This window comes from Rhamphochromis sp. 'chilingali', assembly GCF_963969265.1.
Source record: "Rhamphochromis sp. 'chilingali' genome assembly, chromosome: 22".
NCBI classification, from domain to species: domain Eukaryota; kingdom Metazoa; phylum Chordata; class Actinopteri; order Cichliformes; family Cichlidae; genus Rhamphochromis; species Rhamphochromis sp. 'chilingali'.
This window is the reverse complement of record NC_137950.1, coordinates 16,585,389-16,873,746: the sequence shown is the minus strand read 5'-3', so window position 1 is coordinate 16,873,746 and position 288,358 is coordinate 16,585,389. Positions and strand designations below refer to the sequence as shown.

Genomic DNA, 288,358 nt, shown 5'->3' with positions numbered 1-288,358 from the left:
GCTAACAGACAGTGGTGCTGCTTGTCAGCTGCATGCATCCCCAAAATGCTACATATTTTACCTTCAGTTATGTAATCTGAATGCTCTGGAAATTACAGACTGGATATATCATGAGATATTTAGATTAAAGTTGCAAACAAACTTTATTTCTAGGTTTTATCGGTCTTGTAGCCAGAAGACGAAGTTGGGTTCCCTGCTAACTGGAGCACTGCTAGAGGCCACACTCGTGCTTGGTGCTCGCACGGCACTCCTTTACCCATTACCCCAGTGCCCCAACAGCCACGCTGTCTTGAAAGGTAGGCTTCATGCTGTTGTTTGCATGCACGTAATCTTGGGAAAATAACATAATGTGATATAGAGTATGTGTATCTTAAATACACAGACAGATGACACATTATAAGGAAAAAAAAAAAATTATGCTGTGGAGGACATTTTTGCTGGCATGGTTTGATCCCACTTATTCTACTTGTTCTGAGTGAAACATGCTCTCTGCTATAATGCCCGCATCACGGAACATGAGACGACATAGAAAGGTTTGAGAAGTATGAAGTGACCTAAATGCTATCCTATTTGCAATCATCATCTCGATGCGAACAAAGAACTGTGGAATATTTTGGACTGACAGCGCTGTCCACCATCATCAAAACACAGAATGAGGCAGCATCCTTTGGAAGAGACTCCTGAGACTTGGAGGATCTATTCCAGTGCACACTGAAGCTGTTCTGGCAGAATGTGGTGGTCTAACACCTTACTAAGACACTTTCTGTTAAGATTTCCATTAATTTGACACCTGTCTCAACATTATAGGATAATTGGCTCTTATTTCTGCTCATAAGATAATAAACAGAGGTGCACAAATTGGATCCCAAGTGAAGCGGGAACTTCTGGGATTCTCATTATTCCCCTGCGGTCTATTGCTCCCCTCGTTTTCCTCCTCTCTGCACTTTTCCCACATGATTCCTTATCCACAGCGTGATCTGGGTATGTTGGGGTCTGTAGCTGATCCCAGTGGTTGGCCTTTCCCTCTTTCCATTCTCTTTTATTTGCCTTGCTGTGTTCTCTCCATTCACATAGCCCTCACCGTCTCCCCCTTTCCCTTCTATTCTCTAATTTAGATACACTCATGCTCAAGTGGTTTAAGAAGGAAGGAAAAACTTCCAGACATCACAGAGTCTACACAACACTCATTACACACACATCAGGTTATCTGAAAAGAGGCGATATGCACTTCAAACATGCTTGCGCCGCTCCCCAGAAAAGCTTCGGAATCACAGCATGATAGACTTACATTCCAGCTTTTTATGCAGCAGAGGATCATCAAGCTCTGCCACTTAAATGCTTTGAGGAGTAAATTAAAATGTCAGTTGTGAGAAGATAAGACAATTAGCTAAATTCTATCATGCATATTGCGTTTCACCTCTTTTTCTCACTCTCACTGCCCTTTTTCCTCAGTCTCCACATGACTTCATTGTCCAACCAGTCAGGTTGTCGGTCCGTTGTTCAGCTGTCTGTCTACCTTCTCTGTAGAGATGTTACGTATGACTTAAATGTAAGCCAATACTGTCATTAATTTCCACTGGCAGTGAGACAGCGGACAGGCTGTCTCTGACAGGATCAAGGAGACACACACACTCAGATGCACACACAAGTATGCAAACACATTTTTCTGTTTCTTTCTTTTTGATTTGCTCTCGGTCGTGTTAATAATTATAAAGCATTTGTTTTTGTCAGGCCAGCTTTTTTGAGGCAACACACAATCGCACACAGACGCACGCTTACACAGTGCATATCTTTAACGTGACACACTGTTCTGTTCTAATGGGTGTTACAGGAAACAGAATTGAGCCAGACACGCGCGCACACATAGCAGCTTAGAAGTCTTGCTCATGCATAGCATGAACCCCGCCCGTCAAAACTTGTAGAATTTGTTATCAAGCAACAAAGTTAGTTACCCATAGCCATGTTATTGTGCTTTTAAATAGGCATGTGTTGCTATTGTGATGTAATATATTTATTGAATCTAATTTGAATGATTTTATATTTAGTTTATTTTTAGTTCAGAGACTATGATATCCCTGTAACAAACACATGCTGTAGTTTTCCTCTTTTAAAAGCTCTGAAGCACTTACGAGCCTAGAAGTAAGGAGTGCTGAATTGAAAAGTCAGAAGTGGTCTTTATTACTGTAAATTTGGCCTTGGGTAAGGCATTGACTCCCCCAGCTGACATTTTGTCAGGGCACAGGTTTAAAGACGTGAAGGCTAAAGTGATTATCTGATGTCATAAAAGACATTTTATTATCCCGAGTTTGGGCAAGCTCTGCATTAAGTTTCAAACTTGGATAGTGTTGGTGTTGTTATTGCTTTCTTACCATTTTTGGTAATGTTCCTCTCTTCAGTGCTCTAACCTGATTCTGGTCTTTATGTTTTTTCAAAGCTTTACAATCAAAGTTATGTAGCTGTTAAAGTAACTAGTAAAGTAAATAGTACATATGCAGACATATTTACAGATTTATTACCAGATTATTTCCTTAATTCATTTCTTGTGCACATTGTGTGTCCACTGTATATATTTATATTTAGAGTATGGCTCTCATACTTGATGATATAAAGACAGAGATTATGAGAAGTTTGCTGTTCCTAGTGTATTCAGACTATATGCACATGACAATTTTAGGATTGGATAGGATCAATACAGATTATTTATTTTGAAACTTGTTCTGCGTCTCTGCTACAAACGCTCTAAATGGCCTGCATTTGTTTTACTCAGTCCCTAAGGACCCCAAAGCGCTTTACACTACATTCAGTCATTCACCCATTCGTGATGGTAAGCTACATTGTAGCCACAGCTGCCCTGGGGCAGCTGACAGAGGCGAAGCTGCCGGACACTGGCGCCACCGGGCCCTCTGACCACCACCTTGATATTTGGCATGCAGCCAGGAGGCAGCCTGGGATCGAACCACCGACCTTCTGATTAGTGGCTGACCTGCTCTGCCACCTGAGCTACAGCCACCCCAAAGATTATTGCTGGACTGGCCTTGGTCTATTCTTAGTTTTCCTATGAGTTCTGAAAGGTGGTGTGTTTGTGGAAGGCTTCTTTACTGCCCTGTCGCTCTAAAGAAATGAAAGGGTTTTTCTCGTTCCTCATACATATATTTGTATAAATGCGTTATATTTTTCTGTTGCATCAACATTTGGTTCTAGAGGCAGAGTGGGAGAACCATTTTGAAAATGATAAATGCAACTCATGTTGGCATGTGTTTGAGCCAGCGTGACAGTCATGTTGTGGTGAGGGGAAACATGTGACACCTATGAACACAAATACTGGCATTTGGAAGCAAAAGGGTAAGGACAGGGTGGTTTATGCTGCTAACATGCAGGTAAAGAGGAATGCAGACCAATGGAGAGCGCGCACCGCACTGTGGAGAATGCTGGTAGTTAGGGTTGCAGTTATCTTTCATGGCGCTCGTCTTTATGAAACATGTGAAGCTTGACGCCGGATCAGCTGATGCCAAGCGTTGTTCATGTTTGATATATGAAAATGCACATATGTGATTATGTGCTTCTGTATACATTGTGTTTGTTTGTTTGTTTATTTGCATACAGAACATGCAAAGATATTTTAAATCTTTGCGTGTTCTGCAAAGGATCTCACAACATTCTGGAGCTAACCTGCACTACGAGCTAAAATGTTACTTTATTTGTGTACCATTTTAGGTCTGCTTCAGATTACAACAAATGTAGGATGTGCAACTCTGGAGTCTATGGAGAGATTTAAGTGAGGTAGAAAGGCAGAAATTTAATGAGAATTTCTCATTCCGCTTCAAAAGCAGGTGTAAAATGCTAATAATTGAACAAGAGCTTTGACTTTGATTAGGCATTCATGCATAGATTGCATGTTGCGAGTGCAATTGCTTTAAAAAATGACAAAATAAAACAACAATTGACAAGAGTATTTGAAAACCACTGAGCTACCAATTGCAAGGTGCTTTTCTTCACCAAACCCGCGCTCGCAGATGAGTCAGTTTCATTCTCACATCCTGATTCAGCAGATAACTCGCTTACACAACTCCAGCCTCACTTTAGCCCCGTTTTCTTTTTTTCCTGCATTGTTTAAGAATGCTTCTCCACGGGCTCGACTGAAGTGTTGCCTTAGCGAGTCAGCCGGCTAACACAAGATTTGTAATTCCAGAAAACAGGCTTGTGCCAAATTATCTTATTATTTAACGCTCGATTGATGCACACAGCTTGGGTTTGCAGCGATAAAAGTTCTGTCATTAACCTTTATTATTATGTGTTGCTTTATTAGTGGGCTTCAAGTATATACTTGTCTTTTGCAGCTTCTAGATTTAGATATAATATTTGAATACGTTTACACATTAGCATGGCTGTGTTAAATCAGTAGTCTGGTGAAGACTGATGTATTTATTCCTCCTCTTAATGCTAGCAGGTTGTGTAAGTAGAGTCAAAACAAAATATATTCCTTACATATACACACTCTCTGCTTAAATAATAATAATAATAATGATGGATTGCATTTATATAGCGCTTTTCGGGGCCCTCAAATGTGCGATCCTTCAGGACTGTGAAGGAGGTGTAACTCTTCAAATAGTGTATGTGTAATCCTGGCACTAAATGTTTACGTCTGCGGGCCTTTTTCCTCTTAAAGCATCCAGACTAAAAAAAAACCCCTCAACTGAAGACCAGTGGGATTTAGCCATATTTATGTCAACTCTAAGTGGGGGTTGTTTAAAGTGATTTTCTTGAGATCATTTCCTGCATTGTACTGCTCAGAAGGAAGTAAGTGGCTTTAGTTTACAGGCTGCCATCCTTCTAGCTCAATGTTGGTGTTTCTTTCTCCTTATTTCTTTCATTTTCTTTCTTCCACTCTGTTGTCATTGTACATTGTGTTGCTTTTAAGACCCATTGACAGCAGATGTGGTGGCGAATCAAAAGGAAACTCTCAGGGATTACAAAAACACGTATTGTTCGTATGCCCATTTCAACTAAATATACATTGACATTCCTATTGTGACATGATACACGCACAGTCATTACGTTTTTTCACTAGTAAAGCTTAAAAATACTGCTTCGTTTTTGGGACTGGGGGTAAATTGGCTATTTATTTCTTTTATACCTGATGATTAATGCAACAAAAGTGAAGTAATTTCACGTAATAAAGTTGTAAAGGACATAAAAGGGAGCACAGCTGTGTAGATTTCCAAAGTTTTTAATGATCTATATATGTGTGTGATTTATGACAGAGTAGTGGGATAGTATGCTGGGTCTGACTGTAGCGCATGGCTGAGAACTATGTATAGTGTCGTTGAAGAGGGGGTGGGAGACACAGAGAAACAGAGATTGTGTGTAATAAGAGAGAGCGCAAGCGAGAGAGTGAGAGGAAAAGAGAAGTGCATGTAGTCAGGAGACATCGAAGAAAGACCGCTTTGGTGATGAGGACACGCAGTGAAGCTGAGTGACTGAAAGAAAGTTGAGAGGAAGAGAAAGATAAAGCGTTAGTTAGAGAGAGGTCAAGTTAGAAATGGAGTAGGTGAGAGAGAAAGTGAGAGAGAGAGTGAGAGAGAGAGAGAGAGAGAGAGAGAGAGAGAGAGAGAGCACACAGGCAGCTGCAGGAGAGACGGGACTGGCGGCTCAAATGTGGACGAGTGTACCTCGGTCAGCCCGGCACTGAGCTGTCAGTGTGGGAGGCAGCGTGGCCAGCTGTAGCTAGCAACCGTGAAGCACTCTCACAGAATGGACTTCAAGATGATCAGTGAGTAGTGGAAATGTGAGTTTCAGTGCAGAGCAGTGTCTTCACACAGTTAAGAAATGAAATTGTGGCTTTCTGCTGGTTTCAGTGACTCAGTGGAGCACAGTGAAAATGCAGTTTTGCATGTGCTTTGTGTCCTCCGTCTTCTTTCAGTTGTTGACAGAGAGAACGTGGTGATTTACCGCTGACTTTTCATGCTTCATTGTATTATATCGTGGCTGACAACATGTCACCAACGGACGTGTTTCTTTATTACGTTACTTAGTTATTTAAGTTTCATTATTAGTCATTTTAAAACCTGGAGAGTCTCATAGACTCTGTGGCTGGTATTACTACTTCTGTTCTTGCTTTCTAATTGGTGCAGAATGCAGACATACACTTTCAGCAATGCAACGGTCTTGTGGTTTTATTGTGTGAGGTTCAAAGCTGTTCAAAGAGATGTCTTCATTTATATATGTCATTTTAAGTTCTTTACTGATAAAGTGAATGTGTATGTCACTAAACACAAATCTTGTATAAGAAGACTTAAAACTTAAATTTAAAGTGTGATGATGATCAACTGTTGTTGCTTATTGTAACAAAATTGAGGCAGGGGGCAGTAGAAAACGCTGATTTCAAATTTTTAAAAAGTCATTTTGTTATTTAAACATTTGACGATGTTTGAAGACTGTCTTTGAGAAAGTATTTTGCGTTTTGACGTATGAGAAGCTGCAGAAATCTGGGTTACTTCACATTGAATTGATCCTTAAAGTAAACACTTCTTATATCTTTATAACTTAGTCAGAGGTTTGTTTTTCTCAGTTGTGATGCTTCTCAGTGTTTAAAAAAATGGACCGTATTCACATGACAATGTAACTCAATTACCTCCTATATGGATGACAGTTTTAATAAGCAGCAACAGTTAAGACAGTGTAACTTTATGGAACTGTTTGCTTGATTAGCTTGAACTTTACCTTTGTTTTTGTTTTTTTCCTAGTCCTCACTGAATGTTACACTTACATCTGCAGCTCGTTCTTTGTGTGTAAGCGAGTTAATATCTGAACCCAGTGGTATACTCCCTGATAAGCCAGCAGTCAGACAGATCAGTGTTCGCTGCTGCTGCTGCTGCTGCTGCGTGTCTGTGAATGTTACTGCAGTTGTGAATTCCAAGTACGTGCACTGTTTATTCTTGAGTGTTTATGTTTGCTGCTGTGCAAGTGTTAGTTTGTGCTCTACTGGTGTGTACTACTGCTTGTTGATTTTCTAGTGTGAATGTGTATATGCAAACGCAGGGGAATATCTCGGGTCATACAATGGACTGAAGGTCTGGTAAGCCATTAATTGAGCCAAAGACCATGAGTTTAAAATTTCTCGCAGATAGAGCACTGTGCAAAAAGTGAAAAGAGCTACTCTGCATTTCTTTATGTTTTGCCAAGAGATGGGCAATTGGACCAACGGTTTATTTAAACTTGTGCAAACAAACATGGTAATACAGTTGTACAGTTCTAACGAGCTTGAACGTCAATATTTGGCACGAGCACCTTTATTCTTCAACACAGCCTGAACTCTCTGAGGCAAAGTTCGTTTAATTTCTATAAGTAGTCTTCGGGAATAATTCTCCAGGATTCTTGAAGGACATTCAAAGCTCTTCTTTGGATGTTGGCTGCCTTTTGATCCGTTCTCTGCCAAGATGATCCCACAATGCTTCGATAATGTTGAGGTATGAACTCTGGGGAGGCCAATCCATGACTAATAATGTTCCACTGTGTTTGTGTTTTTGTTTTTACTGAATCCGTATATGCTTTCATTGCATTGCCATTTTGTTTGGGATTATAGTCAATTCAGATGCTTTCTACATAGTATTGAATGGTGGATCGAAATCGGACTGTTTTTCTTTTTCCTTTCTAATTTGATATTTCAATTTTCAAAATTGAACCAGTAGCTGTTCCTCCATGTTTTACAGATGGTTGTAGACACTCACTGACAATTACTGTTTGGCTATTTGAACAAACATTTCATATTTGAATTCATTACACCATCAGGACTGTTGGAAGTGATTTTTAGTCCAGTTCTTGTATAATATGGCATACTTTGACCTTTTCTCCCAGGTTCTCTTCCTTAAGAATGGCTTCTCGACAGCCACTCTTTCATTCTGATGTGGCTTTGGACATGACTTTCAGATACTGTTCAGCTGCTGTTGATGCTGTTTTTGTATGTTTTTTCTCATGCCTGCTGCTTCTTTTGTCCTCTGCTTTCCCAGTTTCCGCAAATATTTTTAAGGACACACTGCAGACCTTGCTAAGCTATGACACGTTTTAACCTCATGGTGCAAATGCTTAAGGAAACTACTTAAAGTTGGTTCTTTAAGTACTTTGGCTTAACAAACAATAAGAAATAAACAAAAAAAAATTCTATAAAAATGATCAGGGGCAAGTGCTGTACTGTAGTAAAAATCGCAAAAACTTTAAAAGACCTTCAGACAGTCAGGAGAATTATTAATCAAGACCATTAAAAACAAACAAACAAAGTCTGGATCTTGAGAAGCAAGATATTTATTTATTTATTTTTAAAAGAGGGGCAACTCAAGACTTTAACACAGTACTTAAAAAATAGCATGTTTCACAAGATATTGGTGATATATTTATAGGACACGTTTGTGCAACACAAACCGCCTTAGACCTTAGACCGAAGCTGTTTGTGCTGCACCTGCTTGCTCAAGTATGTAGGGCACACGGAGACGTTGTCATCAGCTCTAAACGTACTTCTGAGAACAGTACATGCAGTGTGTGTGCATGCACATGGCTGGCAAGTCAACAATCATGTTCAAGGTTCATCTTGTTTGGTTAGTATAAATAAATGTGATTCACTCAAGAAATGCTTCTCCCGTTTCGTTTCATGTTGATTGATCATTTGGACAAAAGTTTCCTCGCGTTGCTTCAGTTTGCATTAGGGTGAAGCTCTCAAAGCATATGCTCACTGCATGTAATCAATCAGTGCTGGTTGATAAGACTGCTGAAGTGATGATCACAACTGAAATAATTCAATAATGTGGCAAAAGTAACTAAAGTTTAAAGTGTTCATTTTAAATTTAAAAGTGTAATAAAACTGACTTATTGATCTATCTAAAACAAACTCAAGTCCAATATTTATAGAGCATGTTTTAAAAGGGCCACAGCTGATTGAGGTGCTGTTCACGTTATGGGACAGACAAGAACAAAATTATTTCACAGTACGGAAATGTGAATCAAAATCAAAATGTAAATAAAACAAGTCAGATAAACCTGATACCTTAAAACAGAAGACAAATCTAGAATGAATATATCGAGAAAATAAACACAAGAAGGAAAATCTGCACTTTAAACATTGTCATTTCCCAGCTCTCAGTGGCATGCTGTTTGTTAAAACAGAGGTTTAACCATAAAAAGGATGTTCAGACCATGCACTTGATCCACAGCTTTATTTAGAATGCAAACACACACACTCACACATATTTATATTCCGCATGCATTATAGATGAGGAAGCTCATGCATAAAATGCACAGGGACATCATGGTCATTTAGTCCGTGTTCGTGCTCTTTCGATCTCTTGATGCATGTTCAGTTTTACCCGTCAGTGTTGCTCAAACGAACGATTACGATGTGTAATTTGTAAGCGCCCTATTTTCCTCAGTCCAATCTAATCCACAGCCTTCTTCCATTGAGTAAGTGCTCCGTGCGGTTGTTTATTTTTTTGTCACTGTTGACATAGTACAGTATGTGTGCAGCTTGGCCTGAAGAATTCAAAGATAGCGTGTCCGAAGCAAGCTAATTAAATGTTACCATTTACTTTGACAGAAAACATAGATTGTCACCTCTTTACGGTTTGGATGTTTCTTTTTATTTTAATGCACATTTGCATTTCATTATTTCTGCAGAATCTCTTAAGACCTTTTTTGTTTTCCCTTCACTCCCTTGGCTGACAGCTTCGTCCATCTGTGTGTTGTCTTGTTTAAAGGGATGAATAAATGAATGATTGAGAACACTGCATGGTCATGAAATTCATATAGCTAATTTGAGGAGGTGTCTCAATTTCCACTTCACAAGGCTTGCTTGCAATAACACTTCTGGGGTAGAATTGTGGAGATTGATCATCTATATGAGAAAAACTATCACTGTCATTTTAATTATTTAACACAAATTAACTGTTTTAAAGTCACCTAATGGAACTGATGTTTACAGTTAGTTCATTCTGATGGAGCTTATACAAGTATCTGTATTTTAGCGCATCTGTACAAGGCAACAAGAAGAGCATCGACTTTATGTTATTCGATTCAGCCTTTTCAGTTTCTGATCTTTTTATGCAAGTTAAAATGGTTTTGTTTCACAGCATTTGTGTGAAATGGCATGTTAAAAATGGGATAATATTTATTCTACGTAATCTATCTATGTAAGCAGACTCTTCAAGCCACATTTCTCTTTTTCACCTGTCAAATTATTTCTATTGTGATTCATTAAATGCACAAGTGTCGTTGAAAAATGTGCTCAGACCTGTAACTTGCAGTTCTGTCTCTCCGTAGGACATTTAAAGGATTTAGTGGTTTCTGCTGTCTCTCTAACTGTGATAAATGGCTACAACTTGCTCTACAATGTAAACTATAGAATTTCCAGCTATTTTTACTGATTCCTTCCTTCCTATCTGTCTTCTTTCATTTGCTTTGTTAATTTTTCCCTCTGTTTCCTCTATCGTACTGTTTTATTTCTTATGCAAAGTATTTTTTTTCCTCCTCAGCTGATATTTTCCTGCTTCCCTACTTTTTATTTTATCGGTTAAATTATTTATCCTTTCTTCCTGCTTCCCTTCCTTCCTCCTTGTCTCCTATGCTTAGTGTGTCCGTCTTCTTATCCTACAAATACACACACACACACACACACACACACACACACACACACACACACACACACACACACACACACACACACACACACACACACACCGTGAGTTCATTACACAAGCTGTGAGACCGGATCCACAAATCAAACTGTGTAAATAAGCAAGTTTTGTTCCTGTGGAGCAGCCGCTGCTGTTGCCATGCCTACCTGTTGCACATCTCAAGGGTTACCAAGGACGACCTTTAAGTGTGCGTCTGCTTCTGTATGCATCCGCGGTGTTGTATCAGTGTGACTGTGGGAGGGGGTTGGAAGGTTTCTGTGTATGACAGTTGACAATGACCAGAGAGTCTGTCTAACTCCTGCTGTTCATTTTATTTCAAGTACGTCTCCTTGGATTTCACGAGGTTTTACTGTCGGCAATCTAATTCCCATTAATTCAACACATGAAGCTGATTCTGTGGCAGACATTTCACTCCAACATCTTCCTCCCAACATCCTTAACCATAGAGATATTGGTGACATCTCCTTGCTTTTGTCTGAATGTTATAGATATTTGTCTCCACTTGTAGGAGTATGGAGGCTTGGGAAGGTTAGGTTTTCCCAATGACTAAAATAACTGTTTTATAGCTGAACACAGGTGAAACTTCTCAAAGAGTGTTTCCTGACTGAGCTCTTGCAGTGAGAAAGTTCTGTTTATGTGGCATCCATCCCAACAATGTACAGAATGTCTACCTGGTAGCTCCTGCGCCATTGTAGGAACTGTCCATTAGTCCTTTGTTAGCAGAGATGAGGACAGGTTTTGTGTGTGTGTGTGCGTATATGTGTAAACAGACAGACTAATGGGCCTAACTGAAATCCAAACATAGGATCTGGCAGGTGATCAGTGGTGTTTACTTCCCGTGGGTGAAGTGGAGCTTCTCTCAGTGGATGGAGGAATAGAGAGTGTATAGTTTACTGGCAGTGATGGATCATAAGACTTGGGGCATGCACAAGAAAGCCATAAAAACAAGGCTTTTAAACTTTTATAGTGAAAGTTAAGTATCTGTTAAGATAATGTTTCACTGTTAATCCCTCCTCTCTCCCTCATTCCTGTGATACCTGCTTTTAACTGGTGCGTGCATGCATGGTCTCTGCTTTGCTCTCATTTCTGACGGCTTCCTTTTACTTAGAATTGTTGAGCATAGATGCTGATGTATAACCTGACTAAATCTTTTCTTGTCTTTATCTGTGCACGCAGAGCGTCAGCTGGCCAGCAGCATGACCAGCAGCAGCACTCTTCCTCCCAGTGTAAGCGGGATCAGTAAGGAGCTGGCAGAGCTGCGCCACCTTGTTCAGTTCCCCGAGGAGATCGCCTGCATCCTCACAGAGCAAGAGCAGCAGCTTTACCAGCAGGTATAAGAGAATTTATATAAAATATACATGAGGGGGAAAGCAGAGGCAGGAACGTGCAATTACAGCTGTCAATATGATCCTTACACTTTATTTGAAATTGTACAGCTGTGTTTTATTGTGGGGAGGTTTAGCAAAGAAGTTGGATGAGGAGAATAGTAGGTGGTGGTAAGTAGTGTCTGTAATGACACAACAATCCCAGCCATTGATTGAGAGCGTGCTGTCTGTCTGCAGGTCTTCCCTTTGGACTACCTCTATTTCCTCACCCGAGACCTGGGCAGTCCAGAGTGTCAAACTAAACGCCACCCAAACCTCAAGGCTTCACTGTCAGCGCCCGCCACGCCCACTCAGCGAAGTAACGCCGTGGAGGAACTGGTGGCGCGATTCAACGAGGTGGGTGGGGCTTTCTGTCTACTTTGTCTGCACTCCACGAATCTTTTAGCACACATGTGAATGTAGTTACACAAGGATGTTACACAGCCTGTCTAGTTCTCCGCAGCTCAGGGTTTACAGCAGGATTTCAGACTGGGTAGAAGCACTGACACTGCACAAATGTAGCTTAACAATTAAAAGCCTTGAGCGACTTTTTATATACACAGACATGTGTAGTGCATTCAGGAGACTCTCACATCTTACGCAGATACATTTAATGAAGTTGTGCCAAAGGAACCATATGGAGATAGTTTTCATCTTAAGAGAGCACTTTTCAGTTAATAAGTTAGTTGTCCTTTGATGATTAAGTGGCATTGAAATGCAGTTCTTGCAGTAACATAAAAATTTAAATGGCAATTTTTCTCTTATTTGCTGTGCGAGTTATACGGACCTATCATGAGCGCAACTCACTCACGACCATGTTCACCGGCTTAAGTTACACCCCCCGAGCCTCGCCTCGTTCACAGCGAATGACTTTGAAAATGCACAAATCCACTGCTGCGAAAGAGAAAGTGCTAGAGGGATTGATTGGAGATGATTATGTCATGTTTAGGTCGCATGCCTCTTCGCATCAGCTGGTTTTCATTTAAGTCAGCCAGAGGAGAAGCACGAAAGACAGTTTTCCAAATGTGCAGTGTTGCCATATATGGTCACAGTGGAACGAGAGTCATATTGACAGCACTGAATCTCTCCTTCAGCTGCCTTTAATTGTGTCAGGTTGGGTTTTACCTTTCATTTTTGAACTGTGGAATATATTTCAAGGTTAAATTATTACTAGTTAATTCACCTGACTATTATTTTTATTTTCCCTGATAAATAGTTCACAAACGTTTCATGTCACTGACTGGATCCACTGTTTTTGAGATGGTAACTAATTAAGAAGTTTATTTCCCCACTTGTAAGACAAGACTTTTTTGATAGAGTTCATTTTTAAGGCATGTGTGGGAGTGAAACATTAATCAGTTAAACAGGATTGAGAAAAACATTGGGAAGCAGGGAGTTGTGAGCAGTTTGGGCCTCCAAAGTGTTTAGCTTTGACGGGACCAGTGTGTGCTCGAGTTTGTAATGGTTCTCTGTTATTTTCCATTATGTAATTCGTGTATCAAGGAGAAACTGACCCTCACAGATGAACTAATACCACAAGCACAAATGGCGACAGACAGACAACAGGACAGACAGGTGGACACACAGACAAAGATCAAAGAGGGGGGGATCATATAGCCACATCCAAATTTGGATGTGAGTGTGTGTCTGCAATTCTATCAGAATGCTCTTCAAAACTGCCTTTTCATGCTTCTATGGGAAGTTGCTGTATTCTTGTATCATCTCATATTTACCCTTTGCTGCTTTCCTGTTCCATTATATGCTCTGTGTACATTTGTACATATATATCCTCACATCCTGTCCTGCTTGTCGTCATGCACAACACTGCATACGCACTTTTGCTATCTGGAATACCTGAAAAGATGCCAACTCAGTGCGATCCCTTGATGTGTGGAAGTGCAAAAAACCACTTTGCAGATGGACAGAATGATTTAGATGGTGAGTGTAACTAAAACCCCGATGCTGACATGGCTTCGCATTATGTCATAATGCTGAAAGTGCATGATACAAGATTTTCATGCGTGGCACGCAAAGAGCAGGGGAGTAGCAGATAAGAGACTGGAGGGCTGCAGTGTTGTTTTTCGGTAACCAAATACAGTAGATTGCAGAACGAGCTTCTGCTCCACTGAAAAGTTAACATGTAAACCTCGAAAGCCCCAGGAGGGAATTTCTGTAACTGATTCCCTGTATCTGATCAGGCTGACAGTGATTACAAATGTCAGAGGAATTTCTGACTCTCTAATAAAATCAGCCTATTAAAAGCGCTGTTTATTTAATTGCAGTAAGTCTTCCGAAGATGAACCTTGATAGGCTCGTTCAGTTTGGTTTGGGGAACATAAAGTGTCCAATGGGCCAATGACCTTATGGCTGGGGGCTTTAATTTTAGTGTCAAAGACAAGAAAATCTAATAATGCATGTGTCTGATTTCTGCGCTTGTTTGTGCTATAGTTCATGGACAGGTATGGGGAGTGTATGAGAAACATTTTTGGAACATTTTAACAGTTTTTCATCAGGCAGTATGGAAATGGAAACAATAGGAAGAATAGTTCCTGTGTGTGTGTGTGTGTGTGTGTGTGACTTTATTTAGTCCCTGTCAGGTCAGATGTTGGTGGGCTTTACTGATCCTTACGTAACCCAGTAATAGATCTCTGGGTCAGGGGGATGTTTTTACCACCTCCAAGTGGATTAAAGAGTTTCAGTGTGAGTGCGTTTTTGTTTTTATTGTGTGCCAATGCATTCACGGGGCGCTAATACAAAGAGAAAAAGACACCAGTTAAAACAGGCCAGATTGAAATCTGATCTTTTCCTGTGTTGTGTACCTGTGCTCATACAGAGAGGTCGAGCCTGATGCATATCTGCTGTTGCCGTCATGTCTTTTGCTTGTGCTTGAGGTCAGTCAGTGTAGAGACGCAGCGCAGCTGATAGATATTCGATCTCATTCTTTTTTATGTGTGTGCATGTGTGGAGAGGTGTCGGGGTGAAAGTGTGAGGCTAGCTGGTGCAGTCCTGTGCATACATTGCCACATTAGGCACAAGTTTCCAGAGCAGAATTCATTTTTTTTTTTTTTTTTTTTAAATGACATCAGAAACAGCAGTATGCGACATTACGTGATGGCAGAGCTTCAGTTCATCCTTTGTCATTTTTTTTTTTTTTTTTTTTTTTTAATAAATAGGACAGGGGGAATGAATGAGAGAGAGAGGGGGAGAGAAAGAAAGAAAACCAAAGGGGAGAAGAGACGGTGAGAAGGGGGGGGAAGAGAGAGGAAAAAAAAACAAACTCCTGGGTCACCTGTATGGAGAAAAAAAAACAAACAAACAAACAAACAAAAACAAACAGAGGAGACAGCAAACAACAAAGAGCAACATAATAATAGAGAAAACAAAGCACCATCACAATAAACTAGCTAGTCATAGATATCAGTATTTACTAAGTAATAAACGATATTGTGCAGCACGCAAGATAGACAGCGCACAGTGTGCTTTGAGGCAGCAGCCAAGAAAGCTTTAGTCCGCGTCTGTGAATACCCATGTGTGCATACCTGTGTGGATCAGCATGCTTGCATTCCAAAGGTTTCTCCATGTAATGATCTGCTAGAGCAGAATTCATGAGCGCAGACATGACCGTACACTTTCAAGAATTTTAGGTGCCTTTGGATGTCGTCCCGTGTCCCCCATGTTTTATCATACCTAATACCAGCCTTGTAACAGCACACCAGCACACTTAAAAAGTTATCCAGGGATTTAGTATGATGTCACCTGTTATATGGATATTCCACTAAGAAATATTGTGCTAGTACAGTAACAGCATTTCTAATATATACTTCCGGCCGCTCCCCTGCTACAAGGGGTCACCAAAACAGGTCCTTTAATATATTTGAATTGGTGGAGTTTTATGCCACATGCCCTCCTTTACCCAACGCCAGTGGGAATATGTGTCTCCAGCTGTAATCACACCAACTATGGAGGCATTACAAGCCTTTCCAATAATAATTCCAAAACATTAGGGGCGTATAAGTTACAGACAAATTGTATATAGTAGAAAATAGAGTAGAAAATAACCTGTTTATTTTCCACTTCCTATGAGGTTTATACATATTTTTAAAAATGCAAATGTTTCAAACTCTTTCTGCTTGTAATGCATTCAAAAGGCAATAAAGTGCAAGTTAAACCTACTGGTGGTGGTCAGAGGGCCCGGTGGCGCCAGTGTCCGGCAGCCTCGCCTCTGTCAGTGCGCCCCAGGGTGGCTGTGGCTACAATGTAGCTGCCATCACCAGTGTGTGAATGTGTGTGTGAATGGGTGGATGACTGGATATGTAAAGCGCTTTGGGGTCCTTAGGGACTAGTAAAGCGCTATATAAATACAGGCCATTTACCATTTACCATTTACCATTTAAACCAATAATAATAATAATAAAAAAACAGCCCCATATTGGGTATTTTCAATGTTGGAACTTAATGTTTCTTTAAAGCCAAAATGTTATTCACTCCAAGGGAAAAGGTGATGAATAACCAGACAAAGATGGTGCTGTGAGTTACTAGGGAGGTTTTCTGCAGTTTATGTGTCAGCTTACTTTGTAAGTAAGATAAGAGCGCAATAAAGTGCAGCTGTTGTTGGTGCTTGATTACGATTGTAACAGTTGGCAATACTGAAATGCGAAATTCTGAACACGCAGGTGAGTTCGTGGGTGACGTGGCTGGTCCTGACTGCAGGGTCCATGGAGGAGAAAAGAGAAGTTTTCTCATATCTGGTCCATGTCGCTAAATGCTGTTGGAACATGGGAAACTACAATGGTGTCATGGAGTTCCTGGCTGGACTCAGGTTTTAAGAAACACAATGACGCAACTCAAATACACCCACCTACTGAATATACAGGCAATTTATTATCTGCACTGTTCTCACACAAAAATATCAATGTGTTCTGTTCTGTTTCATTTTTTTCGCCCTTCAGATCTCGTAAGGTGCTGAAGATGTGGCAGTTTATGGACCAGTCAGACATCGAGACCATGAGAGGTTTAAAGGATGCCATGGCTCAGCATGAGTCCTCCTCTGAGTACAAGAAGGTTGTGACCAGAGCTCTTAATATCCCAGGATGCAAGGTGGGCCTATGTTTACCCCAATGACATTTGATCCTCTAACTCACTGACCTTGGCTGCACTGTAATTTTTATTTTTGGGTTTTTTTTTCTCTTACACATATACACTGTAGGTTGTGCCATTCTGTGGGGTTTTTCTAAAGGAGCTAAGTGAAGCGTTGGATGGCACAGCAAGCATCATCAGCCTCAAACCGTCTCCTGATAACACGGAATACTCGATAGAGGTGCAGAAAACACCCGCAATCATTCGCAAAAATACACAGATCTGATAAAACTGACACTACATTACATATTTGATATCCTGTTAGTATAATCCATCTTGCACTGCTGTTTCTGCCTCCAGTTTGTGTCCGATTACAGCGGCCAGCGCAATTACTTGTCTCGATCTGGCCCAGATGGGCTCCATGTGCCAGAGAAGGAAGCTACTGTGAGCAACATCCTTCAGATTATCAGGTATGTGCATGCTTAATGACTAAAGCGATGGTGTTTGACACAGTCGTCTCTCCTGTTCTTTACTTTATCCGTCTGTTTGACTCGACTGTTCCTGCTCCTTAGATCTTGCAACCGGAGTTTAGAGGCAGAAGATCCTGATGACGCGTCCACCAGTCCGTCTTCTACTGGCCCGTCCCCCGCATCCAGAAACAACTCCTTCAAAGACCGCAGCCACAATCAGTTAGTTCAGTTTCTTCTCTCTCTCTCCCCCCCCCCCCCCCCCTTTTTTTTTTAGTGTGCCATCCAAGCTTTTGTTGTGAGATATTTCAGCATGCAGTGTCAGGTATGAGACCCTAGAAAAATGAGGTGTCTTGTTAAAGAATATCCCAGAATAGCATCTGTTTACCGTGACCGGGTCTTGATTCTTTCCAGTTGACGGATAGTGTGTATTTTAACGCAGTGTAAGGGATGTTCATGTAAGTAGTTTAAGGCATACAGGAGAAAGTATTAAATGGTACATAGCATGCGATCAAATTCACCAAGACCCAAGGACGTCATGAATCACTTGACTGGCTTTTATTTTTACTATTTGTCAACTGCCGATGAACTCTGCTTCATCATGCTGATGTGTTGATTTAATACAAAAAAAGCAACATTTTGCTGTTCTTTCTTTTTCTTTTTGACTTTTATTTTGACTTCCTGCTCTCACGTTGCACAAAAGTTAGTAATACTCATGCTCTCACTTTACCATTGTGTTATTTTACATTTTTGGTTACGTTTTTGTCCCTCTATTATGGCAGCCTGAAGATTGTATTGTTTAGCACTGTGACCCTTTCTATCAAAGGTCTGTTTCCAAAATTGGATTCTTTATTTTGCTGGTCATTCACAGACAATGACTCATGGACACAGCAGAAGAATGTTATATACAGATTTATATCAGAACTGCGAATACTGCCATGCTGTGAGGGCTTGGCTTTGCTGGTAGCGCAGTTCTGAGCAAAATCACAATAGATGCAGTGCATTCATTAGCTTGCTTACAAATGTGCAGCTACAACAGCCTCTGTTGAAGCAAACAAGGCACTGCAATGTAGCGATAGACAAAAGTTTAACATTTAACAAAGCCACTAAGCTTTAATGATTAATGCACAGCTATTTTAAATGTAGGGGATATCCTCAAGTGCCAAGTAGGCTGGATGTTCACCAAAGTCTTATTTTGTATTAGTGCGCAGTTTTCTTTCATAAACACCAGCGCGAGATAACGGGTTTGTGAAGGAACACATTTGCAGATTGTTACTGAGATGAAGTGATGTTGACATGAAATCTGTGTGGGGCAGAGTTTAAAAAAAATAGATAACAGGTTAGTTTCCTGTCAGGACAGGAAGGAACAGAGTTCTGGTTGTTGTCAGCATTCTGGTGGCAGGTAGCTAATAACAAAGGCTGGAATTTAGAGGACGTAGAAAGTCATTTAATTCCAGCTGTGATCTGTTATGTTTGCAGTCAGGAAACCTGGACCATTTTATGTGTTTGTAAACTGTTTTCTCAGATTCAGACAAATTATTCGATGTTAGCACAGAATTTGGAGTTCATAGCTTCATAGTGTGTATCTTTCTTAAACATAGACTACAGTTTCAAAAAAATCACCTTTCTTCTGTGTTCTGGATCTTTTTCCCACCAGCACCCACTTAAAAAAAAGACCTCAAAAAACTATTGAAAACTCTTTATGCGTTCTTTTTTTCGTCTCACATCCTCTCTTCGTTCTTTGTTTCCTGCTCCCCTTCTAGTTCCCTTTCATTTAAGACGACTCCAGAAAAAAAACATGTTTTGTAAGTTGTTTCACAGTATAAGTTACTGGAATTTGAACAATGCTTGCTATCATCAGTATGTTTCAGATTACGGTTTAATTAGAAGCATGAGCAGTGACTAATGCATGGTACTTTTTTCTTCTTTTTTTTTTTGCTTGATCAAGCCAATGCTTGCAGGATAGGTTCAGTTTCTGTTTGGTTCTTCTTAGTTGAGATGCAGGTCATTTCTTATGTCTGATTGAATTGCTTTTTAAAAATAAAATGAGTCCTATGAATACTGAGATGTGCATTTGGAAAATCGCCTCGGAAATCAGCATGCAAAAACTTTAAAAGACGCAAAAATCTTTGGCTCTTAAACTTTCTTTCCAAACCCATCTAACCCCTGTCTGTCTTCAGATTCTCGGTCGGAGACTTGTCGGATTCAGATGGTGACTTGTCTACCGAGCCGGTGGTGAAAGAAGTGGAGTTTCAGGGGACCGAGGAGACGCACAGAGCTTTTAGCCATGGCACGGAGCTCATTCCCTGGTAAGAGGCTCAAGCACACATGCAAACACATCCAGCTGTTGGTGCCTCAGCAGACGTGCGACAAACTCTTGTTTTTTTTCCAGGTATGTGCTGTCACTACAACCAGAAATTTACCAGTTTCTGCTGCAGGGCGCTACGGTCATTCATTACGACCAGGACGGCCATGGCAGTGCTCGCTGTCTGCTACGTCTACAGCCTGATAATACAACACTCACTTGGGGTAAATTGCAAGAGTTTAGTATTAAGAAATTTGACCTTATCTTCTACTGAGTTATTCAGCAACCTCGTTCTTCATGAGTCATATAGGATTCCAGTTTACCAGTGTAAGGGGGTGTGGGAGGCTTGATACGCTGAAATCACTGCATCAAACCTTCCTTTTCTCAGAACTTTTTTAGCATGTTTATACCTCAAACAGACGAGACCAATTTCCTCTCTCGTTGTTTCTCTTTAAACAGATTTAAAGGGCATTATAAAAAAAAGTATATTTTTTTATTTTAAATGTGCTTTACGTGTTTATCTACAGAATAAAAGCCTCAGTTTAAACTGCTTGTAAATTTGTGCATTCATGCAAGGGCTCTTCAATTTCCGTTTGCCGTTACAGCAGCTCAAACAGTCATAAATATGTTGATTTACGGCAGGTAAACCTCAAAGCGGAGGCCCTTCCCCTGCAGAGCAACCACTGGGATTGGGGCAGCCTGTAGTGGCTGGGCTAGCAGAAGGCCTGCTGGACCTGGGAATAGTGAAGGTTTGTCATAAAAAGAAATATTTTTTTGGTTTTGTAGATTTTAAAAACCCAGATTAGCTTTCAAGTTCATAACTTTGTGTTTATTTGAATGTGCAGGCAGTGTTTCTGGGCCATCAGGGTGTCGATGTTCATGCTGTATGTTTGCAAAACAAGCTGAGTCAGATGACAGTGGAGGAGAATGGCCTCAGCCTTCTGTATGGTCTGAGTACCACAGACAATAGGTTGGTGCCTTTTTATAATCTATTAGGATTCAAATGCACTTTTATATAGAGTTACTGTTACACTGCTAAAACATTTTCATTTTACTTAAAACTAACTAATCTCCTGACTGATGCCATTAGACTTCTGCACTTTGTGGCCCCCAATCACACGGCACAAATGCTCTACAAGGGCCTGTCGGAGTTGGTGAATGCAACCAGGAAATTAAAGAAGTTTCCTGACCAAAGGTTGCAGTGGCTGAGGAAGCAGTATGTCAGTTTGTATCAGGTAAAACTCTAAAAGTACATGTCTCTCTCCCATCAATTTTTTAATGATTATTATTGACACTGACTGTATTTTATAAGCCTGTAAAAATGTTCAGCACACAAAGAAGGATGGAGGAGTTGGATGGATGAAAAGAAGTGGTGTGTGTTTAATTAACAGTAACATTTGTATTCATCTATTCTAGGAGGACGGCAGGTATGAAGGCCCTACACTAGCCCACGCCATTGAGCTTTTTGGGGGTCGGAGGTGGAATATGGGTACGGGTGGTGGAGACAAGGTTGGAGCCCAGAAGAACAACCCCCTGTCGAATGAGAAAGCCAAGAAGAAGAAGAAGGTTCTTGTCAGGGTCAGTAATTTGACCTTTTGCTGTAGTCATGGATGCTAACTTTAGGTTTTAGGTTTTTCACAGACTCATTTTTGACATCGGTCTTTTTTTCCTCACACCTTTAACAGGGAGACAGTGGGGATGCAACCGATGACGAGATGGTTTCCAGGAAAACACGGAGCTGTAAAGAAGGACTGTATCGAAACGGTCCAGAGTCTGACAGCATCGACCAAGAAGATCCAGGTGATGTTACCTCACTCATGGTAACATGTAGAAGTTACAAGGCCAGATCAGTTTAATTGGTGTTTTCTAGAAACCCGACCAAATGCTTCAGATCTTATAATTTTCTGTCTGTGTGACCGATCTTTATTCACACTCAACACTCTTTGGCTCCACAGAAGACAGCATCCCCGGATCACTCTCCCTCACATCCAGTAAAAGCCCCGGATTGCTATCCTCTTCCTCTTCCTCCTCCTCTTCCTCCAGCATGGCAGGGTCCAACCCGACCCGTCCGCAGTCTTCTCCAATCCTTTCGGGAAATGCTAAATCCCAGCCAGGGTATGTGAAAAATGACTGTAGCGGGGCACGTTTGACCCCACTGACGTCTAACACTTTATTTTTTCCATCCCAGCGAATATATGTTTCCTTTTCTTTGGGGCCTGCAGGGCATGGAGCAGCAGATCGTGGCACGGCCGGGGTAAAGGCTGTTTCAAAGGCTTTCAGAATCTCATGATTTCTGACAGCACAATGAGCTTCATCGAGTTTGTCGAGCTTTTCAAATCATTCAGGTAAATGATCTGATCTTGTGTTTCTTACATTTCTTACATGTTTCCAAAGCAGAGGAAGAGATGTCGGCCGTGCTGGCTTCATTCAGTTCAAGTTCTGACTATTTAAATATAACTTCTGTTTTATTTAAAAATGCATTTTTCCAGCTAAGTGTAATGACTCATTGTTCACATATGCTGTATGTCATATCACATACTGCACATGCCCTGTGCAGTGCTTTTGGAGCTCAGGCCCTCTTGTTATATAACTACTGTTCTTATCAATAGTAGCTAAAGACAGTGATAAAACATATGCAATAAAAAATACCTCTCAAGGTTATCGTGCCAAGGGCATTTTCCAAGCATTCTTCATAATATTTAGCTTGCATGAATTCTTCCCCAGTCAAATGGATGGACATACATCTTTCGCCCAGACAAGCAAAGGATTGTTTTAATTTTAGCCCCTCTGCATTTCTTAGATTGCAGAGTGTCCTCTCATCTGCTGCCCTCTTGGGCAACTCTTCAAACTCTCTCTTGTAAAAGAAATTTAGAGGCAAATAAATGTATTTCTGATTGGGTGGCCGCCTCCTCCCCAGTTCAAGTGGCATGGCTGCAAAGCTGAAAATTAAAGAAGAGCTATTGTTCTGATTTACATATTTTTTCCCCTAGACTCTAGAGTAGCTTTGCATGATTCACAATTTGAATTAATCCTTATATCTTACTCTTGGAGCAACTCCCAAGTTCATCTTCTGTCTGACACAAGCTTCTCTCCCCTGACCATATTAGGGATATCCACACTTATTGACATTATACAGATAAGCCAGAGCTTTTGGCTCACAGGGATTGCTTGCGTCTACACTTACTATTTGAAACTCATGATTTGAGAATCTTCCATTGTGACGGTATATTTATAAAAAACCCTTTATATAATAATTTAATTTAATATACTAGGGGCATGGGGACATGATGTGCTGCTAAAACTGGACTCCACTCTGTAATTTGTTTTTCAACAGTATCCGAAGCAGGAAGGACCTGAAGGAGCTGTTTGACACCTTTGCTGTCCCCTGCAGTCGCTCAAGCCCAGAATCATGTCCTGTTTACACCAACCTCAGGATAGATGACAAAGACACAGGACTGCAGCCAGACCTTGGTAAAAGATCAAAGAGAAGTTACAGAAGTCAAAAACATACACACCTCTTTCTCTTTTACTCTAAATCTCTCCCTCTCCTCTGTAGATTTGCTAACTCGTAACGGGTCGGATCTCGGCCTGTTTATCCGGACCAGGCAGCAGATGTCCGACAACCAGAAGCAGATTTCAGATGCCATCGCAGCAGCCAGCATTGTGACCAACGGGACGGGGGTGGAGAACGCGTCATTAGGCGTCTTGGGACTGGCTATCCCTCAGCTCAATGACTTTTTAGTCAACTGTCAGAGAGAGAACCTGAGCTACGATGAGATTCTCAGTATTATACAAGTAAAGTCTGGATTCTTAAATTCACATTCTCAAATCATCTTTATGGTTAGGGGGAAAGATGAAGGAAGAAAAAGAAGGGAAAAGGAACTCACCAATTTTTTCTCTTGCAGAAATTTGAGCCTTCATCAAGCATGAGACAAATGGGGTGGATGTCATTTGAAGGTTTTGCAAGGTATAGAAAAATAGGAGTTATCATAGATCATTATACTTCAAAGTGCATGAAAATGTAAATGTATAGAGCACAACATAAAAGTTGTCACTGTTGTAGGAAGCCTGAGGGGGTAGCTCTTGATAAGTGCTAAACTTCTACCGACTCCCTTTTGGACTTTAAACATTTATTTACACCATAATGAGTTTGTGTATCGCTGATACAGCCTCAGTGATGCATTTTGCTTTTATATTTTATTTTTATTTTCTTTCTTTAACATGCTTCATTGCATGTTGTTGGCATCTTTCTCTTTATATCAGGTTCCTGATGGACAAGGACAACTTTGCTTCACGTAATGAGGAATCTCAGATGAATCCAGAGGAGCTGCAATACCCTCTGTCTTACTACTACATCGAGTCTTCTCATAACACCTATCTGACTGGGCACCAGCTCAAAGGAGAGTCCTCTGTTGAGCTCTACAGCCACGTAAGCCGGATCGTTTTTTAACCAAGCCCGCTGAGATTGTGCGGTTTGTTGAAAACTGCCGCTTACTTGTGAACGTCTCGTTTGCTTAGGTGCTCCTGCAAGGCTGTAGGAGCGTCGAGTTGGACTGCTGGGACGGAGACGATGGCATGCCTGTTATTTACCACGGCCACACACTCACCACTAAGATACCCTTTAAGGTTTGAAATGCACATGAATAATTTAATTCATAAAGGGGAAATAGATTGTTGGGGCATCAGTCGCTGGCTCTCTGCTTCCATACCTCATCCCATTGACTCGGTGGAAGCCTCTAGAACAAAATCTGTATCTTTAAACACAAGTGCTCTCTTATGATAGACTCAGGGGTGACGGATCCAGAGAGGAATCCCAGAAAGTCAAACGAATTGTGTCAGCGTTATTTATTTTATGTAATCTGATTTGGGGCCTACAGCTGCATCTAATTTGAAGCTGTTACCCAAAGCTGTTTGAGTTTTATTGTTACATATTTGACTTGCAGTGCTTTTATCGACAATTTCTTCCTTTTCATCTTCTCTCCCGTGGTCCTTCAGGATGTGGTGGAAGCAATTAACCGGTCTGCGTTTGTCAATTCTGATATGCCCGTCATCCTGTCCATAGAGAACCACTGCTCCCTTCCTCAGCAACGAAAGATGGCTGAAATCTTCAAGGTATGAAGGCAGCCTAGTCCTGTCTCTGTCCTTAGAGTTACTGTGTTTCTTGTGTGTCTTTAATTTAATTTTGCAGTTACTGATTAGTAAGCGAGACAGATGAGAATGCCACTGAGCAGTAAAAAACAAAAACTTCTTTTCAATTGGATTGGACATCTCATAGCGTGACTGTGAGGTAACTTATAAATTCACCCAATTAGAAGCTTCGTCTGTCTTTGTTTAAATCTCAGAGCGACACTAATTTGTGGCAGAGGGAAAAATAAACAATAATAAAATAAAAGGAACTAAAATCCTTAGTTTGGCAGCCATGCTCCTTGTTCAGCTATTCTATCCTTTATATTTAGGGAATAACGTTCCCTTTCAAGTAGGCTTGTTTGTTGTGCGACTCCACTCATTTGATTTCCTTGACCCTTGTTTTTTTTTCCAGCTGTTCTGGGCATTCAAACTGGCCAACGTCCAGACGCTTGCTTTTATGAACTTCAGGGCGCAAATGACCCTTTCATCTTCTTCTTCTTCGTCTTTTTTTTTCTAAATTATGAAGCCCACAGATATCTTGGCACGACAGCTATATCGTGGAATATCATTGTGCTTTCATCTCGCAAAACTTCCGAGCGTTTCATCCTCCTTGGAGACTGACTTCTGAGTAGCTTGATAAAGGAAATTCTTTTATCTGCAGACAGCTCTGTGCCTCAGGCCAGCTAACATCACCATGGTTTTGTTTACTTGTAATGTTGTTTTGGATGGATAAAATTACTTTATTTGTATTTGGAAGATTCTTCCGCAGCCTCTGAATTCCATCCTTTCACTTGATACTTTTCTTAGCACTCGACTTGACTTTCCTGATGGTGTGGTTTTTGTTAATTTTTTCTGTTTTTAAACTAGACTGTGTTCGGCGAACGCCTTGTGACGCGCTTCCTTTTCGAAAGCGACTTCAACGATGACCCTCATTTACCATCGCCGCTGCAGCTTCGAGGGAGGATACTGCTCAAGAACAAGAAACTCAAAGCCCATCAGGCACCGGTGGACATACTCAAGCAGAAGGTGAAGAAGAAACGCATCTTCCTCACACATTTGTGTCAGCAAAACTTGTTCAAATTTCATAAATAATATAAGAACCTTCCAGGTAGCTCCAGAGCCTTAAACATCTATCATTGTTTGTCATTAGAGTGCAGTCAAACATCAATAATGGATGGAGCTGTGCTAAAAGGTTCACCCCATCATAACTTTCAAGCAAGAAAAATGCTTATATCTACAGTATAGATGCTGTGTGCATAGGCACTTATATATATGCTTTCAAAGTAGAATTTTCTATTTTTTTTATTAGTATTTTTATTTTAACCCCTTTCCCAGGCTCACCAGCTCGCCCACATGCAAGCCCAAGCAAGCAATGGGTCTCCAGGAGTGACTTCACCCAACAATCATGCCAATGAGGAAGAGGAAGAAGAAGAAGACGACTATGATTATGATTATGAGTCTCTATCAGATGGTAATGAAACCCGCATTGTGGTGTGTGATCAGAAACGTCTAGAATTCAATTGAAGTGTGCGACTTATCAGATTTCTACATCCTTTCAGACTTAACTAGTGCACGACTTACTCATAGATTCTTGTGTTGTAAGCTTTAAATCGGTTTCTGTTCACTAGGTTTTTCTGTTTCTCTTCTTTTTAACACTTAATTCTCGTTTTATTTTGACACCCTGTTCTTACTCCCTCACCCTTCCTATTTTATCTTGCTTGTTTTCCACTTAGCTGATGGCCTCGCTGCCTCTACTGCCTCGTATGGTCTTGAAGGTAAATGCGCACCTATGATGTGCCTTTCTAAGTATTTCCTTCTGCTTTTTTTCCTTTTCTTTTACAGATTCATGCTGTTCTTCAAAAATTAACCACTGAAATTTCCCTTATTACTGTTTACCAATTGCTACATAACATACTATATTCAGTTGGGTTTTAAGACAATGTTATGATTGTTGGTGCAAATTTACAGCACTGTGCAAAAGTCTTCAGCGACCCCTCTTTTTAAAAAATATTTTGCTTCTTTTAATTTGTTAAAGTAATCTTGAGCAATAGTTCTCAGGATCTTCCAAAACTGGATGAAATTATGAACACAGAAAAATATTGTCAGATTCTGATCCACCATGTAATTTCATCTTGAGTGTCTGATCGGCAGCGACTTCATTTTTTAGCATGATAATGATCCCAAACACACTGCCTGTGCAGTAAAAGCAGGCCTAGATAGAAAAACACACCGTGGAACACCAACAGTCATGGATTGGTCTCCCCAGAGTTTACACCTCAACATGTGTGGGAGCAGTGTGGTATCATTTTGACAAAGAACATAACAAAAGGCAGAAACACCAAAGAAAAGCTTTGAATGTCCTTCAAGAAGCCTGGAGAACTATTCCTGAAAAGTACTTAGTATTTGGTATGACTACCTCTAACTTTCAAGTTTATTAGAACTGTACAAACTACATTTGTGTCTTATATAAATGGTAAATGGCCTGTATTTATATAGCGCTTTACTAGTCCCTAAGGACTCCAAAGCACTTTACACATCCAGTCATCCACCCATTCACGCACACATTCACACACTGGTGATGGCAAGCTACATTGTAGCCACAGCCACCCTGGGGCGCATTGACAGAGGCGAGGCTGCAGGACACTGGCACCACTGGGCCCTCCGACCAATATAGCGTATTTCTATTTCTATTTGCATGTTTAAAAAAATCACCCTTTTTCCCCCTGGCAAAATATAAAGAAATGATGGGTGGCTCGACACTTTTGCACTGCACTTTAGCTGCTGATCTCGTCTATTGCGGCCGAATAACTAGACACAAGGGTTGGAAAGCATTGGTATGAAACATGCGCTGCTGTGCTGCATCGCTGCTTTGGACGTACTCCTATATTTTCCTGCATTCCTGTTGTAGCTGCTAGCTTTCTTCAGATAGTGCTGTAGTGTAACCATCTTCCATGGTAACAAGCATTTCAAAATTTCACTGTTACATAATATCTGGAACCCAGGAAAAGAAATACTCCATCCAGTCCATTTGATATCAAAGAATTGTTTGACAGAAACGAGGAAGAATAATGTGGTAGTAGTGTCAGCCTGAGCGATCAGGCAAAACATTCTGCCTCAGGCACCACTGACAAATAAGGGCAGCCATCTGTAGCGCAGATATTCACTGTTCACTCGGGTACTATTCAGGTCCTGCTTTATAGTTATTTTAATTCATAGTTTTGTGAGGGATTACCTGATTATTTGAATCGGCTGTAGATTGCTAACGAAGGATGATTAGTGAGTGATCAGGAGTGTTTGTTATGATGTAGACTTGTTTTTATTGCTCTTATGTAATTTCGATAGCATCCCAACCTCCCAGCTTGCCTCCATACTTACGCCATGTTTCCCTGGAAGCAATATCAATATGTAGCCTGTGACTAGATACTGTTTACTGCAGTACACAGAATTTTTTTCCTCAGTTGTATAGATGCAGTGCTTGGACGGGACAGCATGTTAAAAAGAGAAAAACATATTTTTTATATGTGATCAAACAATATACGGTCAGCATTATGTCTCTTTCTCCCACAAACGCATCACCTCCCTTCCTCCATCCCTCCGTACTGTATTTGTCCATGACCTCGCCAGTGGCTGGGCAGGCTCATCAGGGAAACAAAACAAAGCCATCTGGTTTCTCAGGCCCTGCGCTGCCCCTGCACTAAACAACAGACCAGGGGAAACTACCCTGTCCCAGTCCCAACACTGCTCGCTCCTAATTCCTCCACTATGCTCGTCTCAGTCACAGGAACTTACTGGTCATGGACCAATTTAAAAATCAAAAACAAACCCATCTCTCTCATCTGAACTCTTTAGATTGATTAAACCTTGCTTCTTAATACCTAGTGCCGCTGTTATGTAATTTCAGACGCTGGATGTTAAAATTGGCAAGCGAACAATTCCCGCCCCAGCCTGACGTCTTCATTTCACCATACACATTTGGCACATGCACAGGCCCCGCTAATACAAACACTTTTGAACTAAGCTGCCAACTTGCCACCCTCTCCCGATAAGTAGTGGCTCCCCTCCAGTCACCGTCTGGTCCAGCTCACTTCTCTGGCTGCTGTCTATAGCTTAAATATTCAGTGTCAGCTCCTTCTGATAAACAGTTGTTTCTTTTTGTTCTTTTTCTAAAGAAGAAGATGTCAAGAATTGAACACGTTGTCTGTGATAAAAAGCGTCTGCATTTTCAAGTTTGTTGTGGTTTTGGCTGCGATTAATGAGTAGGAGGAATGGGAAGAACTCCCCTGCTGTTGCTCCTGTTTACAGTTGAGAGACATCGCTTTAAATATTAGTAGGAAGGGGCCTTTGTGCGCTTTAGCTTCGGTGCTCCTGAACCGTGCGAGTAGTCAGCAGAGATTTACGAGGTGACGAGTTTCAGCTAAAACTAAAAATTCTTCTTTTAATTGTTCCCAGCTGTGAAGCGGGTCAGCGTGGACAGTCAGTCATCAGTATGATATAAATGCTTTTATTAAGTTTTTAATGAGTGGCCAGAATGACTTGAAACAGGTAAATCTAACGGCCACTCTGTTCTCTGAGAAAACAAGAAAAATCCTCATTTAAGTTGCTTTTGTTTTTTCAAGCAGTAGATTCCCAGATGATAAATATTCTTCTTCCCTTCTTCCCTTGCATGCTATGTCTTATTGGTGATTTAATGTACACTATATCAGGAGCAGCTCCAGTGCACAAATGTTATTTATGGATCTTTGACAGGCCAGTTTCTGCCTTAAATATACTTGCCTGCTTTGACCGATGAAAAATACGAATCTGGGATGGTGCATTTAGTATACTTTCATTATCAGAGTCCATATTGCAAGCATTAGCACAGATTTTGCTTTCTTGATTGACAGGCATAAGGCTCGCTAATTTTGGTGGCTGCTTGTTGCCGTACAGTCAGCTCGGTGTAAAGCTCAGGTGTCACTAAAACCCGTTTTTTTTGCCTGTCCTCTTCTGTATAGATAATATACTTGATGACAAGCCAGAAGGCAAGAGTTCGGCCGAGAAAGAAGAGCAACCTGCTGATGAAATACCCAAAAGGATGAAGAAAGCTGATAGCACTACACAGAGCAAAGGAAAGGTAGAGATATAAATGTACCTAATCTCAAGGAAAGTTGCCCTTCGTGCTGCTTCCTTTAAAAGAAATTCCTATAAGATTGATTATGTCAGATTACTGAAAAAGAAAGGTTCAGTTAGGTTAGGTTCAGAGTGTGGTTCAGCCTCTGATTCAGCACTACATTTACACTTATATAGTGAAATGTTAGCAGTGCTCTCCATGTCCCGTGTGTGTCTGCACCTGTAGGTGTTCGACATGGAGCTCGGCGAGGAGTTCTACCTTCCCCAGAATAAGAAGGAGAGTCGACAGATCGCCCAGGAGCTGTCCGACCTCGTCATCTACTGCCAGGCTGTGAAATTCCCTGGTAGGGATCGTTCCGTCTCTTTGCCAAACAGATCTCCCTGTTCCCTTGAATTTCATTAGAACAGACTTTTCTTTATCTTTACTATACATGCCGTCTCCTTTTATCCACCGATATTCTGCTTTCACCTCTCTCCTTTTAATTTCTAAATGCTGTGTATTTCATTTCTCTTTTTTTCTGGATCTTGTCCCACCCTAATCCACTCCCATGTTATATTTAAGAGGTCAAACCTTTCCCCGTGTTTTCAGACATCCAATATCCCTGTGTTACACTCCATTCCTATCCCACACAGGACACCCACTAAGATGATGAATCATCTTCCTCCCATGGAAAAGATACAGTTACTTAGTTTTGCTGTTATTCCCCGGACGGCACAACAACACAAGTTATTTTACGCCGGACAGTAAGAAATTGTTTTGCGGATGTCCTGATGGATGAGTACAGTTCAAATTCAAACCCAGGGTCTTCGTCGTGTCATGTCATGTCGCCCTTGTAGCTCTCATGCACTTTCATTGCCTTGCAATAAGTAGAAAGTGAGAAATGCTTGAGTTGGCTTCAAATTTCTTTTTCTTTCCTTTTAAAAAAAAATGTGCTTATAAAACATCTTATCTCGCCCGTTTACGGGAATCTGCCCTGATTGCATGCTTGCATTTATCTCGAAAAGATTTCTCTTTGTCCCTTAAACATCAACCTCTTATCGCCTCTTCCCTCGAGCGTCCTCTTCTGTTTGTCTCCTCTTTTCTTTAACTGACATCTGCCCTTATAAACTTGCCTGTGTTTCCACTGGTATTCTGTTTGTTTACCGTTTCCAGGGACCCGAGATATGAGAAAGAGGCAGTAGGGCAAGTGGTCCAATTCGGACAGGCAGCAGACTGGTTGCAGCTTTGTGTAGTCGGGAGTGATTTTTAGCTGAACGGGCCACTTATGTACAAGTGTCTGAATCAATTTAAAAACACTCACCATTCATAAAATGAAAAGGGCATTTCTCATCTGAAGTATTTTCAGAAGGGAGACTAGAGTACTGTTGCTAAATAAGAAGTAGGACAACATCATTTGCATGCTATTCCTCTCCACTGATAGATGATTAATTTCATGGCCTTAATGGCAAACAACTTTTGAGTTGCTTTACAGAACATGAAGCCCAAAATATAGATTATAAAACACCTTTTTATGGCAGATGTAAGTTTTCAAATTAAATTCCCTTCAAGTGAATACTGAAAGAAAATGGCTCTGATATGTTTTGGTTTTTTCAAGCAAATTACGATTAAGAAGAGACTCTTGGGATACTTGTGGTGTCTCTAGTCTGTCTGCCTTTCATTAATGACTCGTCTCTTCTGTCTGCTTCCTCTGTGTGGGAACCCAGGCCTTTCTACTTTGTCTCCGGCTGGCTCTAGCAGGGGGAAGGACCGAGGAAAGAGCAGGAAGTCCATATTTGGCACGGCTCCTTCTCGCAGCAGTGCAACAGGGGAGGTCACGACCCAGAGCCGCACCCCTGGGAAAGGTGAGCCTGGCCCGAGGAACTCGGCGTTAGCAGAGGTTTATGTGTGCGGGTGCATATGGGAAACATGAAACACGATGTAAAACTGCCAAAGTTTTTAGTTAATGCTGTTTTATCCTAACTTAAATCATGTAGGACCCACATCACTTAATGGAGAAGTTTTCATGGCCTTTAAAAGTGTCTCTGTCCCTCAGGTGGTTCGGAGCGACTCAGCTGGGAGGAGCAGCAAACGTCTCCTGTCCTCAACCCCTCCACCTCACTCAGCGCCATCATCCGCACACCAAAGTGTTACCACATCTCCTCCGTCAACGAGAACGCCGCCAAGCGCCTGTGCCGCCGTTACTCTCAAAAGCTCATCCAGCACACGGAGTGCCAGCTGCTCAGAACCTACCCGGCGGCCACCAGGATCGACTCAACCAACCCCAACCCTCTGCTTTTCTGGCAGCATGGCATCCAGTTGGTGGCACTCAATTATCAGACTGATGGTGAGCGTATGTCTGTATGAAGGGCCGTTCACTTCTGACAAACAGCACTTCAGAATTTAATATAACACTGTAATAGCCAGAGGATGATAAAGAAGAAATGACAGTTTTATCATTTTATTGCAGCCCTTTTCTTTTTTTCTTTTTTTTTTTTACAGCGGTGAAAAAAAAAAATTCATATTAGGTTTGGTGAGACTTTTCGTGCATGCTCTCACTTAAACGTGGATGTTTTGTTTAAAGGAAAATCTCTTGTCTTCTACAACAGCAAATAGACAAGAACGATTTCAAATTGTCAAACAACTGACAGTATCCAAACGACGTAGCGCTCTTTATGACCTGTTTTAGAAAAACGTACTCTCTGTATCCTCCCCAGACCTGCCCATGCAGTTGAACACGGCGCTATTTGAGGCCAACGGTGGATGTGGCTACGTACTGAAGCCGGCAGTGTTATGGGACCGTAGCTGTCCACTTTATCAGCAGTTCTGTCCGATGGAGCGGGATGTGGAGAAAATGAGCCCTGCTGTCTACTCCCTCACAGTGAGTTAGGAAGAATGTCCTCTTCACCCTTCAGCCCTGAACTTTGCTCGACATTACATGCCACAGCTACGTGTTAGAGCTCAAACACCTGACATAGTCATATCCAACATTAAACAGTCTTGTCAGCTGCCTAGTACAAATGCAGACAGGTCTCGGTAGCAGGTAGTCGTCAGGTGAGCACACAGCAAGCGAGTGAGTGTCATGCCCACTCAGGTGGACCCACATCTGAAGCTACTGAAGCCTAAAGCCTACATGTGAGTTCAACTGAGGACCTGATAATGGCTGAATTTCCAGTTTGCATTTTAAGTATTCATAAATATTCCATAAATAAATCCATATGAATTTGTTACATCCTTTTCAATCTTCATCTACTGTATATGGTGCAGTTTTTGAACTCTCTAGGCCTTTAAAACTTAAAACTCACCGACATACCTGCATATTTGCAGTGCATTAAGGTGCTCAATATATTAATAATATAATGAGTATAAATATGCTAAGATGCTTAAGGGTTTGCCACTGAAGTTACATTTTTACAAAACTGTTAAATGAAGTAAAATTAATATCAGTGCACATTTTGATGGTATATCTTTACTTACTGTTTGTGGGTCTCATACAGGTTTGTTATAACTCAAAAAAGGCTTAATCTTAATAATTGGTAGATTTTTATTTTACTGCTTTTAATTACAATAAAGTCAAAGTAATTTGTATATATATTTGTTATCTTAAATGATATCATACACATTGAAATGTTTAGTTTGTGTGTGTGTATATTGGAGAATTAGGTAACTTTAAGAAATGGTAAAAGAACGTTAAATACATTTTTATATTCTTGGGTCGTCTAATAGTCTTTAACGATATGACACCTCCGCTGCTCTTTTCTGCTCAGATTGTGTCCGGGCAGAACGTTTGTCCCAGTAACAGTGCCGGCAGCCCCTGCATCGAGCTGGATGTTCTGGGCATGCCCATCGACAGCTGCCACTTCCGTACCAAACCGATCCACCGCAACACCCTCAACCCCATGTGGAACGAACACTTTCAGTTCACTGTGCATTTTGAAGAGATGTGTTTCCTGCGATTTGCCGTGGTGGAGAACAACAGTTCCCAGACCACAGCTCAGAGGACTCTCCCACTTAAAGCCCTCAAACCAGGTACAAATACCAGATAATGTACATCTGATAAAACTTTGTCTCCAGGCTGTAGATGGGACTTTTATACACCAATAAAAATATGATGTAATCAGTCTATTTCAAACCACTAAAAGGTTTTCAAGACCGTTTAATTTTTTGTTTTTATGTGTTTGTGTTGTAGGTTACAGACATGTACAGTTGAGAACACAGCACAACGAGTCTCTTGAAGTCTCCAGCTTATTTATCTACAGCCACAGAACAGAGGAAGGTCCAGCAGGGGGCGCTACTGCCTCATCTTTGGTAAGATTTATTCAGGTTTGCTGCTTTTAAGAAAAACTGTAGATCAGATTCGACTTCTTCGTGTTACTGTAATTTTAAGAAACTTCTTTAAGGCGCACTAAATAATGCTTTGCAATCCAAATAAATTCAGAGAAAGTGGAGAAAGTAAGAGGGAGCATCTGGCATTCAGTGTGTTTTTATAATGACCTGCTGCCTTACATCTCTCTGACTCTCAAAACAGCTGTTCAGTTCTGAGGAGAAGCATGCGTCCCAGCAGCACAGGGTGACGGTGCACTGCGCTCCCGGTCCTGAACCCTTCACTGTTTTCTGTGTTACTGAGCAGACCACCGCCAAACAGCTGCTGGACGTGGTCAGTGCTGTAGAATCTGTAGAGCATTTATAAAGGCTGCAGTCACGGGAGTCACACACTTTTAAGCTTTATCTCTCTTCTCTACAGGTTGTGGGGTCAGCGGGAAACCCATCCGAATACTTTTTGTGTGAGGAGAAGGTTCCCCTGTTGAAGGAACGCAGCGAGGTGAAGCGCTGCCCGCAGCACCGAGCTCTAGCACCTGAGGAGGAGGTGGTCAGGGTGGTGTCCAGCTGGAACACTGAGGAGGGATATGTGAGGAGACTGTGCCTCAAAACTAGAGAGGAGGTACACATGTTTAGTATATGCAGTTAGAGTAATAAGCGGTTTCTCAAAAGCTTTTGTGAAGGCTATTTTGCAGACTCTGGCTCCCCCTTGTGGTTGTGTCATGCACTGTTTGACTGTTACTGTTGCTTTTAATTGCTGCAGAACTTGAATGAGAAGAACACGGTGGTGGAGGGAGAGGAGGAGGTGACTGTGGCAGGCAGAGAAGGAGGTGGAGGAGGAGGAGGAGGGGAGGATGATATGTTCTTTGTCCAGGTCCATGAAGTTTCACCCGAACAGCCTCACACTGTCATCAAAGCTCCACGCTACAGCACGGCTCAGGATATCATACAGCAGGTGAGTCCAGGAAAAACAAACACATTATATAAACAAGCATGAGTCACAGCAGAAAGCACATCCTAATATTTTCAATTTTCTTTGTTTTTTGGCCAGACTCTGTCAAAGGCTAAGTATTCCTACAGTATCCTCGCTAACCCCAATCCATGCGACTACGTGTTGATGGAGGAAGTGACCAAGGACGTCGGCTCTAAGAAGTCCTCGTCCACCAAGCCTCTTCAGCGAGTGCTGCTGGATCACGAGTGTGTCTACCAAGCTCAGAGCCGCTGGCGGGGCGCGGGAAAGTTTATTCTTAAACTCAAAGAGCAGGTAGCTCTGAGCACGACGACCAATTTCTAGTCCTAGAGACTCTTTAGGTTTTTTTCTTAGTTTTATTTAATATTTATGTTTATTGTAGCAATACTTTTAAAGAACATTTTTGTTTTTTTGCTTTCCTTGTGCACATCCACAAAGGAGACCGTTTTATATGTGCAACTTTGCTCTCAGCCACCATCTTTCTAACATGCTGTTCTTTCTGGGGATGCAGCGATACATCGGGCGAACATCTATATTGGTGATAACAGCCTTGTTGTATCAGCCAATAGGATGACCAATATAACTCAACTGATATTTATCTGCTGAGTTGCATCCTTTTTAATAGTGATGAAGAGCCAGAAGGCCAAATGGGTGTTAAAAACATCAGTATGAGTGTTGGCCCAGAGTTTGATAATCGCTGCATGCCTAGTTCCTGCTCAGTACGCTGTTGCTTGCTCACCAATGTGTTTTAGCATGCTTAATTGCCTACATGAAATAACCCGTTCCTGTGACCTTTATTTCCCAAATCTTTCATCTGTTTTGTGCTTTTGTGATTTCCTTTGTAGTGTTTTCCATCTGCTTTGTTACTAATATGCTTATGTAACTCTATGCTCTGTACATTTTAATGCTTTTAGCGTTTTATCTATTTGTCATCGTTTTGCGCTCGATTTTTGTTTGTTTTGTTTTTTTCTCGCTCTGACAGCCTGGAAATAATGTGTTTAAATGTCCTGCCTTGCTAAATAAAGGTCTAATGCCTCTGTAAGCTCTATTTGTTTAAGTTTTTTCGTCTGTCTTGAGACAAAATGTGATCTGAAGAAATAGAAAAAAGTAAAGGGGATCATGTACATTGGTGTTTTCTCAGCTCTTATGAGTCTGCTCAGGCTTTATTGGCACATTTCTTATGCTGTAAATGCATCTCTTTTACACGGATTCACTTCTGTTTCCAGGTGGTGAGGGAGGACAAAAAGAAAGTCATTTCCTTTGCCAGTGAGCTCAAGAAGCTGACTAGTCGCAGCCGCAGCATGACAACTGGCAGCGGAGTGGATGGCCCTGCCCAGAGTAAGGATGATAGAGCTGCATGCTGTGTGGCTCTGACAGAGCTCCAGGAGTGAGGCTCACACTCTGCCTGCCGTGTTTGCATGGAAAAGCAACAGAGGTACCGTATGTCATCTCTAACCTCTAACATTCGAGAAGTAGAACTCAGTGTGAGTGGGAAAAATTGCCACTATTTTTGAAAAGTACAAGCAGAGTTTGGATGGGATAGATTTAAAATTGTTGATGGATTATAGGTGTCATGTAAGTACAATGCAAAAACCAAACAAAAATATGGTAGCTCTCAGGGTGATCGACCTTTCTTTTAAAGTGCCTTACACTCTTCTTATTATTATAGTTTTTTTAAAGTCTCCCAATTGAGATTTTGGATGATACTTATTTTTTTTTAATGTTTTAATCTTTCAAAAGTTTTATGGAAAATTAAAGTCATGATAATAATAATGATAATGATAATAATAAAAAAACAGGCTATTTATTAACTCCAAATCTGCTCCAGGCTGCAGGATCTTCTGACTCACGTCTCCAAAGTGATCTGCAGAGTTTTTGTTCAAAAAAAGAAATAAAGTGAAAATGAATGGAAGCATATTCATTTTTAATCTAACTCCACCATTAAAACTCTAAGTGTAAGTGGTGTTTTTATCCTGTGTCGAGCTTCTTCTTGTACCTGAACCTGAACAAATTTAACGTGAAATTGAGGCTAATAAATGAATAAAAAATAAATAAAATCCCTGCAATAAATAGAAACATTACAGTGTATACACTCACTGGATGTACTTCGTCTGCTGCACCAGACACTAGACTGGCTATTGTGTTATCATTATGAGGAAGATGAATGCTGTGGTAGCCTGTACCTGTCAGGTTTAGTCTCACAGAGGCATCATCAAAATGCAAACGCCGCTCATAACTGTGGCAGTCTGCATTGCAGTGATAGGTAATTACATTTCTGATAGGTTGATCACCTGTCATCGTGTGATGACGTCACTGTTTCTGACAATGACGCCCAGTGTGTATTCTTGACATTTAACAAATGTCTGGAACTTTTTTTCCCCCCTTCATAAAACAATTGCAGTGCCCTTTTGAAATTTTTTGTCATTCAGATCCTGTCTTCTTCTTCTTCTTACCTACTTTTGCAGGCTTATTGCTGGATTCATTAGCAGTTTATCATCACAGCTAGGTTAGCAGATGTGTGTTAAAACAGCAGAAATGTGTATTTCATGACCCAAATGAGAGGCTATGCATGAGAGAACTACAGAAACGTGATCAAATATTGCTCAACAGGGCAACACAGTCATTCTCCTTCATTTAGGATTGCGTTTTTAACGTCATTGCTGTTTTCTCATTGGGACTGAACCCTCTCATACTTCATTCTAAAAGTAGTAACAATACTCCCCTTGTAAGGACTTTGAAGTAAATTAATCCTAATTACAGACTATGCTACAAAGAAGGGTCATACAGTACAAGGCTAAGTGGCAATTGTCACCATCGGTCAGCTGTAGAAGACGTGTTTAATCAGCACCCTCAATTGCGACTTTCAATTTAAAACAGATTTAAAAAAGTAGCCCTGAAGAAGCAAAACCATGTGACAAATGTGCAGGTGATGCACAATAATATGCTAACTGGAACGCAGAAAAAGATTTGTATTTGTGCTTGTGGTCATTTTTGCAGTTTACTTCAAAGTCTGTTGTTTTAAAACCCCTTACAGTCTAATATTGAAACGGCAGCCATTTTTCACATTTTTAACAGAAGATCACTTTGCGGTGTAGCAACAATTCATTGTGGTTGTGTTATTAACAAGTGTTGTGTTGTGTCTTTCTTTAAACTCTTTTTTTTTTTTTTTAACTAAATATTGAAAAACAGAAACATGAAAATAGATCCTATTTCCTCTTCAGGGTACCTGTCTGCAGCTGCAGGTCTGAGGGCATGGGTGACAGAGGGCAGGGTGGGGGCTGGAAGGTTCCTACAGGCCTCCTCCAACTCTTTCAGAGAGGAGCTCCTATCTGTCCACCTTCCCACCTCTTCTCTGACCCCTTCAGCCTGGAAGCTTTACCTCCTCAGGAACTGGAAGACCCACAAATGAGTTCTAGACACAGAGAGACTTGCATTGACTACTTCTTAACTTGGAGAATTTCTCTTTTCACAAGGTGTTTTCAGTGATGGTCTCGTGCATTGTCGGGTTCTGAGATTCCCTCCTGTCAAAGTCTTGAAGGAATCCAATCCTACCCTGTGTTAAATGAGCAAGTGAAGGACAGGATTCAGTCCAGGCTCTGTTACTGGGTTAGGTGACAGGTAATGAGCCCCTTTTGCTTGGGAGGAGATTGGCGAGCCCACCCGCTGTCATCCAAGTCATCCACGAGGACTGTGATGGTCGTGGGCTGGTAGCTCAGCTCCTCTTGGGGCAGCTGTTTTTATTGAAGTCCGCTGGGACATGAAATGGCAAACTGTCCCTCATATTTCAAATAAATAAGAGAGGATAAAAAAGATTCCTGTGTCACATACAGAGAATAATTCTGGCTTTGATGGTTGCTAAATTGCCATTGGATTTATTGAAATAGTAAAACACAAAGTATTTGGAGTATTTATTTTCCCTTTTCAAGGACTATTAAATCTCCACAAGTGACTACACGCCTTGTGCACTAGCATAATTGTTTGAATAAATCTTTTGTACAGTATGTTTAAAACAAAGAAGTAAAATCCACACTTGCTAGTAAATGTTAAAATGGACGAAGAGATGTAGGAGATTGTTGCTTCCTCAGGTATGGGCTCATTTGGTTGAGGGCATTGTGAAGGAGGCTGACAAGCTGGCTTGTTTGGTTCTTTCCCTACTGTTCCAGTTTCACAGTACTGTAAGAGCACATTTTGGGGCAGTGCAGATGAGCAAAGCTCACAGAAAGACGCAGCAAATGTGAGGATAAAGAATCGGAGGCTTCTATTCTATTTAAATGTCGTAAAAATGGAAGCAGTTTATCGGACACTACCGTATTTGCCCTAAATAGTCGATATATGAGGAGCGTTTTAAGGCAGTGTAGGCACACACTATTATATTCTGCAAATGCAAATGTGGAGCAACTTCTCACTGTTTTGGTAAAGTTGTCTTGTGTCGGTTTAAAATGTTGCAACACTGCCTCCAACATTTGATGATTTTGTGGCTGTATCTCTGAGGATGATCTGCTTTGTTTTACAGAGTATCTTATTGCTCACATCATTGTGCACGAATATCAACCATATCTCACCTTGTCAGCCAAACTGAGCAGCTTAAAAAGTTAAAAATGTTTATATATGAATATATATACATTACTATATATATATTTAAAATGTAATTTAAACATGGGGTATTGCTTTTTAATAGTGTGAATACAATGCGATCACCAGAACTGTTTGTTAACCTTTTTTGTGCAACAGTAAGCTTTCTGAATATTTACATTGTTAAATGCAAAACTGGTGGAGCCCAAAACATAGTTACAAATTTAGTCAGACAGTCATTACTTCAGAGATTGTTCAAATATGGACATTTCCTCTGTTGGACCTAATTGAGTATTTCCTGCAAATTCCTACATTATTTTATTGGTGCAATGATGGTTGTAGTGCTAAGATCCTTTGGAGAGCATCCCGGTCTTCTTCAAACAATGTTTTGCACTTTTCGTTTTCCTTTTGGTGTCGTCATCAATGTTTTTGTGTTACTGTCTAATTAGTGACAGCGACTTGATTGTTATGGTTAGAACTGCTTCTGTCTTGTTATGTCGTTGTATTTATTACTTTCAATTTCAGCCCAGTCACAAATTTAGTTTTAAAGAAAGCACAAGTACATTTTGGGGGAGTTTTTTGTCAGACTTATAGGTATGTATTCCGTGTTCCCCAACAGAATTGAATGTTCGTAATGCAATTGATTGGTTTTTCTTTATTTATTGGTCTGGACTTACTGTCCTTGATTTTAAGAGCAGCATCTTTATAGATATTTAATGTAAGTAATGACTAGATTTTTTTTTCTTTCTTCTGCACATCTAAATCTACATTCAAAATTCATTTGGTGCCACTTTTCTCTTTTAATTAGCGACATTTCAATATTTTAGGACTAATAGTAACTTTTTATTTTACTTCCTCCCATTTGGTTAATGACGTTACCAAATATACATTAAAAAATAATAACATTAAGATGTAAAACGACATGATACATCTTGATTATTACCCAAAAAGGAGCCGTGACACAAAATCAAGTCCATCATCAAGACTCAAGAACACAGACCTGCTGTATTAGGGTTATTTTATTTCTCCATTTAAAATTTTCACTCAGAAAAATCACTTTTGAGTCTCTTTATTGAAAGCTGTTTCAATTCATTCCTGCTTACTCAGCTTTAGGCTTATTATAAATCCTGCTTTTATAAAAATGGAATCATTTTTTTTTACCAATATTCCAGAATACTAAAAATTTAACAAACTAGAATTATTTGTTTAAAGAAGCTTAAAAACCTTTCAAAAAACGCTTAATGCCAAGTAATGAGTTATAGTTTTAGTGCAATAGTGAAGATCTGTTATTCTTCATCTTTTTAATACCTACAAACGACTGACATGTTCCACTTTAACTCATACTTTCAACTTGTGACCATCAATTAATGGGTTAAATTTGACCTGATTAATATTAATCACATGCATGGATTATGTTTTGTTGGGAGTAAGGGAGTAGGGTGGGACCTAAGGCTTATGATATTTAAGGTAGATGAGACTGTGATCCCAGAAACCACAACTCTATATCGGTGATAATTAAGCTGCAATCCTTTAATCCAGTCAGGCTTTTGTTACTCTAACTGTTTCTAATTTAAACTTTGGATAAAAAAAAAAGCCATTACGCGAAGCAAAACCTAATCTTTCACGAAATGGTCATTACAACTACATGCCTGGATGAAAGCGATATCAGCTCTAATAAGCGTGTGAAATCCACAGTGATTCCACACAGGAAGGGACATTTTCAGTTTTAAATCTGAGTTATAACACCACCACATCTTGTTTCCTTTTTTTCTCTAACCTCTAGACCTCGTTTCTGAATGTAACTGTTCTTAACCTGAGACAAATGTGTGTTTGAAGTTATTTATTTGAATGTGAAGCCCTGGTTGGCATTTGTGTTGTTTATGCGTAAGTTCCTGTAAGTAGTTATTAGTGTTTGTTTATTTATTTCAGTATGTGAGAGGGTGAACTCTACTGCCCTGACTTTACTCAAACGTATTTAGATATGTAAAGAAATATTTTACTGTAAAATATTTAGTGTATTATTCATACTTATGGCATGTTATTCTGCAGTATGCAGCAGCATTTTATTTTCCATAACTGTGGACTAAATCTGACAATTTGAGACTTTATTTTACATTTTGGTGTATTCATTATATCCACGTGTATGCTGTCAAGCTATGTTTTGATTGTTAGCACTTTCCATAAGTGGTCCACTATACACTTTAACATCCGCTCTCTGTGTTATGCCATGACTGTCAAGTGAACATTTGTCTATTTACTTGAATTTACTTTAAATGGATGGTAATCGGTGGATTTTATTTTTTGTCATATGAATCACAATAAAAATGGGAAATACTTTGATCTCTTTCTTATGTCCAGAGGAGGGCGTATCCAGGATTTCTAGAAACTGTTATGCATTTTGAGATTGATAAGACCACGTGGCAATTTTCCACTTGATTGTAGTCCATCTTCAATGACCATGGATGGACACATGTCCGGATCTTATTTATCTTATTTATTTTCTAATTTTCTCGTTGAATGGTAGAGATTTAGAGTTTCTAATCTGAGTTTGCAGAGGATGGTCCAAAAAACGGAAAATATCCAATGAGCAGCAGTTCTTTGAGCAAAAATGTGTTTTTGATGCCAAAGGTTAGAAAAAACGTGGCCGGACTGCTTGGAGTACCACTTGTAACTCTATGCAGAAGAGCATCTCTGAATGTTAGGGCAGCAGAAGACCACACTGGGTACTAGCTAACAACAGGAAACGGAGTACAGTTCACATAGGCTCAGTGAAAGTGAACAATAGAAGATTGAGAAAATGTTACCTGATGTACTAAGTCTTAATTTCTGCTGTGACATTCAGTTTAGAATTTGGAATAAACAACATGAAAGCATGGATCCATCCAATCTTGTATCAGTGCTTCAGCCTGCTGGTGGTGATGTGAGTAATATTTCCTAATATTCCCTTAGTAGGAATAACCTACCTGAGCATTGTTGCTGACCACATCCATCTTTTTATGACCCCAGTGTGCCCATCTGTCCGACTGTGTGATGCTATCGTGTCAATATGGACTAAGGATTCCAGCACCTTGTTTAATCCATACCATGAAGAATTAAAGCAGATTTGATAGAAAACAGGGTCCAACCCAATAATGGCAAAGTGTACAAAATAAAATGGCCTGTGAGAGTTTAAAGCCAGCTTCTTTGTAACCTGTCAGAGATGTTTTGAGCATTTTATAATTAAGCAAACATGATGACTCACTTTGTTTTGGGGATGAAATGTTCTGTCTCACAATGTTCCAGCTACTAATCAAATCTCTGGTTGCTCTGTCAGAGCTTAATAAGCCACGTTCAGCCTGTCTTCTCCAGTAAAACAGTGGCCTCCGGAATCGGTGAAAATTTTAACAATCAATTTTGTTGAATCAGTGTTAGCTGCTCAGATGTGCCCTTCCTTCCAGAAACTGTTTAAAATATGACTCTGGTACACTCCACTAATTCCAGGTAATAAGGAGCACACAGTTTCAAATATCACCACCCGTACTGCACCCTCTGTTGATTTCCTTAATGCAAAATTATGTGGTCATCCAATTAGAGGTGAAAGTTTTAAACCCCGGTAATTCTGGAGCTTAATGATCCCAGTCTTTCAAGACTTCAAATAAAACTGTATGCAGTTCACAATTAAAAAGTTTCCTCCAGCCTTATTGTGAGCAACTTTGATAAAGGAGAGGGCTTCATGTGCAAAGTTAAGCAGATTTCCTATGGTAGTGTGGAATTATAATTAAAAGGAATCTCTTCTTTCAGTATCTTCTGATCAATATCGGTTTAAATGAAATTTAATTAACTATTAATGGCGCAGAAGAAGTTTTTTTTTTTTGTTCATGAAATTAAAGCTTTGGTTTTACACTTTTGGCAATATATGCCTTCTTGCAAGAGAAGATCAATAAGAGAAAGGCATGAAGACTGGAAACTGCATCCATGAACTTTAGTAATTAGCATTTTTCTTTTAATTAATTTATAAAATATGTGAAATTGAGAAGTTTGGGACAAAGCTGTAACCTTCTTTTTTTTTACTGCTGCTAAGCAGGAAGGAGGCATATCGGTCTTTTTTCATATTTATTAGACAGGTGTTTAAGTGATATTGATCTTGTTTAAGCAAGAATAAAATTAACTCTTATTTTAAGTCCTTTTTTCAAGGGGTCATTTTAAATAAAATCATTAAAAACTCTTTAAAGTATGTTATAGTTGCCGTATAATCATCTTTCCTCACTATAACGTTGCTGTGAGTTTGCATCTACCCCTGAACCCCAAATCTCCACCACCACCTCGTTAACTGTCCCTCGGTGTGACAGCTTTAGCCAAGCTTAAAATTAACTCTAGCAGTTTCATTTGGCTTGATTCTCCTGCTTTCTTTATGTTGTGGAGATGCTGTGCTTAGCTTGTAGGTGCATCTTCAAATGGGAACTGCTGCTCTTAAGACCTAACCAACGGTTACTAATCACCACAATGTCCTTTTTACTTGCTTTCAAGTCAAAAATTAAAACAACTGCAGCAACAAACTGCACTTCTTTGAAATATTTGAGTCTGGTTTCCAAATCCAAATGCTCATAGTCTGTATACAGACCCAATGCTGCCAACCAAAGCATTAGCTCTTCGGCTAATAAAATGCTAGAACGTATCGAATAAGCTGTACCACACAGTGGGATGTATTGTTTTTTAGAAGTTCCAATAAAAACATTCCAAAAAGCACCAACCCCATAACATCAGGTAACAGGTATTCACTACAAGACAAGGCGGTAATTTTCATATCTCAAATTGGGAATTTAACATATCACTCTACAGGGGGTGAAGCTAGGCTGAAGTGCCTGTTGGCAAAAAGCAGAGGTTTTGACTTTACATGCACAGCTTCTACCTAATTTATTGAAAGATGCTGTTTTAGTGACTGTTCCGAATTTCGGTTATCCAAAAACCCTAAATGCTTCCAGGCCGGTTGCCCGTACAACAGCGGTGATGAAAATCCTTGTAAAATTTGTTAAGACGGAGCTTTTAAGGAAAACAGAGTATGTGCTTTAATCCCTATGCAGTTTGCTTAGAGACCAAAGAGAAGAGTAGACAACGCCACTGTGAGCTTATTGAACCTAATTGTCAAAAGTATTGTTGATTTTTATTTGGCCTTCAATACAATTAAATTCCATATTTTAATATGAAAATCTTGAGGATCTGAAACCTGTTTCATCAAGTCTGCTCCTTGAATGGCTCCAAGGAAACAAATATATGGCAAAGGTTTGCAAACATGAGCACACTGGACCAACGGTGTGTTGCTGCCCGTCCTACTGGTACACTGCAGAAGGTGTATGGAACAATGAAGGAGGTGTAGTCCCTCCAAAGTCTTCACTTCACCAAAAATCAGCAGCTAGATAGTTAAATCTTGTTCCAACAGGACCATGATACCAAACACACTTAACTAATTTTGGAATGAAAAAAGCAGGCTAACATTAATCTGCTGAAATAGCCTTCCCAAAAACTCAACTCTATTGAAAATTTGCGGACTACGCTAAAAAGCCGTGTCCGTGACAGGAAACTAACCAATTTAAAAAGGAGGGTGTTGAAGTTGAACCTTGGCTCCTGTTTTTCCAGCCTTCAAGGTTACAGCTTGGGGTTTAGCAGCATATCATCAAGTTAGCGAAACCACAATTTTATTTGGATAAAGTCTGCTAAGCAACTTTACAAGGATAAAAAGGCAAGTGTGAACAATACACGACTTCATGTGTTAATGAAACATGTCAGGCAAATTCAAGATGAGTTGCGTCAGTAGTCGTAATACTGAATGAGTCACTCAGTTCCATACAGTCACCAGTCGCTTAAAGGGCCATTAAAAAGTTCACGCACCTTTGCCTCTGCTATCAAAGTAGAAATATAAGTCCTCTCAGTTTAGGTCCAGTTTTCTAAAGGTGTTGCAGCTCTGAAATCAGGTCAGTTTCAGTGGAGAAGGTACAAAAAAGTGACATTTAATAAGTAATCCAAATAACCAATTAAACGCCAATGAATTTGTTCTGTTTTTGCTTCAAATATAGTTCCATCACTTCTCTGAATGTAAATAAAATAAAGTTCTACTGGCTGATATGTGAGGAATCTTCCATCACAGACAACAGACTAGCAAATCATGTAATTAGATTTCTTCCAATTGACCTGGAGCATCCCTGTTAGTTCCACAACTAATGAACAGAAATCATGTCTCAATGTTTCAGTGATCTTGGCAATATGGGACGAGCACAGTAGCGTAGCGTTCAGTCAGAGTTTGGTCATGGGTATGTGAAGGCTGTTCCACGGCCCCATCCATAACTCCTCCTCGTCCGACTGCGTTCTGTCACTCGGGCACTCCAGCGGCTCTCTGATGACGAGTCCGTCCGTGTCGTCGTTACTGCCGTCTACCTTGGACTCTCTCTCGCCTTCTTCCGACTCGTTTCTCTCCGCTGTGCTCTGGGACTGCTCCGTGCCTTCCTGTGCCACTTTGAGCAGGTTCGATTTCGACGCCACGCTTTCAGGGCCTGCGTTGCTGGTGCTGGTTGACCCTGAAGAAACGCTGGATTGTCGCGTGTTGAACACATTCAGCGTTTTGCTGTCAGGATTGGAGAAAGAGGACGTGGTTGTCGTGGTGGCAACCGTTCCCGAGCTCTGGAAAGTGCGGAGTGTGTTGCACCCGCCGTCCAGCGTCGTTCTGAAGCTGTTCAGGGGAACTCTTTCTTCCAGTGTGGCAGCCATTTTGTCTAGTTTTTTAAAGTGCTTTGCCAGCCTTGAGCTGAAGATAGGAGAGGGGAGTTTGAGGTTGTTGTTCGTAGTAGTGGTTTGCGTGGGCCCTGTGGTGTTTACTGAGCGTCGGGTGCGGATGATGGAGCCATTCTGGGCCACGTAGATGCTCCCGTTAACGTTGACTTGGCTGTTGTGGGTGGAGGACAAGCGCCCACGTTGGGTTTCTGGCGCGCTTTCCTCACCCGTGGAGCTGGTCTCGTACTCTCGGTCAAACACCAACTTGACCCGACGTTTTCTGCTGCCCTGCTGAGAGAAACACATCAATAATGTGACTTTAAACTGCTGACCTTGGGAGTTTCATTGAGGCAAGAGAAATGAATCGTAAAAGTGATGATACAAAGCACAAAAAGTGAACATCTGCTGTCTGCCTCAAAGTGCTTTTTCGATAATGCCTCAAAACTCCTTCGGTGAACTGTACTGAGTAGTTACCCTGATGATGTATTGTGGTGTGCACTGGGGAACTTCACACAGTTCACACATCTACTCACAAAAGGCCATCGAAAGTTTAAAACTGAAATTAAAGGCATTTTGGAGAATAATGCACTCCTTCTTCCTTCTCTCACTAGCAGCGAGTGCCTCTGTGGTGTCGACATTGAACACATTTGCCTTACATGCAAAAAGTCTCTGGTTTGAGATCAGGAGGAGATACAAACCCAGCCTCAGGGGGTGTCAAAAGCTAGTGTACTTCCTCTGCCAGTCCCCAAGCCTGGATAAATAGGAAGGCTTTCTCAGGAAGAACTGTACCAAATCAAGTCTGTTTACCCATCTGCTGTAGCAAACCCTTGGGAAATAAGTACTTTTAGTTGCACCAGCAGCTTTGCAAGGATGTGTAAAAAGTTGACAGGGTGATGGCGTATCTCCATGATCTAATCTTTTTCAAAAATAAAGACTGACTATGTTTGACCCACATAAGTATTCTTGATTTATGATTTTAAGCTTCATTTCCAAGGTTTGGTTTGATTTAGGCGTACAAACTAGGATTAAAGCCTTTCACGACATTAAACAGCTTCCTTTGCGAGCATCAGAGACTTACCGGTGATGATATTAGCATCCATTTAACAAACAGTTATTCCCACAACTAACAGAGGTGTTACTACAAGTTGTAACAACCACCTGGGTCTCATTCCCAAGGTGTCAAAGCTGCTGGTGTCTTGTAGAGAAGCACAAGGTATCCAATGGCATCCCTGCTGTGATGCATTCGGTGGCAATACTGGGGCAAAACCGAGAGAGGTCCCACTCCCAACTCATTATGTACAGTATGGGCGCCTGTAAAGGACGGCCTTGTTTTAACTTGAATAGTTTACAATGTCTGAAAAATAAGCAGGAGGTAAAAGCAACAGCAAGAACTATTCGGCGAGTGAAAATCAAGCAAAACAAAAAGTGCAAAGTACAAAGCTTCCAAACAGGACATGGCCCGCTGGCTGACAGAGACACTGTGATTTATTTATGCGTTGCTTTTTAAAAGAGGACAGTTATCTCTCAGCATCCAGTGCTACCGCTGCCAGTGCATCAAGGCAGCTACACCAAAGGACACCTTGTGTGTTTCTCTGTGACAGAAGCGGTATCTGACAGAACAGCATTGTGTGATGGGCTAGGAAGACGATGTGTTACAATATCAGCACAGTGGCTTTCTGGGTTAATACAGTCTTTTAGGAAGACATCCTAAAAAATGCTGGGTAAAATCTATAACTAATAATAAATGATTTGACTAACTGTGAACATTGATAGCATTTATGTTTAGGTTACATTGCATTCAGAGTTCTCTCATAGTCGGAAATGGCCAAAGGACGAATTCCACAACCCTGATTCCAAAAAAGTTGTTACACTGTATAAAATGTAAATCAAAACAGAATGCAGTGATATCCAAATCTCATAAACCCATGTTTTATTCATAATAGAACACAGAAAATAAATGGAATTAAAAAAAACAAAAAACTGTTTAAACTGAGACATAAATTAGCTCGCTTTGAATTTGATGGGAGCAACTCAAAAAAGTTGGAACGACAGCAACAAAAGCCTGGAAATGTAAGTGATTCAAAAAAGGAACAGCTAGATGAAAATCTTGTAACTGATTAGATTAAGTGGGACTGGATGGCCACATCATTGGGACTAAAGAGGACTATCACCATCTGGTTTGATATCAGTGCTCAGTTCAAAAACCTGCATCCTTGCGTCAATGCGTTAGCGTGGTTAGCTTGTTATCGCATTAGCGCCGAGCAGCCCCATGCACGGGGCGATCTGCGTTAACTCGCCAACGGAGATTTGCCACGTTAATGCGGTTATGGCGTTAACGTGGTTTTAATGAGATTAACGCTGACAGCACTAGTAAAGACTCAAAATATCAGAAATAAACAATCACAATAACCCATGAACACACACTAGGTGACAATAGGAACGAAAGTCTGAGATGGTGTTGTTTTTTAAGGGAAGGCCTTACATATTTCAGCAAGACAATGCTAAACCACATAGTGCATCTATTACAAGAATATGGGTTTGTAAGAGTTGAGGTGCTGAACTTGCCTCCCTGCAATCCAGAGTTTTCCCCAACCGGGAAACATTTGGCACATAAAGGAAAACTATGACAAATAAGACCCTGGACTGTTGGGGAGCTAGCTTCACTTACCAGACAAGAAATGTCCAGAAACTGCTCTCCTCTGACTAAAAAAAGGGGTTAAAGTTGGGACTGTTGCTGCCATCAACTTTAAATTCTTCACACAACAGTCCAACATTTATGGAACTGGGGTTGTATTTCAGTTGATATATGTATTTATATGGAAATAAGGCTATCTACACACCAGACTGAAGACATGCCAAACCTTCTCTGGTCAGAAGACCCAACATTTCCATGTCATTTGTAAAGATTTTGATTTAATTGCTGTTAAAATAAACGTTTTTTCATTTTAAAGTGAGAAAATGAGCAACAATAAAAAAAACACTTTGACTCACTGCAAATACAAAGACATGTCAGCAGTGTGACTCAACAAACCGGCCTTTGGATCATCTAATGATGAGGTTTTTTGTGTTTTTTTAAATGAAAAAAACTGAAATGGGGAAATGATTTTGGAAATATAGCACATGTTGGTCTTGGATGTAATCTTTTAGAACACAAAACTAAATTATTTAAGTATAATATAGTAGGTCAGGGTCAACACTGCTACATGTTCACACACACATACACACCATGTAACCCTTAAAGATTTAAAGAACCTTCATTGTATAGAAGAAAGTACATGTTCTCCATAACAAAGAAAGCATCTTTTCTTCCTGCTGGTAAACGCTGCTGGAAGAGCTGACTGCTAGCAGAAGAATGAGCAAAGAAAGAGAAATGACTAATGAAAAAAAGCTTGAGTAAACCTTAAGTGCAACAAAGAGAGGTCAGTAAATAATCTCTGAGCCGTAGCAGCATAAGAGAAACAATCAGCTCGAAGTGGGAGCTTTCACAATCGGAAAACGAGACAAGTCGGCTCAGGGGGGAAAAAAACTGTAGATGAAAAGCACTTCACGAAGACGAGAGAAAGGCTGACTGGGGAAAAAAGGGGGATTAAAGTTACAAGCCAAAGAAAGAAAGAAAAAAAGAAGAAGAGAGACAGTCAGAGAGGGCAGCAGAGGACACGCCGACACTTTAAATTACAGTGGATGTAAATCACGCCAAACAAGAAAACACAAAAAAGAGAGAGATTAAAGTTATAAATTCCACTCAGGTAATGACTTCACTCTCAATCCAAGCATTTTCACCCCAGACCTTACTGAATGGCAAAGAATTTAATCTCGGCTCAGCTGACTCCCAAATCCCCCTCTTCTTCATCTTTGGGATCTTCGCCTTCTTCCCCATCGTGGTCGCTGCTTTTCTCCTCCTCCTCATCCTCTTCGCTGTCCTCCATGATTGGTGACAAGTCGTCCGAGCTGTCCGTCGGGCCTGAGCTGATGTCTGACTGGGTGTGACTGGAAGCTTGCCTGCTCGTTGACGGCTTTCCCAATCCAGCACTTTTTACCTCTTCTTCTTCAGATTCCTCGCTCTCTTCTTCACTCTCTGGCTCTGTTGCTTCACGTGAAGGCCGTCTGGAAGTTTTGGGCCTGGAACTAGAAACGGTTGAACGCGAATGTCTAGAACTTTCCGAGTCCCTGCTGCTCTTTCTATCAGTCTCTTTGCCGCTCCGGTCTCGCCGTCTGCTGCTGCGTTCCCTTCTAAAGCTCCCTCTACTGCTTCTGCTTTTATGACTCCTGCTGTTGCTGCTCACAGAACTATCACTAACGTGTCTTTTTGCCGGTTTTCTACTCATTTTTTTCCTCTCATCTTCCGTCTCAGACTCAGACCACTCTCCCAGCTCATCTTGGCTTTCCTCTTCCTTTGCATTTCCTGAGTCGGACTCAGTTTTTTCTGTTTCTGTGTCATACTCGGCCTCGTCTGTTTCTGCCGGGACACGTAACGTGTGGCTGCTTGCGTCTGAGAAACTGAATTCCGACAGAGACTCTTTGCTGCCACTTCCTGTTTCCGAATCACTTTGAACACCGCCGCGAAATCTTTGTTCTTTTCTCCACCATCCCTCAATGGAGCTGTTCGGCTCTTCGAACTCCCACCTCCTCCCCTCCTCTCCTGTGGCTCCCTTAGACACTAAAGCAGAAACGCTCATATCTCCCATGGAGCCATCCATCTTCCCTGTGTCCCAGCTTTCGCCATTGCTCCACTGTCCACCTCCCACCCTGGCTGGTCCCTGGAGCCTTCTGGCTAGGGAGATAAGACTGAGGGCCCCGCTCAGCTTTTGTTCCATTGCTGGGGGTTTGCTTGCTTCAGTGGACATCTGGAAATAACTCCCATCTATGACCATGCTGCCATCCCGGCTGAAAGACTGGCCAGAGGACAACAGTCCAGGGAGCCGTCCCCTGTGCTCTGGCCTGATGCCTCCTCCTCCTCCAACTGCATTGTTTGAGCCGCCACCTCTGTTGTTTCTCCCCCATGTTTCTACTTCTTCTCTTCCTCCCCTCTCCCTCCTTATTTCTACTGCTTCATCTCTGCCTACCCTTTTATTTTCCCTCTTCCCTGCTCCCCCATTCTCAAACCCAATTCTCACTCCTCCCGCTTTTCCCTCCACTTTTTCTCTTCCTCGGCCTCCCTCCTCTATCGGTCCAATTCTGGCTTTGTTCCACGGAGGGTGAATGGCAGGAGGCTGTCCAGACTTTTTCCCTGCAGAGGACAGCGCCGTACTCACTCGCATCAAAGCCTGCAACCTGGTAGCCACGCTCGAGCTCTTAGGTTTAGTGTTAGCAGTTGTACTGCCTTCTTGTTTTCTGTCATCCTCAGTTCTCACGTGTCCGTGGGTCTTTCTCAGGGCTGGAATAGTTTGAGCCTGAAGGTGGGAAGGGTGTGGAGCTAATTTGTCTCCTTGAACTTTTCTCCTCACCTGGTGCAATGATGACATTAGTCCAAAAACAAGTTAGATAACACTAACATTTGACCATAAAGAGCAACCACTACATATTAACTTTACAGCATGCTTTCAATATGAATAGTCACATTCCATTATGTAGTACATTGTAACAAAAATAAAAAAGGATGTACTGCAACCTTAAAAGGATAGCTGAACATTTAGGATTAACAGACAGATCCCAAATAGCATCCACATACAGGCCTAATCTGCGTTACTTTTAGCGCTTGCAAATATGGGCCAAACACACATTGCCATCTGAGATGAGAAGAGCCTGAATTAGGGTTTCTTTTTAGGATAATGCTGTACAGTGTTTGTCTTTCTAGCTAATTCCTCCCGTTTCAATCTTTCTGCTTTCAGTCACTGTAAATCTTGAGCCACCCTTCATTTCTGATGCGCTGATTTATTGCATGTGCAAACATATGCAGGAATACTAATGATCTTAAGAGTCATTATGTGGTATGAACACCTTTATTCTTCAGCCTGAACTCTCTTAGGCAAGCTTTATTATAACTTATTTCTTCAGGAATAGTTCTCCAGGCTGTGTTGAGGATATTTCAAAGCTCTTCTTTGGATGTTGGCTGCCCTTTGTTCTGTTCTCTGTCACGATGATCCCACACAGATTCTGTAATGTTAGGGTCCAGGCTCTAGGGAGGCCAGTCCATGACTTTTATTGCACTGTCTGCACTACAGAAAATTGAAGTTACTGCCGATCAGAAATCCTTCCAAATGGTATTTCAATAGTGGATCTAAATCTGACTTTTCTGACTTTCTGTTTTGACAAGATCTCCAACACCAGCGGTCCCCAGCCGTTTTTTGCGCCTTGGACCGGTTTAATGTCAGACAATATTTTCACGGACCGGCTTTTAAGGTGTGGCGGATAAATACACCCAAATAAAAAATATAACCAAGAGAAAAACTGTGGTATATTGTAAATATAATACTAAACGCAAATTCACCGCGTAATTGTGTAACTTTATTAGCAGCGTCCTCCTGAAATGCGCCACATCTCCCCCTTAATGCTCTCTGGTTGCTATGGTAACACAAATATTTCTTTCAAAATAAGACACACAACTACAACGCGGGAAAAGACCCAGGGAAACCGAGTTAACAATAAAACCCCTGAAAACCATAAATTTCACACCCGAGCCTCGACTCTCATGGCCTGGTACCAAACGACTCACGGACCCGTAACGGTCCCCAGCCCGGGGGTTGGGGACGACTGCCCAACAACACTAGCTGAAATGCACCCGCAAACCATGACAGAGCCTCCACGGTGTTTTACAGATGACTGTAGACGCTCGCTGTTGTAGCTTTCTCCTCTCCTCCCTGGCTCCCTCTTCTATCATCTAATTTTATCTATTCTATTCAATCTAGTTCTTGGAAAATTTACTTCAAGCTTTTCTCCCAATTTTCTTACATAATAATGGCTTCTTGACAGGCACTGTTCCCTTGAGACATTTTAGCTCTTTGGGAATCACACTGTTGGTGCAAAATGACTAGTTTATGCCTACAAAACTGGGTAATTTGGGCATTTTTGGCAGAGGAAACCAAAGAAAAGGGAATAAATTATGTGATTGTGCAACAGACTGATAGTAACAAAGAAGCGAAATATGCTATTTAAAACGAGCTTGTTGCTAAGTTCTGTGTGGACACTACACCAGTTCATCCCTTGAGTTAGGTGTATTATTTATGCTCGAATGATTTATAGGTCGGTGTTAACGAACTCTTACTCTGAAAATCATCAGATACAAACACTGGAATGAACATGAGTAAAAAAGCAGCCAATGTCCAAAGAAGATCTAAGTATTGCAGTACTGCACTTTAGCACACTAGTGTATAGCATTTCTCAAAGTGTTGAACTATTCCTTTAACCAATTCTCTACAGTTACACCAACTAACTGTGTAACTGTAGGTTCATTATTCTCTGTTTTTGAGAATATCGTGAAAATATTACGGACTCTGTTACCAGCCTGTATAATCTGCTCTCCAGCGTTTCCCTTTGCATTCTGTTTTCCTGCATTTACCTCTCCATCAGACTCCTGTGGGCTGTAGTAGTAGCTGCCGTCATCGTCAACAACGACTTCTCCATATTCATCATAGAGGCCAGAGGGCGAGATCAGCTTCCTGCGGCTGCCGTACTGAGGAAGGTCGTACCTGGATAAAAAAATCAGAGGGAGGGGGGGAAATACCAGGATGTTACACGTAAGCTACAATCAATAGGCACATATGCAGAGTAAGTTGAGCCTATACTGAGTTTTAAGTTATTATTTGGAGGCTTCTTTTTTTATTGTTGGCTATATTAATAAGCAAACAGAATCCACTGTGCAGCTTCAGCCAATCAGAAGTAAAGATAGGAGAGAAAGCTGCTTACAGACAAAACTGATGAACTTGGCTAGTGCTTATTCGCAGACACTTAAAGCGATAACACATAGGGCCACACTGTGGTTCATGCCAATGATAAGCGGCGTCTAATGACTTTCCTAGGCAAAGCTGCCTTAATCACAAAAGGAGCATTTTGTTGCCAGGAGACATTTTGTTAGCAGAAAACACTGCAATCGATTTTCCCCCTTTTGTCTCTCTTTGTTGCCTGTTGCCGGGAGCGCTGCCTGACTCCATCGACCGAAAAAAACGTGTTGTGTATCACTACTTAGGCTCCGTGCCCTGCAGCAAGCAACTCAGGGAGGCAGTGGGTCAAAAAGCACATCTTTTCAAATGCCATTCTGAAAACAATATGTCCCAGTGTGATTAAAGTAACAAATGTGCTCCAAGTCCTTTGGCTTCATTTAGAGAGCTGTGCAGAAATGTTGCCCTGTGTAATCATTCTGCTTACAGTCAACCGGTGAGAAGTCGCCCTCCCATTACATTAAGTAGCAAAGTAATAAACAAATGGAAAAGGCACGTGGATGACAGATGGGTGAGGGGGAGAGAAGAAGGAGGTAGAGGTGTTTTAAGAGATAAAAGGGAAAGAAGAAAGAATGAGTGAAAAATGGAGGGGGGTCAGAGGAGAAAGGTTGGGTAATACATAGACCAACAGTATGGCCCCTGAACGCTAAGGTAGTGTATCTTAACTGTTCTCTTTCTCTCAATGATAGGATTTTAATTATTAAACTGCAGACTCAAACAGAAGTGTTCACACAAACATATTACTCAAAGGCAAGTCTCCTTCTTTTATCTGAGGAGTCTTTCCCCCTACTTTCCCCTCTGTCTTTAACTCTTGTCTTCCCTTCAATCGTTTCACCCTTTATCACTCATCCCCCTGCCTCCTGTGGCCACTAGGGGGCAGTAGTCACATGAGTCAGAGAAATGTCTTCTGCAGCATCAAGATACCAACATCAGTCACTGCCAGCGCTTCATAGTATTTTTGTAGCTATGTGTCAGAACCTAAATGAACCAAACTGGGTCACTGGTGGATCTCCAAATGGTAAATGATGAGTCAGTGTGTGATCTCATTTGTACACAGGTAGTACTGCAGGCTGTACGTGTTCACTAACTGAAAAAAATGATAGTTGTCATCATATTTTGGACATGTTTGTTGAAATTTGTTGAGATCCATATTGATATGGAGGACTCAGTTTCTTAATAGGCAGTTAAAATGTATTTGGAACTGGGCTCTCCCTTACTAAAAGATTATGAAATCAATTTTTAATGCACAGAAGTGTTGGTTCTTCACTTAGTCCACACATCCATATAGTTGTAAGATGCTCCCGACCTTCTTACAATCACATGAAGCTAAAGCCTGCCAGACAATAGCAAGACATGGCATAGCCAATCACCACCTTTACAATGTGAAAAAGAATGATGTTAAAGGTTTGGTCTGAGTGGTAGTTGCAGAGATGTCCGTGGATTCTCGACCTTGGGTAGTCATTGACTGCAAAGAATTTTTAAATTAATAAAAAAAAAATCCTTCAATTAAAACGATGTAATTTCAACCCAGAACTTACAAAAATGGCTGTAATTCTTAAGCAGTTAATTAAATACTTTTGATAGACCCCTTGAATTAAAGCTGAAAGTCTGCACTTTAATCACAACCTGATTGCTTGATTTAACTTTAACTGATTGCCTGTATAGTATGGAGACTCAAACCTGTTCATGTAACTGTCAGTGGGACTCTAAATGCTATCGTGTTAGAACGTAGCATGCTATAAACAAGTGTATAAAAGCTTTCCATGTACTTTACACTTGTGTTATGTTGCATATTTGATTTTTTCCAGGCTTGGTTCAAACTTGAAGGTATGTCAGAACTCTGCGAAGAGCATTAAAGAATTTAAAGGGTGATTTTTCTGCCATTGTATCTTCCCCTGACGAGGTCCATTTACTCTGACAGCATGGAAATATTATTGGGCTTGCTGCTTCTTTAGATTGGATGTAGAGATGGAAAGAAAGCAGTTCCTACAATAAAGTAAATGGATCATGATTTAAAAATACAGAACGTTTCCACTAGGTGGACAGACTAGATCACAATGTGAATATGATTTTAGGGTTGAGCTGTCACTTTGATACAACGTGCATCTAAAATAAGCTGGACATGACTTCAGCTAATCCATTTGTATTTTCTGCTCTCATTCAGCTAATCTTTCCACATTTTCTATTGTCCTCACATTTCTTTTTATGTGGGTGCCCTAACCGAGCTCCTATCAGCTCCACGGCAGTCACACTGCTCAACACCCACACCAATAACAGTTTTGGAAAAGCGAGATTTAATCCCTTATTGCTCTGTAGCATTTATGGATTGAGTATTTCACTCTTGACTAGAGGGCAACATGAATTTGGCTCAGTTTGTTGTTTTTGTTGTTTTCCTTTTTTTTTTTAAAACAGCATCAAAACATTAGACCTGTGCAACAAATGGTTCCAGTTTATATTCTGCATCTGTGTAAATCCAATCAGAATCATGCCAGCAGCAGATGGCTACATTCCCACATGCAGAGAAAATCCCATTTTGGCCTGATATTTTCAAGAAATTTCAAAGCAAAGGTCAAAAGGTTGCCAACCATGCTTTTGGAAGTGTATACTGTAAAAAAAAATAAATAAAAAAGGATTTTGTGGAAAAACAAAAATCAGGAATGAGAAATGTTATCCAAAGCCTGAGAACTGGTTCGGTATTTGCTGGCGCGGACTGTTTACGCCTTTTTTTTGCAAGTGAACGAAACAAAGTGATTAGATCTCAGTCCCACAGGGTCACAAAGTCTGATTTTCTGATCCAGTGTGCGTACAGAGTCAGACACAAGTTTGTGGATGTTGCTCTAAGCCACCAGCATCTGGCCTATTGTCTGCTTCCACGGCTGGCTGCCTGATTAGCTGCTACAGTATTGCAAAGCTAGGCAGAGAGAATTAGCTGTATGTGTGTACGCGTATGCTATGCACGTGTGTGCAAGAACGAGCAAGAGAGCATCTGAGTGATTGTAAGTGCGAGTGAATGAAGATGCTTGCCGTAAGAGAATTTGTGTGTGTGTGTTCTTCCACTGTGCGTTTATGAGTGTGCGTAGGTGGGTGTAGAAAATCAAGTTCTCTGGAGTCTGCAGCTAAAATTATAAAAATTACACAATGCATCACAGATGGCAAGCTCTGTGTGTGAATAACACACACACACACACACACACACACACACACACACACACACACACACACACACACACACACACACACACACACACACTAAAGTGTGCGTTTTTTATATCCTGTGTTCTTTTTACCTTCAAGGAACCCAAAACACACACTGAACAAAATCACTTTTCTGAAATCTCCTGGCTTCCTGTAGTTTGAAGAATACAGGAGCGGCGTAGTATGAGGCAGGTCGCCGGTGTCAACATTTCACAGTAGCTAACACACTGTGTGACTGATGCAATCAGCTTGATGTCAAAGCCGCTGCCACGTGGCTGACATGACACTCAGCTGGATAAAGCGAACACAGTGAGGTCCAGACTCACGCAGGAGGAAATATGTTGTAAGGGACCCTTCCTATCAGTGCTAGCGGTCAAAGGTTGGAGATGGAACATAGCAGAGTTGCCCGCATTCATTTCCTGGAGACTTTTTTTTCTCCGCTGTGTATCACTGTTGGTAAATGCTGCATTGCTCTGTAACACCACAAACAGTAAAGTGCCAGGTAAAGATAAGAGCTGAAAGAAATCCGCTGCTACAGTTCTGTTCACGCTGCTATGAATGACTGCTGTTAAAACATGAGACCTACTGAATGTTTCTTTAATGAATTAAATGATGTATTTGCAAGTTCAACATTGAAACTGGCCGCGTGGTTACAATCATGATCATGGAAATAACACCGAGAATTTTATCTGTATAAGCTTATTTTAAAGGTCGTTGCATTATGTTCGATTATTTCTGATTATATATCATCACAAACCTTTTGTGAGAAACGTGAACTCTTCAATAACTCCTTTTTGTTCGTTATTACGCCGTGCTACTTCGTGGGTCTTGTTACCGTTAATTTTTAGAGCACCAATTTGTGTTAATTCTGCAGTTAGTGAATGAACCTAGATATGCAGCTTTTAGAGGGTTTGTGGCAATTGCTGTTTGTAACCATGTAAAATACATCCAAGCAGTTATGTAACATTAAAAAACAGAAGAAGGTTAGACCAATATACAGTACTTAAAAAATGTATTACACCTGTCATAAAAACAAGAAAAAGAAAGCATTTTATATCTTTCAAAAAACATATTTAAATCAAAAAATTATTGAATTCATGGAACTAAAATGTTTTTTACGCCCCAATTTGAACCGACACACGGGACTTTCAAGCATTAAAACTAATTTTAATTAAACAACTGTAATTTTAAAAAAATAGTGCTTAACTATTATTTTTGCTTTTTTTGTAAAAGAGCAACTTTGAATATTCATGTATAAAAACAATACTTAATTTTGCATTAAAAATATGTTAATTAAAAAGCTTGAGGATTCTCTTGAATTCATCATTACAGACACATAAAATGTATTTAATCAATGCTTAGGAAGCTGTGGCATAAACCTTATGTTGGATGATGGTCTAAAAGATTTGCACTCTACAGCATAGATAGCCACTATTAATTCATAAGATTGTGCCAGTAGAGTGCGAACTGGGTTGTTCGTTCCAGAGACAATAAGCCACTGCTGCAAACACATTGAAAGCAAAATACATTCTTTTTTTGTAATATAATCTGTGACGCTAACACAAAGCTAGCAGCCAGACACCCCCAGACTCACAATGATGCATAAGCTGATTTTAACCCAAGCCCAACCAAAGAGCCAAAGCTTGATTTTCAACGGGTGAGAGAGGCAGAGATGAACATGACTGTAATGTCTCGTCACACTCCACACAGCAGAATCAGAGTAAGCACAATATTTTTCTGCGACGTTATCTGAAGGCTGTTTTTCATCACCTCTGATATCAGATTTGTGGTAAAATTTAAATGGACTACTACTAAAAAAGATCTTCCATGTGTCTAATTAGATACAGAAATTATATAAGAAAATATATAAGATTAAAAACTAACTTCCTATAGTAAATACGTAAAATAAGTAATTTCTTTAAAACAAGTAAAAAGTAATGTGTAATAGATTCCTTTTATGAGTAACAACACTGCTTGATGACTGGTTGAGACATTTTGACACAACTGTCCAAAAATGCTAGGAATTAGTTTTTTTTTTAAAATTAATTTAAATTAATTTTGAGTGAGGTCAAGTTAATAATTTAAAATTTATTAAAAAACTGGCTTATATCCACCAAGATCTTCAAGGTCAACTTAATCAGTTAGTCTAAAACTGAAAAGTTAGAAATTTAAAACTTAGAAATTGTCATTCTTACAAGTGTGGCGTGTTACCACATAGAAAGTACTGTATAAAGATTTAAAACATCATGTAACATCTGACCTCTGACCTCTCCTTCTAGGTCAAAACATTGATCTGAAGGTCAGTTATAATAATGCTATTTAGAGCTATTTAAAACTATGTTTCTTACTGTCATTGTTTGTATTGACCACACATATGAGTTATAAGGATTCTTAACAACACATTACTTTGGACGCGCACTCTTCTTCATTTAAATATTGTTAAGAGTAAGAGAACGAGCTGAGGGATATACTTAAGTATAATATTATAAGTTATTCACGTCCAGTTATTTGCAAATCAATACCTATTATCAATTACCCACTGCTACATAATGTTTGTGTAATCAAAGTAAAGATCTGCCATGCTACTCTCATCTGATTTTTGTGCGTAAAGACACGTAACCTTGATCATTAAAGCATAAAAAAGCACTGACACAAAGGGATGAGCCAGTGTTATGTCTATACGTAACAGACAACTTACCAAAGAACTGATTTTAAATCTTTAGGTTTGTAATTAGTAACAAAAACACACCGTTTGTTCAAATTTTTGCACCGACAATGTGTTTCCTGAAGAGCTATTATTTGAAAACGTGGCATATTTTGGCAGTGTGCAGTGAATCCTTAAAAATTTTATGAAGTTCTGTCCTTAAAATGAAAAAACTAGCACAGGACCTAAAAAATGCAGCTGGCCCTTCAGTGAATCCATCTACTATTCACTGAAGCCTCATCAGAAATGGTCTCAGTGGAAGGTTGGCAGTCAAGAAGCCATTCTTAAGGAAGGGAAAGAACCAAATTACACAACAACTGGACTCAAAATCAGTGGCAACAGGTCTGATAAAGAGATGAATCCAAATTTCTGGTTCAGTTCATCATCAACATGGAGACTCTGTTATAGTTTAGAGCTGCATTTTGGCTGGTGGTGGGGATGTTTTCAAAACTGATAGAATTATAAATGCGGAAAATATCGTCAGATTTGGAGCCACCATCTGGAAAGCACTTGATTTTCCCAGCAAAATATAAAAATAAGAGATAGTTTAAGTCTTTTACACACAAACCTTTACTGTGTAACTAACTTGATTGATTTGTGTTTTTGTTGCTCTTTGCTCTTATATTGTTCTGCATTTGTTTACTTGTGATTCCATTTATTTTACCCTCACTCACTAATATCAGCTATTGAAAGCGAAGTCGTACAGCACCACCCTAAAACATGCAACATGCACACACATATCTGAATATTTATGTATTTTTTTCCCCTGTTATTGTTCAATGTCTTTTGTACGTCCTGTCTATTGTTGAAAAATAAAGCATGGAAAAGAAAGATTAGCTCTAAATAGCTTTTCTTTTGCTAACTGCATTATTTTAAATTTGATATTCTCAGGTTCATTGTTCCTGACTTTAGAGCTAATATGAACGTTTTCAAAGCCTGACAAAATTTACATGGAAAGAAAACACCAAAACGATAAAGGACACGTGCAAAAACAAGCTGGGTATAACAAAGAAGTACAATTTGATGTGCGGCGATGTACTAACCCGTGGTCATAGTTGTAATAATCCTGTGTGTAGTAGTCATGGCCAGGATCGATGCCAGATTCCATTGATAGTTCCTGTTAGATTGACAGATCTTTGTTAGAAGCTTCACACACACACACACACACACACACACACACACACACACACACACACACACACACACACACACACACACACACACACACACACACACACACAGATAATTTGATAGGACATGACTACACATACATACACACTCATAGTGATGACTTTGACTGCATTAAAACTTCCACAAACCCATACTCCAACAGACAGACGCCCATAGGGATTAAATAAGTACTGAAACAAGAGAGGGACTGAGTACCTCAGGTCGGAGCAGAGAAGGTCGGAGAAGTTGTTGCGTCTACCAGAGGGACAGAAAAGTGGTGAATGGAAATAAAAAACAAGCAAAATGGAAGTATTTCAGCGCTGTCCCTCAGAAATGTGTACATCTATATTAGAAACATAAAATCGATAGCTGATGCCCTGCCATTCAGCTTCTCTAGAAAGCTCAGGATCCAATGTATGTATATGCTTTCATTTGATGTTATCTGTCAGATTGTAGGAACATGGGGATGAGGTTTTATCAAGCAGCGGATATAACTTCTGAACTCAATTTAAGCTGAAATTGAGTTTGAAAATGCATGCACTGCACAAGTGACTGGATGACTCTTTATAGGAAGGCTAGACCGATGACATGTATTTAACAATGGGGACGTGGCAGAAATGTCCAGGATGTCTAAAGAGCCAACTTTTTGGAATCTTAAAAGAGTGGGTAAAGTTTTTAAACATATATTTAACTTCAAGATTTCCATGTACTGTAGTGGCCTTTTTAAATTATATTTTATAAAGCCAGTTACATGCACTGTGTACTGTAAATGCTCTTTCTTCTTGATAGCATCAAACAGAAAAAAAGATGGAAAGCAAACCAGGGCATAAATGTAAGTGAAAGCGTGCAGACATGCAACGACAGCATGCACACCCAAGACACCTACCTCATGTTGTCCATATCCACGCCTACAAGATCAAAGAGAGCAAAAGTGAGCCTAATATTACCAAGAAAACACACTGCCTGGGCTATAGCTCTGTCTTAACATACATGTCAGTGCTTTGATGAGAATCTTTTCTTCCTGTAAAGGAAATTTTTAAATAATAAAAAAAAAAAAAAATAGATGAGGCTTACTGGAAATATTTCACAGTGAGTGTAAATTAACCCAGTTTCCAGGAAGGAAGCAAGAAGATGAGATGCGTCTAAGTGATTGTATGAGATTTTGTGTACGTTGAGAAAAATGGATAATGGACGACGACTTTGTAAGAAACACAGCCAAATGAAATAGAAGCCATTGTGTCATCCACGTCTATTGTTGTTGTATCTTTGCAAATATTGTGATTAGAGATTTACGAATGCAATTTCACATCTCATTTGCAACTCATATGAAGTCATTCTGCTGTTGAGAATACTGTTAATGGTGTATGTCAATATTAACCAAAGAAGTAATAATCATATTTCAGTAAATGTGTAAATTTCAACTATTTTAGCAACTGAGTACATGGGTACTTATTCTCAAGATCAGCAAAGACTTGTGCATGGAAACACACAGGGAAGCATATACTGCAGGTGATACTGTGGTGGCCCATGCAGTGCTGTGAAAAAATATCTGCACCCTATTTGATTTCTTAGTTTTTTGTGTGTCACAAAGATAACCTGAGTGAATACAAAATGCTGTTTTTAAATAGTGATTTCATTCACAATGGAAAATGCATGATTCTAATGATTCAATTACAGCAAGTCTCCCAGGTCTTGAAGCAGCTAAGCAGCTCCAAACATGACACTACCATCACCATGTTTGACTGTTGGTGTGATGTTCTTTTTATGAAACGCAGTGTTAGCTTTGTGCCAGATGTAACAGGACCCAAACCTTCCAAAAAGCTCAGGTTTTGTCTCGCAAGTCCACAAAATATCACCTTAAAAGTCTTGGGCAGTGTTGGGGAGTGACGGAATACATGTACCGACATTACGTATTTAAAATACAAAATATGATACAGTTACCATTTTAAAAGGGGATACTTAGAATACAGTTACTTTGTTGAAATAAATGGATTACACGGCTGTCTTTTCCTGTTTCATAAGTTAGGATATCCCTTCTCTAATTCTGGTAAATCCACACATTGCTGGAAACCCAAACAAAACACAAAATAAGAGGCTCTAATGTAAGCGTCCTGTTAATGTTGGTGCTGTCAGCTACAAAATGGACCTGAAGCCAACACAACAGAGCCGGGGCAGGAATGCATATGTTACTTGGAAATTCCGACACCACTTCTTATTTAAATAAGAAAGGAATGGCAGAAGTCTGAGAAGTCTTCAATGCAAAATCTGTTTGCCAGCAAACAAGCTGCTCTCAGAGTCAAAAGACTCCACCTCCAACCAAAAGAAACATCTGGAAGTAAGTTCTAACTAACGTTAGCCTACTGTAACTACCTTGTTTTAGTTGTGGGAGCTACCTGAGTTTTGTGACACTTCAGTAACTTTGATGGACTATTGCTGTTTGATTTATTACTATTACTGAAGGCTGCTACACTGAGCTATCATAGACTGCATACTGTTAGACTTGATGGATAGCATTAACAACCTGCTAGCTGCAAATAATCGTGTGCAGTTCTGAAAGCAGTCGATGAACTAACCTCAGCCAACGCCAGCTAACAATGTTAGCTCAGTGTCGAGTAGCCTTCAGTAAAAGTAATAAATCACACAGCAATAGTACATTCATGTAGTTGTAAAAAGCATGACAATATATCCAAGATATCCAAAGTATTCAGATTACGTTACTCACACGGAGTAATTTAACGGAATGCATTTTGGGGTATGTATTCTGTAATCTGTAGTGGAATACATTTTAAAAGTAACCTTGTCAATCATCCAGATGTGGGGAAGAGGTGAGCAACTAAAGAGTTAGATTAGCGTTCACTCCGGGGTGCTGCACCACATGTGTTTGCTAGCTGTTTCCCTGTGCTAAGTTAAGCTAATCATCGACTAGCTCAACCATAGTGATATCCTTTTTTATGTAACTTTTCATACTTCTTTTTTTGTATCCCTACAATAACAAGTTCATATGATTTGACAGAAAAAAATAAACACTCAGAATGTCAACAAACATGCAATTAATTTTACTGTACATCTGACTGAATCCATCCAGCAGCTAAGTTGATTATGTATGCGCAACAGCTTAATGATGTTTACAGTACTGTGAAATTAATACTTGTTGCTATGAGAAAAATAAAATTAAAGACAGTATGACAAAGAGAGAGCAAGAAACACCAACTAAGAGAGAAGTAGATACATTGAAGGTAGCAGACACTTTAATAAGGGGAGGCAGGAAATGTGATTAAAAAGAAGGAGGGTGAAAAGCAAAAAAGAACAAATACAAAGAGAGAAATGAAGAAAAACAGTCAATAACCTGTCTGGTCTGTCTTAACTATGCTGCACAGACTGTACAGTCATGTGAAACAAAGGTAATGCTGGCAAAATGAAGACGTATCACACATCAACAAGCAGACTTTTGGAGGACACATCACATTCTCCTGTCTGCTCTTCAAGTGCAAACACATGCAGGCATCCACACAAATTGGTAAATCACTCGAGCATCTCATTAATTCATTTTAGAATTTCAGATGTGCCTCTTAAACACACACAGGCGCACGCCTTCCAGTGGGTATCAAAATGCGGCTAAAATACGAAGCTGAGGATGTCGGATGGGGCGGATTACCGCTGATGGGCGTATGAGCAGACAGGGTAAATGGGTGAGTGAATGGAAGGAGAGATGAAACGGATGGTTTGGGGTGATCTACGGGTTCAAAATGTAATGACCCTTTTCACAGTCACTGTATCTTAAAGTGTGTGTTTACTGTCTACGTTTGAGCTGGAATCAGAATATGCCTCCCACCATGTGTAGCATAATCTGTGTATGTCTGCGCATATTTCTGTGGAAGGATAAGTCTATTTTTCTTGCCCTTATTGCTCTGACAGACACATTATTAGGTCCTCTCGAGACAAAAAGGCACAGACGGCTATCTGATCTCCACCGTGCACACAAACATACACACATTTGACATGATTGACTCTCGCTCTCCATGTCCTCTCCACCTTGTCTCATAGCGTGTATGAGAAACAGGAGGGGAGAAATATTAGCTCTTAAAGAACAGACTCAGACTATGACACCCAATAACAGCCTCTTTTCTCTTTCTTCTTAGGGCTCTATACTCAATGTTTCTGTTTCACCCTCTATTTCTGCCTTCTGCACCTCTTCCTTCCTCACCTATTTGTCCTTTCATTACAGTCACATGTTATGTAGAAAATACCAGGTGTGGATGAGAAAGCAGGAAAGTGCCCCGGTGAGTTGCAAATATGGTTGCGAGTTCAGGGCCATTACAGATATTGTCTTAAACAATTTTCCTATTTGCATTATACTTATTCAGCACTTTAACAAAAGCTTCGAGCTGCAGTGCCAAAGTCGTTACATAGGTTTGATTTTATTATTTTGAGCCACAGCATCTTGTAAGGCCAACGTTTTTAAAAAAAATTAAAGCTGGTCAGGTAGTCGAAAATCTAAAAATGTAATGCCACTGGCTCAATTCCTCTGTAATTCCACAGAGCAAAACATCAAAACTACTTGAATTGCTAATCAGTGTTGAATATGTGAGCAGTGTTTTAGATGTCTGGAGTCGTGCTCAGTCGAGTTATTTTTATAATCAGAACAAAAACAGGTACGTTTTGTTACATTTTAGGCGATGCGATAATTCTTTATCAGGATCAGGAACGTGTGACATCATCATGATGGTGAAATTTGAATGTAGTGGTTAACACATTTGCCTTACAGCTGGGAGAGCTCTGCTTCAAAATCCGATGGTGACACAAATGAAATGTGCTTCTAGTGGTCTCAGGACCAGATAAATGGGATGGCATAAAGCTTCTTTTAGCTTCTCCGTTATTCACAAGAGGTGGATGGATCTGCGTATTTGATTTGGTAGATTTTTACACCAGGCACAACCCTCCTAGGAATTTGTGTCTGCTCCTAGTCTTAAATCGGGATCATTCATATGTTAGACGAACATGTTAACCATCATATTATTGAGCCACTGCTTCAGGAAGCACATTCAGTATACAGTCTGAGACAAATCAACACGCATATCCTTTGGAGGTCATCGTGATTACTTCTTGAGAAATAAAGGAGCAGCTGAAAACACCTGACAACACTTTAGGTTTTTTTCTAGACGTATAGTCATGGATGAAAAATAGTTCCAAAATGAAAGTAGACCTGGAAGTCGTGTTTATTACTACAACATCATTTAGAGTTACTTCTTAAATGTCACCTGGTCATGCTGTTAAAAAACAACAACTTTCTTTTAGTACAGCAAAAGAAAGTTTCTGTTTCAGAACTGGTTTCGAATATCTATTAGAGTATGATTTTTAAAATAATATAAAAAAAAAAAATCTTCAGTGGTGAGTCATACTTTTGGATCTGCCATTATCCTACTGAGCTAACAGAGTCCTAAGTCTGTGACACTAATATTGCGGGAAAAGATGGAATAATTGTAAGAGTCTGGAGTGTTAAATTCACCCTGTGACAAATGAAACAGACTTTAAATGCACAAAACTCTAAATAGCTTAAAAGACCCCAGTAATACTAGTTTGAGTTTGTGAAAAAGGTGTCGTGTACACATCACAACATTACATATTTAAGTTTGTTCTTTGCAATATTCTGGTCTAATTCTCACTCATCACTCTGAGCCAACCTCATATCTACTTAGAATTAAAGTCAACACCTTGTTTTTTGGGATTCACTTAAAAAAAGTGATGTAAGGTGGTTTCTCATGACTATGTTAAATAATTTCTAAGAAATTAACTGTTTTATTTTAAAATGTTAATCTTAATGAAAAGCTAAAGATAACTAGCCAAAACGCACGCAAAAAATGAGACTATTGTTGATTTAAAGAATTATCTTTGGGTGGATTAGTACATATTAGTCTTTTTTTTTTTTTAAGTTGCTCGACTCATTACCCGAACATTGCTTGAAATACCTGTAAAACTGATTTATTTATTTATTTTTGACTAATATCTGTTGCTGCTTCAATATTTGCCACATTGACAGTGCTCAGTTTTGACCACGGAGATGACTTTTTGGTTTCAACTCGGTACCTACATTCTCAAATCAAATTTTTAAATTGGTAAAAGAAAACAAGAATGGTAAACAAACTGAAATGAACATAATACACATCATATTTCTTTCTTTATTTTTAATGTGGCACTGCTATTTTGCAGTGACAACACAGCTGTGTGGCAGCTTGAGTTTGGCAAAGTGCAAAACGAGGGATCACTTCAATGTAGCCCAACACACATTGTGTTAAAAATAATGAAGGCTTACACCGAAGCATTACTATTTCCTTTGTCGTTTTCAGTGGCTATTTGCTGCTTCAGTGACACGGACACAGACCTGCGACTTTAAAATTACACCAGACTCTCAGTGGCTGTGTCTCACACCTCAGTTTTCAGGTAAATTATACATAATTGCCGAAAACAATACACTTTCTTAAAGGTGTTTGTTCTCCGGCAAAAGCGCACAATACGAACTGAAAGGCTGCAAACAAAATGTGTCTGTGAGACAATGAAGATATGCTGTGTGTGTGTATGTGTAAAGACACGCAGCAGACTGAGGGTGAGAGCTAATCTTGACATAAAACATTTCCAGCCCAGTCAGCTGAAACAGTAGCTCCTGCAACCCGTTTAATGCTGCTGTGTAGATGTGTGTGCATGTGTGTGTGTACATATTCACACTCCTGATTATGCAAAGGCTCTTGTGTGAATGTGTGATTGGGCCTTTGTTTTGGATGCACACAGCCTTTTATTAAATCAAATCTTGACAGTACAACACTCATAGCGGAATTATGTGCTGTGTGCTGGGAAGAAAAACGCACTGCTTAGAAACAAAAATGATGACAAAAAACCCAAACAAAAACAACCAAATTTGCAAACTCTGTTGCGACAGTACAGCACGAATCTACAGGAGGAAAGAGTTTGACATCTCACATCGTAAATCCTCTCATTGTGCAGAAATACGAGCATCAGGGTTTGTGATTCCCTTAGACTTGTTGAAACTGTCAGTGACTTGTGAAATCTGCAGCTGACAAAGCCAAAAAAAACCCGACAAAATTTGGTGTCACATCATAAGAGTCATAGACAGTCAACATTTTTCAGTTCCGTCCATGTCTTTCAATCACTTGTGTTAACTGCACAAAAGTGCATCCCTTGTGAATGGAAGGGAATGACCAAGTATTTACAACACACACTACTACACAGTTTTCAAACGATGCCACACAGCAGCATTTGGCATAAATTATTCAATTGATCTGTTTTTCTTGGCAACTTCTTCATGTGAGACTGCCCAGTTAGGTTTCACGATTCATTCTCCAAGAATGACTCACTCTTTCTTGCTTTAAAAAAAGTCATACTTGATTTAAGTTTGGCTAATTTCCCTTTCAAGATTATTTTCTTGGCCGGCGTTGCAATCGTATCACCATAGTCACGTCTAACTACATGCATTTGTCCTCCTGTATAACACATGGGAGCTCCTCCAATGTGTATTAACAGCCACTTTTGGACTTGAGTTTCTTTTTAGGGTAGGAGGACAAAGAGGGAAAGACATCTGTCAGTGGGGCTACTGATGAGCTTAGATTTTATTGATGTAACTAAAAAGATAAAAACCTCCTAGAGGTTTAGTTAAAAGCAGACATTGGTATCATGGCAACCCATGGTCATGAGCTGAAGCCATATCTTTGAGTTAGGAGAACACAAACTTGAACTGAAAATGGCTTTTTTTTTTTTCTCCGCATGGTGAAATGGTAGATGTGCAAGTGTCAAAGTCAAAGTGAGATTTGTAAGAGCTGTACTGGAAACAGTCAGGAGGTGCACAGGGATGCACATTTGTACAGCTTTATGATTACACCTCATCAGAATAAAAGAAAGTTGTACCCACTGAACTGGAGAATGAATACGATGACACATTGTGACACCTGCTATATGCTACTATGGTGATGTCGCTGGCTCTACCTGCTCCTTCCTTTCTTTCAGGCATAATTTTAACCTCAATTTTATTTGGGACTTTTGGCTGCTCACTTATTTCCCAGAGGATCATCACAGCTGGCTGGGATCTTCACCAGGATTTTCAACAAATCCCTCGCACAGGCGACTGTCCCACTCTGCCTGAAGTCCTCCACCATAGTCCCCTTGCCTAAGAAGCCCCACATCACCGGCCTGAATGACTACAGACCGGTGGCACTCACCCCAGTGGTAATGAAATGCTTTGAGAAGCTGGTCCGCAGACACATCACAGCAGCCCTGCCCCGCAGCCTGGATCCACACCAGTTTGCCTACAGAGCAAACCGATCCACGGAAGACGCTGTAGCCACAGCACTCCATGATGCATTAACTCACCTGGAAGAGCATGGTAGCTATGTGCGGATGCTCTTCGTGGATTACTGCTCAGCTTTTAACACCATCCTTCCACACAAACTGGTGGCCAAGCTACAAGACCTGGGGCTTCCATACAGCACCTGCATGTGGATCAATAGCTTCCTCTCGGGCCGTAGACAGAGAGTCAGAGTTGGCCATCACACATCCTCAGCCCTGAGTCTCAGCACTGGCTCACCCCAGGGCTGTGTGCTCAGTCCACTGCTCTACTCTCTCTACACACACGACTGCACTCCTCGCCACCACAGCAACATCTTTGTGAAATTTGCAGATGACACCACAGTGGTGGGGCTCATTTCCAAGGGAGACGAGTCTACGTACAGAGACGAGGTGGAGCAGCTGACGTCATGGTGTAAGGCCAATAACCTCCTCCTCAACACTTCAAAAACCAAAGAACTCATAATAGACTTCAGAAGGAAAAAGGCAGAGATCCAACCACTATTCATAAATGGGGACTGTGTAGAAAGGGTGGCAAGCTTCCGCTTCCTGGGAGTCAATATAGAGGAGAACCTTTCCTGGAGTGTGAACACCTCCGAGCTGCTGAAAAAGGCCCAACAGAGACTGTACTTCCTGAGAATTCTCAGGAGGAATAACATCACACAGAGACTGCTGGTGTCCTTCTACAGAGCCACCATTGAGAGTGTTCTAACTTACTGCATATGCATCTGGTACACTAGCTGCACAGGGGTTCAGAGGAAAGCACTCCAAGGGATCATTAACACCGCCCAAAAGATCACTGGCTGCCCTCTCCCCACACTGGAAGTTCTACACAACGCCCACTGTTTTAAAAAGGCCCAAAACATCATAAAAGACACCTCACATCCTGGCCACTCCCTGTTCGAACTGTTGCCCTCAGGCAGACGGTACAGGGCAATCAGAGCAAGGACTAATAGACTCAAACACAGCTGTTATCCAACTGCAATAACACATCTGAATACTACAAAAAAAATGTCCATCACGCCACTCTTGTGTTAATCTATGCACGGTCTGAAGCATGTGTGTGGGAATGTATGTGAATGTTTTACTGTTATATCTTATTAGTATTTTAAGTATTCTATCTATTTTATTTATTGAATTTTATTGTTTTATTTATATTTTGATATTGCTAGGGATGATGCAATGATCGGGGACCATTCTTAATTTCGTTGTTCTCATGACAATGACAATAAAGTTTCTGATTCTGATTCTGATTCACACGTTTGATTTGGCACAGATTTTGTGCTGGGTGCTCTCCCTGACCCATTTATACAGCGCCAATTCACAACAACAATCACCTCAAGACGCTTCATACTGCTATATAAAGACTCTACAATATTCAAGCCGATGGATCCCAGGATGCAACGCACCTGGTAGCACTTTGATCATTGTTGTTCAAAAAGACTTGGAGCTAAACTCCTCTTGCTTGTCTTCCTAGGAAGCAGTTTTTTCTTTTTTACCTACCTCCACCACCTCCATTTCTTTTTTCTAAGTTTAATCTTATTCAATTTGTTTTTTGCTTTTTAACCCCACCATTACGTGTATGTTTCCTTTAATTTTTCAGCTGTGGAGTAAATTACAGGCCAATAAATGCCAGTATGCAAGCTTCTTAAAGCACAGCATTCCTCATATAAAGCAAGTGAATTATTGTGGTTTCTTTTTAATATGCTTCAAGACTTCAAGCACTGCACATGTGAATACTTCGGCATAGTTTTCTGGCACATTTCCACCAAGACGAAGACAACTTGCAACTATGCTTTCATTGTCAGTCAGTATATATTCCATTTTGCACATGCCCATGGCACTTCTCGCTCCTCCCAGAGGCATTTTTTAAGGGAAATCATGCAGGAAACACATACACATGTGGGGTTTCTAACTTTGTTTCTGTTCCAGTTAAACTAATGTAAAGCAGTAGAGTGAAAACTATCTAGAACAAGTTCATCTGAGGACAGTTTTTAAGAGATTGCTGTTCAAGTATTAATGCGCTGAATAGCTTTATTTATGCCTGCCATTGAATATATCCTGTGTTCTCAAGTCATGTAAAAGTAATTTCAGATTTTCATAAAACAAAAATGTCTTGGAGCCTTTGGTAGCACCACATATTTTATTGAAAAAAAAAAATCTAATTTTTTCGGCCTTTTTTGTATTTTTCAATTTATTCACACATTAAGTACCCAGAGAAATCCGCCCTCGAGAAACCCTCTAGAAAATCTTTGTGAAAAATGTAGCAGATATTGTTAACAAAAACATCAAACCGCATGAATGTTTTAGATTTATTTTTTAGTTTGGCTGTTCACCCATCTGCATAAATCACAACTGTGTCCTTGAAAAAGAAAACAAGGCTCATGACCTTATAGGACATTAAAAGAGGCTGGGGCCACTATGGATGAGCAGACAACATGGGTCCAGAGGTAACAGAAAAGACGCAATTACCTAATGACATGAATCGACTTAAGGAATTAACGAGAGATGTGGAATGACAAAGAAAGCTGGGAATCAACCTGAGGAACTGAAGACAAATGAGTGTTTTTTTCCTGTTTAAACACAAACTATCAGCTAAATGAGAAAAACACACAAAAGAGATAAGAATGTGGCCACGATTTGAATTCCTTAAGTTGAAACAGTGTAAAAAGACCAACCCTGTCTCCTAAAAACCACGATCAAGAACAGGTAATTTGCAACAGCAAGTATAATAGTATTTTTAGGAACTTACTATTGCCATTGAGGTTTTTTAACAGCTGTTTTGGCTCTGGCAGTAATTTGTTAGGTTAGGGAACGTCTGACACAAGGGTTACCACAGCAGGCAGCTCCACATGTCTGATTTGGCAGATTTCTGTAACACCAGATGCCCTACCTGATCAACCAGGGATTTTTGCAAAATCCACTACACCAGTGGGGTCTAAATCATTTCAGATCATGGACCACATAACGCCTACTTTACCACACCAGAAACCTGCCCTTCTGTCTGTTTTAATGTAAGAAAAATATGTATCATGTCAACAGTAAATCTCAATTTTTGGAGAAATATTGCAGTAGTAAAAATGAAAAAAATCTGTCAGCAGACTAATCTGGTTGAAGTTGTAGGAAAATGTGTAAAATCACAGAAAAAGTTCTTTTAGATCACTGACTGGCCTGTAATTATAAAACAGACATTTTTTATTATTTTTTGTCAAAATCTCCTATTTTATTTTACTTTATTTACTGTGAAAATTTCTTCATAGTACATAACTGTATTTTAATTGTTTAGCGATTAGTTGATTACTTTGGTGTTGCATGAATGACCATTATCGTTAGAAAAAGTTGTAAAACATATGAAAATCCTATTTAAAATCCAAAATGTGGGCCCTCAGTCACATCTTCTAAAGCTGTCCAGTTGGCTGGATTAGAGTCTTTGCCGGGCCAATTCTGGCCCCCTGGGCTTAATGTTTGACACCCCTGCACTACACTGTGGAGCCAACTTGACACACAACATGACAATACAGACAGTCTCCTTACATTATAGGAGCAGATGATACAGGAAGTTTATTCACAGAATTACCAGAGTCGACATCGCTGTCAATTTACTTGAAGCAAACAAGATAATTGCAAACACAGTCCAAACCCTCGAAACCACTGCCCCTTAGCAAGCCGGCAGCCTATTTTACATCCCGTCCTGTTTTGCAAGAACAGTTTGAATTTACATCGCCTTACCATCAAAAACAGACCCATTAGGCCACCTACGTTAAAACCATGAACAGGTAAAATATAAAGTATACAGTCTCATTATAATAAAACGTCCGTCAGTGAAACTTTGGGTCGTGGCACAGATGCTACTTTGACACATACCACCCAGGTAAACATTGTTAGAGACAAACAGCATCTCCCCACCCCCATGCACCCTGATGGTAGCAGCCTCTCTCAGCAGGAGAATGAGCTCTCCTGCACTGAAAAAAATGCTCGGGGACAGTCTGAGGAAACAAGAGATAGATCTGGGTATTTATTTTAGTCTAACAATACCTCTGTAGCTACCTATGGGGCGGCAGATCATTAGAGGTTAGTGAAGCTAACTTCACTCATCCCCCAAAACCTTTCGTTTTTTCAGCTTTTTTTTTTTTTTACTTTTTGTGAAAAGTTATAGTAGTGTTTTTTTTATTTATTTGCACTTTTTTCTTTTTGAAACATTTCTCTCCTGACATGGTGTCTCTTCTTTATATGTCATATTAGTAGCTTCTGTAATATCATCTTCTAATCCTGCTGTAAATCCTCTTTTTAATGGATGGCTGGACGCTACACTTCATTAAGGACATTTTTCTGATCACCTTATTAGAGCTGGAAGACTTTGGACTATTTTAAATCCTAAATAGTCCCTGTTTGTTTGCTTTAGGGATTTTCTTTTGATGGAGCCTAGAACTGGGAAGGTACTTCAGACTTAACAAGGAGACAGGAAGATGGTTTTAATATTGTGGCTGGGCTGTGCATATGAAACAACATTTTTAGGAGACTTGACAGAAAAGGATAAACAGTGCACCGCTCGAATTAATAGAAAAGATGGAAATATGGTTGCAGACAGCAGCCTACTGATAGGGCAAGACAGAAAATGTAATTGTACAGGGGAACAAAAAATGTCACAGTAAAGATGACAGCACTTTGTAACTGTGTAACAAAGAATAAATCAAATGGAAAAACTCAATTTGGCAGTAATTGCATCAATCAATAAGCATCACTGCTTGTTGCTCTGTAAGAGCATAAATACTGCAACAAAATTACCCATTTGAAGACAAAGAATCCCCGTCCGGCAAATATCAATCAAGGTTGTCGGAGTTAACAATGTTCTTCCTTGTCTGATTTTCTTTTTCACATCTGATACGTCTGTAATCAACTTGTTTCAAAGTTCAGAGGGAGCGTTGAAGCCGAGTCCAGCTTGTAATCAGTTTCTCATTACAGCAAGTGTCTGTCAACAACTATGTATCTCGTTAAATATCAGTGTGTGAAAAACACAGACTCCTGCTGACCGAGCATAACTTTTGTTGACATTTATGTAATTGGCTTTACCTGAAAAATATACTTCACAAGTTTTGTTTCAATAACGCCCATCAGCGAGAATTTTAACCTTCTTTTTTGTTCATAGCAAGAACTTTCAGCTGAGAGAAAAATGATTTTTCTTTTGCCCGTAGAGTTTACAGTATATGCGGCAAAGTTCTTTTTCTGATGGTGTTGAAGTTGAACATCCGTTCCCTGACAGCTTTATGGTCAACTCTGCAGCAGTGTGAAGAAATTCCAGAAAAGGAAAGGCTAGAGCATTGTTGACTGAGAGGGGAATCGCTTCTCAAGCTCTTCAACGATGGAGTTCATGTTAGGGTTGGGCTGAATCTGTGGAGGTGGAGGATCTTCTCCTCCTCCTCCTTCTTTACCACTGTCTCCCCCTTCTCCCCCTCCAGCTGGTAGCACATCCAAGGAATCGAGAGAATCCAGGGAATCCATGGAGGCCCGGCTCTTCCTTACCTTTTTTAGCGGAATCTGCTTCTGATCTATCTGGCTAAACATGTTGGCCACAGACTTCTCAATATCTGCTATGTTTTGGATGTTCTTTAAGATTCCCTTCAGCTCTTTTCGGGGAGGTTCGGGTTCCACCGGTAGGGGCGGCGGTGGTGGTCGGAGGGACACAGGCCGCAGAGCAGGCACCTCTGAGAGTGACGGGAGGACAAACATGGATGGATGGTGGACTGAGGGTGACACTGGGGGAGGGAGAGGCGGAGGCGGTGGCGGTGTAGGGGGTGGAGGAGCCTGTTTTTCTATATGGTTACACTTTATGGATGAAGCTGGAGAGCCAGGAGGTTGGGAAGGAGGATGACATGGAGGAGGAGATGAGGGGGGAGGAGGAGGTGGAGGAGGAGGAGCAGAGGTTTGAGGGTGCGGTGGTGGCGGTGGAGGTGTTGAAGGAGGATCGGGAATAAACTCTAAGTGGACCTGAAGTCTGTCTTCTGAACCCTGATTTCCTGTTAAATTTGCCCCAAAGCGCCGCAGCACTGGAGGAGTTGGCTTATGACTTGGCGGAGGGGTCCCTCCGTCACTCTGAGTGACGATGATACTTGGGGGTCCCTCTGTATTCTGAGGATTCTGGACACTCTGGGTGGGGGCATGCTTGTAATGCTGAGGAGTTTCTGGCAAAACAGAAAGTAAAATATCAGGTGACAGAGATCCTCGGGAGTCTCTGTTTTGCCTTTGTCTCATTTCCTGAAGTGCCTGTTGCTCAAACTGTCTGGCTTGTTCTTTCACTGTCAGTTTGGGTTCCAGACTTGGACTTCCCATTACGTCTGAATCCAGCCCACGATCAAAGCCTGAATCCAGGCCAGCATCTTTACTTTCTTTGAATTTGGCCTTTAGGAGCTCTAGCTCCCATTGAACGGGATCCATAACTACTTGGCGCCTCAAAGCGTCATACATCTCTCTTCGATGCAGTCTTGATGGGAGGGTCCAGCTGTGTCCACCACCTGATCCCCATCCACTGTCACTGCCGCTGTAACCACCAAACCCCACATCACACACGGGAGAGCTGAGCCTCAGCCAGGCCTCTCGAAGGCCTTTCCTGGAAGGGGAGAAATTCCCAAGAAGATCCTTTCTTCTTTGGCTTCTTCCAAGAGTCTCTGGACTACTCAAAGTCCCATCCTCATGGTAGATGGGATTTTTAATAGTCAGGGGGTTTTCATCAGAAAGAAAGGTGATGTTGGATTCAGATTTGGGGAAATTGTGGAGCACTCCTCCATTAGCAACGCACTGGCGATGGACCGCAATCGCTCTAGTGGCAAAGTCTGAGATCAGACGTTGGCGGTCACTTTCATCCAAACTGCCACCACTCCCGCCAGCACCACTGTGGTTTGAACGGCTGGTACATGGATAGAGGGGGAAAAAATGAGACAGAAAATGGAATGAAAGAAGAAATAAAAGAATTACAGATAAAATATGAGGGACAAGGGTAATAATGAATAGGAAAAATGTAGCTATATAAATCAAAGCTAAATGAAATGGAAGAAGGATTGTAGCTGAATGAAATTTAAATGAAAGCACCAATAAAACAATTACACTGATAAAAATAAAATGAAATGTTTTGCAATGAGAAGAGACAACAACAGAATCAAGAGGAAGGGTAGAAAGGCAGATAAAAGAGGACGGTCTGCTAGACCTGAGGTTGGACACGTGTAATGACAACACACCTCACAATAACAGATAAATGTAGAAAAGATCGGGAAGCAAAGGCGGAGGGATCTTAAGAGGTAAGATGTTTTTATTTCGGTGCTGTTTTTTTTTTTTTACCAGGGGGCCAAAAGATGGAGCACAAAAAATAGATTTGAATAACAAAGGAAACTAGATTTTAAGCACACCACAAAGACGTTTCTGCAGCACTGCTATGAACGATGCCACATCTGACGGGGGGATAGATTACTGTGTCATGAGGCGTTGAGAGTATGCAGATTTTCTTACAGCAAAGGACTGGTTACGTTCTCTTCTCTCTAACAAAAGTATGTTAATCAGTGAATTCAGTAGTGTTAGTTTGTGACAGCGACGAAACTCTGCAGACTCTTGGTGTCCCATAACCATACAGCTTTAAAAGAAAATCTAACGGTTAACGCATTTGCTGTGAGATCTACCAACCTACCATGAATATAAAAAAAAGAATAACTACTTACTATCCAGGACAAAATTAGAACAAAAATGTCACACATTCACAGAGTTACACTCCTCGTTACAGACACAGCTTTCAACATCCTACTCACTTTTGTCTGTCAGCGGTGGATGAGGTTGGGTGGAAGAGAGTAAATGAAGAAGATGATAAGATGTGAAGAAGATTAGATAATTAGATAAAATTAATAAAAAAAAAACATAAAATGGTCAGAGTTGTGAAAGATAAGAGCTCCAGGCAGTTTTAGAGAAACTTCATTTAGAATAATCTACAACAGAACTAAAAGACTGGATTATTACCCCCCCCCCCCCCCACCACCACCACCACCACCTTTTTTTAAATAAATGAGACCAAGATCAAGATAAGAGATCTTCAGAACTTAATACATCATTGTTAATCAATCTTTGCCTAATTAATACCATTCTAAGTGCCAAAAAGAAAGCCTAACCATCCAATCTATCTAATGCTCACTGGCTACTGACTTGAGATTGACAAGGCAGCAGCCAATGATCATGCAGTGATGTCATTGTAGCATAGTCTATCTTCTATACTTCCTATGGCTGGAACCAGCACGCTTTAAAAGGCGGAACATTTTCTTGGAAGGCTTGTTAGTTTCAGCAAACAGCGTGGCGTGCAACCACTCAGCTACTGGACAGGGAATACACTTTTTCCCCCGGTGCCTGGAGGTTTCCAGGTGGTCACTGGTTTATAGGCCTGTGTGACAGAGGCTTTATGAAGGAATAATTTGGTCAGTGTCTATAAAACATGGTAGCAGATCAGAGACAAGTAGGGGAACACTGGGATGCTGTTTTTTCTTTTTGTTTTTTTAATATATCCATTTATTATATAACTTTTCTGCCCTGGTTGTGCTGCTGTTGAGTGTTAATGCAGTCTTCCTTGTTTTTATGGCATTCATTTACCTTTAATAAATACTTTACTATTATACATTAAGGTATTTACTATATACTAAGATTTGACAGCTGCTTCAGGAATGGGGGCTGCAAAAAAACACCTTAAACACATTTTAGTGCTCGTCTAAGATGTACTGAAGCATTTCATTAAAAACTTTTATTTTGATGTTTTGATTAAAAAAATGTAAATAATTTACTGCTAATTTCTTTAGTTATTGCTATGTACATAAAATCATAGGGTATTATTCTGTAATTTAATTTCTTGGCTGAAATTAAGCTCTTCTCTGCTACCTAATGGCCAAGCACCATTAAAGAAAAGAAAAGAAAAAAGTCCTGTATCGCCATGGATACAAGGGGACATTATGCAAATATACATATTTGAACAAATCTGGACTTATTCTACAGATCTGGTTATGTAGCCAGCCCAAGAGATGAAATATGCTGTATCACTTAATAATGTGACTATTAATTTAACATTTAAAAAACATGCTTCATTTAATGTGCTGCTAATAATAAGTTAAGAACACCTAATTTTTCACAGGTAATTGAAAACAGACATTAAAAACTAAGTCTGTCAAGAGAACAGCCAAAGATAATTACATTTAAAAAAGCCTTGAAAATCAGTCTACTGAGCAGTTTGATAATGGGCTTTAATTATAAATGTGCAAACTTTTGCACTTTGCCGGGTTTTATGGTTTTTAGAGATTCAGTGCCTGCAAGAAGGCAGAGATGCAGATACAGTAGTATAGATGTGGAAGTATTAGGGAAGAAATCCTAGTAAACACACATACACGCACAAATACAGGAAGATCCCACTTGAGTTAAACACGAGCTGCAGTTTATCAATAGAAATAATTATCGCCCGGGGCAGTCTTTATAAATTAAGGGACACATTTATTTCAATTATCTCATATCCAAGTTCATTTCAGCACACGTTTTTCAGGGAATCGCTTGGGCTTTAATCATCTCACATCCACACACACACGCACACAATGACAAACACACATACAGTTGGAAATCCCTTGCTGTCATTAGCAGATAGTTTCTGCTATCTTGCATATGAATTGCTCTCATGTTAATGGGAGTGGGGAGGCATATCAAGGACAGGCAGGAAACCAGTGATGCATGTAATGCTGATAAGAATTCCTCTCAACTTCTCCTTAACGCTCCAGTAAGGAATTGTAAATGAACTATCTGTGTGCCTTCAGTGTATGTGTGCATGAGCAAGTCAGAAAACTTTTAGATAAAAGTTAATATGGTGTCTGTACGTACAGCTCTTATTAGAAACTTGTTTAACCAAGTCAAATGTATCAAACTAGTAACAACTGGGAATAAATTAAGCACAGTCTGGTATAAAACCGACAGAAATAAGGGACCTTTTAAGGCCACACGGAGTAAATGAGCAATAAAACCTTTTAGTTTTATTGCCCATCTAGTGAGTCGAGATAGAGGACAAAATTAATAAAAACTTAAAGTAATTTCACAATAATTACCTAAAAGCCTATTTGTATTGCTTCAGTTTACTGTCAACGGTCCATGACCACATGATTAAACAAATAAATTGGTTGCAAAGCAAATGCAATCAAAAACAATCCGGCATGAAGGCGAGTGAGGAAAACGATTGTTTTTAAATTTGACTGACCTAATATACACTACTTGCATTTAGCACTTTAGACCGCAAGACACATTTTTAATCAAACATTCACAAGGTGCTTTATCCCATATATTTAAAAAAAATCAACTTCGCATTCATTAGCCATTTTGCTGCACCAGTTAACCTAAAAATGCATGTCTTTGGACTGTGGGTGGAAAAGAGCACCCAGTGGAAGTCCACGCAGGCACAGGGACCATCCAAACTCCAAACACAAAGCCCCAGATGGAGTTTCAACCAGCAAAATTCTTGCTGTGAGGTGACGGTGTTACCAAATGGACCATCCAAAAAGTGTGGTTTGACATTTCTAAAAATGTGTCATTAACCGCTTCCCTCCTGTTCTGGGTCCGGAGTGGTGCCATTTTTCAAAGGTTACCCATCATGGGACATTCAGTGAGAAGGCCGCCTACGACCATCATGACTAAAACAGGTGCGGGATCTGTTGGGCGTTATTTGTGTTGCATTAGATTTTAGAACAGGTTCAGTGTCACTGACTCATTATCTTATTTTTTTTTAAATGCTGATAATTTTGTGTTATGTGACAGTAAAGTTGTCAACATCTGATGGAAGCACAAGGACACCTCAGCTTATTTCTTTAACATTTTTTACTTTGACCTTAATGTTTTGCAGTTGTTACTAAACCGAATTTGAAGTTTTAGGTTTGTATAGTTTTTCATGTGAATAGAATCAGTTGCCCCTGAAGTGACTGCTGCTGTAAGGCCAGATTGGCTGACATTCAGTTTTTTTTTAAAGAGAGGACATTAGTATGCATTACAATATGTAAGAAAGAGCACATAGTGATTTTCAGAGTTTATCTCTGACTGTTAACACATTCAAAACTCAGACCTTTGTTTGGTGTTAGTTTGATGCGGGGTTGCAAGGTCTGCTTGATTAATCTAAGACTGTGTTATCTGCTTGGGTCAGTTTCTCTGGCCAGTGGAAAATGTGAAATAAAGCAAAGGCCATGTCCCCTGCCTCCCCACCGATTAAAAAAAGACTACTTTCACAAAAGCCCAAAGATATTTTAACTCGGCATATAAATCCTTGAAAAGTCTCTCGGCTTAGGAGTGATTTGGGAAAGTTCAACAAAGCAACTCAAGTGTGATGATAAATCAGTGAGTTCTATTCCAGTGAAAATGCTAAAAGAAATCTCACCATGCTTTATTCAAACTACAACATTTACTACATTTTTGTATGTTTTGCTTAGTACTAAAAAACACCCAGTAACCAGACTTGTAGTTAGAGCAGCAAGCTTCCCAACAATCTGATGCAGACTGCTTTTTGTGTCAGTACAGCCTTCTTAGCATTTATTAGCTGGACATAAGACTGGCTCAAGGCTTTCTCCAATTAGTCTGATTGCAAATCTTTGCTGCCAAGTTTTTAAATATGGTTGTTCAACAAGTCTGTCAGTCATGATGATATGTGCTGATTAAGGATCAAGAACCAACACAGTCAACTTTCCCAATAATGGGTGCAAGGTTCACTGCATTTTGATTTGTTATACAAGCATGTCCAGGTGGCGATCGCTTTCCTGTCAACACTGTTTGATATGTGGTATATTTATACAGAATGTGCAAGGTTTTGTGTATACTCTCCCACCATGAAGCCTTAGTAGTTTAACAGAACCAAACTGGGATAATATTTAAATTGCAACTTTTATTCTGTTGGGAATCAAGAGTGCATGTTGAACTGCAGGAGCATGGTTCACAGCAATATTGAAAATGTGTTAAAATGGTCTGACTGCACCACAAAGCTCCCAAAGCGCCCACACTGCCAAAGTCTGAAGTTTAACAGCCGTCAAAATGTGAGCTAACGACTGTGCTTTGGCTCATCGGTTTAAATGCCACTTTCACACATCACTTACATGGCGTTGTCACCCAGCTCTTCATACAGGTTGTTGGCAGTGCCTCCCCCAGGTTTGCCTGTTGGCAGTGCCATCTGGATGCGGGCTGTTTTGGCACACTCTGCTTGACGCCTGGACAGAGCAGAGAGGAAATGCAGAGTTATTAACAAAAAAATAATTTCACTATCCAGTGTCCGCTGTAGAGGAAACATCAGTCTGTTCTGCACTTTAGTTCTGACTAAACAATCCCAACTGAGGAAATGATTTCTGTCACATTTTCCACAGAGATTCATTAGTCCATGGGGATTAAGATGTCTGAATGTGGTAACCTATGACCTTTTCATTACTACCACAGTGAGGCTGACATTTCTGGCCTCATATTTACATTTTCCATGAGGATGCACTGTCATGACACTGGTGATCCCTTAAGATTTCCCTGCAGCGATCTGTCTAAGAATATATAAGCCTTGGCTGCAATTAGGAAATATCAGCATAACAAAATGCTAAAAAAAAACCCACAAATGCAAAAGACAGTTGTGTAACACTGTATCGGAGCATGCTGCTATTGTAGTATTTTCAGATTCAGTCTTGCAGATACTGTAGCACTCTTATAATGCACTGCCAGGCTAAAAAACAATAAAAAATCACCACCTGGATAAATAAGCAAATAGGTAAGAGCCTTCTGTTGGATAATTACCACAGTGATTAATAAGTGTTGGCTTGCAATATAATATTTAATCCTAATTAATGCAGTAAATAGCTTCTTATTGCAAACTCTGGATGGAAATAAGGTTACTGCAACAATGCCACAGTGAAAATGTCTGCAAGTGCTTTTTGTGGCAGGGTAGTTTTGTTTCTCCACCCAGTAACGACAAACCTCTATTTCTTGTTGAGGTGCAGCATGTTAAAGTCCCAAACTACTCAAGTTTTAATGCATGGCATCATAAAACACGGGGGAATGCAGACGCGAGTAGTGAGAACTCAAAGTAAGTACACTGACTGAGTAATACGAATCACACATCATAATGCAGTAAATGTTTGCTAACATCAGACGCTGCAACAATAAATTGAAATGACTGTTTAAAGTTTTATATCCTCACTTCAAATAAAAATGTAGGAGTGCTACTGAACTCTACATAATCCTGATATGCACTACTACTTGACGCACAAATGAAAACACACACACTCTAATAAAAGCATCTGCTCTGGACATTTATGCTCCATGTTCTTCAGGATTCATTTGTTTGATAGTCTGCTGTCCTCTCCGTTTCATAGCTCTTTCTGATCTCATCCATCTTATTGTACAATGAAAGTCAACAGATTAATCAAAGTGAAAGGTGTTTAAGACAGCCATGACATTAATATTTTATCTTGGGAAAATAAAAGCGGTACTCACTCTTTGAATCTGGTGGCGACAGATGCGGCAGATGAGAGAGAGAAAGATTAGTTATTATTTGAGCCATTAATCACAGTTCTTCTTGTTAGCCAAGTTTACTTACTGCAATTTACAAGCGAAGTTGGACAATTGGTCTTCATTAAAGTAATTTAGCAAAAGATACTAGTGATTATCATGCTGATGATTGCTTTTATGTTTTTTCTGTCTTCATATTCCCTCTTGTTGTCTGTTATTTGTCTCTGTTTCTCAGCAGGATAAAAGGCTCTTTCCAAAATGCACTGATTTAATTCAGATGTGTGTGTATGTGTGAAATGGTTCACGCGTGTTTGGGAGATGGATAAAATTAATAGCCTTTCACTGTGGTTAGCTAAACAAACTATTAGAATTGGCACTCTGGGGGCAGTCTGCCATGCTGAATAGTCTGGGGAACTGACTGGCCCAGGTGATGATAAACAGTGGAAAAAGAGCGACTGTCAGTTCTGTTTGACTGCCTACATGCTCTTGAAAGAAATTGATAAGTCTTCTATATGGCTTGTTATCTTTGCTACACTAGAAGTCAAATCCTCCGTTCATACTGATTAGTTTTGAGCACCTAAATGCATGCATTATAAATCTGTTGAGCCAAATTTATGCTGATGATTTAACTTCATGCACACGTTTTCCAGCCACTGACATAATTGTGCTTGAAGTGAAAATGTCAGCATCAGACATGCATTACAAAGAGCTTCAAAAGACTTTGAACCACTCCTCATTTGTTGATATTTTGCTAAAAAAAAAAGGGAAATCGATGCAGTAATTTATGTATTTTAACATGTGCCTATATATGAATATCTATATATACAGTATATAAGACAAAGGCAGGGTTTGTACAACTCTAACAAGCTTAAAAATCAATATCTGGTATTCTTCAACGCAGCTTGAATTCTCTTAAGTGTTTTTAATTGAGCCATTAGTTTAAATAGAGTTACCTCTCATTTCTTTACAATTCTAATAAGCTTGTTAGTGACTATTGGATAAGACCACTTTTATTCTTCAGCACAGTCTGAACTCTCTCATCCAGCTTTCTTGTCATTTCTTTAAGTAGTCTTCAGGAATATTTCTCCAGGCTTCTTGAAGCTGTTCTGTCAAGATGACCCCACACTGCTTCAGTAATGTTGAGATCTGGGCTCTGGTATGGTATCTGGTATGCTTTTACTGCACTAATAGTGGTTTTGAGATCATGGTCATCCAAAATACAGCTCATGCCAATCAGTTTTGACAAGCTCTTCAATACCACTGTGGCGTGGGTGTGGTTTCTGGCCGGCTGCAGCAGAGGGGTGACGCAGTGAGCTCCCGGGGCGGCGCAGGGGCGAGGTGAACAGGTGTGCTGGGATGTGAACGTGATTGTGACTCTTTATATGTTCACAGTGACAGTTGGAGAGAGAGGAGAGCGGACGTGACAGCGGAGCGGGAGTGTCTGTGTCCCAGTAAACAAAATCACAGTAAAACCAAACGAGTAAATAAAGAAGTGCTGTCATCACGTCCGTGTTCTGTACATGTGTAACGGGTCCAACGTCACAACCACTTACTGAAATACAGACCATGATAGAGCCTCAGCTGTGTTTTACAGTCCCTCTTTAGACTGTAGACACTGGTAACAAAAGAAAAACTTCAAATTTGGATTTATCCCTCTATAAGACCTGTTAATATTGAGTTTCAGTCCAGTTCTTATGGATTTTTTCTCACTGTTTCCCTTCCGTGAGATAATTTCTGATGGATTTCGGGTGATGATGGACCAACTGATCTATCAGGTCCTGTGTCTGGACTTTTGGGGATTTTTATATTTCACAAAGACTTGGCTTTTTAGATATTGTTAATCTTCTTTAGGTCTTCTTTGTTCTATAATTAATTTTCTAAAAATGTACAGAAACTGAACTGCAAATGAGTTAAAAAGCCAAGGAAAAACTTCAGAAAGCCAAGAGAACTATTTCCCAAGACCACTTTAACAATAACTAGAAAGTCTGGCTGCTTGGAAGCAAAAAGTAAAGAAATGAGGGGTGGTTCAAGACAACACTCACAACACTCTACAGCTGACTTAACAGATTCCTATTGTGTAAACATTTTAATCAAATGATTCAAACTTGACTAATACACATTTTCACCAAGGAACTAAAACTGAATCCCAATCAAGTGAAACCCCCCCCCCCCCCCCCCCAAAAAAAAAAAAAAAACCAAAAAACCAAAACTAACAATAAAAACATGGATAAGGTGGTTCTTCATACGACCTTCCTGCCCAAACAGCTTTTTTAGCTGTAAAACAGCTAATAAATAAAAAAAATACTCTGAATGTATTTAAAAAAAAACCACTCAGTTATTTTCTAAAGTGGACGGATGTTTTTGTTTATATCAAATGTTATTCAAGCATTAAATTAATGATGCATCTGGTTTGGAGCACTTTTAGCTGTGGCTCAATATGCCAGGGGCACATTGACTCAAAATGAACAACAGTGCTCAGGTTGATTATAATGAAGGAACACGGTCACTTAGTGCAGCATGCCCATATTACAGATTTTCAATGTTTTTTGAGCCACAAAGGGAAGTAATGAGCTCTATTTTAATAGCTTTGGCTACTTATTTAACTATTTGCGGGACTAGTTTGCTTTTGGTAAATTTTGGTCTGTCATTCATTTGTTGACAATAGGAAATATGCAGAGTATTATCAGCCTTATTCTTTAAACACAATCTCATCACATAAAGCATCTGTAGAATATATAAATCGTACTTACTGTTTGTAGGTGATTATGACAATCAGTATGGCGGGTACACAACAGATAATGATAATGACAGCCAGAGCCAACAGCGCCCCCTCTGTGTAGCCTACAGTCTGCACAGCTTTCTTTACACTGGTAACCACTTCAGGAGTTCGGATTTCCAAAATCCGGCCACCAGGAGGGAGAAAGGGCTGAAACTCTTTATTGATGTCCAAAAGTTTACCATCAAGAAACCTTGGATAAAAGACAGTGTAACTGAGAACACGCATATCTTTTGCATATCTCATGTAAAGGCTCAAAGTACGCAAAACAGAAATAGCATAAAAACAAGAAATTCAAGGTTAACAGTCTTTCTCTTGTTTTCACTTCTCTGTTCTCTGCAACTCCCATCACACACATATAACCTGAAGCAAAACCCTTCCACACCTTTATATAAAAGACAGTTGTAGCCAATGGGACATCATCCACTGGTTTGTGAAACCTCTAGCTGAGCAATTTGGCCTTCCCAGTTATTTGAAACTACACATCATCTTTTTGATGCAGTCTACAGATTCAGACCTGGCACTCCTGGGTAAAAGGCCCTCTTCTCAACCCAAAAGGCCACTGAGACCACTCTTACTTGCTCTTTAAGCTACTCACCTGATCCTGTCTAAAAAGGCTTAAGACCCATGTCATGGGCTAGATTATCTGAAGCCTAAAATAGAGCCAAGAAAAGGTGACAGACCTGAGTTCCCCCTCAGACTTGAATTACCATCAACTAAATGATCAGTCTATATTCTTTAAACATACAGTCACATAAAAGGAAACAATACCCTTTAAAACTCAAATATTTTATGAATTAGAATATAATAGAAATGTTTGGGTCCTTAACAGGTCTTAAAATCTGGTAAATAAAAACCCAGGAGAACAACAACACATGAAATATTACACAAATTCATTAATTATTTAACAAATACTAGGCCAAAACACACCCTTACTGCTTCCACAGGAATTAAAGGGCAGCAGCCAGCTGGTGTTAATAAAATGCAACTTGATTAACAGATCATCAGCCAGTGTGAGCACCTCTATAAAAGGAGAGGTTTTGGCAGTTTGCTGCTCTGAAGCATTCAGCTGAGTGTTACTGACATCAAAAAAGCAATTGTTGTTGCCCATCAATCTGAAAAAGGGTTATAAAGTGATTTCAAAACAATTTGAATGCCCATCAAATTGTCCATCATTCTACAGTAAGAAATGTTATTTATAAGTGAAAAACATTCAAGGCAGTTGCCAATCTTACCTGCAAATTCAACCCAAGGTCAGAAATTTTGAAAAACCCAAGAGCTACATCTCAGACTTTACAAGCCTCAGTTAGCAAGTTAAATGTTAAAATACAAGACAGTGCAATTAGAAAAAGACTAAAGGGATATGGCCTGTTTGTAAGGATTGTCAAAGAAAGCATCTTCTCTCTAAAACGGGATATAGTTGAACAGTTTAGGTTGAATCTGAGGAAACCACAAGACATCTGGAGGAATGGCCTTTGGACAAACAAGATCATAGTGCAGATATCTGGTCAAAATGCAGAGCGTCATATTGGGTAGAAACCGAAGCACATGCTGACTGTCAAGCACAGTGATGCAGGTATGATGATGTGGGCTTCTTTTTCAGCCACAGGATTTGGGCCTCTTGTAGTCACTGAGTCGACCATGAACTGCTCTGTATACTGTACATGCTTTTATAAGTATTCTACAGTCAAAAGTGAGGCCATCACTCTGACAGTTGAATCCCAAAAAGCTGATTCTGTTCATCTGGATGTAGCATTTTCAGTGGGAGAAATGTTTCATCATTCATCCAAGTGACAACTGCTGCCTAAGAAAAGACCCTTAGTGGTCCCAAATGTGTCAGGAGTATCAGAACCATTTAGATGTATTTTCTCTCAACACTGCGTCTCTGTGGCTTTCAAACCCCAAATTAGGGGGGTTTAGCGCCTAAGGGTACATCTGTCACCATCTTACAATGCTGTGATTGCAGACATTCCCCAGCTCTCTGTGAATGGTACTCATGGCCATTGATTGATGGTCTTTGACCAGTGGTTGCTGATCAATGGTCATGACAATTTGCATATCAAGGAACTGACCTCACAGCACATTGTTCATCAGTTGTGCTAGGTTCAGTCATTGTGCAAATGTACTGCTTATAAGGTTGGTAAACCTGCAGTCAGCTGAGACTGAAGAAGTCACTTGGATGAGTGCTGAAACATTTCTCCCACTGAAAACGCTACGTCCAGATGAACAGAATCAACTTTTTGGGGTTTAATTACCTGGATGATTGAGCATGCATCAAAACTGACAGCTAAAGTGGGTAAAGCAGACCAATGATCCCAAACACAGCAGCAAGTCTGCAACAAAGGGTTGCAATAGCCTAGTCAAGGTCGAGACCTCAGCACAACTGAAATGTAGGAGGATAAACGACTGCCTGCAAAATCTCAATGAACTGAAGCATTTCTATAAAGAAAAACCCCTGCAACAATGTGAGAGACTGAGAAAAATCACACAGAAAACAATTACTTCAAGTTATTGCTGTTAAAGATGGTTCTAGCTACTCAACCATTGGGTTGTTCTTAGTTTTTCACACACTGTCTCTGGATGTTGGCTCAGTTTTTGTTCAATAAATGATAGCATGGTGTAATATGTCATGTGTTGTGGTTCACCTGTGAATTTTAAGAGCTGCTAAGGACAAAAAAATAAATTATTATGTCCTGATATGTATAAACTTACTTTTTACCATGACTGCATAGAATAGCCCTTTATTGTTATTGTACATGTACAACACAACTATAGGATGTAGCCTAACCCAGTTTTAATTGCAAAGCCACGTAGATTAGTTTCTGTTCTTTTCTACATATAAAGCTAGCTTGTTGGTAAAGTTCTTACTTGTAGAGCTCCTGCCTTGATACAGCTCTATTCGTCAGTGGGTCGATGGCATAAATCATAAGGTCTGACTTGGTGTAGTCTTCCTGCTCCATCCCATCCCCATGGCGGTGAGGCCCGATGGTTTCCACGACAACCTTTGCTCCTGGTATCTGTTCCTGGACATAGCGTTCCAAAATGCTGAGGATTGAAAAGATTGGATTTTGATATACAGCATCAAAGCATTATAACCCCTTCAGTATTCCCAGCATGACATCCACATACACACATTAATGTAGAGAAAAATACTGTTTCTTAGATCCAAACAAGTTCTCATATATATGGACAGACAAAGCCGTCAGACTCCAAACACACCACATCACACATACATACACACACACCACCACATGCACATTTTAAAAAAATCCTGTCAGCCAGGCAGACTCCTGCTGAGCAGTATTGATTTCTGTCCCCCCAGAAACACCTGCTCACAGCAGGAACTCTAACTCATGTGTGTCTGCATGTGCATGTGCATGTGAATCAGACAGAAAAGATGACAAGTGCTTTAAAACATCATTAACAAATTATACTGTATTTGCGAGGCAAAACAAAGCATCAGTCCAGCACCAGCTGTGCAGAGTACTTGCTACGTGTCACAGAAAGGCCCACTGTTGACTGTGTATATAAAATATCATATCATGCAGTGATTTACGCATTTTGTGTTTTGCTTGACTGTCGTCACACAAAAGAAAATGCATTTAGTGTTTTACTTTCCAGCTGCCACTGATGTGGGGATAAGGTCAGGTACTTTGAATATAGCAAGTGATATTTTACAGAATGTAGAGAGAGTAGGAGGCAGAAAAAGGGGATGACGGATAGCATAGGTAACAAAATAGCTAATGTTTGCTGTTAGAGGCTTTCAAATACCCTTTAAAATTGCTCTCAACAAAAGAGAAAACAATACAAAAGCTGTTCAGTACTGTGAAAAAGTTTTTAGTTACCGCTCATTTCTTTCTATTTTGCTTCCAAGTAACCAGATTTTCTTTCAATTTTTAAAGTGGTCTTGAGCAATAGTTCTCCAGGCTTTCAGAGTTTTTCTTTGGATACTGGCTGTTGTTTTCATCCCACTTCTTCTGGCTGACCACTTTCAGAGAAATTGTTCTTTTACGTTTGTTTGTTTGTTTGTTTGTTAGGCAATAACTGACCTATGAATCATTCAAGGACAGAAAAAAAGGAAAGAAACCTGGACAAGTGGATGACAAAAGAAAAACTGGCATGCCTAAAAAATTATCTACAGCAGGTGAACTGTATGTGGCAGTCAATAAAACAGGAAAGACTCAGCAAACATGACACAGGACAGGTGTGCTGTCCTGTGTCAGCCTCATCAGAAATGGTTTCAGTGGAGAAATTACACAAATTACAAAAGAAGTGGAGTCAAAAGCAGTGGACACAGGTCTGATGAACTTTTAACTGAAATTGCAATCAGTATTTATGGAGGTCAGGAGAGAGGTGAGTGTCTCAATGTATCTACAACGTGGTAGAACTGATGAGATTATGAATGTAGAAATGTACTGGGGATTATGATCCACCATGCAGTGCTATCTGAAAAGTATCTGAGTGGGATTGGTTTTGTTTTTCAGCATGCCACTGATGCCAAGCAGACTGCTGGTGTAGCAAAAGCATACCTGGATAGAAAAACACACAGTGGAACATTATCAGTCATGGATTGGCCTCCCATGAGCCTGAACCTCATGCAGTGTAGGATCATCTTGGCAGAGAACACAACAAAAACCAGCCAACATCCAAAGAAGAGCTCTGAATGTTGTTCAAGAAGCCTGGAGAACTATTCCTGAAGACTATGCAAAGATTTTACAAAAACTAAAAAAAAATTCAGAGAGAGTTGAGGCTGTTTTGAAGAATAAAAGTGGTAATATTCACTTTCGAGCTTGTTAGTATTGCAAAGAAATGAAAGGGAGCTCAAGACTTTTGCACAGCACTGTATTAAAACTAGTAGCTCTTAACGTCAATTAAAAACGAACAATTGCCATTGTGCACTCTGTAACTGTGGTGGTTTGCATGTGACTGTTATAGAGATTGTGTTCTAATTTAATGAAACACTTGAGATCTTATTCTTACAAGGACATTTTCGGAAATCATTATAAGAGCACATCTAAAATTTAAAGACAAGAGTGTTTTTGCCCTTTAACTACTGCTGTTGAAAACCCCATGCGACAATTAGAGTTTAAGTCCCTCCTGTGGGGAGACACCATCGCTAAATCAATACAAGGACTTCAAACTGTGCAAACTCGAAATAAATCAATTTGTGACTAAAACTTAATTTCAATGCTGAAAAGTACACTTAGTCTGAAAACTTTTACAAGAGTTCTCTTCTTGTTGCTTGCACAGAGCTTGATTTGTCTTTCACTTTTGTTACCTTGCTACTTGATGACACTGCAGGTAAGTATTTTAAGGTAACCAGCAGTCTAGTTTTGATCTGTCTTATCAAATCTAGTAAAACACATTATCCAAACACCAAGTGAAAAAGGTGTCAAAAAGTATATCCCTTTTCTTTCCAAGCTCCTTTATTGTCTAAGGAGCTTGGAAAGAAAAGCATCTGGACTTCAGTTTCCTTGAAGACGCTTCACCTCTCATCCGAGACGCTTCTTCAGTTCTACGAGCAACTGGTGGAGAGTCCCAGGTTGTAAGCCCTTTGGGAGTGTCCCCAAGAGAGTCATGGAAGCCCTATTGATCCTCTACCTAATTGCACGAGCCCAGATGCTTTCTCTTAGAACTGAAGAAGCTTCTCGATGAGAGGTGAAGAGTCTTCAAGGAAAGTCCAGATGCTTTTCTTTCCCAGGTCCTTAGACTACGATGACCTGGATGACCGAGAACCTTCAGAGAACTATTAGCCCTTACTGTTTTGACGCTCAAGATACCATTACCAAGCTATATTGCTAAAGGGCTAAAGGTATGTTAACATACCAAGCTAGTATTTCTCTCTTTAGCAAATAAAAAACAACCTTTTGCACACTTGATGTTCCTGTATATACTGCCTGTCTGAAGTCCATTCCCATCCCTCTCAATCCCTCTGGGATTCATACGTAGACTTTGACGAAGCCATCCCATTATTATACTTGGACACAAGCTATAAGGCTTCCACCACTACTATACTTTACATATGAAGTTCCTTTTGTAAAAAGCTTTCTTTGGTATGTGCTAGAACAATTTACTGCTTCTTTGGCCAAACACTGCTATGTTTAATGTTTTTTTCGTCCAGAGAAGATTCTTCTAAAGGACTAAAAGTTCTTTGCAAAACTGTACTTTTGCTTTAATAAGGTTTTTGGACAGCAAAGACTTTTTCTGGCACACCTGACACACAGGTCAAATTTATCTCTTTCTGGTGTGCAGCCATGCCCTTTGACAGCTGGAATAGTTACCAGGAGGCTCCTGCTGGCAGTCGGTTAAAATAAGGGATGATTTCTCTTAGAGTGAAATTATTTATTTCAAATAGAGCTCTTTCAATCTTGGTGTGTTGATGCCACACATTTCAGCAGGAAAGAAAACACCTGACCTTCATATATTTAAGTGCAGGACCGTTTATTAAAATCCACTGCTTCAGAGAGGATTAGAAGTTTGCCTCTGCAAACACCAAAACTCTTCCTACAGATTTTTTTCTTTCTTAGATAAACTACATTCATCAAGTTGGATGTACAAATGGTTAAACCCAAGCTTTTTGCTCTATTGTCAAAAGCATCAAACGTTACCTCAGAAGCTTCTCTTTGTTTTTCTCCACGTACGTAGGAGGGACATTTGATACAACGACCTGCATGTCCAGCTGGTTCACGACTGACACCTACACAACAGGAGAGGAAAACTGAGATAAAAACCTGCTGAAGCACTTAAAATAAACCAAAAATAACATCCTGTGCTCTGATTTCAGTCCATCTTAACAGACAGAACTTCCACATGTTTGTAAATGCAGTCAAATGAATAACATTTCCCTTCTACAGCACACAAAATGTGCTTAAGGTTTGCCACAAATTGAATTTGTTTTTACACTTACCTGCTAAAGGATGTATGTGGCAGTGTAAGGGAGCAGTGGAGCACATGTAATTTAGCAGTTTGATTACATATTTTTTTATAGCTTGTTGGTGGTTGGACTACGTTCATATTTGCATAGTGTACTTTGCCATTATTTTGTCTAGGGTACTACAGAACCTGCAAGCAATTAACTTGACTATATTGGATGTAAATTAGTCACATGTATTAATTATTCACAAATCAAGCCTTCTTTAGAAGTGACGTGGTTAACTGAGCAACCTTAGACTATAATTTTTTAGGTTAAAGGCAGGTGTCAGACTAGTAGACACAAGATGCAGAGATTAAAGTGGGATGTGTTATTTTTTTTGCCTTATGTGGGACCTTTGTGCGAACAAGTAGGAACTCAGATGAGCAACATTTTTTTACTAATATGTGATGTTTTTGTACTACATTTCATAAGGGTTTCTTATGAAATGGGCACTCTCACTCTTGTCATATTTTTTAGAAAAATGAGTTCAAACTACTCTCTCATTAGCTTTAGTTAACCAAAGACGATTTCTCCCTGCAGGCATCGTTTTGCTGTGTTTACTTGTTCCAGTAAGAAGTCATTAGCAGCTTGGAAAACTATCCTTTCAGTGCAGCTTCCTTCACACTATCCTATGAGCAATAAAAATCTCATTGCACTAATCATGTCACCCAGTTCATTTTAGGTTGGACGCCTTAAAAAAAGTAATCGTAAACCTGCCATTAAAATGTAATCATTGTGAAAAAAACATAAATTATACATACCACTATGTCTGCTTTGCTGCTGTGTCCTTGACCATAGTTGTCTGTAGCAACCACCTCAAACTTAAAATACGACCTCCTCATATTGCGGTACATGATAGCAGTCTTCACAACGCCGCTGTACGGTTCAATGATAAAGCCATCTTTGGTGTCTTTAGTGTCTTTACTAGCTGGAGGGGGGACGATCAGACGGTATATTATAGAACTGTAGTTACCAGTGTCTTTGTCCAGGGCCTGGAAAATAAGAAAAATAAGGACCATTAGATGGTATTACTGTGATCATAATTACACCGCCAAGCATTACCATAATCACTGTCATTATGAAATGTCATCATCATCATGCACACAAACACTATGATCAAGCCACTGTTGTCTTTTTGGGGTTTTTTGTAAAACAAATTCCATACGCTGTAATTATTATAATGCTGTTGGTCTGCTCTTTGCCTCCTTACCATCATCATTTCAGTCCAGGAGTTTGACACTATACAAGACACTGTCATGTACACTGAGTAGCGCAGGACTGATAGTGTGTCTCAGCTTTTACTCATCATGAGGTCACATATTATTTTTGCTTTTCTGGATTTTAAAACCTGTTCAAAGGCTTTCAGTTCTTTCATTTTTTTTAATGTGATATAATTCTGAATCAGAGGAAGGGTAAAAAGAATCCTTTGAAATCTGAGCAGATCATTTAATCTATGATTCTGGCTAACTATCATGTCTCTCCCTTGTTCAATATACATGCAAATCTCACATTAAAATCCAGACACACTCTCAGACAGACATTGATTTTATGCAGGGTTATTATAAGAAGGGCTAGAAATGTAGATATAGACACCCGCCACATCAAAGGTAAGATATGGTAGATAAAAACAAAGTAAAATGTTTTTTTTCATAGCTAGGGAATAAAGAAGCAACAAAAAAGAAACAAAGGTAATAAGGAGAAAGATGAGATCGGGAAGGGGGGCGTACTGAAGGAAGAACAAATGTATACATCTTTTTCATTTTCTGGGTTCTTCCTTGCAGAGATGAGGGTAACTTTTCAGCAATACATTAAAATGTGCACTAGTGAGAAGAGCTGCTTTAAACTGTACAGGGTGCAGGTCTCTCTGCTGCACCTATGAAGAGATATGTCCAAATCCAAGCAGGTCTGTGTCGTTCTAAAGTCGCAGTTTATTTGCCTTTGCACCTGTACACTTACCCAACTTCCTGTAAACATGAAATATGTGGGCACAAATGAATAATTGAGCAATAGCTGCAAACATTTTAATATACTCATGCCCTGCACACCTAAGAATTATTCAGAAGCATTTTGCACAGATGACGCCAGCACTTGGTGAGCAAGGTAGTACTCAACCCAGAAGCAACGATGCATCATCTAGCGAGGCATCCTGATCAAACAGATGCTGTTCCCATTAAAAAAAAAAAAGAAAAAAAAAAGATTGGATTGTAGCTCTGCTGTTTACCTTGTAATTGCCTTGATGGAGGAAAAAAAAAGTCCCAGCACTGGAAACTCTGATGGATTATTAAAGCTGGACTTTCTGTCTAGTATATTTTCATTTTATCAGTACCCATAACAACACAACCTCACCAAGCAGGGCTTTGCTTTAAGGCAATTTCTGGTCAACACACTAGTTAAAAGAGAGAAAGAAGCTTAAATGTCAAAGATTTACACAGCTGGAAAAGTAGAAATAGCTACATTCAGCTGGGTTTACCACATCACATAGTTCTGCATGTATGATTTAGCAGTTTTACACAACCCCAAAGGGGATTTATGTCTCCAGCTGGAAGTGAACCAGTGATTTTATTTTGCCAAGCAAATATGTAAACCACCACACTACGGAGGCAGAAGTGCATCTGGAAAAACATTTTTAACGGGCAAAAAGTGAAATTAATGAATTTAGAAAAAAATAATGGAGATGACTGAGCTTGATTGCTGATGTAGTCTAATCAATATTTGAATTATGGCATCCTCTGAGGGACAAAATAACACATCAACTCCTCCATGTGCAAATTGTAAACCCTAAAGGCAGAAACGTCCTGCATGTAGCAACACACAGACAAAAAAACCCATTTTGTCTGAAGAAGACGATTTGCATGCTTCAGACAGATGAGATAGGATTATTCATAATTAAGATTGGAAAAGCACATTTCTCAAAGTTACTCTGAAGCTTTTGTCTCACTCCCTTTTTCATTTTGATGCTACCATGTGTACAGCTAGCATCCCTGTCCATCTTTCTAGTCACTCCCTGCTGTTATCTATTCATCCATCATAGATCATGTATGTCTTCCCTGCTTTTTTTCAGTCCAGTCAGTTTGTCTCTCAGCAGGGTGTCAGCTCTTCTTATCTAACCATCAATCCTTTCTCCTCCTTTAACCTTTAGATATATTGCCTCACTCTGTGGCAATTGAGCCTGCAACCAGTTTTTCTCTCTCAGTTTATTTAAATTGTTTAAAAAGCTGGTTCCTGTAATCCAGCTTCAACCAAACATAGTTCTAACCCATACAAAACCCATATGTAAGCCCCAAACCTCAGGTGTTTGAAGCAGAGGAATAGCAAATTGAGACACTCGGTTCATTAGTGAGAAAAGCACATCGTCTGAACTTGTGAAACATGCTCTCCTGATGCTCTCATCGTTCCTGTCACTCTTGCTGGAATGATCTAATGAAGGAGGAATATCTAAGAATGATCTTAAAAACAGTAATGAAATATTAAAGCGCATACTTTTCTGCCAGGGACCCTGACTGGGTCTCTTGTGGCATCCAGGCTCATTAAAACATATTGCAATTTCTAAGATAGAGGCTGAAAGAGATAGGCTCCGTGACCCATTTAGGGTCCTGAAAGGCATTTTAATAATACGCTCAAGTTGTTTACAGTTACATGAATCTTTGTAGCAGTCAGGTATACCAAAGGGAAACAGAGAGATTTCTCAATCAACAGAGAAAGAAAAAACATACCTATCAATCATGATTTTTGTAATACTTGAATAATTTTAAAACAAGAAAAAAAATCTATTTCCAAACAAGCACTGTGTAAGCAGTACCTTACAATATAGTAAAATCCATACTACAAGCCTACAAAGTACATAAATCGGGGTCTTGTTTTAAGCCTCTACTGTAATTAGCAATTTGAACTGTGTGTTTTATGCTATTTGTGTTAATAGGCATATCTTTGTGTAGTTGTACCTGTACTTGCAAGACTGAGGTGAAGGTTTTGGAGTCTTCTGCAACTCCTCCAATGTAGAGAGGTCTAGTGAATTCTGGCGCATGGTCATTTTCATCCTGGACATCAATCACCACTTTAGCTGTGTTAGCTAGAAAACAGAAACACAAAATACACATTGTGATACACTTTTCCATAAAGGAGTGCTTTTGTGAAACACATACAAGGACAAGCACAAGCTTGACTGGCTGCAGTGCTGTAGCACCAGTAATTTCATCCTTCAGGTTCACGTCAGCAGATTGTTAATCGAGCTAGCTAGAGTTAGCCGATAGCTAAAATAATAGCAATGGCCTAAAATACTATGGTCAAGGTTCAAAATGGAGCTTCACAAACCAAAAGGAGACATCCCAGTGAGTACATCATATTTTATATAGAGTCTATGCCTGTGTCGCATAACAGATATGTTTCAGGTTGTGGAACATTAATCAGATTTACTCTGATCCATGTTATGAGTTCAAGACATCCCTTTTAGATTTGATCACTTTCTTTTTGGCCCTGTAAAACTTGAATCATAAAATAACTGCCAGAAAATTGTAATTTTTTAAGTATTTATTGAAACTTCAGACTATTTCAATTTGCATATATCTGTTTTAATTTGTATCATTTTTGCTACATTTGGCATTTTTTGTCCAATTTATTGCTTACAAATGTATTGTTTCAGTGTTATTAGGTGTTTCAAATTGATTTGAAAGTTTGATTTTTGTGGTTTACGTTCATATTATCATATCCGCTCATTGGCCATAGCTTCTAAAAGAATGCCACTTGATTTAGATTTATGTTAAAAGCACATTGCGTACTCCTAGGAAGTGCATATGTACAGTATAGGCAAGTTGGTGTATCCAAAACTTGTCTGACAATGAATAAGAGTTTAAAATTTACAGCTAGAGTTACAACTTATTGCCACCATTAGCAAAGGTGAAAAAAAACCTCTCCCAACCAACCAACCCCCCCAAAAAACACCAAAAACAAAAGAAAAGCTCCGAGTTAAAGTAACTAATCACAAGCATTTCCCTTCATCAACAGCTATGATTAATTCGGCTACAATTAAAAGCTTCGAATGAAAAATCTGATTAAAAGAATCTCCTCATCTCTTTCATCAGTACTCTGATGGTGGGCTCTCATCAGATTTCATTAAAAAACTTTGGTATTGCAAACCATCCCAAACATCTATGCTTCCATTTTGATTCAAATGTCCCTAAAAAGTCATTGGCGTGCTGTGGTATGTGCTGTGGTACCGAGACTGTTCAATGAATGTTCTATGTATTGCATTGAGAAGCTGGAAAACAAACTGCATTTTCAGGGCATTCAAAGGATTTCAAAACATGGGTTAGTTAAGTGAACAATGACTAAAGGACTTCAAGTTCATCATCTGAAAGTATGTAGTGAGATATTTAAGACACTTCTCAATGTGGAGTATGCAAGTAATGGAGCAATAACATTGACCTGAAGGATCTGATCTGATTTTTGAGACATGTGTCAAGAAATCTCAACCCTTAATGATAACTGACCGCATCAGAGACATCTTGGCCTTTCCAAGGCAACTGTCTTCACAAGCAATGTCTTTGCCAAGATTACAAACCAGATTTTGCATCAATAATTCATGTTTTAGTACTGAAAACACACACACAGAAAAAGCTGCTTTAAATGTCTTACATATCCTTTAAATATTCAGTATAAGCTACTGTGTTTTGTATTTGTTAATTGTACCTCAGAATGACTCACATTCAGTCTTTATCTGGCCATGAACAAGAAATTCAGAATCACACCCACGGAAAACTGCATCATAATAAATCAACCCGAGGGTTAAAAGGTGAATCATGTCAGAAAGACAGCACAAACCCAGGATTGTGAACTTTTGTTTACTTCAATACAGACAAAAGAAGAAAAAAAATTCCCTTAATAAACTTGCACTGCTGACAGGATAAAGCAAACAATATTCAGCTTATCTTTAACAGGCATCCTTAAAACACAAGCGCAAAACATATAGTTTCAAGCCATATCTTCACTTGAATTAAGAAGCAGGATTAACATATTGTTGAAATCTCCTATTGATTTGTTTCCTGATTAAAATGCGCACCAAGAAGAACTGAAGGAGTTCTGCTAATGACTACAATGACTTGTAGCTTTAATCCCAGCAGAATTCTTCAATTCAAATCGTTTAAATGAAACAAGAACAGCATGTGGTAAACACTATAATTAAGGAAGAGAGACCTTGGTAGCTGAACATCAATTAAGAAGAATGCAGATATGTTTTCAAAGCAAAAACACCAGCAGGCAGATGGAAATTGCAGAAACAAGAGGCAGAAACAATTAAAGAGGGGAAGGAAAGCCACAATTTCAGTTTTAGTCAACACTTGATCTCACATGCAATTGTGGCAACAAAAAAAGTAAAAAGAAAGACTTGAAAACTTAGATTACAGCTGGTTTACCACTGAACTGACCTGCACAGATCACTGAGTACCAATGCTTGGGACAGACTGGAAAAGGTTACAGCTTTACAGATATGATCTTCAATCTTCCAACCCGCTTGCCAGCTTATTTTCCCACTTTGATCATAGCAAACACTCTTTGACATTTGAGAAATAAATTCTAGGCAGTTATATAATTGCACATGTGCCGAGACCTCTAGTGAGAGGCAATGAGACACACATCTAGCTTTTTTTTAAAAAAAATCAACATCAACAGTGAGGGCAACAAACTGGCAAAACCTGCAGCTTTGATAGAAATCTAAGCGAGAAGAAAAAGTTGCTTTAAAGGCAACACTAACTGACAAGGTAGAGTATAATAAAAAGTAGAGCTTTGTAGAGCGTGTGCAAGGTGAAAGTTTTAACACATGCACTGCAGCTCTGAACGTGTTGTGACATTTCCCTCATGAAGATGCATATGATAATGCAAATGTTGAACCGGTCAGAAAATAATGTTTAACCTGTCAGAGCTCAGGACAAAGTATGTGTGATGTCAGATGTCAGTTTGAGAATACTAAATCTTCCCTCCTAGACATTCCACGGTAATCTGTGAGTGATGTTATTGTAAGGTGGAAGCATTTAGGAACCACAACAACTCATTCATGACGTTTGCTGAGCTATGCAGAAGTTACCAGTGCTCTGCTCACTGTGAACAAGCAGATGTCCAAAACTCCTCTAGCGTTAACATCAGCAGAAAACTGTGCACCAGGAGCTTCATTGGATGGCATTTCATAGCTGACCAGCTCATGTAGGTGGCCCGGTGCTTTTTTCCATATAGTGCACCAGTATATTAAAAAAGGTCATGAGGTGTCCTGTCATCAGGCACTTACTTTTTGAGGGAGCTCGCAGGTTTGAAGACACCACTCTCATGGAGTCCGCCTCTACCTTCAAAACATAGCTGGCATTGGTCTCATAGTCCAGGGGCTTGGCAGTGTAAATGACTCCTGTTGTTTCATTTAAAGCAAACACACCTGGGTAGAACAAGACAGAACAATTAAGAAAGATAGAAGGGTGGCATATAGTTCCATAATGTTCAGTTAGTGAGTGGGATGCCGACAGCTAGTGAGTAGCGTTTTATAGGATGAAGTGGAAGTCATATAATGTCTCCTGAGCATACAGTGATAGATTTTGAGCTCCACAACCGAACACAGGAAAACTCTGTATAACCAGCTCTAAGTTTACTCACCACCCTCGTTGCCTTCGATGATGGAGTACACGATAGTTTGATTGACAGCAGATGCTAAGATGACTCCCACTGGGGTTCCAACAGCAGCCTCCTCGCTGACTGGCAGAAACCTGGCAATGGATCAGTCAATCAATACAAACTGATGAGAAAATGAAATATGTATGTGTACACTGTGGGCCAACCTTTTCTCAAAGGGTAATCACATTTTGGCAAGTTCAGTAGACATGAGAGTTGAATCTGTAAACTTCCAAGATATTCTTTTTTTCCTTCCTTCATGCTTACAGTTATATGATCCTTCAAACCCCAGAGACAAAGTCTATAAGTAGTGTTTACATTTTTAAAAAACTGGATTGTATAACAAATGCGTAAGAAGTTGCTCTTCGAAACTGCACTTAGAGATAAAGCAAGACGTGGCTGCTGAACAACAGCTTTTTTTAAAAATGCATTTAATAAACAAACTCACTTAATCTTTGACAACACTCCTGTTTATATTCCTCAGTACAGTAATGTCAGACACCATAGATCAGTGCATTGCTGTTCTCCAGCCATATGTCAGTTATTGTTAGGATGCCTGGGTCGTTGACCCAGGGTTTTTGAGTTTATTATATTATTTATAATTTCTAGTCTTTGGGTTTTTGTTAGAGTTATGTCTTATGGTTTGTCTCTGTGTAATCCTTAGTTGCTGTCTTCCCTGTCCGCTATATCCCCGTGTCCAGTCAGTGTCTGTGTCTGCCCTGGTCCCACGTCTCTGTTCCCTCTGTTGTAGTGCCTGCATGTGAGTCTGTGTCTTTGTTCAGTCTGTGTTATGTGTTTCCTGTTTTACTTTGAAGGTCTCTGTCTTATCTCAGTGTGTTCAGTTTACGCTTCCTTGTCTCGTCAGTTCTGATTTGCCCAGCTGTGTTTCCCTCCTGTTGTCCATTCACTGATTGCTCCCTCTATGTATTTAAGCCCTGTGTTTCAGTTTGTCATTGTCGTGATCTACCCTTATCTTGCTGTGTGTTCTGTGTAAGGTTATTTTGTAGTCTTAGTTTTGTTACCCTTTTTGAGTTCAGCATTAAAGCTGTTTTGAGTTCAAGTTTTGTCTTCGGAGTCTGCATTTTGGGTCCTTTTCCTGCCTGCACACAGCCGTCACATAACAGTTATAGGATGCCAATGACAGTGTGACAAAACACAGCAGTCAAAACAGCCTCTGCTCTCACTGATAACATGAGTTGCACACAAAGAATAAAGTCAGTAAGGACGTTCTTTAAGCATCTATGTGTTTTTTGTAAAGTCCGATGTTCAACTGAGAACAAATAATAAAATATGCAAACTAACTGAATGGCATTTGTTCAGGCATCCTACTAAATACAGCTGAATCAGCAACCAGCAGAACAGCTTATGGATCAGCTGTTACCCTTTTATAAATCCTAATAGCAAATCAACAGGCTGCTCCATGTAAGTCGCTTTAGCCTTGCAGATGCAAAGCTGCTTTGCAACCCACCTCGCCTCCTTTTCATGCCATGTCTGATCTAATCAGTGCCATGTTTTTGTCAGTGCATTCTCTAATGTGGGATGTTGCTGCTTCTCTCATTGGCTTAACATTCAGTTGGACAGGTGGGCAGATCCAAAAATACAGTCAAAGAGCCAAATGTGACAGAAAAAAACCCAGAGCATCAATGGCATAGCAGCTCATCTGATTTATCACAGTTCACAGGTTATTGGCCGTAAAACGACTAATATGATCTTGACCTTGATCACTGTGTGTAATATTTACTAAAAACGCTGCAGGAGGAGTGATGATTCTTGTGATTTGTGGACAAGCTCATTGACCCATTGGCTAATCATCTTTAAACTTCTGCTGAATTTAAATAAAGGGTTTAATTCCTGTTTAACCAATTAACTCGTAACTAATAACAACACAGTTAATTCCCATCATTTAAAACAGAGAAAATCCTCCATTTCAGAAGCTGGAGCCTGCACATCCATCATATTTGTGCCTAACACATTAAAAATATGTGATTATTAAAATAAATCAGTCTGTAGTTATTTTCTGCTGATATACCTATGGACTAAATAACAAATTAGTAGATGATCAATCCCACCTTAATTAGTGATATAAACCATATGTGACATATGTTAATGGGCTTTGGTCGTTTGACGAAGGCTTACATGATGTTTGGATGAAACTTGCTCTGATACAGCACATTTGGAACAACTTGTCTGACAGGTCCCATTAGTGGCCTGAGCCAAGCGCTGAAATTAAACCATCAATAGGTTTTCAAAGGGAACCCATGCGTGGTCTTGTTTTTGTCCACCTGCCTCTTATTGTGTGTGGTGCAGTTTTCCCTACTTACAACCCTGACAGATTTTCTAAGAATCTGGCAAATCTCAAATTTCCAGCAGGCTTCGCTCCATTAAATAAACCCAGTCCAGTCATTAGGCCAACCGTCACAGCTGGCTAAACATTATAACATGGGCTACCAACTGGCTAAGCTATCAAGCCATCACTATGTGATAAATGGGACTGCTGGAGAGTGTGAGAGAGTGCGTGCTGAATGTGTTTGTATGAATTTTAACTTCCAGTCCAGTCAATTGCTTCTCTAACCACCTGTTCTATCCAAACACTCTTGCAGGTAATGGTATAGTAAACCTGAAGCTAATCAAATGAATACAGACTCAAATAGGGACCTGTTACTGCTAGGAAAAGGAAAATAAAAACACAAGCTACTAGCGATATCTCTTTTCTATTCATTCTACTATTTCATTGCAAGGTATGACAGTGTGACAGCGACCCATCATGCATTTGTACCAAAACCCTGAAAGCCATCATTCATTTCAGTCTATGTGAATGTAAACAAGTCAAAAGATCTCCTGTGAAAAAGATCTATTGTGTCTGCAGTACTGATATTGAGGCTATTTTCTTCCTTTATTACAGAGTGTACAGTAATTAAAGTGTTGACAGGAAAATAGCACAAAGAGACAAAGCTAACAAAAGGGCCTGGGCACACTCAGGAAAACTGGATGTTGCATTTTTGTCACTTGCTTCTGCAATCATATCCAAAGAGCAGATTTCACCACTTCTACAAGCATAGAATATCCATGCTCCCTTCCTTTCTCTTATCCAGTTCAGGGTCTCAGGGGTGCTGGAGCCTATCCCAGCTGTCATAGGGCAAAAGGCAGGCTACACCCCAGACAATTACCAGGTTTATCACAGAGAGACAGACAACATTTCACATTCACGGCCAATTTAGAATAGCCAGTTTACCAAACCAGCACATGCAGTCTTTTGGACTGTGGGGATAAAAAGGTGCGAGCTCCACACGGAAAGGGCCCAGCAGGAGGGTGGATTCAAACCCAAGACTTTCTTGCTGTAAAATAACAGTGCTAATCATTGCACCCCTGTTTAAAAAGATCTGTAGCATCATAGCTGATACTGGGGTTATTTTCTTCCTCCTTTAAACAATGTACCATAAGTAAAGGGTTGCTAGGAAAGAGAAGCAGCTATAATACAATATAATATAGCCTTAAATACAAATATCTTTGTGGTAAAGACGCATTTAATTGAGAAAACGGCTGAGTTTCTTCAAGCACACTGTTTCTAAGAAGAAGAAAAAAAGAGCACCAGGAATACAGCTAGCCAACAATAAAGAATAAACATGAAGTGTTTTTTTGTAGTGCAACAACTTATCAAAAGGCTTGGAATAAATGATTTCCTTCCTTTTGTTGTACTATTAAAGCCAAGAACGCCTCTGATTTTAATCATTTTAAATTTAATTTTGTAATTGCTTTGCATTCATTTACTGTGTTATCTTGGTGTAACGCTCATTTCCTTGTGATAACAAGCTAATTATTTAGTTATGACATGAAAATAAACATTTTTATTACTCTTCCAGCACTATTCCTCCTCCTCCCTTTCTCATGTCTCTATCTTTCCCATTTCTATAGTTCATCCCCACTAAAATCTCAATTCCTCACTTAGACTCACTCCATTCATGCCGTCTAGATTCCTCATCCTGCATTTTTCCCTCCACATCTCCTTCGGCCTCTCTATCTTTCCCTCAGGCTGCTGCTTCCAACCACCATCCCAGCAGACCTCAGCAACTACCAGCTATTTGTTATCCTTTCTTCCAACCCTCCATCTCCACAGTGGCTACTTGACAGGGATGAAGGAAGAAAACTGAGTGAATGCCCACACACATGCACGCATGTGCACACGCACCCATGCACATGCTCGAAACATCATGCTCTATGCGCACCTTTACATTCGCACATACACATAAAACTGCATATGCACAAAGCTCATTACCAAACCTATGACACACCCCCTCTTGCACTCTCTAATCATTGCTGTTCTGACTGCTGCAAGCTGGACTGATACTGATAACAACAGAAACACACACACACACACCTAAACTATATTTGCGGATATACTGTATTGACTGTCATTCATTCCCTAAAAGCTTACTACATGTGCAAAGTCATCAGAATTTCAAAAAAAACCTTTAACTTTAAAACTAGCTCTAAAAAAAGCACACATACCTACCCAAAGTACACATTCTGAATAAATACAGTTTGCAGGACATAGTCTTAAGAGAGTTTTAACAGTGTGAAAGGACAGACAGGATAATGGGGAAAGTGATAGATGCTGGCGATGATACCCTCCCTCCTTGTAGGTCTTTTTCTCAAAGCCACAGTCATCCATTTGTCCCACTTATTGTTTTTTTCCTCAGGTATTATCTCGTCTATTTCAGCTCCTGTTTCTTTATGATGCATCATTTGGCCCTTCTTGTCATTATTCTTCCATCCCTCCCCACACTGCTCCCTTTCATTTCTCTATTTCTCTACAGCAATTCTGGTCTGGTCCTTTTCTGCTGTGTCCAGTACCGGGCATTTCTTTGGCTCCGTTTTGCTTTGGCAACATCACTGCACAAAAGATTTTTTGTTGTTGTTGTTTTTAAATCTCAGATGAAAGTCATGTTTGATCTGATGCTTTACAATGCGTGGGAGGGCACTCCTGGTTGCACGCTGACAGATCAATATGGGCTGTTTTGCAGCAATGTTTCAGATTCATTCATCATCAGTTAATTAGTCAAAATATGTAAAAATATTGCTTCAATTAAACAACATCATTACAGTTTCATTACAAATCCTTTGAGAGCATCTGCTATATCAGTTGGTAGATAGATGAAGTGTTCAAACTGAAAGGCAGCCCAATACACAAACATGCAGGAAAAGCCATCTGATTGTTCAGGCAACTAGCCAGACACTGTAACCCCCTTAAAACTGAATATCCGAATGGAACAAGAAGTTTGTTAAAGTGAAAATTGGTGGTGAGCGGGTGGGAATTGATTCTGCAGAATGTTTTGGCTATTAAAGCACCAGCCTATACAACTTGTCAAGCAATCACATCCAAAAGCTAAATCATTAAACCACCATCCAAATGGCCACATTGTAAGGCTAGACAAAGTAAGTGGATCAAGAAACAGTGTCATGGTTGTGGCTGAGAGTCTGCCAGCTAATGGACATGATTGTCAGCTACTTTATCAAGTAAGGTGGATACAATATCACAGGGTCCTATGCTAGCAATTTCTATGAACTTTCTTTGGTAAATGATCCCATTTATTTTGATGCATTCGTACATTTCAAATAAAGGTTGATTCTCTTTACACCCTCTACGGCTCTCTTGCCATCTACATGGGTCCATTCACATCCAGCACAGGCAGTCAGATTTCCAATAAGATGAGCCCAGTTTGCTTTCTGGTAAGCATCAGCCTGGACTGCTGCAGTGCTGTAACGGTGGATAAAAATGACAAATTGCTGTTCACTCCTGCTGGTTCCAAATCTCTCAGTTTATCATCCTGCTTTTTCAGTAGGTCTCTAATTAGCTGCAGGATTTTCATTAGGAGGCTGTAGAGTGAGGTAATAACCTTCAAAGGTTGGTTAGAGTTCTCTAGCTGTAGCTGGAAGTTTTAAGTTTTTAGTTAACATACCCTTGCTGTAATAAGAGCTTGTTGTGACATGATGGTTGAAAGTGCGGCTTTCTGATGAAGAAGTGGGGAGTTACAAAATCAGATACGTGAAAATTAGATTTTGAAACTGTTGCTTTTGGTCTGTTTAGAATGTGACATTAGAGCAGCACGCTGCAGTTAAAATATTGTGATGGTGAGCCAATATTGGTGATTTTATTACAGTTGCCGGGGCATGTAACTAATCTATTTTTTCTCTGTTTCTCATTTCTGCTCCGCACTGTCGGAATAATCAAAACTCATTTTCTGTACCCCCTGGCATTCTCCTGTCTCTAATCCCAAATCTCTCTCTTCTACCTCTCTCCATTCTGTTGTACTAGTCCACATGGAGCCGCTCCCTTTTCGTCACTCCTCCTTCCTGTCAATCACCCTCCCTTTTTTTTTTGCAGCAGTCTTTCCGACTCTAAAAGTGATTTTCTCTTTTTTGTATTCTGTCAGCAAGCGTCTTGGCATATTTTCCCCTTTTTACAGGCCTCTTCTCACCTTTTACTTTACAGTTTTGACACAATTGTCAACTCAAAGTCAAACGGCTTAATACATCTCAAGCAGTCTGAACTTGAGCGACGCAACATTCAAGTACCAATACATAAAACATGTGAAATTTCATCAGACGGATGGTTATATTGATTCATATAAACATGCAATAAAAGCAACAAAGGATGAAAAAGAATGAGAGAGTGAAAGAAAACCAAGAAGGGGGATAACAAAAATATATGTCCATGCCTTTGTGCAGTTTGTCTGGGAGGAGAAACTTCATCTAACCTCACTTCTATAAGCATGCAAGCTCACAATCTAAGCATCCTATTCTTGCAGGAAAATTGTATTTTAAGCCATTGAATCTAATGAATTACAAAAACCTTGGCTTATACTACTTTTAAATTCATTGTTACTGCATGGCATAATAGACTCCTTGTATTGACATCCTGATATATTCTTTTTTATAACTGAACATGAAAAAGTATGTCTTGGGTCAAACTATAAATATTTGAGGGCATGTGCATGAGCATACACAGGATTGCATTTACATAGTGTTGTTCAAAAGATAATTTTACTGCATTTGTTTTCTTGGCAGTTCAGCCAGAGGCAACGAGTACAACAGGTTTCCAACAGATCCGGCGTTCCTATAATGTTTTTTCTAACAACTCTGTGCATCAAACCAGGTGTTAATGATTTTGCTTAAACCTAACTTAAAAAAAGACATGTTCATATTAGCCGTTGTATCGTATAATATAAGATATGGAGGCTTGCTTTCAATACAGAATTAAAAGATAAAGTTCAAACAAGAAGGTATTGCAGTGGGCTGGAATGATCCAGGATGGCATTGCAGTAACTTGTGTAATGATCAAATAAGTAATTCAATCTGATTTTTATACAAAATACTCTCAAGCAAATAAAATTTGAATGTGCTCCAATGTGACGGTCCTTCCAGCTGACATCGTAGAGAACGTGATGGACACCCCCCTGCGTTCATGCACGCAGATGTCCATAAAGTTGCAATAGAAGTGCTTTAGTATGCAATGTTTTTCAAAGGCATCCTTCAAACAATACAAATATGAATTGTTTTGGTGCAATTCAGGCATATTTGCTCACTGAAGATACAGTTGCTCTGAGTCTATTTCGCACAGTTAATAACTATTCTGGAACTCTCTCCCTCTAAATTTGAGATCTGTGGACTAAGTGGTCACTTTTTAAGAAACAACTAAAAACCCATCTTTTTAGACTTACATTTAGTTAACTTGCATTTAATCTTTTTTTTTTTTTGGCTTAATTTGTTGTGAAGTACTTTGTGATCATTGTCTCAAAGCGTGCTATATAAATAACAATAACATTTTACTTGCTTACTTACTTATTTAAATAATTGTCCAGACTGCCAAGTAATAGGTCTTATTTCTAAGGAATGTAGTTCGCTAAATCCACAGATAACGCAGCAGGACAAGTCAGCAGAACTTATGCGTATCCCACTTTAACCTCATACCATGCACGTTTTCAGAAGTGCTGTCGTATACCTATTATTCTGATCTAGTGTTATCCTTTAAACTGAAATATGCAAAAACAGATAGTCTTCTTTAACTTGTGGACAACAAATTTAACAATGGTCTTTTATTACACTAATCAAGTAAATAAAACAAAATTAAGAAACAAGCAAACGTTACTGGAAAGACACAGGTTACTGTAGAACAGCGTCGACTAAAAAAAAAAAAATTATACATTTCCCCCTCGGTCTCTTAAAAATGCCAGACGAGCCTCAGAAATGCAATTACGTAGTTTAATAGAAAAAAAAACCACATCTTTTTTTGGCATAGCACACTTAAAAAGGAGCATTGGTTATATATTTTAAATGTCACAGTATGTTTTTTTCAACTGTACTGCACTTCAGATTCTAATAGAAATTAAATTAAACAAAGGATAATGCAGTGAGTTTAAAACAAAATGAGTTTTTATGTCTATGTCTGTGATTTTACAATTTGAAGATTATTAATTAAGCAATGTGTCACTTTAATTTCTTTATCACATATTGACCTCGACCTCTACAATGCCATTAGTTCGCTCTTGGGATAAGTGAACTTTTGTGCTGAGTGTAATAAAAGTCCCACAATCCTCATATATCTCATGGGGAGGAGATGATATTACTATGACCTTAGCCTCTGACCTTAAACCACAATAATTTAATCAAATCATCTATGAATCTGAGTAAATGTTTGTCTGAATTTGAACATATTAGTTAAAGTGAACTATCAGGCTATGAGAATCAGGCATGAAGACACAGCTGGTGTGTAGGTTTATAAAATGAAAAATAAAATTACTGAAATATCGAACAATAATGTTGAAAAAGACATACTTAAAAGAGCTATGAGAGCTAATTAAGAAAAAAGGAGAAATAGACTAGTGTGGCGTTATACTGCAATGAGTCAAAAAGAACTGCGTATAGAGGTATGTTTCTCACACTTTGTTCAAGCCTTAAGCCTTGAGAATTGAGAGAATATCTTTACTTGACCAAACACGCATGCATTTTCCAACGGATTCGATCCTGGCTGATGAAATTACTAATTTAAAAGCTATCTCCTCAAAGAAGAAGCTGTCTTCTCAAATCTTTTGGCCATCTTTTCTGTCTCTAGTGATTTCCAGAGTAATACTGTATGTGACATCAGCTGCTAAATGGCAGAAGGAGATAAATTTGAATCACCACTTTAACACAAGTATACGAAAATACTGAAGTGAAACTAATTTTATAATTTCGTTTTTGGCCTAATTAGAGTTTTTCTGTATGTTTTTTAATATTATATGATAATTTGATTACCTTTGTCAGTCACTCCATGGGAGACTGCCTTTCTCTACACATTATATAACTGAAACATAGCCAACAAATGCTCATAGATTTCACTCTTACAGTATTCTATCATTTATATATTGGTTCAACAGCACAACAAGAGCTTTGTGACATGGCACATTATCCTGCTGGGAGCAGCCAACAGAAGATGGGTATACTGTGGTCATAAAAGGACGGATATGGTCAGCAGCAACACTGTGGCATAGACTGTGGCACTTGGTACTAAGGGGCCCAAAGTGCACCAAAAAATATTGATGTACTGTTGATACAAGGGAGAATAGATCCATGCTTTCATGTTGTTTACACCAGATCCTGACCCTACCATCTGAATGTTGCAGCAGAAATTGAGACTCATGAGACCAGGCAGCATTTTTTCCAATCTTGTGTTGTCCAATTTAGGTGAGTGAGTTTACTGCATTCAAATGGCCTGCACAGTCACCAGATCTCAATCCAAAAGAGCAACCTTTGGGATGCGGTGGAATGGGAGATTTGCTATCTGGATCTGCAACAATTGTGCGATGCTATCATGTCAATACGGACCAAAATCTATAAGAAATGTGTTAAGTGTGTGATATGAAGAACTAAAGTAGTTATGAAGGCAAAGGGGGGTCCAACCTGGCATCTCTAAGGTGTATATCTTTATAAAGTGTCACGTGAGTGTCGAATGCATTGGTAGCACATAGTCAGTATAGAGCAGCAAATGTCCGATACACTGTGCACTTCAAAAGGAGAAACCAACAAATGTTGTAGAAGGATTTGGATAATAGTGGTTTGGGTAATACTTGACGCAGTCTCACAATGTTTCTTTTCCTCCTTGTGCTGATGTTAACACTGGCCCAGAACTACATTTCAGTAACCACAAATATCAAGATCTTTTCAAAATGCAACGTGGAACTTGAAAGAGGCCGGCCTTTCAGGGAATGGCAGACATGCAGTCCAACATTGTCAGCAACAGATTTTCTGTTTAAAGAAACTGTCCAAAATTGGGTTTTTTTTTACAGTGAACCCAATTTAACGCTTTCCTTTGATCTGTTGGTCTGGTAATCTGGGTGTCAAAGGCAAGAGAAATTGCCTGCACAAGAGAGAGAAGTGAAATAACCTGGACCCTTTAGAATGACATCAGCCTATTCAAACCTATTCTGACTGTGGCTGCCATCCTTTTCATGAGTTTCATGTGAACCTCTGGTTGGTTTAAGGTCACAGGAAACTGCAGAATTCACAAAGTCATGCCACAATCTCCATTTTAAAAACTTGAAATATTCATATTAGCCTTGCCTTGTAATACTTCGGATACTTCAGGCTCATTTTAGCCCTTAGGTAAACTAAGCAAATTTAGGATTTGGTATGCGTTGTTTGTTTTTTAATAACACTGATGTTTTTATGAGCTGAAACTACGAATTTGCTGCAATATATTAAGCATAAAATCTGAAAGATTACACATGAAAACCATATGTCTTCATATCAACAATATGTGGGTACAGATGTCTACCTGACTGAGTACTGACTGATCTTTAAAGCTAGTAGAATATTTTGATTGGCTGTCTGCCTGCCTATCAATTAGATCGGATATCTCATTGTCCATCTGCATTGCATTGTTTCTCTGTTTGAATCTTTACCTGCTTGTATACTTCAGTCTGCTTCAGTCTGTCAGCTCATCTGGCACTTTAAAGACTTTTCCGCCTGTATGTTGATCTGTCTGCACGCATGTGCGTCTGCCTTTCTGCCTGTCAACTTCAGTGTGTTTTTGAAACAATGGATTCTGGCAGCATTGTCACTTGTTTTCTCCTTTTTTTCTAACCTCCTCAAACTTTTATGGTTGTATTTCCCCTGTTCTCCCACTCCTCACATTTTCCCCCCTTCACTTTCCATCTCCTACTTTTTCTTTCCATCTGAAACTCACACTCCACCATCTCCCAAACTGCTTCAATGCCACTATCCTCTCCCGACATTATTGTCTGTCCTTCTTATTTCTGTCTCAGTCTTCTTCCTCACCACTATCTCTCTTGCTGTCTCCCAACTGCAAGCAGCAAATAACACCACCGATGCCGTTTTCCATTTGTTGTCTGAGTCGTAAAAGTGCCAAGAGCACAGCATGTGTCTGTGTGCAACAGTAAAACAAGGTAACCTTGAAATGAATGGTTTAGGAAGCTTTGTAGAGCAACATATTAGATGTGCTTTAATGTACATTTTTATACCAGAGAGTACTATGATTTTCGAACAACACTCACACACTGTTTTAACAAGGTTGTATCTTAAAAATTATATTGTTAAGGTGTCACATTTTTGGCTGACTATATTGGCAACACAACCAACACAAGCATTTGCTGATGAAACTGGAAAAGTTTCCATTTAAAAGCTGCAAATGATGAAGCACTAATGCTGTGCTTAAAAGTCTTTTTTACTAAAGCTACAGGTGCTGTACTGCAGATGACTCTAAACTAAACAGGTGGTTGGTGTGTGAGTTTTAGCCATTGTAATTCACAGTGTTACACTTTTGTCCCTTTTGTTTTGGAAGAGTTTAGGTTTAAAAAGTGCGTCATTGGTCCATTTTCTGCCCAGAGGATTGTGATTGTTCAACTACTACTTCATGCCTGATTTTTTGGTACTTTTATTTTCCCTTTCATTTGTGCCCTCTGCTTTGGTGCATTGCTGGATGGGGAAAAGATATATACTGTACATTTTGTTTGCTTTGTGCTTGTCAAAGCAATTTTGAGTCACCGGGATACTGAAATATTAAACCTTGCCTGACCACGAACAGTTTCTATCCCTCAAACTCTACTGTGCATTGGAAATCAATAAAAGAAAACCAAAAATGACTTTTAACACCAAGTGAAACAAAGCAAATTTTGTTTTTTTCACTGACAAGTTTTTCTATTACGATCACTGACGTTTTAATGAAATCATTAGCATGTTGTTCTTGTTAAAGAATAAAAGCAATTAAAATGGCACATAAGTAAACACTGTGTATGGAGGTCACAAAGTCTCATTATCCTGTCAACACGAGTGTTAATTGTTAACTGTTATTTGGTAGATATGTTTCCTTGAAGGGCACCCTAGGTGGTCAGGCAGTGTCATTTTTGAATAGTTACTTTCCACCAGTACAGTCTAACGACTTTATTGCTCATACTTTCTCTTCCTTATCTGACTAGGTTTGTGATAATTCTGTGATAGCTGGAGATTTTAACGGTTATTTTTCTACAACTAAGGACAGATCCCCTCCCAAACAAATTCAAATGTCTACAAGGGCCAAAGCACTTTTAGATACTTGTAACAAACTTGATTTGGTTGATACCTGGCGGACTCTTCACCCTAACGATAAAGAATTTACTTTTTTTTCTGGTGTTCATAGAACAAGTAGTAGAATCGATTTCGTTTTCACCCCCAAACGATCACTGGGAAACATTTTGAGATGTACAATAGGTGATATTATTATATCTGATCATGCGCCGGTTTTTGTTCAGCTAAGTGATCTAAATCCTGTCCCTCGGTCTCATAACTGGAGATTTAACAATTTTTTGATTCACGACCCAAAATTCGAAATATTTTTAACTGATCAGCTTGAACATTTTTTAAAGGATAATGCAACCCCTGAAGTTTCTCCAGGCCTGCTTTGGGACACCCTGAAGGCTTACACCCGTGGGCTGATTATATCATATTCAGCAGGCCTGAAGCGGAAAAATCAGATGGAGCGACGAAAATTAGAACTGGAATTGCATGAACTGCAAGCTAAACATAATGATTCACCTTCAAAGCAATTAAGGAATGAAATTCAGGTGGTTAAAACAGCTTTGGAGGCACTACTGACAAGAAAGGCTGAGAAATCTCTTTTCTTCATGAGGCAGAAGTTATAAGAGTTTGCTAATAAACCTAACCGCTATCTGGCCAATCTTCTTCATAATAAGGGTGCTGGTTGTAATATCCCATGAGTTAGAGACTCATCTGGTTTATCTAAATATGACAATTTAATTATTAATGATACTTTTAAAGCTTTTTATAAGCAGTTATATACCTCCCAGTTTAAATCCACCACTTCTTCTTAGGACTAAACTTACCTAAAGTTACTGAAATCCAAAGGGATGATTTATGTAAACCTATAAAGCAAAGCGAAATTTTGAAAGTTATTCAGATGCTTCCAAATAACAAAGCTCCGGTTCCGGACGGGTTCTCGGGGGAATTTTTTAAGAAATTCAGTAAGATTCTAACTTCCCCAATGGAGGCTAATATTTCTCTAATTTTGAAGAAGGGGAAACCTCCTGAAGAATGCGCTTCCTATAGGCCTATATCTGTTTTAAATCTTGATTTGAAGATACTTGCCAAGGTCCTAGCTATACGTCTTGAGCCAATACTACCTTCGATCGTTAAGAATGATCAAACTGGTTTTATACGGGGCGGTATTCCGCACATAGCGTGAGGCGTCTACTTAACATTATTCAGCACTCATCTTTGTTTAACCCCGAGGCTCTTTCTTCTTTTCACACTTGAAGAATTTGGTTTAGGTGACAACTTTGTTAAATGGATCCAGATCCTTTATACTTCCCCTCTTTCGGCAGTAATTACCAATGGTCATAGCCCTTTGTTATTCGCCCTAGCTATGGAACCCCTTGCCACAGCCATTAGGAAGGATGCTGCTATTGAAGGACTCTGTTTGAACAATTCTCAACATAAGATTTCACTTTATGCAGATGACGTTTTAATTTTCCTAAATTCTCCTGCTCACTCAATTCCTAGATTAGTTTTGTTAATTTCCCAATACGGCTCCTTCTCAGGCTACAAGATCAATTTTTCTAAAAGTGAGGCTATGCCCCTCTCTGTTATAAATGAGGTTGATCCAAACATTTCTCAGCCTTTTCGTTGGTCTCCATGAAATGTATAGTCTGAACTACACCCCTTTAATTCAGACCATCAATCGCGATTTGGATAGATGGTGCAGCCTCCCTCTGCCTCTTTTAGGTCGTATTCATTTGGTCAAGATGAATATCCTCCCTCGTCTCTTGTATTTATTCCAGATGTTACCGCTTGCTCTGTCCAAAAAAGTTTTGTCAAAATTAAATGGTTCAATTATCTCCTTTATATGGCGTAAGAAAAGACCTAGATTGAGATACAGTTTTCTGTGTTTGCCTGTTCAGAAAGGCGGTCTTGTCGCTCCCTCCTTCCCACAATCCCTCTTGGCCGTTGCGGAACCTGCTATATATTTCCTCAGGTAAAGCCACAGTTCTAACACAAGATAATATGGTGTTAAAGAATATGCTCACTATTTGGCGCAAAGTCAGGCGCCTGGAAGGATATTATAATTGTTTCCTATTCATGAAAACCCTGACTTCTTACCTGGTCTTCAGGCTGGTTTTGGAGACTGGTCTCAAAAAGGGATTAATACAGTGGGTGATCTTGTTCATGAGAACTCTCTTCTTACTTTTAATCAACTGAAAAGCAAGTTTGGTCTGACCAATAAGGATTTTTTGAAGTACTTTCAGGTAAAGCACTATATTACTTCTAAATTGAAGGATTTTAATGGAGGGTTTGGTCTTTCTCCTATAGAATCACTCATGGTAAAAACTACCCAACTAAAATGTATCACTAAAAAGATTTATAACATTCTGTCTGATCTTAGAATGGATAACTCTAACAAAATCAAGGGCCAATGGGAATCAGATGTAGGCGCCATAGATGCTGAAGCTTGGGATGAGTTGTGTTGTCTTACTTTTAAAGCCTTGGCATCTAATTCTATTTGGGAAAGACAGTTTAAACTTATAAATAGGCTTTATATTACACCTGAGAAGAGGCACATAATGTTTGCAACTTTGCCTAATCTCTGCAACAAATGTCAGTCTGCTGTTGGTTCCTTTTTTCATTGTCTGTGGGGCTGCCCTGTTATTCTACAGTTTTGGAGATCACTAATAGATACGCTATGTATTATATTTAATTGCCGACTGCATCTGGGTCCAAGGACTTGCTTGTTAGGACTAAATGATGAGCTACCTGCCGGCTTTCGCAGCAAAGATCTCCTTCACATACTGCTACACTACGCTCGAAAGTGCATTATGGTACTGTGGATTTCTGATAAGTCAACTGATCTGTCAACCAGTGGCTACAGTCTGTGATATGTATTGTGCCAATGGAAGCCTTCTCTACGGCACTTACGGACAAACCTTTCCTTTTCTATCGCACATGGGACCCTTTATTGGCCCTTCTGGACACTCCTTCTGCTCATAGGTTGAAATCGGGCTTACAGGATGTAGCCTGGCAACAAAGGGACAATTGTTAACCTTTTTCATTGTCTATTACTATTGCTGTTGGGTTATTCTTTCTACCTCCCAGGTCCTGCTATACATGTAGATGCATCTTTGTCCTGTATATGTATATGCTGGTGACTGCTGTTTTCCTGCTTTGCAAGTAAAAGTTCAATAAAAAAAAAAAGAGAGAGACTTTTTATTTGATTACATTTTATATGATGGTTATGCAGAAAAAGTAGAATTGGGCTGAAAGATCTATTGCTTTATGACCTATTCATGTTGTGTATCTCATGTTTTTAAAGAGTAACTAAGTAACTAATTACTTGTGAAAATAAGTGATCAGTAAAGTAACGGGATTACTTTTTTGGAGAAGTAACCAGTAATTAGTTACTCATTACTTTTTTTAAGTAACTTGACCAACACTGTCCAGATGAACAGAATCAACTTTTTGGGAAGGTTCCAAGTAAAGCTTCAACATGCAACAAGAAGAAATGGGAGTGAGACGAAACATTTTCATGAGCGTGCAGTTTATTGAAAACAACGCTTAAACTGAAACAGGCTACACATCCATTTCTTCTTGTTGCATGTTGAAGCTCTACTTGGAACCTTGTTAAGATCCAACCACGCAAAATATGATTTTTTCCCATTTTTCAAGTGGTCTTAAACTTTTGATTGGGACCGTATATGTATATTTTAGCTTAATTTTTTACAAAACACTTTAAGATGTTTTTAAGGGAGTAAAATCGGATGAGGGAGAAATGAACATTATGTAGGAGTAGGTAAGGATTTTCATTTTTTGGTGTTAACAGATAAAAACCTTTACCTCTGGTCAGGGACAAGGACTGGACTGAACACAAGGAAGGTTAAAAACAACAACAAAAAAAACAGCGAATGTCCAAAGAAAAAAATTGGAAAAACATTAGGAAAGCCTGAAGAACTGTTGCTCAAGAAAACTTTGCAGGAAAGTCTGGCTCCATGGAATCAAAAGACAGAAAGAAATGTGAGGTGGCTCAAAGCTTTCGCACACTACTTTATAGTATTAGACTGTGTTTGCTTTGTTTATTGTAAAATCTGAGTTACAATTTCATCATTGTTCGTCCGCCGTTGCACAACCCTGTAAACAATAAAACATTTAGCACGACCGACGATGTTTGTAAACCTAATGATTTCTAAGGCTTAACTATTGCACACCCCAGTGCTTAATTTGTCATGCAGAAGAGCTGTTTGAAATGGTCAAAGAGAAAAAGCTGTATAAATATTTAAACTCGAGTCCAAAGGAGAATACCTATTTTGAGCATTGCATTCGACAATGAATCATGAAGCAACTTGCAAAACCACAAATGCCGTCCTGAAAATTTTAACTTGTATGAAAGATACAGAAATAGAGTTTGATTAATTTCCATTCAGATTGTCAGCTCTACAAAGAAAAGCATAAAAAAACTCGACTGTCTGTATTCTGCAGCTGCATCTATTATGTGAAGAGGGACCGAGGAGGAGCAGAAAAAAGAATCTCTTCTTCTGACCGCAAGATTAAAGCTTTAGTCATGATGCTGTAACACTCGATCAATTTACCGAAGGTTGCTGAACTCTATGGCGTCTGCAAGAACTTCAACAAGACAGCTCTTTGATTCTTGAACACGCAGCGTCCTATGCATCTGTTTTGACAAGCTGACAAAAACAGCCTGACTGAGTTGCTTGCCATTGTCTAGTGTCTCATCTCCATCACTGTAAAGACGTTCACTGAAGAAAGTGAAACATCCGTGTCATTTAGTTGAATTGAATTGATCGGGATTTCTGGTTTGAAACTGTTTATTTCACTATACCTCAAATTAAAAGTAAACATTTAATGCACTGCAAAAACTTTTCTGGAGACAAACTGTTCAAAAACTGGAGACACAACCAAAGAAAATGTCTGAGTCTGTAGTCTCAGTGTCAAGCTCTAAGCACTGGATCAGCCAAAGAGACGTGTGAGCATAGATAGCTTATACAGTATGTATTCGGATACACTTCAGGGAAGTATAAAGAATTTATATTAAACTATACTGGAAAGGAAGAGACTTTAATTTGAGAAAAAATCTGTCATATTCATTTTATTTAAGTAGCTGTGTTTGCATAGTGTTAGAAATGTTGTTAATGTTAATGGCTGTTACATTACCAATCCAACACGTTCTCATTCCCAAATATTTTTACGCTAGGTGTCAACCTATTATGCTTCCCTAAATGACGAGATTGGAAAAAAACCGAGGGAACATGAGAACCGTTAGGAATCAATCTACGCGTTTGTTCATTTTACTTAAATCGCTTTGGAAAACACTATTTAACGTCATTAAAGTGGTGGTTAAGGTTAGGGACAAAGTTAGGGTTAGGGCTGGAATACATGGCTGGAACGTGTATTACTGCGGGACCATCAATCTACTGGATTTCACCCATTAACCCGGCGCATAGCATAAGAACGCGGAAGGTCACCTTTGGCGTTCCTCAGGAACGTGACAAATCGTCGGAATGTTACGCCTCGGGAGTGAGAACGGGCTGACCAATCTCATGGTTTAAAGGTGAGATGTTCATTTCATGGGTTTGGTGAGTGTGGGTTGGGAAGTGGGTTTTTTTTCCTTTCTCTTTAGCAACTGTTCAGTGCTTTATTTTGTCGTTTTTATTGTATTTTTTGTGCATAAAAGGGAGCCTTTGTTTGAATAAATTCAGTCCTTCAAAAGAGAATTTATCTTTCTTTCCAGCAAGTTCGTTGTGACAAAATCTTGATTTTACCTTAAAAAAATCATCTTTTTGCAAAACCAAAGCTTTTGTTTGTGAATTTTAAGGAAAAAAATAGATTTTTATGAAGTGTTATTAAGTATGTTTGAATCAGACAATAAGAAACCAATTTTCCATTATGTGCAAGTAGAAATTGTATTTTATTACACTGACTAAAGTAGAAGTTGAAAGAACTTCCTTGTAAAAAAAATGTGAGTGCTTCAATTAACTATTAAAAGAACAAATTAACTTGGAACTCACTCAAACTATCAGGTTTTACCAAAGTGAAAAAAAGATTTAAGGCAGAGGTCCCCAATCCCAGTCCACCCTGGGTCAACACACCTAAATCACATGATTAGTTCATTACCAGGCCTCTGGAGAACTTCAAGACATGTTGAGAAGGTAATTTATCCATTTAAATCAGCTGTGGTGGATCAAGGACACACCTAAAACCTGCCCTCGTGGACTGGGATCGGGGACCCCTGATTTAAGGTCTTTAGAATAAATTATCTTTTGAGTTTGTTTCAATCTACATTTATGATTCTGGAAAGATAAATATTTTTGACTTATTTTAAATACAAATTTACACTTTCAGTCAAATTTGAATAGTCTGAGTAAAACTAACACATTTAGCTGTAATAAATTAGAGTCATTTTTTAAGTCGGTTCAAAGTACATTTTTTCCGTATAAGATAAAGCAACATGCAGCCATTTTGATCAATTTTTTAAAAATTAAAAACTAAGCTTTGATGTTTAGAGGCATTTAAGCTCTCAGATGTGTCTCCCTACTTTCTAATTGGATTCGTTAGCAAGCGAGCTATGAGGCATTTAGATGGCATGGAGGTGGGGGTGGGGGGGCTGAACCTACAGATGCACAATTGAGTGCATGGACACACACATGACTGCACACACATATACAAGCAGATGAGTGGAGGGCTTTTAATAATCTTTGAAAAGCTAATATTTTCTTTCTGTTCACTTAGCCTCATGCTGATAATTGCCACTGGGTGCTGATAACTATTCATGTGTACATGATACCGACTGCATACTAATTCTGCAGGTGCAAGGTTGGCACTACGTCCAGAAAAAGAGGGGAAGGGGAGAATTTCTCCTCACAATTCTACACTCAGTGGCTACAACGATTTAACAAACTTCCTCTTTGGCTCATTAAAGGTTTTATTAGATGAAGGAGGAAGAATCAGCAGACAGTGCCAAAGCTTTACTTGTTTTTGGTCTTAATATACTGCGAGCAAGTGTGGATCTGCAGCTGTATTTTTAATACACCCCTTCAGAGAAACCTTGTGTCATCCAGAAAAACAATGAAGACATTGTTTTCATTTTTTTTCATAATTCACTTTTTCAAAATACAGTGAAAATTCAACTCTAGTTTCTGATGTTATTAAATAAGAAGACATCATTTCAATGAAAACTACATATCTTTGGTTAGCTATGCTGAAAAACTGCATTATGTGTAAGCATTTTGAACTCTTCTGAATATTTGTTTTGAACAGTTCCAAACGAGAAGCCCAGCGTTATTTATGGTTCTAGCTTATTGAGAGTATAAAAGGTTTAAGTTCTGACCTTTTCAGTACACATATACATATACATACTCCTGGGGGTGAAACTGTGGGCTACAAGTCCCGTATTGCTCACCCAGTATGGATTTAACCAACCTACATGGCCCTTGAAGCAGTTTGCTGAGAACTGAACTGAGACATATATTACCGAGGCTTTTACAGCTGCATTTTTACCATACATTTTTTGCACATATGTGACCCAGCACAGGAACAGCTGGGCAAAGACACAGAAAGACAAACAAATCTCAATTGTGCACATAAACAAGCAAGTAATGACAGAATCAAGAACAAGAGGACACTCCACTATTTCCTGTGTTTGTTGTCTTAACTTCGTTGTCTGCAAATACAACCCCAACTCCAAAGGAAATTTGTCAGGCTGTGTGAAATCAATTAAAGTGGCACACCTCTTCAAACAACATCTCAAAAATGTAATTTATGGAATATTTTCTGGTGCATAAACACACTATTTTGCACCAGATCTTTGTCCAGCAAATCACTTGGCTATGATGTGAAAACTGCTCGGCAAAGCCACATTGTTGGTAACAGCAATGCCCCCCCTCAGTGATGATACTAATAATGCTCTTTTGGCTGATGGTTACTTATAAAGCTAGTGGAGTTTTTATAAGTTTTTATCAGTTTAATAATGTACAAACATGATGCAGGTGAATATTTCTCTATTTGCATGTTTTCTGAATGCATTTAACCCATCTGGAGCGCAGAATGGACAAACTTTGAACAAATTGCGCAAATTGCGTTGACAGAGACATTTCATGGATTTTGAGTCATTCTGCGCTCCAGATGGGTTAATTGCGTAAAAGATTTTAATCACGTTAATGCGTTACCGTTGACAGCCCTGATAGAAAATAAACAAAGATAGACAAGTTACATATCAATATGGAACTTTTACATTTTAGGAAGCAAGTACACCATAAATAACAGTTTTGGACTTTAACATTGTTTTCGGATGTTGTGTCACATAAACCGATGCCATTAAACTGATTCTTTTATATTTTTTGTCTTGTATTTATTAAGCCTAAACAGGACTGCACACCAAAAACAGGAAATTCACTGAAAGCTCCTTAATGCATGTTCAGTGCACTGATACTACAAGTCAAATTTTATGATCCCCTACAGTATAAGAATGTAAATTGATGCACAGGGTTTTCTACAAGTCTCAAATGAAAGACAACTGGACCAAATCAAACAAATACTCCATGTTGGGGGGAAAAGAGGAAATTTCAACAAGTCACTTTTAACAGCGCTACTCTCTTTTTCATTACAGGAATCAATATTACTAATTCAGACTCGGCCATGGCTGGAAGCTGGTCTGCTGAAACCATGCGAAATCATTAAGCTGCATTAGCTAGCTCTCAAAATCACACTGGTACAATGGTAAGCTTTTATTCTATAAAGCTGGGATAATTAATTCAAAGCTGGTACAGTGTACACTGTGTGAATACGACAAGGAATTGCAACAACACACACGCACGCACACACACAATGCTGTCTTTTACACACAAACACATTGAAATACTGTACATAGTAAACATGCACAGACACATTCAAAGACAGACGCGCAAGAAGGGACTTTAATGTGCACGAACAACAATGTGTGGATGCATGCAAATACTGTGAACTGTGTGATGATTAACAAATACAGAAAAATACTAAAAAGTGCACGCTCACACAGACACGTGCACGCTCTTTTAGCTGGAAGCTATGTTACATATTCATAAATGCAGTATTATATGACATCTCTCTCTCTTGCCTCCAACCCTTTCCCCTAAAAATAGACAAGAGCTTTACTCTGCGTGAAAGACAAACCTTGACGTCTTGAAATGTGATCTGTACAAGTAAGACGTGTGTTGGATTTGACACGTTAATGTTGCAATTACAATGTTCTGAAACATTTAGCCGCAAACTCGCGGTAGCCGGTGTTTGAATAAAGAGAGATAAGGGCTTTGAAGTGAGTTTTAATGTCAATATAGATATACTTTTACAAAATCAGTATCAAAGGTTTGATTTTTTTTTTCAAGTGCTGAATATTGAGGTGTCAGAGACAGCTGGTATTGTCAGCCACTTGAAAAGTGAGTTGTATCGCTGCAACTGCCTACACATATTCTGCATAGAAAAATATGGATCGCTTTGAGATATGATGAAGGCAGACGAAGAAACTAAAATGAAAAGAAAATCTGCAAGAGTGAATAAAAGAATAATACGAAGTATTACTCTCCTTCGCACTGCCAAGCGTTAACAGAAAGTCCAGCGACGTGAAAATATTTGAAACACTTAGAAAAATATGATGTTTAAAAGCATCTTCTCCTGCAATTTTCACTTTTCCAGTCTGATGTCTTCGATATTGTGTCTGACAGCCAGCATAACAAAGGAGCAAATGGAAAGAGAGCAATTCATTCACTCTAACATCAATGAGGGGACATAGAACGGGGCTGATAAAAACCAGGATAACGGAGAACAATTTTTATGAGGAATAGTTAGAAAGAATGACAGATCAAAATAGAGGAAAAAAAAGGATAATAGGTAGACATTATGGGACAATACCACAGCCAATTGCGGAAAAGAAAACCTGAGGTGACACCATGACCTCACAAAACGAGCACCGACTGAAAGAGTTGTGGTGACAACTTGAGAATGAGTGTGTATTTGTGTCTGCTGATGAGGTAAGGGCATTGATCGGCCGGGTTCTCTTGGGTTTCGCTTGACAGAGTGAATGAAAAATTGCTGTCTTAAAAAATATATTTACTCTTTGCTTCTTTTAAATCTCCTGTGCAGAGACATTTAAACTCACACTTTATTAGGTAGAACTTGCAGGTACAGGGGTTGGACCTCTGACTACCTTAATTCCTTGTGGCATACGTTCAACAAAGTTGGAAACATTCCTCAGAGATTTTGGTCCATGCTGAACTGACATCAACACGCAGTCTGTGGATATTCATCATGTGAATGTCCACCTGCTCCACCGCATCCCAAAGGTGCTCTACTCCTGCTCTACACAGGATTGACATCTGGTGACTGTGGAGGTCATTTAAATGCAATGAACTTGCATTTGATTGGCTGAGTAAATAGTTGTGTTAATGAGCAGTTAAACAGGTGCACTTAATAAAGTGGCCAGTTAGAGTATGTAGCTCTATAATCAAAGGAGATGGATTACACACTTTATTGAGACAAAATTACATACTGTTGCTTTATGACTTGAATATGAGTCAATATTTTGACACAATGTAATTTAAAAACGGTGTAAGGTTGATTCTTTTACAGACTCTTGTGGATGAGTTTTGTCCTTTAGCTGATGACAAAATTACTGTTATCAAACACATAACACTGCTCCTCAAAGATGAAACAGGCATGCTCTGTGGTAGTTAATTATAGTGTGTGGCTTAGTGTTGTTGCAAAACAGGTGAGTGTAAGCAGCTTTTGCAGAATTCATAGAAATACAAGTGCGGAAAGCTCACCTTTATATGTTGATGCCGATATGCATATTTGTTTTGGCAAGATAAATTTTGCCAAATTTGTTCAAGTTATTGTGAAGAATTTCAGCACAGTGAAGCACATCACTTCACTTCTAATCAAAACTGAATTATAGCAGCAAACATCAATCATGCTGTTCAGATTTAGCACCTTCTGTGTTATTATGTGGCAGAACATCTGAGTTGAGAAAACAGTCACCAGAAAAGCTTCCTGATGCTCTACAATATTATTTTTCAGGAATATATCATTCATGGATGGATGGATGGATGGATGGATAGAGGTCCATGCTGAAATGTGGCTGAACCTTACTAAGCACTTTGGATTTTAATCTGTCAGGGAAAATTAATTCAGTTCTCCACCTTATAGTTTTTCTTTCCTATATTCTAATCACCCGTTAAATTAATTCACTTCATTAATTTGCCAAACAAGAAACAAATTGTTCATCTTACTTGGGAGGCACAACAGAGTGCCATCCAGCATTTCTTATGTTTTTATTCAGCTAACTGTGAGAAACTGAGATGTGTGCCTGCCTCTTGCTCCACAGGAATACAACCTTTGCAATAATTCTCTTCCTGGAGGGAGGGAGTATGTAATTGGTTCTGTTTGTTTGTCTATCTGTCTGTTTTTGTTAGTAGTCTAGCGTCCGCAGTATTCAAGATATCATTTTCAAATTTTGTGTGATGGTAGATGTGGTGGAGGTGTGGCTCAGCTGCAGAGGAGGGGTGGTGCAGTGAGCTCAATGCTAGACTTTGGGGAATATGAATACCTAAAGGTTGGCTAAGCAGCTGATTTTGAACCTTCATTGTTAGCACTCAAGGTCAAAGCTGAGTTAAAAAAAAATACATGCAGCCATATTGAGTAAATATATTGCGATTATTGCTTTGCAACAATTCCACTAATAAAAAAACAACACTAGTACTTACTTGGGTCGGCTCTGCTTGACTCGACTCGGTTTTTAGAGTTTTACATTAGGTGATAGTACCTGGTACCAGATACTTTTTTCTACTCGTCTGGGATTCCCAGTGATGCGATCCGAAAATGTGACGAGAACAGACGTCATGACTCATGTGATCAGCTCTCATGAAAATCAAAACAAAAATGTTTTTTTTGAAACCTGGCAACAAGGGAAATGGCTGCACAAAAGCAACATTGCGGTCCTCAAGTCTGACAAAAGCTATACTAATCCATTGTTTTGGTATTGGTGTCACATACTAGTGACGCCATTTACCAGCCTGATGTCATCATACTGTATTGTAAGAAAAAAAGGCTGACGTTTAATTTAAACAATGGTAATGTGTATGTATGTGCACATACCTGTATTCTTCACGGGTGAAGACAGGGATAACAGAGGGCTGAAGGACTGTGATCTCTACCAGAGTTGTATTCTTCATTACAGGCTCACCATGATCGTATGCCACCACCACCAGCTGTCAAACAAATATAGACAAAGCCAGAACATCACCACGCCATTGATACCCACGCCCCTGCGAGATGGCTGTCTGATGCCGCCGCCGCTCTCATTTACGCTCGCTAAATGGGATGTAGCCAATGCGTGACAGCCCCGCAATAAACCAGAATAAATTGTACTTTTCTCTTCCTGCACATGATTCAGATGGGATTTGAAGAACAGAGAGGGTGTGTGTCCCACTGCTGTGCTTGACTTTTCCTGCCTCGGCTTTTATTCTTCATTTAATTGGGGGACTAACTGCTGTTAACCAGGCCCAAAGGATTCCTAATGAGGGCCAACCTTAAATATCAACACACTGAAATATTGTGTTTCCTTCATCTCCTTTAGTCAGGTGAACGCTACAGCTCATGCATCCTGTTTTATATTCATACAGTAACTAGTGTTTTAAATAGGAAACAGCTACACGCATAAATAACTCTTTAGCAGTTGGGAACTTGCGACATGTGATAGTTAAGTGGCTTGCTGATTCTCATCACAACTATTTTTTCCTTCCGACTGAGGATTTCAATTGGTTTCTTTGCACAATTGCTTACGCACGCTGAATTGCCCACCAAATTCATTTTTTTTAATGCTGTGGTGTCTTTAGGCGAGCGAGTTGGGTAGTAATTAGCTGCACATCATTTAAACCGTCTTTACTGTGTCTTTACTGTGTACGAGAACATTAGACAAGGTTTATCTCAGTCATAAGCCAAATCTTGTACTCAGTTTTGGACTAGTTCATTTTGTTTGAGTTATTGGAGCAAACAAGGTAGAATTAGTCCCTTGAGCGATATCTTCAGAGGATGCTGAATCCTTGTTGTGTTAATTAAAGCCCAATGAAAAGATGAAATTAGCAAGGCCCATTGAGGAATACAGCTGGTGAGAAGGTAGATTTGAAACTAATAAGCTGCTGCAATATATTTTGTAGAGTGGATAGGGAATTGTTCAGAGTTCCCTGTTCATAAGAATTACATGTAAGCAAATCAAATCTGGAATTAGTAATCTAATCATTCTGACTTATTTTGTATGATGTCGTTCCACGCCCCCACCTACTGAATACCAGAATCCAGACGATAAAGCCAAAAGAAGGTCACCAGGATAAATGTTATCTAAATAACAACCGCTGTTATGTAAGATGATGCAATTAAACACTCACTACGCAATGGCTACATTTAATGAAATATAGGCATTATTGAATAAGACCGAGTGGGCCGTGACTTCACAAATGTAAAACCTGGTTTCAGGGTTTTAACAAAAAATACTGCAAAAGACTTGTAATGATGGGTTTGATGTAGCAGCAGTTCAGTACAGTTACATCCATAATTTGAAGATGAAGATGCAATATTTGTAGTTTTGCCTCTATACACCACAGTCGATTTTAAATAAAACAATGAAGATGACTCAAGTGCAAAGTTGAGTCATCTTCATTGTGTTTTACCAAAAAAAAAAAGAAAGAAAAATTGATTTTTAAAAAAGACGTCTGTGCACACTTACGCTGAACTTCATGTTCGGCTCCTCGTTCAGGTTCACTCTGGTAACCACACGTCCGGTCTGTTCTTCTACGCCAAATATACTGGCTGAGTATGGATACGCCTCCTGGTCCACCTTATAACGTACTAAACCTGCTGGAGTACCCTATGATGACAACAGAATAATATCCATTTTAAACATTAAAATAAAAAATAAAAAACTTGAAGTTGATTAAACAAAAAACTATAGGATGAAATGCCTCATGCATGGTTTCTGGAAAACCATTTCTTTCTTTCTAATATCTTCTGAACTGTAATTAAATAGTGTGGTGATGGCTATGTAATGAGTTTTGCAGTATTTAATATCTAAAGCAATTAGCAGGGATCCAAATGTTAAGTCTCTATATAGAAATAATTGTGAGCGTTATAAGACATATCATTACTTTAAATAAATGCGGTTCAAATGGTCGTGAATTAACCTCTTAACTGTTGCTGATAATGAGCAGCCATAAGTTACTATGACTGATTTGACACAAAATGTCAGGAAATACATACATTTACATTGTAATATCCACATATTTTAAGAAAATACTCCGTATTCTTTAATGAGCTGTGCCATTCTGAGGAGGAAAAATAAACACACCAACAAATTAGACCTCTGCGTTTAAAGCTTTCCTTGAACTTTAAAAATACGCGCTGACAATGTGATAAAACTGGTGCTTTTGCTAGTTTATTTTCAGAAAGGAACAACATTTACAGCAACAAAAGTTGGTCCTTTGGCTAAAAGTCATACAGTATATCTGCCCTCTGTTTATTCTCAGGGGACGAAAGGTTCTTGCTACATGTCTTGCTTGTCATACACACTTTATTCACTTTATCTCCCTTAAGGCTGTAAATCCACCAGCGAAAAAACAACAATGACAAGTCCGCTAAGGTCATATTTTCACACTGAAACGCTGAAAGAGTAAGGGCAACGGGGGAAGTTAAAGAGAAACTCCAGACAGACAAAATAGATATTTTTAATTATGTAAACAGCCATTTTTCAATCCAGCCATCAAACGGTCTAATCTGAGTTCACTTTTGCAGAAGCACTGCTGTTGCGAGCAGTATTTCAGCAACTGTCTACATTGATGTAACACTTTCTTGCACAACAGCTCAGAGTGAGTCAGCAAAACCCGATGCTGATAAATTCTTGAAAGTATTTGTACTTTCGAGGGATACTTTAGATCTGGAGGGTATAAATGGAAATTACACAGAGATATATGAATATTATAGGCTCCAGCGCTCAAACAAGGTGCTATTTAGTACCTTTGTTGAGCACCGGGGAGGTCCTTTATAGCATGTAGCCTGGACTTTATAATGTTGTTTTTGACCCAAGAGAATTTCTCATGCTTAAATCTAAAGTATGAAGCAATTCAGCTGACACAGGAAGCAGCATGCGAAACAGTGAAAGGAAAGCGGTGCTTTAAAGAGGCTTATGTGAGAACATTGCTGGTGTAGAAGATCCTGCATGAAGAAGGAGGAAGGAAAAATAAGCTCATGGCATCTTGAGCAGTAATGCAAAATAAAAGCACTCCCAGTGCTTTTTCATAAACACCTGTTTTGTGAATTAAACGCATCAGCTGGTTTATTTTTCTTTCTAATATTTTTAAAAAAGTGATTTTCCCAGTGTCGCTGCATGATTCAATGAAGCCTCGTGAGGTATTCTCACATACTGCCGATTATGAGAATTCTGTATGAGCATGTTATCACCTTATTAACCTACAGTTACATAAATCAGACTCACATAAAACAGCTAAACCTCGTTTTACAACAACCAGAATAAAGCAGTCTACATAACAAGGATGCTCAGCATTAAATGTTCTCTTGAGATTTCACCTTGTGACACACTGAGGTATAAAAAAAAATAAATACTCCACTAGAGAAAGAAGTGAAAATGTGTTAAAAACACACCTACACACACACTGACTGAAGACAAGCACCATTATCTTGCATCATTCCAGTACACAATTTGAGGAGCAGGCTGTGAAACAGTTTGATTGAATAGCTGCATCTGATAATGCTCACCGCAGGGTCAGAGTCATTGGCCATCACTGTGGTTACGATGGTTCCCTTGACAGCATTAGGGGCAACCATGCCTCGGTACACTGACTGGCTGAATACTGGAGAAAAGTCATTCATGTCCTGGAGAGAGATTTAACACAAACACAGAGATGGTACGGCATTAGCATTTTTAAAATACACTGCACCAAAATGCTTTTTGTTTCCTTGAAGTTCCTGAAATGTTGAAAATTTTAATAACAGCAAATTACTGTAGCAGTTTTGTCATAGGAATATATATATATGAACAGTAGTGCATATAATCTATTGCTTATGCTGAGTTTATTTTATTTCTTTGGCTTGGATTCTAATTTATCTCTGAATAGAACAAATGCTGTAGTGAGTAGAATAAATGGGGTGTTCATGAAAACCTGTGGGGCTTTAATCACAGCAGGCGTCAGCAGTACTGGAAAACATCAGCAAGGGTGAAAGTGAGGACACCACAAAACAATTGTGCTTTTAATTTTCCATTGGCTGGTTAAATGATGGATTTTAAAAAATTTCTTTCACAGTTGTCAAACTCAAAAAAACTAAACAAAACAAAAACACACTATGTAAACTAAATGTTGTATAAAGCACAGAAACTGTCCACTTATTTCTCCGTCATTTTAAAGTTTCTGATAACAGAACCTAAAGTCCATAGATTGCATAGATTCATATGCTAATCTCTGGTATAGTCATTGAGTGTCAGAGACAACAGGATCCATCCTGTGTCTAGCAGCACTACAGGAAAGAAAAACAAAGCAGGAAGACAATGTGCTGTTTTGGCTGTGTAAAATGAAGATGCTGTGATGCTTTGATGCATTTCCTTGATTATAAATATTGGCATATACTACTCTAATAGTAGCCATGCTCTGAACAGAAGTTCAAGGTCAAGCAATCAAATAGACTAGCATGTAGACGTTTAAGATGAATTTGAATGTAGTGGATGTACATCTGTTGTTGTGTATAGTCATCTATACTGTGAACTATGTATGAAAGACAAGGTTTTACCACATACTGTATATAAGAGACTGACATAGTCAAGGCTAAAGGCAGGAAGTCAGTGCTGTTGAAGACCAAATGTACAGTTTTGCTCTTTGACACTTTGCTCAAATTCCTGAAATTTCATAGTAGATGTAACATTGGGTGAAATGATTGTACACTATACATCAGCAACGACAAGAACTGGGTGCTCAAGTTTGAACTTATTTTTGGATTTTCTCTAATTCACACAGGGTCAAAAGTATACATATAGGCTTGCACATGCCTACTAATGTTTGGTTAAATGTCCCTACCAACCTTTTGGCATGACTCTGTCTAAATACTTGATCACTCTTCATGTTATAATTCATTCAAATTGGTTGGTTTCCTGGCACAGATATGGCTTTTAAGAACAGTCCACAAATTTTCAAGAGGGTTGAGGTTGGAGCTTTGTGTCCAGTTACATGTTCGCCTACTTTATCCAAAACCAGTTCTGAAGTGTGTTTGGGATCACTGTCCTGCTGGAACACCCAAATGTCCAAGTTTTCATCTGTTTTGTAATCCGGTCATTAAGTCTGACGTCACTAGCCGTGTCTGGGCCTAAACTCCGCTGCTTCGGTCCATATATCAAACGATCACTATGGCATTACTGAGAGTTGAAAAACTGTCTAAAGTCTTTCATCTTTAATAAAATGATCAGCGTTCTGCTCTACCAGGTATAACAATTGAGTTTAACATCCAGGCATCCATGAAAACGGAATTTATGACATTTAACGGAGTTAGAAGTTAGCAGGGAGTTAGCTCGCTAGCTTCTATCTAAATACAATATAGCATGTCCTGACTGCGGGGTTTTGGAAACAAATTAAAACGTACAGCTCTGTTATCACTTCCAACATAAATAAGGACAGAAAACTAAACAGCAGTGACGTTTGTAGGGTTACTGAAGTTGGGCTAGCTGGTATATAATGATGTGTTACGTGACCGCTAGCGACACAGCTATGTTAGCATAATATAAACAAGCTAACTTTTTTTCCACTCAATAAAAGTTAATGTGAGTGTTCTTGGTGGTCAGGAACAAATGTAATCACATGGCAGGATGCTGTAAAAGGACCAAACTTCAGCCAGGAGAACAACTGAGATAATCCATCCACAATACGAGGTTAGTCATTCATATACTGCTCCATGGGCTGGGCTGTAGTTACATCCTAAGGTTTTAAAAACTGAGCTTAAATAAATGATTAGCGGTAATAAAAGACGAGGGAGGTCAACAGTGATCACTGACTGTTTTAGGAGCTTTTTGAGATTAAATAGAAGAAAATACAAAACATTAAACATGTTAACACAAAAGCCATATTAAACGCAGACTACTTTAGGCCCGGAAGTAGGATTCGTCACGTCATCACTTAACGACTGGATAGGGACTTCTTTCTAATTCATCACTTTGTTTGTCCATGGTGATCTAAAACTGGTTTCACTGTGGACGATCACACTGGTGCTTCCAGCAGTTTCCAGATCACTGTAGGCTTGAGCATTATATACCTCTGCATAGAGTAGTATGCAATCATGATCACTAGCAAGAGGTTAATAGGCCTGGACCTTGTCTAATCAAAGGTTATTGTAAAACCTTCAGCACACTTATGCATATTTCCTCACCGATTCATTCAAATAATTCAATTCAGGTGTTCCACTCACTTCCATGGCCAAAGGTGTATAAAATCAAGAAATCACACCGTAGAAAATCACACTTCTCCATCTGGCAAACTGACAAATGTGCCTGGGTTCAGTGGTTGCCAGGAGAGCGGTACTTGTCTTACTGCACTGTGCCAAGTGTAAAGTTTGGTGGAGGGGGCATTATGGTGTTGGTTTGTTTTTCAGGAGTTAAGCTCGGGCCCTTAGTTCCAGTCAAATTAACTCTCAATGCTTCAATAATAAATGCATGCATTTTGGACAACTTCATGGTCCTAACTTTGTGGGAACAGTTTGGGAACCTCAACCCAACAGAACGCTTTTAGGATAATTTACAGAAGAGACTGTGACACAGGCCTTCTCATCTAACATCAGTGTCAAACCTTGGAAATACCTTGGAAGAATGGTAAAAAATAAATACATTCCTAAACAATGTGGAAAGCCTTCCCAGAAGAGTTAATGCTATTATAGTTGCAAAGGATGTGCCAACATTATATTAAAGCTTATGAATTAAAATATGTGATGTCACTCAAGTTTATATGCATGTGATGGCAGACGAGTGAAAACCTTGGGCAATACAATATGTTTGAGCCTATATTTATACTGTTTTACATTGAGTGTATCCACCCACAGCAGTCCACCATGTGCTTCTTCTGGTATATGGCAGCACCACTTGTTTCATCACAAATTGGTTTGTGAACCCTTTTTTTTGTATGATTGTGAGCATCACTGTGTTGCTTTTTGGAGCCAGAAGGGACTGTATTTGGACGAGAGGGTGGAATGCTAAGTTATCTGCTAACACTAGCAAAGGTGATTAGCAAGTCGCATCCATAGACTTTATGGGTGCATTGCACAGACACAGATACCTGCTAATAAGAGCATAAAAATAAAATACCCAAATTTTACTCACCAAAACTGGAGGACAGACTTCTTGGGAGGTCTGTTAGTATAATAATTAATCACACAGTAAACCATATTATTTGTTAGATATTTACATTTAAAATGATCCAAAAGCCACCAATACTTTAGTTATGTCATGGTCCTGCGGCCATGACTCAGTGACTTTGTGTTTGTGTTCCTTATTGTTGTTATTCTCTTTATCATTCTTGGGCTGTTTTGGGATGGTTTGTGTTTTGGGATTTTAGATACTGGGTTTTGGGTTTGTGCTCCCTCTATTGGTCCCTGGTGTTAGTGTTCCCCTGTCTCGTCAGGTTAATCAGGTCCAGCTGTGTCTCCCACCTGTGTGTGATTTCCCAGTGTCTCTTTGTGTACTTATAGTGTGTGTTTTCCTCTGCTCCTCGTCGCGTCGTCTGTGTTCATACCTGGTGTAATCCCCTGCGTGCTCTCCCTGCTGTTCTCCCTTCATGCTCAGGTTTGCTATTTCTTTGGGTAGTTTCTCCCAGTTAGTTCATCCTTAGTTCTGTTTTACCATCCCCACTTTATATTGGATATTATCAATAAATCACCCTCACACCTGAATAAGTGCTGCGTTTTGAGTCCTCCTTCCGCTCTCCACACGGCCGCTGCCCCGGACCGTGACAGTACGACGCGAACACAACATGGACCCAGCAGCGCTTAACCCATCCAGGGAGCTACGGGAAAATCTCATCGATGCCACACAGGAGCTCATCGACCGGTGGCTGGAAAACCCGGGTGGCACGTCCCAGCGCGCTATAGAGAGGCGGCTACAGCGTCTGGTGACCGGTCTCCCATGGCTTCTGGGCTCGCTTTGTTCGTGGGAGCGGGAGTTCCTCCTTTTGGACCTCGGACTTCATCCCCCGTCTGCTTTTACTTTCGAGCAGCCCGAGGCGGTGAGCGAGCGACATGTTCTGGCTTCCCCAGATTCCGGGACTCTGTTTTCTGGGGCTATTCAGAGCGGGATGGGAGACTGTATGGATCGCTTACCTACCTTCGTGGTAACGGATCCTTCCCAAGTGGGCGTGTACAAACCCGCTGCAAAACTGACAGACTGTGTCTCTGCCGCTCCTTCTGAGCCAGGACTTTATTGCCATTCTCTGGCTCAGTTCTGTGTCCAGCTACAAGCTTCCCAGTCTGTAGCTCCACCGTTAGCCTCCCTAAGGGCACAATTACATGTTCTGCCGCCGCTCCAGTCAGCCACTCAGCCACCACCACTGCTAGCATCGCCGCAACCCGTAGTTCAGTTAATGGCTGAGTCACAACCTTCACACTGCTTTTCCACCGCTGTTTCTGAGCAGGGAGACAAACTGTTTCACTACGGACTTGTTCCTCAAAAGCTGGCAACATTAGAGACTATTGCTCACTCCGGGGCTTCCCCAGAGGCTGGGTTACTGCCCTCAGCTTACTCTGGACCCCTGGAGGCCAAGATGCCAGCTGTGAACTGCACCGGGCTGTCACTGCCTGAGCAGGGTCAGTGCTCTGCGCAGCTGCAGCCCTCCTTATGTGTGCCGGAGGCCCACGTGCCTACTTGTTTTGTTTCATGTGTGCCAGAGGCCCGCGTGCCTACTGGTTTTGTTTCATGTGTGCCAGAGGCCCGCGTGCCTACTGGTTATGTTTCATGTGTGCCGGGGGCCCCGGTGCCCACTGGTTCTGCGGCTGTTTTCGCTGGGGGGCCCGAGGAGCCCGTCCAGCCTCCTGTTTCGCCTGCTGGGGGGCCCGAGGAGCCCGTCCAGCCTCCTGTTTCGCCTGCTGGGGGGCCCGAGGATCCCGTCCAGCCACCTGTGGCTGCTTCTCCACCTGTGGCTGCAGCGCCGCCTCCTGCAGTACCATCACCTGCAGCGCTACCACCTGCTACTGCCACGCCTCAGCCTGAAGCTTCATCCTCGCCTGGCCCGGCTTCATTCTCGCCTGGCCCGGTTTCATCCACGCCTGGCCCGGCTTCATCCTCGCCTTCATCCTCGCCTGGCCCGGCTTTATCCTCGCCTGGCCCGGCTTCAGCCTCGCCTGGTCCAACTTCATCCTCGCCTGGTCCGGCTTCAGCTTCATCCTCGCCTGGCCCGGCTTCAGCTTCGTCCTCGCCTGGCCCAGCTTCAGCTTCTGCTTCAGCCTCGCCCGGCCCGGCTTCACCCTCGTCTGGTCCAGCCTTCGTGTCTGCATCTTCGTCTGGTCCAGCCTTCGTGTCTGCATCATCGCCTGCAGCAGCGTCTTCAGCATCCGCACCATTGCCTGCAGCAGCGTCTTCAGCATCCGCACCATCGCCTGCAGCAGCGTCTTCAGCATCTTTGCCCGCTGCGGCCCCGGCTTCCGTGCCTTCAGCCTCGCCTGGCCCAGCCTCGTTTGGGTCTGGAGCTAAACGGCCGTTTTCTAGACCGCTGGCTAGGCTACTGGCCGGGCGCCGTCGCCTGACCGGCCGCCGTTGCCTTCCGCACGGCCGGCCCCCGGACCGCCATCGCCTGAGCGGCCGCCGTTGCCTTCCGCACGGCCGGCCCCCGGACCCTCTTCGCCTGAGCGGCCGCCGTTGCCTTCCGGACGGTCGGCCCCCTGAACTTTTTGTGCGCCGTCACGGCCTTCTTCGTGGACGGCCTCCCGAACTCTTTACGCGCCGCCGCGGCCTTCTTCGTGGCCGGCCGCCTGAACTGTGCTTCGGACTCTGCTCCGCTGTGAGTTTTGTGAACGTTTGTTTGGGACTCTGGGGTCTTCGTTTTGGTCATGGCCCGGTCCCTCCGTCCTGGGCCCCCTGCCGCCCGCCCGGGTCTGGTGGTGTGTTTCTGTGGCTGTCAGGGGCCAGCCCTTGAGGGGGGGGGGGGGGGGGGGGGGGGGGGGGTACTGTCATGGTCCTGCGGCCATGACTCAGTGACTTTGTGTTTGTGTTCCTTATTGTTGTTATTCTCTTTATCATTCTTGGGCTGTTTTGGGATGGTTTGTGTTTTGGGATTTTAGATACTGGGTTTTGGGTTTGTGACCCCTCTATTGGTCCCTGGTGTTAGTGTTCCCCTGTCTCGTCAGGTTAATCAGGTCCAGCTGTGTCTCCCACCTGTGTGTGATTTCCCAGTGTCTCTTTGTGTACTTATAGTGTGTGTTTTCCTCTGCTCCTCGTCGCGTCGTCTGTGTTCATACCTGGTGTAATCCCCTGCGTGCTCTCCCTGCTGTTCTCCCTTCATGCTCAGGTTTGCTATTTCTTTGTGTAGTTTCTCCCAGTTAGTTCATTCTTAGTTCTGTTTTACCATCCCCACTTTATATTGGATATTATCAATAAATCACCCTCACACCTGAATACAGTGGGGCAAAAAAGTATTTAGTCAGCCACCGATTGTGCAAGTTCCCCCACCTAAAATGATGACAGAGGTCAGTAATTTGCACCAGAGGTACACTTCAACTGTGAGAGACAGAATGTGAAAAAAAAATCCATGAATCCACATGGTAGGATTTGTAAAGAATTTATTCGTAAATCAGGGTGGAAAATAAGTATTTGGTCAATAACAAAAATACAACTCAATACTTTGTAACATAACCTTTGTTGGCAATAACAGAGGTCAAACGTTTACTATAGGTCTTTACCAGGTTTGCACACACAGTAGCTGGTATTTTGGCCCATTCCTCCATGCAGATCTTCTCGAGAGCAGTGATGTTTTGGGGCTATCGCCGAGCAACACGGACTTTCAACTCCCGCCACAGATTTTCTATGGGGTTGAGGTCTGGAGACTGGCTAGGCCACTCCAGGACTTTCAAATGCTTCTTACAGAGCCACTCCTTTGTTGCCCGGGCGGTGTGTTTTGGATCATTGTCATGTTGGAAGACCCAGCCTCGTTTCATCTTCAAAGTTCTCACTGATGGAAGGAGGTTTTGGCTCAAAATCTCACGATACATGGCCCCATTCATTCTGTCCTTAACACGGATCAGTCGTCCTGTCCCCTTGGCAGAAAAACAGCCCCATAGCATGATGTTTCCACCCCCATGCTTCACAGTAGGTATGGTGTTCTTGGGATGCAACTCAGTATTCTTCTTCCTCCAAACACGACGAGTTGAGTTTATACCAAAAAGTTCTACTTTGGTTTCATCTGACCACATGACATTCTCCCAATCCTCTGCTGTATCATTCATGTGCTCTCTGGCAAACTTCAGACGGGCCTGGACATGCACTGGCTTCAGCAGCGGAACACGTCTGGCACTGCGGGATTTGATTCCCTGCCGTTGTAGTGTGTTACTGATGGTGACCTTTGTTACTTTGGTCCCAGCTCTCTGCAGGTCATTCACCAGGTCCCCCCGTGTGGCTCTGGGATCTTTGCTCACCGTTCTCATGATCATTTTGACCCCACGGGATGAGATCTTGCGTGGAGCCCCAGATCGAGGGAGATTATCAGTGGCCTTGTATGTCTTCCATTTTCTGATGATTGCTCCCACAGTTGATTTTTTCACACCAAGCTGCTTGCCTATAGTAGATTCACTCTTCCCAGTCTGGTGCAGGTCTACAATACTTTTCCTGCTGTCCTTCGAAAGCTCTTTGGTCTTGGCCATGGCGGAGTTTGGAGTCTGACTGTTTGAGGCTGTGGACAGGTGTCTTTTATACAGATGATGAGTTCAAACAGGTGCCATTCATACAGGTAACGAGTGGGGGACAGAAAAGCTTCTTACAGAAGACGTTACAGGTCTGTGAGAGCCAGAGATTTTCCTTGTTTGAGGTGACCAAATACTTATTTTCCACCCTAATTTACGAATAAATTCTTTACAAATCCTACCATGTGGATTCATGGATTTTTTTTTCACATTCTGTCTCTCACAGTTGAAGTGTACCTCTGGTGCAAATTACTGACCTCTGTCATCATTGTAGGTGGGGGAACTTGCACAATCGGTGGCTGACTAAATACTTTTTTGCCCCACTGTAAGTGCTGCGTTTTGAGTCCTCCTTCCGCTCTCCACACGGCCGCTGCCCCGGACCGTGACAAGTTATTTGAACTAGTAGGAACTGGCAACCATCTAACACTCAAAGCAGCCTTGCTCCAATACATGTAAGACTTAACATGATTTAAACAGATGGGTTTAAAAAGAATTCCTCCACATATTTGATTTAAAAGGGAAAACCAGCTATGGTGACTGCTACTATAAAGTTCTCTTTTGGAGCGAGTGTCAAATGGTCATTCAAAAAAATGCAGTTTTTGGTGCTTTTTTTCAGCCCAAAAGGTTGCCGCTTGGACTCTACACCAAACAGATGTTGCAACAATCAATTCTAATGCTGCCGATGCCACTTGGATGGCAAGTTAGCAGTTGTATCCGCCAATTGGTACTTGCCATTTTACAATGTAGACCACACTGTATTTTCACACGCTGGTTCTAAAATGCTTTTTTGGTCTTTTTTATTTTCCTGACTGAAAATGCTTTGCTTGCCTTTTCCATATTCCATTTTCATTCATTATTCATTTATTAAACCCCCACCAAAAAGCATAATGATCTTCCAATACCTGCTACATCATAACGCCAGTTTACCTTTCTTCAAACTAAAGACACTTTACTAAAAGAGTAGAAAATATTACCCATCTTTATGTCCACACAGAGAAACTAGCTTGTAGACACATACCTACGCACTCACCATTATTCTGACTGTAACAGAGGCTAGTCCAGGAGGCATGTTTCCCTTTGTGTCCAGGGCCTCTACAGTGAACGTGTATGTGGGCTCTGACTCAGACAGAGCCTCGAAGTCCAGAACCTTGAGAACTGAAAGCTCGCCTGTTCTGGAGTCGATGTGGAACAGCTGAGTGATGTCCTGGTCCGAGCCTTCGGTTCTGATTCGGTAAGTAAGGTTGGAGTTGAGGTCAGCGTCTGTCGCCTACAGAGAACATGGAAAGGAAAGCAATATCACTGCAATGTGAATTTCTAATACTTGTCAGTAGGACAAGAATCCATATATACCTGCTTGTAACACACTATAACAGTTTAATTAGATCTATGTTGTGTTGTTGTCAGAAATGCCTGTGGTAGTAACCTTTAAATTACAGCTGGTGGTCCATATCTTATGTAATAATTTTAAAGTGTAGCTGTGCAGCTTTATCTCACATTCTGCTGCAGTGTGCAGCGTGTCTGCAAGTGTTATCAAACTATCAATGTTCTATCACTGCATGCAGCATAAATATAATTTTCAATAATTTGTGCACAAATAACATTAAATTAGACTGACATCAATAGGAATTTTTAAGATAAAGGGATTTATTAAGAACATTATTAAGGACATTAAACATATTAGCTTGATCTGTATATAAAATAAATGCAAACCAGCAATTTGTGTCTTTGCTAAGGAATGCTAAGATTTGATAAAAAAAAAAGTTCTTCTAAACCTCTACAGTGCTATAGAGATTTAAATGATAACGCTAACATTGAGAACACAAGAAAAAGTGATGTTTTAATTAAGAAACATATAAACATATAAGCTGTGTGATTGCTCTCAGAAATACACTAAAAACAAACAGAAAAAAACAATTGTTCTGGGAAATTATCGTTGGTTAGATCAATGGCAGTACAAACAATTAACGCACACATAAAAACAGCATAAGCAATATAGAACAGTTCCTTTAGGAATCCATTCATTTGTTTAAAGACTTGTGAGCAACACTGAGTTGGATCTTCTTCAGATAAAAAATACATGCCAGAGTTATCTGCTGAAGAAATTACATTTTATAATGCAGGTAGTTTTCTCAAAAAAAACCCCCATCTTTCTTTGCTGCACTGTTTATCTGCTGATTCAGATATAACTGTACTAATCTAAAACCAACCAATGCATCAGCAGAGATGATTTATTTGTCATGATCTAGTTTCAGTAAGTTTTTGTTTGCAACAAAGCCTTATTTACACTGGAGAACTTTTTCACTTTACCAAAAATTTAGATATAAAAGTTCCAATGAACTACAGATTTTTTTCTTTTTGTTTGATTCGCTAAACGCCTAAGCTACAAAACCACCTGTTCCTCTTTACAAACACTTACCTTTAATTGTAATATAACAGTGCCCTTTGGGCTGTTCTCCGGTAGATTGACATTGTAAGTTTGTTGGGTGAATATTGGGCTGTTGTCGTCTATATCCAGAACGGTGACACGAAGTGTTAATCTGGATCGCCGTGGATTCTCTGCACCATCCCAGGCTTCAACCGTGAGATAGTAATGGCCTTTAACCTTCAGGAGAACACAGATTCAAAATTTAGCATTAACAAAGCTACAAACAGGAATTACTTTCTCACAGCTTTCTTCCACCAACCACCCAAATTACAGTTTGCATTCATGTCAACCAGATTTTAATTCTGAGCTGCTGGATATGTCACCACTATATTGTTTGACAGTACTGTGCAAAATTCTTCAACCACTCCTCTTTTCTTTAAATTTTGCTTTTAAAGGGCAATGGTTCTGAGCAATAGTTCTCTAGCAACAGTTCAGAAAGGTGGTTTTTTTGGCTTCTTTTGCACACATTTTAAGTCCGTTTGTTATAGACCTATATTAGCATAAAAGCAGCACCTAACTACTGGAATGATCCATTGTAGTGTCTAGACATAACTTCTCTTTATGCACTTTATTATTAGGAACAAAAACCGTTTTTCTACAACAAATGCCAACAAAACACAGTTTGAAAGGCAAAATATTTTATTTTTGCACAAAGAAGATGATTCATAACAAAATATTTGCTGAAAACATGTCATATCTTGCTATGATGTGCAGTGTGTCCTTAAAAAAATTGAGCCAACTAGACAACTGGAGAACAAAAGAACAAGTATTAGCCCTGAATGGCAAGTCTCCAGCATATGAATAGTTTCTGAAAGTCATGTCGTTAAGAAATGGGGAAAACAAAAATCCAGCAAGAAACTGGCCCAGGATCCAAGAGAAGCTGCTGGCCCTTCAGTTGATCTGGATAGGTTTATCTTTACTGCACTGACAGTTTATTCAGCCCCGCAGTTCATCTTTCATTCCAAGGGAATGTTAATGCCAGATTTTGACAAAACTCCTCCAACATCATCAAAAGATCAAATTTAAGAGAATGGGACATATAGAAGGATTTGCAAACCAAAAACACACTTCTTTCAGCCATTCCTGTTTGTGGAGTTACGTCATAAAAATACTATTACCGTTTACAGTTGTCTGCTTTGCCTTAAACTAATTAGGAACAGAATCTGTAGCTTCGTCTCACCTCTCTGTCCAGTGGCACTGCAGTTGTAATGGTTCCAGTGGCATTGATGGAAAACAGCCCCTGGTGGTTGACGAGCCGATAATGGACCTGACCGTTTGCCCCCAGATCTGGATCTGTAGCCTAAACCAGACAGAACAAAAAGCACAGGCACACACATAATAAGAAAAGGGAATTCAAGGGTTTAATCAGCTGTTTTGAAATGCAAGCAGCACTTCAGGCTGCCTTTGAGGTGAGTCATTCTTTGAATAAAAAGTCCTCTCATATTAAACAAAGTACATGTGTAAATCAATGATGTACAACTCTTAACATTTTTTTCAATCTTGTTAACAACTGCATGGTTTCTCTTTTGAAATTAGGAAAGATACTAGGTGGGTAAGGGGGTGAATCAATGTATGTGTGAGAAGGACAGATAGCTGTGAATGATGAGAATTATTAACAGCATTTCCTGCCGTACAGTTTCATAAGGGGCCTTATGTATTTGCAGACTTTTTGACAACTTTGACAACAATTGAAAGCGGGTCAGAGTTACATGAAATCATCTGTCCTGCCATATTGTCTGAGCTAAACTTTATTCAACATTCTTTTAGCTATTGCTCCTATACAAAAATCCAAAGTTTTTTGGGTTTGATTTGGCAAGGGTGTCGAGACAAACTTGAGGGATCTGCTCTCTTTTCCCACTTATTGCAACTTGTCCAAAGGTGTTAAAGTTACTTCCCACCAGCAATTCTTAAACTTTTCCAGAGTTAATGAGACAGTGGTTTCAATTTTCACTTGGAAGAAAGTAGATCACTGTCTTCTTCCCTTTGTTGCATCGCTTTTATCTCTGCATCTGTTCTCCAGTCAAACCCTTCTCCACATCATCTCTTTCAACTACTAAAAAGTAGTGAGAAGGTGACAAATTGCAAGCTGCTGTTCCTTTCACCCTGTCTAAATGTTCATCTTGTCCAATCAGCATTCTCACTGCATTAAAATAGATGAGGCCAGAGCAGGGGAGAGGAGAACAGAGGAAACATTAACACGACGCACGTGTGTGTATTTGTGTGTGCGGGCCTAGGGTTTGCTTACATTGCTGTTTCATACAAGTTCCCAGAAGTGAAATATAATTTGAGAGTCAGTGGCAAGTGTTAAAAATAATTGCTTCACACCTGTTCTGAACAATAAGAAAACTGTGAGTTCACATACTATGTCTATGGCATAGTATGGCAAGTTTTGCTCAGATAATTAGCAATCTGTTTATACAGCATTACTAAACAACCTTAAACAACTGTTCATTAACCTGGTGTGTTAAATGTTTATAGTAATAAACTGTGATCCCATGCCTTCGAATTTCACATTTTAGAACTAAAAATGACCTGTAAACACCACAGTTGCAATAATCTATATAGCTTTGGGGCTAAATTCAAATGTTAATGTCTCCCGAGCAACTAAAGACTGCAAATTTTCATGGAAGTAACTGGTACGTGCTTGATAAAAAGTATTTACAAAAAATATATGCTGCTGCACCCAAAACCTTCTTGCATTTGATCACTTGTGGATTGCAGCAGTTGCCCATTGTTTGCATGGAAGTTGCCAAATTGTCTGCAAACAGTTGACATCTACTCTCTGAGTTGTTGTGAAGCTGTGAAAATTGCAACATAAACCAAAACAGGAGACCATTTGGCTTAAAAGAAAAAGTTGCGCTTTTTCAAACATTTTGGCTGAAGCAGTACGACAAAACGTTTACTCATACTTTTACATTCTCTGTTTCCGTTTTGCAAAAATAGAGAATGTTCCATTTCTGCCATCTGCTAGTGACCAAGGCAATCACAAGGAGATGTTTCTTGTGCAGCATCATACTTCAACCTAACGACCATCAGCCACTGCTTGTCAGTTGGGGAGTAGAGAATTTTTTCTAGCAACCAGTAAGCAAATTCCATGTGACTGAAGCCTTGTATGTGACAAAAGTTAAAGAGAAACTTACATCAACTCAGCAATTATTCATTCTTGTATTTTGCTCGTTTGTGTTGTTGTGTTTGCACATCTCTGTTGCTTGTGGGGCTCGCACACAAGAATTTCACTCGCATGTGCTGTGCCAGTGTGCCTGCACATGTGATGTGACAATAAAAAGTGATTTGATTTGATTTGATTATAAATTACTAAAGAAACAAATGGACACGCAAAAACATAGTAACCAGAAGATGAGAAAAGACATTGAAAATAACGACTAAAACAAAAACACAGTATTACAGCATGATATACTCAGTGTTGGGGAGTAACGGAATACATGTACCGCCGTTACGTATTTAAAATACAAAATATGAGTAACTGTATTCCGTTACAGTTACCGTTTAAAAAGGTGGTACTCAGAATACAGTTACTTTGTTGAAATAAATGGATTACACTGCGGTACTTTCCTGTTTCATATTGTCGCGGGTCAGGACTGTTTGGGTTTTGTTTGACAGCTACGTTCTGCTGTTCCAGGCGGCAGCGTTACGGTTGCCATGGTTACAGGGTGACGCTCTCTCTCTCTCTGCGACTGTGTGTTTCCTGGGTGAGAGAGCGCCTTTTCGTTGTTGTTGTTGTTGTGCTAAGCTAACAGGCAGAATGCTACAAGCATAGCTCTAAAGAATGTAGCATCATGGGCAGTGTAGTCCGTGTTGCAGGGAGAATGGACTGCCATACACGTTATGGGTCTGTGAGCGCGAGGAGGGAGAAAAAGGGGAGTGGAAAGGTACGAGTTGTCATCGAGGAAAAACGGGAGCTGGAAGCATGTAAATATAATAATAACCACTTCAGCCAAGAAGAGTGCCTGACGAGCCCAGTTGTAAGTAAGCTATTAAGACTCGACTGTACACCGTGTTCGTGTTTTCCTCCAAAAACGGAACGTTGGAGCAGTCTTTCAACGCCTCTCTCTGTCTCTCGCAAGAAAAGTTGACCCACACAACAAAGTAAAGCTATTTTTCGGCTACGAGCCGACAGGGACCCCGCCGTATTAGTCAGAGGTCCCTTTACTACAGTTCAGAGTCGCGGACCTTCAGTAATAGTAATAAATCACACAGCAATAGTACATTCACGTTGTTGTAAAAAGCATGATAATATATTAAGTAATCCAAAGTATTCAGAATACGTTACTGTCATTGAGTAACGTAACGGAATACGTTACAGAATACATTTTGGGGCACGTATTCTGTATTCTGTAATGGAATACATTTTAAAAGTAACCTTCCCAACATTGGATATACTTAAGGTTAAAATAATGCAGCCATTTACTGAGATGGTAAATTTGTGGAAATTGATTTTTTTTAAAAACTGAGTTGCAGATGGTCAGGTTTTCAGCGCTACTAATGTGCCAAGGGTTTTCAAGTATGCAGTGATGAATGTGATCGTGAAGAGGTTTGCTAGAGGTCATGCTGACCTGTTGGAGCAGGTCAGAAAACTGAATGGAAAGTGAAGGGAACCTTTCAAGCAGTCCATGAATGCTAATTATCTAAGGGAGAGTTCTCTCCTCAGACAGAAACAGGTCATGGTCAGATCCCTTCTCAAGTCATAGTCTCTATTTATTTCACAGTAATTTGTAAAACGTTGTCCCCAATGACCATCTGAACTCCAGAATGAGCAAAAATTTACTTTCTGCTTGTTAATTCTCAAGGCCAACCTGAATTACTATATGTTTAAACATTAGCTTTAATTGAAATTTGGATTATGCACAGTCTCTTTTCCTGTGGTCCTTGTGTAATTACTTTGCAATCCATTCCATAGATTGGAAGTCCTGAATAAAGGTGCCAAGGGTGCACTGATCACAAGTACACCTCTTAGTAATTTGGTTTGAAGGTGGCGTTGTGATGCACTTTGAAGGTAAGGGTTAATAGACACTCACGGCTGTGGGCACACCTTATTCTTCTACCATCTGGCTTACAATTCCAGAAGGATTCCAGGGGCATATAAACATTCTTTTCTAGATGGCAGAACTAATAAATTTGAAGCCCTGTATGAAAGTCTGTTTATCAAAGGGTATTCTCAGGATGGCTGCTTTACTTATGGTTGTTGTTTACATGTTCAGTGTTGCTGATTTGATCCTATAGTCTAGCTCTGTCAGAACCAACTTTCTTCCAGAACTTCAATGGGCTCTTTGAGGGTAAAAATTTAGTAGTTTGTCAGATTCAATTTGGATAAATTCTCTTTCAATGAAGGTAATACCTTGACAACTATCGGCTATTAATAACTGTACTCTTAGATGAGGATAAAAAACTGACAAAATCAATTTGAGATCAAGGTAACACAAAAAGCAAAGTGTTTTTTGCCTACTTTGCAACAACACTGTGGAACAAGACTGTACAGTCATGCTAGCAAACTGACAGCACAGCAGTGCTTTGAGCATTATATATAGTGTATACAGAGTGTATGTCTCCATTGTAGTCAATGGGGACACATAGCATAGTCCCAAATCAGCCTTATGTTTTAACCAAAAAAGGAACGGCATAAAGAGAAAACATGTCTGACAGAAAATCCCCTAGAAGACACTCACAAGGTGCAGATGGGGTATCTGTGTTACACAAATTCAACATGGATGGGAAAGTATCAGATGAAAAGGCTGATATGCTTAATTATGCATGATTTTAAGGATGTTAATGTATTCACGAATTACAGTAAGAGTAAGTCCTAACCTTAAAGCTCCCTTAAGTGATGGTAAGTGTACAGTGCCACATAAAAATCTCGAGCCACCCCTCACCTCTTTGTATTTTGCTGTGAAACTGGCAGAGGTTCAGCAATTTAATAAAATGTGCAAACAGAAGTAAAGATACGTTATATAAGGCAAAGCCAGAGGCTGTACAACTCTATCAAGCTTGAGAGTAAATATCTGGTATGACCACCTTTATTCTTCAGCACAGCCTGAACTCGATGACAAGCTTTCTTGTAATTTCTTTAAATAGTCTTCAGGAATAATTCTCCAGTCTTGAAGAACTTTCAAAGCTCTTCTCTGGATGCTGGCTGCCTTCTTTTCTGTTCTCTGTCGAGATGATCCCACACTGCTTTAATAACGCTGCGGTCTGCACTCTGGGGATACCTGTCCATGACTGATAGTGCTCCACTGTGTGTTTTCTATCCAGGTGTGCTTTTATGGCACTGGCAGTGTTTTGGGAGAATTGGCAAGATATTACTAATCATGGCATTGGATGTAGATCCAAATCTGACTGTACGTTTCTGCATTTATTTTGACAAGATCCCAAACACAAGAACTGAAATACAACAGCTGAATGCATGAAAAAGCCTCCACACAGTGTTTTTTCCTGACTCCTTCTGTACATACAGATGTACAGTGATGGCAATTCAACCTTAAATCAACCCTAAACTTCAAATCAATCACTCCACAAGATTGTATGTCATGCCAAGATATGCCAAGTTTTTGATAACACCTTGTTGGTGTAAAAATACTATTTTATGGCTGTCAGACTGTTAATCTTTCTCAATTTCTGTTTTTTCAGCCACAGAAACAAATTATATACATGTGTGTAAATGGCTGCTAGTAGTCAAGTGCCTCAAGGTACTGATTTAAACTTGGTTGTATGATTGTTTTATTTTTCTTTTCTGTTTTTTTTTTCAGGCCTGCCACTTTTGTCTTTCCAATCTACCTAAAGATCCAATTTAAAATGAGCTCTTTTCGTTTGTTTCCTGTCATGTTTAGACACAACACTTTTAGATCCCTTGAGTTGGGTAACGTTTTAGAAAGTAATAGGTCAGTATTAAATGGATTTTTAAGAGGTTCTTCTGAAAATGGTCACGTACAATGACTGGACTGAAAATAAGTGAAAAAGCAGCAAATGTCCAAAGAAAACTCTGAAAGACCATCAGAAAAACTGGGGAACAGTTGCTCAAGAGCATATTAAAAATACAATAAACTCTCTTTGGAAGCTAATTATAAAGAAATAAGTGGTGACTCAAGACCTTTGCATATTACTCTATGTTATATTATTTAATTGCAAAACATTTTTTTTTTTTTAGAATTTCAGTGTCTATATAGCTGCTTTTTGAGTCTTATATAATCCACTGTTTCCAGATCCTAATGCACCCTCTCTTCCCTAAAGCAAGCCATCAACAAAGAACCTTTGAAGGTCAAAAACTATCCTGTACAGGTGCTGTGTGGTTACAAGTTATTGTGGCTACAGGCAGGACTGCTGCCTGTAATGTGTCAGAGATGGCCTCATCTACATTAAAGTTAGTACTGTATTTTTTGGACTATAAGGCGCACCTAAAATCCTTCAATTTTCTCAAAAAACTGACAGTGCGCCTTCCAGTACCATCCAGTACGCCTTATGTATCAATTCTGGTTGTGCTTACTGACCTCGAACTGATTCTATGTGATACATGGCCCTGAAAAATCAGTCAAAATGTTTTAGTATGACTTTGGTAAGTTACGAAGCTGCACTGCTTGACGGATTGTAGGAGCATTACAGCTACTGTAGTCAGGAGCCTCGCAGAGTAATACGTCCTGTGCTTCAACATAATATTATGCTGTGTTTATAAGGATCCCAAAATGGCACCTGCTAAGAGACATGCTTGTAGGCCGAAATCGCCCAACTGTCTTTCAGTCTATTGGTCCCTGTGTGCTCACAATACTTATCAATACCTCACTGGTTTCTGGTCAGGTCCCTGTTTATTGTAAGAATGCTGTCATTCACCGACTGTTAAAAAAAAACCTAAGCTTGACACTTCTCTTCTCAGTAGCTACAGACCGATTTCAAAATTACCGTTCATTGCTAAGATTTTGGAAAAGGTTGTGGCTAAGCAGCTTATAGCTGTTCTAGATGAATACAGCATTCTGGATAAATTCCAATCTGGCTTTCGTACAGCTCACTCTACTGAAACTACACTTCTTACAGTCTCCAATGACATTTTGATGAGTTGTGATGCAGGAGAATGCTCCGTTCTGTTGATGTTGGACCTGACCTCTGCCTTTGATACTGTGGACCATCATGTTCTGCTAGACAGGCTGAGACAGTGGGTGGGTATATCAGGGGCTGCTTTGGACTGGTTTGAATCCTATTTGCATGAATGATCCTTTCTGTGGCTATCTCTAAGTACAGTTCCTCTTCTACTTTTCTTGCCTATGGTGTGCCACAAGGTTCAGTTTTGGGGCCTTTATTGTTCTTGCTGTTTTTACTTCTTCTTCAGCACTTATTGAGCACTTTTAAGGACATTTTGTACCACTGCTATGCAGATGATATTCAGTTATATATCTCCTTTAAGCCCCAAGATGTTCCCAAGCTACAGATTTTGCATAAGTGCATAGACTCCATTAGAGGTTGGATGGCTGGAAACTTTCTTCAACTAAATGAGGAGAAGACTGAAGTCCTCGTTTGTGCTCCTGAAAAAATTGTACCTAGTGTTATGGAAAAACTTGGGTCCACTTGCTACATTTGCCAAACCTTCTATCAGGAACCTTGGTGTTACTATTGACTCAGCTCTGACTTTGGACGCTCATGTTAAATCTCTGGTCCGCTCCTGTTTTTATCACTTGAGAGACATTGCTAAACTGAGTCCATTGTATCGCGCTCCGAATTAGAAATTGTCATTCATGCATTTGTTTCATCTCGTCTGGATTATTGTAATTCTTTGTTTACTTGTTTATGTAAAGCCTCTTTGGAGCGTCTGCAAGTTGTTCAGAACGCTGCTGCAAAGCTTCTGACCAAGTCTTCCAAGTACTCCCATGTCACGCCCCTGCTGATTCAGCTGCACTGGCTCCCCGTTAAATTCAGAATCCACTTTAAGGTTTTGACCTTGGCTTTCAGGGTTCTGCATGGACAAGCACCAACATATATCAGTGAACTTTTACATCCATACATGCCCAGCAGGTCCCTGAGGTCATGTGACCAGGGCTTGCTGGTTGTCCAACACACGAGGCTGAAAACAAAAGAGCTTTTGTAACTGTGCCCCCAGACTGTAGAACTCTCTCCCTTTGAGCCTGAGATCTGTGGACTCCATGGTCGCTTTTGAAAAACAGCTAAAAACTCATATTTTTAAACTTGCTTTTGGTTGATTTTTATTTTTATGTTTTAGGTTCTGTGAAGCAGAATATAAATAAAAATTGAAATTAACTTAAAAAGTGAGAGCATTTTTCTGTATTTTATGTGTTAAACTGAACAATGTTGAGCATTATTGTGAATGATTTGAATGAAGTTTGACTTTGACTTTATATCCACTTTAAAAGTACAGCTGGGTTGACAGCAATTATTGTGTGAAACCAGCAAATGGTTCTTGGGTTACAAAACCCCCCCAAACAGTGCAAGGCTGAAGGCAAATGTGTAAACCTTCCCTTTTTTAAAAGCTTAAAGACTTGCTAGAATAAAACAACCTGTAAAAAGCTAGAATTACAATTGAATAGTATTTAGTAATGATCTCTGAAAAAAATAGCCACTAAATCAAACAACAAACAGGGGCCATACATCTTTACTTAATGAGAGGAAAATCCTTATGTAAAGGCTTTAATTGCAATATTGTCAACATTGTCAGTTGAATAACTTTATCTAACCCCCATTACTCAAATCATATTTACCTTCTACCTCATTTGCTGTACTCCAGTCACTACTTGCTAATGCAGTGACCCATTTTTGTCTGTTTCCCCAATTTTGGATCATTAAAGTTTCATCGCATCTCACACAGCGACTATTAGAATTAATGAAAATTAGACTCCATCTTGTCAGTGTTATGAAGACTCAAAGAAAAACGAAGTCCTCTTGATGTGATTCGTATTCAGTGATTCATTACTATCTGGGGGTAAAACTGCTAGAAACTTAATAGAGCATCCACATATTGGATGATTATCCCATGTTGTTTGAAGAAAGGCATGAAAGAAGTGAGACATGGAAAATAAATGAGAGAGCGAAGGTAAAAAGGCGAGAATGTAGAAAAATGCAATTTTATAGCTTGAAAACGAGGAGACGTGGACAAAGTGTGTGTGCTTATTTTCTTTACTTACTTTTAGTGTGTGCAAATGAAGTAAATTGTTAGTCTTAAACATTTGGGGGAAATGTAGTGGAGAATTAGACAAACGACTAATACCACACAGTCATTTGTTAGCTGTAAAACCCACCAATTAGCTTAGCTTAGCAAAAAAAATGCAAGGATAATGAATGAGCCTGGCGCTATCCAAAAGTGACAAAATGTCTTTACTGTGTACAAGCACGGTTGTAGTGCTTATTAGGTCATTAACGAATGTAAGATTTATGTCACATTATGCCATAAACTAACAGTACTGATAATGATATGTAATGGTTAATCCAGCAGTATACACAAGGCCTTTAATTGAAATCAGCTCAGAAAAATTAGCTTAAATGCTTGAATGGTGTGCTTGATCAATTTCTCACTTGAGAAAAAAATCAGTATACCGTCTTAAATTTAAATTTAAATTCTTAAATGATTAAAAACTAGGTCTGGGTATTGCAAAACTGGCTTAGGCTGTGGTGAATCGTATTGTTAATGTCACGGCTGGCAAGGCAGGCTATGTAGAGGTGCTACCCAAACGCAGGCACTGAGATAGATGCGAAGATTGAGCTTTATTTTGAGGTGAACAGGATGCAGGAGGAACCGAGAAGGGCATACAGAGAAACTAAGAGAAACCTAAACTGAGGAAACTAACAAAACTGACATGAAACTATCATACGGCGGAAACACGGGGAGACTCGGGGAGACAACACAGACGGACCAGCAACAAGCAAAAGGAAACACAGGGCTTATAATACACAACGGCGTAATCAGGGAATAGGAGGCAGGAGAGAAACACAGCTGGGAGAAATCAGAGCTGATGAGACAAGGGGAAGCAAAACCAGACACACTAACATAAGACACAGAACTTCACAAAAAAACAGGAAACTCAACATGCCTGTGTAAAAATAAACTAAAGCAAACTAAAAACATAAATCCAGTTTGCTATTTGCCTAAAACATAACAATACATTTTTTTTTAGATTTAAACAAGTTCTAAAACATTTGTTACTTTTATGACGCCTGTTAATCGCTGTGTCATATTGAGAGTATTTCTAAGTAAGCAGTTGTTGACTACATTAGGATTCTGTACTATAATAAAAAAGTAATTGTTTTTAAATTTATACGACAATGATTAAGAGCATTTAGTGTCCAAAATATTTTTGCTTCCATAAGAGTAAAATGGCAGTGGCATTAGATACTGACAGAATTGAAAATTGTTATACTTTTTATAATGGGTTAAACCCCTGTTTTTTTCTATTAAGTTAATCTGGCCAAAGCATCTTGGACATTGGCAAAGTGGTACCAGTCTTCTCCATCTGAAATGTATTTCCAAATAATTCTAAAAAGAGAATTTTTTGTCAAGATTTTGTATACTCAGAGTCCTTGAGTGTTCTTGGAGACAAAGTTAGAGAAGCAAGGCTGAGTTGTGGGGTTTTTTTGGAGGGGAGGGGGTTCACACAGGACAAAGGATGTTGAACATTGAGCAGATAGACAGTAGGAGATGCAGAAGGTTTGTGTGAGAGAGGAGGATGCTAGGGGATAGGGGGAGATGGAGGCAGAAGATCTGCTGTGGCGACCAGGTGAAAGAAGAAGAAGAAGAAGGGCCCCTGACTGTCGCTATGTATTTTTGCATAAATTTGAAATGTAAAAAAAAAAAAACAAACCGTTTGAGCTGTAATGATGTAAATCATTGGGGCTAACTGACAACATTTCCCCTAAAACTCACCTTTAAGTACAGTACAGTAAAGTTGTCACAACATTTTACACGCTGGATTGAATCATTTACATTGATTAATCACCTGATGTTAAACATGACTGCAGTTCCCAGAGTTGGTTGCTGCAGAAGGTTTGCGTATCCAAAATGAGCGTGACTTTCCACTCTGCTTTTATTCTGCCTCTTCTTTTGCTCTCTGTCCTCGTGTCTTATCCCTCCCTTGATGTCTTTCTCACAGTTATCTAAGCGTAATTACATTGCCAGACAGTTAAAAGCCACGACCACAATAGAATTAATGTCTCAGCTACCTTATGCAGGAAGCTTTTCAACAGAGACCGACTCCAGAAAAAAAAACACACCTTAAAGCCTGAAATATGAACTCTTATCTCTACATTCACAAGTTCTGCCTGTCATGTTCAGGTGCACAGGCTTCTTTTCTTTCAGTTCCCCCCCTTTTGTGTGTTTTTTTTTAATCCCATTCTCACCTCCGCCTCTAACTTAATTCCTAAAAGAAGTACCTGCAACTGAAACTCGATTACTGAGATATTATTAATCTGTCTCTGAGTGCATTTCTTTTATTTCAGGTATAATAACAGCATGTAGGTCTTTTCTAAGTAGGTTAGTTACTATACAGACAAGCCCTTGCTAGTCGTCTCATTACTACAATGTATTCTAGTGAGCTTTTGTGGAGTTGCTTCTTTTTCTGTTGTTTCTCGTCAGCTTTTTTGGCTATGAGGTGCCATATTAAACCAGAACTGATAGTTTTAAGGAGGTGTACACAGTCTAAAGGGATATCGATAATGTGTGGCCTACTTCCTAAAAGTTTACCCCTAAATGATGTTTTTCTTACCAATCAATTTAAAACAATTTACAATAAATGGCCGAGCCAGTTTCTGTGCGACACATTTCCACTGACAGTACACAGAAAGTTATCAGTCACACAGCGACAGGTAATCATGTAATGAACAGCCAACAGTGTAGCAGGTCATTTCACTGATGTATTCCCCTCTCTCAGGCTGAAGAGCTGAGAAAGACCTCCCAGGATGACTGCCTAACCCTGCAGTTGATGGATAGACCGAACTGGTAAACTGATTAAGAGTTGATATGATGCATCTCACTATGAGGCTGTGTCTAACATTATGCGTTGCTGATAGAGCTGGAATATCAGACAATAAGCACTCAGGAAGGTGGTACTTTATTCTTCAAATCTACATCTCTTCTTATGTTTGTAGACAACTTGGCAAACATCTATTCCTGGTACTGGTACCGACAACTACATTCCTGGCATAGTGATGTCTCTATTTTGAATTGGGGAGGCACAGTGGTTAGTACTGTTACATCATAGCAGGGAGTTTCATACCTCCTTGCCTTGCTTTCAGGCTGGCTCCATGCTCCTTGCAACCCCAAGTAGGACAGGAATATTAAGAAAATGGATGGATAGATATGTTTAACTGTGGACCATGCAAAGTAAATTTGGGGAATTCAAGAAATGAAAATATGGTGCTAGAAGGAGTATAACAGACCTGCTTTAAAACAGCCTGCTTTAAAAGTGTGAGGTATTTGCTTCCATTTGCAACTATATAATGAAAATTCAGTTCATGTTGGGGCTTTTTAAAACAGCAACAAACTGAATTCACTCAATCTGTCCTTTTTCTAAGCAATTATTTAACCATATGTGTTAAATTCATGACAAACAGTTTAAGAACGAGGCTCTTAGCTCTGGCATCCCACATTTTATTCCCTACTGTGGTTCTCCCACTTCTTCCTGCCATCCAAGCATTTTCACATCTTCCCCTGTTCCCATTTACCTACTAGAATCAGCAAACCAAGGTCAGGTCTATTCATTCTTCCGGAAATCTTTTTAATGCTTACAGCTACGAACCCTGGTTTGGAATGTGGCCCAGAGTCGTGCCTTGATCAGCCCACTGAGGGATCACATAGTCTGTTTTGGTTTGGAATAGATCCAAGGGTCCTTGAAAGGGAGGAAGTTCAGGATTGGAATTCTTTCAAGTGCCCTCTCCACAGATTAGGGTGGGTTTTTGGATGCTGAATTTGGAACATGGCCAAAGATCTGAGTGAAAGTAAAAATCTGGAATGCTTGGAATGAGATATCCTCTTCGGGCATAAGGGTTGGAATTGTGCCCGATGGTCCAAATAAGAAACACTATTGAAGTTTTTAAGTTTGGAACTTGTTAAAGTATGACTTGTTCAAAGTCCCGGATAAGGGTGTACAAGGGCCATGTATTTATCTCAGGAGAAGTCCTTGTGTTGAAGCAAAGAAGCGTGATTAACATTTAGAACCTGGCAAAGTGTCAGGCTGATCAAAGACCCCCTGACATCGCTGTATAAAGCTTATGAATTAAGCTTGGAGCAAATCTAAGCAAGCATGCAACCAAGTGAGCATCTTTAAAGATCAGAGCCTATCAAAGTGTCAGATTTACCCATGGCCCCTGTCTAGGGAATACATAAGTCCATTATTAGGTCTGGAACAAGTCCAGGAGTCTTTCTGCTAAGTGGAGACCAGAGTGCTGATACAGGTGAAAGCAAAGCTCGTCCTTTAAACCCAACTATTTATTTTCCTTTTTATTGTTGTTGAAGTTGTTGTTTTTGTAGATTTTCCACAGATTTAGAGATAATTTTCATGCCACTGCTTTAACACAAACACAGGAAAAATAAAGGGAATGTAACCAAGAATTCTCATCCAAGTTGAGTTCCAATAAAGAAACAAAAGAAATCCCAAACAAAAGAAAAACATAACCATTGTACTTTATTGGGACATGTTTAGTCTCAGTTTTATTTTTTCTTGTTGCAAAAGAAAGAAAGAAAATAAATACTGCAAGTTGGTTGAAACTTCATAAAGGTCTTAGTGCCATCGTTGGTGCTTTTACCTGATGGTTTGTGCATTTTTTTAAACAGGGAATATTTGGATTTACACACAGTTTGTATTCGTTCCCTATTTTCTGTAAGGTTTTGTGTACAGTAACAATCCTAATAGACACTACTCCACACACTTGCACCACAGGACATGCACGTATTTCCTTGTATTCCCTTCCACCTGCAATATGCACTCAAAGTCCTATGAGCATAATAACAATCCTAATTACAAAGCTACCACAGTTTAAGAAGTTACATTAGTGGTCTTTGGTCCCTGTTGTGAAAGATTATAAGAGCTAAATTCAATTAGAGCCTCTGTGAATCCGTGTGCGCGTGCATGTACTTATGCTGAGGGGACAATAATCTGTTTACACAGTCATATTGTGGGATCCTTCCGTCTTTCTGGGGACAAAAAAGCCAGCCTGCATGATGCAAATTAACACATTTTAAGATGAAACATGTGACAAACAGAAAGGTCAATGAATCTGCAGTTATAACTGAAGAAATGAGACGAAACATGGTTTAGATTCAGATATGATGATTTGTGTCACAATAACACGAGAGCTATGCAACCAGTTCAAACACACTGGTGTGAACCACTAGAGAAATAACAGAAAAAAGTAATCTTGCTGTACCGCTGTGTTTGGGTTTTTAATTGAGCATGAGAATCAGTGTTTCTGATAGATTGAGATAAAGTCCCATCTAAACTGTCTGTTTGTTCATGACTCATCATTATAATAAAGGATTAGTGTAAGGAAATAAACTAAAAAGGTTGAACAAATGCACAGGCAGGAACGAGTGGAAAATGAACACATTAGCATGCAAACTTGCTGTAATTATACCTGTTCACACACTACAAATATTAATTGCAGTGAGTGCTTAAATGTATTCAAAAACATGTAGTGAACAGTGATGTGGGAATGTGAGAGAAATAAGGTTGGTCATGCAGGCTGCTTCTCTCCAAATGATTTAGAGTGTGTTGTGTGCAGCTCTGTGTGTGTGTGTCTAATCTTACCTTAACCTGTCCAACGTAGGCGTGTTTCTGCTCCTCAATGACAGTGAGGTTCACTGGCAGGGAAGTATCGAACAGCGGGTCGTTGTCATTAACGTCAGTCACCACAATGCTCACCGTCGCTGTAGACGTCTACACACACACACACACACAAACGACTGTAAGTGTTTAGTTCAAAGACTCTAATTATTGTACAAACCGTTATTTTTTTAAATGATGATTATCAGAAACTAAAACTGAATCACGACATTTCAAAGACTGTGTTTTTTTTAACCATCTTATTCTATGTGTCCCTTTTGCTAACATCGTCTTATATAATTAACTAAAGAGTTGCAATCAGGCCCTGGCTGCCATATCCCTTTGTGCTAGTAAGAACTGTTCACTCTATAAATAGATTTAAAAACTGCTCACTGTTGGTCCACTTGTTCTCTCTCTCTCGATGTAAAAGGTCTGTTTGTTTTAACCCTTTACACCCTGGAAGTATTGCTGTGTGACATTTATGGTGAAAATAGGTAGCAGCCACTTCCTATCTAACACATTGCCAGTACTGTGTTGGACCTCCTTTTGCATTCAAAACTGCCTTAATTCTTCATGGTATAGATTCAACAAGATGCTGGAAACATGCCTCAGAGACTCAGTTGCTGCACAGCCAATCTCCCATTCCACCACATTACACCAGCCACTGGCTATTTGAACACAGTGAACTCATTTTCATGTTCAAGATGAGATCATTTGAGCTTTGTGACATAATGTGCTGTCCTGCTGGAAGCAGACATCAGAAGATTGGACACTTACTGGGACGGACATGGTCAGCAACGATTCTCATGGCCTTTAAATGATGCTCAGTTGGTAGTAAGGGGTCTAAAGTGTGTCAAGACAATATCACCTACACCATTACACCATCAGCACAGCTTGAACTATTGCTGTCATGCTGTTTATGCCAAAGTTGAACCGTCTGAATGGCTCAGCAGAAACTGAGAATCATGAGACATGGCAATGTTTTTCCGGGGCGATCGTGGCTCAAGCCTTGTAATCGGAAGGTTGCCGGTTCGAGCCCCGGTTCCGACAGTCTCGATCGTTGTGTCTTTGGGCAAGACACTTGACCCGTTGCCTACTGGTGGTGGTCAGAGGGCCCGGTGGCGCCAGTGTCCGGCAGCCTCGCCGACTACAAGAAGGTCAACACAGTCAGTGTTCAGCCCACTGCATCTCTTGCAGACGAGCTTAACAACTTCTATGCTCGTTTTGACGCAGACAACAGAGAGCAGATCCTCTACCCTCAGGAGGACAGTGAGGCTGCAACTCTAACTCTGAAAACAGAAGCTGTGAGATGGACCTTTAAAAAGGTAAATCCTCACAAAGCTCCAGGACCAGACGGCATCCCAGGCCGGCTACTCAGAGTATGTGCAGACGAGCTGGCAGAGGTGTTCACCAACATCTTCAACCTCTCCCTGAGGCAGTCAGTGGTCCCCACGTCCCTCAAAGCATCCACCATCATTCCCGTTCCCAAAAAATCAGTGGCCTCCTGTCTGAATGACTACCGTCCTGTTGCACTGACATCCGTCATCATGAAGTGCCTGGAGCGGCTGGTCAAAGGTCATATCTGCTCCTCCCTCCCTGACACACTGGACCCTCTTCAGTTTGCCTATCAGACAAACAGAGCCACAGAGGATGCCATCGCCCTGGCAACGCACACCACCCTCACTCACCTGGAGAAAGGGAATACATATGCAAGGATGCTCTTCATCGACTACAGCTCGGGATTTAACACCATCATCCCCTCAAAATTGCCACGAAGCTCGTCGACCTTGGGGTGGGAACACCGATCTGCAGATGGATTCTAAACTTCCTCACAAACAGGCCCCAGGTGGTGAGAGTTGGTAAGCACACCTCCTCATCACTCATCCTAAACACAGGCACGCCACAGGGTTGTGTGCTTAGCCCCCTCCTATATTCCCTGTTCACACACGACTGTGTTGCTAAACAAGAGTCCAACATCATCATCAAGTTTGCGGATGACACAACCATCATAGGCCTCATCACAGACAACGATGAGACGGCCTATAGAGAGGAGGTGATGGCGCTGTACGAGTGGTGCCTGGAAAATAACCTGACTCTCAACATCAGCAAAACTAGAGAGATGATAGTGGACTACCGGGAACGACCAGTCAGAGAACACCAGCCCATCCACATCAACGGTGTCAAGGTCGAAAGGGTCAGCAGCTTCAAGTTCCTTGGAGTCAACATCACTGAGGACTTCTCCTGGACCCTTCACACAGACACTGCTATCGGGAAAGCTCGCCAGCGGCTTTACTTCCTGAGGAGGCTGAGGAAGTTTAGCACGAATGCCAACATCACCTCAAATTTTTACAGGTGTGCAATTGAGAGCTTGCTGACGAGCTGCATCACAGTTTGGTACGGAAGCTGCTCTGCCAGCAGCCGTAAATCACTACAGAGGGTGGTGAAGGCAGCAGAGCACATTCAGGACATTTATCTCCAGCGATGCCTCCGTAAAGCACACAGCATCATCAAGGACCACAGCCACCCAGCACATCAGCTGTTCTCCTTGTTACCATCTGGCAGACGTTACAGGAGCCTGTCTGCTCGGACTACAAGACTTAAAAACAGTTTTTACCACCAAGCCATACGACACCTCAACCACAACACTTAAACACACACAACACAGCACTCAGAAGCTACCCTGCAGCTTCACAAGTACTCTGTTTAATCTGCACTGGTCACTCCACTTTATTGTCATTGATATTTATATTTAAAAGTGCAATATTGTAATTTTCTGCTGCTCATTCCTGTGCAATATCCCATCTGCCCTCCCGTCATATTTCTTTTCAAGATTTTCTTATTTAATCACTAGTGTACATATATTTATATTTATAGATACTGTACATATATATTTAGTCATCTTTTCTCTTTTACCATGTCTCTCTAATATTTTGCTCCTTACTATTTTTCTATTTTCTTTATTATTTTATTTTGTTTTATTATATTTTCTCCTACTGTATCATGCTGCTTAGTGACTGCTGCTCGTCAAACACATTTCATTGCAATGTTGACCCTGTGCTAACTTGCATATGACAAATAAAACTGAAAACTGTCAGTGCGCCCCAGGGTGGCTGTGGCTACAATGTAGCTTGCCATCACCAGTGTGTGAATGTGTGTGTGAATGGGTGGATGACTGGATGTGTAAAGCGCTTTGGGGTCCTTAAGGACTAGTAATGCGCTGTACAAATACAGGCCATTTACCATTTACCATTTAATCCCTTTAAATAATGAGGGTTTGTGCTTTCAGAAGATCACTGTGAATGAGGCAGTGGCATTCAAAACACAGTGTCAGACTTTTCACTTGGCTTGAATATAGGCCAGTCAGTGTTAAATGAATAATTAAGAGTGAAATGTGGGGGCAGACAAGGGTTAAAGAGGGGCTGCTTTCAGACTGAATTCAGGTAAGTGTGGTTTAAAAAACCCCTGCATGCTAATTTAAAAGGGCTTTTGGCCCTGCTATAAAAAACTTGAACTAAGAAAAATAAATAAAATGAATCTGAATGTTTGCCTTTAGATTCTAGGAATGAAAAATGTGTCAGCAAAACAGATGACGGATGGAGTGTGATCTAAACCTGATTGCGAATGAGAGGGAGAAAAGTGTCTAAGATGGTAAATAAAATCAACCGAAACAAACCTGAGGCTTTGATGTATATTTGTACGGGTTTGAAGGGGAAAATGTGTTTTACAGAACATTATAAGCAAATGTAATTTGTCTTAGGCTTTATCAGACTGTGTAACCAAGAAAGAGTCAGAGAGGGAGAGGCCGTAGCTGATTAGTAGGGGTGCAACGATATTCGTATCGATATTGAACCGTTCGATACAGTGCTTTCGGTTCGGTACGCATATGTATCGAACAATACAAATTTTTTAATTTATCTTATCAACTTTCCTTCTGACGATGCTGTCTGTGTTGAGCGCTCAGTGAATCTGCGCTCGACTACTCCGCCTAGGCTGCACTGTCGAGCGCAGATCCACTGAGCGCTCAACACAGACAGCATTGTCAGAAGGAAGAGCGCAGGGCAAGCTAGCGAGACAGAAGTTAAGCTCTCCTTGCAACATGGCAAATTAAACCTCCCCCACCCTCATTCAGATCTGGCGTTTGGAATTATTTTGGTTTTCATGTGACGTATGACCCTGAAGGTAAGCGAGTCATGGACTAAAGTAAAACAGTATGTTGGATGTGCCATGCAATGCTCAATTACATGGGTGGGAGCTAGTGTGTTAGCGCAGTTAGCTCGTTAACGTGTTGGCCGTGTTGTGGCGTTAATGTCATTTCAACGAGATTAACGCTGACAGCACTAGTGGGAACACAACGAATATGACTGCACATTTACTCCGACATCATCCTAGTGCAAAGACAAGTGGAGGCAGACAAAAACAACAAGCAGGCATGCTACAAACTTACCCGAGTCATTTAGACAGCCGTTAGCACATGATTCTCCTTATGGGGACCTGATATGTTTAATAAGCTGCTGAGAATATAGCCCAGAAGAAGCGCATAGTATAGCTTTTATTTTGGAAAGATAATAAACTCTCTTTTCCAAAGATGAGTGATTCCTCAATCAGATACAGGGCTCGCAATATCGCTAGCCCGACGTCCCGGGGCTAGCGATTTTTCCAGTCGGGCTACCAAAATCTATCTCTGCCCTGCCCGTCGGCCTATCGTAGAAGGAAAAATATATGTCAATGCTTTTGCATTCTTTCTGAAATGTAGCTGGGTAATTATGTCATTGGCATCGGTGAGCAACTGTCAATATGTGACATATTGAAATCGCGTTTGAATTTGCGCTTGTTTTTTGCTTTCACTTTGCAATCGCGCGAATTGTGTATAGAGAGCGACAGCACTGATTGGTGAGTGATGATAATTTGTGCACCAATTCCTCTGACATCGTCTTATCAGTCGTTAGCTTACTACGCAAACATGACGAGTGAAATCTCCCGCAGCAAGCTTAAACATGTGAGAGGTTGATCGCGCAGAGAATTGCTGAGCGTATGTGAGTGCAATTCTCAGGATATATATTTTAGTTCTGCTGAGCCAAATAAGACAGGTCAGGGTGAAGAAGTGACAGCCAAAGAAAAGCTTACCACAAAACGGAAAAGTTATGACAAATCAGACTATAAGGCAAAAAGAAAGTGCAGCTTTATGGTTTCATGGACAAAAGAATTTCTGTGGCTGCGATATGACGAGGGTTAGGGTTAAATTTAAAAACTGTACTTTTGAGTTAAAATATATATTTAGAATTTTAATAAATGACAAATTAAAAAGGCATGAACATTTTTTTTTGTATCGAAAAAATATCGAACCGTGACACCAAAGTATCGAACCGAACGGAACCGTGAATTTTGTGTATCGTTGCACCCCTACTGATTAGATGTCACCAATTTCTTAATTTGACTTTCATGAGTGGAAGAAAGAGAGTCATCCAATATTTGACTTTTAAAGAATGGAATTGGGAGGAAGAAGGGCTCACCAGTTTATATCAGTGGGATTAGAAGAACAGAGGCAGTATGTGTGGGCCTGTGTGTGGGGAGAGTGACAATCTCAGAGGTGACAACGGCCTATTGAGGCTGACAGGGAACATTGGTGATGCAAGTGATCTAAGGTTAAAGACTCACACCTGACAAAACTGTTTATCTGCATGGCAGTGTATGTAAAGCAGAGAGAGCTATGACACAATGAAAGGCGGTCTGTGAGCAACACTGTCAAACACACATACGGACACAAAAGAAAGGGATGGAGTAAGGTTCATTTCGCCTTGGCAGCTCTGAGAACATCGCTTTTAAATACCCGCGCACCTCAGAGTTTAGCAATCACCCCACCGGAGAACGCTGCATTTTTAAGGGTTTAGCTATATTATTTTTAGTGGTCCGCCAATGCAATGTCACAGCTGATAACTGACAACACTGCAGTTCTTCGGAATTGCTAAAACACTAAATCACATTCTCCGAGCCAAATGCTCAGTGTGTTGAACCCAGTTATTGAATCAGTCACTCAGCAGAACCTGACTTACACACAATCTGCAGATCTTATTTGTTCCACTTTCAAAATCTTAAACACGCTCGGCGCCTAAGAACATTTTTTTTTGCTGTGTGATGTGCTCGTAATGAACGATGGCAACCAGGCAGAAGTTAAACACAATTAAGCAAAGTTGTTCACACTTGCTGCTAATGATGCAATGAAACCAACATAAGACAGCAGGGTGTACAAGCTGAATACTTGAATTCTCACTAACAATCAAGAGTGCAAGGAAGATGGTGAGAAGAACGAGATCAAGAACTGTTTATTTATCTGAAATTGGAGAAACTGTGGTAGATTAGTGTTCCTGTTTAATGACCAATGAAAGCAGGACGAAGAGTGCAGACTTTAAGCAGGTTTATTTTATGGCGCCAGTAATCAGAAGACTCAGGGCACAGAACAGGTAACTCCCAGCACGACGCTCTCGGTGTTGAAACAGTCCTTCAAAACAACAGCATGAAGTACAGAAGGATGGAGGTGTGAAGGAATCAACAGGGTCAGCATTTCATTTATTGACTGTGTCCTCCAGCACAACAGGATACGCACATGAAGTGAGTATACAGAGAACCCTTAGAGGAAGGATTAAAGATCAGATCAAAGGCTGTCTTCTGGCCCGACCCACAACAAAGACCTGATGCTGACTTGCTGCTGACTTTGATTTTGCAGAAGATACATTTAGTGTATAGTAATGTGCCTTTGCATTCTGAATAGAAAAGCGCTAAATCCCCCACACATTTACAGCAATACTACTTGCCTGTAATAATCAGATGAAAAAGCATTTGCTGCATTATAAACAAAGCTTTGCTGGAGCTACTGTATATGCCTCTGACCTTGTGTTTCCCATGTTTTAATCCAGTGTGTAATGAAAGGTCAAAAGTAGTTTTAGTTTTGGCTACGTGTACAATGTGAAAACACTGATTTTGAGTACAGATATAAAAGTACTTTGAGGAGACTGTTAGATATTGCAGGTAACACATAGATTGATGACTATTTTTATAAGACACAGGAAAGCTTATTGTAATGCTGTCCTCTAGTATGCTGAAAAAATATCAATAAATCAGCTACAATTCACGCATACAGTGCATACATCTGTGTAAATAATCATTCTGTACATTCGATAATTTTTAATCCTACAACTGTTTACAACTTGCATAGTTCCCATTTCTGTATAGCTGTATATCTCAGATTTCTGTAAAGTTATTTATTTCATATTCTGTATAGTTTTTCATATTTATATCCTGTTCATAGCCTGTTCTTTGAATGTTTTATTCAGACTCCTTTTTTAAATCCGCCATCGCTGTTGTTCTAGTTTTTGGTTTTTGTTGCATTTTCTTACTCTATTTTTACATATAAGTAAAACTTGACTGAATGTAGATTGAAAAGGAGTACTGAGTCTTCAATAAATCTGTCTTAGCAACTGAAGAGATTAATGTTGCACATGTATAGGAAAGATTTGCAGAATGTTGCAAGTACAGGCCGACTTATTTTTTTAGCAAGTACAAGTCCATGCTACAGTCTGTAATTTACGTCTGCTGTTAGGTGATTGCAAGGCAACATAAATGCATTATAATATGTCACACATTATTTAGGTTTTTTGGATGTAAACTATGTTGTTGTCATGAAAATAAAATAATATGACACTTTTATAAGGTTTTCTAGGTACATACAGTAAATGCTACAAATGGGTCATTTTAGCACATTAGTAGGCGGTTGCTAGGCAACGTGATGACATTATAATGTGCAATAAAGGTAAGAATCTTCCGGAGCCTGAGATGTACTTGTGTGTACTACAGATCATATAGGAGGCATTTTCACACAGACAGTATGACACCTCGCAAATATTTTACTTGCCCCAAAGTTACATCTGCGCGGAAAAGAAGACGAGATGGTGGATGTGAGAAGAATGAGCACGTTGTTAGTTTCTCGTCTTTTCTAGGGATTTAAAAGTCTGACCTTGTCTGTTCCATACACATAATAATTAAGTCTTCACATTCATTAACGTAGCAGCGCTAATCCAGACAGGATTTATTTACTAATGCAATGACACAGTCCAACGCGGGCCATTTGCTGACAGTTTCTATGGCATCCCACAATGCACACCGTCCTTACAGTAAAGCTGGTTTACTGCACCAACTTGTAGGGTCCTCAGTCTGTGGCAGCATGATGGATTCACTGGCCAAATAGCCAATTAGGCACTTTGTAGCCTGACACTCTCACAACAGGACATTTAATAATATAGGACACAAACGTGTGCGTGTGTATGTGCGCCCATATGAAGACAACCCAAGGCCTTCCAGGTGATTCTGATTAATGGGCCTGTATAAGGCAACTAGACTCCAATCTCCTCTTCTCCTTTTTCCCCATTTCTTTCTTTCCTTGTCTTCCTTTCAGTTTCTCCCTGTAGCTGATATCATTCCCCTCTTGTATACCCTCTCTTTCTCTCTCCATTCACAATCCTATACTCTTTTACTCTCACTCAAAACATAATGGAGTGTCAAGCAGACAAATGTCCAAACTACTTTTATCCATTTTCTGACTTCTGGACCCTTGGGATACAAAGATAATACACTAATTGCCAAGGTCCAGAGAGCAATAGACTAACTACATGGTTGCATGAGCAAGAGTCTGTGTAATATCACTTTAGCACAAATCCACCGTTAGGGCAGCACCAGCACAATGAGTACCTCTCACTCCCACTTGCCGTTTCCCTCCATATTCCATAATAAAAAAGGTCACAGCATTATAATCAGCATTTTCTCCACAGTGGGATCTTAAACTTTACCTTTTGTTTTAATTGATGTGTGTGTGTGTGTACCTGTTTAAACATCTTTGTGAGGACCAAAACCTGGCATGCCACTATACTTTTGAGGACTTGTCGGGACCAAATGCCAGTCCTCATGAATCTGAGGGCATTTTGAGGCTCAAAATGTGGTTTTAGGCTTAGGGATACAGTTAGGTTATGGTTATGGTTAAAGTAAGGGGCTAAGGAAAGCATTTTATCAATTCAATATCAGGTTTCCTTAATAAGACGTAGAACGGCAAGACCATCATGCAGATGGTGATGGTGCAGCTTTCATTTAAAATCATTTTACACAATACCTCCACAGAAACAATGACAGTGTTGCTGAATTGTGTACATGAAAAATGCTGTAAATAGTTAACAAATAAGAAAACAAAGACAAGAAGAAACTGCAAGGTTAATGCCAGGCTTCTGTCTCACGTCTGCACAGCTAAACGTTCGTGGTGTGAAGAAAGTCAGATTATCGGGAACAAAACACACCTTCTATCTATCATCAGAAAAGTATGTGAGGGGGTTTTAGTGAAGCGTTTGAGGTCAATGCAAATGTCAAAAAGAATTCATCTTCTCTCAGCTTGATCATAAAGTCTGACAGTGAAAGAAGGATGTTAAGCGGTAAGGTTTCTAGCACCCAAACATCACCAGTATGTGCAACTAATTGCCTGTGTTGATTACCGTAACTTACATTTAACCTCCTGAGACCCTAACTCTTCCACAGCATGCATTTTTAATTTCTCTTTGATATTTGAGCATATTGGGACCCGATGAATGTAAAAACAAAGAATTACCAGATTATTTTTTTACCTAATTTTTGTTTCTAAGAAAAATGAGGGCGACATATGAGGATATTCATTTTAAATTGTGATAGAACAGTAGCAGTATGTTGTTGTTGTTTTTTACCAGGCTATATGTATACAGTGCTTCTGCTGTAAAGACAGATCAAAAAAAGCATAAATTATGATTCAGTAAAAACGACCTACTTTCTATGAAAAGTGTCGTGCGGAAGGTTCGCAATGCATTAAAATTTCAATCACCATACTTGAACTTGCAACATAGCAGTTCAAATTGAATCCCTCATGCTTCAGGCCTCCTGAGTGTGAAACCAAACTGATGGATAATCTTAAAAGTTGTCAGACAAAGCAAACATAAAACTTGCTAGAAGAGGAACTTAACAGCAAACAGTTAGCATTCTGTTGCCCTCTTTGGTTTCAAGCATATTTTAAGTTGGACTCTGTGTGCTCTTTGCATTCTGTTATGCATTTCAAATACTCACCATCATTGTAAATTGGCTTTCAGTAAGAAAGAAATGAAATGATATTACTGGGACTGTGTGCTTAGAAGGGCTTTTGGATGCCAATGTAACCGAAAAGCACAAAAGCGTTCCACCAACACCAAAACATCAAGTTCTTTGGATGGTGTTACTGAAGAGTATCAGTGTGAAAAACATAGGCAGCGTGTGGACACACCATCGTAGTGTTTGAATCATACTAACAATGTGGTTTAACACACTTGGTATTTATAAAAAGCTATCGGCAGCCAGCTAAAACACATTATTCTGCCTTTCCTGGCATATAGGCCATTTTATTCTATTAACATTTTTTGAGCCTGCAGGCTCAATAAATGTAGACATTCATTTCTTTACAGTCAGTTGCTATAAATAGATTTTAGCTTTTTGTTATTATTACTGTGACTAAATGACAGGTAATTAAAACAATTCTAATAGCCCTCTTTCTCAGATAACACCACATCTGTTGTTTGTGGAGCTTCATTGTGAAGGATGGAGAATTCTCTCCTGGAGCTCCTCACTTCTCCTCTGGGGGTTTTGAGACAACTCGAGTAAAACAACAAGTAAATATCCATATGACACAGAAGAGTTTCTTACTCCTTCTGGGTGTCCGTCTGAGGCTGTCACCACCAGGGTGTAATAATCCAGAGTCTCCCTGTCCAGAGGTTTGTCCAGAACCAAATAGCCTGAACTGGAGAGAGAACAAAACACACAGAGTTCGTGTTAACCCTTCAGGCAAAAGAACAGGAAAAATAAAAAGATGATGAAAGACTGTGCAAACCATGGTGAAACTGCATACTGTAGTTTAGTAAAAAAAAAAAAGAGTTAAAAAAAAAGTTTAAATTCAAAAAGTCTTGATTGACTTTTTACTTTAACCCTAGTGATATATATACATGTAACTGCATTAAAACTTTAACTCCCACAAGTGTATTTTTTCTGTGAATATGGGTATTTAAGTAATGCAGAGTGTGCCTCCTACTCACTTAACTGGTCAAGGGTGATGACTTGACCTGTTTTGTTATCATGAATTAACACAAAACTAGAAAGGTGAAAGACCAGCATCTTGAATTTTTATGTCTGAGTAAAAATGATCAGATCATCTGTTTCTGTGCAACTTGTCTAAATATTCTGATCAATCAAAACCAGGAAAATGTTTGATTTTAGCCTTGGTTTACTTTTTTTTAATTTTCCAGTAACGATTTAGATAATGACTGAAGTGTTTTTAATTTGAACCTCTTAAATGTGTTAGAAACCATCTGAACTGTCGTGTGTATCAGGATGTGTGCATGTGCTGATGCACGGGAAAAGTTGTGTGTCTGTGTGCGCAGAAGAGTTGCCCACAGAGAAAAAGATGTAGAGCTTTTTTTCTAATAAAAAGCAGTCCATGTTTAAATGTGTAGGTTCGCTCACACACAGTCTAGTTTTTTCATATGAACAACGCATTTTCTTCAGAAATCTCCAGTGTACATAAATTCCATAAAGACCTCGCATACACTTCAAACCTAAAGCCTAGATATGTTTTAAAATTTATTATTATTATCAGTAGTATCAGTAATAGTATTATTAAAAGTAAAAATAGGACGGCAACCTCCTTGCAACCAACTATTTGCCAGACTTTGAGCAACCCTCGATCTCTGGTTTAATGTGATTTTCTGTGTAGACAGCAACAGATTTGCAGTTTTCACCATTTTATCACAGTGAATCACTGCACCAAAGATGCTCTGAATATTGCAACTGCCAGCAAATGCTCTCAGATCTGGTCCCTGTCTTTGAAGCAACTATTTCAAAATGCATGGTTTCCAATCACTGTTTTCCTTGTGTACCTGCATTAGTTGGTGATTGTAAATTGGCCATAGGTTTGATGTCCAGGGTATACCCTGCCTTTTGAGGTAGGGCAAAAAGGCTCCAATCCCCAGTGAAAATGGATGGACAAATCCTAAAATATATATGTAGGAGTGCCTATATCCATCCACAGCTAAAGCACAGAGTGAAAATCAGACTTGTTCTTGATGATTCAGATTTACAAATGAGGCTTTATAAATCAGACAAAATGAACGCGTATGCACATTTCTGCTATACAGAGGGGTTTTTTCTTCATCTGGCTCCTGTTTGGTTATCCTCGTAAAGTGCACTTAAGCTGCACTCCTAAAACCACACAAAACAAATGAAAAGTAAAAAAAAAAATCACTCCCTCCCACGCCACCATATGTTATATGTTATATTATACTTGCACAGTGGAAAAAGAACAACTGGACGCTTCCTCCCATGGAGCCATAATAATGAAAACAGAGCGGAGACACTGAAATATCTGGCATTCATTGGAAGATTTTACCATGTCAGAAACAACCCACCAAATATCCCCAGAATGCAGAAATGAAGTCTTTGCTTAATTTTAATTTGTACTGTGAAAATCTTCTAAGCAATCAGCTCCTTTCCTCACACTTATTTTGTGATTTTAATTCCTCATGTCTCTCTTCCTGGTGATTTCTAATACTAACATTTTGCTCTTCATTTTCCCCTCCATGCCCTCTTCTCTTATCTTCTTTTCCAACCACTCATTCTCACCCCCCCCCCCCCCCCCCCCCCCCAATCTGTATAATTCTGCACCAGCTGGGGTTGTTCTTTCACAATACAACCCTCCAGAAATTTAGACAGGATCTTACCCCCAGCTTCAGAAATGCATTTTTAATGAGAAATAAATGAATTAATACAACAAAAGCCATCAGAGTCTGCGTGTCTTTGAATGTGGTGAATGTGTGCTTGTGTGAGTGTATGTGTGTGTCTTTGCAAGAGCCGTGGTGACGTCCAAGACCTGCATGACCAATTTTTATAAGGAAGCATATTCCCTCATTACATTACTGATTACGAGCAAATTGATTCGTATACAGTTTTATGAATTTGGGTTAATCGGAATACAGACCCACCCACTCCATGACATGCTGGTCAGTCACAGGAGCACGTTCAGTGAGAGACTGAGATTACCGAAAAGCACCACTGAACGACACAGGAAATCATTCCTGCCTGTGGCCATCTCCCTGTACAACGCATCCACTTAACACACTGTTTGCTGCTACAACTACACATGTTTCTTTTCCAAATATTTATTTATAAGTGACTTATGTATGTATGTATGTATGTATATATATGTATATATTGTACTATTCTTAGTTAGCGTATTGTCTGTCTTGTCTTAATGTTGGTTTAAAATGGAGCACTGTAACAAAAAATAATTTCCCCCAGGGATCAATAAAGTATTCTGATTCTGATTCTGATTCTGAGACAAATTCTCAGAGATAGAGATTAGAGTTATATTTAATTAATTTTTTGTTTTAATTCAAAGTTTGCATTAATTAATGTGAAAGTTATAAGCATCAAGGAATATTCCATGAGGCACGGAGTTTAAATAATCTGTTTGTACATGCATTATGTTTTTATATTGGCTGTGTACACTGTGATCTGATGGAATTGACACACAGCCAAGGCCTTTCTGTTCTGGGAATTTAATGCCTCATTTTCACATTTAGGGCAAAGGGGCAAAAAAGAAAAAGAAAATATGTCAGAGTAGTGTGAGGAGGGGAAAAGCTTCTTTTAATTTCAAAAAGTCAAGTCAGTTTATATATGTAGAGCATTTGTGGTGCAGATGTTCAGATGTTGAGTAACGTGGTTTAAAGAAACGCTTGGAGCTGAGTTAGAGTTTTGTGAGTGGATCATATTGCCAGCTGTTGATTAGCTTACAAGCATTTCACTTTTAAAAGAAGTTACAAGGGAAACAATAAATTTTTACTGTGGTACTGTAAATCTGCACTGCTGCTGATTATCTAGACACACCTGTTCAACAAAGGCTTCTGCTTGAGTATCAAAACACCACATGGACAAGCCACAACTGCAGTGTACAGAAATAGAACAGGTAGTATGTGGTTACCTGTCCCAGAAAAACTCTTAAAATGAACAAATATACATTTTATATGAATACATTGGTAGAAATTTGGACTGCATTTGAATATTGGGGCCATGTTTCCCCTCTAATGGATATTATGATTACAGCCTTGATTCACATTTATTTTCTTTGTTTACTTAACTTAAAGTCTTGATGTAAAGAAATAGGTCAAGAAAATCTCGATGATGTGGGTTTTGTATTTACTTCTACGTTACATTCAAAATGTCAAACAAGGTGTGTTAGAAATGTGACCACTAACCATGTTATGTTGACTAGTCAGTAATACTGGTTGTGTGACATTCATAAGATCAAGTGACCCAATCACAGAGGCCGAGAGGCTGGTCTGTGACCATCTGGCAACCACTTTTCACTAGGGAAAATGTGCATTTTCCAACCAGTTAGAAACATTTTCTTGAGATTGCAATGTTACACTTTTTCAAGTTGTACTGCTATTGGTCTGTGAGTTAGTGTTTGTAAAAAAAACAAGAATAACTATATGTAATGTACTAGCAACCAAATCCATTGCGAGAACAACTGCTAAAGGTTAAGGGAACAGACGTTTGACCCTAGGAACCAGTTCTTGTATCAAATCTAGTCAAACAGTGACCATGTGCACGACATCTCCTGAGAAACCTCAATAGTGTGTCTATTGATACAGCTATCATGCACCTACATGCAATACTGACAGCACACTTTGTCACATAATATGACATTTTTGAACATTTATTTTATAATATGCATTCAAATGTTGTCAAAATTAACTTCAGTCAAAGCTAGAACTTTTATTTCTACATAGAGAGTAAAGACCTGAACCCATGCTGAACTGGAATTGTGGGCCTACTTACTTTTGTTGTAGTGCAAAATGTCCCTGGATGTCTCCGCTTTGGATTTTGTAGGTTATGGGGTCCCTCTCCCGATCCACTGCCTTAAAAGTAAACAGAGACAGGCACAAACATAAACATATATGCTTTCTCATTTTAGGTACCGGTATGTAATATACATCAGTCAGTTCTAGTACTTTGGAAAGCACTAATGCACCATGGCATCTGAATGTAAATTAAACACTATCCTAAAAGCCCAATAAGTACTGTGACTGTGTAATAGTTGGTATGACAGCATGTACCTGCAGATTAAGAAGTGTAGCCCCAGTCCTCATAGCTTCACTGATCTCCAAGTTGTATTGTTGCCGCGGAAAACGAGGAGGGCTCTGGTTGTTTGGTGGCAAAACTTCAATGTAGACCGTAGTAATGGATGACCTAAAGGGAGAAAGAGAAAAAGAGAGGGTGAAAAGGCAAAGAAAAGAAAGGGGGTTAGGCGACTAAGACAGACAGCGAGTGTGAAGAGAAGCATCCTATAACGGGAAAAGAAATAGCAGAGGAATGTTAGGAGGGAAAGCTAGAGGATACTAAGGGGAAAGCAGTGTCAGGGAAGGTGAATGGCCCATTATTTAAGTTAAGAGTGGCTGGCCAGTGTTTGTTTCTTTGCACTTCATGCCGAGTTTGATCAATAAGAGCATGAAGTCAACAGTGTAAGTGACAAAGAAACTGGATAGTACTTTAATACAAGGTCTCTAATGCAGTGTTTGAGGTTTCTATTGCGACTTGTTCAAACCCGAGTGAATGTTTCAATGATTCATTTATAAAGAACATGGGTGATGTTACATCAGGAGAAAAGACTTCTTTAATTATAATAAAAGTATTTCTACACTACGCACGCACGCACGCACGCACGCACACACACACACACACACAGAGTTACACAGTGTTCACTGTAGAGGCTGTTTTGTACAATTCTTTATTGTGCCCTTTATTATCAAGTATTATAAAGTATAATATGCTGTGCAGAAGTTTGTCCTTCAGGTATTTTAACCTCTCCTTTAGCTTTAGTCTGCAAGGCTTTCAATGCATATAAACTACTAGCAAATTTACAAAGGCCAAAAAGTGAGTTCTTCTATCCAACAGTTGCAGAATGCATGACTTGTAGGCTTTTGCTCTGGTACTTATTTGTCTCAGTATGTAATACAATAGCATATTGCCTAATTGCTAGTTTGGCACACCTTCAAACAAATCATGAGTAGCTGCTTCAGTTAAATCCAAATATAGCCAGCTGCCTAACATGCTGCTGTTTTTTCCTAACTAGTGCTGCTATGGCTAACGCTAATTCTGAAATGTGCTATGAGAAAAGTACACCAGGTGTTCTTCAACAGAGACCAAGTAGCAACGTCCCCCAAGCAACAGATGGATTCATGTATACTTGGTGCTAGCATCAGTTTAGTGTGGCTAACATTGGCATTTGTTTATTTCTTTCTCCCTGTAGCATGATGTTATAAAAGAAGCAGCCTATTAGGACTAATGTAAATCAGCTATTACATGCATGTTGGCTATAGCTACATGAAAATTTTTATTTCTGGCAGTGCTGATAGACACAACTTCCAGGGTAGAATGCAGAAATGCCTAAAAACCAGCTTTCCACCTGAAGGCTACCAAATGGTGATAGCTATGGTTGTCCTGCAGAAGTCTATCTTCCTGTCTTGACCTCTTTAAACATTTTCCAGTTGATTTTATGGGCTGAGTTACTCATTTTTGTTCATACTGAATAAAAAGATTTACTCTGTTTTGTAAATCTTGTAAAATGTCACAAAATCACAAGTCATTAGTTAATGAGACTCATTCTTCTTGGTCACATCTGTTTCTTTGGCAACTTAGAAGGCAACGGTTGAAATGCTAAACTGGAGGTGTTTTAAAATGAGACTTCAGAAACTAATAGGTGATGTCACAGTAGCTAAAACCATGTATTGACCAGCTGCTTTCTAGCATGCTTGGATCTGATTGGTGACCAGCTCGTCCACTTCACAGTCTGTTTCATGCATGCAAAACATGCAAACAGCAACATAGGCAAAGACACAGACTTTACCTATGAAGACACAGAGTTCACCAAAGTAAACCATGTCTGTAAAAGCACTTAAATTTAGCTAAACATGGGTATTTTAATGAAGCTACCAAAGGGAAAGTGGCTATAGCTAAAGTGTATGCAGAACTCACTTTAACCAACCACAAGCCAAATACAGCAAAGATAAGGTGGGTGTGCAGCAATTTTTACTTAATTATTTGGAGCTCTTTCCACCACCAAACCACTTAATTTTCAGTTTGAGAGAAAATCCTGTAATTTTTCTCAGTTTGAAGAAAATGATAATGTTTGATAATTTTTGCATGAAAATACCACTATTCCACTGAAAGTAATAATAATAATAATAATAATAATTTTAAGTTTGTTTATTCATGCCGTCAGTTAATGCTCTTAGAAAGAAAACCAAAATAGGTGAAAATTTATATCAGCAAAAACTCGGAATTCAAAACCAGGCACGAAAATTGCAGTCTTTGCATCCCTAATGTAAACCAATTCAATTAAACCTAACTAAACTTCAACTAACCCTGCATTAAAAGACATAAAACTATAATATAAGAATCTATATCATTCTACATACCAAAAAAAGCAGATGGAAATGAATTCAATTAAGCCACACATTCAGTAAACAGTATTAAATAAACTAAATGTGGAAATGTGATTAAAATGGATGATGAAATTATAATGCCTGAATAATGTTTTTAAAAGCAAAAATAGAAAAATTTCCCAGAAACAAGTCTAAGAAATGAAAAATGGTGATAAAATGAAGATTTAAGGTCTGACAGCTTTATTTTGTAAAATGTAGTCACACTTTTTTTTTTGCTTAATCAGCATAACACTTATTCCAAATGAACATGTCACTGTAATGACCTAAAATTGACTGCTTATTTATGGCATTATAAACAGCCTGTTGTATTCTTTTGGTATTTCAGTACTCACTGGGATGTGCTACACGATTATAGATAATTTAGTTGATTTTGCAGTGATTCTTAACATATTCAGATCCACAAGAGCTTAGGGAGAATATAGTAATGACTGCAGTGCAGGGACAAAATTCCTTTCTTCTTATATATTACCCATCACCCATAAAATAACAATGTGAGATGTACTTTTCTGTTTTATTTGTATCGTTTTTTCATGGTTTCATTAGAAATTAGTTTACTGTATGTCCAGATTTGCTGAAGACGAATGTAAAGTAGTAGGTGGTTTAAACACTTGCATGAAGCACGATAATGTTTAAACAAGGTGTTATAAGTTTTAGTACATCGACAGCCATCTAATGCAAATAATCAAAGCATCTTATTGCAAACACAGGTCCCAAAACTCATTATATAAAATCACCACGGCTATTTGAAGTCCATTTAAGAATGGATAGTTTTCATCTGCACTGCGTGAGCTAGCACTGACCAAACCATCAGTGCATCAGTAAGCTTTGCGCATTTTATTTTATTAGAATTAATTTCTTATTAGTGTTGTGGCCCACAGCGGCAGACGGAAGATTGTTTGGATTAAATTGCAAAAACAAGTGCCACCACTCTCATAAATTACAGTCTTAAATACTAACCCTACATTAACAGGTTTGAAAAGCTTTATTACACCCATTTCCTGCTTTTAACATCAAGCTCGACCGATCATGAATTTAAGAGAAAAAGAAACTGCAGGGATTTAGCTTGTGTTTCTACTTGGTGAGAGTGCTGAGTTTCAGCAAGGGGAGAAGCGAGAGATTAACTCCACTCAAACTGGATCATCGATTGAAAACGCCAAAGAAACCCGGGTCTAAACAATAGCCCACAAAATCTGTTTACACTCACAACTATAAATAAATAAAGAACTACATGAAGGCTGGAAAATGTAAGCCACCAGAGAGACTGAGAGCCAGCATTTTATTAGCACAATTCAGGCATTATTGATGAAAACCGATTGACTGCAGATGATTCAGACATGGTTTATACTGTAACTGAGACTTATTTCGCCTTCAAGTTTGACATCCTAGAATTCGGTCACAGATATGGTTGTATATGAATGCTTCTCCTTGCAGGCACACAAACACAAAACCACAATCTGTTCTTTTAATCACCTACCTTATGTTCTTTGACACAAATTAAAAGAGAAGGCAGATGCTTAATCTCGAGAACAATGGTCGGCACACAAATTTATAAGCAACTGACCTCGCTTCAGCTTCGAGTCACCATTCAGATCGATGGGAAACACAAATAACCTGTTTAGACTTTTAAAGTTTGGTTGTCCAACAAATCATTATTCAATTAAGTGTCAAGCTATATATTTAATGTTTTTGGCATTAAATGGCAGTTCTAAGCAAAAACCCATGGACTCCTGTTTAACATTTAGGCTACCCTCAACACATTTGTTCACAAGTATGATCAAATTAGCATCAGGTTCCTGTAGACAATGTAGAATGGACTGACTACTTGTTATTTTCAATGCAAGCCAGCAATACAAACCACAAACCTCTCCCTAACCCTTTCCACTGCTCAATGAGAATGTGTGGCACATGAAATGTAATTAAGACTCAAAGTTTTCCAAAGCTTCAATACCCAATGCATTCATGTTTGCACCTATACAGTACCATGATGATGAATTTCAGATCATCAAACTAATTTCAATATTAGAAAAAGACAACCCGAGTAAATACAAAATGTCGTTTTTAAATCATTTTATTTATAAATAGTGACAAATTATGGAAACCTACCTGACCCTTTGTAAAAAAGTAACCCCAAGCTGATAAACAGCTGATAAACAAAGTCATTGACATCTATCATTCTAGAAGGGGATAACCCAAAGGCGTGCCATTATCTACAAACGGAGAAAACTTGGAACAGTGATGAACCTACCTTAAAAATTCCCTCAAATCACATTAACAACCCACTCAGGAGGTCACAAAAGACCCCAGAATGATATCTACAGAACAAACAGGCTGCTTTGCAGATTCAGGCCCTGGAAAACTTGTAATTGATGGAATTGTGAATTCTGCTCTCAAAAATTGAAAGTTTTTGGAGTGCCCTAGTCAATGCCCAGACTTAAATCAGATTGAGATGCTGACCTTAAACAGGCCTTTCATGAAAATCATCCAATGTGGTTGAATTAAAATATTTCGGCAAAGAAGACTGGGCTACAATTCCTGTGATCCAGTGATGCGAGAGACTCATTAGCAGTTATTGCATATGGCTTGATTGTAGTTCCAGTTATTAGGTTAGGCAGGTTTGGATAATCTTTTTTTTTTAATTAATAAAGTGCATTTCATATTTTCTCTGGTTATCTTTGTCTAACATGAAAATTGTTTGATGATCTGAAACTGACGATCTTTTTGGTGTATGTCCTAGTATAGTATTAATCTTGTCTTCAAACGTCTCCATAGAAAAGTTAAGAGCATTAAAAAACATTGCAGCCTGGTAGATATAGTCTTGACCTCCCTTTTCATGCTAACTGCATGGGGCTGAATTTTTAAATGCTTACCTGACTGAATTGCTAAAAGCCAAGGATAATCTTTGACTAAAAGGCAATTAATACTGGTGGTTATAGCTGTTGGCTTTTTTCACCTCAGCTAATTAAAATTACTGAACTGGACCTTTTGATTGTGTATATGGCGTTGGTGCCTTTTGATGTGAATTAATTTATCAGCTAAATGTAAAAAAACCGCATACACATCACATTCAAAGGTCTCTGCTTCAGTTTCAGTGAGTGAATTTTTAGTATTCTTTTTTTCATCTTACTTAGCACTAATTAGCAAATATTGATGTCTGGGTGATGCACATATACAGTCAATGCACCTTGTTAACTAAGCTTGCTAGCTGTAGTTGATAAGTCACATCACTTGTGCTCCCTTTCATAATTCACTACATGACACGTAAGGTACAGTAAAAATGATCTCTTTTTTGCAAATTCACTTTTTATCTAACATCTTCATCTGTGTTATCTTCTCTCTCTCTTGTGGTGATTTATTTCATTATTAAAAGTTCCAGACGCCTAACGCGATACTTTAAAAAATGCTCTCTTTTGTTTTTGTTAGCTGCCATCATAATGAGGACACAGCTCATTCTGAGTCCAGATTTATAGTTTTAACAAATCTGTAGCACAGAGAGATATTGATTTGTCAGGTTACATTTTCAGCTGAGATAAATGGGGGTCTGGGGAAATTTGGGGACAATCTCCATGCCAATCACTGGAACCACCTCAATCTGCAGAAGTTCACATTCTATATTGATTTGGCAGCTTCATGGCTAGAAGGATAAAAAAGGATTCTAGTTTTGGAATGACTGAGAAATATTGCTCCAGAAAAGCAATGTGGCATGCAAGCCATACATTATTCTTGCTCTACACATTAGATACTATCAGTCTTGCTGAATTAATGTATTAGAGTTGGTAGGTTGATTCAGAGTAAATGTGAGGGCAGTAAGCAGGTCAGAAAATGCAAAAAACTTTAATGCTTTATAAAGTACCTGAACTTTGGAAGCTTGAGATGAAAGGCATTGCACGTTTTATGTTTTACATTATTTACATTTACATTAGCTTCCCAAAATGCAATCAGAAATGTAACTACTGTTTGACGTTAATAGTAAAACACAAAGCACAAGGGCACAACAGTGTCTGATATCCAGAGGTAACCCATATGGTCTGGATATTTCTGATGTTTCTGTCTGGTAAATTTAACATTGTGAAAGTGTTATGGCAGTAACCTCTATGATTTATTGTCTAAGTAAAAATTAAGTTACTTCATCCAATCAGCGCAATTTCTCCAATGCATAGCAACCAAAATCACAAAACGGCCAACTGCAATTTAGGAAATGTATTCTTAAATAATTTCTTTACGCTAAAACCAAGCAAAGGTTGCGTTACAATTATGTAACATGTCTGTGACAGGTCAGGCTAATAAGACGCGAGCTAAAGTTAATTTCTTGCTTCCAACTGTTTTGGAAGTCTTTCTTCAGAGTTTATTAGATACTGTACCTTCAGTATGAGACACATGTATTTAAACATGTGGCACAATACATTTTTTGCCATTTATATGAAATTTATCAATTGATCTGTCTGAGATGCAGGTTTCCCATAGTCACAGTTGAAATCTTCAGTTAAAAATTCGCAAGCTAAAGTTTAATATTTGCATTTGAGTGTTCATTTCCCAAACTACATGTACAATATTACCTCTAATCAAAATGTCAACTATCAAAATACATTATTTATTTATTAATGAAGCTCTTACCTTATACATCATAAGTGAGCTGAGCTGCACTGTATTCTCAAATCTTGCACAAGCACCAGCACATACGTTTGCATACATAATAGTGCATGAGCACAGTGCGTTATTCTGTCAGAGCTGTGGGAATATCTGAATGAAATTTAGGTGCAGATACTTTATTTGGAGTGACACTACACTACTGATGCTGCACACTGCTGATACACAGACCTTACCATATGCAAAAACGTTCATTTTACACCTTCCAGCATTTTAACCACGTCTCAGGGGAGCTGATTGAATACAGGTGCATTTTTGTCAGGTTTCTAAAGAGAGCAGAAGTCTCCACCTGTGCCCACTGACAGTTCAAATTAAATGTCCAAGTATTCAATCACATCCTCAAATGTATTTTATAATCAGAAATTCAGATATATCTCCCACTGACCTGCTCATCTTACATCAATTTAAAAAGACTGACTTCCTGTTATAGCAGCCTGCCTAACAAGTGATAATCACCTGGGTATTGCCCTGTTCTTTTTCCTCAAGCGGTGTGTAAAGGAAAAAAAAAAAAGAGTCTTGATTAAATGTTTCCCCATGTTTGCACCCAAGTGTTGCTTTTGTTCTGTGCTTCTCATTTGTAAAGCAGGGACTCGGCTTGTTTGTCCTTTCTACAAGGACACACAGTGTTAATTTGTCCTTTTGCTGCGCTATTCCCAAGTGCAGAATACAAAGAACAACACCCATTGAGTATCAGAAAGCTGTGTGGTGATGTAGATCAGCGAGTATGACTTTTGTTTTCATTGATGCCAATTACTCTGATGCTTTTGTGCAGTCTTCTTTATGGTGTTCCTCTATCTGATGATATACAACAAGACAAGAAAACAAACAAAAAAACAAAACTAAGTGGAACACAAAAAGAAGGATGACGTACATCAAAAAGTCTAAGCGTAACTGTTATACACAAAAGCTCATGGCTTGCTCCCAGTGAGTCTCTTTTGTTTCTTGCGTCAAGTTGCAGCATGGAGCGGCACAAAACACTCAAAAAAATCAAACTCTCCGAGAGTGCAGCTGCTACATCAATGTGTGTTCCAGTGGGTGAGTGGTTCAATGGTTGGATTTGCTTCTGTTCTCAAATATTGTACGGTAACTGCTTGAAACTAAAATTTCACATCTCTGCCAGACTATAGCTACGCAAATCAATACTTACAAAGAGTTTAAAATGTATTAGGAGCAGCTGCCTTTTCCATTTAATAAAGCTGGTTGGAGAACGGCAGGGAATTGTGATTTGCTTAAAGTTATGGTCCTTACTGATTCAATTAATGATGTAGAGATGCAGAGCAGGAAACAGGATAGAAGAAAATATTTAAAAAGCCGTGTTCCCAAGTCTGTCCGTACCCCTCGAAGGCAACAGACCATAGTGCACTACATTTGCTTTCTACCTCTCTCTGTGGTATTTCAGATGCCACGTATGTCAGTATTTGTTAAAATCGTTCCTTTTTGGAGTCAGAGACAGTATAATTTTCTCTCTGCTCTCAAGAAGAGGGTGTCTTGAGGCACCCTTTTATTCTGCATTGTTTCTTCCCCCCCCTCACACTCACACTATCCATTTTCTTGTTTCAGACTCCTTTTCAGCTCTATTCCGATTTAAAACTATAATTTAAGATATATATATTTCTAAGAATGAAAACAACTTGTCTGAAAATGGCGAACAGAAAGAGTGACAGGAGAGGGGTAACAAAGTGGGAAGCGACAGACAGAGCTGTGCCGTGCCTGACGATGAGTGTGGACTCTCCGGAAATCTGATGACCTTTTGAGTTTCATCACCAGACAGAAAGAAAATACCCGGCGAATCACAAAGTGAGAAACCCCTACCTTCGGTGGGGTTCAGGCCCGTTGTCCATGGCTTCTACGGTCAACGCATAGCTCTGCCCAACACTTAGCTGCACGCCTGGTGCCACAGTGATGATCCCACTGCTGTGGAAATAGTTACATTTATCTGATTATAAATACTTATCACACTTTCATAGTGGATTTTCTAACTTTACCTGAGCTATTCAAGAAAATCACCAACATAACTTCCATTATGCTATTATTTCTAACATGCATAGTTTGCAAAAGCCTGACAATTTAACTACTACATTTATTTGTATTCTCGATCCAATGTCTAAAGCACTTATACCAAGCAACATCTTAAGCAGGAGTTCTATCCACTGCAATGCTGTGTTGGTTTGCTGGCAACCTTAAGGCCACAATAAATCCCAAGTGACTCATTGTCATTGTTAGGCCTATACAATTTTTTTTATTTCCGCATAGATTGGTGCGGGCGAGCGGTTTCACCTTTTTAGAGCCTTTATGTTTAGCTGAGCGATTAATGGTTACTGCTAGAGATTTCACTCTTCAAAATTGCAACAAAATAGCAAAGAAGCATATTCCCTCAATGCTAAAAAGTAAATAAAACAAAAACAATGCCACTCATCAATTTACCTGTTGCCTATGACAAAGTGTCCTTGGTGACCAGCCAAAATCCGATACGTGATGAGACCGTTTTGACCTGCATCGGAGTCAAATGCTGACAGCTAGGAAAAGACGCATACACACACACACACACACACACACACACACACACACACACACACACACACACACACACACACACACACACACACACACACACACACACACACACACAAATGTGATTCATGTCCAAACACTCACAACATGCTCCAAGAAAAGCTTTAACGAATCATGCTGCTAAAGCTGCCACAGACTAGATGTGTTATTAACCTGTATGCGTTCGACAGTGTGTACCTGTAACACGGCTTCTCCAGGCATCATGTCGATAAACAGGTTCACATTATAGGAAACGTTAGGAAAGGTTGGAGTGTTGTCATTAGCATCCAACACTGTTATGGCCACGGTAACTGCAGTGCTCTCCTGGACACCGTCTGATGCTACAAGCTGAGACAAAGGCAGAAAAAGAAACAGTTAACAAAGCAAAGAGCCAAAGTGTTCCTTCTTTTAAAAAAAACACAGTCTTGATTTTGAGAGGCCTGCTGATGAGAAGGCGGGTGGACTATGCACTGAATCTGTGCTTGACATCTTGAGTTTCCTTAACTTTGTATTTCTCTTAAAAAAAATTAAGGTGTAGGATTCTTTTGATAACAAGAATAATAATAACGTTATTTTTAAATGACGTTACTTCATTAGTTTTATCTTGAAATACTGAGTTGGACCCCCTTTTTTGTCTTAAGTACAATTCATTGCACAGAATCACCAAGGTGTTGGAAATATTAAGCATAGACTTTGGTCATTGAGGTGATAGCATCACACGGTTGCTCCAGATCTTTGGGTTCCACCACAACCCAAAGGTGCTCTATTGCATTGAAAACGGGTGACTGTGGAGGGCACAGTGAACTCATTATCATGTTCAAGAAACCAGTTTGAAATCATCTGAGCTTTGTGACACAGAATATACGTTAAAAAATCGGTACACCGTGGTCATAGAAGGATGGACGTGATCAGCAACGAAACGCAGGTGTTTAAACTACGCTCAGTTGGTGCTATTGGGTCCAAAATTCTGCTGGGGAAAAAATATATATCTCCCACACTACTACACCACCCCCACCAGCGTGAACCGTTGATACAAGGCAGGATGGATCCATGCTGTTTATGCCATATACCCTAAGCCAAGTTGGATGAGTTGTAGCCTCAGTTTCCCTAAGTGTCCCTAACTGAAAGGAGTGACACCTGGAGTGGTCTTCTTCTGCTGTAGACACTGTGCTTCAAAATTTAGCATTCAACAGAAGTTTGCAAAATACTCAATTTTCATTTCTATTCTATTCCATTCGGATGCTGTCTGATTAGAAATATGCATTAACAAGCAAAGAGATGTACCCAATAAAGAGAGTGTAGTTACAAGATGCTTCACAGTATTTACCAAAAGAAGGGACATTAAAGAATTACAAAATCTGTGTACAGAAAGGAAAATAATGGAAACTGTGGAAACTCTTTAATCAGTGCTGGCTGTCTCTAATTTAACCTACACGCAAGAGTACTCCCGGTAACTATCGCCATTTATAATGCATACATTTATTTAAAAATGCATATAAATAAGAAATAGCATTAACAGTGAGAGTTATGCTTAGTCAACCTCGTATAAAGAAGACTGAAAGGATACTGTACAATAAAGGTGAAGCTGGCTGGCTTTTGCTTACTATCAAGTGAGCAGTAATGTTTTTCTGAAAGCAAACTGCTGAGCTCCTCTAAGTAGAGCCTGTTCTTTATTATTGTGTTTTGCACCCTGCCACTTTAAAACATCAGTTTTTGTGGCTTCATAGGTACAAACACGAAAAAAGCTCAACTCGACATGAGAGAAATGTCGAAAACTGATTGTCGTTCAAGTCTTAGGAGCTCGATTAACTTAGATAAAATTAATCACGTTAAGTATGTTGTTTGTTTTTAAATCAACTTTAATGTCACAAGCATGTTTTTAGTCTCCCCTGTCCTTTAGTTCATGCTCTGAGATGTTCAAAGCATTCAAAAGTCAATTAAAGCGCTTCACATCCATGACAAATTTTGTTTATGACCGTGCCTGGTTTCATCTTTTTTTCCCCCAATGTCCCTCCACTCGCCCATAAATGAGTCAGTAGCAGAAAAATTCAAGCGAAAATGTGCATTTCAGCCATGTTTTAGAAATCATTCAAAGCGAATATCAGCAGGAAAGAAGTTTCTTCGCTGATACCAATCTTCTCCACAAGCTCATCTGCCAAGAAGCTGATTCACTCCTTCAAATGAAAATCACCCACCATTTCTCATATCTCTCTCTGCCTTGAGTTTAATTTCTCCTCCAAGGCTTCATGATGATTACTGTACACCTCTGCCTTTAAATCAATACACCAGGCCTTCTGCTTTTTCCATCTTTAACTCCCAAATTGCTGAATACACACTCAAGGACACATAGAGCCGCATACAGTCCCACACGTGCACACACACACAAACACACACTGCCAGAGTTACCAGCCTGAGCTTGTCAGATAACAGCTGCTGTGTGAAGTAACAATGCAGTACATCATATACTGAGATACATTTTGATACTCTGCTTGACATTGGGCAGCTTACATGCGCCCTACCAATGAAGACGCTGCTGGATTAGATTCCACTGATAAATTAAAAAAAAAAAAAAACAAGGAGGGGAAAATGAAGAAAACGCACCAGGTAGACAGAAAAAATAGGGAAAGATGTGGACACAGAAGGACTGTAATCACTGTAATTAGTCTTGTTTGCTACATTCATTTCTACAGTAAGCAACAAAGGCATTAATTACTAGTGACAGTATAATAATTAATACTGTCATTTAAAACTCATTTTTTAGAAGCACTGTTAGGACAGAAAATCAAATCAACTTTTAAAAACATATGAAGGTTGAAGAAATTCCTTCCATGTTTGCCCTTTTCCTTCGCCTTCTCATGATTTTCTTACTTCAGGCCTCTCTATATGCCTCCCTCCACAGTCGGTGTGTTGTTTGTTTGTGTTCTCTGTAACCCTCTGCCCTCTTCTTTCTAATCTGCTTTTTTTGTGTGTGTGCTTCACCTGTACTCACATCCTCTGCATTTTCTCCACTCCTCACTTTATCTCGCTTCTCTCGCCTTACTGCTAAAATGGCTTAAATTCAGGCTCAAGCATAGGTTAAGAAACCCAAGCATATTTTTATTTTTCTGCGTATTCCTCTGGTGTCATTTTATTTCCATTTTTCACTTCTTTTCGTGAGATTTTTTTATTTGTTTTTCCCAAGATCCCTGCTTTTATCTGACTTTGAAGGGGAGTTATTCAAATGCATTCAGACACTTATCTATCGCTTTTCCCCTCACATGCAAACACTTTGTGTAGTGCACACAGACATCAAGCCCATAGAGTACCGTGAATGTGTAGGAGTCTTGTGTCTCTCTGTCGACAGGCTGCACCAGAGTGAGGTATCTTTTGATTCCAGTAGCAGATACAGAGAAAACATGAGAATAGCTGTCCAGTGAGAATTGAAGCTGCGGATCCCGTGTCTGTTGAAGAGAGACATAACAACATTACAACATTTAACTTTTTGTTTTTACCCTTAAATCCTCTGCTGGGGGATCGCTTGCACTCAGATACCGTTCCCTCATGTCTCACTATCATCTACATTAATTACTATACATGCAAACCTGTAGTGAAGTGGGTACACTGGATTGGTTAAAAAAAAAAAATACACAGAGTTTCTGGCCAAGATGATAATTGATGGGCAAAAGTAGGCAAGAGCCAGCTTTCAAACTGTGTTTCTCTGAAATAATTATATTTAAACATTACAAAGCTGAATATATCAGTGGCAAAACACAGTGAATCCACACGCTTCATAAGCAAAACAGCTGTGAACAAAGAAGTGCTTGGACAAGAGATGGTTAAGAATATGAATGAAAAACATCCCTTGTGTTTTCTTGACATAACAATTTCTAAGAAGAGGGCTCAATCGGTGTGTGTCTGGGTGCTATACTCAGTGATGGAGAGGCAATCCTCATCCAAGCCCTCCTCTGACATTACCTACACAGTCATCTCTTCTGTGTGTGTGTGTCTGTTTGTGTGTGTATGTGCGCATGAGGGAGAGAGAGAGAGGGGAGCTCTCATTCCAGATAAGGCTGGCTCAGCAGGGTAGGGTGGGGTGGGGTGGGGGGTGGTGGGGGGGAGCTGATAATGCTGTCGATGTAGCCGGTGTGGATATTGAGTCATAAATAAGCATGCACGTACACACAGTAGCACAGTTACAGGCGCACACAGATACTTGCATTTGTATGCGCACACACATAAATAAAAGTGATGGATGTCACATAAAAGCAATTAGGACTAATCATCATTGTTGGTGCTTAATGCTGGAGGAAAGGCCAGGGTTAGCAATATTAAAAATAACTCAATGTATATCACTTGACACACACATACACAGTCCCGGGAACACACACAAATGCACACATTATGCTCTCTAAGCCCATTCCAAGCTGTTGGGGTCTTTTAGAAAGCAGCGAACCAAAGCTTGTTTTTGTCAAAATGCCTATGCTACATCTTAAACAAACTAAGCTCCTGGGAATGCATCGGCGATAACAATGTTGCAGCACTGTAAATAGCAATTTAAGAGGGAAATGGTTTTACTATCCAGATTCAGAGGGAAATTAGATAGGGCACTTCACACACTGCAAGCAAGGCACAAAGTCGAGATTCGGCAGAGCTTGAAAGAGGGCGGCGAAAATGGACACTTGAATAGACCAATCCCTCATTTCTGTATGGTATGATTAAATACTGTCACCATGCTTCTAGCTTTGTTTACATGATGGTTTAATTTTGTTTCTAGGCAAGAGCTGGTTTATTTACATGAGAGCAGGATTTTATATCAGTAAGGTAAAGAGATACAAAGTGCTTCTAACAGCTGACCAGAAGATAGACCCATGCCCTGATTGTTTAGTCATAGCTTTGGTAGACCTGTCAAGATCTAGATTTTGCGATATGTTCTACATAGCCCCGCCAGCAGCAAGGCATCTGAAGGTAATATACACTCACCAACACTTTATTAGTACAACTTGCTAGTACAGTGCCAAAATCTATTTTTTCTTTCAGGACTTCCTTACTACTTTGCGCTGGAAACATTTCTTTGAGAGTTCAGTGCATATTGACATGTTAGAATCATTCACATTCTCTCGTGTTCTACTGGGTTGAGATCCGACGACTGTAAAGGCCATTTGAATACAGCGAGCTCATTGCCATGTTCAAAAAACCATTCACCAAGTTGAGCTGTTTGATATGACGAGTTAAACTGTTGGAAGCAGCCATCACAAGATTGGTCACTGGGTCATGAAGGGCTAGACATGGTCTGTAACAATCCTCAGGTAGGCTGTGGCATTTAAATGATGCACAGTGGGATGTGCCATGAAAATATACCACCACATCATTATATACCCCCATATCTTTCCTGAACTGCTGATCTAAGGCAGGATGGATACATGCTACAATGTTGCTTAATCAAAATTCTAATCCTACAATCTCAACATTGCAGCACACCTGGCAATGTTTTTCCAATCTTCCATTTTCCAATTTTGGTGATTAGAATTCACCCATATGAATTGTACCCTTAGTTTCCTGTTCTTAGCTGACAGAAGTGGTCCTCTGCTTCAAGTTCAAGAGATGCTCTTCTGCAGACCTTGGTTGTAAAGAGTGGTTACCTGATTTTTTGTTGCTTTTCTATCAACTTAAAGCAGTCCAGCCATTCCCCTCTAATCTCTGGCATCAACAAAGTATACTTGCTCAGAGAACTGCTGCTCACTGGATTTTTTCCTGTTTTTTGGAACATTCTCTGTAAACTCTAGAGATAGTAGCGTGGGGAATTGTCAGTTAACAGTTTCTAAAATATACAGATCAGCCTGTTTGGTACCAACAACCATCCCATATTCAAAGACCCTTAAATCACCTTTCCTTTTGTCTGAAAAAAGATGTATTAGTCGTAAGTAGACTTGTAGTCAAGACCGCCTAATCCGAGACCAAGACAAGACCAAGACCAGAGGGTATCGAGACCAAGACAAGACCAAGACCAAGACCAGAGGGTATCGAGACCAAGACAAGACCAAGACCAAGACCAAGTCGAGACGAGACCAAGACCGAGACCAAGACCGAGACCGGGACAAAAAAGACTAACTTTTGTGTGCTTTTGAGGGCTGACATGATGGTACTGACTGGCCCCAAAGTCATCTGACAAAACAGCGATCACCTCCAAAAACTGTCTAAAGAATGGGAAATATGTAACTGGTTTCAGTTATACTTTATATATAGATAAAATTGTAACATCAAACTGAAGATTATAATCCACAATGTGGAGGGATTTGAGCATGGCTGAGCCACTGTGTGTCGCTGTGTGACAGCTGAGCAGTGAAAGGAAATTAATTGAGGAGCTGCGGCTCTCGCTCAATGGGAGTCGACTATTCTGATTCACTACAAAGCACTCTCTAAGCACGGCTCTTAGAGCTAAAGCTTTTGCGCATGATACATTATTGAACGTTACACTGTGTGTCATGGATACTGTTGACTCCAAATCTCCCGACCACTATGTTGATCTGAGACAGCAAGACCGAGACAGCGAGACCAAGATAAGACCGAGACCAAAGTCCGTCGAGATCAAGACAAGACCAAGACCACGTAAAAGTGGTCTCAAGACCGGTCTCGAGACCAAGACCGGTCTCGAGACATCCAACTCTAGTCGTAAGTTATTAAAATATGTGCTTTTGTGGTCCTATGTAAGCTGCTAATCATGTCTGGCTAACCTGTCACTCAGTTTCCCTCTCTTTTTTGTTATTTAACAATGTTGCTGAAAACATGAGATAGAGCGAAGAACAGAGAGTGTTTTCAATCAGCAATATTAGCTTAATATGTAAGCTAGCACCTGATAAAACAAAATTGTAAAAATAAAATAAAATATCTGCTAGCTTAAGCTGTTATTTTCAATCCCCTGTGTGAAAAGTAGGCAATTAGATAACAGGCCTTTTGTCTGCCTGTTATCAAGGATGTGCCTTTCAGCAGTTGTATTATTTACAACAAGTAAATCAGTAGGATAGCAAAGAGCTTGACAGGCCTACAGAGGTAAATGATCTCTAATACAACAGGAAGTAAAAGGCTAATGGTCTGTTTTCATCTAGTATAGTAAACTTTAACATCACAACACCAATGAGCATTAACATAAGTGAGTCATGTGTCTGTTGTTAGAAGCACAGTCCTTGTTAACACCACTCAGAACTCTGAAGGTCAAGATAGAAGGAAAGCACCGAGCTGATACCTACAGGCGTCTTATTGAGTGCCAGCTATAAAAGAAGTAGATTCAACAGATCAAAATGTTGTAAGAGTTTTTACACATACTAAAAAATCCAAACCATTTTAAAACAGCTGCGTCGTTCTGGTTTTACAAGAACATTTTCATTCTTCACTGTTAGAATTTGATTAATTAGTAACAACAATATTTAGTTTTTGTTTTTGTAATCAATCACAGCTCTGTACATGTTCATCATACCTCCTCCACATCATTATCCAGTGCTATTATGGCCAGTGGTACAGATAGGCTGGCGCTGGTCGCTATGGTGGTTCCCACTGGCGATGCCTCACTGATGTAGCCATGGTAACTAGGCTGCAGGAAGTAGGGTGCCTGGTTGTTTTCATCCAGAACTTCGATTTGAAGGCTGGCGAAAGCTGGCAGGGGGTGGCCGTTGTCCTGTTCTGCCTAAAGGGGAGAGAGGAAAGTGTAATAACAACCAATTTAGCTTTGAATCTTCTCTAACTGACCAGCCATAAATCACGCTGCTAAGCCTTTATGTCTTTACAGTGGTTGACGAAATTACACACAGTGATATGACAGATGCTGCGACTACCCATGTATTACAGTTCCACATGCTGAAAATAGTAACAAGTGTGCTTTTTTTGTTTGTGCTGGTGATTCTGTTTAATCAGTCTGTCATTTTATGAAATGATTTCTCTAAGGAAATTGGTAAGTCAAGTTCAAAGGTTTAAGTGCTGCTGAAAAAGTATGAGTTGATGATTTATTTCTGAGTTCCAGTCTTTTTTTCTTTTTCTTTTCTTTTGTTTTTTTAAGTTTATTTAAGTAACCAGTAGAGTTGTATAGTGTGGCTTCTCTGCTATTTTACAAGTGAAAAATGCTAACATGGATCCGTAATGAAAGTTCAGCTACAGGTCAGGGCTAACGTACTAATTTGAGACCCGTTTTTTGTCTACGTTTGCTTACATTTTGGCAACGTAACATTAGAAGTATGTAGAACTGACAATGAGCAAACGAAAACATGCTTTTGAGAAATTGTCATTTTAAAAACAAGAATCTTTCTTTGCAAAAGCATTCCAACCCTTCATCCAGTGCATTGGCAGCCAGTAGAGCTTTTATTTGGAAAAACCTTTCATGATTCATCACAAAGAATGGATGCCATCTCAAGGTTTTTCTATAGATATTCTGTGGGTTTCAAGTCCACTCAAGTATATTCAGACTTGTGTTAAATCCACATGAGTATGATCTCTTAAAAGATGAACAGTTACTGTGTTTTGGTTTGTTCATATTCTTTTTAATTTTGAGCAGTCTCCGTGTCCCTAATGGTGAGAAATGCTCTTTTAGCATTATGATGCTATAACCATGCTTCACTGTAGGGATAGCATTAGTGAGCTTAATGAACACCAGTGCTTGGTGCTCATCAGGCAGAGTTCTTGGAGTTCATCCCAAATAGTTTTTGGCACATCGGATCATATTTTTTCCTCATGCTCTAATAATCCTTCAATGCATCTGGCAAACTCCAAACAGCACATCATTCAGAGTGGCTTGATGGAGTGTAGTTGATCGTTGTCCTTAGAGAAGGATTTTAAATGTTACAAGAAACATCTGAGGCGGTGACCACTGAGGTGCTGGTCACATACTGTATCTGACCAAAGACCCTACTTTACCTGTTATTGTTTGTACTAAAGTCATGAAACGTCCTTCTTTCATTTCACAACGGCAAAATAAATTGTTTTGTACAAATAAATGTGTACCAATCCTTTTAGTTTACCTCAGGTGAATTATTAAAAAAACAGTGTATTTCTGTTACTTTGCTCCCTTCTGTTGCCTTTCCTTTCATTATTTATTCATTTTTTTGAAAGAGCTATTAGTTGTAAAATTCTGTAAGTATGTGAGAGTAGCGTAACATATATATACATATATATACATATATATATATATATATATATATATATATACATATATATATATATATATATATATATATATATATATATATATATATATATATATATATCCGGTTGTTCAGTCTGACGTCACTAGCCGTGTCTGGGTCTAAACTCCGCTGCAGGTCCATATATCAAACGATCACTATGGGATTACTGAGAGTTGAAAAACTGTCTAAAGTCTTTCATCTTTAATAAAATGATCAGCGTTCTGCTCTACCAGGTGTAACAATTGAGTTTAACATCCAGGCATCCATGAAAACGGAATTTATGACATTTAACGGAGTTAGAAGTTAGCAGGGAGTTAGCTCGCTAGCTTCTATGTAAATACAATATAGCATGTCCTGACTGTGGGGTTTTGGAAACAAATTAAAACGTACAGCTCTGCTATCACTTCCAGCATAAATGAAGACAGAAAACTAAACAGCAGTGACGTTTGTAGGGTTACTGAAGTTGGGCTAGCTGGTATATAATGATGTGCTACGTGACCGCTAGCGACACAGCTATGTTAGCATAATATAAACAAGCTAACTTTTTTTCCACTCGATAAAAGTTAATGTGAGTGTTCTCGGTGGTCAGGAACAAATGTAATCGCATGGCAGGATGCTGTAAAAGGACCAAACTTCAGCCAGGAGTACAACTGAGATAATCCATCCACAATACGAGGTTAGTCATTCATATACTGCTGCATGGGCTGGTCTGTAGTTACATCGTAAGGTTTTAAAAACTGAGCTTAAATAAATGATTAGCGGTAATAAACGCCGAGGGAGGTCAACAGTGATCACTGACTGTTTTAGGAGCTTTTTGAGATCAAATAGAAGAAAATACATAACATTAAACATGTTAACAACACAAAAGCCATATTAAACGCAGACTACTTTAGACCCGGAAGTAGGATTCGTCGCGTCATCACTGAACAACCGGATATGTGTGTGTGTGTGTATATTAGGGGTGCAACAATACTCGTATCGATATTGAACCGTTCGATACAGTGCTTTCGGTTTGGTACGCATATGTATCGAACAATACAAAATTTTAAATTTATTTTATCAACTTTCCTTCTGACGATGCTGTCTGTGTTGAGCGCTCAGTGGATCTGCACTCGACAGTGCAGCCTAGGCGGAGTAGTCAAGTGCAGATTCACTGAGTGCAGGGCAAGCTAGTGAGACAGAAGTTAAGCTCTCCTTGCAACATGGCAAATTGAACCTCCCCCACCCTCATTCAGATGTGGCGTTTGGAACTATTTTGGTTTTCATGTGACGTATGACCCTGAAGGTAAGCGCGTCATGGACAAAACTAAAAGTATGTCGGATGTGCCACGCAATGCTCAATTACATTGGTGGGAACTAGTGCGTTAGCGCAGTTAGCTCGTTAACGTGTTGGCCGTCCAGCCCCACGCACGGGGCGATCCGCGGTAGCTCGTTAACGGAAATTTGCCGTGTTGTGGCGTTAACGTCATTTCAACGAGATTAACGCTGACAGCACTAGTGGGAACACAACGAATATGACTGCACATTTACTCCGACATCATCCTAGTGCAAAGACAAGTGAAAGCAGACAAAAACAACAAGCACGCATGCTACAAACTTTACCCGAGTCATTTAGACAGCCGTTAGCACATGATTCTCCTTATGGGGACCTGATATGTTTAATATGCTGCTGAGAATATAGCCCAGAAGAAGCGGATAGTATAGCTCTTATTTTGGAAAGAGCCATTTCTCTGTAATAAACTCTTTTCCAAAGATGAGTGATTCCTCAATCAGATAGATTTATTTATTTTTATTACTTTGTTGTTTCAGCAACATTAAATTTAAAAACTGAACTTTTGAGTTAAAATATATATTTATAATTTTAATAAATGACAAATTAAAAAGGCATGAACATTTTTTTTGTATCGAAAAAATATCGAACCGTGACACCAAAGTATCGAACCGAACCGTGAATTTTGTGTATCGTTGCACCCCTAATATATATATATATATATATATATATATATATATATATATATATATATATATATATATATATATGCATACTACTATAGCGAATGCTTTAAAATGACTATCATTTAAATGTCTTCATGGCAGACTACTTTTAATCGTCAGGAAATAAATAAACCTAATATAAACAGTCTTTATTAGGACTTAGAGATTTGCTGATCAACTTGATGAATATTTGTAGATTAAAGGCATTAAAAAAGCACTACAGAGTGAACTGGCGGGTTTCTTTGAGGTAGAAGAAACATGCAAGAAAAAAGAAAATCTCATTAAAACTGCCTTGTTTGCTGCTGCAGTGTTTCTCACCTTGATCACCAGATCAAATCTGTGGTAGTGCTCTCTGTCGATGGGCTTCAGTAGCAGAAGTTCTGCTGTGGTTCTGTTTAAGCGGAAATATTCTACATAGGACTCTGGTTTGCCTGGAAGAGAGAGGACAGCAAACACAAACAGTAAGAGCAAACCAAAAATGCATTTTTAACAGAAGATATACTGCTGTGGGAGAGGGGAGGAAACATTTGTGTTAGAATCACTTTATGTTTGCTTGATGGGTTTCTAGAGGGAGAATCCAAGGCAAGAGACTTGGATAATGCTCCCAGTTTAAAGATCGCAGCTCGCAACAGGTACACACCGCCCGTACATATATGATTCCTATGAAGGCTACATTGTTCAATGGGGAAATCAAGCTCTATGTTAGTTCAGAAAGAATGAGGGCCAAGTACGACATGCAGCAAGAGTACAACTGGACAGACGTCTCATATGGAGGACTTTTTTCAAGTTGTTAAATGTTTCCTTCTTTTTACTTTTATTACTATTTACATTTGCATCTTTTTCTATTTCCTTAATATTTTCAGTTTTTAGTTATTAGATTACTTACTGTTTGTTTTAGATTTTAATTTGTGGTCTCACAAAAATCTCATCTCATCCTCCTGTATAAATTACTTTTTTTTTTTTAAAGTTTACTCATATGTCTACATTTCCCTGTTAGATTATCAACACCAGTCTTATTTTGATAGTTATTTGTCTCCTGTGTTAAATGTTTTACTCCCCCTCCTGTCTCATTGTCCTTGATTATCTTTACCTGTGTTTAGTTACCCCGTTGTGTCCCATTTCCTGATTACCCTTTTGTGTATAAATGGTTTTTTGTGCATAAATAGTGCTGCAATTCCCATCTTCTCTGTGTCTTTTTACCTCCTGCGTGTTTCTTGCTTTTTCAGGTGAACTGGCGCATTTAGATGTTTAACAGTAAAATAAAAGCCTCACTTTGATTTATTTAAACTGCCTCCATTAATGGCACTTCAAATATTTGTCAGATCCTTCATTAAAAATCACAAGTAGTGTAACCAAAACCACTGCAGTTCACATTTGTCACGGTTGGACGGCCCTTTCCGGACGACCCTGCTTGTGTTTATGTTTTCTGTATATGTGTTTGCTTCTCCCTCCCTGGTCCTCGGGGTTGTTTACGGAAGTGCGCGCCGTGGGAGAGGCGTGTCCTGGCGACTGTCGTCATTGGGCGTCCCTCTTCGCTGTTGCCGGCCCACCTGCAGCTGATTACCTGACCAGTGGTTGGTAATCATTCCTCCAGGCTAGAAAGGGGTATTTAACCTGGACTCACGGCGACAGTCGACGTGGGATTATTACTCCGAACTGGTATAGTCTGTGCGAGCAGTGTGAGTGTGTTATTCGGCTAGCGTGTGGCTAACGCTGGATTTTCCTTCTTCCTCCAGGAGGGGCGAGCGGAGAAGCGAGTTGGGGAGCACACACACTAAGGGAGTTACTACACGGAACGCACTGGGAGCAAGGGACGAGCACGATTGGAAAATTGCACTTTTGAATGGATTGTTGGACTTGTCTGTTTCACTGTAAATAAACGCACTGTGTTTCTGTGAGCAAGAACCGCGCCTGGGTCCCTCTTTTCCGTGACAACATTAAATATTCCTCAGCTTACTTTCAACAGTAATTTCTGTTTTTAGATTTAGAATCATAATGTTGGATGAGCTGCAAAGCTGCAACATCTTTTTTCTTTGCCCATTGTCACACTTTCTCTAATAATCCTCACTCAGAGAGAGATTAGTTTCATAGGAGGGGTCTGGGAAATTTAATCAAGCCTGTGTCAAGTCATGTCAGTACATTTCTACAGACTATGCACATCCTGACTTGTTGAAGTTGTTGTTATGCTGCATTTTATAGTTTCAAATGGTAATCAAAATATTTTGTATGATGCACAGTTGTCCTATAGTTTTAGATACGTATAAAGCACTAATGAGAAACAATTCCACCTCTGTAATTCTGTAAAATGTTATCTTTCACAAACTGTCCAGAGCATACTTTTTTATCACTGTCTATTTAAGTTGCTTCATCAAAAGCCTTATGGACATTTAGGCCTGGTCTCATTCTCCACTCTGATGGCAAATGTGTGTGCAGCTGTGGTGCTTCTGTAGGTGTGTTACTTGATTCCATTTGATTCAGCACAGCTTATTTATACAGTGCTAGTACACAACAGGCAGCTCAGGGTGCTTTATACTGTAAAGTAAAAACACTGATTAGTGAGAGAACCCCATCAATCCAACAATCCCCTACAACAAAGCACCTGGTAACGGTGGAAAAGAAGAGGTTCAAGAAAAACCTCTAACAAAAAAGGCTCAGATGCTCTCACCAACCTTATTACCTGAGGTTGGTGGGGGGAAATAAATGACAGAAAGCTGAAACCATGAGCAACAAACAGGATGGAACACAAAACATAATGACATATATGAAAGGGAAAATAAATAAATGGAGTTCTCTGTGTATCATGAGCCTAAAACAGTGGGATGGTTTGGTTTGGGATCATTTGATCCAGGTGTAACTAAGCTTTTTTAAAAAGGAACATTTTAAGCCTCTCTTATGCCATACAGGATATGCATACACTCTTAAAAGTAGAGAACATGCATCTCCTAAACCTAAACCGGGAGCTGGTTCCAAAGGAAATGGGCTTGATGGCTGAATGTTCTTGCTTAAATTCTACTACTTAAATTCGGATCATCTAGGACCACCAAGTAAGCCTGCATTTAGACAACAAAGTTCTCTAGTGGAAATAATATAGTACAAGGCAGCCTTTAAGATACAATAATTCATGCGCTTTTTACTTTTATATTAAAATTTCTGAGTGTGGACGTTAGCATTGGGCCTTAAATCTAGCCTAAGGAACCGCAATACCACTGATCTACATTTGACAAGATAATCTCGAAAGAACAGAGTCAGAGCGTATTGCCCTGTGTAAGTGGCATGTTAAATAATGTTTCACCAATCAGTCTTAAAAAAAATATGTGAATTTAAAATTGTTTGGGTAAAAAAAAAAACCCCAACAACAACAAAAACATAAGGATGCTATTTTTCCTTTTCACCTACAGCCAATTTAGATGTAACAATTAACCCAACATGCCTTTTAGGTTGTGGGAGGAAGCCAGAGGACCTGGAGAGAACTCACGTGGGCACACAGAGTACAAGCAAACTCGACACACCAAGGACCAAGCAGGCCAGAGGGTTCTAACCCAGAACCTCCTTGCTGTGACGTGACTGCAAACCACTGTACCGCTTTGCCATTTATTAAATAGCTTCCTAAAATGTTTAGTAAAAACAAACAAACCTACCAATAAGGATGGAATACAGGATCCCCGGCCTGTCAGAGGGAGGTTGTATGTTTCTGTCCTGGTCCACAGCTTGTATGGGTGGAGTCACATTGAGCGGATTCACCTTACTCTGGAGAAATATTTTCCACAGAGTGAGAGAGAAAAACAATGAATCAATCAAACTTGGACATAGGACAGCACTTTTAACATCCACTGCCAACGTTGTGTGTGTGATAACAGAAGCTCTGCTAAAATTAGGAGGAAGACATAGCAATTATTTAATTACTGGTGGTCTGGGAAAAGTTATTTTAATGCACAAACTATATCCAAGCAGAGGAAACATCGGAGCAGCAGAACAGGAAAATGTATTGTTGAAGACAACACAAAATTGGAGTAAATTAAAGAAACTGATGGACATTATGGACAATGCCAGGCATCCTCTGCACACGGCCATTAACAACCAGAAGAGTCTGTTCAGTGACAGGTTGCTTCTCCCAAAGACAAGAACTAACAGACTTAAAAACTCCTTTGTCCCACACGCCATCAGACTGTTTAACTCCTCTCTGGAGGGGAGAGGGAGGGGAAACAGGAGGACAAAGGAGGGAACAACTAAGCTGTAGTGCCTCTTCACCTCACTGTGCAATACCTTGTGCAATACTTTTGTAAATAGTCAATGGTGCAATAGACTCAATACTTGAAATGTGCAATTCACTTGTATTTTTATTTTTATTCCTATTTATTCTATTTATCCCCTTCGTATATTTTATTTATATTGTCTCTGTATTTATATATATGTGTGTGTGTATAACTCTGTAACTTCTGTCGGTGCTGTGCTTTTTTGGAAATCGAATTTCCCAGAGGAACCCACCCGAGGGATTAATAAAGTTCTATCTTATCTTATCTTATCTTATCTTAAATTTAAAAATCACACAGGAGGGTAAATATGCACATCCACACACTAAAATGTATTATATAAGTGCAGCATATAAATGGTAATATATATTGTGCAGTTGAGAATCTGGCTCCATCTGCATACTAACGTGGCCGGGCTATAATGTTGACTTACGACAGTGCGATATTGCTGTGGTCCGTGCAATGAGAAGACCCCCGATGGGAGAAATATAACATGTCCATGGGAATAAATTATGATCACTAAGGAAATAAAATGCCAAACAAAGCACAACAACAAGCCTGCGAGTTTTTCTAAATACGCATCCTCCCATAGACATGCATGCACCGTACACACCTGCTATGACACAACATTTAACTGCTGCACCTGTCATGCACCACTTAAAATCTACCAGCCTTCACCGAGCCATCTTTGCTGTTGCCTGAAGAGGAAGGGAGCGAAAACACCGGCAGAGAAGAAGTTATGGGGAGTAATGGAGTGGAGTAAAAGAGGGTTTAAATATATAGAAGGGAGATGAATCTGTCAGGAGTGAAGGGAGACAGGGAGATGTTAATGCAGCATGGAAGAAACTTAAAGCCCCCGAAAGACAACCAGGTCGCTAAAACACTGCAAGAGTGCCACTGTAATTTTAGTTATTGACACCATTTAACTTTGTCAATGAGGAAAAAAAGCACTGACAACAAGAACTACAAAAGCGATGTGAGAGTCAGCCTGTGATTTGTGACGGTGGAGGCAATACTGTTGTGACACTGTAAATAATTTATCATTCATACTGTCAATTACTCCATCACTCCCGCCACATTATCTACGGGCATACACAAACTTTGATATGATTGTGACGCATCTCCAGGGAAGTCACTCACTTCTATTTAAGCTCTTCATGCTGCTGCATGGCTTGGCTTATTAACTGACTAGCTGGTAAAAAAAGCATGAAGAAATTCTTGAGTCAGTCCACGTCAGCTAAGCCCAAACCAGCAAAACTGATGATTTTTTTTTTGTAGAATTTAGAAAGTTATATAAGCTCATACTTTATACTGGGTCATTTCACTCAATTAGGAACTTTCCTAAACAGAAAAGACTACTTGACCACAACCTGATTTTAAAGCAGGGCTTTTGACTTTATAAACACACATCAGCTCAGTCAGAGATCTCTGGATTTTTTTTTTAATCAGGCTTTTTTATTGCATTGCTTTATTATAAAGTGATCCATCACTTATGTCTATTAATTTTAAGAGACGGTCCAAATTAAATTTTAAACGGTCAAAATCAAATTTACTTAGAAGTGTCAGGGCTCTGGCACTGTCACTGAATTGCTGTTTAGTATTTAAGTTAAGCAACTAACGATTTTGGAAATTAATAAAATAATAAAGTCCATTAATCGCTACAGCCAATTTATACACACGAATACTTTTAAACCATTAAGAAAAACTGCTCAGTAATGTGATTGATTTGGCTTCTATACCATGTAATATTCTTACAACTTTTAAATATAGTAGTTTTTCTGCCTCTTTCATCTTCGGCTGGACTGGGCAAAACTGGGGTTACTCCATGAAGATCAGTTGTTGGCTACTGCCACTCTTAAGCTTAGTTATAAACTTAAGAATTTTATTTGAGTATTTGGTTTAGTCTGATATAACTGGGCCAAATAATAAGCTGGGGGTTAAAAAAAGATCAACATAGCAAGTCAAGCTGCAGGTAATACTGAAAGCTATTTACCTGCTTTGCTCTAGAAAAGTGAAAAGTTTGGACACACCTCATATTTTTTCTTTATTTTCATGACTACTTACATTGTAAATTCTCACTGAAGGCATCAAAACTATGAATGAGCACATATGTAAATATGTAGTAAATAAAAAAAGTGTGAAATGACTCAAAAAATGTTTTAGAGTTTAGATTCTTCAAAAAAGCCACCCTTTAATTTGATTACTGCTTTGCACACTCTTGGCATTCTCTTGCTGAGCTTCACGAGGTAGTCGTCTGAAATGGTTTTCCACCAGTCTTGAAAGAGTTCCCAGAGATGCTGAGCACTTGTTGACCATTTTGCCGTCACTCTGTGGTCCATCTCATCCCAAACCATCTCGACTGGGTTTAGTTCAGGTGACTGGCGCAGCACTCCATCACTCTCCTTCTTGGTCAAACAGCCCTTACGTAGCCTGGAGGTGTGTTTGGGGTAATTGTCCTGTTGAAAAATTAATGATGGTCCATCTAAACGCAAACCAGATGGGATGACATGTCGCTACAGGATGCTGGTTCAGTGTGCTTTGAATTTCGAATAAATCCCCAACAGTGTCACCAGCAAAGCACCGCCACACCATCACACCTCCTCCTCCATGGTTCACAGTGGGAACCATGCATGTAGAGAGCATCCATTTACCTTTTCTGCGTTGCACAAAGACACAGCAGGTGGAACCAAAGATCTCAAATTGGACTCATCAGACCAAAACACAGATTTCCACTAAGTTCCTTCCCTGTGTTTCTTGGCCCAAACAAATCTCTTCTGCTTGTTGCTTTTCCTTAGTCGTGGTTTCTTAGCAGTTGTTTGACCATAAAGGCCTGATTCACACAGTCTCCTCTGAACAGCTCATGTAGAGATGTGTCTGCTACTGGACCTCTGTGTAGCATTTATCTGGGCTTTAATTTGAGGTGCTGTTAACTTGTGATTTCTGAGGCTGGTGACTCAGATGAATTTATCTTCAGCAGCAGAGGTGACTCTTGGTCTTCCTTTCCTGGGGCGGTCCCCTCATGTCAGCCTGTTTCGTCACATTCAAAGTTTTAGCAATTTTCTGGACTGACTGACCTTCAGCTCTTAAAGTAATGATGGACTGTCGTTTCTCTCTACTTAGCTGATTGGTTCTTGCCATAATATGAATTCTAATAGTTGTCAAATAGGACTGTCAGCTGTGACTCCCGCACAACACAACTGATGGTCCCAACCGCACTAAAAAGGCAAGAGATTCCCCAAATGAACCCTGACAAGTCACACTTGTGAAGTGAAAACTATTTCAGGTGACTATATCACGCAGCGCTGTCAACAAAGCAAAAGTTGGCTACTTTGAGGAATCTGAAATATAAGACATATTTAGGGGTATTTATAATTTTTTCCATAATTCAGTGTATCTTGCTTCATAGTTTTGATGTCTTCAGTATGCATCTACAATGTAACAAATGTGAAAAAAAAGAAATAAATAATGAGAAGAAGTGTCCAAACTTATGACTGGTAGTGTTTATATATATGTATTTACATATATGTGCATGTATATATGCGTATATGCTGAGGAACTAATGAGCAAATGGGCAGCCACTGTGCAGGCAGGTGTCTGATCCAGGGAGCAGCGAGGCGATCAATAGCGGGGGGAAAAATCTTGGAGGGCATTTGGTGGTCAGAAGAAGCTTTGTGCTGGCTACCGAGCTACACAAAAGTGCACGGCAAGACTTTATGTTGCAATGGGAACTTGTCACACTCCCATATAACTATATGTGGACAAGTAACAGATGTGAATTTGCAGAAGGAAGCTGAGTGTGTCAGTGCAGGAAAAAACAACAACAACAAAAAATACTGTTATTACAGACAGAGTACTGTATTCTTTGCATCATGCATCTTGTTGCCAGTCAATTGCAGTATGATTTAATGATAAACTAAATTATTGGTCAAGTCTCGGTCAATAATCAGGTTTATCCCTTACAGCTATGAAATACTGAGCTGCAGAGATGGCAGTGTTTTTGAAGTGTATGTGTGAACATGGCCTGACAGCCAACTCCTCGGCATAATGACCAGCATCTTGGGGTGTGTGTGTGTGTATGTGAGGAAGAAAGACACAGAGAGAGAATAGTTATCCTGGCTCCAAGGCTCTGAGGTTGTCATCTCTCATCAGCCTGATTACGACTCAAACTATTACAGTGCCTTTTCTCTCCTCCTCGCTCATTCCTCCCCTCCCCAATTTTCTTGTACCAGGAACAGCAGCTTGTTGCTGTCGTTCCATTCTTTCTATAGCTTCACCTATCTCCCTGCACCTCCTCAGTTCTTTGCTTCCAAACCAACAGGAGACCTGCTGTTGGCATAAAAATACCACCCAGTAACTTAAATGCTCATCAATTCTTCAGGTTAAACCTTTGAGTGTTTCACGAAAAACTGTTGCACAGCATAACCCTTTACCCTTCTCTTCAGTTTCTGCAAGCTGTTCCTGTTTTTTCACTCTGGATGGATTTGATAATGATGTTTATGCAAGCTTTCTTCAGTTCTAAGACTTTTGGTAAAATTCAAATTGTTCCTTTCTCCTTGGTAATTTTGAAATGTGCAGAGCAGCTGCCACTGTCAAAGCACACAGTCTGCTCGTTCATCTAGCCAAACTGCGACACTGGTAGTAAAGGCACCAAAGGCAACCGATGAGGAAAAAAAGCACAGTTTAAGCATTGTGCTGATCATTTAAATGTATGTGAGTGCATATAATATTGTGTATTACTATGTATATAAACACCAATCAGAGAGAGGGAGGAAGGCTTATAGCTGCTGTAATTTCTTTCAAGAGAAATGATTACATTTGACCAAAATAGTGACACTGTAAGGCATAAAAGAGCACTGTTGGTTCAGTGTTTCAGTGTCAAAGTGTAACCATAAGAAGAAGAATCTCTGCACAGTGCATTAGAAGCAAATCAGAAACAGAAAATATAACATGCAAATTTAATATAGTGTGTGTCATTCAAACAGTCAAAGTTCTCATTATTCTGAAAGCGGGAAGTAGATATTCATCTACAACTGCTGTCATGCTAGCCAAATCATGGGTTATGAGAAAAAGAGATTTTGCATTTATTTATTCCAAGAATACGCCATTGAACTTTCTTTTTATCTTTAAGCAAAGGCCAGAACTGACAATTATACTGTATTAACCAAGACCACAGGGGTTGATTAATACAGACAAATCTTCCTAGAAGGCCTCAGTTACAGACACACTCATACTTTGACTAACTTGTGGACAAAGGAAATATATAAAGGCTTAAGCCTGCTTTGCAAAAGCAATGCTTGATTTTTAATGAAAAATGAACTACCTTGAAAAATGAATAAAAAGGTACAATTAAAGCAGTTATTTGTTATGTTCTGCACTAAAAAGAAGAACTTTAAAATTATGAACTGAATTCACAAAATAAAAAAATAAATAAAGTCAAACCCATTCCCGCAAATTTTAATTCCAAGTAAGGAAGGAAGTAATCTCCAAAACTGCTTTATTTCTCCCTTACCTTTCATAACTCAGAGACATCTTTTGTTATTTTCTTTTTGCCAGTGCTCATGTCTTTTAAATTTCCATACAGAAATACAAAATATATACAATTTTCCAGATATCTGTGATAAAGAAACTACATTACTTTCTCTTTCAATGCATCTCATGACAAAAATAAATAAATAAAAGTGTGAATTTAAAGTTCTAATTTCTTTATTCATGGGGATTTTTGACAGTCGGGAGGCAGATACAAGACACAAATGACTTTGGTGTATTCTCATAAAAAGTTTGTGGAATTGAGACAGAATTGTGTGAATGAGAGAGAAACAAGAGGAAAGGTGCACATGTAAGGTGTAGAGATACTGAAAATAGATTAGTTTAAATACTGCAGCTGGGGTTTTTAAACTCATCATGGACAATGCCCTTCTCCGTTGTTTTGGATGGACGGACAGTACACAACGTAGGTGAAGAGAATGCAGGCAGGGTGGAATGGGTGGAGATGAGTGTCAGGGGTGATTTGTGACAGAAGGATAGCAGCAAGAGTGAAAGGGAAGATTTACAAGATGGTAGTGAGACCTGCTATGATGTATGGCTTAGAGACAGCGGCACTAAAAAAAGACAGGAGGCCAGGGTGGAGGTGGCAAAGCTAAATATGTTACGGTTTTCAATTGGAGCTACCAAGATGCACGGGATTAGACATGAGTGTATCAGAGGGACGGCTCAGGGTGAGCAGATTGAGGACAAAGTTAGAGAGACAAGACTGAGGTGGTTTGGACATGTGGAGAGGAGGGGTAGTGGATATACTGGACAAAGCATGGTGAGTACAGAGTTACTAGAACGGCAAAGAGGACGATCACGGATCACAGATGTAGTGTCCTCCTTCAGCAACAAGCTGCATGTCCCCCTTCACTACATCACTGCATGATGTAGTGAAGGGGGACATTTGGCGTGACAAAGGAGGGTGAGATGAAATGATGCTCTGTGGTGGGAGCAGCCTAAAGATAAATAAGACTGTATTCTTTAGAGGACAGCTCTATATGAAGGACCTTTTTCATTCTGACCTGTCATAGCAGTAAATACATGGCAGTCATTTGCCTAAGGTAATCTGTTATGAAATAGATTTCTTAATGATTTTCCTTAATGATGATCATGTGGGTGCTGGCAGTCAAATAGGTTTCCTAAATATGCGCCTTAATTTGACTTCTGCACTGCTCCCAACTCGTGTAAAGAGAGAACGCAGTCTGAAATTCATTAATAGTGAATATAAAGTTTACAGAAAGATGAGGCCAAGCAACCACAGCTTATCTGACTGACTCCAATTTTTATTGCTGTGATTGCATAAGATCAGAAAAACTGATATCAGCGAAGCGTCTGGAGTAAGCAAGAGCTCTGTATTGGGAGAAAATCGACAAGTGAGAAACAATCTTGGTGTTTGAAGCGACTTGGGGTTTTTTGTGTGTGTTTTTTTCCTATATTTCTTTGGGTTTTAAGGACACTAAACCCAACACTAAACACTTGCCACATAACAAGGGTTTTGTGACCCCTCAAGATTTGCAGAATCTGCCCCGTAACACTTGTTCATGCAGAAGAGAGTAATAGCTGGATCTATGAAAGACATAAACTTTGACTGTCAAGAGCACTTTGAAGGCCACACATAGTATCATTTTGTGACATATATCAGGGTAGCAGTTTCATCCGCCATACAATTTTGCCATAATCAAAGGAAAAAAAACAGCTATTTGTATTTCAAAAATAGAAAACCAAGACATTCCCTGTATACAATGATGCTCATTAGTCATTTGTATAGACAGTATAGTAAAATCCTCTTTTTATGCAAATTGTAACTCCCAGGAAAAACAGTTTGTTTCTGCCTAGCCCCTCCCCCCCTTTCTCTTTCACTCCCCTCTCCCCATCCACCAGATCCCCCCCCCCCCCCATCTCCATCTTAAACCCTGTCCTTGTCCACATACACTTACTCCTTCTGAAAACCACAAGCTGTAAAGTTGATTTACTCCTGTTTTTCCTCCCAGCCAAGACTGTCTCCTCTGGCTGGAAAGAGAGAGAGAGAGAGAGTGTGTGTCTGTGTGTGTGTGTGTCTGAGAGAGAGAGAGGTGAAAAGAGAAATCTTGAGGCAGAGAAATAGTTCCTTCAGCCTGTCTGGAGCAGAGTCAGCACATGTGTGTGCATGCGACAACTATCTCAGTGTAAAATAGAGAGATGAAGAAGACGGTGTCCGGTCCACGGCTGTGATACTGGATTTATGTACATGTGTGTCGGTGAATGGGGGGCATTAAGGCATGAACGCACTGCTAGCTTGTCACCATCAAGGGTGTGTGCAGGTGTGTGTATATGTGTTGTAAGGGATGAATGCACTGCTGACTTGTCATAGCTGAAGATTTTGCCTAAAGCAACTCCCCCCCCCCCCCCTTGTTTACAAAGTTGTACTCTGAGTTTCTCCAGACAATAGCATCAGCTAAATGCCACAGATACAAATGCAAAAGTATATACAGCTGTGTAAGCATAAATATGGGCTACAGTGTTGCAGAATCTGCCCTGAAACACTTGTTCATACAAAAGAGAGTAACAGCCGGATCTATAAAAGACAAACTTTGAATGTCAAGAACTCTTTGATGGCCACACATGACATATTTTAGGATAGCAGTTTCATCCACCATACAATTTTGCCATAATCGAAGGAAAACAATACCTACTTGTATTTCAAAAATATAAAACCAAGACATTCCCTGTATACAATGATGCTCATTAGTCATTTGTATAAACACAGTAAAATCCTTTTTTTATGCAAATTGTAACTCCCAGCAGACATTGCTTGACAAGGTCTTATTATTAAAATATCAGGGTTCCTTTTCAAATGGCTCTAATTCCTTATGAAAAACCTACAATGGGTTCTGCAGGAGTTAACATACAGAATGAAATTGCATGTTTTTTTTAGAGTGTACAAAAAAATTTAGCCCCTATTCTAATTACATAGTCTGTAGTTTACAGCAAAACGAGCTACATTTTAAATGCCAAAGTGAGTAAATACATTTGGCTTGAATTGGCATTAGACCTTGATTTGAAAGCTCGAAGACAAGAAAGTGAAGATATCCATAGTGACACAGTCTATCAATATACCCTGTGGTTAATAATTGCAGTTTCCCCTAAGTTTCTAAACCATCTGCAATCTGCCAACAGAGTTTCATTTTACTGGAAATTAGGGAACTAAAAGGTTGTAACTAAAGTAACTCTGTATGATATTACCTAAATCAAGAAATGATAATTCAGAAAAATCCCAGGAGATTAGCAGTTTCTGAAAAGTCAGATGTCTATTCATATTAATGTACAGAATTCACCTGCTTGCTGCTACTACTGCACATTCACCCAGTGTACATACTATATGTATATATATATATAATGTTCTTCCTCTACACCCCCCCCCCCCAATTTTTGCACATGTCGAGGAGCGTGTCAGGCTACATTTCACTGTGTGTTATACTTGTATAACTATGCATGTGACAAATAAAGAACCTTGAACCTTGAACCTTGAAATACTAAGACTAGCCCGACTGGCATCAACAATGCTCTGTCTTCCCCATTCTGCTGCTGTTCAAACTTGACCAGGTTGTCTTGACAATGTCTATATGCCTAAATGCATTGAGTTACTGCCATATGATTGGCTGATGTTGTGTTATGAGTAGCTGAACCAGTGTACTTAATAAAGTGGCGGCGAGTGTATACATGTTATCATTGTCCACTGAAGACAGTAAGTGATCCACAAATGGACATTGCTACAAAAATTAAAGCTAAGTACACATAGTACACACAAATACAACAAAGTACAGAACAAACACAAACTTACCGGCTCGGTCAGCTCAAGCACATTAGCCTTATACGTGATGGGACTACAATCACGGGTATTTCCCACAAGCGTACATGGTAGAAACATTGGACCCAAATCATCACCGTCCAGTACATCCACAGTTAGTGTGGTGGTGGCTGTTCGACGGTCACTTGGATTAGGGGCTCGATCCTAGACAGACAGACAGATTTTTTTGGTGATAATGCATAATTATGTGGCTACATTTATCTTTGTGTCTTGAATGAAAAGCGATCAGGATATGATCAAGAAAAACATGTAATAATACAGAAAGGCTGGTTTTTATCTGATATATTCTATATCTAATGCACAGCATTCATGTTCATGTAGCAAGTGTATACACCATACTGTAATCTACAGGGTGGGCCATTTATATGGATACACCGTAATAACATGGGAATGGTTGGTGATATTAAAGTCCTGTTTGTGGCACATTAGTATATGTGAGGGGGCAAACTCCTCAAGACGGGTGGTGACCATGGTGGCCATTTAGAAGTCGGATCTTCTATCCATCTTGGATACAACTTTTGTTTTTCCAATAGGAAGAGGGCCATGTGACACATCAAACTTATTGGTAATGTCACAAGAAAAACAATGGTGTGCTTGGTTTCAACGTAACGTTATTCTTTCATGAGTTATTTACAAGTTTCTCTTTGTTCACAGCCATTGACATTGGGGCGACCGTGGCTCAGGGGGTTGGGAAGCGTATCTGTAACCGGAAGGTCGCCAGTTCGATCCCTGGGCTCTCTGTCCTGGTCGTTGTGTCCTTGGGCAAGACACTTTACCCTACCGCCTACTGGTGTTGGCCAGAGGGGCCGATGGCGCGATATGGCAGCCTTGCTTCTGTCAGTCTGCCCCAGGGCAGCTGTGGCTACAACTGTAGCTTGCCTCCACCAGTGTGTGAATGAATAGTGGCATTGTAAAACGCTTTGGGTGCCTTGAAAAGCGCTATATAAATCCAATCCATTATTATTATTATTATTATTATTATTGACATGTCGAAGAGGTTAACACATGAGGAGCGGATCGAAATTGTGTTGATATCGGGTGAACGCAGTAACCGGGTCATTGCAGCAGATTTCAATGCAAGACACCCTACGAGACCACCCATCTCCCATGCTGCAGTCAGCAAACTGCTTGCTAAGTTTCGTGAAACTGGTTTAGTGTTGGATTTGCCAAAATGTGGATGCAAGAAAACTGTCACTGATGAAGAAACATCAGTGGCTGTCCTAGCTTCATTCAGCAAGAGCCCACAGCGTAGCACTCGCCGCATGTCACTGGAGAGTGGCATTAGTCGAACATCCCTTCGGCGGATATTAGCTACTCACAAAGGGCACCCTTACAAACTCCAGCTACTGCAGCATCTCAACGAGGATGACCCAGATCGGCGCACAGAATTTGCAGAATGGGCAAAACAAAAATTGGAACAGGACCCTCAGTTCACGCAGAAGATTTTGTTCAGTCATGAGGCAAACTTTTATGTGAATGGTGAAGTTAACAAACAAAACCACCGCTATTGGTCTGACACTAACCCAAGTTGGGTGGATCCCTCCAAGACTGTTGGAACAACAAAAGTGATGGTTTGGTGTGGTATATATACCACCACATTATGGGTGCCAGGTCCGAGCATTCCTAGATGAACAGTTTCCTGGAAAGTGGATTGGTCGTCGTGGGCCAGTTGAATGGCCCCCAAGGTCTCCCGATCTGACCCCCTTAGACTTTTATCTTTGGAGTCATCTGAAGGCAATTGTCTATGGTGTGAAGATACGAGATGTGCAGCACCTGAAACTGCCTGTGCTGGCATTTTTCCTGCGGTGTTGCTATCAGTGTGTGAAGAGTGGGAGAAGAGGGTTGCATTGACAATCCAACACAATGGGCAGCACATTGAACACATTTTATAAGTGGTCAGAAACTTGTAAATAACTCATGAAAGAATAAAGTTACGTTGAAACCAAGCACACCATTGTTTTCCTTGTGACATTACCAATACGTTTGATGTGTCACATTTCCCTCTTCCTATTGGAAAAGCAAAAGTTGTATCCAAGATGGCCGACTTCTAAATGGCCAATTTGGTCACCACCCATCTTGAGGAGTTTGCCCCCTCACATATACTAATGTGCCACAAACAGGACTTTAATATCACCAACCATTCCCATTTTATTACGGTGTATCCATATAAATGGCCCACCCTGTATTTCATGAATCTTTTGGTGACCAAAATTTCACAAAAATACACATTCAGCAACATAACTCTGTAACTTCTGTCGGTGCTGTGCTTTTTTGGAAATCGAATTTCCCAGAGGAACCCACCCGAGGGATTAATAAAGTTCTATCTAATCTAATCTAATCTAATATTACATAAATTCCAGTAAAGTAGAATAACAAATATGGAAGTATAGCATGCACTGCTCCCACTCCCATCTGCTCCTGTATGATTCACTGAAAATATTCAAAACTATACACAGGAAATGATGTTCAACATCTTTCAGGTGTTTCAGCCTTGCAAGGCATTAACATTTTTATTAGACAAAAAAGAAGCCTGTTTTCTCATTTCTTAAATGCAAATATATGCTAAGGATAAATTAAGTTCCAACATTTGGTCTCACCCATGTAAAATTAAGAAGAGAAAATAATAACAGTTAATAATAATAATTTTAACTTAGATTTGTATAGTGCCTTTCAAGATACCCGAGTAGTAGTAGTAGAAAAAATCATATCAATGAAATACTGAAAACCAAACTTTTTATTCATATTTTGATAGCATGAATAAAATTGTTTATTGGTCCACTGGCTGGACTAAGTTGTAGCACTGCTAACCCACCTTTTCCTTTTTTTGTAAGATTGCATAAAAATGAAACAGCATTGCTGCATTTCATGACATGCTTTCTGGTTATTATGGGATTACAGTTAATTACAGTGAAAATGTTTTGAAGATTTTGATTATTTTCTAACTAAATGACATTGATACAACAGAATTTGGTATTTTGTACAAAGTCAAAAACTCCCACGTGTTGGAATTACAGGTTGATTTCGTTTTGTTTATGTCTCTCTGAGGAGTCACATAAATTTAGATTTTTTTTGGTAAAAGTTAATTAAATAATGTAGTTTAAAACTCTAGAACTCGGAAATATTCTGCAGGTAATATAATTATCATATAGGTATTAATTTAAAAATAGAAGGATATATGTAAGAGGTGTTTAAATAAATACATTCTTTTCAATTGACCAATTCACATGGTGGTTGATGACATTGAACTCAAAGACAAAAACTGAATCTTAAAATTACTTTTCAGTGAGAATGTTACTATTGTGGAAAGGTTTGAAGCTTTTGAAACAAGAAACACTAGAATGTATGACCTTGGTACACACAAATTGAAAAATAGATGTGTTCACATGACTTGTAACTCAAAAGAACGCCAGTAAACCCTAAGCTGGGTTTCATTGAAAGCCTCATAAAAAAATAGAAATAAGTAAATCCCAAAAAACACAGTCCTACTGAGAGACTGATAGTAAGCATTCTCACAAACATTTCCGTCTACTTAGATCATTTATTATCTTTATTCTCTACAATTTAAATTCTAATATTTACATCTACTTTTCATCTGCAGTCCAGTTGAAAAAAAAATGATAAAACGCAAGAAATAGCCAAATAAGGCTACTAACTAAACTCCTCAACTACTCAACAGTCGGTGCGATCACCACATCTTACTTACAGGAAGAAACCCACGAGATATTATCTGCTATTCAATGTGTGAGTCATCTAGATTTCCATCAGCTTCACATTTTATGTATGCATATGAGGGAGCACTCTCAAATCCTGTTCAGATAAAGTTGCTTTCTGACATTAAACTCTTCTAAGTAGCACAACTTAAGCACTAGACAATCAAGATATCAGGTATAAACCCTTAATTAGGTTTCCTCAAAGTTCCCATTTTAATATTACTTAATCACATCAAATCATTGCAATACATTATATTCCCAATTACTCGACAGTAAAAGAAAGAAACCGGGGCCTCTGCCAAGAAATGATCTCCTCAAAACTAAAAAAAAAAAAATTTCTGAAACATCTTTAATGAGCAAGATTGAAGATACCATCTAAAAAGTGAAATCAGAAAACACAAATATGAAATAATTAAACTCTGATTATATATAGTTTAAAGACTGAAAAAAAAATCATAAAAAAATAGTAGATTTCCATCAAGTTCACAGAGGAGTTTTCCCCTGCTGGCTTCATTACTGTAAGCTATGCTTGACGAGAAGCTGTGACATCACGCAGTGACTCATGACAAGCAATTCTGCCAACACTATCTTGGTGTTTTGAAACTGGACAAGACAAGAGAGAGATGGATCTAAAATTAAAACTGAGAGCACTGTGCAGTCATCGGCTAATGACGAGTCTTGACTATACCCCTGGATAATTGTCTATTGTGACTCTAATAACGAACATACCTTGCAAAACGAACTTCATGTGTTATTTAACATGAACTGAAACCGAGGTTTCATTTCACAGTTCAAGGAATTGAGGCCATGAAGTCATCAGGAAAGTGTTTACAGATCAAAAGAGCTGAGGCTCATCTTTCTACAGACTTCTTTACAACCTGAAGTCTTTTTACTACTAGAGGCCATTAACAATAATGCAGTTTTAAGACAAATCAGTTTTCAGACTCAGAGAATAAGCTAAAAGGACAGTCTATGACGTGGACACAGTTAGCAAGTTTAACATAAAGATTGAAACCACAGACTCTAAAACAGCGGTCCCTAATCCGCGGGCCATGGACTGGTACCAGTCCGTGAGTCGTTTCGTACCGGACCACAGGTTTTCACACAAGGTGTATATACTTTATCTGCAATATATGTACAGCTTAAATGGTCAGCCATGTTCCCAGGGATTTTTTTTTCTTTTCTATTTTGTGGTTGTATGGGTTCAGTTAAGCTTAAACTTTTGTTAGGAATTTATATACAGTAATTTCAAAGCTACTCAAAACACTCTTAATACTGTATTCAGACAAACAGATATGTCACCTTGTTAAGCAGCCAGAAACACATTAATCTTACAGTGTACTGCTGACTCTCCATAGTGCTTTCAGGGCCTTGAGACATATGAATATTTTGCAGAATACTTTCTCGAGAACTGCTTTTGAATGCAAGGTTTTCTTGACACAATAAAAAAAACCTTTTTTGGCACCATCAGCAACACAAACAATTCAAACTTCAACTACAATTTTCCATAACTGTGCTTTGCTTATTGAGTGAAAATCACTATAAGCCACCTTTATAAATAAAACATACACAGAGCTCAGAAATAAAAGGAAAACAATTAGGCTAACAGAGACATTAGTGATAATTAGGGGTGCTCTAAGAGATCCCTTAAGGCTCACACAACAATACAGAAATAGTGAGAAAAGCTGCATAACATTAATGTTGCCATGATAATACAAATTTACATAAAACAACACTCCAGGCAGCAGTCTACACGCCTACCCATGAGAGATGGCTGATTTTCTTCAGCCATTCTTTATGACAGGTCCACATGAAAGGTGTTCCCTTCAAGAGCTTTAACTTAATATATGATTAAAAAAACCAACCTAACACAGTGCGACATAATAATACACAAATAGAAATGTTGAAAAAAACTTACATTAGCTTGTATGATGACTAGGTATCTTGTTATATCCTCATAGTTGAGTCTTTCTCTGAGAACTACAGAGCCAAACAGTGTCAGCGGGATGTCAAAGGTTCTGTTAGCTGTCTGAAAGACAAACAGATACATTACACACATCAAGAGTGAGTCGCAGCCAGGGTCGGCCATTCACTCTTTCTCTTTCAATACAGTTTTGACAAGGCATGCATTACACTTGTTTGGTTTAAGCAATGAACCTGACTGTGCAATTTCAGTATAAATATATTTTAGATTTCTTGACATGATACAAAACTTAAAAAAAAAATAATTCATGCAATCTATATTTAAAATAATTCATTAAAATTATTATGATGAGAGAAAAAAATAAAGACTAGTATGGTTATAAAATAGGTGACATTCAAAGAAAAATAAACCAGAAGAAGACACAGTACTGACAACAATTTGCTAAAACAAAAAACAGAAATAAAGAATTTATTCAAAGGAGCTGAGATTCAGCATCAACATTTCTCAACTGCACAGATAACATCTCAGTGTTTCTACTAAAGCTTAATGTGAACAAGTGTTAATTTCTTTGACTAGTTTGTGTCAAAGACCTTTTTTCTGATGAAAACAAGACAATTAAATAAATGCGTGAGGACAAAAATGAGATGACAATATTATGGAGAGACAAGTTCAAATCAGAATTAATTAAGTTTTATAGTGAGGCAGGATGCATTCAGAAGTCATCCAATCAGAAGAATCTTCTTGTGCACTAAGTGCACTACAATTTGATCTGTCTACAACAAACAGGGTAGGAGTAGGGCTGGGAGATTTGAGGAAAATCTGATATTGTGATATTTTTTGGGGGGGCTATATCATAATACACAATATATCACCAAATGTTTAAATCCAAATTAACTATTCATTATTTTTCCATTTTGAAAACAACAACAACAACAAAAATCTGAATGAATTGAAATGTTTTATTTAAACCATTTTAACCATCAGTTGACACAGAGGTTACTGTCACAGTAAGTCTCTTTCTGTGGTCAACACTAGGCCTTCAACAAAAAAAAGATAATAGCAACAAAAAAGTACATGAAGCAAGAATTGACGACACAAAATAAAACAATTCAAATTAAAAAGGTGCTCTTTTGTGCTTATAACATATAAAAATTGTAAAATAATTAGTGCAGAGTTTAAAAGTCTTAATTTTGCACTTTCAGCTGGCGGAATATTTCATGCTACTGCTACCTTTTGCGGCAATAGTTTTGCGGCATATTTTGCAAACTACTCAAATTACTGCATCTTGTTCTGCAAGCTCCATGTGAAATCCAGCGAGTCTCGCTTACCCGAAACTCCTCCTGTCACCATATTTTACTGGTAGTAGATAAACACGCATGCTCAGCATTGTGTCAGGTAGAAAATTTTCTGGGATGGCGGAATTAATGATGCATTCACAGTGCGTAGGATAAAAGAAAAACTCATGGCGACTGCTCAGTATTTACATGTCAATTTATACTCAGTGGTTACGATAAAGCCATTTTAACCATCTTACGTGGACAAACTCATGATTATGTCGCCCAGCCCTAGGTATGAGCTCCCTGTTTCTCATGAAAACGTAACAAAATGTCAACACACAAGGAGGAGATGAGTTGACATCCTCTACTGACACATTTAGCAGCTCTCACTGGCACAGAGAAACTTTTACACAAAACCTTTCGGTCAATTAAATCAACTTCGAATGAAAGTAGACTAAAAATAAAAGAATTAGGATGCCTAAATTATAACTAAAACTAAATGATGTTTAAGTCAAAAGACTCCTTAAAACAAATTTGGTGTCAAAATTAACACTGATGTGAACATTTAAAGAGATAAGAAACGGTGCTACAGCTGACTTTATGAAGAAGATTAATTGTGCAGTCTTTAGCAATGATCACTAATCTTAGAACAGTAAATGCCTTTAGTCAGTCTGCTACTGAACTCAGGTAGCTCAGTTAAACCCTGAGACAGTGAAAAGTAATTTACTCCAAACAGCCTTTAACATTAATTATGGCTGAGATGAAAGTAAAGCACAAGGAGAATCTAATGTAATAGGCTACTGTTTTTGAGCATCAAATGAAAATTTCTAATATTTTTTTTATTGTTTATTACATTAATGTTGCTATAATGTATATTTTATATAAAGATGTAAATAGGGAATTGTAAGTGCTCCTTTCTGGATGTTGGTTGTCTTTTGCTTAATTTTGCTGGTGTGCATTAGGAAACCAATTTGTAACTTGTTTTTAGAAACTGGAGCAGATTGTTAAAAAATATGATTTCTAAGATCAGTTTTGGCAAGAAGAAAAAGTAAACAGTGCTCAACTGTGATCTCAATCAAAATTTAAATCAGTACTGCTTTATACTCTATTGTCAAAGAGAAGAAAGAGGAAGAATAAAGAGGCAGAAGCACTAAAACTGCTTATGCAGCTTTGCTGCTTGGTCTCTAGTGAACATATACCCATGCTACACCATGTTGACAGAGATCCGTGGGCAAGTGGATGACCTACCGGGTCTCTCGGATTGTACTGGATGGTGTACTCTATCTGTCCATTGGGACCGTCATCAATGTCTGTTGCTCCATTGTTTCCTGAGAAACCAGAAAAGATAGTCGTTCCAACTGGAGTCAGCTGAAAACACAACAGAAAAAGAGAGTTTTAATATTTTTCTCTATACACCTTTAGTGCAACAACCAACACTGTGCTGTTTGTTTGTTTGTTTATTTATTTCAATTTAGATGAACAAAAAGAGAAAATATGCTTTGTAGCACATTTAGGTACGAGCTCATTTCCATCTGCAGTCCCTGGATCGGTTAAAACACAGTGAGATCCAGTTCAAGTCTATCAGAAGAGACACATACACAAACTCAAATACCTGCACGTATGGTAGCAAAGGGAAAGCCACACAAATCAAAATGTTAATCAATAATTACACAAAAAAAGAAAAAGTTATCATAAACTAAGAATCACAAACTGATGCTCACAAGACTCACAGTCAAAATCTGTTGTTTCAAATCCAGAGAGAAACTACATTAACTTGCACCAGTGTTCAAATTGTTTTTAAGCATATTACAAGTTTTAATTGATTTATAGGACAAAGCTGACTGCGCAAACTGGTGCCTTGCTTACGCTCATTTACTGAGAGCAAAGCTGGACAAATCCCCTTAAACATGGGAGAGCAGCATCATGGAGAATCTTATTTACTAAACATCCATCTGAGTAATATATTACATTATCAAAACTTAATATATTTTATTTAGTAAGTATATGGCATGACATTGCCATATGTCAAATCAGGGTCAAATCAGGCTTGAAAAATTGCCAAAGAGAAACAGTTTGACAAACATAAAATAGGATTTTTCACCACCAACAGGATTCCCAAATTGTTTAAAACTTGTCATGGTGGTATCTTCACATGGTGTGCAGTGTCCTTAAAAAAGACTGAGCAAACTGGACTAATGGAAGACAAAAGAAGACGTGACAGGCTTAAAAAAGTCATGCAGATAAGCAGCATCTGAAAGTCATGTCCTTGAGAAATAGGAAAATACAGAAACGGGGGGAAAAAAAAGACCTGACACAGGACCTGAGAGATGCTCGGACAACAACATTATTGCAGCAGTGTGGATCATCTTGACAGAGAACAGGACAAAAGGCAGCCAACATCCAAAGAAGAGCTCTGAATGTCCCTCAAGATGCCCGGAGAACTATTCCTGAGGACTAAGACTAAGAAATGACAAAAAAGCTTCTCTAATCGAGTTCAGACTTGTTGAAAAATAAAGGTGGTCATACTAAATATTCACCTTAAAGCTCCTTTAAACTCATCGTCCTCATATACTGTGTACTTATGCACTGCATGTTTGCATGTTTCAGTAAATAACTACATGTACTTCCCATTTTCCCACCAAAATATTTAAATAACGAGTGGCAGCTAAAGATTTTGTACAATACTGTAAAATAGCTTGTTGTTGCAGTTGTTTACAAAAACTCACTGATCTGTGAGCCAGTATTTTCCTTTAAATTCAATGTCACAGTCAGAAAAAGATAGCTTGCTTTCATACAGAGAACAGATAAGGCATTCAAAAAGAACGCCATTCATTTTGATTTCATTTTTCTAAGAGAAATTTTTAGGGTGGAAGAGGCACACTTGCCACCGTGCATAGAAGAGACGAACTTTGCCAATATATGTATCGCTGTGCTATATTTTTCGATCCATGTGCCAAGGGATCTGTGATTACGTGTCAAAGCAGAAGTTTAATCTCCAGACAGCACTGGAAGCATCCGCGATTAACTTTAATTTAGCTGTTGCACCAGTGATTTGTTACATCATTTCCCTCAACAGGGTTATCTTTGCCTCCCACTGATCTCACAATGGTCTTCAGAATGTCTGATGCTGTCACTTTGCCACTTCTGGATACAGCTGTAATGAAGCAACTCCAGACTCAAGCACCGGTGCCAGCTCATGAAATCAGCCACAGTGATCACCTTGTACTCAGAAAAAATACTCACTGAACTCATAAATTGTGTCCTAGACATCCTTATAAATAACCATATATCATCTGTCTGTCTTATAAGTCTGACTCACTTGCTTGTAGTCAGTATTTCTTAGAAATAGACAGCAAAGAAGAAGACTAGATTATAAGATTTCAGATGAAAGTGGATGAACACCTTTTGATTTCAAATTTACTGCTTTTGTCTGAGTTCTGGGGCCAATAGAAGTGAATTAGAAAATAGCTGACCACCTAATGAGCCCACTTCCACTCAGATCCCAATAAATGTGCTACTACTTTTAAATTACTACCTACATCTGAATTAATGTTTTCATTTTTTAACTTACTACCGCAAAATAGAATAAATTTATCTTGGCCTTCCACAGGGATCATATTTTTTTTTACAGTGCATCTTCTTAATTGTATTGTGAACCTTGGTAGTGAATGGAGGAAACTATTATAGTAGGAGTAATGAGGAAGTGGAAATGCGTGGGAGGTGATGGGGTGGGGACAAGAATCGGCGACAACCAGAAATTTATATAGTGTGGCAACGAAAAGGTGGGAAAGGTTGAGAAAAGGTGACATAATGAAGAGGTGGGAGTGGTGAGGGGGCATGTGAGTGTGTATATGTGTGAGAGCCAGGGAGGGAGGGAGAGGTGTTCTGCAAAAACAGAGGAGAGGCCAAGAGAAAGAAAGGGAGAGACTGAGAAGACAGATTGAGTTGGACAGGCTGTGGAAGACTGTATAATGAGATATTCTACCGGGACTGCTAGGACTGTGCTGGCAGCCGGCTACATGTATCCTTGTCCAGCTTAAGTTTGAACCTCCTCTAGTTATATTTTTGCTTCTACAGACTCTGGAGAACAAACTAACTGTGGGATTGGCATCATAAAGATTATTTTGGAAACCCCAGAATAACAGATATAGATCGCTCATATAGCTGCCCAAGAACTGAGATTTTTTTTCATTACTGTTCACTACCTTGCCCTTCAACTTTGGTATGACAGCAAAAACGCACACAAAAAGCCAGACGATGTGCACTGCTGCATTTTCTCTATAGAATATATAAAAGGGCATGACTGAAAGAGCAGCAGTGGAAAGGCTTAGTGTACAGTACACTTGATATGTTGTATTCATGTATGAGTGAGCTGCAGCCCCCCTACAAACACACTCGGCTCTCAAACTCAAATCGATGACTTTGATTAATACTTTCACAGCAGCAGCAGCTGTGCAGGTCGGTTTAATGAATGGCTTTATTGCTTTATTTCTTTCTTTTGACTTATCTTTTCTTCACAGACAGAGATGGCGCACGTTTTTGTGTGCGACTGGGTTTTTACCTCATTCACGGCGACGTAGTATCTCGGCTGCTGGAAACGGGGCGCGTTGTCGTTGCGGTCTCGAACAACGATGCGGACCTCGTGTAAAATCACAGTGCCTATCAGCTCATTGGTACACTGAACCTGAACCACGATGGAGTGAATGTACGAGGGGGGCTGGAAAAGAGGAAACACAGGAGGAGAAAGAGGTTCTTAAAATGTTAAATGTGCAATTTTAAATCAAGTATATTTATCTTGAGGGAAAAAAAGATGTTACAAAAAAGGACTACACAAAGACTTTGTGTATTGTATTTACGTTTTGTGCCAAATCACACAGTCAAAAACAAGCGCTGGATTACTTTAGAACAGGATGATGAATGTTTACTCAGAGGCAAAAAGAGCTAAAACCTGCTAAATTTCTCACAACAGCACATGATGGCTAAAGTAAAAAACATGTAAAAATAAATATATAAGAGCTGTAGATATGTAAATGTACTTCCATTGTTTATGTCTCCTGGGGTCAATCGAAATAAAGAAAAACTAGGAGCAAAAACTGCATTTGCTGAAGCAGCAATTTTACTTTTAGTTTGGCATACAGCACAATGAGTGAACGCGACTGAAGAAAAGCTAGAATAAATCTTACATCTCTGTCCAGAACCCGTCCCGTGCTATTTAGGTAAAGGGCTTGTTTGGAAGGGTCAAGAATGACCCAGCGATCGTTGTTGTCCCTCAGGGACAGAGAGATGGTTCGATCCGGACCTTCAGCCACGCCGTTGATGTGCATGTTGTCCACCAACAATGTTCCTGAAATAAAATAAAAGCAGGTTTAATAATCCTTTGGCTCGAGAGACAGACGCAGCGTCCAGAGCTTCAGGATGTAAAAAGTAGAATTCAATTACCTCTGGAGTTAAACAGAAACAGACAGAGAAACCGTTTGGTCCAAAATGATTAATAAATGAAAAGGAAGCAGGAACAATTCAGACGGAACCCTCAGTTTTTCTTCATGTTCTCAATTAAATATATACCTGGAAATTATATGCCGGATGTAGACAAAGTCAAGGGCAATTACGTGGAGAACAACATAGAGCCAGAGAGGAAGAGAGCGACATGAGGGGGGGAAAAAAGGCATTTAGTGGGGCTACTCTGCTTCCTTCTGCTATAACTATACCTGGAATACTGAAGAATGTCTGCGAACGCAAAACATAACAGACAGACTTCAGGAAGAAACAAGAAAACAACAAATGTTTTAATGATTTAATTGCTTTTCTCAGCCTGGAATTAATTAAAGAAAAACATTGAAATATTTTTAAAAAGTAAACATTTTAATAAGACAGATGGCAAAATGAAATAAACTCGATTAATTTAATACAGTCATCGGTGGGTGGTGAAGTAATTTGGGAATTAGACAACTACTGGAAAGCAAAAACAAAGAGAGAAATACAGTACGAACAGGAAGAAAAGACCATTTAAATGGTATCAGTGAGTTGTAGAAATTTAAGCTGGGCATATTATCTGCAAAAACAAAAATTAAGCCATGAGGTCTGAGAAGGCACATTACATGAGAAATGATAAACTTGGAAATGTCACAAAATGTGCTGTTATTTGTTGTTTGTGGGTGAAACTGTCAATGAAAATCAAACAGGGATGTTTATATTAGTGGTGAACTTGTGATGAATAACTTGAGCGTTGGTCTAATGTGCTCCTTGTTATATTTGCTGATGTTCTCATGTCGTTAACCATAAAGGACCTGTTTTAGTTTACGGGAAATATTTAAACAGAGAGGAGGCAAAAAATAAAAATAAATAAATAAATAAAAGTGGAAAAAAACAACTACATAAAAAAAATGAATCACAATGTATCCGCTTGACTCCATTTGTACAGCTCCAGCAAAATGCAAGTGACCCATTACCAGACTAATAACACATCTCACTTGGCATCTGCCCTTTCAACAGATGATGGTACATAACGACCAGGGCTATGCGCTACAAACCAAGTCCAACTCGCCCAAACAACAGGAAATCATGCTGAGCAGTTACACGAAGGTGGTTATTAGCTCGAAAAGTAAACCCAAGGAGTGTGCTCACATGAGAAAGGTCAGCCACAAACACTGACACGTCTTCTGGCAGTAGAACAGCATATTTTACCAAGATGATCGAAGTATTATGTTAGAAAAATATGAAGGGATGAAAAACAGAATGGACAATCTGTACAGCAACACAGCTGCAACTAGCCAAAAGAGTAGTGGGTGTGAGCATGTGTGGTAGAAAACAAAGTACGGTATTTAAAAAAAGAAAACAATATATGTGTGTGAGCATTTAAAATCTTTTGGCCAACAGGTACTAACATATCACTACCATTTCATGTTCCATTAAATGAACAGACTACTTTGCTTGTTAAAAAAGACCTAAAAACACTAAGTTTGCGTCGTTTATCTGTAACTTTAATATAAGGTCAACAAGTACAAGGCTTAGGTGCTATTTTCAGGCACCTAAGCCTTGTAAAAATTGCTTTATAATTGCTTGTGGCCAACAGTAAAAAAATGCAGTTAAAGTTGCCTAGGGATCTAAAGTTTTCTTTGCAGCTCATTAGAGAAAGATAAAAAGAAAATTTAGAGTGTCTTCAAATTGATTGCTCAGGAGGCTAAGATAACCCTCTCTATGAACCACCTCCATAACACTGAAAAGAAGGGCTAAACCTGAAGATCACTGTGGTTTTCTCGAAGCCTCCCATCCTTTTGTCTGAGCAGTAAACTGTCAGCAACATTAGCAGCTGCTTAAAAAAGACTTATTTGTGCTCAAAACCAAGCATTGTTTTTTTCCCCCATATGTACAAAAGAAAAAGTATTCACCATTACACGCTACAGCAAATCATGTGATGCCAGTCCTTTCACCCCCTTATGTGCCTGTCTTGCAATTCTGGAATGACGGAAATGATTGGGCTTGTTCTTATTCTTTCTCACCCTTCTCTCCTTCCTCTACATCCTTTTCCTCTTAAACCTTGTTTGTGGTTAGTGCATTGGTTGCTGCCAACTGCAAATTCATCATGGCCATGTGACAATTTACATTGGCACTTGAGTATCACTACACTGAATAAATAGGGGCCACAGTTTAGAAAAAACTAATTCTGTGTGAGCACTGATTGACGAATAGAAGAAACAGGTAGCAAGCATTAAAGGATTGCAGTTTGCTTTTTTTCTTGTGTTTACTTTTTTAGTTTTTCTCTAAACTTATCTTTTTAAGCTGTTGCAGCACCTTCATCTCTGTAATCTGGGACTCTCTGAGCTCCTGCACTGATATATTACTGAAATGATGCTAAAGATTGACCTTCTTTTACACTCATGTCTCCAACCGGACCGCATATGTGAAGTTACGAAAACTGAGTGGTGCACAGCAAGTTACGCCTCATTAGGCTCATGCCGTTGTTCACAAGGGCAACAGCGGCTTGTAATGCAACCTAAAGTAAGTCACTTCCGTAATCACTTTATATATTTCTGTATTGCAGTAACAAATTTAATTGCTCTACTAAATTTAGCAATCACTTTATAATTTCAGTCATATGACAAAGAAAGTTTTCACGTGACCATAAATAGATCTACAAACGACTAAGTGCACCTTTATCACTTCCACAGGAATTAAGAGGGTAAATAGTAGCCAGGTGCTGTTAATCAAATGCACTTGATTAATTGAGCAAATGTCACCACCTCTATAAAAGTAGAAGTTTTTACAGTCTGCTGATCTGGAGCATTCAGGTGTGCATTATCACAATGCCACAATCTTTCCTGCAGTCGACGTTCCGGCAAATTGAATTCAAGGTCAAACCATGCTACTCTCAGAAAAACTTCAGAAAAACAAAGAGCTACAGCTCACGCTCTATAGGCCTTGGTTAGCATGTTAAATGTTCATGGTATCACAATAAAAATAAATAAATAATAAAAAAAGAACAAATATGTCTTGTTTAGAATGATTACCAGGAGAAGGTGACATATCTCTAAGAGAAACATGGTGACGTTGTTTAGGTTTGCAAAGTTGTATCTGAACAAACCACAAGAGTTCGGGAACAACATTCTTTCAACAGATGGGACCAAAATGGAGATATTGGACAATAACACACAACAATTAAAATGTCAAATATCAGCACAAATACTTCATACCAACTGTTAAACACAGCGGTGGACAGATGATCATTTACGCTTGTTTTTAAGCCACGGGACCTTTGCACCTTGGAATTATCAACCACGAAATCCTTTGTACGCGAAATAATCGTAGAGTGAAATGTACCATCCGTCTTACAGCTTGACCTAAATTAGGTCAGACAACAGGATAATAATCCAGAGCACAGCAGCAAATCTATAAAAGAAAAAGAAAAAGATCAAGGTGCTGCTATAGTCTAGTCAACGTGGCTCCAAAACACTGAAAAGACTGAGAAAATCTTATAGAAAATTATGCTTCAAGTTATTGCTACTGAAAGTGGATCTATGAGTTATTGAATCATGGGGTTAACTTATTGTTTTCTGTACTAATTAAACTATAATACTGATATTCAAGAATGCAAGCTGGGAGGATTGAAAAATAAATGTGCCATTTTTTATTTGGACTTGTCAATCAGCTGATTTCCTTTTCTCATGGAGTGCTCTAACATTTGAGAAGTACAGATATTATTTTCACTTTTATTGCACAAATGGACAAGAATATTTATGCAAACTGTGCCCAGGCTGGAAACAACTGTCTACTGTTGCTAACATCACATCCATTCCTTCCAAACATATCAAAAGAAAATACTATTCCCTGCTGCAGAATGATGCTAAATCTGTGCCAACCGCAGCCAAGCTTGATTTCCAACAGGAAACATAAACAGCGATGAGTCTCCACTCCTACCTGTACCTTATCTGAAATAAAAATCCCTGTCGTTGCATCATTTTTTCATACATATAGGATCGCAACCCTTGTGTGTTGTTCAATCAGCCTGAGAGCTATGCTGGCGGGGGCCTAGGGTCACATGGGTCAGCCAGGTACAGTACAAGGGGAGAAGCCAGATTAGGGGAGATCTCTGTAACTCCAGGTTGGTACAAAAAAATAAAATGAAAAGCAAAACCTTTGTAACAGAAACAACAATGTAAATTTTGTTGCTGCCTTAAGCACCCAAGGGTATACTAGGAGAACCAGACCTGATCTGGCCTATCAGATTTGAGAAACAAGTGCTTTTGTTTGTAAACAATTACATCTGTGTTCATCTGTGCTCAACGCAACTCAACTTTATAAGACAAAATGACCAATGCACCACACAAAAGAGACAAAATGGATAAAAACAAAAAAAGGAATAAAAAACTACAAAAACTTCTACACCTACAAACTACTGTGTGTATGTTCATGTGTGTAAGAGAACCCTAGAAAGTTGAGAAGCAAGCAGGATTGTGTTTGCTCGCTGGAAAACTTCTCGTCTGTGTGCACACACCCGTCTGCACACACAACAACATAAACACACACGCACTGAGCGATCTCATATCTGATCTGCCAGACATAAAATTGGGTCATGGCCTTCTGTGCTACCATGGAAACCATGTCAAATGCTTTGCTGTGATTTGCTGATTTTATATAAACGAGGAACTTTAATGAAATTGGTTTCTTTATATGAGAAATGGGATAGAAAATGGAATTCATTAGGGGGCTTTCATTCCTTACCATCATCTGGCTATCTCTCTGCTGGTTTTTCTGCTTCTTTCTAGCAAAAATTAAAAAAAAAAAAAACCCTCACCAAGACAGGCGAAGAAGCCTGATAGAAATAGTGCCTATACCTTGTATAACTGTGTCTAATTTGATACCACAGACCATCTAATGCAAATGGACTCTTTTCACAGTGACCTCACTTTATAGTAGACTGAATACAGCACACAGCAGCATCTGATTAAATTGACCCACGTGTTAAAGCACACGGGCAGAACCATATGAAGCCGCCGGTGTGTGTGGGTGTGCACGAAGGAGGGAATTGCCTAAAAAAAAAAGAAACACAAAGAACATTTAGAGAAAAAGGAAATGAGAAAGACAGCAGAAGAGAAGAAAGATTGGGTTGAACGAGAGGGTGATATAAATAAAGAATAAAGAGAATATTAGGAGTAAATAGAGAGAAAATGAGCATAGTGGCAGTGCATTAATAGAATATTTTACAGGACATTAGCTTAACTGAATGTGGCTGCACTGCTAGTGTGTCATCCAGGTATGAACCATGGGCTGAAAAGTAATCATCACATCTACCTCCTTCTTGAGCGCTTAGTGGGTGGGAAGAGACTCAAGACAAATACTGTAGCACTGGATAGGAAGGACAAAAGAAGTAATGAGTGTTGGCTGGCCAAGGTAAATTCGCTTTATCTACCATTTAAGTTGAGATAGTTCGATGGCAGACACATAGAAAAGACATATTAGAGAACATTATAATTTCTAAAAGCATCAAAAGTTGTTTTGACTCTCTTACTGAGGTTTTATAGTAGTTTGACTTCCTATAATTTACAATGTTATCACCTGCAAAATAATGGTTTCTGCTATGTAGCGTTTAGTACTCGTGACATCTGTTTGACCGCTCTAATCTGTTTTGAAACAGGCTGAAGTGGTCCCTCCAAAGTGATAAAAGGAAGAAAAGTACAGAGGTGAGAGACACTTTTCACAGATGAATCTTCTTTGAAACAAAGCATTCTTTCAACATAGCAGCATTCTGAATTCTGTCCATTTTGTTTGGTGTGTGAGAAGGGAAGTTAAAACATTGCATTCACACAACAAGTCAAGGGCTTTTCACATCATCTGTGCCAAAAGTAAGAAAAATAAAATTCAATAAATAAATAATTAAAAAGGTAGTTTATCAGAAAAAGAGGTACAATGTGGGCCTTTGCTGGTATTTCCACACTGAATTACATCAAATGCAACAATGACAATTTTTTGAGTGATAACCTTAATCCAGGGTTGGGCTAAACCGAGTCCCAAGGGGGCCAGAAGCCAGTGTACTCAGTGGCGTGTCCAGCGGGGTGGCCTGGGGGGGCACAGGCCACCCCCCCAACCAGACTGGCCACCCCAGGTGCCACCCCAAAGGCAAAACAATAAAATTCAATCAAATATCAAATGTCCGATTATGTTTTCACGGTGAAGCTCAGATATCCGAGTGTAAGTGAATGCAGCATCGGCTTCTGCGCAATGTGCATCACGTTAGCAAAGGTAGGAGAGCCAAGCACGAAAGACAGCACTGCAGGAAACAATTTTTCGGTGAAAGAAAATGAGGACAGAATAAATGTCCCGGTAAGTAATATTAAGTTTGTTGAGTTTAGTAAACTTCGGTGAAATTAGAATCCCAAGGAAAAAATAACACGTAAAGAATTATTGCAGCCGTCGAATATTTCAGACAGTATGCTACTGAGGGCAGCTAACATAAGAGTTATGAGTTATAAGATATAATCTAAGTCGTAACATTGCTGTATGGAGCTGCAGATTTGGTTGCAGGTTAACATAGCTGGACTGGCCATCGGGCATACCGGCATATGCCCGGTGACTTATTTTTTATTTTTTTTGTAATGGCATGAACAATGAGAGGTGGTGGATTGGCCAGATGCAGGTCGATGTGTAGAAATAACTCCGTTGTTTGGTGGTGGCTATGGCGGAGCTTCCACAGAGGCCAGCAGGTGGATGAGGGAAGGGGAGGCAGGAGGAGAGCCCCGAGGCAGCCGCCAGTCCGAGTGTCAGGTGAATTGAACTTCAGGTAAGAAGTTATGACCTGCAGTCTATCTGGGTCAGATATAAACTAAGTTTAGGTGGAGTTTATTTTCGTTGTGCTGACTTTTTACCCTCAGTTGCAATAACTCGTACTGCGTTCTAGCCAGCTTGACGGAGTTTCTATACAGCTGGGTGGGTGCTATGATGTTACTGATAGTGAACTTTATTTTATTCATAAGGTTAGTAGAGTTGCCAACGGCTCCTTAAAAAAATGGAATGGTCCCTCATTCAGAGAAAATATTACGTGTTTCGTATTGAGCTGAGAAGAGACGCAGTTTGTCCCGAACTTTAGCTATAATGAAAAAAAGACACAAAGCTGGATTTATTCTGTCGTTATGCTGCACAGCTGCCTCTTCTTCTCTCATTCTCTCCCCTCCCTCTCCTGTTGCTGCTTCAATCATGAAACTGATCAATGATCAGCTGATCGGCTTTTCTCTCTTGTTTGTTTATCGCCCACTTTGCGCCAGAAAGAGGAAACCAGCGGATGTCGCGCTAAAAAACAGCAGCACGTTTAAGCTTGATCAGCTGTTGTTAGAATTTATTTAATATTAATTTCTAGTATCAGCTGATGTTTGCTGGAGCCACAGCTGTAAAGCTGCTGGTCATGATGTCGGTTTGGATATGTGGTGAGAGGGAAACATGAAGATGAAACCAGGAGATGTCCTTACTGAATCATCAGAGCTGTGATGGAGAAACAGGTTTACCTTTTAGGTGACAGGAATGAGTTGAAGGGAAGTTATGAACTGTTTCTGAGAGACAAATAACACCAGGATCCTTTTCTATGTAGCTGACAGCTGGTAACTGTGCAGGGGCGGGTCTAGCAAAGTTTTGACAGGGGGCAGGTAGGGCTTTAACAGGGAAAGGGGGCACAAAGAAATACTTTTCTGTCTTATTCTCATTTAAAATACCTAGCTTTTATTAAATAATTATCTAAATCGTACAACCAAAGTTTTTATCTGATGTAAAATGTATAGAAATCATACATATACCAACAAGACAGTGTACATCACTGTCACAACAGCATTTGTTTTCATTCAGTCTTTATGGCTTTAACACCTGGTGGGTCGGTCTGTAGTCAAAATGCCAGATTTTCTGTCCCAGTCCAGCCCTGCAGGTTATACTGGCAGTGTCACCATGCCAGCTGACTGTATTTCATCATCAGCCAGTGTTGTTCTTTATCAATATTACCAAAGTTTACCATAAGGCAGCATAGAAAGTATTTACTTGCTTTCAGGTTTTATTCAAATGTTAGTCTTTTCAGTTGTTTCCCCACTTTTTTCCTGTTTCACAATCAAACACCAGTTTGTGAGAAGATGATCTTCTTTTTTAACAGGCAGATAAAGTTTTACATTGGAACTGGCTAATTTGTCAATTGTTTGTTACAAATGTTCGTATTTTAATATTCAAAAATGTTTTTGCTCAAAACATATGTGCACTATATGTCAGTAAAAATACTATGCAAATATTCCTTGAATACTGAGTAAACATTGACAAAGCACTGATTGTATCTCTTGTACTTTATCAACACAGAATCTAAAAACTTTGCACCGTAGTGGTTAAAATCTCATTCTAATAAGAGTTAAAAGCGCATTCGGTTATTAGGTTTATAGGATTATTGAATTATGGTTAACGGTTGGTAGAATTTTTTTTAAACATTATCTGCCAATTACATCTGCCACCCTTCTCCAAATCTGTGCCCCTACCTGGCCCCCCCAACAAAAATTTTCTAGACACGCCACTGAGTGTACTCCTAGTGCTGGTCCCAAGTCTGGATAAATGGGAAGAATTGCATAAAGGTGAAGACAGAGGAAGAGGAGATTTGGAAGGAGTATTCAGAGGGTACGAGAAAGAATAAAAAGGTATAAATGTAGAGATGAGAGTATAGGGAATTTAAGTGTAGAGACTGTAACTAGTTAAGGGTTAGAGCTGGCTGATAGGAAAGAAACTAGATGTGCTGTGTGTGCAGGACACCAGGTGGAAGGGAGTCAAGGCTAGGAGCATGAAAGATGGATTCAAACTTTTCTACCGTAGGAAGGAAACGTAATGAAATGGAAGTAATCTTGAAGGAAGAGTGCGTTAGTCGTGTTGTGGAGGTGAACATATTGTAGGAAGTGGTTATGTTGAATGTGGTGATGTTGTATTGCCTCCAATGTGGATGTCAGAAGAGAAAGGAATTCTGGAGTAAGTTGGATGAAGGAACAGACTTGAGTGGACATGCATGTGAAGGGAACAGAGGTGACGAGGAGGTCTTGGGTAGGTTAAGGAGAGAAATGCAGAAAGGACAGATGGTGATGAGTTTTGCAAATATGGCTGTGGTTAATGTATACTTCAAAAAGAGGGAGGAACATAAGGTGACATAAGAGTGGGAGAAGCTGCACACAGGAGGACTATATCTTGTGGGAAGGAGAGATAGGAAACTGCAAAGTGGTGTCAGGGGAGAATCGAATGGTAGTTTGCAAATCAAGAAGAGGAACTGAGTGAAGGCAGAGGCAAGGATTAGATGGTGGAGGATAAGGTCGAAGAATGTTGCAGAGTTCAGGGAAGACTTAAGATGGGCTCTCGGTGGCACAGGGAAGAGTTACAATATGAATGGAAGTGTATAGCTGCAGTTGTGAGAAAAACTGCTAAGAGACTGTCTTCATATCCTCTGGACAGAGGAAAGAAGACGAGGAGATCTATGGTGGAATGGGGAAGTACTGGGAAGTTATTCAAAGGAAGCAGTTAATTTAAAAAAAGTGGGATAGTCAGGGAGATGAAGAGAGTAGAGAGGAGTATTGGGAGGCTAGCTATACTGCAAAGAGAGAGGTGGCAAAGGAAAAAGCTTGTAATGCGTGTTGTACATGAGGCTAGGCACTAAGGAAGGAGACAAGGATTTTCATCAGCTGACTAGAGCTTGAAATCAAAGCTACCAAGGATATGCAGAAAAGCATGCGAGGTTGGTGCAGGACATGAATGAAGTAGTAGGCACGACTTCTCAGAATGGGCTGACTGAGTGCAGCATGGTTAAGATCTTGGAGAAGCTTACGGCTGCTGTGAATACTCAGAATAAGACCTCTGAGCGTACATTGGATTACATCACGGAGAAGTTTCCCATTCTATGCAAGGCCACCTGGGTTGGCTGGAAGCAGGGCGAAGGACACATTTCACTGCAGGGCAACCTGCATGTGGCGAATAAAGCCTTGATTGATTGATTGAGATTGGGTTCAAGGTGGGGGGATTAAATCATTAATTGGTTCTGAGCCCCTTCATGTTTGCATTGTTGATGGACAAATTGACAGATGAGGTCAATTTGTCCGGGAGTCTCCGTGGGCTGTGATATTTGTAAATAATATTGTGATCTATAGTGAGAGTAGGGAGCAGGTGGAAGAGAGTCTGGAGAGGTGGAGGTATGCTCTGGAGAGAAGAGGAATGAAGGTCAGCAGAAGCAAGACAGAAGGCATGTGTGTGAATATGAGGAAAGCAGATGAAATGGTAAAGATGTAAGGTGGTAGGTGAAAGGTAGACAAGTTTAAACACCTGGGGCCAGCACAAGAAAGGTGACGAAAAGAGTGCGGGCAGGGTGTAGTGGGTGCAGACAAGTGTCAGGTGTCTGCAGCCAAGCTGGAGGTGACAGAGTTGAAGATGATAAGATTCGTGTTAGGAGTGACGAGAAGGGATTAGAGAAGGACAGCTCAGTTTGAGCAGTGTGGAGACAATGTAAGAGTGACAAGACTAATGTAGTTTAGACATGTCCAGAGGAAGGTTATAGCAGACATGTTGGACAGGATGTTAAAAAAATTTAAATCAGGGAAAGGGAAAACTTAAAGGGTGGCTAAAGTGGTCACAGGTGTTTGACGATGTGGCTGCCGACTGAAGTTGCAGGATGAATTCTGAAGTGTATAGGGCTGTACTCTGCTCACACTCAGCCACTTCCATTTGATTTTCAATGATAATGACCCAAAGCACATATAAAAGCAACATATAATTTTCTCCAGGCAAATGAATGGTATATTCTTCAATAACCAAGTTGGTTACTGGAGTTCAACACAACTGTGCATTTTTGTGCATGTGCATGCTTTTTAGTTACTGAGGACAAAACTGAAGGCAGAGAGAACAGATGCACAAATGAGCAGCAACAACAGGGGGCTATAGTAAAGGCCTAGCAGAGTATCTCAAGGAAGTAAACACAGCATTTGGTGATGTCTTTGGGTTCAAGACTTCAGGCAGTCATTGACTGCAAAGGATTTTCATCAACTATTAAAAACAATCTTTTATTTAAAATGAAAATTGGAGACTGTTAAAACAGCGGTAACTACTAAACAGTTAATCCAATACTTTTGTCTGTACTTTAATCACATCCTGATGTGCCTCTTTCCAAAAACCTACAGGCATAACTATAATGTCTAGCAACTTTTTCTGAAAGTGCAGACTAATAACGGTTTTATTTAGCTTGCAGCTACGTTATTATCAGTGCAAGCTAGATTAACAAACCTCAGTATATTTACATTCATATTAGAAATAGCAGTAAGCAAAGCTGATTAGATACTATTAAATGCAAAAATTGAGCAAACATTTTCCAACTTGTTAGTCTCCCTCTCTTTTCTCTTGTCTTTCTTCGACTCTCTCCCGTTTGCTAACACCAACCCGAGATAATCACCCTAAAGCAACAACCTCTATTAAATCTGTAACACTATTTCACAGTTGTAGAGCAATACAAGCCACAATGCATACAAACCATTCCAAGGCTAAATTATTCTTCACCAGCCCCGTTAGGAAGATTACGGCTTAAACAGGCACACACTTGGATATTCAATATGTACACAATTACTGCACCGACAAATGAATCACACAATGTTAAACAATGTGGCCAAGCTATTACCTATGATATATTTAATTCAAACAAACTATTTAGTAGTTAAGAGACATTGTGTGAAATCTTAAAAAAAAATTAAAGGGTAGTAATTTGTTTGGTAATTGGTTACTGTCCCTAACAATCCTTTCCCCCAACTATCAACACTAAATCTGTTAAGGGTGATTGTATCTAATGTTTAGACATTTCATTTTTTAGTAAATGTTCAGAAGTGTTCAGACCCAAAAGTAAAATGTGAGGGATTTAAGTGAATTTTACATGATAGAAATACTGAAACTGAGAAAAGCAACATGATATGTGAAATCTCAACACATATCATGTTGTGTTATCTTTTCTGTCAGAAAACAAACCTCATAAGAACCGAGAACATTACTCACACGATGCTACTGTATAGTACAGTAAAACCACACTACTTTATTAGGCAACTGCTCCTTAATGCAAATATCTAATCAGCCAATCACATGGTAGCAACTCAACACATTTAGGAATGAAGACATGGTAAAGATGACCTGCTGAGGTTCAAACTGAGCATCAGAATAGGGAATAAAGGTTTTTAAGTTACTTTACATGCGGCACGGTTGCTGGTGATATACGTGCTGGTTTGAGTATTTCGGACACTGTTGGGATTTTCTCACAGAACCACCTCAAAGCTTTACAAACTATTGTCCAAAAAAGACAAAGAAATCACATTCAAATATAAAAAACCCCTCATGTGTGTCTATTTATTTCAACTCTTCTTACAATGTGTTGTTTATATTTGCTTTTGGAAGGACAGCTTCAGTGCTGCTACTGACAGTGTGTGACTTATCAGGCTCTTTCATACATATCTGAAAAAAGGTCTGAAGTGATTTGATTGAAAACACTAATGCAGTGAAGCTGATAAATCTGTAGTTCTGACTGACAAAAGTACAAACTGTCTCTGATGAGTTCTGAGATTTAAACAGGGACAGCAGAGCAATCGAGAAAAGCTGCAACAAGGTTGCGAGGCGCCGCACAGAAAAAGAAATACAGATGTCAACATCTGGATTCCACCAGCTGCTTGAATGAAACCAGAATGAAAATGTGTAAATAAAACTGAAAACTAATTATACACAATAATAATGCTCAATATTGTGCTTTTAACTTCTGATGTGATGAATTTCAATGTCGAGTTATCTACTTATCTTTTCATTTCATCAACCAGTCTCTTTTTCTCAGACCAAAGACCAACACCCTGGAGTCCCCTATTCTCTGTTGACACTGAGCCCGGTGTTTTGTGCATTTAATGAAGTTGGCAGCAGAGGACCAGTGAGGCGTATTTTTCACAAACTAAAGGCTCTGTACTCGTCTTCTTGCTCTTGCGTGTGGTCTCCCACTTTATCTTTTTCTTTGTCTGATTAGTAATATTCACTGTTTTTGGACTCACAAGTTTTTCAATTTTCTCTAGCCTAATTTATTTGCTTCTTTAATCAGCAGAGCAGCCTTCACTTATGCTAATATAATTGGAAAAACTGTTTTTCCTGTGGTCAATCAACCTTTCAACATAACGAACATGTATTAGGTAACAATTTTCACGAAAGTGATTTTTGCTGAAAATGGATCTCTTTAGTACTTTGTAGATGTCCCACTAAAATCTTTTTTTTTAAATAACAGCACGCTTGTTTGATTGGTGATTTATAGCATTTATGATTTTATGATTAAATGTTTTCTCAGATTAAAACAAATTTTTATCTTTAAACAACAACAAAAATAAAAAGAACATTAGCGACGTTTCACTCGTAAAAGATATAAGTGTTAATTGGAAGCCCTACATGAAATTAACACTTCCAGGCTGATTACCAAAAGCACCAGGAAAATAAAAGGTAGGTAGCTTTGTGTGATGCATTAAGCCATTAACAGCTAGCGATGCCAGCTGGGTTTATGGAAAACATTGCTCTCCTCTGTGTTTGGTTCTGCTATGCTAATCTCTGTTCACGTCAGTTAGGATTACTATAATCAGGTCTCACACTTTAAAACTTTGTGAAAAACCAGACATAGCAAATATCCTCCCCCAAGCAGTAATCTAAAGGCTGGAGATACGAGAGCAATTTAACAATACAGATCAACTTGTCTATCCATAATTTACCTTTATTTGCAAATGCATTTGCTTTGATCTACTTCACTTAAGCAGGGAATAAATTAATCCATTGAAATGTGTGGTCCCTCAACACATAATCTGCTCTGTACTACACAAAAATTCATGATGCTAGATATACCAACCGAAGCAGACTCTAGGAATGTGTGTTTGTTTACATCCCTTTGGTCTAAATGGCACAGATGTTGAACCAGGGTCCACTAATGAGCCATAAAGCCCTTAAATAATTTGAGCTGGAGACAAAAACACAGAGAAGAGAAGAGAAGAGATATCCACATAACCGGAAACACAATTAGTTATAAACTCTAAAAATACTGACGAAGTCATCATAATACAGCCTGTAAACACAAGATTTTCCTAAACCTTAATATAGCTTGAATCAAGTGAAACGCACCTCTTCCTTAGCTGTTGGTTTAATGTGAAGCTTTGTCTGGAGACAGTCAAACAAAGGTAATGAAATCGACCAGCAAGGAACTTCAAACCTTAATAATTAACACATTTCACCTCAAAACCAAGATCTTGTTATCACTTCCAAGTTGCCAGGCAACTAGTAAAAATGCCAAGAAGTTACTGTGACCAGATCGAAACAGCACATATAGAAAAACACAATAGCAGTTAGAACCTTTCATTAGTTCAAATAAGATGAGGCTTCAACTATGACCCAGTTGGCACAGAATATTTTAATGAGGGCACACCACATGCTATTCCAATCAGCGTCTTTTAAAGGTCAAGATTTTCAAACAGTGTTTGTCTAACATACGCTAAAAGGTAGTAATCATACTGAAGTGGTCGCCCATCACATCTTGAGTTTAGACCATTTTTAAAATCTCCTATGAAGCATTAAGCAAGAAAGAAAATAATACTTTACCGTTGGGGCTTTCTTCATCGATGGCAACTATGGTAGCAGGAGGACCCGAGCGGGAAAGTTTGCATTCTGGATAGAAAAACAGAGAAAAAAGAAACATGAAAAGGTACCATTAATACATTACTGAATATTGAGTTTCATTATTCAATTTCATTTTAAATGGTCCTCTAAGCACTATGTAGTACTTAGAGGACAGATCTTTTTTCTTTTCTTTTTACAGGGTTGCAGTACCATGTGTAAGAAAAGGTCTAAGGGCAACTCCACAGAGATTGAAAAGGAAAGCTTGGCAGACATAAACTGTTGCTTATGACCTCATTTTTCTTTTTACAGAGAGAGGAAATGATTCTGTAGCCCAGCCGAATTATATCGCGGGAATGAAAGGTGTATAAATAAGGTGAGGTGGAGTAAGAAAGGCAAGAACTGACAGTACAGAGACTGACAGACGTAGCCCACTATAACCATCTCTGTAAGGTTGGCAGGGGTTAATAAACTAGCACAGTGACTGAACACACAGTTAACAGAGAAAGAAAAAGGAGGAATGTTCTCACCCTCATATTGCCAGTCTGCATCAAGAGCCAGCCCCACCGCACCAGGAAGGAGAGAGAGGGGAAAAGAAAGGTAGCAGTGAACAGAGGAGAAGAAGAAAGAGAAATTAGGAGAAAATTTTCACTTAAGATCAGAATTAACTATCAGAACAAAGACAAAAGGTAAAGACAAGGGCGTCAAACATGAAATGCAGTAAGCAGGTTCAAAGATTTGAAGATGATAGCCAATTTCTGCCAATCTTTCTGAGCTTTTCCAACATCTCTCAGAGCCATCACCCACAATTTACTGTATTACTACGAGAAGAAATTATTTCAAAACTGGCCAGAAGCTAAAAACTGTCTCATTCAGAGGGAAAAGAGCACCGACATTCAAACATTCTCTTTCATCTATTTCCCTGTTCTTGTGAGATACAGTGAAAAAAAAAAAGAACACCCACATTCACCTGACAAGCCGATATTACTGTACAGCTCTCGAGGATGGTTGGGAAAGTCCCAGAGGAAGGGTGGAAGATGGATATCTGCTCACCTAGAAAATAGACTTCATGGAACAATGATCACACTTTCTCTCTCTCGTACCCTCTTGCTCTACCTCTCCAGGATAAAGCATTACAACTGTGTGACATCAGCGATTATATCAGAAGTCGGTGATGTGGTGTGTTGTATTTTCATGTAGAATGAAGCTCCCAAATGGGAACTATTTGCCTGTTAACACAAATAGTTCATATTAGCGCATCTTTCTGCTAAAAATATCAGATTTCCAGTTTGTCATGAACGTTTTCTTTGTCCATACTGTAAAAATCCAACCACATCACTCACTCAAGAAAAAATCTATTCAAGACCTACTTAATAGATTGAGGCCTACTCAAACTGTCTTACTCTATAGTTCCTCAAAAACGGAATCTGGTCATGGTACAGGTGATAATCTCAAAGTCTTAATAGCTTTAGGAAACAGAAACATATTAAACCTTAATAAATGAATGCAAAAACACAACAACACAGATGCTCTCAGACAGCCACACTGCATGGCACAATTAAGCAATTAATAATCAATCATGTTCCGTGTCGGCAGACTACCTACAGCAGGATATTAAGGTAAACTAAAAATTGAAATGCTGAAATTAAATAAATTTAGCATGGTAAACCTAATATTCTAACTTTATTTCCTTTCTAAAGTAACTGAAACTGAATACATTGGATTAACTTGTACTATTATATTGGAGCAGCACTAACACATAGCGCACACATGTGCCGCCACTTACGTTTTAATTAAAAAAGTATGTAGCAAATGTTCAGTTTAGATGATGTTACAATAATGTGTTTAACTAATTTTTATATTAAGCTGACTAAATCCTGTGGAAGAGGTGAAGGAAAAACGTTGCAAACTGAGATGACTTTGAAATGAAAAGATGAACATAAAATGAAAGAATATTTAAAGATCGAAATACTCAATCACTTTTCTTTCTCAATCTCTTTCATGTGTGCTTTAAATAAGTTGGCATAGTAAATAACTGCTGCTCTTCTTTTTTTTTTGCTTTGCTAATGGCAGATTAAAGACAAAGGTGAAATGTTAGCATCACCAGCTATCTCTGGTATTTCCACAGAGCCCCAGAACAAAACCAGTAAATAATTATGCACGACCTCACAAACATTCAGAAAAAGAAAGAGAACATGCTAGCTGAAACAGAGCAGAAACACAAGTTTCAGTATTCACAATTACATTTATTACCATTTGCGGTTACAGTAAAATGATTGCTAATCCCTAGCATTGGAATGCTAATATCAAGTTAGCCTAGCTAGTTTAGTACTAGTAGATGGTTACTGTTGTTGTGGTACTGACTCCCAAGCTGTCTCATCCAACTACCACTACCATCTATGTGTTCTTCAATATAGAAAGCAGTACACCCTACGCAGACTGGTAGGTTGAGCAAATGGCTCATATTTTATGGTGTGTGGCTAACTCAACATAAATTTACACAATTTTTTGAGTCTGCTAATGGTCTTCATATGTACTGTTGCCGCATTCCATTTGTCTCAGGAGGAGGATGTCGGTGCTGGAAGTGACATCACTCTAGAGTTTAGTATATTGAAATAGTAAAGTTTCAAAAAAAGCTTTATTTATTCATTTTTACTCCTTAGGAAGGTAAAGCCATTTATACATCACTAGCAATACAGCACAATGCTTGTGTTTTTTTGCACTTAAATAAGCTGTCAAAGCATATGTAAATGCTCACTGCTCAACTCAGTGAAAAACAATTACTGCATGACGCCACAGAAAACATGGGTTTCAGAGCACAGTGTGTAAAGTGAAACAGCCTTATCAAATACCAGAGCCAGCTTGTCATTTTCCAAATCAGTAGGTTGCTTCTGCAAGATATAGGTTGCTCTGACTTAGTGGTTTGTAACTGTCATGCACACACTTAAACTCTGTGAGATACATAAATCTCTCTTTCTCCTGAGCCAAAATTACTACATTAAATTTGTGGACTTTCAATTCATCAACTTCAAAGAAAATGATATAAAAGTGGTATGAAACTCAATCTTAAGATACAATGAAGTTGTTCTGGGTTCATATGTTAGTTAAATTTAAATTCATCATCTCTCTATACCATATTGATAAAACACAATTGCTGCTTTATTTTCCCATTTTTTTCAATATTTCATGGGAAATGAAAAAAATCTTCCTTTACTGCACACAAGTAATAGTGTATAATATTACTTTTATGGGTTAGATAGCTAGATATTTAAAGCAAAAGACTTTGACACAGAAGAATAATCTTCTGTAACCCAAATATTTTTTATGCCTACATCATCCACAGTCCTGTTCATTTCTTGAAAAATACACATATTTCCCTGGATGTCAAGCTGTGTCATGGCTTCCAGGCAGGCTTTGAATGTTTTATTAGTTAACTCAGAAAATATTTTCTCCCTCAAACCAAATGATGTGTCTAGACATATTCATAAACTGTATGTGTTTTGATTGCAAGTCACTTGTGCAGCAATGGCCAGCATAATTATCTGGACACTTAAAGAGTAAGCGACCTAGTCCAATACAACTGCTCTTACACATAATTTAGAGTTTCACGAAGTTTAAGCATTTTCCGATTTTGCCGTTGTTGTCGAGAAGGCGACGGGCCACGATGTCCATGCCTTTTACCCCTCTGAAGCTTTTTTCTAGGGTGGATTTCAAGTTAGCAACCGAGAAAAGAGGATTGAGCGATGGAACAATAGTCACTAGTTACATCACACTCTCCCAGCTGGTGCATGAGGGTGTGCATGTGTGTGTGCGAACAGCAGATGACAGATGTGTATCCCCTGCCTCACTGCCTTTTTATCCTTCAGTGTAAGCTGATGCCCCTCATATATTACTAACCAGCCATTTGTTCTCCACGGGGCACCTCAGTTTCTCAGTCTCTCTCTACCCACCGTCTCTCCTCTTCCCTGTCTACTCTAATTTGCCCTCCTCCTTTCTACCTGTCAGCCTGATTTCCCCCTCAAATAATAAAAATTAAACAGTATGAAACAGTAAACAGCCTGGGTTGTAAGTTAAAGTGGCAGATGAACATGATGAGATTTCCCCAGATGAAATGAGCGAAATCTTTTAAGGTCGTGCTAATTTAAAGTTTCTCTCAAGTGCAGTGAATTCTTCCAAAATAAATATTGATTAAAGCAAATTCTTCCAAGTGTTTGCACAAAGATGGAATGAATTTTGTTGCCACTCTGTTACCAGTTTCCAAATTAAATAATGCATTAAAGCAATCCTCTGTTTCACTGATGAAGAGTCACATTCACAGAAATTCAAATTCTCTGCTCTTTATTTCAAAAGGTCACAGGCATATTTTCACACCCATTAAAGTGGCTCACGAGACAGTTAGCGTTCTCAAGCATACAGGCGCTCATATCATATCCTGCAAGTATCTACTCATGTTCACCTTCAAAACTTTACCTGTGTATTTTTATTCTCTCATTGATATGTACTTGTCTTCCTATAAGCGCTCACAGAATCTTCTTTAAGGATACACTTTTGCTCTCATCTTTCAAAGTTTCTTGTAAAGAAATATATAATCACTGGAATGACTTTGTGCACGAGCAAGTGAATAAATCCATCTAATGCCAGCTTCCTGTCAAGCTGATGAAAAGCTCCACTGAGAACTGTGCAAGGGGAATTGGGGTGAAGCATTCAAGGTGCGGAGCTCATAAAAAAGACTTAAAACTTTAAAATTCAGACAATATCACAGGTAGTCACAGAAAAAAAAGAGAGAAAAGTTTAAATCCTTTCAGTTTTATCATCATCAAGCACGTCTTTATTTAAACTCGGGGCGTTTCAATCAATAACTCCTTTATTTATTATTCAAATGCAGTCCATCTAAATTTGGCAGTCACAATAAGCAGGTACAGGTTGCCAAGAGCGGCAGAGAAAAAACTGTCCCCATTAAGAACAAAGTTGACTAAGAAAAAACTGAGAGAGAAGTGACTTTGACTGTTAATGACCAAAGCAGTGATCCGCAGTCAAACCAGACTTGAGCTTGCAGAAAATGACTGTCATTGTTTTCAGTACATACAGAACCACAACCCAGCAACTGTCTCCATGGTACAAACATGGATGTTGCTTAGGACATGTTTTCCACAACTCCATGTGGACACTGACACCACTTTACACAGTTTAGACAATCTAACCCTGATGTCGGTCTGCCCCCACACACTCACGCATCCTAGAGTTACCATAAAATATACATGCTGAGGCCGTGACTCAGTGGGACACCTGGACAAGCCTAACTGTGGGATGCTCGCTGTGTGTGTCTATCTGGTTGGATACAGAATGAGTTACTCCACACTGAGAAGACAAAGTGCATTAATGTATTGATCTTGTATTATTGTCACTCAAGTAAAAGTAAAATTTGACATTCCTTAATAACAAACATAGTATTTTAATTATTGAGTTTTAGAGCCAAGCTTTGGATAACACCACATTTCTCCATTTCCATCCTTTATTTACATTTCCAGTCAACCTTTATATCCATCTAGATATATGTGTGGCATAGCAGAGAACCATAGATCTGTTGGGAAAATAATGAAGCCTAGATGACCTGAAAGACACTAAATGTAAGAAATTAAGAGTTTTGATGGGACAATCATCTACGTCAGTGAGTTTGTAGGCCACACATGATACAAACAGACTTTGTCTTAAACCACTGTGTGTCTTGAAGTTTTGCAGACATGAATGCAGGGGAGTAAACTAAAACGCATTACCATAAGCTCACATAAAAAAAAGACCAAAAGAATTTCACAACGGCCAAGAAATCCAAATAGCAGCTATCTCTGGGTACACAAGAGACACACAGCAATGTGGACAACACAGCAAAGAATAAGGAGAGACTCAGACAGTATATACACAAGACAACAAAGGGAGAGGTAACAGATGAGGAATACAGCTGAAACCAATCAGGCACAAGGAGACAAAGCAAAAAAGGACAAGTCACGTAAAAGTACATACAAAGCTCCAGAGATGTGTGGATTTCAAAATAAAACAGAAAGCAAATAAACAGGGAAACACCTAACACAGAAGCAAACACTTTCCTTGAGCATTTGCAAAAGTAAAATAAAATGAAGGGTCTTCTTGCACCACCACCTTTGGAACTTCATAGTTAGTCGCCATGGATCGAATAAGATCTAGCTTTGAAATTTATTTATGAACCTGTTCTCTGATTTCAGCTAATCTCCATGTTTAGCCACACACATGTGTTAAGACAGCTTCTGAATATATAATTCGATAACAAATTAATAGTGTGTCTGCAGGAGTTTAATTCATGGCAAGAAGTCTGATGGTGTGGACTAACGTGACAGATTGCTGAGCCAAGGTTGCTTTCTTCCCAAATGACAGTGAAGAACACCACAGACATCCCTGATCTTTCAGAGCCATCACCTTGGCCTGCATCCATTTAAATAATTGATTCATTTCATCAGATGATGTTTCAGATTGGCTCTGTGAGTGAAGTATAGTCAGCTATCTTACAGGGTACTTGTTATTTATCTATGTTAATATAAAAAAAAACAAATCTTCACATTTTCACATACATATATAATCAGTTTTATTGCAGATGAGAACATCAATCCTTATGCATATCTGTAAAGTGAAAAGGAAGCTATAGTGAGCTATTAAAGCTACCTTAGCATAGCTACACACTGGAAACGAGGTATAATGGCTAATATAGCTCTATATAAAGGTTACAGATTAACCAATTCAGCACCTAGGCCAAACCTGATCGCAATGACAATTTTAGGCGATTATTGTAGTAAATATATGTTGACTTAATATCCAGTACTATACCAGATTAGTTGCAAAAAACAATTACATTTAAGGGTAGCACTGAGGAAGCAAAGTTTTCGATTTCTGGCAAATTGTTTTCCATCTGATTCTGCAATAGTTTCTTAAGCTTTTTAATCATTTTTTACCAGGCCATATTGAGAAAAAGCAGTGCTCATCTGAGAACGTTGTACTTGACTGCATTCCGCTTGTTACCATCTGTTATATATTTGCATGGCTTCTTTGCCTGAAGTATACAGAGTGAAAGGGAAAACCCAATGATGGTGAACTACAAAATATGCTGGAGTAATATGTGAACATACTGTGGCAATAAAGGCAAAGAAGCGTAATCTCAACAGACGCCTGGGTTGATCGGATATCTGAAAAAAAATATTGCTCTCTCAAAGGAGAGAGGAATTTGAAACTGCTTGATTGATGGCTACATAAGTTGAATCTGGCATACCAAAAATAGAAGGTAAACATTTTATGATAATACTGTCTCGTCTCATGAAAAAGACTGAAGTGTAATGGCTAATTTAACAAGAGAGGAGATTGAATAGCTTCATGTGGTGTGGAACTGTAAAAAAATATATATACCCAAAAAAATCTTCCAGAATATCTTTTTTGAGATACTTCAGAAAGATCTGCGTTGACTATCTCTATTAAATTGTCACTAAATAGAATAGCAGTGACCTTATAATATGTGTATAACATAACCACAGTATGTCTTTAGCCATGGTGTTCTAGACAGCTTGCAAGTTAAATTAGACATTCTTCTTGATGCAACTTACTTAATCTGCACAAAAGTCCTTTCAAGACCATTTAAAAGCACAGTGTTAAAATAAATGAAAATGGTAGAATAAGAAGCCCAGCTAATATGCTTGCCCATTTATTCTATCAAATGCTGTGTCATGGCTGCAGCACAGCACAAAGCATATATCAAATTGTTTTGCTACAGGACTGCCTGGCTGGCTGACAGGTTTGACTCCTAAAAATATACTACAAAATCTTTCAAACACAAAAACTGAGAGACATGGTTGTAAACGGCTGAAATACATGAGCGGGCAGAGTGGAGAAAGGCTGTTTTTTCTTTTTAAAGTTCTCCTGTGTCATGTTCTTTTTAAGCTTCCATCAGCAGGTACACCCATCTACAGTCCCTGGGGTCCGATTTCTCTCTGTCTTTACTCCTCTACCCAACCAGCCAGCCATTCATCCATCACCCGTCCTATCCATCCATCCTTTCTACCTGATCCATTCATCCATTGAGGACAGAGCAGGAACGGAGGGGACAAAATTGGTGAGGAGATTATTTCAGGGGAATAGAGAAGAGAAACGAAGGGGAGAATTGGTGGAGGAGGGTAGGCTGAAAGGGGAGAGAAAGGGGGCAGTTGTGATGAGCGGATTGATGGGGAGTAGTGATGAGAGGAAAGGGGAAAAAGGAGATGAGAGGAGTAAAAGGAGGGGATTGTCAAAGAAAGACACTGCAACCTTGTGTTAGATTGATGCATCTCTGGAGAAAACGGATTGTCGACCCACTTGAATTCGAAAAACGAAAAAAAAAAAAATGTATACACACAAAGACACGCATACGCACACACAGACTCAGTGCTGTAGGGATCACCACTTTGTCAGTGTGCTGGCTTATCCATTATTCCGCTTCCCCCCTTTCTCTTTCCCTATCTGCTTCAGTGTGTCAGGTCTGTTTGCAGCCAGTGCAGGGTTGAACACGGCTGACAGCAGTAGTGGCGATGATCGGACAGCAGTTAATCTGAAGACGCATAACGGAAATACATAAACACCTTCCCAGCACCCAAAATGCTTCTTGGGTAGCCTGCAACTGCACCAGGCTACGCACATTTCAATCTATAGATCCAGTTTGAATATTGACTATAGCTATGACTATACTATTAGCTGATGAAGTTAAAAAACAAAATAAAGGACTAGTTTGACATTTGTTCAATATGATCGACTGGTACAGAATCCACAGAGGTGGTACTTCCGAAACACCTCCTACAGAATTCAGAGAGACATTCTTGAATACCTTGCCCAAGTCCATGAAGCACATAGTTGTGCTTCCACTCACCCTTAAATATCCTTGAGATGATAAAGGTCTACAACCACGACCAGGACAAAAACAGCATTTTTCCTCGTGACTCTGAGGTTGGACTACCAGATGGAGTCTCCTCTCCAGCACCCTGATGTAGACCTTCTTAGGGATTCCGAATAGTTTAATCCCCTTAAAGTCTCCATTGTTAGAGAGGGGAACCACTGTCAGTCTGCCAATTTGGAGGCATAGAGGCACCTATCGCTCAGTGTTCCAGAGGTGTCCAAACCAAGACAGCCCCACAACATCCAGAGCCTTAAGGCACTCATGACAAATGTCATCCACCCAGGAGTCTTGCCGCTAAGGAGTTGTTTAACTGCCTCAATACCACCTGATGGGTGAGACATCACCCTCATCCCTAGAGTCTGCTCCTTCTACGGAGGATGTGTCAGTGGGATTGAGTACATTCTCAAAGCCTTCCTTCCACTGCCTGACTAAAGTCAAGCAGCATCAAACCTCACCCATGCGAGAAGACCACTGGTTTTCCCTTCTGAGTCCTCTCATGATTTGCCAGAATTACTGGAAAACTGCTTCAAAGTTGAATGAAATCTTCATCCACTGGTATGTGTCAGCTGCTTGTGAAATCCAACAGACTAACCAGGGTCAATAGGACTCCGTCAACCTGACAGTTCCCTTTACTTTCAGTGTTCACTGTCTGGTTCAGGGATTAGCACAACATTTGCTCTCTGACTTATAATTTTGGATCTGTTGTCTTTTCTATGTTCACTTCAATGTTTCCCCCTTAATTTGAACTTTGAAATCTTTCAGTTCAGCAGAACTTTGAATATGTCCTTCAATAGTATGCTCTGCACATCCAAAGTGAAGTTCTCCATACTAAATATTATGTTATGTTTCTGTTGTATGTGTGAGTCAAGTGCAGATGATTTGGTAAACCTCACTGACTTATCATAATAAATAAGAATTGGGTATGTGGAAAGTAATATACAGGGATGGAGAGACAGCACTAAGGGGTAGTGCCAGTGGAATGATATAAGGAAAAAAAACAGCAATAAATGTTAGAGGGGTAAGGCTCCAAAAGCAAATGGAAAGGCAGAGAAAATATAATCTAGAGAAATACCAGTATGCTTCAGAGATGGGATATGAGAAGAAAATGGTAGACAGGGAATAAGGGACAGATAAGCACAAAAAGAAGCTGATATAACAAAAGATGGAAGAGACATTCCCAAGCATCAAAGGAAAGCAGTAATAAATATTAAAATCACCTTGAAAACTCCACCCACGCACACTCACAAGGGAAAAATGTCTAACTAACAAATCAGTTTACGTCTGTCTGTGTATGTGTGTTCTTAGCTTAGCTTGACATCTCTTCGTCCCATCCACATCAAACTTGATGGATGTACTGCTAAGGACTTGAGTAAGTGCAGTGCCAAACATGAGGTGATTAGAATGAGGGGTAGCCTCATTTTGGTGGTCTCTTCCCTGCTGCTAGGCAAACAATCACCATTATCAAAAGCCTTATCATCAAAGGCAAATGTATGCTGTCATGACGCAATATATCAGTCCAGATCGTGTTATATGCTATGCTGCAATATCATATGTGACCATGATGTCACAGGATGAGTTTGAAAGAAGATCAAAGTGGATCATTTCAAAGAATAAGATGTCAGGATTAGAATTTTAGATTAATACAAGTTATTGGGACTGAAACAAGACCACATCCAAATAACGTATAAGACAGCCTGGGCTAATAAGTGTATTGAGGTCGCTGCAGTAGTATTATAAATCTTAAGTTTCGGTCTAATGTTACTTTGGATGGCAGAGGATTAGACAGGTATTTATTAAAGCACTTCAAAGTATGACCAATCAAATAGACATTAGTGAGTCTAATAAAACTGGGGTTGTGCTATTTAATTTGCAGTTATGCAGGCCAGAGTTTTAAAAACAGATATCATTAGTCTTGTAGCAATAGACAGGCAAGTACCCAAACAAGTCTTTCTTCAGCAGCAGGAGCGTTGTGCAAAGTTTAAACTAGTTTAAAGATGATTCACATTCACTTGCATCTAGTCCTCCACTACCAGGCATGGAATAATGCCATACAGGTGATATAAGGTGCTGATACATGGATGCATTGCTACCTTCCAAGAAAGGCAGCAATGCACTGACAAAATGCAACTGAGAATAAACAGCTAATAAACAAACTGATTGAAATGTGGCACCCAAGTTTAAAATGTTTTTGTGTCATGCAGCTAATGACAAAATGCCTAAAGAGAAGATGGTTCTTTGCTAAGTTGTCTGTTATGTGCACGTTATACCAAATAATTAGACATTTTCAGGAGCAGGGTGGAGGAAACCTTTGAGGAGTGGAGCTATGGACATTATATTCATCTTTATTGAACAACAGTACAAGATCATGATGGTGACGTACAAACTGCATCCAAGAGAGAAACAGCCAAGTCATACTGCTATGGCAATACCAGCTCTTTCAATCCACACAGACAGCATGCTAGCACAAAGCTAGCAAAGAACACAGAGTCATTGGCTGAGTGCATGTCGACATTTCCAGAGTATGATCTTCAAGTGATGAGTAGCTAGGCTCCAAACATTGTAAAATTCATTTCTACCTGTTCCTGCTTCTATACTACAATCGCTTTTGAGACTCTTTGATCTAATTTTCAATTTTACTCCATGTTGTTAGTTTCGTGTTCATATGTATGCACTAATTATATTGTACATATTTTCATTAGGATACTTGGTAATTATGTGAAAGTGGTCATGATACGGAGTAATGCAAAAGTCATTCAACAAGTAACGACAAATTAAATTCTACTGTGAGTGCAATGAGTAATTACGTAACTTAAATACTCACTGCATTACTTTAAAGAACAATGACAAGTAATGAGTAATGCTTTACTTTCTTTTTAGTAATAACCCCAATATCAGTTTTATGTGGACAACACTGGTTCATTCGTTGAGATAGTTGCCTTTTTTACGCTTAAATGATTCATAGGTCGGTTTAACAAACAAAGAGAAACTTTGAAAGGCTTTTTGAAACTACTGCTCAACACCCAGTTTATTAGCATCATGACCAGAATTATAACAACGTCTGGCTCTGTAGAAGCCAAAAAATAAAGCAGTGAGGAGGGGTTTGGGACTTTTGCACAGTACCTTTATAAACAATCAAGGAAATGGCTTTTCAAACACTAGGCTACATTAATAGCTTAATATCTTTAGTGATTGATGTGTCGTGCTGGTTCGTGATACACAATCGGCAAATTTATTTATATCCTCACTTCTAATGCAACGTTGACCACACAGCTGTGAGTGTGGGTTCATTCACAGTGTGAGTGTCACCTCATGGTGAACTGTTAGTGAGTAGAAGCAGATTGTCACGCTCATGAAATTTTATGTCACATTTTTTTCCTAGAACATCTAAAAAGGTTTCTGGTATGACAAAGTTATCATAACAGGACAGGGTGAAGACAAAGGGGAAAAGCGGGATATCTAGTTGATTATGTACGGTGAAGTTTTCATTTTTTTAATTTACCATCCTGACATAGAGGTAATTACTCAGGTTCAGCAAAACAAATTAAAGTATTTAGTGTTTAGAAAAGAGCATGTTGACCATCAAGCTCAGTGTGTGACCACTTGAGCATAACATTTCAGCCTTTTTTGTTGGCTCTTGTTCACATGCGTTTATAAGTCACAGTCAATTAAAACAAACAGTGAAGCACCTATGCACATGCTAGCTTCAAATTAGTTCATAATCAGTCAAGTTAAAACTTCAATTAATGTTTCTCACTTGTCTCGCAGAGAAATTTTAGATGTGAATAAGCTGACAACGGCTAAAGTAAGCAATTTGTGTGCTACAAATCAAAATGATTTCAGCAATAAGTACTAAGATGTTATTAATTGGAGGTAGTGCCAAGTTTCTAGTGACGAAGACAAACAAGAGCATAAGAGTTTGGAGTAATTACAACTTTCAACAGCTTTGCCCGAAAGCTTGATTTGACTCATTGTATGTTTAATCATCTTGGGATTGAGGCTCATTAAAAATATACTGGTACACTTCTCACCCGGCAAACGAAAAGTGAGTAAATATATTCCTACCTAGGGAGCAAGGCTAATTAAAACAACCTAGTACCCTTGTCGTGTGATGGTCCAAAAAGTTAAAAGCAACCGCTCATCCTGGGACATGGGCTCATTAATAAAACACCAGCACTTGTGTCATAAGGGGACCATAACTGAGTAAAACATTGTCTGTCAAAAGGGTACCCAGGCTCATTAAAACATACTATTCTTGTTATAAGCAGTTCCACCAGGATAATGACCGGATCTGTAACTGAATCCAAGTAGGCATGTGTGGTAGGGTTGGACGATGTCTACCACATTGCAAGACTTTTATAAGTTACTCCTCCATTTGAGTGTGAGTAATCCTATAGTCACACTTGGAAAACTGGTGTTTGAGCCCACAGCACTACCAAATTATTGCAACTGTGTGCAATGACATTGCAGTATTCTTGCCTTTGAAATGGTTACTGCAAAGATGGGTAGCAGGTCTCTGACCACTCGCACTCTGTTGCTGTCTTCCAAAACAAATTTGGTCAGTCCTTTATCAATCAGATAAAGGACTGACCAATGAATGTAGCCATCAATGAATGGGATCAAGTTAGCAAGTGCATGCAATCTCTTTGTGATAATACAGAGATCAAATGTGATCATTTGACCACATACACTGGGATTCACTTAAATTCACTATATAAACTGTTTACAATCAGAGTCCAGCCAGAACCTCATAGACTTAAAGCAGTAATTCAGAAATTCTTCCACAAATAGTGACATAGTTGTTGCAAGAAGGAAACTTAACTACAAAATGACACAGGTACTCAGTAACTTTGCTTTGACTGCCATATACTGGCTGGCAACTTGTTGAGCCAAGTCCTCCTTTGCAAAGAGACATGTGCAAACCTTTGTATTTGCCATTTAATCTGTTGGAAAATGATTGCAATCAGTTTGATTTGGATGACAATTGTTTGCAGACATGTTCCCTCCCACCAGGTTACCTGCACAGGAACTACTTGCAATGGGTCTCTGATTGCAAAACAATTCAGTGCAATCATTGGCTAACCACCAACGTTTCCTAACTGAACAAAACTTGTTATATTTTTACTCTACTGTTACTGAGCTATAATATCTATAATATCAATATAGTAAATATATAGATAGTGTGTTTGTTATAACATGGTATTTGTTCTGTGTTTTAATGGGATGAGCCAAATAAAATGAACATTAACACTCTTGATTGAGCCTTTAAAGATGCTGGATCTCATTTAACTTTGGGCATGTGTTACATAAGGATAACTTGTAAGGGGAAATGCACTTTTAAAACTTAGTTTGAAGCAAGATACCAAAATTGAGGCTAGTTTTTTTTTGTTTTAACATTTTGGCTGATCAGTGCACGTTCCCCTTCTATCTCTGCGCAGATGCATGGGCGCTCAAAGACGCTCACCTCTGACTAACACCCCTGTCACTTAAATGCCAACCAGATAAATCTCAAGGACTAAGAGTTAAATGGAATATTAATATTCAGATAAATCGAGCAGAAAGTCAAGAGAGTTTTACGCTGAGCTCTCCCATAGGTGATGACTTCATTTATCCTTCACCTTGCTTCAGCTTCCCCTAGGTTCAGAGAAATCAGAATGTGGATATTTTTTCAGCATTACAATAACTTGTAGGCAACTTTTCCCCTTTAGTTATTGCTCGTGTTAAACTCATTGGATATTACTGATATATTGTGAAGTGATAGAAGAGATACTCTTTATCACTTGGGCTGTAAAGCAAGTGATTTAAAGATTGAAACACCCACCAGGGCTGGACTGGGACAAAAAAAATCAGCCCGGGCATTTTGACTAGTGACCGGCCCACCATGGTATTATAGGAAAAGCCAAAGAGCCTTTATAATAAACTTAAACCTACACCATCCTCCCTATTCTGGTATTCTAAACAGTATTTAGCAAAAATATAAAACAACCTAATTTATAATTACATATACCTAACTAATAGGGTTGCCAACTCCCAGCAAAAAAAAAAGAAAAAAAAAGGGAACCACTCCCGTACCCTCTGCCTCAAGATGCTTAATTGACAAAACCGATTTTAATTTAATGCACGTATAAAACAAATTCACAGAAATCTATTATTTTTCTCCAGTAATTAAATGGATTGAACATCTTTCTTCAACAGAATAGCAGACTGCACAGATGGTACCTTCCCAAAGGAAAGAATACTATAACTTACTAGGGTATATACTAGACTTGATATTTACTGAATACAATAATGGGCTTCTATACATTTTACATCAGATGAAAACTGGTTGGAAGATTCAGATAATTATTTATTGAAAGCTAAATATTTTAAATGAGAATAAGAAAGAAAAGTATTTCTTTGTGCCCCCCTCTCCCTGTTAATGCCCTGCCTGGCCCCCTGGCAAAACTTTGCTAGACCCGCCCCTGCACAGTTACCAGCTGTCAGCTACATAGAAAAGGATCCTGGTGTTATTTGTCTCTCAGAAACAGTTCATAACTTCCCTTCAACTCATTCATGTCACCTAAAAGGTAAACCTGTTTCTCCGTCACCTGTTCAGCTCTGATGATTCAGTAAGGATATCTCCTGGTTTCATCTTCATGTTTCCCTCTCACCACATATCCAAACCGATATCATGACGAGCAGCTTTTACAGCTGTGGCTCCAGCAAACATCAGCTGATAGTAGAAATTAACATTAAATACATTCTAACAACAGCTGATCAAGCTTAAATGTGCTGCTGTTGTGTAGCGCGACCTCCGCTGGTTTCCTCTTTCTGGCGCAAGAGAAACGCCAATCAGCTGATCATTGATGAGTTTCATGATTGAATTAGCATCTTTCTAGCTGAAGTAGTACGGGACAAATTGCGTTCCTTTTCACCTCAACTATAAAGTTCGACCTCCTCGGCTGTAATTGGTTCAGCCCAGAGTCGATCATGACCAACTGGCCAATCCACCACATCATTTATACCGTTAAAAAAAGAAAAGAAATAAAACCCCATCGGCCCATAAAAATGAAAAATCACGAGCGGCCCACTGGGTATGCCCGATGGCCAGTGCAGCCCTGACACCCACCTTAACATTTACATTGGAATCAATAGCATGTCTTTGGTTAGGTAGGCTATTCTGCTTTTGCTTCTTTTGTTTCTTCTTCTTGTATATTATTTGTAATTTCAATGAAACTTTCATATAAATGCAACTATTACATGACATTTACTAAATTAGTCCGTCTTTAAATCTGTCTGTAAACAAGACAAAGGACTTTAGGTGATGACCATATACATTTACAACATAAAGATCCCCATTAAATTGCTATTTCTAACTTTGAGCTTGTAATAGGTTGCAGTTTCACTGTGGTGGTTCACTGTCAGGTTTGCCTCCCCAACTTTTTTTGGAGTCTTGTGAGGTTTACTATCAACATTCTTATCCGTCATGCAGCGCCAACAGGGAGGTGTCTAATTAGTCCCAAATTCATTCTGCAGCATGACAATGGTCCCAAACATACAGCCAGAGTCATAAAGAACCATCTTCAGAGACAAGGAGTCCTGCAACAGATGGTATGGCCCCCGCAGAGCCCTGATCGTAACTTCATCATGGCATTCTGGGATTTCATAAATAGAGATGGCACGATACCACTTTTTTATGTCCGATACCGATACCGATATCATAAATTTGGATATCTGCCGATACCGATATGAATCCGATATAGTGTTTTTTAATCAACAAAACTGTTTTTTTTTAAATATCTTGCTGCATTTTGTATAAGTTCATACTCAAGTTTAAAACAACAACTACACTAAAGCTATTCTGTTATACCTGTATGCAAAAAAAAATATTTCATAGTTCAGCAATACTGATCAATCTAATAAACTTAAACCTACACCATCCTCCCTATTCTGGTATTTTAAAGAGTACTTAGCGTAAATATTAAGCAACCTAACTAATAGGGTTCCAACTCCCAGCAACAACAAAAATAAATAAATAAAAAATAGGGAACCACCCCTCACCCTCCACCTCATGATGCTTAATCGACGTAATCAACCTTAATTTGATGCAGTGTGGAAAAAAATGCACAGAAATAAATTATTTTTCAAGAAATATTAAATAGATTCAACATCTTTCTTCAACAAAATTGCAGAATTCACAGATGGTGCCTTCCCAAAGGAAAAAGTACTATAGCTTACTAGGGTATGTTAGACTTAATAGTTACTATATACAGTAATTGACTTCTATTCATTTTACATCAAATTAAAACTTTGGGTGTCAGATAATTATTTATTAAAAGCTAGACATTTTAAATGAGAATAAGAAAGAAAAGTATGTCTTTGTGCCCCCTTTTCCCTGTTAATGCCCTATCGGCCCCCCTGGCTAAACTTTGCTAGATCCGCCCCTGCACAGTTACCAGCGTCAGCTACGTAGAAAAAGATCCTGGAGTAGAAAGTAATATTAAATAAATTCTAACAACAGCTGATCAAGCTTAAACGTGCTGCTGTTGTTCAGCCGCTGGTTTCCTCTTTCTGGTGCAAAGTGGGCCAAAAACAAACAAGAGACACGGACTCACGACAGAAAAGCCGATCAGCTGATCATTAAGCAGTTTCATGATTGTAGTAGCAGCAAGAAGAGGCAGTCGCTCCATATATCGCTTGTTAAGCTTAACGCAGGCATGCTTTACAAACATTCAGAGATGGACTTACACACTTGCTTTACTTCTCTCGGGGATAACTTTGTTGGAGATGAAATGCCGGGTTGCTAGCGAAGCTCCACATGCTATCCAGACCACCGATAGGTCCCGCATGCCACAGCCGCTCTATCACGTGATGCATACTGCTCCGACGTGCTAACGTTCTGAGGTGAGTTACGGCGTGTTGCAAGTTTTGTGAGGTGCTTTCGTGATATTTAATGGATCGGATTACATTTTTTATTTTTCTCCGATATCCGATCCAGTAATTTAGGTCAGTATCGGACCGATACCGATACGTAATATCGGATCGGTCCATCTCTAGTCATAAACAGACACGAGCAACTGAGATGAACTGTGGCAACTCCTCCAAGACTTTACCTGCTGGACACGTTGAACAACTGTGTTTACGTGTAAAACCCAAACACCAATAAAGCTATTACTTTTCCATATGCAGCCTCTTCAAACCACCATATTGGTATTTCAACAGCAGAAATATAGTTTGGTCTGCTGAACCAAGGTGCAATACAGTACTTTGAGCCATGACAATAATTCAGCAAAAAAGAAAAAGAAAAAAAATCATCATTATTTTATGCATAATTGAGATAAAAATTTACTTTTTTCAGGGTGAGCAGGGAGGACTATCGCTACATGGTACACTGCATGTAAGTCATAAAATCAAAAAGAATCAATAACCCACGAAGCGTGGCTTAAGCAGATGGTATTAATTCTGAAGTACTGGCAGAAATGGGTATAAAATGTAATATAAACAGGAAAAAAGCTGCAGTAGATGTTAGAATAAAAAGTAAAAGCGATTACATTCAAGATCCCCAGACAAGACCTTGTCACACATGAAATCATGAAAGAATAAAAAATCCTGCACTTTACTACCTAAAATAAGCCTTGACTCAAAAAAGTCATGCACAGTGCTGATATTAAAGCAGACTGAAGTACTGAATGAGACACATGAGACAAAACAAAGAGACAAAGTGGAGAGGGAGGACAGTGATCAGGACATGCAAAGAGAAACTCGCTTTACCTTCCGTGTCTTGGCCAAGGCAGGTTGATAGCATCAGCAGATACAGGACTCCCATTCCTGTTACACTTGACCATTTGCACCAGCCCCATGACAGCGGCCCCGTTAAGCGCATTCTAACCATCTTCACCACCATGCTTCACCAAGCATCCAGCTGGGCGAACAGAGAGAGACAGAGCAGACAGTTAGTCCCAATCAACTGATTCACTTTTAGCTGTGCAGTGTGCAACATTGAAAGCAGCAGCATAAAAACATCTGGTGGCCTCACTCATTGGAAAATAGAGAAGAAAAAAAAATTCAAGTAAATTGCAGGTGTTGCCTTTATGTAATGCCTGACCCGTACCCAGGGTCTCAGTGAAATGCAATCTGGAAGCATATTTAGAGATTCTCTCCACAACTAAAAGAAACAGGCAGCAGGCAAAAGGAGTTGCAGAGCATTTGATTGCAAGTCTTCTGAGAGAGCAGAGAGACTCTGCAGAGGGTTATGGATATGGTTAAGCTTAGATTAATGTAATGTGAAAAACACTTCACCTGCAATCTACTCCCTTGCATTTGAATCTCAGCTTACCAAGTTTGACTTCTTGGAAATGGATGCACCGATTTCCCATCCCTTCAGTAGAAAAAGACACTTTCCATATTGACATCGCCCTCCATTACATCCCTATGGGTGAGACATCATCCCAATCCAAAGCTCAGATATCATTTAATATTCGTTTTGTGTCTGTACCTCACAGCCACTTCGTGGCAATCTAACATCTTTGATCAATCGTTGTGCTCGTGCATGAAAGCAAATGATTGTTTCACAGGGATTGCCGCCACAATGGGAAATATAGAAACCCGTGGATGATGAGAGGAAAGGAAATATTTTTGTGCAGTGTAAAATGCCAGTGGTGCTAACAACATTTCAGATCTTGCGGTGGAAAATGTGCCACATTTGAAATGCTCCACAGAAGAGCGGAGAGATATATTAAGCTGGCGTGCATGCAGTCTTGTCTGTGTGTGTGCATGTGTGTGAGTGTGTTTTAACCACTTAGGATGAGATTCATTAAATGTCATAGTGAGAACACAGAGATGAAGGGGAAAAAGTTTCTTTGAAGTTAAAGAAACATTTGTATACTGTCTGACTCTGTGTGTACATATCTATTAATTGGTCTTGGATTGGTTTGTAGCAGCATCATTTAAAGTGAGTTCAGTTAAGTACAAGGAAAAACATCTTTCAGTCACTCACGATACTGACACACAACTCTACATTAATCTAAACACTCTCAGTCAAGGGTGAGCCACACCTAAGCTCTCTTATGTATGATCTAAGGTCTGGTAACTGTCTGTTAATGTTCAAACCCTTGCAATTTTAGCTTTTAATTGAACGCAGTTCCTACAAATCAGATAGATATTTGTTAAATGTCACGGCTTAAACACAGAGCTGAGTACAAGGGAAATTCAAAATAGCACTCATAATATCAAATCAAGCACCTCCATGCTGTGCTTTCATCTTTCTATCAGAGCTGTAGTGTTTTTCTGCACAAGGTTTCAGTTACTTACATCTGTAGCTACAGAGGACGAGTCAAGCGCCGACACTGACGGTGTCTCTTGTTAAAAGTTCATTTCTCCCAATCATGGAATTCAATTACGTGAAATATTCGAGATAGTGAACTATAATATGCAAGCACCTTACCCTTGTTTCATTCTTTATCTGCTTAGTTTTGCAGTCACACTGAGAACATTATTTAATCTGCATAAAAAATTAACCTGAGCAGGACCTTAATATACTGATACTGAACTCAACTAGGCTTATTCAGTTAGGACAACATTAACTGCTCCTCATCATGCAAAATCTGCTGTCTGTTTAATTAGAGACTAATTTATGAATCTCCCGTGGCAGAAATTCCTGTGACAGAGTCAAATTACTTTTGCCCAACCCTCTGAGTGGAGATAAAGTTGGCTGACAATGAAAATAAAACTGTGATATTCCACCAAACCTCTGAGGGGAAACTCTGTAGTGACTGGGACTTGAACTAAGAGCAGCTTTATTTAACAAGTGCCTCTTAGACTAAATGATTCTCATAACCGAGTATGACATATTAATAACAAGTTTTTCCAGCTCTACGCGCGTACGTTTCCAGCTTTAGAAATGACAGTGTCACAGCAAGCCTGCAGGAATCTTAAAGCTCCTTGGATATTGTAGAGACATGCTGTCTCAACAGAGAAAGGATGTCTCAGCTTCAGAAGAGGGAGCCAGAACAATGCCCCAGGGCCCAGAAGGTAAAAGCAGCCCAGTATTAAGCGGGCACTACCACACTGCAAAGAATGCATATATTTGCTGTCAAGTCCTGGATCTTCTTGGGAGCCAGAGCTGAACTTTATGTAGTTTACATTTTCCTTATGAACTGAATTTTAGCTGCACATATTTACTCAATTATTCCAAACTCCACTAATTAAAAATAAGCGGAGCTTCTGAAAAGTTTTGCTGGCACTGGTCGTGCTGGAAAGTGTATTATTGTATGTGTGGGATCGCTTTTATGGCAACAAGTGTCTTTTAGCAGCATTTTAAGTGTTTAACAAGCCAAAGCAAAAAAAAAAAAGTTGCGTAAAAGAAGAAGAGAGCGGAATGAATGCACTGTCAGGACTTTAGATTGGAGTGGTTGTGTCAATGAATTTGCCGAGCATAAGGTCGAAAGATGAAGTACTGATGGGTGAGCAGTTCGTCTTTCTGCTTTTGTAAAGAATTCATGTGTGGAAAAACTGTAAAAGATCTAGAAGTTGATCCACTGGAAATGATTCTTGAATGAAAGATTCGATAATGAGGGATTCGCTTGTTTGGAAGGTTACCCCATCCGGTCAGTCTGTGGGGACCTGTGGTTAATGGGCTTCTCCATTTTTTCCCCCCATGCCTGTAGACATCACAGTTGTCTTTCTGTTACTTTAGCAAGTTGCATTTACTCCAGTGTGATGTGGTGGTATGTCAGCCCCGGGGCCAGTCACGGAGGTGTTAGGCCTGTGGGCAGTTGGGTCTAATTTTTATGAGTCCTAAATGTTTCAAAACTTTGAGTGCACATCTTACACACATCATTGTTTTCATCCTGTACATTGACACAGTGCCTCTTTCTATTAAATATGCAGACATTTTCAGAGCTTCTCCCCCTTCTAACATGAACCACCCAGATCAATCAAAGTTTGAACCAAAACTGCAAGCGAGGCAGCTGTTTATTCTTTTCTTTTTTTTTTTTAAAGGGCCAAACAAAATTATGCCAGTGTGTTACATAATGACATACAGAAGTCACCGATAGAGGGTGAGAGTCTAAACAATGCAAACTAGCCAGGACTGTTTGGACACGAAGGAACCTTTATAGTGGAATTTCAGCTGTGCAACTGTGTTTAGCTATTAAAAATCCTATAAAATGCATAACAAAACTGAAAACCAAGCAATCAAGTGAGCACACTAATAAACTATAGTGTCAGTTACTCAGAAAACATCCACAAAGTAAAATAAGCTAAAGGAGATAAGTTGCTAAGCGACTGTCTTGATAGATTTTATGTGTGTATTTATGAATTGATTCATTGCACTTAAATACATACTGCACAATGTGATTAACTGAATCAATTAATCATATTCTGCAGCTAAATTGTGTGGCGGTTTGCACTGTGCATAACAAAATGCCAGCTCACTTTGCTGCTGTTAGTGGTGCTAGCGCTAGCAGGCTTTTCTTCTTTGCATCCATGCCCTTCTGCTCAATGTAGTGTTGCATTGTTCAGATTACAAGAGAGAATATGGCAGTTTACTCTACCACAGCCAAAATACAGGAGTTGGCTATCTGTGTCCTTTCATAAATAGCCATGTTACAGTCATAGCTAATGCTTGTGTTTTATGTTTTTGTATAGTTGCTAAAAGCAACTGTGAATAATTATTTAGCCGGTTAGCTCCATTAGCTCCCTGTTAGTAACCACTATCTTCAAAGCAGTCTCTTCCTCCTCTTTGCCTGCTTAGATCAGCTCTCCTTTCACCTTGCTTGTTTACAACCTTCCATCACGAAGCGAGCTGCTGCTGTTTGCTGGGACTAGAGGCAGTTTGCTGAGTAACATCTTACAACTGATAGTTTATTGCCATTAACAATAATAAAATATGATACCAGCAAGTATTTCTGGTGCTGACTAGTAAGAGAAGGAATGCTCTAATCATCTGCTTGCATTCACCCTTAAAAATCATGGCATCATTCATTAAAGCTGATTAACCTCCTTAGGGAAGCATGGATGTCATATTATGATCCTGATAAAACACCAAAGAGCACAAAAGGTGAGTTTGAAGTGTATTTAAATGACAAATGAAACACAAAACATAATTTGTCAGAGTTATAAAGTATTAGTGGATTTTTTTTCAACATAATTGGGTCAATTTTATATCATAAATTTAATCCTTTTTCCCCAATAATCAACCACAGGTGATGCTATATTCAAGGTTCTCAAATAACCTTAACTCCTAACTCCTAGCAAAATCCCATGATGCATATTTAATTTGTACATTGAGCAACTACAAGCATACAGATATCCTAAAGCGTACAGGCTAAATATGTCATGGCATTTATTATGGACATGATGTGTATAAGCATAGCAGATACAGTATGCAAATGAAATTTAGATGTATTTTGAATAATAGCTGTCATCAGTTTCCTCTAAAAATGGTTTAAAAAATAAAACGTGCTTCAGGGTCAAGATGTTACTTTCGATTAAGTATGTAGCCACTCAACAACAATTATTTTAATTGTCACACAAACAATAATGAGTCACAGTTGCCTTTGAAGCCCAGTCACCCTTTGAAGTGAGACTCTCATAAGTTAAAATCACCGAGTTCATAACCTCAAACCTTAACAACCATGGCAGTATTAATCGTAGGTATAGAGTTGTGCTTTATTAGACGTCATATTAAAAAGATGAACTCTGACTTTGAGGTCAAGGTCAATGAGATTAGGTGATAAAACTGTGGTATCAGTTCGAAAACCCGGCGTCACCTTGTACTCAAGTTATCGCATTGACAAACTTGGGTGAGTAAGTGCTTAGGGGACAGTAGGAAGGAAAAACACCCTTTTAACAGGAAGAGGTAGAAGCAGGGTCAGGGAGGGGCGGTCATCTGCCGGCACAGCGTGTGGGTGAAGGAAGGAATGTTCCATGAATCATTCGGACATTAAAAATCCACCTAAGACATGAGCCAGTGCTCTGTCTACACAACATGACAGAAAACTTCATAAAGAGCCCATTTCAGATGGTATCTTTTGCATAGCCTATCACAAAGACACATAATTTGCTCAGATTTCTTTAGTTGAATCTATGAAAAATGTCAAAGATATCAAAGTTTGACAGGCACAAAACAGTATTTTTGCACCAACAAGATGATTCCCAAAGCGCTATCAGCCAAAAATCTGCCTTATATACTGGATTTCCACTTTTGTTTGCCCATGTTCCAATAAATTGCTGCACCTATTTCACATTCTCCTAGAAAACAGAAATGAAGGGGCTCAAAAGTTTTTTTTACAGTACTGTATTATCAACAGACATTTGTAATCAATAAATACTGATTTAATCAGAAGGTCTTTTGTTGATTCACTAAGCCTAAATGTCTACGCTGAATATGCAAACAAGATGGGGAAGTTCATCTGAATGAAAGCTCGCCTCAGTAAAAGAATATTACACTCTGCTTCTGCCAAGCAATATGACCCCAGCTTCCTGATTAAGTGTAGATCAATCACAATTAAAGAGATACAGACAGAAAATCCCAGCAGCTTTAATCAGAATTATCAGGCTTGAAAACACTGACAGGCTGTGCCACTTATTTTAAAGTGATATTGATAAAGTTAATGTGTCCCAAATTTGCCATCCACTTTAATAAATGCTAAATTTATGTTTAATTACAGAAAAAAAGGGAAAAAAAGGCTTGGAAATTATTATTTGTATCCATATGGCGAACTTAAATAGGACACACTTAAAAAAGAAGTCTAAGAGTGCAGAAGTTATTTTATGCCAGTTGGCTTTCCTGGTTGAATAAATATAACTTTGCTTTATCAGTGCTACAGTCAACTATACATGCAAACATGTGTTTTAGAGATTTAACGGTGGAATATTTGATCATAGAGCTAAAAACAAGGATTCTTTTTGCATCATGCATGACACAGAATATTTGATAACAGTTACTGAATGCACCTTTGCATTATAATCACACAGTACTAACACAGTGTTAATACCTGGCCTGCAGTCCACATCAAAACACTGCACTTGTTTTTTGCATAACTAGTTAATACACCAAAGTATACATTTTTTGGTTTATTTTAAGAGAAATGTGCCACATAGATGTTAGCTATATTGTGTCAAAGCTCATTTTTAATGCTTGTTCCTTGTCAGTGGTTGCCAGCGTTGTGCTAGTTGATGTAATAAAAGATGTCAGTACCAGACAATTACAGGGAATTAAAACAATGTTGCCCAGTCAGACAGCTAGACAGATATATCACAAAAAAAATCAATTTAAGAACAGCAACAATCCATCTAAGGAATTTCTTGTATCAATAAAAACACATTTTCATATACATTTTTGGACTCATCTCTGTGAAAAAAGAAGTTCTGGATCACAACTGTGAGACTCTTTCTGTGTGTGCATGTCTGTGTTGGGCTGAGTCGCTGCCTCATGTTTAATTCCCTAAAGTTGACAGAGCACTCTGGCAGACAATAGTAGGCCATGTTGTAAGCGTCAGTAACCAGGATGAAGTGTATTAGGGCTGAAGGCGCTTCTCCTCTGGTGGAACTTCAAAAACTTTTATTCCTCCAGAGAGGAGCGGAAATACACCCAGAAGAGAGCGAGCGAGCGCGAGAGAGACTCAGACAAAGGAAACGAAGAGGAAACGTGGAAATGCAGTGGAAACAGAAAAAGGAAACGGAGAAAACAGAGAACAAGAGGAGGGGTGGGTGGAGGGGGGGGTGGTGGTGGCAACAAGAGATTACTTAAGGAAAAAGGAAGCAAGAAAAAAAGAAGGAGACTTTGTCCATGTCAGTACTACACAGACAGAAGAAAAGAGAAAATAGGAAAGAGCCAGAGTCTGCGCCCTGAACTTTAAAGGTGACTGCTTTGATTCAAAGGTTTGCTTAATACCTTGATTTTTTTTTTCCATTTAGAGTTTCCATTATTCTGATGCATTTCCAAACCACTCTTTATCTGAACAATCAGTTACTGAACCAGCCTGCTTTAACCACGTATTGAGTGCTCCAAATGGTTACATTGCATTAGCAACCACAGCACATAGCTAATTAGCAATATTACATAATGGCTTTGTTTAAAGTGTTGCATTTCATCCTGTTTTTACACCAACGCAAAACCTACTTCTATTAAAAAAAAAAGTTAAATTTACCGCATTGCTTCAATAGGACACGTTAACAGACAATCCTGCTGCTTTTATGCCTCCCTGTCAGAACCTGATATTAACCAAGCAACCGAGAAGAGCATAAGTTATGACAATGATTCGTTTATAGCATCCTAAATAGCTAAAGCAGTTATCTAGATTAGTTATTTGTAGAAAATCAATAAATACATTTATGTGCAGCTATAATATATCTGAACAAGGTTAACCAAGCAAAAATTTGGATCCTGAATCACCATCGACTTCTAGTCTTTTCTCAGCATCTTGTCATGATTGACAAAAATACTTCCAAAGAGTCCAATATAGTTCTTAAACATCACCTTTGGTGTCCTTTTTATATTTTTTAGTAAGCAAAAGCTTCTATACAAGAATTGTCTTCTACCTTTTTTATTGATTCGTTTAAACTTTCTTTAAAAAAAAAGGAATAATAACATGGAAATACACTTAAGTGATGACTCAAACCCACAATTTTGAGTCCAACATTTTTCCTAAACCCTTGAAGTTTCTGTCGTCGTACCGTGACCAGTTTTGACCATAGAGATGATGTCAGGGTTTAATTTATGTGCTCCTTAAAACTCCTTATCAAATCTTCAGTAGATGGGCAGTTTCAAAGGCATTAAAATACTGGTGCATGGGACACTGTGAGCTTTTAAAAGCTCAGCTTAAAGGTGTGCTATAAATGATTTATGCTAATAAAAGTCTGTAAAAGGCACAATGACAACTGACTAGTTTTGTGAACTCAACAAGGGAAACAGCAAAGTGGCATTTTGGAAAGACAGGTGCCCATAAGACGCATTAAAGGCCTAGACCTGGGAGTCGATACATCACATGTTAACAAGAGGATACTGATCGCAGGGTGGGGAGGAAATAAGTAGAGGGTATAGCCAACATATTGGAAGGATAAAGAAGATAATAAGGTAGAAACAATGGCAAACAAAAAAGTTAAGGGCCCTAAAAACAAGCGAACAAATAAAACAGACAAGCTCTGGATTGGAAAAAACGAAAATTTGGGCTTTAAACAGATGCAATATTGATAGATAACATGTGTTTTGTTAAAAAATAGTAATATAAAGAAGCTACGTAAGTTAACCTGAAACAATAGGAGAAAATAGAGACGATGACATGCTGTCTCAAGTTGTTCAGCTCCTTTTTTGTTTGTGATCAGCTTCTTGTCGCTGCGTGTGACTGATGAGAGGTTCTCGCTGTCACTCTGACTGACTGTATATGTGTGTGCGCAGAAAAAGACAACAAATCAAAATATTTTCCTTTAGCTGTCATGACCGACATCTGACTGTCTTTTCTGTCAGTCCGTCTGTTTTGCCTGCCTGTGTTGCTTGTGTAAGTGTGCGTCTGTCTGTTTCTTTTTTCAGTGTTCTGTTTGCTTTGTATCTTTCACAGTTTCTATGCTGCCAAGACAAGAAATTTCCCTCTTATTTTCTGTTCCAACAGATGGCTGACAGCCTTACTGAGCAACTTACTGTGGGGTTTACTGTCAGGCTCAAGTGTGCTGGACAGAGAGCAAAATGATCCGCGACTCGTTGCTTGTAGGATGGTCTGTAACAGAGCCGTGGTGACAGGACGGCAAAACACAAAGCACGGTGACGTTTTTTTTTTTTTTTCCCCCAAATCCTATTGACTCAATAGGATTTCGTTTTTGTGTATCATTCAGTGTTTAAGTGGACTTTGAAACATAAAACAAAAGAGTAGCTTCCAATAATTCTGCACACGTAGACAACATTTAGAGTCTGCTTTTTGTTCCTTGCATAAGCTTGTATAATTCTATCAAATGAAGTCTAGAGAACACATATAGATGAGATTTACAGTAATACGTGCCCCTGCATTTGGAGTTTGAACAGCCATTAAACCACTTCGGTGGGATTGCAACATGCTGATTAGGGATATAATGCAGCAGCATCAGAGAGCACACACACACACACACACACACACACACACACACACACACACACACACACACACACACACACACACACACACACACATATCCACAGTGTTGACTAGGCTCATACCAGAGGTGGGACCAAGTCATTGTTTTGCAAGTCTCAAGTAAGTCTCAAGTCTTTATCCTCAAGTCTCAAGTCAAGTCTCAAGTAATGTCAGGCAAGTCAGAGTCGAGTCTCAAGTCACTGGTGTAAAAGTCCGAGTCAAGTCACAAGTCTGAAACTTTGAATTTCAAGTCCTTTCGAGTCTTTAAAAAAAAAAAAAAAAACGAAAAAATAATGTTGCAGTTATGCTAAATGTAAATATTAGACCATGTAATTTTAAAATCTGTGTTTTTCTCAACACATGACAAAATAGTGAACTTAGAAAATATACACAAATTGTGAAATTGCACCTCTTTAAAATGCAGCTCAATTAAACTTAGCTCCAAGAATAGTTTTCACCGACAGTTCTGAGATAAGCTGCATGTTATTCTTGGATGCGGTTGTAGGACCGGCTTTAAAATCGCATGACAAAAATATCATACACATTAAAAAAACTGTATCACCAACGTAGCCTGGACAACATTTGCTAGTTAGATGAAGTCAGCTATCTCATTGTAGCATATTTATATGCATATTTATAATCATACGGTTCTTGGAGTGAGTGCATACACTCATGAAGTTTAGTAACTTCAGGTCACTGCAACAAGCCCAGGTACAGTTTACCGACGGATGGGTACAGGACCTTGAAATGCACCGTGTAGAAAGTAAAGACCATCGTACGTATCATAAGTTTACCAGTCTCACAAATCGTCGTCATAAATACACATTCGTTAACCGTTTATTAATAGGACCTTTGAGCTCAACGGTAATTAATTAGTAGTGGAAATAATTTCTGGTAGCATCACAGAAATGTAGCAGTGACAATAACACTGTATGCTGTAATCGCACTGGGCAATTAGTGATACAAAAAACCTGTTTTATCCTGTGAATAAAAGTATATGTTTTTGTCAGTGTACCATAATAACAGAGGCGAAACGCAATATTGTGTCAGGACAATTCACTATTTATGCACAATAAACAAAGGAGCATAGCGCGACAATTTCTGTTCAGCGCCAGACTTGCTTGTAACCTATATCACCAGTTATGTTGTGAAAATGACGCATTAACTACAACAGCAGACTGACCTTTGTGTAAATGCTTGGAGCAGACTAACCTGTGAGCTGGAGGGTTCTGGGACGTTATATTTGACCTTTGAATGGCTGCAATCCAGGCCACCCGTCGCCTCTTTGTTACTTCGGAAACATGGCTCGAACAATTTCTCTTCAACGAGGTAATCCGATAACAACCGATCTCTTTACCCGTCGGCTTCCCGTGGCTGTCATGCGACCGGCTATTGCAGTTAATAATACAACAGCTTCTTGTGTTTCTTTTTATCGCTGTATAACTGATTTTAATTGAAAGCCTGCGTGCGCTAGTACCGCTTGCCACGAGTTCCCAGAATCCTTTGCGGTTCTACCCGTGAATGACGTCACATTTTCAATCTCTATATAATATGCATGTTAAATTTTATATTTGGGGTAAAATATCAAGTCTTTTCAAGTAAACCGGTTCAAGTCCAATTCAAGTCCCAAGTCATTGGTGTAAAAGTCCAAGTCAAGTCACAAGTCTTAGAACATTTTTTCAAGTCAAGTCTAAAGTCATAAAATTAATGACTCGAGTCTGACTCGAGTCCAAGTCATGTGACTCGAGTCCACACCTCTGGCTCATACTGTTCTGCCAATCTCAGCAAGTGTCACAGGGACAGGCGGCACCTGCTAGTGTGAAGAAATGGTAGCCAAATAACATCATTTCCCTTGCTGCGCCCAAGTGGACAGAGAAAAATATTTAGTAAGAGACAGAAAGTAAGCACATATTTTCAAACTGTTTTTAAAGCCTCTGGTCTTAATGCTAAGGTTCTGAATTGATAGTTTTCAATAAGTGAAAAAGAGTTTCAGAACAAGAAGAAACAAAAACTCCCAGATAAAGGAAGGTGCAAATATATATATATATATATATATATATAAGAATGCAACCTAAGGAACTTGGAAAGAAAAGAATCTGGACTTCTTTAAGTTTCCTTGAAGACGTTTCACCTCTCATCCGAGAAGCTTCTTCAGTTCTAAGAGTAATTGGTGAAGAGTCGCAGATTTTAAGCCCTATGGGAGTGTCCCCAGCAGGGTCATGAACGCCCTATTGATCCTCTACCTAATCACATGAGCTAAGGTGTGAAAACGGGTATAGGTCACAATCAGCCAAGGTTTTGGGTAAACCCATTATGAAATCTGGCCCCACCCTAACACGTGATTTCCTGAGGTCAGATGGCCCAGGATGTGAGTGGGCGTAAGCCACCGCCTCTGTTCAAAGAGGGCCATTCACAGTGGACATGGGTGGCTTCTTTCACTCCTCTTTCAATGAGCAGTGCAGTTCCATGCTCCTTTTATTATCCAGGGTAACAAAGTTCTGTCTGAGTAGAATAAAAATACTCGTAGCCAAAAGGCTTCTACTCAAACAAGAGCAGAAAAGATAAACAAAGGCAGGAACAGAGCCCAATAAATAAGTTTATAAGTAAATAAGGAAAATGTAAAAATGCAATAAAGTTTTCCTTTTATTGCTAGTTAAAGCTAGCTAACTGTTTGTATAGCAGTGAGATGTTTTAATGCTCTCTTAATGCCACCTTTGAGCAAACTCTCACTGCAAACTCTCATTATAAGGCTTTCAAGTTTGTCTTCTGCTGCTTTGTGGGGTTTCATCTGTACTCAAGTTGCAATTTTTATATTTTCAGTGGCACTTGAAGCAGTATTGGAGCCAGAATACTAAAAGATAGGATTACACTGCCACGTATTCATGTCAACAAAAACTGACACTTGTCGCAGTAACATTACCTCAAGTGCTACCAAATGAATGAAGCAATTTGTAGAATTTGTTTGCATCTGCCTCAAAGGGTTTTCTAGATGTAATCAGTCTACTATTGCTGAGCTCGTGGAAAGCACAATAAAACAAAATGTAGGCTGCGGAAATATATGTATCGATTAGTTGTGTCAACCCAGAAGGAAAAAGAAGGAAATGGGCAATGCAGAACAACATTTGTGAATATACAACAAATTAACAAAGCCAGACAGCAGAGAGGGGCTGGAAGTGCAAACAGAAGAAGAAAATGAAAAGCAAGTTTGCATGGAAGCCAACTGAGAATGAAAAGATGAAAAGAGAAAAGATGACAAAATAAATATGGTAACTTAAACGAGGAACAGAATAAAAGATTCAAGATAAAAGAAAGCAAGAAAAGTAGCAAATATAAGTGTGTCACATTTTACAGGGTAATTATGCACTAAAGCATTAAAAAGCAGCAAGGTATAAACATAAGTGTTTCTTTTAATTATACTATATATTAGTAACACTATACCAGCAATATTATTTGCAGTCTTGAATTATTTAAATACAGCAGAGGTGGTAAAGCAAGACCAGTTTAAATTAGTGGGCACTAAGAGATCCAATGAGGGAAGTAAGGTCAGCTGAGGACAATTTAGCCACATATCCAATGTATTAATTCTTGACAGATAGATGCTGTTAACTAATTACCTCAAGGCAGTTATTGCCACAGATTGTATCTCAGTGTAATTCATGCGTTTACTCGCTGGTTTGTGGACTCGTGTTTTGAAACCATTATAGCATTTTGGTGGTTCTAGTCTAGTCATAGAGTTAGTCCTCAGCAACACAAGTCTTTAAACTGACCCCAGAAACCACTGGTTACCAGGGTAAAATGTGCATTTCCTTACTGGATGATTGGTTACAAACATGTATAGCCTTCCTGCTATTGCTTTGGTCCCTAGCAATGTTGTATTGCACTTTTTTAAGTTTTACTGTCACTCTTTCTGTCTGTAGACAAGATGGCAACAAATACAGACTGCAATTTGGTGGCTAGAATTTCAAAGACAGGAATTAAAAGCACAGGGGACAAAACGAAGGAAAGGCATTGCCAAAATAAAACAGGATGTAAAAAAAAAAAACCCACACAGCAGCAACAACATACAATACAGTGAGTAAATACAGTAATGCAATGGGAAAACAAGGAAATGAGAACACTATAAATACAAGAGTCTGTGACGAAAGAGGAAGCAAAATTTAACAGACTTAAAACAAGAACCTGACACTGTGGTACTGAAAAGGACCCAGACAAACTGCTGGTTGCATTAAGCACAATCAAAACCCATGTGGCTAGAAAGATAGTACGAGTCCTTCATGACAAACACCCACCTCTGGAACAGACACAATCATTGTGTGGTTGTTGAACTAATATGAACTGCAAAAAAGTGGTTCATACACCACTACTGTATTTAATCATTAACAATGAATAAACTCTGTCTCGCTTTGCTATAGTTTGCCTTTTGTCTCTCTCTGCTCTCTTCTCCCTCCCCTCACCCCCACCCAGTCAGGGTGGATGGGTGCTCCTCCCTGGGTCTGGTTCCTATAAAAAGGGAGTAAAAAAAAGGAGTTCTTCCTTCCCGCTGTCACCACAAGCTCACTGATAAGGTGTCATGCGATTACTGGGATTCTTTACCTTATAACATGAAGAACCTTGAGGTAACTGCTGTTGTAAATTGGCAATATATGAATAATTTAATTTAATTTAACTGAATTGCATGCCACTGCTTGCACATTTTCAGATCTTTTTAAACTTAACTACAAGCTGTCTGTCTGTCTGTCAGTGATCCTGCAGGCATGGGCATGTCTAAAGGGTGGAGGAGGGAGGATAAGCTCCGCTGGCTAATTGGGTTTAAAGTTATTACGACTACTTGGATGCTGCTAGAGCTGTCCTGAAAGAGAGTTTGTTATTGCTCATGATTGACACCCTTACCAAACAACCCCATACATATTTCATCTTGTACTGAAATTAAAAAAAAATCATCACTGGTGAGCTAAACAATGTGTCAGTATAGCCATAACCACTCCTGTGTCTTTGCTCTACATCAAAATATGAAGCCTATAGCTCCTTATTAGTGGACTGAACATTTATTTCCTGTCTTTCTTTAAGCCTTCATAATTTTTTTCCTTTTCTCTTCCTGGGCAGATCTTTGCAATGCATCACACAACGGAGCATAGTAATAGTGCATGTGCTGATGTATTCACATGTTGCCTCTCACATGTGAGGGAGTGAATAATGAGGCATGCCCCGTGGTTAACATGGAGTAAGTAGGTGTTAACTATGACAGATTGTGCTGCCACTAGTGACCATGGCTGATCAGTCAGATAGCCTTCACCTCCCTTCTCCTCAATTATTTCACAGTCACATAACTGTACGGGTGGCAATAAATCTCACATCTCATTTAATGTGGTTGATTTCACCTCTAATGTCATAGTAGGTTCAATTTCCCTCAGTCTGATACTTTTTTTTGTGTGAAAAACTCCAGCTAACAATGAGTGAGCTTGCAACAGAAGCACCACATAGACGTGCGCTGGTTGGGTTCCAAAATGAGATATTAAACATTTAAACATTCAAAAGTGGTACCTGCTTTATACTAATTGTTCAGTGTCCCTATTCACTGCTAAAAACAAGAAGAAGAGTCGATTGTTTTGGTTTTCCGTTTTTGTTTCCCTTAATTTAATAAATTGTATATTTTTATGTTTTTCTTTATTTAAGTCTGAAAACATTGTGTATAAAACCAAAATGATGAGTTTAAAGTGAGACTCTGAAATGTATTTATAAACTACTTTTGGTAAGTAATTGAAGACAAAAAAGCTAAACAGCTAGCATAAATTTATAGCCTGTAAAATGGGAGTCTGTAGGAAGGAAACCACTGTCACTCATTTATTGTAGGGCATACATGGAATGACATCTATCACAAGGAAATGTCTACTGGACTGTGACAGGCATCTATGATGGAAAAAAATGTGGGTTGGAATTCTTCTCTGTCTGCAGTGTTGCATTTTAATAGGCTACATGTTTCCCTGAAAATTCTAAATTCATTCACTTCAAGTCTACTTTGGTCTATTTTTGTTAACAGCAGGTATTCAGGAGTAATGGACACATTTATAACACGTTCTTGCAAGTAGCTGGCGTGGAGTCAAACCCATACCACTGTTAGCTCCGACCAGGGCTCTCCATTCTCACTGAATTCCCTACATTAAAATTTCAGACTTATATAACCTGCCTCTGTCAGCCTAGTGAACTAATTCCTACCCTCGCTGTGCAGACCTGACATACTGCCCTGGAACAGGCTTGCACTCAATCCACAGCTGCCAACACTGCTTAAACGTTGTCACCTGAGTCTAGCTGCAACGCTGCTGATCCAATGATCTGCAGAGCACTGATCGGCAAACACGGGACTTGGGCGCAAAGCTCTGTTTCAGTCATTATTTCATAATTTATTAATGAAGTGACTGAATAAATTAGCAAATGTGTAATCCAGTGATTCCAGCTGGTGAAAGCAGATCCTGCGTTGTTATATGTTACAGTGTGTTAAAGAAGATTCGGATCATTGGTTTATTCCCATCAGAGAGTTTTGATATTAAATAATTTGTGAGAATATTTACACTAAACACTTGACAAACAAGTGAAAAACAATTAAGTCAACAATAATGCAAAAGTGCTGTTGCCTCAAAGAACATATTAAAAACCCCTCAACTGCTTGCTTTGAAAAACAAGGTCATGAGTATTATACTGGATAGCAACAGAGAAACACTTACCATCTTCAAAACACTTCAAATCTGACAGCTTTGTTAAATATTAACAACAGCGGGGAGAATGAAGAATGGATGGGGGAGAGCACACGGGTGAACGGGTGAAAATAATTGGTCGTAAAGTTTTCGGTCGGTTTTAGGTTGCGGGAAAGGGAGCAGGAGAAAAACACAGAGAAGGAAACTGTTGGAGGGAAATAGGTGGCAAACTAAGCGTTTGCGTTTCAATTATCTTCTTAGTCACAGCGTGTTCATCAAACATGCATCAGCTCCTGTACATCAAAGAACATTAAGTTGCTAATGCTCTGAAAAAAGGAAAACAAATAAAGCCACTATCTTTTTATGTCGTGAAAACAAAGAGAGTATTGCCCCAGTTTGACACGACACAGCCGACAACACGGCTCAGATAACAGTCTGCTGATCCTACTAAAATCTTACTGCTTGTCTAGGATTCCACTTGATGCTCAGTCGTGCCATATATTGTCTTTCAAGAAAAGTCTGAATGAGGCTCAGTTGAAGCTACTCATTATAATACGTTATTATGTAAAGATATGTTAATTCTCGACAAGATGTTTTGTAATCTGGAATGTGGGGAATTTTAGCAGTAAGGGACTAAACAAAAGGTCCGCAACCTTCAAACTGCAAGGATTTTAAGAAGTCGCTGCATATTTAAGCTTGATGTCAAGTCTCCAAAACTGGCATTTAATATGAATATTTCCACAATTTGTCAATTTATGTTCTTGTGTATTACTTCGCACAAATTCTCTTTCCGTGACCTTAAAATATTGTAGAAGTAATTTAAAATGTTAAACTATTCTAATTAAATCACCGGTAAGAATCTGTAAGATTCGGTACTGAATAAAGATTGCCAAGCTTATTTCAGCTTCTTTGTGTTTTTATTTGTTTTCTCAACAAAGGAAAAGTCCAACTCCTAAATTATTAAAATTCATCCTGCAATGTGCAGCACATCAATTCCATGTTCTCAGTCCATTTGTCATCAGCATGTCCTGGTTCCTCAACGTGGTTGAGGGTCTCGCCTGGGGACCCTTACTAGTCACATACCCTGGCCCGTGATTTGAACCTATTGCCAACACATCCAGCAGAGGCACCAGAATAGGGGCGAAACTTGATTTAAGTGACTATGAGTGTAGCATGACTGTTGGTATTTCAGAAAACACCGATCTATTGGGATTTTCTCACGCATTTATTTCTCCAAGAAACAAAATACCCAGTGAGCGGCAGCTCTCTGGGCAAAAATGTCTTGCTGATGAGAGAGATCACAGGAGAATTGCCAAACTACTTTGAGCTTACAAGAAGGTAATTACAACTAACTTAGACAGAAAAGCATTTCAGAATGCACAACATGTCAAACCTTAAAGCAGATGAAGCACCCCAGGTGCAGCTGAGGCTACAATTCACACAGGCTCAGCTGAAGATTGGAAAAATGTTGCCTGGTCTGAGGAGCCTGCGTACTGATTGCAGAATTCGGAACAAGATGAGTAAACAATATGAAAGCATGGATCCATCCTGCCTTGTAACAATGGTTTGAGCTTGTGGCAGAGGTGTAATGGTTGAGGGATCATTTCTTGGCACACTTTCAGCCCCTCAGTACCAACTGAGTGTTGTTAAATGTGCCCTTTGAGATGATGAGATGAGATGAGATAGCCTTTATTTGTCAGTTGCAGGTCTTTTGCCCACAACCGAGATGACAGACCTTGCCGACCGTACATACAATACACAAACATCACATTGGGGAGACAGGTCAGGCTAAGCAGCGAGGAAAAAAAACATCGAAATGTGTAACACAAAGGGATAATATAGGAATGCACAGGTATCAACACACCATAGCACAATAAACACAGACAAGCAACATGGGAAAGTGTTCCAGTGTGTACATCTGATCTGGGACCGCTGCAATCTTCGACTGCGCCTCCAGCTGACTCGATATCCACATCAGAGGTAAGCGTTGGAGGTGGCGTTGGATCCGGGGTAGGGAGGGTGATGCGTCAGTGAGCGCTTATCAGTATCAGTATATGTATGTATGTGCGCGTCCATAGTTCAGCTGAGACAGTGTCCTTGGCCCTGCCAGGCTAAGTAAACAGTCTTCCAGCCAACCCAGGTGGCCTTGCATGGAATGGGAAGGAACAGACTCAACACAGTCGTTATCAGGGAGTTTTTGTTCGGCTCCAGCCTTGAGCCCACAGGTGGCGCCGAAGGGGTAGCCGGATTATGATGGTGATTTTTCTTTTGCAAACAACTCATGAGAATTTCAAAGCTGTTCTTTAACACTCCGACACAGGTCTCTCAATCTCCCGTTGGAGAACCGCGAGCTTCCCCATGATGGTATCAAACTTTCGTCCCGTGGTGTTGTCATTCTTTTGCTCAGGGAGCCAATGGACTACTTGCACTAACACTTCCGCGTTCTATGTAGTCCTGCCCCAGTGCTTCCGGTGCGGTTAAACCATGGCGACGTTCTACACTCGCTGCCTACAAGAGCTCCCAAAATTGAACATCACCGATGTTCATCGGATTTGCAGAGTGATGACTACCCCCGCCAGCAAATTAGATAAAGGATTTAAGTTATATGCTGCATCATATATACACAACTACGAAGGTAAGAAAACGTAAATTAACCGACAAAGAAACGCTAGCTAACGTCAAATGCAAACACTACGTTACTCCGCTATGTCCTTCATTTGATGTCAGTTCTCTACATTACATGTTTTCTTAAACGGCGTTTTATGTCGTCCTAAACTATAGTTGAGGTTTTCTTAACTAATGTCACTTTTGTAGTTAGACACTGTTATAATGGCGTTAGGTAGTTGGCTAACTATGGAGGTAGTTAACTACCTAATGCTACTCTTGCTAAGTGTAAAATATATATGTTTAAGACATGCTGAAATGAGTAATACAGAAATAATGCTAATGGTACTTGTATCTTTATTCAGTGTCCAATAAAGACAGGTTGTCAGGGGAGGTCGGTGTGAGAGCCCTGTGCTACAGGTCAATGAGGAAGAGTGAGGCACCACACAGACTAAGTGTAGGCAGGAAGCTGTGTAAAGTTGTTAATCCCCGTTCAGTGGGGTTCAGTTCATTTAAGCATTAGTTAAGTTCATTCCTAAAGGCCCATCAACTTGAATGTTTTCCTTGTTTCCCTGCTTTATCACTCCTAATTTGACTAGTCAGATAGTTAAATCAACGTGTGTTTGGGTGATCAGAAACATTTGACAACAAGTTAATACTGCAAATATACACAATCTAAGTTATTACAGTTATCAAGCATGGTTAAGTTGTTTTAATAGGGAGAGAAGGAAACACTAAGCATTCAGGAGGGTGCGTAACCATAACACTGAACTATGTTCCTGTTCAGCTCTTCCATGAAGATGTTACATTTTTAATTTTCGTTCTTTCTTCTTAGATTAAGCTTCTGGATTCATCGCCGGTGATACTGACACATAGCCAGTGCTCCTGTGTGGCAGGCGCTGTTATGTGCAATCACACAGTGGCACTGCTCTTCCAAACAGCACACTACTCACAACTCAGAGTGCCGGTTGTCCCCCCTGTGCATAGCTGCACGGAATCTGAACAGCAATGGCACAAGCCACGGACAGTGGTAATTTAAATGAGGTTAAAGTTTTTGAATTAGTCCATGTTTACATATGAACAGCAACACCATCCATAGTAAATGTGTCTTCTGTTAGGGTGTGAAGCCAGGACCCATCAACTCCATGATCTTCACTAAGCCGGTACCAAATAGGATGGCCCAGACTGGAGTACGGTAATTACATTTGTAAAATTTGGTTTCACGTGTTACAAATGTATGTTGCTATTTTTTTCATACATACATGTGTCAGAATAGGTATTAATTTACATACAACATTACACTTTCTGAAGACGGCTAACTCAGTCATGTACATATACATCCCAGTCTCTAACTTATGCACCACTGTTTTACACCTTTTAGTTTTTAGTTTAGTTGTTGTTCAGTATAATAACCTTCTCCCTTACATTATTGTCATTGATGTTTTCTTTAGGAGTGGCTTCTACAGAGGCATGGTGGGTCCGTTACCAGATCCCTGCTTGTTCAGAATAACGGAGGCATATGCAAAATTTAATATTGAGGACAGGCCACTTGTGACCACAATGAACATGAGACCTGACAAGCCCCTTGTGGAAAGTGCCTTTGGGCTGGTGCAGGAGGGCAGTGTTCTGTCATATCAGCAGCCGGTTTTGACAACCCCGTACATCACACTACACCGCGATGCACCACCAACACCGCACTTGCCTCTGGAGGGGTATGACATCTTGCCATCAGATTGTGTGTTTGTGTGCTCAGAAGAAGAGCTTCTGCATCTGAAAAGCTTGTCTGTAACTCTGGAAATGGCTCACAAAATAGAGGAAGCTACACGTGAGCAAAGCTCTTCGTCTGAGTGGCATCAGCTCCGCAGGCCCAGAGTGACTGCCTCTAGGTTTTGGGAGGTGTGTCACGTCAGAGGCCAGAGCTCGGCCGAGTCACTAGCAGAGCGTATATTGAAGGGAACAAGGCAGACAGCAGACATGAGGAGAGGAACTGAGATGGAGCCTGCAATAGCAGCAGAGTATAGTAGGCTAATGAATGTTAACTACTCACCCTGTGGTCTGGTCATTCACCCCATTGCTTGCTGCATCTCCTGATGGTGTTGTTTTTGACCCCAATGAATACCCCCAGTTTGGCTTCGTCGAATTCAAATGTCCCAATGTACAAAACTTTATTGACTGCAAATATGTGCAGATGGAACGTGGTGCCCCTAAACTAAAAAAGAGCCACGCATATTACTGGCAAGTGCAAGGACAACTGCTCATCAGTGGGATGCAGTGGTGTGACTTTGTTGTGTGGGCACAAGAGGACTACCTAGTGCAAAGAATATACATGGATACAGATGTGCACAATGCAATCAGAGAAAAGGCAGACTATTTCTTTTTTTACATATATATGCCAAGATACCTGTGTTTGAAAAAATGAACAGTAAAAACATAGCAAAAAGAAAAACAGATCCTTCAGGCTGGCTGGAACAAAATAACTGATGTTTTATTTTCAATATATTTCATGAATTCTTTTGTTGTTACATGTTACCTTTATGTGACATCAATAAACTGTTATTTAAGCAATGGCATCAATTTAATTTTTAAAAACACACATTAAAACGTTGAATTTGTGCAGAACTTATTTACATGGTAAGTATTTAAAACTCCATGCCTAGCATACTGATATACATTTAGACAATAACACAACTGAACTGTAGAAAATGATAAATGGTATTTTTGATGTTCCAAAAGCTCAATGTCACTTGTGATTTTAAAACGATTTAGTGATTTACTTTATAATTTTGATAAACAGTTTTGTTGAATCTGAATAGTAATATAGTAATATAATTAAACAGTATTATTAACATTAAACATTTGCAATGAATTTGAATTATCAATAACTGAAACTCAACTATCAGCACTCAAGTACCAGTTCTGTAATCAAGTATTGTCAGCTGAGAAGGAAGAAATGCAACTGTAGTGGCCTCAGCTGCAGGTCATTTTCCATAAGTTACTTGTACTGGCACTGGTGTCTTGGGAAAAATCCATCTTGTCTCACTTAACCCATTTTTTAACTAATGCTGTGTTCTGGTAATTTGACAGCATACATGCCACTGCAAACAGTTGGTTGATATTATAAACATGTGACATGGTAATGATGCTATCAAAAAGTTTGTTCTGTTTGATCCTCCTAATGACTCGCTCCACATGTACCCTGAGTCTGGCTATGGCCTGCGTCTCCTTAACCTGGTATGCTGGCATCTGCTTCTCCTTAGATAGAAAAGGTGGGCAGTACACTTTGCATTTACAACAATCAGTGATTAGGAAGCCCTTATCTACCATCACTGCCATGTCTTCAGTCAACTTCTCAGCAATGCCTGATTGTTTGAATAGTTCCTTGTCACTAACCGAACCAGCATACAGATTAGAGATGAATGTCACTGGACCATGTGGAGCTATGCCAACCAGGGCTTTCATCGTACAGTGGGATTTGTACGAAGAGTACATTTCACTTTGGAGAAGTGGTGAGGATGGTGTCTGACACCTCAGCTCTGTACAGTCAAGGATCATCTGGGTGTCTGAGAAATCTTTGAATTCCTCAGGGAGGTAAGCTTGCACTTCTTCACGTGTAAGCCAGATGCACTGAGACCCCAGTGAGTCATAGGATACTGAGTCATAATGTACATAATGTAATGTTATTGTACATAAATACAATAACATTACACCTCTAGTTCTAACTACCAACAAACCCATAACCTACTGTTGATGTGCGTGCAGGTGTCAACACTTCTTCGTTCCGATTGGCAGCTGACTTGGCTCTTGAAACCCGGATCATTTTATAGATGCAAGGCTCAATCAAAACCCAGAATGCCATCAAATGATCATAGCTTGGAAATCTATTCACGAGAGAGCCATACATCGTGTCAATCATTAATTAACATTACACACTGACATAAAAATAATGTGAACTGTGACAAATATGCTAATGGTATGCTGTATAAAATAGTCTGATTAAGAGTATTTGGTGTTGTATTTTACCTGTAGCATTAGGATATCGTTTAAATACTAAAGCATCTACATAAAACATACAATCAGCAGAGAAAAAGTAAATTTCTATTTTGTTTTCATTAAGACTGGAAAAACTTTCGAAATTTAACTGATGGTGACCTTGGTATATTTTAAACAGTTAGCTTGAATAGAACTTAGATGTACCTGGTATAGAATCGGATGTCAGTGTCGGAGCCAGCAAAACGCTGTAACCCAAATTCTCGCTGGACACGTAACTCCTGTATTTCCTTCCTCAGAGTCTCCACGTCTTTGGACAGGTCTTCTGCAGCTGATGCAGATATGTCCAATGCAGACGGCTCAGAGACTGAGCAGTAGTCATGATCTCTTGTAAGACTTTGCTCTTCTTGATCGTCAGGAGGAACTAGTTCAGGGCGTCGCTCCGTTCTCTCCCAAACACTACGCCGCGGTGGTTCAACTTTATAGCCATTCCACTCAAAAAGTGTTGGTACAGCACCTTTAATAAGCCTCCTTCGACCATCGAGGGTTGTTGGCTCTATGAGTTGATCACTGGCAAAGTGTCTGCAGCAGACCCTGGTGTGAGAGGTAATCGTGAAATGATCCCGGCGTATATTTACCAGCCATTGTCTTCTCAAGTCGGAATGGGTCGGAAAGGCATGAAAACTTAGTATGCCGTTAAATTTGGCTGAAGCTGAACAAAGTGGGACACAGCAATGCTCGGAGTATTTCTTCTCCTGTTTTTGAAAATGTTCTGTTTTAAATACTTTCCTTTTTATACTCATTCTGAAGCGACATTAGCATAGCTACCGATAGATAAGCAAACGTACCGGAAACGCACAAGCGGTACTATTTGGAAACGGAAATACGTCACATGCCCTAGTGCAAGTAGTCTATTCTGAGAACTCACGACACAACGGAACCACAGTGTACCCATGTGATGGCTGCTTCCAGAAGGATGATGTGCAAAGCCTCAAACCTCAAATAATCTCTAATTGGTTCAATCAAATGGCCTCTACAGTCACTAGATCTCAGTCAAATAGAGCAGCTTTAGGGATGTGGTTTAATATGAGATATCATGGATGTGCAAACGTGCAGCAATTGCTATCACGTCAATACGGACCAAATCTCAGGAATGTTTCCATTACCTTGTTGAATCTATGCCATGAAGAATTAATGCAGATCTGAAGATAAAAGGGGGCCAAATCCAGTCTACATACACACGTGGGATTAAAAAAGGTTTTATCTATTTTTATATCGGCTGTGATTTAATAGCTGGTCTCTTTAGGTGTACGTGTTGGACAGATCCAGGTTAGCTGGACCTCCATTTCCATCTGTTATGTTGTGCCCTTTCAGCTAACACTCCACCAGCAGAAGCAAATGTGTGCAATTCCCAGAATGTCTAACTATTGATTTAACTCAAACCACTTTATTTACCACACAGGTCCAAATGAGTAACTGTGAAGGCGGCAACAGTATTACAATGTTTTCAAAAGTAGCTGGAAAAGTTTATGAAAAGTGAAACTATTTTGAAGCCTCCTGTGATCCAGTTTTAACTTTTTCGGAACAAAACTTTGTTGCTGGGCAATATTTAGCCGACTACACGAAAAGTAGAGTGAGCAGTGAGAAAAAAAAAGACATGGAAGAGAGGAGGAAGAGAGAGAGAGAGATGGTGGAATCAGTTTGATGCCAAGAGCTGTGCGCTGACCCTGATTAAATGCCTCCCCTAACTCACTGGGACCACTGATAAGACCAATACACTCTGGGCAGTGTGCGCGTTGTGTGTGCGTGCATGTTCAGGAGCCAGAGCAGGCGATAAGGTGTGTCTACACATGTGCATGCAGAAGATTGTGTGTGTGTGTGTGCCTATGATCCTGTGTGTCCCAACACCAATTCCCCTGTGTAAACATGCTGACCTGGCACAACACCAGTAGACACTTTGAAGTTGGCAATAGGCACTGTAATCTCCCTCCTTCTCTCTCTCACAGAGCCAGAGGGGAGACTTAACACTGGAAACCTTCTGTGGCTTAGCATGTGGCCGCGAACACACAGACGCCCACACACGCATACACAAAAACACTCTCTATTGTTGCAGATGGTTGTGTATTCTGTCCCTGACACACAGAAAACAGCAAATTAATCACAAATAAATGCATAAATAAATCAAATCTCACTCAGACCCTGTGCTTTGTTTTATTTATGTCAATTACTTTTTTTTTTGCAGACGTGTGTGTGCACTAAAAGTGACTACCACTCTGGAGTGTATCACTCTACAGCCCCAGAGCATCTTCAGATCTTAAATGAGAAATGCTAACTTTCCAGCGCGATCATCTGTGACCGTCCAAATGCAGCAAATTCTCGGAGAAAGCAAGACTTTATATATATTACCTATTATCGATGAAGTGTATGCCTTGTAATAAATAACACATCCTATACAGCATGTAATTATAATAATACCTGAATACATATCCTTCACTCTACAGAAGAGCTAAAAGAGTATCTGAGGCACAGCAGAGGGTTATGTTTGGAAGGGAATGCATAGCTGTTGAATTATTTATCTCCAGATGCCTGAGTAAAAGAAAGTATTTCCTATGCTTACAGACAATATTTAAAGGATCACTGTTTAACCGTCCACAAATTTTCTGTTACTCTCACCACCCTTATAGTTATTTTCAACTGCAGCAGGCAGATATTTGCAGCAAACCCCCAGAAAACAAATAAGTATGCTCAGCATCTAAAACGGATACAGTTAACAACTAACCAGTGACCACAACGGCTTTTGTAACTGTTGGAGTTTCATTAGCTTCCAGAAATCTAAGTTTACAGTGCTGTTATGTAAAGATGTGTAGTTCTCTACTTGTTCGTCCTCTCCCCACTGCCTAAAAAGCAGTTATCGGAGGATGAACGCTACATGAATTACACTAAGGCATAGATCTCTGTGATATTACAAATATTAATCTCACGTCACCAGTGTTGGGGAGTAATGGAATACATGTACCGCCGTTACGTATTTAAAATACAAAATATGAGTAACTGTATTCCATTACAGTTACCGTTTAAAAAGGTGGTATTCGGAATACAGTTACTTTGTTGAAATAAATGGATTACACGGTGGTACTTTCCTGTTTCATATTGTCGCGGGTCAGGACTGTTTGGGTTTTGTTTGACAGCTACGTTCTATTGTTCCAGATGGCAGCGTTACGGTTGTCATGGTTACAGGGTGACGCTCTCTCTCTAGTGTTTCCTGGGTGAGAGAGCGCCTTTTCGTTGTTGTTGTTGTTGTGCTAAGCTAACAGGCAGAATGCTACAGAATGCTCTAAAGAATGTAGCATCATGGGCAGTGTAGTCCGTGCTGCAGGGTGAATGGACTGCCATACCCGTTATGTGTCTGTGAACGCGAGGAGGGAGAAAAAGGCGAGTGGAAAAGTACGAGTTGTCATCGAGCAAAAACGGGAGCTGGAAGCATGTAAATATAATAATAACCACTTCAGCCAAGAAGAGTGCCTGACGAGCCCAGTTGTAAGTAAGCTATTAAGACTCGACTGTACGCCGTGTTCGTGTTTTCCTTCGAAACAATAAGTTCCGTTGGAGCAGCCTTTCAACGCCTCTCTCTGTCTCTCGCAAGCAAAGTTGACCCACACAACAAAGTAAAGCTATTTTTCGGCTACGAGCCCAACACGGAACCCGCTGTATCAGTCAGCGGTCCCTTTACTACGGTTCGGAGCCGCGAACCTTCAGTAACAGTAATAAATCACAGCAATAGTACATTCACGTAGTTGTAAAAAGCATGATAATATATTAAGTAATCCAAAGTATTCAGAATACGTTACGCTCATTGAGTAACGTAACGGAATACGTTACAGAATACATTTTGGGGCATGTATTCTGTATTCTGTAACGGAATACATTTTAAAAGTAACCTTCCCAACACTGCACGTCACAAATAACACATTTCATGCTGTGGCCTTTAAAAGTAGACCCTAAATACTCACCTTTGAATCCTGCAACTTTGTGCCAAGTTTCTGGCCAAGTGTGAACTTCATTTTTTTTGCTTACTTTTGGTCTCCACCCTCACAAACATGTAACTGATTTACTCTGATTGCTTATTACGTCTTTGTGCCATGTGGTGTTGAGCAGACAGAATGAAGTCTTCTGTTTTTTCACTCAAAATAGCCAGCTGCTGCTCCTGAAATGAACATCGATTACAAAGGTAAGGTCTGAAAAACCGCAGCAATAAGTTTAAGTCTAAGATGCTCTGGAAAGCTGCAATGTTTGTATAAAATGCTCTTTGCATTTGTCACCACCAGTGACACTTCAGTCATTTTATCTTTTTGCCCAAATCAAAATATTGACTGGAACAGCTATGAATGTAACTGCATGTTAACAATAGAAGGTGTAAATATATCATTTTGTAATTAACTCACTATTGAGCATCCTGTCAGGTATGTCTTCTCACTGTCAGGGTTTATGCAAAGAAGCTGCAAACCTGACTCTCTGCAATTAGGTTTACCAAATGGTGATAATTTAATCCCTTATATATGGATTTATATCCAGGAGCCCATTTCTTTTATACCATTTCCTGTGAGAAATAATCATTTTATCGATATTACCTCTCAGTCTTGTCTATATGGTGTCCATTTACATTAATGTGAATGGGATTTACACTAAAATCTTCATGTTGTCCCTGAGATGCTGTTAGACTCAGAAATAAATGGGATTCTGACCTCAAATAACTGCTGCAGCTGTGTTTTGAGAACACTGATGAAAAAGGATGCTGCCCTAGGTGGATGCAACATGGGTGAAAGGCTGGTACTTCATTAAGTCATTGCCCATTGGTTATGTCCTATTTTTAAAATCTCATCCACACTACACTAAAAATATTACTATTGAACTAACTGTTGTCGGCCATGTATCATTGCATCAATATGTCAAATTATGAGTAAGTATCCACACCAGAGGTGGTGAATCCACGTTGGAAACATTGTACCGTGTCTACCATGTCTAAGACTCATTGACAAATTCTCTCTAAATTGCGTCCAGGACTGGAGAGCTTTAGGAGCCCCTGATCAGATAGAAAGCTACTCAGAGTATTAAACTGGGGCAAGGGGTTCTCAGAACTTTTACCACACAGGATTAAAATTAGTTTTATTTAATCTCACCCTGAGACTCACACTAGTAAAGTTGCAAGTGCAGGAATCCATAACCAACAACTAAAAACTAATTTTTGACCCAGTTTAAGAAATTGCAAGTCTTGTGGGAACTGATATCTGGGGTGGGACATTAAGGTAAGCATAACAACAACTACATCTGAATTCACTTGGCTTGTTTTTCCTTTTCTTTACTCTTTTTGTTTGTGTTTTGTTTTGCTTAAAAAAAAAGCCCTTCCCTGTTAGAATTATTAAAAGTGGTTGCTTGTTTTGCACAGTTCAATCAAATTTGCAACACCCTTCATAAGTAATAAACAAAATAAAAATTTGGCCACAAAGAAAATAAGTTCGACAGCTTTTGCTAATTTGCCTCTTTGTTTCTCCTGCCTGCGTTGCCAGATATGCAGATTCCAGGCAGTGTTTTGGCAAGCTGGCAGATAATCCTGTTAGGCACAATCAGCTTGGTTGTATTGTTGAATATAAACTCAATCTTTCAGACAGAATAACAAAATGTCAATAAGGATCAGCACATCTGCACTGAAGCCGGAGCATAACAATTGAAGTCAGGCAAAACTTTATCCAGTGTGAAGTGCCCACATAAGAATAAAGCAAACAAGCTCAACACTAGCATCCCCAGGCTTCTACCTTTCTACCTATAAAACCCGAGAGCAGTCAAATGGTGGAAGTGGAAGCTAAATTGGCTAGTCATTCATATGTATATTAGGTCGTTACCTAGGAATTCTGGAGGGAGGGGAGTGGGGGTGAGTGATTGAGGGGGTGGGGGAGTGGAGTGTTTCAGTTTGCCATCTTAGGGAGAAATCAACACATGTCCTTTGTATGTCCTTTGTTGCTGACATTTATTGATAAAAACAGTACAAAAAACCAACCATTTGTACACATATTTACAAATGGCCTGCTGAGTGGTGCATGGAGCATGTTCATTGGTTCATGGACCTCCCTGAACTAATGGCATTTATGGCAGCAACAAAAGCGGTGAGCTTCCTTTTGTGTTTCATCTTGATGCATTCTCAATCATCCAGGGAAACAAATCTCCAAAAGTCACCAACTTGGAGTGTTTCAGTTTGCCATCTTAGGGAGAAATCAACACACATGGGTGTATGTCCTTTGTTGCTGACATTTATTGATAAAAACAGTACAAAAAACCAACCATTTGTACACATATTTACAAATGGCCTGCTGAGTGGTGCATGGAGCAAGTTTTGGGTGGCTTGCGACCTAAAATCCAAGTACACAGATGCAAAAAAAATCAGGCCACTGTGCGATGTGTTCACTGCTACAGGTACACATGTGGTAAATGCAGACGACAGATACCGTGGCAGTGCCAGGATTGTGAGTGATTGCTGAAAATGTTGAAATGTACTCACTCACTTTTTATCATTATTTGTAAATATGTGTACAAATGGTTGGTTTTTTGTACTGTTTTCATCAATAAATGTCAGCAACAAAGGACATACAAAGGACATGTGTTGATTTCTCCCTAAGATGGCAAACTGAAACACTCCACTCCCCCACCCCCTCAATCACTCACCCCCACTCCCCTCCCTCCAGAATTCCTAGGTAACGACCTAATATACATATGAATGACTCCAGCATTTGACTGACTGCTCTCCGGCTTTTAAAGGTAGAAACGCAAAATGATGACTCCGCAGGGGTCTAAGGTAGAAAACCAAAATGACTGCTCTCCGGGGGTCTAAGTGTCAAGTAAACTCTTGCTTGCGTCTTTGTCTTTATTGCTGTGAATAAATAAAACATTCACAGAATAGACTGGCATCCAATATGCATTTCATTATGTTGGGCACCACGTTTGACTTCTTCATAAGCGTGCGGCAGCACTGTTTTCTCTGTTTTCTGTATTCTCCGCTGACTGCACAGCAATTAACTGTTGTAGATCTGTTAGAACTGTCTGAAATCATAAATAGCTATTTCTTTCTTAGAAAAAAAAGAATGTGATAATATACACTCGCTGTCCACTTTATTAGGTACACCTTGCTAGTGCTGATTCAGAACCTCTTTGTGTTCAGAAGTGCTTTAATTCTTTGTGGCACAAATTCAACAAGGTACTTGAAACATTCCCTAAAGACTTTGATCCATATTGACACAACAGCATCACGCAGCTTCTGCCAATTTGCAGTAACACATCCATGTAAATCTCCCTTTCATACCTGAAGGTGCTCTGTTGGATTGAGATCTGGTGACTGTGGAGGCCACAGTGAACCTATTGCCATTTTCAAGAAACCAGTTTGAAATTATTTGAGTTTTGTGACATGGCGTGTTATTCACGCAGCCATCAGATTATTACATTGTGGTCACAAAGGGACATTCAGGTAGGATGTGGCAGTTGATTCTCAGTTGGAACTATGGGGCATAAAGTGTGCCAAGGAAATATCCCGAACACCATTACACCAGCAGCAGCCTGAACATTTGATAAAAGGCATTGTTGTTGTTATAACTGTACCATTCTAATGTGGGAGGAGACATTGAGACTCTGTATATCAGAGAAAGGTTTTTTCAGTATTCTGTTGTTCAGCTTGAGTGAAGTAAGCCTCAGTTTCCTGTTCTTCCTGTTTTGACAGGAGTGGTGTGCAGTTCTGCTGCTGTAACCCATCTGCTTCAACATGCTGTGTATTCAAATATGCTCTTCTGCATACCTTGGTATGTACATGTAGTAATTTGAGTTAGTGTCGCCTTCCTATTAGCTCAAAGTCTGGTTATTCTCCTCATATGCCTGGCATCAATAAAGCATTTTGCCCAGAGAACTCCAGCTGGATGCTTTTTCTTTTTTTTTTGGATCATTCTCTGTAAACCTCAGCGATGGTCCCAGTAAATCAGCAGTTTCTGAAATACTCAGACCAGCCAGTCTGGCACTGACAGCCGTGCTGCATTCAAAGTCACTTAAATCATCCTTCTTCATTCTGATGCTTGGTTTGAACTTCAGCAGGTCGTCTTGACCATGTCTACATATCTAAATGCAGAGTTTCTGCCATGTGATTGCCTGATTAAACATTTTTCTTGAGGAGCAGTTGAAGAATTGTACCTAATTAAGTGTGGCGAATAAACCAAAAATGGTTTAGATTTGCTGCAACTACTCATGTGTCCAGATGTCAGACTATATCAGGGAGACTATATCTATAACAGCTTATTGTGTGCATTATGCCAAATATATAATACATCCCAGCAAACAACTGTGTTTGAAAGAAGCACTGAAAATGAGTCCTGTCGGACAAGCTCTTTTAATCGTGGGGTGCATTTAAAAATCATTTGTAGACATAAAAATTGGATCCATTCAACTGTTAAGACGCAGGCTCTGAAGAGAATATAGCACATTCACAAAATCCCTAATAGGATCTGGTAGAGAACATATGCTTTTGATATACACAAGGAATTGGTGAATGTCTCCAAAGGCTGCACATACCTCTACACACGCATAGAAACTGCAGATCTCAGCAATATGAATAGTCAGGCCTGCTTACACAAGTGTGGCTAATTCAATATGACATCTTTCTAATAGGTAGTCTGGCCTCTTGGGGGGGACTGGGCTAAATGCAGAGTGAACAGATATTACAAGTGTGAGGTGTTGATGTAAATAAAACTATAATAATAAGTCTTTTTTTGCAATTATAGTTAGTGTTGAAATTAATAAAGGGAATCAAAAGATTAAGCCCTTCTAGGCCTCGCAAGGAATTGGGACGAAAGAAAACCATCCCACAACGCCCTGTTTGGAAATAAATCAGATGATTAAGTCACACTGCTATCTGTGTCAGTTATGATCAAAGAGAGTAAGAAATCACGATGCAGTAACTGCAACTGTCTTATACAACTGCTCTGTTTGCTGAAACGTAGGCAGAACAGGTGTTAGTCTAAGAATTAGTCTCCCTTAAGGAGTGGTGTGAGTCAGGCACAAAAAGTGAAACGGTGCTGGTGCATGGATTGAAACGTTGCAATGAAATGCAAATATCTCTTTGAGCATTTAAGTGAAGGTCGTGAAAGGTGCTTTTTAAAATGCAGCGGTGTTTGGAGGCATACTGTTGGTGGAGCATTTCCAGGTGTCTGTAATGATATGAGTGTAAAGCTCTTACACCTATGAGAAACTGTGTAGAAATCAGCATAAGCAGTTGCCCTCCTGTTCAACACTAAACAACAAACTGGTCTCACAACTGCTGTAATGACGAAATTCAGGCACACTGCCAGGTGAAAAATGGCAGCACAGTGGTGTAATGGTTAGTACTGTTGCCTCACAGCAATAAGGACTTGGATTTGGATCCACTGGCTGGCTGAGACCCTTCTGTGTAGAGTCTGCATGTTCTCTATGTACTCTGGCTTCCTCCCGCAAGTGCATAGATGTGAAAGTTAGTATGATGTATGGATGGCTGGATGGATGACAGTAATCTAATAAGCTATTAATCTGAAGAATGTGGTGCAGCATTTCTAACACAGACCTTTGACAAACAGCGAGCAACAGCTGCTGGAGATGGTGGTATCAAGCTCAAACACCAGAGACCGAAACATTTCCCATAGACGATCACATCCTTGAGATCCATTTGGCTTTCTGCTTCATCATGTGTGAAATTCATGTTGGTACCATATGAAACATTTTCTATTGATTTTTTAATAGATCCTCTCAAACTTTTGACATTTAATGCATTTTTAATAGCTCAAGTGAAAAAAACAACTTTTTTATTGCAGTGGATAGTACTGTACAGAGCCGAAGAACAAAACTGTAAGATCTAGATATGATGACATCACCTCGCATTCTTGTCAAAACATGACAACTGAAAGAGATAAGCACTGGGAGTAGCACGACTAATGTAGCGCACCTAATTGTGAACCTTGGGATTCAGAGCAGGAGGAGTTACCTTGCCAGAAGGTGCATTTGAATTTTCTGAGTCTCAAGGACCCCGGATTGAGAACCACTGCAAAAACTGGACGGAAAGCATCAATTAAGTATTGCCAGATTTGAAATGATAATCCCTAAACTCAGCAGAGCTTTGTCTCTCTGACAGCACAGAAGAGCTTCTGTCAGTCAAATCACAAAATACTCAGAATGTCTAGTCCAGGTTACTTGGAAAAGACATGCTTATTTTCCTCAACAGTTTGAGAAGACACGTGTAAAACAAAAATGGATTTGAGCAAAAAGTCTAAAGGTGAAGATCACATTAACATTTTTAGGACAACAAATATTTTTGCTTAATTGAATCTGTGCTTAATTTTTTCTACACCTTAATTCGAACACAAGAACAATGACGTGTTTTGACCAGTGTAAGAATGAAGATTTAAGCAGTAAACACATTTTATTTCTCATGTATGTGTTGCTTTCTCATGATTTTTGATGATTTAAGCACGGCAAACGCAATGTAAGGTTAATGATCACAGCGCAAGTGCTAAACTAAAATAACTAAGTTAAAAATGAAGAAAAATATTTTTGGGGGAGAAAAGGTGAAGGAAGAGGAGGAGGTTAAAGCAAACTTGTTCTGCACTAATAAGTAACTAACTCAACGACAACAAAACACACAGTGAAACACGACTTCATAGAAAATCTCCCATTTGTAGGCAAGGACTAAGCCACAGTTATTTAAATCGAAGTCCTGGTGCCTCTGTCATCCAGCGTGACTAACAGGATTTGACATGGTGAGGAGTGGATGGGTCCCAGGTTCACAAAACACATTCTGTCTGTCTGACCCTCTCTTCTCTCACACACACACACACACACACACACACACACACACACACACACACACACACACACACACACACACACACACACACACACACACACACACACACACACACCTCTGCCTGTGTGCATATTTACAGGAAGCCACACGAAAGCAATGCCACATAATCCACTGAGTACACTGTTACACAGCCTCTTACTTGGCTTCACAATGGCACCGCAGCAATTCTGTTTTTTGTCATTACTGATTGCCTTCCTCTACCTGTGTGTGCCAGCCACTCTCATACATGACTGAGCAAGAGTCCCATCATACAAAGGTTAATATGATGGGTTTAGGTTTATTATGCAATTATGGGAACATAAGAATCAAGATTAAAAGAAACCCCACAGAACCATATTGTACCTGTTACACACACTTTACATCACTCCTAGCTCGTGCCACCTCTGACTTTCTCCCCTCGCTATCTGCTTTGTGTTGAGGAGGCGACAGCTTGCAGTAATTTAAAGTAATCGGATGATTCTCTCTCTTTTCATAATCCGAGACACACAGGCTGCTGTGAGGTAACCTGCTTTGGACGGGACCGCTGCAATAGGCAGTCGACAGACAGCCCACGTACTGTAGCGTGGACGCTACTTGTTGAAAATAAATTACACTCTTTCAGACGGCATGAGAACGATCTCTTACAAGGTAGTGTCGGGGACACTGCCGCTCTGTTAGGAAAGTGACTTACAGACCACGTGGTTAAGATGGGTTTTTAACCTCAAGACCAACATAAATACAACTTAATTCACTTTATCCACCTTAATCGCGTCAAAAAAATACCCATAAACAAGCGTGGTGCTGGTGACATTAAAGAAATTACTGACATTTACTATTACTCTTATTAAGATCACAGCCAGAGAATCATAATCAATAGCTCGGTGATATCTGAACTAGACTACAGCTCTGGAGTGCTTACAAATATGTAGAGTCGTCTTGAATAAAGCCGACGTCAGTTTACTAAACCAGCATTAATAATCCCTTCAGCCAGTTTCAGCACCACGGAGAGCGAATCTTCTCACTGGTCCATAAACATAGTATTCAAAGTACTTTATGATACTGTATTTTGGACTTTTTTCATTGCAGGTGTCATATTATGCCTATAGCCTATAACCCCCACCCTCCCCCCAATTTTGGTAGCAGAAGGGATGTTTTGTATCCACACAAACGCGCATCGCTTCATCTCTACCCACCCCCAAAAGAAAGAAAGAAAGAAAATACCTTGTGGAGGGGTTTCAGTCAGGAGCAGAGCAAATACATGAAACAGAAGCGGTGCCTTTGGGTGACTAAAGTCACTACCGCACACACACACACACACACACACACACACACACACACACACACACACACACACACACACACACACACACACACACACACACTATAAGTCAGAGATGTTTCAGGCAGTAAAGTAACACGGGCTCCGACTGGATGCTGTGTACGACTTACCGTGTCGTCCTCGTTGAAGCCATATGTTTCACACACAAATCTACTTTTCCGCACACTGTTGCTGTCTTTGGGCCGCGGTAACACGCAGCCCGGTGGAAAAAATCCAAGAAATAACATCCACACAACTCATCCACCCGCCTCGGTTAAGGACTGACCCCACTTTTGTGTGTGTTGAGGGGGGAAGAAGAAAATCCCGTTGTCGGTCTCTTCAAGACGAGAGAAACATCGAGTAGTTTATTTTCAAGTCACAAAAAAGAAAGAAAAAGAAAAGGAGGAAGAAGAAAAAGAAGCGATGCTCTTCATGCCATGCTCTTCGCCTTCGTGCGGTAAAGATAGTCTTCCTCTGCTCTAGTCTCCTTTAGTTTAAGTCCCCAGTGTGGGAGTCACAAGGTAACTACGAGCTCTGTAGGAGAGACAGAGTAACAGTATATGTGCTCTAATGTTCTCCCTTGCTTTCCCAGCCAAAGAGAGGGAGAGGGGGGGGAGAGACCGAGCGACACCAGCTGAAGGAAGAGAGAGGCGATGCGCAGTCAGAGAGAGAATATTTGTCTTATGGTAGCTGTGCAAGTACCGCAGGAGCAGCAAGCGGCAGGGATGGTGATCGGTGCACCGTCGGTGCGCCGTAATCTAATTACCTCAACGGCAAAAAGCGCCCGGATTAGCGGGTGGTTGCTCTGCTATGTCCCGTTGCTCTGCTCTGGTCTTTGCGTCGCATGGCGGAGAGGGGAGGATAGGAGCGCTATCAGACTATCCTATCAAATTTTAATTAGTCAGTACTCTCTCATACTCACTCACTTAAAAAAGCAAAACAAAAAAACAAAACAGCAAATGACAGAAAGACACAAATAATGATTCGAGACAGCACATCACTTTCCTGCCCTGAAATCAAATGCCTTTTATTTGGATACTCAGAGGTAAAAACAAACAAAAATCGCCGTGATTGTGTTTCTGTTTCTTTTGGCATTGCAGCAAAGGTCATTCTACAGGTGCGCGGTTCCATATTAAAAAGGCACACCTTGCCAACTGTGCAGGACTGGATGAACTTTAATTCCCTACGTGCATTGTGGAAAGAGACACCAGTTAACCGCTGGATTTCATGCTTCTCTGGAGTATCAGTTTTTAAGAGCTGACTGCTAATGTGTTTCTTTCACTGTTCCAATACTTGCAAAGTCCAATTTCAAGAAGTCACCTTGCTCAGTTCTCCGTAATAACACCTTAGACATGTTCTTTTAAGTAAGCTAAGTAATGCTGCAGATCGCACAGAAAGTTGACATTAAACATTATCCTGGCACATTGAACTTTATCATCATTACATTCACAGTTACTCCAGCAATCACACTCCCCAATGGCAGTGGTCTCTCCTGGACACACAGGGCCACAGTAACATTGTAAAAACTGCTTAGAAAAGCATAACAGAGCTCAAAGAGCTGTTCAATAGTGCAGGGAGACTCCAAAGGTCTTGTTCTGTTGCACGGGGCCACTCAAAAGTGCCTTGAGGCAAAGCTTGTTGTGCTGTATAAATAAAACTGAATTGAATTGACTTCTATAAATTCCTAGTGTATAAAATAGCAGTGAAGTCTATGGCAATTGAACATATTATCATTTGTTTTGCATGCATGCAAAGATAATTCAGCAAGTAACCTTTGAACAACACATGTATAGTAAGACAGCAAAATGGCAAAATTGTACATAAAAGAGTGCTCCACTAGTTAACCATCATTTGAATGGCACCATCAAACTCATGATAGGCAGATTAAAAAAAGCGGGTTCAGAAAAAACAGACTAACTACTCTTCATTTTCAAAATTTGACCTTCACTTTACCCACAATACAATTCAGCCACCCCCAGCTTCTTTGGATATTTATGTACATTAAGATTAGTATCAGCTAAAATAGCCTGAAGTCATTATCCTCATGCAGAGATCTGGTAAGGTCACATCTTTCTAACTCCGACACCCATGTTTTTTTTTTTTTAAACATGGCCCCACTACTTGAGGTATTTGCACAGCTTGCACTTTAACCATAAAAGGCTTCATGTGGCTTTTCTTTTTTTTTGGTTACAAATACTGTAATACTTCCCAAGACCTGTAAACAGACTTTGATGTGCAAACTCGGAGGAAACACAAATACAGTGCCCGAGAAAATGATTCCATGCATACTATTAAAGATTTCACACCACAGGTTACCTACCCTTTATGTCTTTGTATGAGGAAGTAACTCCATACGCAAACTGTAGACTGACCCTGCTGTAGAAACGAATCCCTGAACTGCCAATACACTGCTACCCTTGACAGTAACATGATACAGTAACATGGTCCATTCGCACCAGAACCTCTCGCCACAAGATCAGTTTCTTCCCCTCTGCTGTTGGACACATGAACAATAACCACATGACTGTCCCCGCCACTAACACATGACCCTACGCTGTGTCACTGCATCATTTCATGTCTGGCACTGATCACCACCTGCACTCATGTATATATCTTTCTACGTAGCACTCATAATTCTTATTCTCATGTATATATGTTTGGCACTGATCACCACCTGCACTCATGTATATATCTTTCTACGTAGCACTCATAATTCTTATTCTCATGTATATAT

At 39.5% G+C, this 288,358-nt stretch overlaps 3 protein-coding genes across 13 annotated transcripts in view; 2 read left to right on the top strand and 1 right to left on the bottom strand.

Annotated features, from left to right (window-relative positions):
* plce1 (phospholipase C, epsilon 1) overlaps positions 1-42,285 on the top strand; it is a 91,247-nt gene extending 48,962 nt beyond the window's left edge. For 4 of the 11 annotated variants that reach the window (XM_080873962.1, XM_080873963.1, XM_080873964.1 and 1 more), the window contains 40 exons: positions 154-296; positions 11,853-12,007; positions 12,239-12,397; positions 16,714-16,859; positions 16,990-17,137; positions 17,247-17,357; positions 17,477-17,586; positions 17,689-17,805; positions 19,347-19,388; positions 19,764-19,892; positions 19,976-20,112; positions 20,531-20,637; positions 20,734-20,858; positions 20,979-21,123; positions 21,305-21,466; positions 21,574-21,688; positions 21,844-22,003; positions 22,111-22,233; positions 23,223-23,359; positions 23,445-23,683; positions 23,794-23,855; positions 24,152-24,317; positions 24,407-24,514; positions 24,884-25,000; positions 25,883-26,041; positions 26,351-26,486; positions 26,749-26,790; positions 30,007-30,125; positions 30,348-30,465; positions 31,826-31,963; positions 32,155-32,445; positions 32,816-32,979; positions 33,866-34,127; positions 34,288-34,406; positions 34,627-34,755; positions 34,843-35,040; positions 35,182-35,373; positions 35,470-35,682; positions 36,615-36,726; positions 38,610-42,285. In XM_080873962.1, coding sequence (XP_080730088.1) covers positions 154-296; positions 11,853-12,007; positions 12,239-12,397; positions 16,714-16,859; positions 16,990-17,137; positions 17,247-17,357; positions 17,477-17,586; positions 17,689-17,805; positions 19,347-19,388; positions 19,764-19,892; positions 19,976-20,112; positions 20,531-20,637; positions 20,734-20,858; positions 20,979-21,123; positions 21,305-21,466; positions 21,574-21,688; positions 21,844-22,003; positions 22,111-22,233; positions 23,223-23,359; positions 23,445-23,683; positions 23,794-23,855; positions 24,152-24,317; positions 24,407-24,514; positions 24,884-25,000; positions 25,883-26,041; positions 26,351-26,486; positions 26,749-26,790; positions 30,007-30,125; positions 30,348-30,465; positions 31,826-31,963; positions 32,155-32,445; positions 32,816-32,979; positions 33,866-34,127; positions 34,288-34,406; positions 34,627-34,755; positions 34,843-35,040; positions 35,182-35,373; positions 35,470-35,682; positions 36,615-36,726; positions 38,610-38,797 — 5,743 coding nt within the window. In that variant the 3' untranslated portion in view covers positions 38,798-42,285. Of the gene's footprint in view, positions 1-153; positions 297-5,470; positions 5,786-11,852; positions 12,008-12,238; positions 12,398-16,713; positions 16,860-16,989; positions 17,138-17,246; positions 17,358-17,476; positions 17,587-17,688; positions 17,806-19,346; positions 19,389-19,763; positions 19,893-19,975; positions 20,113-20,530; positions 20,638-20,733; positions 20,859-20,978; positions 21,124-21,304; positions 21,467-21,573; positions 21,689-21,843; positions 22,004-22,110; positions 22,234-23,222; positions 23,360-23,444; positions 23,684-23,793; positions 23,856-24,151; positions 24,318-24,406; positions 24,515-24,883; positions 25,001-25,882; positions 26,042-26,350; positions 26,487-26,748; positions 26,791-30,006; positions 30,126-30,347; positions 30,466-31,825; positions 31,964-32,154; positions 32,446-32,815; positions 32,980-33,865; positions 34,128-34,287; positions 34,407-34,626; positions 34,756-34,842; positions 35,041-35,181; positions 35,374-35,469; positions 35,683-36,614; positions 36,824-38,577 lie in introns of those variants that run through there. The other 7 variants (XM_080873965.1, XM_080873966.1, XM_080873958.1 and 4 more) reach the window with 7 other exon arrangements.
* A 3,198-nt stretch (positions 42,286-45,483) lies between these two features.
* LOC308390715 (protocadherin-15-like) lies at positions 45,484-286,205 on the bottom strand. The gene is made up of 39 exons (XM_080872975.1): positions 285,756-286,205; positions 250,795-250,945; positions 232,640-232,654; positions 232,095-232,160; positions 217,160-217,320; positions 216,538-216,693; positions 213,225-213,344; positions 210,694-210,804; positions 205,039-205,209; positions 195,078-195,186; positions 191,758-191,870; positions 187,749-187,955; positions 183,604-183,738; positions 180,497-180,646; positions 180,173-180,264; positions 179,561-179,662; positions 170,717-170,849; positions 170,439-170,518; positions 166,254-166,347; positions 155,505-155,633; positions 140,942-141,061; positions 139,753-139,938; positions 138,367-138,603; positions 129,183-129,299; positions 127,141-127,281; positions 125,514-125,626; positions 100,824-100,933; positions 100,468-100,608; positions 97,136-97,263; positions 93,956-94,186; positions 92,890-92,978; positions 89,150-89,326; positions 86,256-86,474; positions 82,116-82,226; positions 62,531-62,552; positions 61,861-61,899; positions 61,518-61,591; positions 54,197-54,326; positions 45,484-46,989 (listed from the first exon to the last, which is right to left on the bottom strand). The coding sequence occupies exons 2-39, from the start codon at positions 250,925-250,927 to the stop codon at positions 46,228-46,230; spliced, it is 5,424 nt and encodes a 1,807-aa protein (XP_080729101.1). The 5' UTR covers positions 250,928-250,945; positions 285,756-286,205; the 3' UTR covers positions 45,484-46,227.
* LOC308390770 (uncharacterized protein) lies at positions 269,273-273,050 on the top strand. The gene is made up of 4 exons (XM_080873043.1): positions 269,273-269,453; positions 270,258-270,452; positions 270,541-270,617; positions 270,874-273,050. The coding sequence occupies exons 1-4, from the start codon at positions 269,424-269,426 to the stop codon at positions 271,511-271,513; spliced, it is 942 nt and encodes a 313-aa protein (XP_080729169.1). The 5' UTR covers positions 269,273-269,423; the 3' UTR covers positions 271,514-273,050.
* Positions 286,206-288,358: the final 2,153 nt, after the last annotated feature.

Coding starts and splice junctions, on each gene's coding strand:
- LOC308390715 (XM_080872975.1), bottom strand. CDS start 250,927: ATGGTGGTGAAGATGGTTAGAATGCGCTTAACGGGGCCGCTGTCATGG. Junction 166,348..170,438: donor CATTTTGCACTACAACAAAA/GTAAGTAGGCCC, acceptor TTCTCTCTCCAG/TTCAGGCTATTTGGTTCTGG. Junction 97,264..100,467: donor CCTGCGAGCTCCCTCAAAAA/GTAAGTGCCTGA, acceptor TCTGTTTTCTAG/CTAACACAGCTAAAGTGGTG.
- LOC308390770 (XM_080873043.1), top strand. CDS start 269,424: ATGCTGCATCATATATACACAACTACGAAG. Junction 269,454..270,257: donor ATATATACACAACTACGAAG/GTAAGAAAACGT, acceptor CTTTCTTCTTAG/ATTAAGCTTCTGGATTCATC. Junction 270,453..270,540: donor GGCACAAGCCACGGACAGTG/GTAATTTAAATG, acceptor GTCTTCTGTTAG/GGTGTGAAGCCAGGACCCAT.